At 43.3% G+C, this 288,358-nt stretch overlaps 2 protein-coding genes across 5 annotated transcripts in view; one reads left to right on the forward strand and one right to left on the reverse strand.

Annotated features, from left to right (window-relative positions):
* The window catches only part of TBC1D5 (TBC1 domain family member 5), a 538,167-nt gene extending 537,536 nt beyond the window's left edge, over positions 1 to 631 (forward strand). For both annotated transcript variants that reach the window (XM_082654224.1, XM_082654225.1), the window contains one exon: positions 1 to 631. This exon is cut by the window's left edge and continues 205 nt beyond it. In XM_082654224.1, coding sequence (XP_082510350.1) covers positions 1 to 92 — 92 coding nt within the window. In that variant the 3' untranslated portion in view covers positions 93 to 631.
* Positions 632 to 2,273: 1,642 nt separating this feature from the next.
* On the reverse strand, positions 2,274 to 196,060 carry PLCL2 (phospholipase C like 2; the record flags this gene model as incomplete). 3 transcript variants are annotated; one of them, XM_082654221.1, is made up of 6 exons in its annotated part: positions 2,274 to 3,128; positions 31,962 to 32,071; positions 54,660 to 54,735; positions 81,648 to 81,851; positions 84,221 to 86,701; positions 195,731 to 196,060. In XM_082654221.1, the coding sequence occupies 6 exons, from the start codon at positions 196,058 to 196,060 to the stop codon at positions 2,949 to 2,951; spliced, it is 3,381 nt and encodes a 1,126-aa protein (XP_082510347.1). In that variant the 3' UTR covers positions 2,274 to 2,948. The 3 variants fall into 3 exon arrangements, with proteins under 3 accessions (XP_082510347.1, XP_082510348.1, XP_082510349.1); XM_082654222.1 differs by lacking the exon at positions 195,731 to 196,060 and adding an exon at positions 187,780 to 187,889 and having other exon boundaries at positions 2,284 to 3,128; XM_082654223.1 differs by lacking the exon at positions 195,731 to 196,060 and adding an exon at positions 185,924 to 186,035 and having other exon boundaries at positions 2,284 to 3,128.
* Between the last annotated feature and the right edge of the window lie 92,298 nt (positions 196,061 to 288,358).

Raw genomic sequence — 288,358 nt, forward strand, 5'->3', positions numbered from 1 at the left:
GCAGCCCCAGCTCCAGCCCCAGCCCCGACGATGACAGCAGCGGCAACAGCAAGGACTCGGGCTTCACCATCGTGAGCCCCCTGGACCTCTGACCGCCGCCCGGCCACCCCCGCAGCCCCGTGAAGACGCCTCTGAAACCCAGCCTCTTCCCAGCGCGCACGTGGCCTTGGTGCAGCCCTTTAAACCTGCGGAGAGAAGCAGGGGGCCCGCTGAGCACGCAGACCTTCCCCAAAATGCAGACAGCTTTTCCCTGTAGCTCACCCGGCCCCGCCAGTAAGGTCCCCAGCATCACACTCACTGTCCAAAAAGACCAAACCACAGCTAGAATCACTTGCTCTGTCCTCTCCTCGCCAGCAAAGAAGGTGTGGCCACACCATCCGGTGTATCTAGAAGGAAGAAGTGGGTTTCAAATCTTCCCTCCCCCGGAGCATCAGGCATAGGAAAACTGATTTCAAGAAAACACGCTCTCTGGAAATCTATATCTCAACCTATTTCATACTTCATTCCTCCCTTGGGAAGCCATACAGTAGAGGCCAGGCGCAGCCAAAGGGACTAGAACTAGTGGAGCCCAGGGCTGGACGAAACCTCCCAGATAGTTACAGGGTCTAAACTTAGGAATCATATTTACCTGCCAGCCGGTTCCAGTTTTTTTCATTTGTTAAAGAATACATTTCTAAACCTCAGACCACATCAACTCTGGCCATCACTGCCCCTCCTTAAACAATTGTAATTCATCCTTTAGAATCTTTCACAGTCAGAAAAGAGGGTCACTTAGCCACGAATAAGCCATGACTGTGTGCTCTGCTGATTTTGGTCACCGTCTTGAAGGAGACAGTGCTCCCTGGAGTGGGATCTAGACAAGGAGGAGAAACACTGCGACTTGGGGAACAACTCCCCAGCAAGTGCGCCTGCTTTCTTCCTTTGCTTGGCTTATCCCTTTGAAGAGAGGGGTCAAACGAAGGCTGACTTTCTTAGCATGGAAACATGGAGCAAACCCTGGGCTGGGTCACTCCCCCGACAGACTTTGTGACCTCGGGCACCGCATTTTATTGCTTTTGTCTGCAACATCTGCATCTGGGAAAGGACACATCAGATGGAATGATCTCATAGACCCCTTCGGTTTTGAAGTCTGCTGATTCTAAAAGCCTATATGAACCCTAGCCAATGACAGGTGCCTTGGTCTCAGAGTCATTTAAGTCACATATTAGATACGATCTGCCATTACTATAAATGTAGCAATTTTTTTCAATTTTATAATATTTTAAGTCATTTTTTAATGATTTCTGGATTGTCACTGAATATTGCGATTTACTTGCCAGCTAAGTTCAAGGATTGCTAGCCATAATCTAAATTACACATTATTTTATTTCTCAGTCTACAAATCTACTTTTAATTCTTTACTATTTTCTACATATTTTTGTTTTTGTTTTTTTTTTCCGACGTAGAGTTAATTTCAGAGCTAAGAGCCTAAGCTGCTGGCTGGTTGCTGGCTGGTGTGAGCAGGAAACCACACTATTATTCAAGTAACAGAGACGTTTAATTATTTTCTGACTGGAATGACACTGAGTGAAGACCAGTGGAGAGGTATACCTTAATTTAAGCACACGATCAGCAGGCAAATGACAAGAACTGGAAAAAGGAATTGTTTTATAAAAGGATATTTCAGGGTCTGGGCATAAATAAATTCAATATATCAGCCTGACCACCTCCCTAACTGTGAGGAAGTAATGAGGTGCCAAGTTGGGGATTCCACAGAGTTATCTGGCTTACCTGAGTCACTGAAAAGAATATGGACAAATGGAAAAGCGGCTATCGAAGGTTTAGAAAGCTTTTACCCTTCCAAAATGTGAGCGCAGTTTGGTTTGGGAGGAGCAGTAATTAGGCTTCAGTGTCCAGCAGGTTTTCTAAACTAGCAGCATGAAGTTTCACTGATTGGGACAATAAAGTCTTGGCTTAAAGACTCAGCTGGCCAGTGGAGCATGGCACCTGCTCCAGCCCCTTCACCTGCCACTGGCTTACTGTCTGCACCATGTCCAGGCTCACTCCCCTACGGCAGGAATCAACAGGCTGAGAAGGGGGACGCAGTGTGGGTTGTTTTACAGACAGCTGCCACTATGTAAAGTCATGGCTGCTGTATGTACTAAGAGCAAAATGTCAAGCCAGACAAGCAACTTATTTTTGACAAAGCTGTTCACCAAGTAACTGGCCACTCTTCTTAAGAGTAGAATATCTTGAACTGGAAGTGTTTAAAAAGTTAAACTTTCGTTAAATTCACGTACTGTTATTGGAGAAATATCATAAAATACCTTTTTAATGTGACCACTACTTAACACAATGAAAAACTATGTCCAGTGTGTTGCTTCCAGGTTGGTTGCCTTTACAGTGTGTACCCAGCAGGTGTCTCCAGCCAGGAGTGTCCGTCCAGCTGCAGTGCCCTTGAACCTAGTGGCTGTCCAAGTTCAAGACTACTTACATTCTCCTTTGTAACCATGGCTCAGCAGGCACGCCTCCAAAAACATCTGGAACCCAGAGACCCCAGCAATCATACATAAGTAAAACTTGTAGATTGTTTTTCCCCAGTAAATACTAATTAGACCATACAGTCCATCTGCGTCTTAAGACACTGTTTTCAGTTAGGAAAATGTCGTCTGTTTCTCGCTGGAACTAGAGTGGCTAGTCTGTTCACACTGGAACTGAGTTATGATCTCTTTGTATACAAATATAGCATATTTGGGCCAGGAAGAGAATTTCTTGTTAAAGAGTTTATTTGCCTCCACACGCAGGGTTGCTACATACATTCACAGTTTTAATAGACGGCAATTAGCTATTCCAGTTGTGCTTTAAAATCCCCAATATTATTTTTCATTAGTGAGTGCAAAGCAAATGTCCCATCTGGCTACAATTGGTCCTAGAGTTATAAATTCTGTAATCATCTCTAGAAGGTGCCCTCATTCTCCAGTTTCATCGTTTGCTTTTTCGGGTATGACTTCAAGGCTCCGGCGCGGCTTCTGGACGTCGGTGTTTTCTGTGCCTGGTTTATTGAGTCCACAGGAGACAGCCGCATAGTGGATCTGCTTCAGGTTCTCCACGGTCTCGTTCTTGGCGTACTTCAAGAGATCCGCTTGTCCCTGTGATAAAACATGCAGTTAGTTAGACATTGAGAGATGAGACATGACTTGTGGTTACAGTTTGACAATATAGGTCTTCCACTGAAATAGAAATATTTTGCTTCCGCAAGAGGGCATATTTATTTCTGACCAGCACCGAATCCAAATAGGTCAATTTTAACAAAAAAACAAGTTTGTTTTCCCGGTTCCCAACACCAGACTCCAAGAGTGTGCTGCCTTTTCAGTCCTTTCCGTTTTCTGGGTACTTTATGTTTACATACGTGGAATCAAGCAGGCAGGGCTCTTGATAAATGTCCAGGGTGATCTGCCCGCCACTCACCTGGGGTTGGGGCAGAGAGGCTGGAGCAGCCAGGAGAGGAATGACCATTGGCAGATGCAAAAATACCAGAGCCAGTGACCAGCCATTGTCAACACTTGGCCAATCAACAAACACTGTCTGACCACAAAAGATGTCCTAGTTGTTAATACATTAAAAATATTTCAAATCACATCTGTTAGTGTTGTGCAGTTTTTGAATCCAAAATTAATCACAATTCAGGGCTCTTACTGAGCTGAAACAGCAGGGATTCTGCATTTCAGTGAATTTTGTCAAAGCTTTCTTGCCAAAATATCAGAGAAAAACAGTTGCCTTCCTTCTGAGGTGAGTGGCCACAGAAACTCTCCTGCCCTCGGCCACCACCGTGCAGTGGCCACGTGGCCGAGAGCTAGAGAGCCAAGGGCCAGCAGATACCTTTCTTCCCGATACACACGGTGGAGGCAAGAGAAAGAAGCGGACACTCACACCACTTTGGGAGTCTGAAAGAGGCACAAAAGTGTCAAATATTTTTTGTTTTCATGCAAATCGGAATGCAAGTTATGAGTGGTCGGACCTCAGCACGTCTGGGGCCCACGAGGACTTCCGGGCTGTTCTGGAGCCGAAGTCCCCAATCCAGGAGGGCTCACCTGGGTGTCTGCTCAGGGGCACAGCAGACTTTGCCTTCACTAATGTAACCGCCTTCCTGGGACAGGCCCTTCCCCCATCTCCTCTGCTTTAGCTCCTCCCTGAAGCACCCAGGTAACAGCATCTGGTGCACAGGTCCTGAGCTGTTTCACAGATGTGAAAACCCCTCACCAAACGGAAGGTGTTAACTACTTGATGACCCTGAGCACACAGCCCCCAGGCCTCCTGGAGCCTAAGCACTGATCATGTTAACTCCTGTGACACCACCCTGTTACCTCTCCATCAGCCAATCAGAGAACTGTGCATGAGCTGATCACATACCCTGTGACCCCCTTCCCCCACCTGGCCTTTAAAGATGCTTTGCTGAAACCTTTCGGGGAGTTCAGGGTTTTGGGGGCACAAGCCACCCTTATACTTGCGTGACCCTACAATAAACCTTTCTCTGCTCCAAACTCCAACGTTTTGGTATTGTTTGGCCTCACTGCGTCGGGCACACAAACGCGTTTGCTAGCAATTTTGGTGAGCCAGCCGAGTCTGTGCATGTGACAGGTCGACCCCAGCCAGAGGCAGCCCCTTCCCTGAGGCCCAGCAGCTGCCACAGTACACTTCGCTCTGCGGATCTCGGAGGGACTATCCCTGACAGGTGCTGGCCACCCCTCGGCACAAGGCTGTTCGGAACCGAGAAACGTCCAGAGCTGTGGTCCACATTCAGTGTCGCCTGGGGGGTAAGTCGCTCCAGCTTGCGCAGGCTGGGCTCGTATGTGATGACACCAGGGTATCCTTTTTTTTTTTTTTTTAACTTAGAAAGTATTTATTCAAAGAATGTTGATATATATAAAATTAAAAAACATTTCAAAATTCCATCAGGTTGTTTTTTTTTTTTTTTAAACATTACAACTACATCTTTCTTTTGCGGAACACGGGCCTCTCACTGTTGTGGCCTCTCCTGTTGCGGAGCACAGGCTCCGGACACGCAGGCTCAGCGACCATGGCTCAGGGACCTAGCCGCTCCGCAGCATGTGGGATCTTCCCGGACCGAGGCACGAACCCGTGTCCCCTGCATCGGCAGGCGGACTCTCAACCACTGCGCCCCCAGGGAAGCCCTACATCTTTACTAGACCATCTCTACTTCTTTTCAAGGTATCCTTCTCTATTGTGTTGGTTTTGCCTGTGGTGGAGCATTGGTTGGGATTTTTCCCTTTTTTGAACTAGCCTTGGTCATTTATTCAGCTTCATCTCTGATGGGACATTGGCTGGGTTTCTCCCGTTTTGTGGCTAGGGACCTATGACCCTGAGAGACCCATTTGAACCGCTGTTTGCTTGATATCTGATAACACCAACCGTGAATAATTAGGTATAGATGATCAGAGCTCTGTTCCATCTTATAGTCCCCTGGGGTATTTTTGCAAAACTTGGAGATCTTTAGCTATGCTCCCATAAATGAAAGAAAATATATTTTTTGAAACATTGTGTGGCCTCAATACTCCCTGAGATCTGTCGAACAATGGCCCCTAACGGCTCAGCTATTGTATCAGAGTGGGTCTTTTGCAATTGCTTTTATCTTGGAGGGCTGGGGGTGGGGGGGGGGGTGGGGGGGTGGGGGGGGTGGATGTATGTGAATGAGTGTCTCTGTACCTGAGTCCAAATCCTATTCTTTCTTCCTCGTTTTGCTGAAAATGAGGTTTGTGAATGTGAGCAGATGATATACATTATCGTCTATTAGTGTCATTTGTTTGTTTAAACTTCACTGGATATTTGGGAACTGGAAAAAAAGAAAGTTCAAAAATAGCCCAAGATGGCTGGGTTTTATGTAAGTAGTTAGAAGAGAAATTTGCATTTCTTTTCCTGTGCCTTTGAGATGTAAATGATCTCTCCAGATATTTGGTAACGTGAAATTTTAGAGTTGTGCTAAATTAAGTTAAATGATGGAAGTTCATCTGGTTGTTTCTAGATAGGAGAATTAAGGGGCAAAATAATATGGATATAGAAAGTGATGGAAGGTTTGTAGAAAAGGAACTCTAAGAGTTTGTGCATGGTCAGGATAGACTAAGTTTAGACTGAATTTAACTTAAGTAAATGAAATTTATTATTAAAAGTAAGCTGGTGCAAGACTAGATTTTTTTCTCTCACTGGTAAGAGGACAAAGTTTTCCTGGAATGCTGCCATTGATACCAGATTGAGTTTCTGTGCCTTTCAGTGATCTGTATTTGCTTTTGAGATCTCTTCTCATTTTGGTAAAGGAATAAGTATTGTCTCACAATGACCTATGATCTTATTTGACCAAGTGTTTTGAAACTTTTTGACAAACTTCCCAAATATCAAATTTTAATTAATTAAAAAATTTTGACCTCCAGCTAACTTTGGGATGCTTTGGCGAGCCCCCAAGGCATCTCAGAGAAAAATATTAAACTAACTAGGATTGTTTAGTATGTTAAATTACATGGGAAGCATTGTCAAATGACTGATAAGCCTCCTCAGATTATACGGTATGGATAAATGTTTTTAATATAGACATTCTAGAAATTATAGAAAGCTTCTGAAATTTGGATATGTCCTGGTATAATGTTATAATTTTAGTTGATATCTTAAAATGTTGGGGAGGAACCAACATGGCAGAATAGAAGGACGTGGAGCTCACCTCCTCCCACAAACACATCAAAAATACATCCACGTGTGGAACAATTCTCACAGAGTACCTACTGAACACTGGCACAAGATATCAGACACCCAGAAGTGTCTAGAAATATCTCCTCATAACTGGATAGGATGAAAGATTTTTTAAAAAGGAATAGGGATGGGACCTGTGTCCCTGGGAAGGAGCTGGAAAAGAGGAAAGAGTCCCACACCCTGAGAAGCTCCCTCACCAGCGGGGCTATCAGCTGGGACAGAAAGGGAGCTTCAGAGGCTCGGAGGAGAACACAGCAGTCGGCAGCAGGCAGAAAAGAGAGAGACCAGCACAGAGGAGCCGAGCTACCTCGCAGCACTCCCCAGCCCGAGACACTCACCTGCTGGTATGTGCAGGGGCTGCGTGCTGAACCTCAGGCTTCAGAGGACAGACCCAGGGAGAGGACTAGGGCTGGCCACACGGAGACAGCCTGAAGGGCTGGGGAGTGTGGTACGGGTGGCAACCAGGGGTGTACGTGGAAGAAGCCCGGGCCTGCCATAGAAGCGAAGCACCACTGCTAAGGGGTGAGTGAAGGGAGGGGCGGGGCCTGCCCCTTAGCAGCCTCCTTCTTGGTGCTGCTGCTATGAGCTCTGGGAGCGGGACAGCAGGTGTACTGTGGCTGGGGTGGGTCTGGCCTTAGCCGCTGTGGGCTTGGTGGGAGCACACACGGAGGCAGAGCCTGGGCTGTTTCCAAGGCTCCCACGGCGAGCCCAGGTGCATGACTGCTGTGCTTCTGGTACCCAACTTCAGTGGCCTGGCGTGTTGGGATCTGTGCTGTTGGCTTTGTGAGCACAGTGCCTGAGGGACCCTGGGGCCAACTGCCTGCATTCCCGCAGCGGAGGTGGGGCTAAGGGCAGTGCCGACAACAGTGTACTTTGTGAGCCCAGCCAGGCGACACCACAGAGCACACTCCCCTGTGGACAGCTCTGGCGAAGCAATACTCAGCAGCTCCTCTCCAGAGGGAGTGCTCCAATCCCACCTATCTCACACTGCAGCTCAGAAGCAGATCTGGGGGCTTCTGCTCCAACAACTGTCGCTGATGGGGCAGCGACAGCCATAGAGCAACCCAGTGCAGACTCTGGTCACCACACCACCACCTGTCAAGCACCAACAGTCAGCACACGCTGAGGAAAGAGGTCACAGACATCCATACCAAAAACAGCCCTTGCGCCAAAAATATTAAATGCACACAGGCTATACAGGGACACTCCCACATAAAAGCAGCCCTCCAAGACCACAGTAGACAATTGTTTCTCCTAAACTCACAGAGTAAGAGAAACATAAGTAAGATGAAGAAGCAGAGGAACCACTCCCAATTAAAAGGTCAAGAGAATTCCCCCAAAAGAAGAAACAGACCTCTTCAGTCTAACAGACACTGAGTTCAAAAAGGAGATAATGAAAATATTGAAGCAATGTACAAGGCCTATTGATAGAAATGCAGATTCCTGTAAAAAGGAGGTAGAAAGTATAAAGAGGAACCAAGAGAAATTAGGAAACTCATTCGCCGAGATGAAAGCTGAGCTAAAGGCTATGAATAACAATGAATAATGCAGAAGAACGAATAAATGATCTGGAAGATAGAATAGTGGAAATCACCCAATCAGAACAGCAGACAGAAAGGCAAATTGAAAGAAACAAAAAATGAGAGCAATGTAAGAGACCTATGGGATACTAATATAAAGCATGCCAATCTATGCATAATAGGGATTCCAGAAGGAGAAGAAAGAGAAAGGGGGATTGAAAATGTAATTGAAGAAATTATGGCTGAAAACTTCCCAAACCTAAAGAAGGAAACAGATATCCAGGTACAGGAAGCACAGAGGGTTCCAAACAAGATAAACCCAAACCCAACCTACACCAAGACATACTATAATTAAAATAGCAAAAGTTAAAGATAAAGAGAGGCTTCTGAAGGCAGCAAGAGAAAAACAAAGAAAGACTTAGTTACAAGGGAACCCCCATAAGGCTATCAGCTGATTTCTCTACAGAAACACTGCAGGCCAGAAGGGAGTGACAAGATATATTCAAAATCCTGGACGGGAAAAAATCTGACCTAGAATCTACCAGCAAGATTACCATTTAAAATAGAAAAGGAGAGAAAGAATTTCTCAGATAAGCAAAAACTAAAAGAATACAGCAATACTAAACCTATCCTACAGGAAATATTGAAAGGTCTTTAAATAGAAAAGAAGCAAGAAGCTATAGGAAAGAGAAAATCACAGTTAGAAAGTAAATCACTTAAGCCAGTACACAGGTTAAAATGCTGTATGTCACAACTTCATTAAGCTTCTTTTATTAAAATGTATTTATTTAATTTATTTATTTTTGGCTGCATTGGCTTTGTTGCTGTGCACGGGCTTTCTCTAGTTGTGGTGAGCGGGGCCTACTCTTCGTTGCGGTGCACGGGCTTCTCATTGCAGTGGCTTCTCCTGTTGTGGAGCACGGGCTCTAGGTGCGCGGGCTTCAGTAGTTGTGGCACGTGGGCTCAGTAGTTGTGGCTCACGGGCTCTAGAGCGCAGTCTCAGTAGTTGTGGCGCACGGGCTTAGTTGCTCCGTGGCATGTGGGATATTCCTGGACCAGGGCTCAAACCCGTGTCGCCTGCATCGGCAGGCGGATTCTTAACCACTGCGCCACCAGGGAAGTCCTCATTAAGCTTCTTTGTCAAAAAACATTATAATCAGATCTCTAACCTTGCCTTTTTAAGTCCTTTATCATTCATAGACAGTTAAGCTGATGCTTTGCAAAATGCTTCATCTCTAAGAAGAGTCACAGAAAGGACTTTTTAACAATCGTCCTGCTAAACTAGATTTTAAAAGTCTAATAGCAACTCTGACTTCATAAAACTGTTAGTAAAAAAGAATTAATTATATAGGACTGAGTAAACTGATGAATATGTTATAATTTTTTGGTTTTAAGGAAACCTTTCCCCTTAAGCTAATTATGACTTACAGCAATTTGGTAGATTTTACCTTTGTAATCACAATTGAAACATTTATTTTTTCTCTCTACCTGATCTCTCCAGATACTGGAAACTCTTAGGTTCCCAGCAGCTTTATCAGGTAAATTAGGAAGGGTACTTCCTAACAGGTACAAAAATCTCGAGGTACTTTGGGGACCTCAAAAAGTGAGGAATTCACCTACATCTGTAAGGCAAAATCTATGAAAAGCCCTTGGCATGGCTTTCCTGGCCCTGAGAGGGCTTTTAAAATTCCAGTCTGAGACTCCTTATGAAAAATTCCCACACAGCCAATTGAAAGGAGCCAATATGATCAATTAACCAGACTCATTTTGCAAACAAACTAATCTTAATTTGGCTGTATTTGATGAAAAATGAGGGTAATATTTAGAGAGAAAGAGATTACATTTCAGTGGATATCGAATTCTGATTCTGTTAATTGAGGTCTGCATTTATTGTCTAAGACTCACTTCCTAGACAGTTCCTTGTTGGCATGCCACATAATTGTAAAGTTTAATTGCATTATTAAGAAGGACACTCTAAGTTTATTTCTGAAACTTATCCCAACCATCTACCTTTGGATAAATATCAGATGCTCCATGACCTGTAGCCAGAGATTATACATACTGGAAGGAGCATTGCTAAAATGTGTCAAGAGACTAATTTAACTTGGGATAAGGCCTTGTCAATTGCCCTACTACAGATCAGAATGGCTCCCAAAAGGAGACTTAAATTAAGCCCCTTTGAAATATTGTATGGTAGGCCATTCCAGGTGTCTGCCCAGGTGGGATAATCTATAAATGCTCTGAAAGAGCTAGCTGTTGCTAATTACATTAAAACTTTGGGCACTATACTAACCTCTGCTCATGAGTTTGCCTCCCACAGGTCTGCCTATTCCAACTGAAGTAGCCTTACATCCTTTCTTACCTGGAGACCAAGTCCTCCTTAAAGCCTGGAAAGATAAAGTGCCTGAACATCAGCTGACTGCAAGGTGGACAGGACCACACGTGGTACTACCTACCACAAACTCATCTGTCACGTTAGCCAGAGTAAAGCCATGAATTCATCACACTGGGATTAAAGCAGCACCACTGTCATCAGAAAATGGTCCAACTCCTGAAAGGCCTAGAGAGCAATGGGTTTGTAAACCGTTAGAAGACTTAAGGTTGCTCTTCAAGAAGATAAGTACTGAGATTGCCCTTTCATTATAGCTGGAGAAGGTGAGTCAACTTACTTGTTTAATCTTGTTCACCTGAACAGTACAGGAATCTAGTGTAGTTATTACAGTCAGAAAGTTAAGATGAATAGCTATGTATAGGAACTAGAAACAAAAGCCCAAGTCCAATGACAAATCAGACAACAAACGGGCTAAATAAAGGGTTTCATCAGGTTCAAATAATTGTAGATAAAAAAGGAAAGAGAACTGTACTACTTACTAAAGATTCTAAGGAATATTCCCTGCTGAAAGCTGATCAATTCCATTCCATAATCACCCATCACTGCCCCTGTTCAGCAGGAGGAGCCAGAGCGGTCGTCACCCCTTTCTCACACAATTGTGGAATGGACACTGACAGTGGGGAATTGTAATAGGGAATAACAAATCTGACTCCATGTTAGATCCATTTCTTTTACTTTAATCTTTGTATTCTACTGCTTTTGCTACAAGTTAATCATGAAAGGGATGTTGCCTATCGCTTAAAGTATACATAATGGTCCATCTCAGGAAACATTGTCCCCATGCTTGAATGTTAAACCAAAATACCTTTGTTCAGCTCACAGGAAACATCCTGACCCAGTCCACCTGCAAATGGCTGCAGGAAAGAAGAAAGTTAACACATCCCCTCCTGGAGTCTGGCTGAAACCAGGAGATATTTGTGCCAACTTATGACCTTGCTAATAGTACTGGCTATATTATTTGTTTATTGCCTGTTTTACAGAATTGTTGTTTCTTGTATTACCAAATACAAGAGCCTCTGATAAAATAACGATGACCAGGAGACTTGAGACAGTTGACCAGATATAAAGTTCTATATAAGATCAATGATTGTAATAGTGCAACTCTAGATATAGGAAGAAGCAACAAGAAGGAATTTTTTCCTAGACCATAACAGAGTAGTAAAACAGGTGGTCCAGAGACTTCTGACTACTGTTAATAAGGCCTAGTCCAGTAATAGCACATTGAGTGGCCTATCAATGAAATCCTCGCCTGAACTACTAATGGGTATTCCTAACATTGTGGGATGAAATGATCATGAAATGCTTCCCAAATCATGTTCAAATTTATGACCATGAGGGAGCACTGCCAACTAAAAATTGGCACTTGCCATCGGCCTCTACAAGGATTAAGTCACAAGCCACTCCAGTCACTGACCTTCAACACCCCCTGAAAGGAGGTCAGAGTGGAGATCAGGAATGACGCACTTAGTGCTCTGAGAAAAGCTGACAGAACAGACCTTCAGATAGTTAGATACTTTCAGGAAAAGATTTTATGACCCAAGTTCTTGCATCTCTTCACGTCTAGAAAAGCACTAAAATCATAAACAGTGACATCTGCTTTGGCCATTAAGGAGAAAAATGCATTCGAAAGTCAAAATGGAATAGCTGTGGTTCAGACATCCAAGGTAAAATTGGGTGGCCATTGTGGATGTGAGTTCGAACACACTCCTTTATTGCCAGGAACTTGAATTTTCTGAGCTGTGTCAGACTGATTCTCAAAGCAGTGTCTGCTGGTGACAGGACCCAGTGGGTTCCTCTGTCAAGTTTATGATTAACCTCCTTAACTGAAACTTTATTACTTTTCTTGTCCAACACCTGTTCTCCTCAGGATTGAGAAGTATCAAAGAAAAGGGGGGAACTGTAACCGAGCAGGACCCTATGCGGTCTTCCCAGGGCAGGCCCTTCCTCCATATCCTCTGCTTTAGCTCCTCTCTGAAGTACCTAGAAAACAGTATCTGGTGCACATTTCCTGAGTTGTTTCAAAGATTTGAAACCCCACCCCCCCCACAGCAAATGGAAGATGGAAGATGTTAACTTCTTGATGACCATGAACAGGTAGCCCTCAGGTCTCCTGGAGCCTAAGGACTGACAATGTCAACTGACAATGTTGACCCCTGTGACACTGCCCTGTTACTTCACCATCAACCAATCAGAGAACTGTGCAGGAGCTGGTCACGTACCCTATGACCCCCTTCCCTCACCTGGCCTTTAAATATGCTTTGCTGAATCCCTTTGGGGAGTTCAGGGTTTTGGGGGTATGAGCCACCTGTCTCCTTGCAATAAACCTGCAATAAACCTTTCTCTGCACCAAACTCCGATGTTTTGGTACTGTTTGGCCTCACTGTGTGTTGGGCACACAAACTTGCATTTGCTAGCACTAACACCTCTGCTCCCCCACAAGATGACACTGACTCTGGGCTAAATGAAAAGGGGTGCCAGGCCCAGACCAAGAAAGACTGTCACCCGCAGTGGGCCTCACACCCACTGCATGCTGGGCCTTGCTCAGCAGCTTGATGTGCAAGCTGTTTATCAAGTTATCTTCCCGTCACCCCACAAGTCTCCACGAGCTGCAGGTCCCCTCAGCACCACTCTGAGTTGACACATGCTGGTCTAGGGTTCCTCTGCCATCTCCCCCGAGCATTTTCTGCAACCAAAAGCCAAGAATTGAACTTGTAAAACCTTAACACAATCTCATGGCCGGAAAACAAACGCCAGGTTGACAGGAAGTTACAGCTTCTTCACTGTTATTTAACTGGAATATTAATAGTATGTGGTTACAGAGTACTTTTTAGTAAATATTTTGTGGTTAGTAAATATTTAGTACTATTTAGTACTATTTAGTAAATATTTTGTGGTCTTCTGGGTGATGCAAGACTCATATACAAACTGAATACACTTCAATTCAGTATTTCATGAGTATTCAGGATCACAGGCCAAAGGCATAAACCTCCTTTAAGAGGGCTATGGAAACTAATATGTTCTAACTCTTACAGCCACCACTCAAATTCAAACAGAAGGACTGCAAGTGTGATTAGAGCCCAAAATTTGAAACCACAGAACCTATGATATGTCAGATTAGGCATGTAGGAATGTATACCAGCAAAGCCTACTGGGAACAATAGTCACCATTTACTGAGTGACTACTGTGTGCCAGACACTGAATTAAGCCCTTTACAAAGTTTATTCTCACGACAGTCTCTCAATTCTGCAAGACGGGTGCGATTACCATCCCCATTGTGTAGATGAGGATACAATTTGGAGAGACCCACGGCCTCACCCAAGGCAGAGTCTACATGGCAAATTATACTTAAACACACACAACTTTCTGTGTGTGTTTTGTTTTCTTTCTGGATAAACTAAACCAGGGGCCCAAACTATAGGGAGTTGAGCCCCTGCATGTTACATGTGACACTTTAAAGCCAGCAGAATGGAACAGTGATGACATTTTAAGTGCACTCAGCACCTCACCACTGATGCAGAAAACGCACTCTTCCTGTGATTAAATACAGGAGCAGAAATCTAGATTTCCAGTTTTTGTTGAGTGACAAAAGAGTGGGCAACAGAATGAATGGGAATCTCGACTAGTGGTTCTAAACCGCCACCTACCACACTCTGACAGTGCCCTGCGAGGGGTCCTGGGGGGTAGCTGATGAATTAACCAGAGTCAGGAAGCCCCACCCACCCATGGCTCATCAGGCCTTCATCCCACTGAGGTCTCAATAAACCTTCCACTCAAAGAAGATCCCCCAATCATCGTCACCTAAAGCTAGAGCAACAGGGATGGTGGCACGAGCTTTTCCACAGGAAAAGATTTGTTTTAAATGTTTCACTATTTTTCCTGTTGTGTGCCCACCCCCCTCACGTTGCTTCATGTGTATGAAAGGAGTCAATGTGAACTGAAAACAAATTCACATCACTGCGGCAGGAAGGCTGCCCTCCCTCCCCTGACTCCCACCTCAGCACTTAGAGGTTCATGAGAGGGTCTGAGAGCGTGAGGAACAGCAAGGGGACCTGGGGACACAGCTCCTAACCTCTGCCTTTCTCCTGAGAAACAACTTTATGTTTCGTTCAACACTGATGGAAGGTGAGGACCCCCAGGCAGCCCCAGGGAGAAGGTGTAGGGTCTGAGCTGAGCCTCAGTGGAAGGCAGGAGAGGATTCCAGCAGGTCTAGGAGCTGCAGAGGACACTGTTTTCCACTTGTGACTCCACAGCTCCTGCAGATGATGCCTTTGGGGCCTCACTGTAGGGGCCTGGCTTCTATGTCACAAAGCCCTCTGAGTTCTGACTGTGACCACCCTCCCTGTTATAGACCTGACCTGGGAAGGGAGAGGTGCCCGCCTGCACAGAAGTGGGGTGAGGGTCTCAGGAGCAGCCAGCAGGGTCTCCAGACAGCAGAGGTGAGCCCAGCCAAGCACAAAAGGAGGAGGTCAAGAGATTCCAGGTAGAGGACCAGGGCTGGAGAGGGGGTGGGAGCGAGGGGGTGGGAGATGAGCAGGGCCAGGATGGGGAGCGGGAAGGCTTCTGAGGACACTAGTAAAAATGGCGCCCATGTAAGCACTTTCCTCGCACCATTAATCTTGCAAGCACACCTTTGAAAAATTAAACATTAGCTGAGTAATCACACATTCCACATCAGTGGGATCCAAATGTCTGAGGTTTTACTATGTTTTAAATGGGTCAGAAAGGACAGTCTGCCTAGTGACAAACGCTACTGTAGTTTGATTTTCTGAGCCACTCTGAGGAGTTTTCACACACTAAATAGAGAAATGGCTCTTAGTCAATTAGAGCTTTTTAGGAAAACAGGCAACATAATAGATCACCTATAATAAAAGGAGTAACTAAAGGATATTAGCATCAGTAAAGGAAAGGAGTGGGACACAGACTATAAAAGTAATTTTCAGAAACAAATGTTAGTCTTCAGGTCTTCCAGGTAAGTCTGCACCTCAGGTAAAAACAAAACAAGATTGTCTTACCACAAACCTCTCAGGACTTCCCTGGTAGCACACTGGTTAAGAGTCCACCTGCCAATGCAGGGGACACGGGTTTGAGCCCTGGTCTGGGAAATCCCACATGCCGCAGAGCAGCTAAGTCCGTGCACCACAACTACCGAACCTGCGCTCTAGACCCCACGAGCCACAACTAAGAGTCCGTGTGCCACAACTACTGAAGCCCACGTGCCTTGAGCCCATGCTCCGCAACAAGAGAAGCCTGCACTCACCACAACTAGAGAAAGCCTGTGTGCAGCAATGAAGACCCAATGCAGCCAAAAATAAATAAATTAAAACAAACAAACAAAAACCTCTCACCAGGCTCATCAAGAAGAGAAGAGAGAGGACCCAAATAAACAAAATAAGGATTGAAAAAGGAGAAGAAACAACCAGTACCGCAGAAATACAAAAAACCATAAGAGAATACTATGAAAATTATATGCCAGCAAATTCAACAACCCAGAAGAAATGGAGAAGTCTCTAGAAACACGCAGCCAACCAAAAGTGGATCAAGAAGAAATTGATAACTTGAATAGACCAATCACTAGAAGTGAAATAGAACCATTAATTTAAAAAACTCCCTACAATCGAAAGTCCAGGACCAGATGGCTTCACAGGCAAATTCTACCAAACATACAAAGAAGAACTTATACCAATTCTCCTCAAACTCTTCCAAAAGACTGAAGAGGAAGGAATACTCCCAAAGACATTCTATGAAGCCACCATCACCCTGATACCAAAACCAGAGAAGGACACCACAAAAAAAGAAAATTACAGGCCAGTTCCTTTGAAGGATATAGATGCAAAAATTCTCAAACAAAATATTAGCAAACTGAATCCAACAACACATAAAAAAGATCATACACCATGACCAAGTTGGATTCATCCTAAGTTCACAAGGATGGTTCAACATACACAAATCAATCAATGTGATACACCACACCAACAAAAGAAAAGACAAAAACCACATGATCACCTCAATGATGCAAAAAAATTTTTTTGATAAAATTCAACATCCATTCATGACAAAAACTCTTACCAAAGTGGGTGTAGAGGGAACACAGCTCAACATAATAAAAGCTATTTATGACAAACCCACATCCAGTATAATACTCAATGGTGAAAAGCTGAAAGCCTTCCTGCTAAAATCTGGAACAAGATTCAATTGTTGTTCAATTGAACAACACCACTTCTATTCAACATAGTACTGGAAGTCCTAGCCACAGCAATCAGACAAGAAACAGAAATAAAAGGTATCCAAATTGGAAGGGAAGAGGTAAAATTGTCATTATATGCAGATGACATGATACTCTATATAGAAAACCCTAAAGGCTCCACACAAAAACTACTAGAACTGATAAACGAATTCAGCAGAGTAGCAGGATACTTCTAGGATAACATACAGAATTCAGCAGAGTAGCAGGATACTACTAGGATAACATACAGTAGCAGGATACTACTAGGATAACATACAGAAATCGGTTGCATTTCTTTACACTAACAATGAAATATCAGAAAGGAAATGTAAACAATCCCTTTCAAAAACACATCAAAAGAGATATAAATAAAATACTTAGGAATAAACCTCACCAAGGAGATGAAAGACTTATATGCTGAGAACTATAAATCATTAATAAAGGAAACTGAAGATGATTCAAAGAAATGGAAAGATAGCCATGCTCTTGGATTAGAAGAATTAATATTGCTTAAATGGCCATACTATCCAAAGCAATCTACAGATTTAATGTGATCCCTATCAGAACTAGAACATATAAGCCTAAAATTTATATGAAACAATAAAAAACACAGAATTGCCAAATCAATCATGAGGAAAAAGAAAAAGCAGAAGGCGTGACCCTCCCAGACTTCAGACAATACTACAAAGCTACAGTAATCAAAAAAGCATGGTAATGGCACAAAAACAGACATTTGGATCAATAACACAAACCCCCAGAAATAAACCCCCACACATACAGTCAATTAATCTTGAACAAAGGAGGCAAGAATATACAATGGAGAACAGACAGTCTTTTCAGCAAGCGGTGCTGGGAAAGTTGAACCACTGCATGTAAAGCAATGAAATTAAAACACATCCTCACACCATACACAAAAATAAACTCAAAATGGCTTAAAGACTTGAATGTAAGGTATGACACCATAAAATTCTTACAAAAGAACATAGGCAAAACATTCTCTGACATAAATCACACCAATGTTTTCTTAGGGCAGTCTCCCAAGGTAATAGAAATAAAAGCAAAAATAAACAAATGGGAACTAATCAAACTTACAAGCTTCTGTACCAAAAAGGAAACCATAAGCAACATGAAAAGACAAGCTACAGACTGGGATAAGGTATTTGCAAATGATGCAACTGACAAGGGCTTAACTTCCAAAATATACAAACAGCTCATACAACTCAACAACAAAAAAACAAACAGGGCTTCCCTGGTGGCGCAGTGGTTGACAGTCTGCCTGCCAATGCAGGGGACACGGGTTTGTGCCCCAGTCCAGGAAGATCCCACATGCCACGGAGCGGCTGTGCCCGTGAGCCATGGCCGCTGAGCCTGCGCGTCTGGAGCCTGTTGCTCCGCAATGGGAGAGCCCACAACGGTGAGAGGCCCGTGTACCGCAAAAAAACAAAAAACAAAAAACCCCACAAACAACCCAACTAAAAAATGGGCAGAAGACCTAAACAGACATTTCTCCAGATGACATACAGAGGGCCAACAGGCACAAGAAAAGATGCTCAACATCGCTAATTACTATAGAAATGCAAATCAAAACTACAAGGAGGTATCACCTCACACCAGGCACAATGGCCATCTTTAAAATGTCTACAAATAACAAATGCTAGAGAGGGTGTAGAGAAAAGGGAACCCTCCTACACTGTTGGTGGGAAGGTAAGTTGGTGCAGCTACTGTGGAAAACAGTATGGAGTTTCCTCAAAAAATTGAAAATAGAACTGCCATATGATCCAGCAATCCTGCTCCTGGGTACATATCAGGCCAAAACTATAATTCAAAAAGATACATACACCCCTATGTTCACAACAGCACTATTCACAATAACCAAGACATGAAAACAACCTAAATGTCCATCGACAGATGAATGGATAAAGAAGATGTAGTACATATATAAAATGTACTATGCTATGCAGCCATAAAAAAGAATGAAATAATGTCATTTGCAGTTCATGCATGACTTAGAGATTATCTTACTAAGTGAAGTAAGTCAGAAAGAGAAAGGCAAACACCATATGATATCATTTATATGTAGAATCTAAAATAGGACACAAATGAACTTATCTACAAAACAGAAACAGACTCACAGACATAGAGAACAGACTTGTGGTGGCTAAGGGGGAAGGGGGTAGGGGAGGGAGGGATTGGGAGTTTGGGATTAGCAGATGCAAACTATTATATACAGAATGGGTAAACAACAAGGTCCTACTGTATAGCACCGAGAATTATATTCAATATCCTGTGATAAACCATATTGGAAAAGAATATAAAAAAGAATGTGTGTGTGTATATGTATATGTATAACTGAATCACTTTGCTGTACAGCAGGAATTAACTCAACATTGTAATCAACTATTTTTCAATTACATACATAAAATTTTGAAAGATTAATGCCTTAACAGGTGCAAAAACTATCCGGTTTAATTATTTATTTTTGGCAGAAGTCTTATGTTCCTAAAGAGAACACATCTCTAATTACTTTCAGGGTTTAATCTCTAGTGTTTCTCTGCGGGTGGAGTGACACAGTATAGGGAGTGCTGGCTTGGCAGCAGTTCTGGAACTCATCTTGGGTTGTAATAAGCCTCATTTAAGTCCATGATAGGACACAGGTGCTATAAAATCCAACATAATTTTGGCCTATATTAATAGTAAGATAGTTTTCAGACTTGGGCAAAATCAGACCACCAAGTCTCATTCAGGGAGGGTTAGCCCGCCAGGCATTTGAAGTGTGAGGGTAATCCTGGTTGTCCCATCTTATGACACTGACAAGTACTGACAAGGCACTGACAAGCCAGAGCCTTCAGAAAATGAAGGGACCCAATGAGGAAGGGACCAGAAGCCACCTCATCCTGAATCTCGGGGGTTTGAGAGAAGACACAACAGTGCCCAAGTATTCACAGGGATGCTGAAGGAGAAGGAATAGGGTATGTCTGTGCTGCTTTGAGGGCATCAGTGTAATCAGTGGGTAGAAGTCACAGAGATGTAAGATGCTATATACTGTACGACAGAACACAATTACATGATGGTGGAGGAGGCTGGCAATCTAGTGGGAGCACAAGAAGTGGGATCTTATGACATTATCATCCTGTAAGGACAAGCCTCACAAAGTCTCCCACACCCATTTAAGGGAAACGGCTTCATTCACAGATTCTGCCACTGCAAATATGGCCACCACAATGCCTTCTGCCCCCATCCAGGCATGCTGCAGTGTCCACTAAGAGGTGGGTCCACTTCCCCAAAGCAAAGAAGAAACCACAATGAGATGGTAGGAGGGGCACAATCACAATAATATCATCTTACAAACCTGCCAGGTGGGCGACCCACAAACTGGAAAATAATTATATCACAGAGGTTCTCTCACAGGAGTGAAAGATCTGAGCCCCACGTTAGGCTCCCCAGCCTGGGGGTCTGGCATCAGGACGAGGATCTACCAGAGCATCTGGCTTTGAAGGCCAGCAGGGTTTGATCGCAGGAGCTCCACAGGACTGGGAGAAACAGAGACTCCACTCTTGGAGGGTGCACACAAGGTCTCGTGTGCACCAGGACCCAGAGGAAAAAGCAGTGTTCTCATGGGAGCTTGGACCAGACCTACGTGCTGGTATTGGAGGATCTCCTGCTCAGGTCAGGGGGTGGCTGTGGCTCACTGCAGGGAAAAAGATACTGATGGTGGTACTTCTGGGGAGTACTCAATGCTGTGAGCCATTTTCTCACCAAGACCTGGCTCCACCCAACAGCCTGTAGGCTCCAGTGCTGGGACACCTCAGGCCAAACAACAGGGCGGGAACAGCCCTACCCATCAGCAGACAGGCTGCCTAAAGTCTTCCCAAACCCACAGCTGCCCGCTAAACACACCCCTTGACACAGCCCTGCTCAGCAGAGGGGCAATACCCAGCTCCACCCACCAGTGGGCAGGAACCAGCCCCTCCCACCAGGAAGCCTGCACAAGCCTCTTAGAACAGCTTCATCCACCAGTGGGCAGACAGCAGAAGCAAGAACTACAACCCTGCAGCCTGCAGAACGGAAACCGCAATCACAGAAAGTTAGATAAAATGAGACAGCAGAGGAATATGTCCCAGATGAAGGAACAAGATTAAAACCCCAGAAGAACAACTAAGTCAAGTGGAGATAGGCAACCTACCCAAAAAAGAGTTCAGAGTAATGATAGTAAAGATGATCCAAGATCTCAGAAAAAGAAAAGAGGCGAGGATCGAGAAGATACAAGAAATGTTTAACGAAGAGCTAGAAGATCTAAAGAACAAACAGATGAACAATACAATAACTGAAATGACAAATAGAAGGAATCAATAACAGAATAACTGAGGCAGAAGAATGGATAACTGAGCTGGAAGACAGAATGGTAATCACTGCTTTGGAACCGAATAAAAAAAAATCAATGAAAAGAAATGAGGACAGTCTAAGAGAACTTTATGACAACATTCACATTATGGGGATCCCAGAAAGAAGAGAGAGAAAGAACCTGAGAAAATATCTGAAGAGATAACAGCTGAAAACTTCCCTAACATGGGAAAGGAAACAGACACCCAAGTCCAGGAAGTGCAGAAAATCCCAGGCAGGATAAACTCAAGGAGGAACATGCCAAGACACATAGTAATCAAACTGACTAAAAGCAACAAGGGAATTCCCATAAGGTTATCAGCTGATTTTTCAGCAGAAACTCTGCAGGCCAGAAGGGAGTGGCACAATATATTTAAAGTGATGAACGGTAAGAACCTACAACCAAGAAAACTCTACCCAGCAAGGCTCTCATTCAGATTCAATGGAGAAATCAAAATCTTTACAGACAAGCAAAAGCTAAGAGAATTCAGCACCACCAGACCACATTTGCAAAAAATGCTACAGGAACGTCTCTAGGTAGAAAAGAAAAGCCCACAACTAGAAACAAGAAAATTATTTATAGAAAAGCTCACCAGTAAAGGCAAACATACAGTAAAGGTAGGAAATCATCCACACACAAATATCAAAACCAGCAACTGTGAGAAGAGGAGAGTACAAATGCAGGATACTGGAAATGCATTTGAAATTAAAAGACCAGCAACTTAAAACAATCTTGTTTATATATAGACTGCTATATCAAAACCTCATGGGAACTGCAAACCGAAAATCTACAATAGATACACAAAAAAGAAAAAGGAATCCGAACACAACACTAAAATTAGTCATCAAATCACAAGAGAAGAGAACAAAAGAGGACAGGCAGAAAAAAGACCTACAAAAACAAATCCAAAACAATTAACAAAATGATGATAAGAACATACATATCAATAATTACCTTAAATGTAAATGGATTAAATGCTCCAACCAAAAGACACAGATTTGCTGAATGGATACAAAAACAAGACCCGTATATATGCTGTCTACAAGAGACCCACATCAGACCTAGGGACACATACAGACTGAAAGTGAGGTGATCAGAAAAGGAATTCCATGCAAATGGAAATCAAAAGAAAGCTGCAGTAGCAATATTCATATCAGACAAAAGTAGACTTTAAAATAAAGACTGTTACAAGAGACAATGGAGGACACTGCATAATGATGAAGGGATCAATCCAACAAGAATATGGAAGAATTGTAAATATATATGCACCCAATGCAGAAGCACCTCAACATATAAGGCAAATGCTAACAGCCATAAAAGGAGAAATTAACAGTAACACAATAATAGTAGGGGACTTTAACAACCCACTTTCATCAGTGGACAGATCATCAGACAGAAAATCAATAAGGAAACACAGGTCTTAAATGACACATTAGACCAGATGGACTTAATTGCTATTTTTAGTGCATTATCCAAAAGTAACAGAGTATATATTCCTTTCAAGTACACATGGTACATTCTCCAGGATTGATCACATGCTGGGCCACAAAGCGAGCCTCAGTAAACTTTAAAAATTGAAATCATATCAAGCATCTTTTCCAACCACAACACTACGAGATTAGAAATCAACTACAAGAAAACGCCTGTAAAAAACACAAACACATAGAGGCTAAACAATATGCTATCAATACTAAACAACCAGTGGATCACTGAAGAAATCAGAGGAAATAAAAAAATACCGAGAGATAAACGAAAACGAAAGCATGATGATCCAAAACCTATGGGACACAGCAAAATCAGTTCTAAGAGGGAACTTTATAGCCATACAATCTTACTTCAGGAAACATAATAATCTCAAATAAACAACCTAACTTTACAACTAATGCAACTAGAGAAAGAAGAACAAACAAAACCCAAAGTTAGCAGAAGGAAAGAAACCATAAAGATCAGAGCAGAAATGAATGAAATAGAGATGAAGAAATCGACAGATAAGGTCAATGAAACTAAAAGCTGATTCTTTGAAAAGATAAACAAAACTGACAAACCTTTAGCCAGATTCATGAAGGAAAAAAGCAGGAGGACTCAAATCAATAAAATTAGGAGTGAAAAAGAAGTTACAACTGACACCACAGAAATACGAAGGATCATAAGAGATACTACACACAACTATATGACAACCACGAAGAAATGGACAAATGCTTATTATTAGCAAGGTACAATCTTCCAAGACTGAAACAGGAAGAAATAGCAAATAGAGCAGACCAATCACAAGCACTGAAATTGAAACTGTGATTTTAAAAACTCCCAACAAACAAAAGTCCAGGACCAGATGGCTTCACAGGTGAATTCTATCAAACATTTAGAGAAGAGTTAACACCTATCCTTTCAAACTATTCCAAAAAATTGCAGAGGAAGGAACACTCCCAAGCTCATGCTATAGGCCACCATCACACTGATTCCCAAACCAGACAAAGATACCACAAAAAAAAGTAAATTACAGGCCAGTATCACTGAAGAATATGGACACAAAAATCCTCAACAAAATACTAGCAAACCGAATCCAACAATAGACTAAAAGAATCATACACCATGATCAAGTGGGATTTACCCAAGATGCGAGGATTCTTCAATATCCACAAATCAATCAGTGTGATACACCACATTAACAAATTGAAGAATAAAAACCATACGATCATCTCAATAGATGCAGAAAAAGCTTTTGACAAAATTCAATACCCATTTATGATAAAAACTCTCCAGAAAGTGGGCACAGAGAGAACCTACCTCAACATGATTAAGGCCATATATGACAAACCTACAGCTAACATCATACTTAATGGTGAAAACCTGGATGCATTTCCTCTAAGATCAGGAACAAGACAAGGATGTCCACTCTCACCACTTTTATTCAACATAGTTTTGGAAGTTCTAGCCACAGCAAGCAGAGAAGAAAAAGAAATAAAAGGAATCCAAAATGGAAAAGAAGTTAAACTGTCACTATTTGCAGATGACATGATACTGTACATAGAAAATCCTAAAGATGCTACCAGAAAACTACCAGAGGTCATCAATGAATTTGGTAAAGTTGCAGGATACAAAATTAATACACAGAAATCTATTGCATTTCTCTACACTAACAACAAAAGATCAGAAAGAGAAATTAAGGAAACGATCCCATTTGCTGTCACATCAAAAGAATAAAATACCTAGGAATAAACCTATCTAAGGAGGCAAAAGACCTGTACTCTGAAAACTATAAGACACTGATGAAAGAAATCGAAGATGACACAACCAGATGGAAAGATATATCATGTTCTTGGATTGGAAGAATCAATATTGTCAAAATGACTATACTACCCAAAGCAATCTACAGATTCAATGCAATCCCTGTCAAATTACCGATGGCATTTTTCACAGAACTAGAACAAAAAAAAAATTTTTTAATTTGTATGGAGACACAAAAGATCCCGAATAGCCAAAGCAGTCTTGAGAAAGAAAAACGGAGCTGGCAGTATCAGGCTCCCTGACATCAGACTATACTGCAAAGCTCCAGTGATCAAAACAGTATGGTACTGGCACAACAACAGAAATACAGATCAATGGAACAGGACAGAAAGTCCACAGATAAACCCATGCACTTACGGTCACCTAATCTATGATAAAGGAGGCAAGCATATACAGTGGAGAAAAGATAGTCTCTTCAATACATGGTGCTGAGAAAACTGGACAGCTACATGTGAAAGAATGAAATTAGAATATTCTTTAACACTATACACAAAAATAAACTCAAAATGGGTTAATGACCTAAATGTAAGACCAGATACTGTAAAACTCTTAGAGAAAAACATAGGCACAACACTCTTGGACATAAACTGCAGCAATATCTTTTTCGATCTGTCTTCTAGAGTAATGGAAATAAAAAGAAAAATAAACAAATGGGAACTGATTAAACTCAAAAGGTTTTGCACAGCAAAGAAAATGAAAAAAAACCCCAAAAGACAACTATGGAATGGGAGAAAATATTTGCAAACAATGCAACTGACAAGGGCTTAATTTCCAAAATTTACAAGCAGCTCATGCAGCTCAATATCAAAAAACAAACAAAAAAGTAACCCAATCAAAAAATGGGCAGAAGACCTAAATAGACATTTCTCCAAAGAAGACATAGAGGTGGCCAAGAGGCACATGAAAAGATGCTCAACATTTTTAATTTTTAGAGAAATGCAAATCAAAACTACAATGAGGTATCACCTCACACCAGTCAGAATGGCCATCATCAAAAAGTCTACAAACAGGGAACTTCCCTGGTGGCGCACTGGTTAAGAATCCACCTGCCAATGTAGGGGACATGGGTTCGAGCCCTGCTCCGGGAAGATCCCACATGCCGCGGAGCAACTAAGCCCGTGTGCCACAACTACTGCGCCTGCATACTAGAGCCCATGAGCCACAACTACTGAGCCCACGTGCCAAAACTACTGAAGCCTATGCACCTAGAGCCTGTGCTCCGCAACAAGAGAAGCCACCGCAGTGAGAAGCCCACGCACCACAACGAAGAGTAGCCCCTGCTCACAACTAGAGAAAGCCTGTGTGCAGCAACAAAGACCCAACTCAGCCAAAAATAAGTAAATAAAATAAATAAATTTATTTTTTAAAAAAGTCTATAAACAATAAATGTTGGAGAGGATGTGGAGAAAAGGGAACCCTCCTACAGGGTTGGTGGGACTATAAATTGGTACAGCCACTCTGGAGAAGAGTATGGAGGTTCCTTAAGAAACTAAAAACAGAGCTACCATATGATTAAGCAATCCCACTCCTGGGCATATATCTGGAGAAAATCATGGTTCAAGAGGATACATGTACCCCAATGTTCAGGATTTTTATGAATTGCCAGTATGAATTCTGTGAGTTTTAGAAGTTTATTAAACTATGTTATATCCTTTTCTTTGCGGGGTGGCTGCTTGTGTTTGTGTGTTTGTGTGTGTGTGTGTGTGTGTGTGTGTGTTTGACAGTTTTACTCTTTTTGCTCATTTCATCAGGAATATGGGAAGGAAGTTCTGCAATGATTTTTTTTAATTTTTAATTTTATATTGAAGTACAGTTGATTTACAATGCTGTTAGTTTCACATGTACAGCAAAGTGATTCAGTTATACATATACATATGTCTATTCTTTTTCAAATTATTTTCCCATTTAGGTTCTGAAAATTCTAATAGCCCACCAACCTGGAGAGATATAAACTGAGTGTCTTTCTCCTTTTACTTCTGTTTGATGGAGAAGAAGAGATGATGGGACAGGGGGTGGGAAAAAAGAGGTGAGATGGAAAAGTTAGGAATGGGGCTGACACACAACTAGAAATCTGGACACAGTATATAAAGCAATGATTTTCAGATAGTGCAAGACAGGGAGCCCTGGGAGAAGGGGTATGGACACAAGGTCCAGCTCATTGCCTGGAGAGCTTCCCAAACAGAGCCCAGCAGCCCCTCTTTGGAGCTCAGGGAGGCAAAGCGGCTGCAAGGGTAATGGTGGAGAGGGAGGGAGGGCTACAACAGCTGTAAATATACAATAGGATATTGTATCATGAGCACAAAGGGAGGGAGAGGATATCATGAGCACAAAGAAGAGAAGCAGGAAATTCAAAATAAAAACCCCACCGGACAGGATTAATGGCAGATTAGACGCTGCAGAACATACAGCAATATTGTTTGAAGACTAGAAGACTTGAAGACTAGCATTGCTTGCAGCACTAGAAACTATTAAAAAAAAAAAACCCAGCAAAAAGGCCTAAACAAATGAACAGTGCATCTGTGACTTATGGGATAGTATCAAGCAGTACATATGTACAAATGGAGTCACAGAAGGAGAGGGGAGAAAGGGTAAAACAGAAAAAATTTAAAGAAACTATGGCCGAAAAATTTCCAAGTTTGATGAAAACTGTAAATCCATATATAGAAAAACCTCAAAGAACTCTAAGCAGAAGAAACATAAAGAAAGCCACACTAAGGCCCATCATGATCTTTTAAAAAAAATCTAAAAAAAACAAAGACCCCAACAAAAAGATGCTCAAACTCTATACACTTATTAGACTTGCTAAACTGATAATAACAAACGTTGACAAGGGTGTGGGGTAACTGGAACTCTCATAACACTGCTGGGGGGAGTTCACAATGGAACAGTTCATAAAGCAGTTTGTAAAGCAGTTGGCAATTTCTTATAGAGTCTGACATACACTTACCATATGAGCAATTCCACTCATAGGTATTTACCCAAGAAAAATAAAAACATATGTTCACACAAAGACTTGAATGTGAATGTTCATTGCAGCTGTATTCTTAATAGGTAAAACCTGGAAGCAACCCAAATGTCCATCAACTAGTGAACATACAAAGTGTGGTACACCCATAGGATAGAATACGATTCATCAATTAAAAGGAATAGCTTACTGAAACATACATCAACTTGGATGAATCTCAAAAGCATTATCCTAAATGCAAGAAGCCAGGCACAAAGTTTATTACTACACGATTCCATTTATGTGACATTCTGGAATGGGTGAAACTAGAGATGGCGATCAGACCAGCGATCAGCAAGGTGGGGGAGTTTACTACAAAGGGGCACAAGGGAACGTCTAGGGATGATGCTCTGTCATCACTGTGGTAGGTTGCATGATTATATGCATTTGTCCAAATTCATTGAACTGCGCAGTTAAAATTGGTGAATTTTATTTTATGTAAATTATACCTCAGTAATGCTCATCAAAAAAGAGAGAATGGTGCTATCTAATGAGTGTGAGGTCTTGAGGGCTGGCTTCTGAACTAAAGAAGCAATCAGAAGCCTGCGGGAATGAATTACACCCTCTCCCCAGTTATGCAGCAGAAACCCTAGAACAGGACATTTACAAACTCTGAGAAAGCTGGGTCCAAGTATCCGAACAAAGGCTGTCTATGACCCCAGCTGAGATTTCTCTTTTCTCCGCCATTCCCTCAGGCTACAGAAAAGCATGGGTGATTTCTTGGACTGGTGGTGAGAGCGAACCAGTTTAAATATTGAGCTTAGAGCAAGCAACATGGGAACTACAGTCTGGACCAACTGGTGATGTTTAAACCTGGATAATGGAAAAATAACGATATGCCTAACTCCCCACCCAGAAATATTAAAAAGTGCTAACTCATCTTTCGTAGCAGAAGGGCAACCAACAAAGCTTATAACTGAAATGTATAGCTTTCAAAAACCCAACAAAATGACTCCAATTAACATTTTTCATAGTCTCTTTTCTTAACCTCAGAGAGATTTTATAGGAAAGAAAAACCTCTAGGGTAAAAATTGTTCAGCAATTCATTTAGTTTCTTTATGGTTTGCTTTTTTCCTATTAATTTAAGTGAAGTGAAACTTAGTACTTAAAAAAATTAAATAGAGAAATTATAGTAGGATTCTATCTATTGATATACCTTATTTCATAATAACTGAGACACTAGTACTTATGAGACATACATACCACTATTTTATACACCACTAAGGAAGAAAATCACTCCAATTTAACTAGGCTACAATGCAAAGATGCCATGCATTATAAGATACACACCAATATCAAAGATGTGAAAAACGAGAAAAAAGTATGACTCAGGATCAAAAACATGTGTCTCCATCCATCCGTCCACATGCATATAAAAAGGTTCCTGGAATAAGGTCACTTACATTTAATAATAATTATTTCTCAGAGGGAGGATCTGAGGTCATTTTAAAACTTATCTTTTATACATTAAAAAAGTTCTTTAAAATGAAGACATATTTACAAAAACAAATGAATGATTTTTATTCAAAGAAAAAAATGACTGGAAGTAAATATGCCAAGACCTTAACAGCGGGTCATTCTGGATGTGGAATCAGAGGTGACATTTCTCCTTCGTTCATTTCTGTATTTTAAAGCAACTCTTAAAGTTGAAAAAACTAAACAAAGCTAGCAAGGACTCATGAAAACTGGGCTGGACATCCTTGGATGAAAGGAGTTTGTGGGCGGGCGCCTGCTCTGGGGGTGATCCATCACCCCGGCTCTCACACTGCAAGTCCTTCATCCCGCGATGATTGGTCACCCTGCCTCCCTTGTTGTTCACATGAGTGGGGTGATTCAGAAGGAAAGACACTTCTGATTTGACTCTAGAGTGGTGGCACTCAATTTTTTAAGGTGCCTGCGAATCCCCTGAGGAACGTGTCACACAGCCAGATTTCCTGCGTCCACCCCTGAGATGCTGACCCAGGAGGTCTGTGGTGGGGCTTAGGAGACTGTGTCTTAAGCACCCGGGTAATTCTTACACCTGGGCTCACAGCTCCGGGGCTCCCTCAGCACGTCTGGAGGGAAAGTCTGGAACCTTCCCCAAGCCTCTGTGCCCCCATGAGGGCACCCGCTGCCAACTACATACCACACAGGGCCCTGGAGGGCTGGACTCCCTCCAAGCTCTGTGCAAAGAACAGGTGGTGAGGGGAACTCAAGGGACCCATCCCCTCCTGCCAGGAAAAGGCTGGGAGCTCAACTCAGACCCAAACTCATGTCTAAAACTCCACCGGCACTGATTCTTCTAAAGAAAGTTTAAACCCGAGAAATATGCAGCAATGAAAAAAGCCCTCCTATTGTACAGAAAAGACACACAGACCTCTCCAACTCTTCCCCACTCAGCGCTTGGGTTCCACCATACTCAAACATCAGCTACAGCAAATACTACCCTGGGAATTTTAAAAAGATCTATTACCCTGTTCTATACGTTTGTTTCCATATGTACGTAAGTCTGAGGTGCTAATTCTATCTCCTGGACATAATTCAAAAGAAAATAGTTTCCTCAGTGTAGCTGTTTGGTTCAATTTCATGTTTCTAAAACCTGAGCCGTTACTTTATGTCAGCTGTTTTTCATGAATATGTGCGCCAGCCTCCCATTTTCAGGGGTTCTTAGCCCAGTACTTCTCAAACTGTAACGTGCATAAGAATCCCCCGGGATCTTGTAAAAAGGCAGATTCTGACTCAGCAGGCCTGGGGCAGGGCCCGGGAGTCTGCATTGTGAACAAGCTCCCAGGTGAGGCCCAGGCTGCTGGTTCCTGGACCAGAATGGAGTAGCAAGGATAGCTGACAGATGAAAAGTTTGCTCCCTAAGTCTGTTTTGCCTATAATAAAATAAAAGCCAAACGAGCATTTGTTCCTATCACAGGGCTATAGACTACGATGCAATTTTTTCCTGAGGTTTGCAGGAAACTGGTAGTGTACAACCCCATCTCTGGTTGGGAGTGAGTCAGCAAGTTGTAAAGCCAAATTCCTCTTCATTGTAAATTGTCCTATCTGCTGTTTACTGAACTGCAAATGATCAGAGTTAAATGCTAAGCAGAAGATCCAGAGATGGAAAAAAGTACATGTGTAGGAAGGGAAGTATTTGAAGAAGTTTAGAAAATGACTTATTATAAAAATGAGTAAGGGTTTAAGATGAGAAAGTGCAAGTTGGCTGGCTTTGAAAGGGTGACTTTTCATTAAATTAAATCAGAAAACTGTTGTCAGCTGCAGGAGGGATCTTTTTTTTTTTTTTTGGTCTAAATTGTAGTTTATTATCATCTACACGTATGTATTTCCCAAATATTTTTTACGTGAGTATATATTACTTTGAAAATTAGGGATGCAGGATGGATCTTTTAACTTGAAGGGGAACAGAGCAATTAAAAGAGGCAGCTGTGATAATATCTTTTGAATTCAACTGAGAAGAAAGTTTGGAGGGTGAACCGGAGAGTAATTTTACATTGAGCTGTCCAAGGCCCAGAGTGAAATAATGTTTCTGTGTTATTATTATTCAAGGTCCCAAACACTGAGATAAAGAAAAGATCAGAGAGACAAAATGCAAAAAAAGTTCCAAGGCACATACATAACGTTAGTTTTAAAATCATGTCATATGATATATACCATAGAGAAAAAGACTGGGAGAATGTACAGCAAAAGACCCTGGACGGTGGGACTATGTTTACCTTTGGTTATGCTATTTTGACATTTTCTATAACGAAAAAATATTACTTTTATAATAAAACCAATAAAAGTTAATTTTTTAAAATGGTCATGCTGAGATAGGTAGATGGAAGGAAAGGAGGGAAGGAGGGAGGGAGGGAGAGAGAGACAGACAGAAAGAAAGGAAGAGAAAGAAAGAAGGAAGCAGATAAACAAACAGATATAGATGGTTTCTCCCTTGAAGGGACATTTTTTTCAAATAGCAATTCCTTTACATATTTCTTTTGATTATGCCCCCCACAATTCTTTCCTACTTCTTCCCTGGTAGCATATTGACATTAAGGCTGTGATTATACTTTAAAGCATTGAACGAAACCTGAAGAACTAGAATCTTCAAATTCCCAGTCATTCCTCTGTAATCAGTGCTTTCTGTTTCACATGTAGCAACTGGCATTTATGAACTTTACGATGCTTTAAGGACGAAATGCAGATCCTTTCCCTTCTTGGCAGAATCACAAGGTGCCAACTGCTCGAGTCCCCTGTTCTCCCTCGGAGCTGCACTGCCCAGCTACTGTGCCCGCAGCAGGCTCTCCAGAAAGCAGAGTTCTCATTCGATTTTTGTGACCATGCCACAGCTTCAAGTGGCTGGTAATGTACAGTGCAGGAAGTGGTATACTAACAGGAAGAAACATGCTGAACAAGGATGCAACATCACTAGCATCAGAAACAACTCGGAAAATACCTTTAAGATGGTAATATTCCAGGTAAAGCTCTCCACAGCTTTTTGCAGTTTGCGTTCCTTCAGACCTTCCTTGGTGCCTATGCTGTGCAAGTGTTCATGGAATTCCATGGCTGAAAGAAACAGAAAGACAGAGGATATTACTTCCCCACCCAATCTGTGGTAACGAGCCGGCAATATTTCTTTTTCTAGGTACAGCTGAAACGATTCCAACCTCCACTGAGATTTCATAAAGGGCCTATTTAAGAATGTAACAATGGGGGAAACACTGCAAATTCACGGCATCCGTGAGGCAGAAGGTGTCTTAGAGGTGGGTGCTCCTGGACTGGAAGGGCTGCAGGGCACAGGTGATCATCCTCATTCTTACGTTAGAGATGAGATGTCTGAGGCTCAGCCAGGTTCAGAGACACTGAGGCTGTGGAGGGAGCAGCACAACAGCTGGACCAGAATCCAGGTCTTTGGAATCTCAGAGGCAGATTTCAGCTCTGCCAAGGACACGATGTTGGCAATTAGGGACGAAAAGAGTGCAAAGCAATGTATTTCCTGTCCCAGTAAAAGTCAATCTGAGGTCAGACCCCAAGCCTGCTGTAGAGGGGAGCGGATGGGGAGAACGCCCAAGAACTCTAACTCTGAATAATTTACATAAACAATGCATATTCCCCATCATCATTCAAAACAGCCTGAAGGCAGGAGTGGCGTGACAGTCCTTTTCCTGGTTTAATATCATTAAAACTCATGGGAAGTTTTCACATTCATCTGCAGTCACTTACCCATCTCTGGCCAATGGGAACCCCGCAGGTGGGTTCCTAGGTTCTTCTGAAATCGCTGATTAGTCTTTGATATGCCCCTTGCTTTCCAGCACAAGAGGTTCTCGACCTACCAAGTACCTTTCTCATCTCAGACGTGGGACCAGGCATTTCTCCAGGGACCTCTGGACCCTTACAGTGGCGAATGGTGTTTAAAGACCACCATCTGGGGGCTAGGAGTGCACATTGTTACTGAGTTTCCACTGTTTTCTAGGCCTTTATATTGAACAGATCTCAGGTACATGGAGGTTTTTTTGTTTGTTTGTTTGGGTTTTTTTTTTTTGCGGTACACGGGCCTCTCACTGTTGTGGCCTCTCCCGTTGCGGAGCACAGGCTCCGGACGCGCAGGCTCAGCGGCCACGGCCCACGGGCCCAGCCGCTCCGCGGCATGTGGGATCTTCCTGGACCAGGGGCACGAACCCGTGTCCCCTGCATCGGCAGGCGAACTCTCAACCACTGCGCCACCAGGGAAGCCCGGAGTATTTTTTTTAAGGGAAGAATAAGATCTTACTCATACTTCTAATTCAAATTTAAGTATACAGGAATTTTACATAATTTTAAAAAATCTTATGCTTATTTCTTTTCTCTTAGGTAGACAATCTTAATTCTTAACCACACAAACATAACCAATAGTAAGACCGCTAAATACAATTTAAACTCTGCATTTTTTTTGTCCTTAGAGTATCTCATTGAGAAGGTACAGAAAAAGTATTGTGTTCTAAGGTCTGTCAGAATAATTATTTTCTTTATGTGGGTATGTCACTTAACAAAGTATAATTCCCTTCATTTGTTTCCTTTCCCCACCCCCCTCCATTGTGTATGTGTTGGGTGGGAAGTGATTTTGCTTTTTTGGATATAATTTGTTTTATGATTCCAAAGTCAAACTACATATCAGGGTGCATTCAGGTAAATCTTACTTTCTTCCTGGTCTCCTCTACTCTGACCCCTCCCTCCTCCTACACATTTTTCTTAGTTTTATATTTATCTTTTATTGTCTTGTTTCTCCTTGAAAATCTAAGCAAATGTGTTCATATATCCACAATCCTCCCTTTCTTGCACGCATACCACGCACCCTGCTCTGTATCGTGGTTTTTCTCCTCAGGTAACTACGTAGTGGAGATCACTCCCTGCCCGTGTGTCAAGCTCTTCTTCACTCTTTTTCTAACACCTACACAGGCTCCCACATTGTGTGGATGAGCCAGCATTTACTTAACCAGTCCTCACTGATGGACATTGTCTCCAATCTTTTGCTATTACAAATAATGTTGGAGCAGCTGTAATTTTTACAAGACGTTTCCGGCGTCCTTTCGTACATTTTTACTGTTCAGTTGGGCATCCCGATTTCTAACTCCCTTTCTATGCAACATCGTTTCAGAGCAGCTATTTACGTCGTGACTGACAGTAACTTTATTCCTTAGTGTCTTTAAACAGTGACGGAGAGTTGACACAAAGGATAAATACAGTAAGCTGCCGATCTACTCTTCCTTCTTCTCTATTTTTTCCCCTCCTCATAGGAACTATGGCCCTAATTCCTGTCATGCTATTAAGGCTTAAGAACCTCCCTGGTTTCAAAAAACAACAGTAACTAGTAACATTCATTACATTGCCTAGGAAACTACTACACTGACCACTCTCCTTTAATTCAGCCTCTCTTTTGCCAACACCCCAACCTGGTCACTAAACCCCCTCCAGCGCACTTCTGTGTGGCCTGGCTCACATGGGGGGGGCTGCATCCCCCATATCTAGTTCTGACTTTCCTGGATGTACTTAGCTTAACAGATGGGAAAAATAGACAAAAAATAATAACCACGAGTAGGTGGCGATGATGTTCTAAAACCCAGGATTTCTGCTAGAGTAAAACACACACACACAACGTTTCCCTGATCAGGTCTGAGAGACTCCCTGGTGTGTGCTGTGATGACTCAGACCCGCTTCCTAGAACACGGCCAGGTGAGGCCCCGATGGTAGGACCTCGATGGGTCTTAGGTTTTAATACTTCAGCACGATCTGGATTTCAGGACCTCAATCGTTAATATTCATAATGTTTCTATTTCGGATAGTTGGGAAGCATTATGGTCTTATAAGCGTCACTGAGGCTCAGTAGATGGACGTCTAGACTGGGACACGGGAAAGAGAAGAGACACAGGAGAAGAGGTGGAGCAGTGACTCTCTGTGTAACAAGAAGGTATAGAGTTGTATGGCCTCCGAGGGGCGTGGGAAGGGACATGGTTGTGACGTTATCGTGGGACCGCACCATACAGCTGCCTGACCAGAAGCGGGCTTTTTGAGACGCTTTCTTCTTACAAATCTCAATACTGGCACAAAGATGTGACACAATAGTCCTGGCGGATTTGTCAACCACCCAGATGTACGCCTGGGAGCCTCTCGCCACTGGAGGCAGTCGGCTTAACTCGCCTTGCTGACCATCTGACCACTAAGGTGATGAGACAGTGACCGGAACTGCCCCGCGGGGCTTCACTCCAACCAACAGGTAAGAACCTGCAGGTAACACAAGCACGGAACAGCCCAAGGCAGGAATGCCGAGCTCAACCAAATATCTGTCCTAGATTTTAAGAAAGCAGCTTTCAGAAAGTTCAGAAGAACACAGGGCCAGAGGCTGCCTTGAGAAGGACTGAGGACTCAGGGAAGAAACGCAGTCAAGATGATAAAAAATGATACCGATTAGGATGAAATGGAGAAACTCTTTTTTTTTTTTTTTTGTCACACCGCGCAGCTTGCAGGATCTTAGTTCCCTGACCAGGGATGGAACCCACAACCTTGGCAGTGAAAGTGCGGAGTTCTAACCACTGGACGGCCAGGGAAGTCCCATGATGAAATGCAGAAACATTTAAGGAAACAAGTATAGCTGTCTAAAAACCTCATATTCTACATGTCTATGAAAAAGTGAGACAATTCCCCCCTATCCTCCCCCTCTTAAAATATCTATAGCCCAATAGAAGTCCACAGGCAAGTGAAAAGTGTATTATTAATGAAGCTCTTTAAAAATGGGCACAAAGAGGGGCTTCCCTGGTGGTGCGGTGGTTGGGAGTCCGCCTGCCGATGCAGGGGATGCGGGTTCGTGCCCTGGTTCGGGAGGATCCCACATGCCACGGAGCGGCTGGGCCCGTGAGCCATGGCCGCTGGGCCTGCGCGTCCGGGGCCTGTGCTCTGCAACGGGAGAGGCCACAGCAGTGAGGGGCCTGCGTACCGCAAAAAAAAAAAAAAAAAAAAAAGGGCACAAAAAGGTGATTAGTTGAAAAATGGTAAAGTTACGTTAAAAATATAAAACCCCACATTTAAAAAAGTGGTCAAGACCATCAGTCCCATTATCATTTATTTCATTGTCTGGTTTGCTACATAACACACCTGTTTCTTTAAAAAGATTTTCATATTATTAACTTATAGACTAATCTTTGCAAACATTCCACCAATCCACTTATATGTAGCATACGTTGATTTTATTTTTTAAGGAAATAAAAGGATTCTCACCTTGATCTATACAGCATGATTGTACTTTTCACTGCTCCCCTGTGATATGCAAAGTCCAGGCCAAAGACATGATCAAGGGAAACAAAAGACAACTCACTGGGCACTTTACACCTACTATATAGGAAACTTGGAAAGAGGCTATAGAACTTTCCCGAGGAAATGGTAAAGAAAAACTTGAATATTGGTTTGTCTGAGCCCAGTGGCCTAAGGTTTCCCAACTACCATGCATTATTTCTAAACAAGAATCCCAGCCCTTAATATGAGCTCTTGCTTCCATATCTTGGCTATTGTAAATAGAGCTGCAATGAACATTGTGGTACATGACTCTTTTTGAATTAAGGTTTTCTCAGGGTATATGCCCAGTAGTGGGATTGCTGGGTCATATGGTAGTTCTATTTGTAGTTTTTTAAGGAACATCCATACTGTTCTCCATAGTGGCTGAACCAATTCACATTCCCACCAGCAGTGCAAGAGTGTTCCCTTCTCTCCACACCCTCTCCAACATTTATTGTTTCTAGATTTTCTGATGATGGCCATTCTGACCGGTGTGAGATGATATCTCATTGTAGTTTTGATTTGCATTTCTCTAATGATTAATGACGTTGAGCATTCTTTCATGTGTTTGATGAATGGATAAAGAAGATGTGGCACATATATACAATGGAATATTACTCAGCCATAAAAAGAAATGAAATTGAGTTATTCGTAGTGAGGTGGATGGACCTAGAGTCTGTTATACAGAGTGAAGTCAGTCAGAAAGAGAAAAACAAACACCGTATGCTAACACATATATATGGAATCTAAGAAAAAAAATGTCATGAAGAACCTAGGGGCAAGACGGGAATAAAGACACAGACCTACTAGAGAATGGACTTGAGGATATGGGGAGGGGGAAGGGTAAGCTGGGACAAAGTGAGAGAGAGGCATGGACATATATACACTACCAAACATAAAATAGATAGCTAGTGGGAAGCAGCCACATAGCACAGGGAGATCAGCTCGGTGCTTTGTGACCACCTAGAGGGGTGGGATAGGGAGGGTGGGAGGGAGACGCAAGAGGGAAGAGATACGGGAACATATGTATATGTATAACTGATTCACTTTGTTATAAAGCAGAAACTAACACACCATTGTAAAGCAATTATACTCCAATAAAGATGTTAAAAAAAATATATGAGCTCTTGGGATGGTTGTGTGTATCCAATAATTACACTGTGAGGTAGAACACTGCAGGGGTATCAGACAGGCACTGACCCTGTTCTAAGGCAATACAAGGGGAGAGAGAATGAGATCATGCCATGGAACTGGGTCTGCCCAAATATAACAAAGAAATCTGATTATATGTCAAGATGCGAACTGCATTATTCCCTTGATATTAAATTACCAGGAAATCTATTCTAACATGTCACAGGAGGTCTTCACATCAACGGTGCATATAAAGAACCTGTCTGGGTTAGATGTTAAGTAACGTTCTCCCAATTTCCCAGATTATTTTCAGCGAAGAAACATTAGCCCAGTGAAAACATCCTTATCTTATTAAGAAACTTAGAAGCAGCATCTCTTCTCCGCCTGTAAGTCAAACCATCTGTCTGAAGAGCAGAGTTTTAAAGTAGATGGTGAAAATCAGATAACTAAAAACTTTAAGACTAAGTACCACCTTCTTTCCCCTGCCCCCCACGAAGAAGCTAAGTTGTTTTCATTTTAAAATCTCTTGTTCTTTAGTTACAGTTTGAAGATGGTGGGGTTAGGAGCCAGAGAAGAGACAGACAGACAGACATGGGCAAGACAGTCACGATTCTACTTTTTTTTTTCTTTAAATGACTGGCCCAGCTCACATATACAAATACCTATTTCTAAATTATTCTATCTCGAGCAAGATTATTTTTTAATGTTTTCTAGTTTCACCTTTTTTTAAAAAAGGACTCCAATATGAAACAATCGGGAATATTTACTTGAAGAGATAAACCTGAACTATTATCTCAGATTTCTTTAATATGTGGATTTTTCACAATAGTTCTCTATTTCTGTAATCAGTAGTCAATATTCATAACACTGAGATGCAAAAGGTCTCATCATTTTGGATAATGAAAGTAATTTCTGATGCTTGAAGTAATAACACTAATTGGTCAGCCAGTAACATGTATTGATCAAACTCCATGTACAGGGCATTTGACCATCTGCTGTGTTGAGTTCCATTAAGGCCCATTACTTACACATGTTGAACACTGTAAAAAGCTACAGACTTCTAGAAGCATGGGGAGAAAGCCAGGGTAAGGGGACTAGTGCTTATATTATCTGCTCACTGACAACCATTTCAGAAAGAAATCTTTATAACTTTGTTCTGGAATACAATGGCTGAGTGTACAGGCCTTAGAGTAGCAAATAGGGCAACAGCATTACAACGATGTGAGAACATGTACAATTTCTGCTTTTTTTAATCGATGCCAAAATAAACTGTAGGTGCAGTAGCAAATTAGGATTTTTGTATGAGGACTCATACTATGAAAGGGAGATTCTGTAGGCATGCAAGGACTATGTATTACAAAGTGAAACTTCACAGAATAGATTACAAACAACTGGTAATGTAAAGATTAATCTTAAGAAATAAATAACCAATCAGAAAAGCTGAAATTTCAGAAAACTTGAGGACAACCATTCTGCGTTTTCTCCTTAGTGAGTAGAGAGAAGATGAGAATAAACACCTCCTCTGAGAGAGCTGACTGCCCTTGTCCCTATTATAAAATTGTAAACAGTTATGTTGAAAATTTACATAACAAGGAAGAAAGGGAGCTCTTATCATTTCCTGCCCGAGTGTGCTCAGTGGAGTGACAAGAATGCTGAACTCTGATTAAAGAAAGGTGATCTGGGGGTGCCTGTTCCCCACAGACGGGGCCCAGGAGCAGCCAGCACGGCTCAGCCGCGGCCTCGGGGTGCAGGCTGGGCCTCAGGACGCCTGCACCTCCTATTAATTTGCTCAGGAATAAGACCTGGTCGCTCGTGGTGACGGACCTCTGGGCAGCTTTGGGAGGCTAGTTCTGCTTCCCGCCTTCTTACTAACTACACTATCGATTCCACAGACAGGCGAGCATCCCTTTGTACTTACACAAAGTAACTATCTGATTTTTGGCATGTCCCTTGCTTACCAGTTTCCAATGTGTCTTTTGCCTGCCTCTCTACGTTGCTGATACTTTAGGGTGACAGGCCCTGCACTTTGGGACGGGGACCATCCGTCTACACAGGTGCAGTGCCTAGAAGCCGCCCTCACAGGCAGGCTTGTAATAATGCTGTTAAGTGGAGCCTTTACAGTTCTTAAAAGGATAAGAAGATGCAGGAAAACCACCCAAACCAGCCCCTCCTGAGCTGGTAAAAGGGCGGACACTGCAGTTGTCAGACCACGTCGGTAAGTGAGGCAAGAGATACCAGCTAATTCTGGCCAAAGAAATTAACATCTTCGTTAAGTTTTAGAACACTTCACTTGAAAACCAATACTAACTAGGTCAACAGTCTTTTGAAAAACATGACGTGATACAATTTCACGGTGCTACATCATTTAACAGTCAAAATATATGGTGTGGGGCTTCCCTGGTGGCGCAGTGGTTGAGAGTCCGCCTGCCGATGCAGGGGACACGGGTTCGTGCCCCAGTCCGGGAAGATCCCACATGCCGCAGAGCGGCTGGGCCCGTGAGCCATGGCCGCTGAGCCTGCGCGTCCGGAGCCTGTGCTCCACAACGGGAGAGGCCACAACAGTGAGAGGCCCACGTACCGCAAAAAAAAAAAATAAAAAAATAAAAAAATAAAATATATATATATATATATATATGGTGTGTTCAAAAGCATGAAAGTTTGAAGGCTGTGGGCATATTACACAAATTCAATGACATGCTTGGAAACATGAACTAAAACTTGGGGGAAAAGTCTAGAAAGCAGCAAATATCTCAAGCACAGCCGTGGCTGGGCCTGCTGGGTCTGCTCTTCTGTCAAGCGGATTGTCTTTGCGCCTTGGCTGCTCTGTGCCAAAGACCCTACAATTAGGTTCCTCCGACTCCGTGACCCCAAGTTTGTGTTTCTAGAAAAGAGCTGTGGGTTATTTTTCTTCTGGAATGTTAACCAGAAGAATGTATACCATTTTCTTCTGCAATGCTCAAATTCCTTTCTGGTAGTGAACTTGAGAACCAGGGAAATAAACAGTAGGTCATCAAACAGCAGAGGAAGGACAAATGGAAAGGCCATAGTCAGTGATTCCTGCGAGAGTGTAGTTCATTCTGCTCTAAAGGGAACAGAGGCACAGGCCACACAAACAAAACACAAGGCCAGGCCCTGGGCCCACGGTGGACCTTTCCACTTATAGCCACAGGGTTAAATTTTAAAAATTGGTATGGCCACACAAAAGTATATTATTTGATTTTTATGTAAAGAACAATGTTTTAGAAATTTATTGCTTCTTTCCATGTCATCTCTCAAAAATTTAAACAGCTCAGATTTTTTATAGAGGGAGGTGCTTGTTTCACATAATTTTCCAATTATTGTTTCAAAACACTGTAACTTAAGTATTTTAAACGTTTGTTTTTGAGGGGCTTAAAGCTTAATGACAAAAGATGGAATGTAGTGCTGACAGATTATCATGTTTTAAAAAAAATTAATAAAGAAGTGTAAAGATGATACGTAATTACATTAGCTAAGAACATTAGTGCAACTGCATATAATGGAATGTAGTAAAGAGAAATTTCCAGTCCTATAAAGTTTCCCGCCTCCCATCACAGATAAACCTAGATGAAAACCAAACAGCCATAAAAATAAAATAAAAATTTTAAAATACATGATACGTACAATACTAAGATATGAAGAAGAGGCTTTGCCTTGAAGGGAAGGGGGGCTCAGTCAGAAACATGGCAGCATTTCCTCTTTGATGGAAACAAACGGCATTTATTCATGCCAAACATGAAGCAGGTGACCTTTCAAACATTCTAGATGGGATTTTCTATACAAATCTAAATGATTCGAACCGAAAATGTACCATGTAGCACACGGCTCAAAATTTTCAGAAGCAAGTATAATTTTAAAAAATACTCCATAAGAGACATATTGATCTTAAATTTATATACCTAAAGATTACTTTTTCAACTGCAAATTTACTTAGCTATCCTAAAAAACGCTTTTATCACAAACATACCCAGTGCAAAAATATTTCTATGTGTGTTGAAAATAGAAACCAAAATCATAGGGTAGAATATTTCAAATGGTGACAAAAGAAATATATATTTATAATTTTAATTTATTTCAGATTTCCCAAGTTAGGTACAGTGAGCTATTTCCTGAAAGATGGAATTCCATATAACACAAGTCAACCTGGGATCTCACTCAAGAGGTCAATTTGTCAAGTTTTACAAGTACCTCAAAATAATATGGTCTCATGTCCCAACATCAAAGTCCCTTGAGAACAAAATATGGATCATTTTTTCCAACGAACGTATATATAGAACGTGTTAAAATATACAGGCTTTGTAAACTATACGCTCTGCCCCCCAAACCCCAGGGGTCTGAAGTTCGGGTGTGCCTCCAGCACGTGGGCGCTGACGCCATAATCTCCATGGAGACGCAGAAATGCCTCATGACGTTTCATATAGTTCCAGTTGGTAGTCTCTCTCTCTAGGCCTTCTTCCCAAACAATCTTGGCATTAGCAAAAGCCGAATTATTTTCAGATGGATTTTGAGCTGTTTAATCCCATTCCATTTATCTATCTGAGGTGCAATAGATAAACCAGGTCTCTTAAATATACCCTTAAAACCCAGAAGGATGCCACGCCCACAGCATTATGCTTCGTGAATGGACTGCGCGAGGGGGGCGTGCCTTCCTCCGCCAGCGCTCCACCTGGGGAATCCGGGTGAGACGGAGGGGCATCCCTCGCGTCCTCTGTGGAATCCAGTGACCATGCCACCCTTCTAAACACGGGCCACGGGACTCACCTGGGCTGGGATCAGACGAGGAACAAACAGCAGACCCTCCTCACTCCACTGTGTTGAGAAACAAAACGGCCTCTTCACCCCAATTATACTTAAAGATGAGCTTTTCACACGGAGGACACGTTTGTCTGGATGGCCCTCGGAAGTCAGTCCTTTCCCCTCTACCAGGTGGGCACGATCACCCAAACACACGAGGCCCTCGGGACGCAACCCTGTCCACCTCTCCCTTTCTTTTTACGCCTCTTATTTTAATTTTTGAACAGATAATATAGTCGCATGGCTCAACATTTAAAAAGTATAGACTGGTATACGGAGAACGACCTTTCCCTCCCCATCACCCAGCCTCCTTGGCCCCTCCCACTGGGCAACCGCGGTTACCCCCTCCCTGAGAGAGCGGTGCCCTCAGCATCTCTCAAGGCTCTAGCCTCCTGCCTCACCTTTTAAAACACATGAGCAGGGACTTCCCTGGTGGCACAGAGGTTAAGAATCTGCCTGCCAAGGAAGGGGATATGGGTTCGAGCCGTGGTCCGGGAAGATCCCACATGCTGTGGAGCAACTAAGCCCGTGCGCCACAACTACTGAGCCTGCGCTCTAGAGCCCACGCTCTGCAATAAGAGAAGCCACTGCAATGAGAAGCCCGTGCACCGCAACGAGGAGTAGCCCCAGCTCGCTGCAACTAGAGAAAGCCAGCACATAGCAACAAAGACCCAACACAGCCAAAGATAAATAATAAATTAATTAAAAAAAAACACATGAGCAAATAGCACACACTGTTTGCCTTGCCTTTTTAAACTATGTATACACACACACACATACATATGTTGTTTTATCTTTATGTGTATATAAGATCTTCCTTATATAGGTATATATATGTAGTCTGTGTGTCTGTGCAGGTGAATATATACACATACATATTTCTTTATTCTTTTTGAAGGGGTAGCATAATGTCCCATCATATGGATCTATCATAACATATTTGACAAGGACCCTCCTATTAAACACTTAGATGTAACATCTAGGCTGTTCTCAGTGTTATAAAGAAAACTCTATACACATGTAATTCCCCAAATATGTGATCAAATCTTTAGAATAAACTCTAAAAAAAAAAGGAATTACTGGTTCAAAGTGTACATGATTCGTAATTCCAAAATTTACTGCCATGTGGCCTTCCCTAGGTGTGGACCCAATTTATACCCCCTAACACATAATGTGACAGTTCCCAGTTTCCCCTATAAGCCCACCCATCAGTCATGATCTGTGTGTGACGGAACTCTGGGGTCTTTGATATGAACGTTTGGATCTGATGCGTGAAAAGTGGCATCTCCTTGAAACACCTCATTCTCCAGGAGATCACAGCAACCTCCTCCTACCCGTCTGGCTGCACCCTAACCTCTGGGGTCACTCTCCTGTGTCTCCCCAATGTCCAAACGGTGAAAACCCAGGGCTCCGTCTTCTCTATTCATTGTCACTGCTTAGAAGAGCTTGGTCTCCAAGCTTGAAAGACCTCTTTCGTGCCCATGGCTTCCAAATTCATTGCCTCCAGTCTGGACCTCTCTCTGAACTTTAGACTTGGAAGTCAACCAGGCAGACCAAACTTAACACATCTACATCCAAACCTCTGATTTTCCGTCTCAAACCCTCTCCCCACAGTCCTCTCCATCTTGGTAAAGAGAACCCAACCAAGAATCCTGCAGTCCTGCCTTCTTTCCTCCTGCCCCACGTCCAATCCGTGAATAAATCCTGATAGCCGTCACCACCGCCCAGATCCCCCCAGATCAAGCCGTTCAGTGGCCTGGATGGTTGCAAAAGCCTCCTGGGTGGTCCTCCAGCACCTGCTTTCGTCCCCACCCCTTACCCCCTGCTTATCAGATGCAGCCACTCTTCTGCTCAGACCCTCAGGAAGAGCTTCCATCTCTCTGAGAGGAGAGCTGGCGTCCTCGCAACAGCCTGGCCCGTTGTCACCTGGCTCCTGCCCTCCCGGCCCCTTGGTCCCAACACTGTAGCCAGGTGGCCCATCTTCCTGAAATAATCTCCTTCCAGATATCTGATAAGCTTGCTCTCTGCCTCCAATCATGCCTGCATAGATGTCACCGGTTCCCTGAGGTCCTGGCTAAGCACTTTATTGAAAAGAGACACTGCCCACCCCTGCCCCCGCCCTGTCCCCCTCTCTGCCTCACTGATTCCAAAAAACTCACCACTGTCGGACACAGTGAGTATTGTATTTACTTGCTTTTTTATTTTCTGTCTCCCATGACTCGACTTCAGCTTTGAGAAGGCCAGAGTTTAGACTCTGCATTCATAACTGTCCCTCTACCTGTAGCAGGTTTGCATCGTTTATGGGTGAGTCTGGACATCCTTTCATTTTAGAGTCTTTTGAATTTCCCTTGTTGTGAACTGTGTTCATATTCTTTGCAAAGAATACAAACATGAGGGTTGTTGGCCTTTTTCAGACTGATTTTAGGAGCTCCTTGTGTTATTAGGGATATCAGCCTTTCCTAATAAGTATTGCTAACATTTTTTTCTTAGTTTCTCATTGTTGTTGCAGCTTTGCTTCTGATCCTTTTTGGCACACAGAATTCTTTGCACGCAGTCTAATCCATCAGAGGGCTGTGTGTGTGTGTGTGTGTGTGTGTGTGTGTGTGTGTGTGTTTGAATGTTTTGCTGCAGCTTCTGGGTCTGTGCTATCTCCTGTCTGTGCCGCGGCCACTGCTGGCCTGCGCGTGGCTGTCCCTGCGGGGGCTCCTCTCCCACCTGGAATTCCCGCCCCACCAGCCTTGCTCCCAAACCACTTTCCTGACTCAACTGAAGCTCCAAAACTCTGGTTCCGTGCTGACCCGATGGGTCAGTCACGGGCTGTGCTGCCCTCTCACCAGAGGACCAAGTCCCCTTTGCAGTGAGGATTCCGCTTGTGCCTCTCCTGCGCTCGGCCTGGAGCCCTGGGGCGGGGAAGTGAGGTCCCCAGCCTCCCTCAGACTGAGAGTAGGACCCTGATAAACGTCTGTGAAGAAACAAATGGACGAATAACCGTAGCATTCCACGTTCAATTCAATTCCACCAGTATTTACTGAGTGCCAGCTTTGGCAAGGCGCTGCTCTTGGCGTCGGTGGGAGACGATATGAATTACAAAGCTCCCTGCTCTCAGGGAGTTTACATTCTAGTTGGAAGGAGACACACAATAACCCAGGGACGTAAGCAAATGATACTGTGGTTGGAAGGTAATGACTGCTATAGGAAAAAAAAAAAAAAAAGTAGAGCAGGGCAGGAGCTCAGATGTGCCGGCTTGTTTTTAAGGTTTGAAGTTGAAGTAAAACATTCAGGTCTGAATTATTAATACAAACTCGTAATCATATCCTGGGATTGCCTAGATATCCTCCCAACCCTTTCTTCGTTAAAGAACTCATCCATAGCACAGGGAACTCTACTCAATGTTCTGTGGTGACCTAAACGGGAAGGAAATCCAAAAAAAGAGGGGATGTGTGTATACGTATAGCTGCTTCACTTTGCTGCACAGCAGAAAGTAATACAACATCGTAAAGCAACTATACTCCAATAAAAATTAATTAAAAAAAAAAACCAAGAACTCACCCATTCAAATAACTCCTCCGTTTGGATGATACTAATTCTATCTGTAGACGCCACTCCACCCCAAGTTTTACTGCAGTTGCTTCAACGATGTGCTAGCTATTTCCATTTGACCCTCTGCTATGGTCTGTTTTGTGTCCCCCTGCCCGACCCCAATCTATATGTTGCAACCCTCATTCCCAAAGGGATGGTGTTAGGAGGTGCGGCCTTTGGGAGGTGCTTGGGTCAGGAGTATGGAGCCCTCATGAACGGGATTAGTGCTCTTTTAAAGCTCTACCCCTTCCACCATGTGAGGACCCTGCAAGGAAGTACCAGCCCCGAACCAGGAAACGGGCCCTCACCTCGCGATCCTGGACGCGCCAGCCTCCCGAGCTGTGAGAGCTAAGTCTCTGTAGTTTTAAGCCCTCTGGTCTGTGACACTTTGTTATAGCAGCCCGACTGGACCAGGACAGCCACCCTACATGATCCCAGGCCCAGCACGCCTGAACCAGACCTTCACAATCACCTCCCCTCTACCCCAGTAGCTCAGGCCCCCACATTCCAGTGCTGTGTGGAGTATTGGAACACGGAGGGCACAGGAGAGAGATGGGTCAGTCAGTGAGTCCCCAGGCCTGTCCCAAACTATTTCATGACCCCACGGCCTACGGCAGATTCCAGAAGTGTTCAAGACGTTGGCAGACAGAGCTTGAAAGAAGGGCTTTACAACCAGATACACTTGGTTTGGGAAATGCTGAGTTGAACTAGGGAACATGTAGCATGCTGATGTGTCCTAAGAATCTCCAAAGGGGAATACGTTGTGTTATGAAGATTTGGTGATGAAACCCTTTGCCCCAGGAGCATATGACTAGCGTTCCTCCAATCAGGCTTTGGGCAATGTTGGCCTTAGAAGTCAACGCCAAACACTTTATCCTTGAATTAAAAGGCTCCCGCCATAGAACCCAACCTCTACTTCCAACCCTAATTTCTGCTGCTTCCCAAAGCAAACATTTCCCTTCGGACAGGACAACATACGTCATGGGCATGGAAAGCACATCTGGATGACGAAGCCTCTCCCCTCTGGCCCACCAGAAAAGCCCCGTCCCTCCGCTCTCCTCACACGGACCGTACATGCCTCTCTCAAGCCCCTAGTCCAAGCCCTACCCCCTCCCTGTCAACAAAACCCCTGGCCTGCTCCCTCTCTCAGATTCCACTTATACCCGTTGCCTCATCTACTGGCTTGGTTGTGTTTTATAACTTTAAATGGTAGCAGAGACCGTGCATTAGTTTTTGCACCTCTAATAAATACTTAGTACAGCACTAAACACATTCCACAGATGCGCGACTGCATTTTTCCTTTACTGTGTTAACACGCGTAATGACATGTTTTTGACAAGGCACTGACCTATAATGAAAGAATACAGGTTAATTAAAATTGTTTCAAATTCCTTATTCTTAGAAGATTTACCGCTAAATATTGTTAAAACATTCTTAGAATGCATTTGTTCACTTTACCCACTACAGTCCCTTATTTATATTATATTATATCTCATGTATCATATCATGTCATATGATTTGTAGACCACAGAATTTGAAAGACAGAAAAAGCCTTAGAGACCATCTAGGCTATTTACTTCATTTTAAATCCAAGAATACCTAATCAGATATATGTGTGTGTGTGTGTGTGTGTGTGTGTGTGTGTGTGTGTGTGTGTGTGTGTTTGTGTGTGTATAAAACCTTCTGGTATTTGAGAAAGATGATTTAATTTACTGTGGACTTTACTTGACTTGTGGTTTTTCTCAAATTTAATGAACAAGTATAATGGAATAATAACAAAAATGATTTTTATGGGAGTGCCAGAGTTGAAGGAAGCCTGACCCCTCCCCAGAAGATAATCTGCTGAGCTGCTGAGAGTTGCCATTTATTTATTTATTTGTTTGTTTGTTTGTTTATTTTTGGCTGCATTGGGTCTTCATTGCTGTGAACGGGCTTTCTCTAGTTGCGGCAAGCAGGGGCTACTCTTCATTGCAGTGCATGGGTTTCTCATCGCAGTGGCTTCTCTTGCTGCAGAGCACGGGCTCTAGGCACACGGGCTGCAGTAGTTGTGGCATGTGGGCTCAAGAGCTGTGGCTCACGGGCTCTAGAGTACAGGCTCAGTAGTTGTGGCGCACGGGCTTAGTTGCTCCACGGCATGTGGGATCTTCCCGGACCAGGGCTTGAACCTGTGTCCCCTGCTTTGGCAGGCCGACTCCCAACCACTGTGCCACCAGGAAGCCTGCGAGTTGCCATTAAGATGAAAAGTGATGCGTTCAGAGACTCTGGGTTTACAGGGAAGGAGGAGGCAGAGGAAGAAGTGACAAGAAAGCACAGCTTTGGGATCTGCGCACAGGACAGATATCCAGGGAGGTCACACATCTGCCCATCTGCCTCCCCTTCACTCCTGGCACTGGGAAATGTCACCAGTGAAAGCCGTGCTGGGAAGAAGGAATCGCTCTCATCAATCCGGCAGGCAGGCACGGAGCAGTCACCCTTTGCAGGGCGGGCAGGGGTGGGGAGAGGCTCAGAGGTGAGCATGAACCCAGGAGGGACTTCTCTGCTCCATCCTCTAAAGAGAGCTTCTCGTTCAAATGCAAATTCCTGGGCCCCAACCTCCAGGATTCAATACTGGGGAGCGAAGCAAAGAAACTGCACTTTACACAAGTGTCCCTAGGAGACTCTGACCACACTTGTAGGAAATCCTGCTGCGATGACAGCTATGTGGTCGTCTGAAGGCAGGATGGGGTAATGGGCACCTGAGACGGTGGGGTGCGGTGAGACAGCTGGTTCCTACAGACTGCCTGCTTGTTTAGCCTTCCTGCCTGAGTTGGCCTAGTTGTCACTTTTGTGATCATCCCTCTACCCTCCCTTACCATCAGCAAAGGTTCCTTTTGAGGGAATTAAGAAGGATGGGGCGGGGGGCAGGCTGGCCCACCGACAATGACCTTGCTACTTCCTGGCTTCTGTGGCTTCACTGTTAGTTAATTAAAGTGCCCGGGAGAGCACCTGGTGATTCTTAGAAGAGGAAAGAGGCCGAGGGTCCCAAAGGAGTTAAGGGTTCACGTGTCTCACCTTCAGAGAGGTCACTCTTCACCTTCAAAGTGAGGCATTGACTCTCCCCCTTGAAACACACGCTGACAGGCTGCATGCAACTCATGCACCCGTGCCATCGCATGGGATGACTTATTTGATCTTCTCTTTTTAGGTGACTGTGATCAGGCCATTCCAAAATTGCTGCTTAGGCAACTGATCTGAGGTCACTGTATTCTCGAACCCGTGGGGCTATCGGGGACGCATACAACTCACTGTCACTTAGAAGGAGGAAAATGAGCCAGAGAGAAATCGAGTGACTAACGTAATACCACACAGCAAGACATGGTACAGGGGGCCCAGGAGCCTGTGCTGGATCCCTAGGGAAGAACCTCTTACTTCTGTAAATTGGGGCTGAGAAACAGCCTGACATAAGCGAAGACAAAAGTTATAGGCTCCCAGGCTTCCTTTTGCAAACATTGTTAACGGAACACTGTGAAGTGTTTTTCAGAATGACTCGTACAGATGATTTTACGTTTGCTGTGTTGAGCCAGACAATGATGTGAGCAAAGCAATTGATGGATGGTGACAGGTTACTTATCCGGAAACCTTCCCTGCTAAGAACACACTGCAATCCCAGGAGTTTGCAAAACAACAGAGGCCACTGAGCAATGTCATGTAGGTCTGCCTGGCATCCTGCTTGTTCTCCTCACACGGACGCGTCAGGCTCTCTCTGCTTTGAGGTAAGATAAATCTATCAAGCTTGGTCCCAGGGGAAAGGCCGGCAGACCAGAAGCAGCAAATCAGAAAGAGAACAAAAGAGTCATGTACAAACAGGCGGTGGGAAATGCAGCACGAACTGTAGGAGAAGTAGGGAGTGAAAGCCGAAGGAGAGGAGATGGAACTAAACTATGACTCCTGGGATGGGATCTGAACAGGAAGCCCCAGTGCACAGCGTAAGGGCCCTGAAAACTTAAGGCTCCTGGGGGCATCGCTGCATTAACCACGGCAAATAACCACCCTGGGTCATCGCAAGTTCAAATTACTTTTGGCAGCCCAATTTAAGAAAGCAGAGATGTGTAGCATCCATTAGAGAAAAATTTCCAGTAAGCAGATTAAAATGAAGGGCAATTAAAGCTTTTGTTATTTCGAAAGCTGCCTTCCATCCCACTTTACTCAGTAATGATGCACCCCTGCCACGCATGGGAGCCCCTCAGAGCTTTCAGAATAGAAGCTTCTACTTCTACTTGGAAAGAGCAGGGACCCGACTCTCCTGCCAGAAGAGGAGCCAGGCTCTCGCCCACTGGGTGCAGACACCACCTCTGCACCTGGGCTGCCCAGAAAGCCAGGGTGGCAGGGGTCCTGGGTGGCAAGCACCTGCCTCACCCACCTGGCCCCAAGCCTGGTGGGCGTGGCCACGCCTCCTCCAGGACCACGCAGGTCAAGGATTCCTGTCGCAGCTTCCACCGCTCCATCCCTTCCTTCCTCTTTCTTAAACTTAGTAAATTAAGTTTAAATTTAGCAGTGATTTAATGTTTGGCAGAACGATGCATACACCTAGTTTAAAGATAAAGAGTTGTCACCAATCCCCCCTCTCCAGAAGCAGTTAACATTCAACCCCTTTAGCTGAGTTTGTTTCATTTTTGAGTATCTATGCCCCTATTGCTAAGTAACAGGCATATACTGTTTAGATTTTCTTCCCCAAGCATTACTTGTTAAACTGCCCAGATGAAGGATGAGAATTTGGCTATTTTCAAGCTCCCCACCGTCAGGACTCTCGGCCGTCTGGGACCTAGCTGCTCCTGAATCCAGCTTTCGGACAGCTCTCCCCTTTTATTCCCACCTCTACCTCGACCCCCAGCGGCATCTGCTGCCACCGGGTCCCAGCCTGCTGGGGTCTCCACGAAGTCAGACTGTGCCCCCATTCCCACCCGCTTCAGGCTCAGCTTTCTTGAGTCAGCTAAGTCGACTTTCCTTTTCCTGTTTCCAAAATTTTGCTGCTCCCATTTTCTTTGTCCTTGTAAGTTTTTTATTAAAAAAAAAAACAACCCTACTGTCATTTTAATGAGGCTCAGAAAGGAGTGGACATTAAATGCATGTTAATGCACCATCTTGGACAGGAAGTACGCTACTGGCAGGAAATAAGTCATTGATTTCTTTTTTTCTTCCCAGAGAACAAATGCTTTTCCATTTAAATTCACCTGATGAAAACATCCAATGCACCGAAGCAAAGCAGTCTGGACTACCTCCTAGATCATCTTCCTATTCTTTACGGAACAGATCGATTCAGTGACTACCTAAAATTCAAACACAGGCTGCCGTTTTGGGGCCACTGAAGGAGAGAAAGAGCTAGACATCAGAAAGTGGAAAAGATGTTTCCCCTGAAAGAATCCGGCTAATCTTTTATCAGCTTTTATAAACTTTTGAAAAAGAACTTGTATGAACTTTAACAATGCTTCTCCCTCTGGAGATTCCAGCCCTGCCCCCGCCCCCGTGTGTGTTCCTTTCCATCACCCACTTGGATACTTCCTGGGAGAACAAGCATCTTTTAGACCCAGTAGGACGTGTGCTCGTTACTGCACACAGACCCGTTCCCGCACGGCCGTACCATCCACCACTTCTCTGTCTTTCTCACTCGCATGGCAGCCCAGATCCACTCGTCCCACACCCCTACCCGCGATCCCAACATTCAGTCCGTCCCTGTCACTGGCACCACTGGCCTCTGGCTCTGAGCAAATGCTCCACATCCTGCCCTTCCCGTCCCCGCTTCCACCGCACCCAAGAGCCAGCGTCCCCCCCTTCTCAGTGGAAAACACTCCTCCACCCCAGGATGCGTCCACACGCCACGGCTCTCCCTTTCCAAGGTCAAGTGTTTCACAGCCACGCTTGATTCCTGCCCCCCTCACTTCCTGCACCCTTTATCCTGGGCTCATCTTTTAGCATCTTTCTCTCCGCCTCTTCACTGGATCTTCCATATTCCTAGGAACGTGGTTTTCTTATTAAGATTTCCCTTTAACCCACCAAACTTCTGTGCTGGCATATTCTCGTCTTAAAAGAGTGGGCTACACAGCCTGCCCCAACTGCCCCTCACCTGGCTGCTCTCACCTCCCTTCCTGGTCCCTTTGGGTCCCTGTCTGCTGCGCGAGCAGCTTCCTGGCCCACCTTGGCTGTGGGTCTTCACTTACCGGCGTTCCTCACCGGCCTCAGTCTCTCCTCCCAATAACGGCCTCAGCAGACTCATTTCTAGCTCCAAAAAATCAGTTACACAGCGGGGAGTCTGAACCTGTCCCAACTGGGTGCACTTTTCAACACGGGACTGGAGGCGGGTAGTGTGTAACTCCTTATTTTCAGTTATTTACGTGAAGGTTTGCCTAATAAGAATATAGGTTTGTGTTTAAAAGTGTGGAATACTTCTAAAATAATCCTCTCTTCCAGCATTTTGGTGACCTATACCTTCACTTTGTAATTGCAAGATTAAAGATCTGCAAGCAGAACAATTACTCACCAAAAGTAAAATCTTACGCAAATGCTATTGAGCCCAACACAAATGAGCAGCTCTTCAGATGACTAAGAACGATATGCCTTACGATAACTGTAAACATAAGAAACAAAGATCAAGAGACTCTAAAATAAGCACTTGGACAACAGAAGGGCTGTGTAGGCGGTCGGCAGTAATTATGAAACCGGGACGTGATCGTTATGTGCTTCTGAAGGGCTTTCAACCCGAAGCAACTCAGACCATTACACAGCGGTTATCCCCACTCCTACCTCCCCAAGCAAAACTCTTAACAGACAAGACTCTTTAGCTTTTCAAATACAAGCAAATATATCCCTTACTGAAATCGAACAGAAAAACAACACGAAGCTGCATGACGCTAGACATTATCAAATTTCATAAGGCAAGGAAGTTGCAAAGAATTGCCAATAACTCAAATTGTTAAATGAATAGCCAGTTCTTTCTTTCCGATAAACTGTGGTTTCAGATTCTAACGGTCCACAATTCTCATAGCAATACATGCATTTAATAGAATCGAATACTTCATAAAAGTCAAATCACATTTAGCCAGTTAGTATCTGAGCGACTCCGCTGTGCAGATGTTAGAACAGATGTCACGGGTAAAACAGAGAGTCACTCAGCATGCAAGCCTGGTGCACGGGAGGTCACTGTCCCGTTTGGAAGATGGGACACGTTAATAAAAGGCACAGTGACCAAAGAGGCTTGATCGGCTGAACCAGATACACGTCTGAAGGGCTGAATGGAATGGGTCTGGAACACACATCCCGGAATCAGGAAAGCCCCTGGGAGACTAATGAGATGAGAAGAAGACAAGGAAAGACTGGCAGAGAGGAGGGAGACGGAGGTCCTACCTTGTGGAAATCTAAGTGGAAACACACAGGGGATGGCAGAGGAGGCGGGGCAGCCCAAAGCCCGGCTGGACGAACAACCTCACATCTTCCTCACTGTTCCCGACAACCTCCAGCGGGTCCTGCCCACAACAGTCCTCTGCACACAGCTATTATGATGGTCACCTGAAAGCTCAGCTTCTCTCCCCTTCCACTAAAAAACCAGGGGTTCCCCACTGCCTCACAGGCCGAGTTCAGGCTCCTGAGTCACACACAGTAAGTACTCAATGCGTCTGACTGTGCGTGGTTACTTCCATACGTCCTGTTTGATTTTAAGGTTCTAGAAGACAAAAACCAATCTTGCTTATTGTTTTAAATATTTTGGTATGTAACAGCTCTTACAAGTATCTTAGGCATAGTACAAGTTCAAAACATATTTATTAAATAAATGAACAGATGACTTAATTCATACTTTTTAATATAACATTGGCAAAGTGGGTGGGCCAGTTGGCAATGACTTTGCATAGGAAGTTAGAAGTTTAGATTTGGTCAGCTACTCAATGATTTTGTATAGGGTGGTGACATGATAAAAAGTGGTATTTGACGTAACTTGCTTTAATTGTGGTCGTAAGTGTCCCAGAGAGGGCTAGAAGTAGAAAGATGACTTTGCTAATAATATTTTGCTAACAAGATGAGGATTTTTGTCTCTTGATTAGTCACTAATGTGCATATTCTTCAATAAACACCAAAAGAGAAATTGTCGCATGTATCTTTGCCTTTCATCTATTTTAAACGAGTTCATTTCTGAGGTAAGAGATGACTTTTTTTTACGGCTAGGTAACAGTTATGGCCTCTTGATTTGAAAGAACAGAAACCAAAAACCCTAGAAATTAAGGACAGATACTCTTATTTACGAATTACAAATATTCTCCACATTAGAACCTTCCAAATTGACACTCAAAATTTGAAAATTGAAAGAATTGCATTTTGCCTATTCTTATTACAATGCAGAACACTTGACTCTTTGGTTTTATCACAGCTAAAAATTACTGAGACGGTTGTTTATGTAAGTTGAATTTTGTAATCTAGTATAGCATTTGGTTGTGAAATGAATGAATTCCTCAGCATGTGAAAATGCCAGTGCATTGACAATTTCAAGAGGCTGTAACTGGTGCCCACGGAGGTGGAAGAGATTTAGCGCAGAGGGTCTCAATCTGGGCTGTGGCTTAGAAATGCTTGGGAACCTTTAACAGCTATGAACGTTTAAGCCACACCCCAGACCATGTCAATATATTTTAAAAGCTCCCCCCAGGTGAGTCTATTATCCAGGTTTGAGAACCAGTGAATTAGTATTTTCTTTAGCCATGAAGAAATACTTTTTATATCTGGTTTTCTTGATATAGTATCAAAAAGATGAAATAGCTCAGGGGCAAACTACTAACTTTATTTTAAAGAAAAGAAACAAATTCTCACTCACCTGCTTTCTGACAGTGTACAATCTTTTCATACACAGCGTCTGCATTTTCAATCAACGCCTTGAGGGACTGGATCATCTGCAGAGGAAACATCCAGACAGGAGGTCACACAGACAGCTGGACACAGGAGGGTCCGCTCTCGGGCACGAGGCTCTTCCCCCAACGCGGCTGACGGGAGGCGGCGACTCGTCCCTCCATCTGACATCCCACTACTCAAGTTCATGTGTGTACATGTTAAATGATACAGTCACACCTCCCCACACAAGGGCTTAGACCAGACTGTGATGAGTATATTCCTCGGGTGGTTAGGCTTGCACAACACCGGATTTGAACCTCAAGCCAGTACCTGAGCTCGTTTCAGTTTGAAAAGCTACAAATAAATATGTGTGCACATCCGATCTGTCCTTCATTTTAACAAAACCTCCTGCGTCACCTTATGGAAAGCTCCAGCACCTACGTGCCTTTCTCACCTCAGCCAAGATGCCTCCATCTGAATCAGTTTAAAGCTTAGGTTGAGGATCAAAAAACAGCATTTCTTTGATGCACCACTAATGCTATCACTCAAACAAGTAGTCTTAACGTGCCTATCAGTGATTTTAAAAATTCAGCGTTGAGTTCTTGTTCTAAATTGCATGTGCTTATTTTAGGAGCCGCGCCTGAATTAAGAAAAAGGAACAGGGTACAGCTGACCAATTATTTTACTCACCAAAATGCTGGGGAAAGGTCTGTCTGAAGTAAACTTTTTGGCTCTAAAATCACTATGAAAATGGGATGGCCAGCTTCAGTTCTCATGGCTCAAATGGGGACAGTTATGATCCTTGCCATAACCGTAGACTCTAGCTTTTTGTTTTCGTTTTTAATTTAATTTTTATTTTATATCAGAGTATAGCCGATTTACAATGTTGTGTTATCTTCAGGTGAACAGCTAAGTGATTCAGTTATACATATACATGTATCTATTCTTTTTCAGATTCTTTTCCCATATAGGTTATTACAGAATAGTAAGTAGAGATCCCTGTGCTATACAGTAGGTCCCTGTTGATTATAAGCTTTTTGTATTTAAATATTTCACATGATAATATTACTCATCTCTTTTACAGGGCCATTCTATTTTGTATAACAAATACCAATCCATCATTGTTCATTCCTTTAAATTCTGCCTTGTTTTTCTTTATAGTATTTATCACTAGCTGCCTTAGTAATTATTTTATAGAAACTAAATATACATAGGTTGGATTATTTCTATAACTCGAAGAACACCATATTTTATTAGTTATACTTATTTAAACTAAAGCATAATCAACACGCCTCTTAAGAAGTACACCAGATTCTTAAAGTGAGTCACACAGCATTTATCAACTTCCACTGTTCTAAGAAAATTACAGTAAACACTGTGAGGTTTGAAGGCCGAAGCAGGTGTTCATTTATGCCTTCATTCATTATTCATGGAAGGTGTCCTGTGGGCAGCCGCTGAGCAGAAATGGGGGGCAGGGTGACCTACAGGACACAGCCCCTGTCTTCAGGAAGTGCACAGCCCAGGGGCACGGCCCCCACTTAGGAATTCGGTATTTTCACATTTGTTCTTCAAGATCTGAGTCATTCCTGCAAATTTAAATATTCTACTTTACAGCTTGACATATTGAACAGGCAGTGATAAAAATGAATAGTTCAGAACTCAATTACACTGATAGAAAGTCATTTGTACCATTACATAATTTGCATACTGAAAAGGTTCATACCATCATCAGTAACCTTCTTCAGCTCTGAGCCGAGCCAACGAGAGGCATCGCAAAGCAAGGACTTCCCCCAGCAAGGATGGTGGTTGTCACAGGTCAGTATCAAAGAACTGGCCAACCGTGCCGCCACCATTCAGACAGGGGGGAAAAGCAACAAAATGAACCTGGTCATGAGACAAGTGGGCAGGACAGGAGCAGTAACAGAAGGAAAGCAAGAGAACAAAACAGCAGCATTAAGGCCAGACTCGCGCATCCCAACAGCCTACGGGCGAAGGTGGTCAAAACAGATCCACATCCGGGCTGGGGTAGGCGCAGAACGAGCACAGATTTACATGGGTTCCTCAGCTTTGTCATCTAGGACAAGGTATGAAACATCATGGAGCCGTAATTTCCTACCTGTAAACTGAGCTGAATAAAAGACATTATGAGGGCTCATAATACTGTGGGGATTAGAGGAGAGGATGCTTGCGGCTGGAACTTGCCAATGGTGAAGTCGCAGTGGACTCCGCACTCACCCGGGGGCCCAGCAGAGCTCCTTCTGGAAGCCCCCAATTAGCTGAATGAGTGTGCCTTCCTGTCCTGTTCTCACTGGCAATGTTTTACACACCCATTACTGATACTAGCTTTGTTGACAAGCCTGGTGTGAAGAAGCTCAGAGAAACAACAAATCGCACTATTCCTCTAAGAAGCATCTTCCAGTTTAAAGCATTGCCAAAGGTTAAAGAGTGCTGCACCTTGTAACTGTAAAAGACACGAAAGGCTTCAGAAACGCACGTCCACCTCCAGGGGCTAGAGAAGGACGCCGCCCTGCCCCTGTGCTCTGTGATGCCGGAGGACTGATCCTTTACTCTGGGGACAGTCATGTGCTGAGGCTGCACGTGTGGGACCCTGAGGTCGGTGCTGAGAACGCATGAAGAGCAGAATGACCCGGGGCCACGAGCAAACAGTAATCACATAAAACGTGGCAGTGCCACCGCTGCCCACGTGCTCCTGGGCGTGACAGTGAGACGCTCCTAAGCCAGGGCAGGTAGCGGGACAGCTCAATACCAAGTCCTTCTCCCGGTAATGGGGGTGAATGTGTCCCCCGACTTATGTGCAGTATATAAATTATGAAGGTGGCTAACACCCCAGGTGAAGGATGCAAACACAGTGAAAAGCCAGCTCCCCGGGTATGGAAGTGACCAGGGGCAGGTCCCTGCAGAGCGTATCAGAGGGGATTCCAGAGAGTCAGCCCAGGAGAGGTGGGTACCTGCTAACCAATCAGCAACTTTCAGACACAGGAAGAAAGAAAACCCACCCAGACCTCAGCAGAGATGATTCACTTCCCCACACCTGTCATGGAATGAGCGCATCATTCCCTCTGGGAGGAGGAACTGCCAGTTTCTATCTTTTTATAGTTGCAGGGTACATATTTATAATTAAGTTTATATTCTTGCCCACAGATTGAGTCCATTAACCCTCCACTCCTGCAATATTCGTGTGAGTTCTCCTCGAGTAAAGGGCCCATCTAGGTGTTGTTCAGGGGACTCTCTGGCCTGTGGGCTCCTGTAAGCGCACTCGGTTAAAGGTCCAGTGGGCCGAGAGGGCAGGACCAGGCCAGACCGGGCCTCCCTGCCTGCCTACCCGGCTGGCTGAGGTCTTGTTCTCGCACAGCTGACAACTATGACTGAATGCACTGCGGACACAGCAGGGAGACCGTGGAGGCACCATCAGATCTAGGGGTGCTGCCATTTGGGCTGGGTCTGCCACTCTGTAACGAGGTGCAATTATAAACAGTGCAAGTGTTGGCTGAATGAGTCAAAATGGAAGTATTTCAACGCCTCCTTGGCATCAGGTACGTACTTGGCGTCCTCCATTTCCTCTAATGCTCACCAAAGTCCACGGGAGGTGGGTGTTGGTGATGCTGCTTTCACAGATGTGAACACTGAGGACCCCAGAGCAAAGCCACTTTCCCAAGGTCACCTGCTGTGATGAGCAAAGGACTGTAACTAGTGAACAGGGGGACGGGGATTCCGTTTGACTCAAAGCCTCTGCTGTTTCCACGATACCAGGAAGGTCTTGACCACGGGCAGCAGCTGAACAGGAGGAAAGCGCATTCCAACCAGAAGGATGGACAGAAGCATTAGGGAACGTCCTGGCTCCCGACAGGTGTTACACACAATATGTAGCATCATCTCAGCTACTGACACGGGCCCAGAAGTGTGTTTTTATAAAGTAATATTTCTATAAAGCACTTTGGGAAAACATTTTTTCAAATGACAACATTAAACAGTTTACTTGGCTCCACTGACCAATTCATTATTAAAAAACAGAAATCATTTATATTTCATGTGAAACCACTAGAATAAGCATCTCAGACTAGACAAAAGCAAATACGTGGGGAGTGACATCAAGAGATGAGTCAAAGGGAAAAACTGCTTTAAGTTATCTTGTTTTCTCTGTATACATTACGGTAATATGTGACTATAACGCAAGGCCCGGTAGAGTGACTGGTTTTATAAGCATGATCTGCATCAATGCACATTTCATCGATTCACTTTACATGCACAGGTGTAAGTCTCAGCACCGAAATCAGACATCCCGCTGCCGGCCCGAGTAACTTACCACGTGGACCCTCATATTGTTTACAAAGTACAAGATGCTTTCAAATAGCTGTTGCTCATGGATTTCACATTAGTGTCCGGTTAACAGTACCTCCTAAATTTCTGGAACAAACGCATTAGGATAATCTATAGATTTAACATAGCCCAGAAACCCATTTCATAAATTCGATCAACTCTAAGATAAGGTTTTTTGTTTTTTTTTTTAAAAATAATTTTATTCATTTTTGGCTGCATTGGGTCTTCGTTGCTGCACGTGGGCTTTCTCTAGTTGCGGCGAGCAGGGGCTACTCTTTGTTGCGGTGTGCGGGCTTCTCATTGCGGTGGTTTCTCTTGTTGCGGAACACGGGCTCTAGAGCGCAGGCTCAGTAGTTGTGGCGCGTGGGCTTAGATGCTCCTTGGCATGTGGGATCTTCCTGGACCAGGGCTTGAACCCGTGTCCCCTTCCTTGGCAGGCGGATTCTTAACCACCGTGCCACCAGGGAAGCCCCTAAGATAAGGTTTTAATATAGGTCTCAAGAAGATGGAAAGTAGGAAGTTTCAACTAAAGGCAAAGTAAAAATTAAAATTCATATTTTATTAAGCTGGAAGGAAACCAGAAATGCCTTCTGTAAGAATGCCCTGTTTTGAAAGTAACTCCCCATGTTAGTATAAGGCAAACGTCTCTGTTTATAGGTGTGATTATGAGAACTATTATTATATTAATATATTTTATATTACTAGATTTCTGTAGACTGTTTCTTTATTTTCTGTTTTGCAACCTGTGCTACACAGCCCTAGAAAGTGAGTCCGTTCACCAACGCTGAGAACGTAGAGAAAATAAAAACGAAATTCCCTCTGGAATCTGTCAGCTTTGGTGCTTTTTTTCTGTGTTCTTGAAAGTAACGTCCTCAGTTAACAATGCTACTTTTGTCTTTAACACTTTACAATAATTATTACTGTATGGGTGAAGAATTTTTGAACCAAATGCGGGAACTCTGGGATCCGAGACTTCTAAATTGAAATGCAGAGGTAACGTTTCCTTTCGCGAAAGCTTCCAAGTACAGCAAAATGTCACAGAGTTGAACTAATGGAAGAGAAACCATTTATAAAGTTATTGTTGGGAATTACCACATAGCTTTTTAATACTTGAAAATAATATAAAAATCACACATTTGAACTGGGGCATAAAAGTTGCACAGCTGTGGCGGTCTTTAGGCAGCTGCAGGCTGCAGTTAAAGCCCCTCCACCTCACACAGGCCGCTGTGCGGGCACCCCCCACCCGGGGCTGAGGCGTTCCAGGTCAGCGTCCCTTCCAGCAAGGTCACTAGGAAAACACTCTATAAACAAAAAACCGCTTCCAGAGTAATCTGTCCTAGTTTCCTCATGAAACCTGACTTCTACATTTTTCACCATGCAAATTATAGAAAATTACAGAAAAACAACCTATATAATAGAAAAATGAGAGCAATAACTCTGCCAGGCAAATATCAAATGATATCACTTATATGTGGAATCTAAAAAATAAATGATACAAATGAACTTATATACACAACAGAAATAGACCCAAAGACAGAAAACAAACTTATGGTTACCAAAGGGGAAAGGGCAGAGGGATAAATTAGGAGTTTGGGGTTAATATACATACACTACTATATATAAAATAGATAAACAAGAACCTACTGTACAGCACAGGGAACTACACTCAATATCTTATAATAATTTATAATGGAAGAGAATATGAAAAAGAATATATATACAGCATATATATGTATAACTGAATCACTTTGCTGTACACCTGAAACTAACATGACATTGTAAATCAACTACACTTCAGTTAAAACATAAAGTTTTTTCAAAAAAGGAAAGAACTCTGCCATTTAGAAAACACTACTGGATTGTTAATGAACACGTAGAGAGGAGTGTACGTGGCCGCTGCCACACACCGACCTCCTTGCGGGTGTGATGGGAGGCGCCAGGACAGAGATCAATGTGCAATACCATTAGGCTCTCTAGACATTTCCACTTGTGTTAGAGGAAAGTAGGGAACGTGGCTAGAAAAGGGCCAGATTGGATGCGATACAGAATTACGATTTTTTTTTTCGATACGCGGGCCTCTCACTGTTGTGGCTTCTCCCGTTGCGGAGCACAGGCTCCGGACGCGCAGGCTCAGCGACCATGGCTCACGGGCCCAGCCGCTCCGCGGCACGTGGGATCTTCCCGGACCGGGGCACGAACCCGTGTCCCCTGCATCGGCAGGCGGACTCTCAACCACTGCGCCACCAGGGAAGCCCCCGGAATAACGATTTTAAGCTGAGATGTGCTGTGATCAAGGTAGAATTTCAGGCTCTGAACAAAGAGTAAGGAAGGAATGGGGGATGGGGGTATGAAAGGGGGGCAGGACGCAGTGGGGCTGGGAAAGAGAGATGGGCTGGAGAGGGTACATCGGGAAGGACAGAGCAGGACCCGGTGACTGATGTGCTGTGGGCACAGAAGGAAGAGCCAAAGACAAAGAGGGTAAACCGGACAGACGAGGAGGCTGTGCCGCACCCGACCGCTGCAAAGCTTTTCCAGGTTTACACTGTGTCTCTAAGGTGTTAACTCATCCCGGAAGTGGAGTTCCGCCCCAGCTGAGCAGAGGAGTTGGCAGTGAACGGGGCAGTCTTTTGAGGATCTGCAGCAGCAGCTAGAAACCGTGGGAAAGCTTGGTTCTAGGGCTGGAAAATCGGAAGCTTTCTGCACCAAGGTAGCAGCTGAGATGAAAGAATGTCTACATCTCCGAGGGAGGAATTTTAAAGCTAAATGAGATGAAAACATCACAGCAACACGGCAGATAATAATAAGCAGAGGGAAGCTGTATAAGAGACACAGAAGGAGTGGTCAGAGGGGCAGGGACAGAACAAGGATGTTGAACATTTCCAGGGGTGGGAGGAGAGTTTCTGGAAGGTCTACAGTGTTAGGAGCTCCGGACTTGGTCATTTGGTAACTCTGGACAATAAGATGGCAGTACTGACAGTTCTGCTGTGTGACAGACATATTCCTAAAAATCACCACACTATAAAAAAACCTGTGTGATAAAAAACGCAAGGTTTGTGGGGAAAATTGGGTCAGGGCACAACACTCAGAAATTCTGCTGTGACACATTACAAAAGGCAGGAGCAGAATACAAGTGATAGCACAGTCCTGCACATGTTACGTAGTTAAGGAACGCAAAAACGCAGCAGTGAGCGTGGCGTGTGGCACCTGACCTTGAAAAAGACCTGGAGGGAAGGGCTGCAGCTCTTGAGTTACTGTGAGTGGTGGAAGGAGCGGGTCTGATGTCTGGTGAGAGGTTATAACTGAGATGCGGAGGGCGCAGCGCAGGACACACCCGGTGATCTGATGTAGCAGCTGGTGGGTGTGTGAGGTGGGTGTGTACATTCAATTCACCCAGGTGCAGTTTCTGCGCTCGCTAGTGTTTCTTGCCGTCAAAACCGTGCACAGGTAAACACAAAATCCGCGTTCAGTTAAAATTATCCCTTACTGTATTGATCACATGCAAATAAATTTGCATGTTCAAAACAAGTGTTATAACTGACTATAAAAGGGAGAGTATTTCAAGATCTACGCAATTTTCTTGAGAAGTAAACTCTCAGTATCTATCATAGTCAACTGAAGTATGCTTTTGGCATCCTATAGACCTCCTCCACACTGTATTCAACTATTTTAACAATCATTCCTTGCCAGAGAAGAGATGCCAAGTGCTGTGTAAATCTGGAGCAAATTATGAGCTAAGAGTGACCCAGAGTCCACATTCAGGAAGCCAAGAATTCTCTAGCTTTTCAACATGCTCTGATTCGTCATAAAGTTCACTGCAAAGCTAGGGTGGTAGGTACCTAAGGGTGAGGCACGTAGCTCTCCTGTTACTTACCTTTTATCTGAGCTGTACGCTGAATCTTCATGCACTATATTTCAGATCAAACCCTGTAAACTGAGATCCCATTTCACCTGTAAGTATCTAGCTGAATTTTCACATGATGAAAAGCCTCTCCTACCACAGTCAACGTCTCCATCTACCCCTTCTCACTCTAAATCAATATATAACCATATTCACACACTTAGAAAGGGCTGCATTTCACAGATTAAACTTCAAGTTTTAACTAAACAGTAGTTCCTGCAGTGAATTACCATGTCAATATAAAAGCAAAGAGACATTATGCTTATTATACACAGAGTAATACAGGTTTTGCCTGTACTCATCTAAACAGCAATTTGGATTCAGTATAAAATTCATGGAAATAAACAGTATCATGTAGTCAAAAGAACCAGTTTATTGCTCTAGGTGCTTTCTTTTCTCCTAGTTGCTTTGGTGCCTAGTGCACTTGGGATGGACCAAACGTTTACATTGTGGGTATTTCTGAGAGGCACTTCCAGCATTAGCCACTAGAAGTCCTTAGTAATACACATTTGTAGGCTGGAGGAGAGCAGAAAGGAGCAAAGACAGAGAAAACACCATAAAGAGGAAATTAAGGAGGGGGAAAAAGAGCACTATATAGAGGAATAAAAGAAAAAAGAACAATAAAATCACAGAGCCAGAGCTTAGAGGAATTAAAACAGTGAATGCACAAGGGTGATCTACCTTATTAAAAACCATCCTTCAAATCAGATAAGAAATTTTTATTTTATGCAGACAAGTTAATAAACTATAAAGCCACAACCAAACCTTTACGTGAAAGGAAGTCACTCATATTTCTAGATGAATTGAGACTTAGATTACTAGAAGTCTCCATGTTCCCAAATATATTTAAATAGGTCAGGGCTGGTGAAGCTCAGTAGTGCAGAATAGCACAGGGAAAATAGAAAAGGGCTCTGGAAAAGCTGGGAGTTCCAATAAACCAAGAGATTAGTTACGAACTCAATGTACAGATTTTAAATGTTTATTCTACCATGAACTGTTGGCAAAGTTTTAAATGTTCTGCATAGTTTTAGTTTCAGAAGTACACAGAATGTCAACAAGTCAAAAAGAATTTTGGTTTTGATCTTGTACTGCTTCTGCTGCCGTATGATACGATACTCAGCGAAAACGAAAACTGTTGAAAACTGAGCAACAAAACAGAACCCAAACTACCCTAAAAAGGAATTCCAACGCAACTATAAAACTATCCAGAAAAACGATGTAATAACTCCTACCACTTCACATCACGCTGTGCTTTTTTCTGTGTAGACAGCACGTATATAGTAAGTTCACACGCACTCAAATGACAATAACCCTCTTACTTCTCCATTTTATGACCAACCTCACACAATCAGAAGTTTCCTTAGGGAAGAACTCGGGATGTTGCATGTCATTTTGCACAGGATTACTGTGGGAAGCCTTATTCCACATTCTCATGCTCAACAGGCTACCTTATAGCACATGATGAATCATTCTGCACCACGGGGACCTCACGGGTGCACGCATACCCCATCCTCCCCAGGGCCCTCGGTCACGGGCAGCCTCTCGACGCTGTAAAACACTTCTCCGATTTTCTCAACTATAGTAGCGATGTGCTTACGTGACACCCTCGTACCATCTCAGCATGAAATTTAAGTGCACCTTGTGCTCAAATACCCTCTGTGGCCATGACGGCAGGAAAGGATATGAGTACGGGAGGGGCTTAGCAGCTGGGAAAGGAGCTTTCCACTAGGCCAGGAGGTAGCCAGGGTGTCCAGTGGGGATGCAGTCTACAGCCGGCCACTTGCTTCTGCTTCCAGTAAATGTCTGGGAGGAGGGAAAGGAGGGGCAGGGCACCACTATGACTTCCCCAGTCTTCGAAGTTTTAAAGACTTTGAGTGCAGAGGCTACATCTTTGATGGAGGGGAGTGTCTCCAAAGAACTGATGAGACTGGTTTAAAACCTGGCCTAAGGGCTTCCCCGGTGGCGCAGTGGTTGGGAGTTCGCCTGCCGATGCAGGGGACACGGGTTCGTGCCCCGGTCCGGGAGGATCCCACGTGCCGCGGAGCGGCTGGCCCCATGAGCCATGGCCGCTGAGCCTGCGCGTCCAGAGCCTGTGGTCTGCAACTGGAGAGGCCACAACAGTGAGAGGCCCGCGTACCGCCAAATAAATAAATAAATAAATAAAACCTGGCCTAAGTCTTCCCTGCAGGAGAAAAGGGGAACTCGAGCTCGTTAAAGCCAACTACTCAGTGAGCAAGCTACTTCCGGAGACTGTATTAGGAACCTCTGGATGCTACATAACTCTTTCAAGAGACCAAGGACCATTTAGAGTTCTGACATGCTCATTGAAAACTATTATTATGAGGGACTGCCCTGGTGGTCCAGTGGTTAAGACTCTGCCTTTCAATGCAGGGGGCGTGGGTTTGACCCCTGCTCAGGGAACTAAGATCCCACATGCCTCGGGGTGCCGCCAAGAATTTTTTTAAAAAAATAAAAATAAATAAAACTATTATTACGAAATTAATTAAATTTCAAAAGATACAGTTTGAATTAAACATAGTTTCACTTTTATTACCATCTACTTATATCAAGGTTTTTCTCCAAGGGGATCAAGGTGATTTTCAAACTCCTAATTAACAGACAGTAATTCAATCATAGTCTTACTGTAAGGTGTCATTAGTTTCTCTCAGGTCTGCGATAGCTAAGTCTAGATGTTAGTTAACAGAGGAAAGCAAGTGGAGACCTCTCTGGACTGAAGAGCATTATTTTTGAGCCCAGTAAAGAGTCTGCCGTACTCTGGAACAGCAGAGCTAGGAGGGGGGCAAGAACCACTCGACCAGCTACTACCATATTTACGGCCTTTCTGGTGTCAACCACAGAACTCACAGGCTCCTGCATCTTCCCCTTTCTGAGCAGAGAGGCAACTCCCCACGCAAGGTGGTGGGAAACCTAACCTTCTGCTTTTCACTTTGCAACTTTAAACCTGCCTTTATGAAATGGAGTAACCACGTCTCCATACATAGCAAAGTGCTGCGGTGAAGTTCGAGTGATGCTAAGATATACACACAGAGAAGTCTTAGAGCATCAAGAGCTGCTTGTTTCTCGCCTTTGAACTCATACTGACCTGATAATGAGTACCGTGTATCGAGAATTTCCTATGCCCTGGGCTACTTACACGTGATCTCACCCCCTGGGAGGCGGTGAGACCCTGCCGGTTCTACGGATGAAGAGGCGACGTGCCCGGTCGCAGAGTGCGCACCAGAGCAGGGACTTCTCACGCTCAGGGCTCATAGTCTCTGCTGGCACCACCATCCCCCAAGCCCCCACTCACCTACTTCCAGGGTGCAGGCAGGGTCCCCTTCCTCCCCCAGGTGCTAGTCCCAGCGTCTCTGTGCAAGAACGATATTGTACACACGTGTGCACACCCACGCCCACCTGCCCGGGGCTGTGTGAACTTACAACTGCACTCACGGAGATGTGTCCCTGGCAGAACACACCAGGGCACATGTCCTGTGCCCTGGGAGTCAGCTCACGGCGCAGGTGAGAGAAGGACCAGCACAAAGCCTAGCCCAGGTGGACCCACAGCCCGCAGATACTGTGTGCGGGGTCCGGGTTTCCTTCCCCGGGAGCACAGCAGTGTGGTACCCAGCAGGGCCCGCGAGCGTTGGGATGAGGGGTGTGACAACTGAGGGACGGTGGCGGTCTGGCATTCAGGGACTTCTCGTTTGGCCCACCAGGAGCCCATGCCCACCTGCTACCTCACGTGGCACTCAACTTCTGAGCATGCTTTGGAAAAGCATGAAACGCTCTTCGTATAGGAGCCATGTTCCCATCTCAGCGGCCTTTGCTGAATCAAGCTGCTCTCCTGTCTGGCCTCCTCTCCCCGTCATTCCTCAACCCTGGGGGTGTGTCCTCCTTAGGACCCATGAATCTTTAAGAGTAGGGCATTGCAGACAGGGCAAAGAACCCTCTGGTAAAGGGCAGGGAAGACTGAGGATCTGAATAAGAGGTAAATGGTCTGGGGACCTGAGACGCTCGTAGCTTCCTTCCTCCCAGCTGTCCCAGGCCTGGCCTCCCGCCTCAGGCCCTGCCCTTCCCACAGGCATCTGGAGCTGTCCAGGAACCTCCTCTTCCTGGACCGGCACAGGTGCCACTCACCGCCTTAGGATGGACACAGTGAGACCCTCTGATACTGAGACTGGAAGGACAGCCACTCCACCCTCCAGCCGTCACCAGTCCCAAACCTAACGTTCCCAAGAAAGGCTTTCCGTGCACGCGTAAATGAGCCAAGTTCAGGGAAATGTAGGTACTCCGGGACCTAGATGTAGGGCGGGAAGGACACCTGATATCTGTGTCCTCTAGATCAACGGCATTTTCTTTCACTCATTCATTCATTCACTCATTCGCTCATAAATATATTTTGAGTGCCTGCCGTGTGGCAGGCTCTGTCGTGAGAACGCAGTGATGAGCGGGACACACAGGGTCGCAGCCACCCGGGGGCTCAGATCTGGGGGAGAGAGAGAGAGAGGTACCTTAAGAAAAGGAATCAAACCAACGCATGTATAATTACAGGTTGTGATGAGTGTAAGGAAGCAGCAAAGACCCTCCAGCCCCACCCCCAGCCACCGTGGGAGAGGGTCTGGGTTGGGGCTTCACCTCCAGGTGGAGGTGGAGAGAGTTTTAAATAGAATGTGGTTAGTACTGCCTGGATTTTATAATTCGAGAGAAAGCCCTCCTTCCCGCCTTAGGGGAAGGTGAGAGGAAACTAGGGGTTTTCAGAAGAAATTTAGAGCCTGCCCACCGGCTCCACCCAATTCCCCTTTCTCTGCCCTCCCCTAACAAGAAATGCTTGACCTGAGCACGACTTAAACTCAATCCTTGGACGGCTCGTTTGTCGTGCCTCATTACCAAGCAGCGCAATCGTGATTATACATCTCGCTAACTACATGTGAACTAAAGTTAGTTACAAATTTTACTGGATTATAACACAAGATTCTGGTCGACTGTCACTATTTTTTTGCTGCAATAGCACGCTGTCCTCATGGGCACTGTAAGCAAACTGGAATTTTCACAGGCTTTCCTTTCCTAGTTCCCGCCTCTGGTGTTTATAGTTCTGACCGTCCAACACTAACAAGTAGTTTTACTTCTTCAGGGGTCCACTGCCTCTTCCGGAACAGAACTCAGGGGCCCTCCTCCTACTGGGGTAACAGAGTAAAATGATGTTCTATGGATCTACATTCAAATCGCACTAAGTACATTATTTAAAAAAGAAGAAGAAAGAAAACCTTTAAAGTCGTGATTTAAGCTGGCCAAAGTGAATCTGGAAACCAGGGCATCAAAACACCCTAAGGACTTTTTCCGTGATCCTCTTTTTTGGGGGGTTGGCAAACATTTCCTGTGAAGGAGCAGACAGTGAATATTTTAGGTGACTGCTGTCACAATGTGAAAGCAGACACAGAACGCGTCATGAACGCGCTCTAGCAAAATTTCCTTATGGACACAGAGGCTTGAATTTCATATGATTTTTACATGTCCTGAATTTTTATTTTTCAACCATTTAATATGTAAATACCATTTTAAGCCTGCAGCCCGTACACAAATGGGTGGTGCCGGCCAGGCCCACAGGCCAGCGTTGCCCGACCCTGCTCTAAAACGCCACACCGCGCATCACCTGGTGATACTGGACTAAAAGTATTCCAGAGGATATAGTTTGACATGCTACATGCACATTTTAGAACAGAACATGAAAAATCAAGTGCGGTCGGTATTTTAAAAGCATAAACGTATGTTATATGTAAACGAAGGAGAAATTTGGCCACAGAGAATTGTAACATTGGTCAAAGACTTTCACGGGCTTATAACACAGCTAGATGTTAGTTTTAGGAAGTCAGCTAAACATGAGTAACTACCATCTTGGTTACATTTAGCTAAATACTCAAAACAGCTATCTCTATTCACAAAGACAGATTTTTTTTTTGGGGGGGGGGCTTCTGGCTTTTGGCACCAGATAAGTGATTATTCAAAGCTAAAATTATTTTGTGCCATATAATGACATAAATGATGGTGTCACTCCATTTAATCTCTCTCTGGTATAGGAGTATAATAATTATAAAGAAAACTAGAATAATCACCACTGGTTTCAAAGAAAATACTTCAAGATTTCCATAAGTCGATAAAGGACTTCCTGTATAAAACCTGCACATAAAGATCTATAAGAGTTAGCCCTAAAGATGTGACTAATACTAAACGTAGTAGGGAAAGAAATGTTTTAAACTACTTAACATGTGATTTTTAAGTTAATTGATAATTAAGCTTGTAGAGTTAAACTTAACTCTTAACACATCATACTGTCCACCCACTGAGTTGACTGGGAGAGCAATTTTCTTATGGTTCAGAATTTTAAATGCTTTAAGTTAGAAAAGACTTAAAAACCATTATTAAGTGCTATTTTTATCCCCGATAGATTCATGTGGTAGTAAAATCAGATTTCTGCTGTCAAGGGTGGTTATTTTAGTGGGGTGAGTGGCATTAATTATTTCCTAGCAATCTGGGGGAATATAAGTGAACAGAATGAAAACCAGGAACCGTTAAAATAGAATAATAAGTGACAGTTCCTGCGGTCCCCACTGGCACAGCGGTTAATGTGTATGGTGGAGAGTTACCACCAGACAAGTGCTGCTTACAGGGGTTTGGTGAGGCTGGGGGTGAGCCCTCCCCACTACACAAAAATAGAAATAATGAATCCGTAGGCAGTGCTGAATTTTATTTCTCTTATAAACCTGAGGTCAAATGTAACATATCAACAAAATATATGCTTAAAGCTTAGAAAGGGCCAAATATTACTGTCAGGAATACATCAAGTTGCAGAGAAAAATCACTACTGCCTCATTATTCAAAAGACTGTGGAAAAACACCTTTAAAAAATTTCTTCCAGGTCATGACTAGGGACATAAAAGACAGGAAAAATAGGTCAGAAATGAGTACATCCTACTGCCAAGAAGTGATGCCAGAAGGTGGCCCAAGTAAGTGTCAACAATTACATGTAGTACTCAAAAAAATTCTGAAATATATGATCTTTCATATAAACTGGTTATTTTGATAGCTTCATTTTCATGGAGCAGATTCCATCTAAAGTATCCCATTTCTTAGAGAGCTGTCTTCTAAAACGTGATTGCACATCCAGAGACCACGTGTCCGTGAAAACAGAGGAGACTCATCACTGCATTTACAAAGCAATCTACGTACCACCACTAACAATTTTCTAGAGGTTTCTGAGTAATTTCAATCTTTCCAACTCAACTCCGAGGGGGATTTGCAATGCTGCCGATTTTCTCAGTGGAAAAGCATTTGTTTCTCCAAACTACATAAGAGTGGGTGTCAATAAATCAAGTTAAGCTCCAGTGAATAGATCCTGCATTCGCCAAGTCAGGGAATGATATCAGAATATCGAGATGCGAAACAATAAAATTCTGTTATCACCGCAACTTACATCCTTTCTAAACTTCAACCTGAATACAGACAATGATGGGACACAACGAAATATTAAACAATTCATCTTTTTGATGAATCTTGGACAGAAGAAAAATACTTCTAATAAAAAGGTTCACGTGTGTGATTCTTACTGGTTAGTTGTAGCCAGCACTGCTAAAATAATCACACAGGCAAAACATCCCCATTTAACTGGCTGGAGAATGTTCTGAATCCCACGTGGAGCTGATAGCAGGGGCAGCCGCAGGCTCAGGTGGCAAAGGCAGCCACCTTCCTGAGCGGGATGAAGAATCACCATGGGCTTCACACCCCCAACTCCCCATCTGGTCAGAAACCGCCACCCTAGGAAAACTAAGATAAACAGTGAAGGGGCATTTCCTGGGTCCTCCAGTGGGGTGTGGCCCAGAGAGTGCTGGGTGTTTCAGAGTAGAGTCCACATGTAGGGGGCTCCAAGGGTTCTGTCCCAGGACAGCTTACGACGAGGGAGAGGAACACAATGATCTCTCAAAGCAGCCAGCACAGGCTGGTACAGCTCCCTCTGTCCCAACGGCACAGGTCAGAGGGTCAATGAGAGACGCAGCTCCCCTCTGAGTCCAAGGTCAGAGCAAGTCGGAGGGCTCCCAGACACCAGGGGGGAAGCAGGCTGAATGCATCAGTGAGCCGTGAAACGCAGGTTCTAGATTGGCCAGTTTTCACTTTTGTGGATCTGAAAGGATTTGGAACTCACAAGTCGGTAAAGACATATAAATTATCACACACCAAAAGCCAACTCAGTCCTTTGTTTCTTTTTTTTGGGGGGGGGTACGCGGGCCTCTCACTGTTGCGGCCTCTCCCGTTGCGGAGCACAGCCTCCAGACGCGCAGGCTCAGCAGCCATGGTTCACGGGCCCAGCCGCTCCGCGGCATGTGGGATCCTCCCGGACCGGGGCACGAACCCATGTCCCCTGCATCGGCAGGCGGACTCTCAACCACTGCGCCACCAGGGAAGCCCAGTCCTTTGTTTCTTGATCATCACTTTCCTGTTTGAAAAGGATTTCCGCCACAGAGGACAATCACATCCACAAAACTGGCTGTAGACACAGTACCATGCCGTGCACACCACAACAGTGATCACAAACTTCAAGATGTCAAACAGATTCCAGATGCTGTAAAAAGCGTTCTCTTCAAGAAAGGGCTATATATTATTAATAGTGTTTGATGCATGTTTCAATAGCAAACCAGAAATTCTGATTCTGGAAAACTTCAATTGCTACAAGACTATATGCGTGAGATACATCTCCCTACAGTTATTTCCCCCCTTTTTTCCCTCTCTTGGCAATTACTAGGCTTAACATAAATTCTTCATCAATCCCAACATGCCAAAGGGAGGCCACATTTCCAAGATGCTCTAAGAAGAATGTTATTCACTTAACAACACTAGTCAAAGTATTCAGACTCCGTTTCTCTTGATGATCATTACATAATCCCTAGTTCTTACAGCTGGCACATCAGACTTCTGACTGCCTCAGCAGCCGGGTCTCTCTCTAGGTGATATTTCCAGAAGTTTGTCTTTCTGGGAATCCAGGAGATGAAGTGGGGAGGGAAAGGCTGCCAGCTGCATGGCGACAGCAGTGGGAGGTGTAAGGAGGAGAGTGTGAAGCTGTTTCTTTCCCAGAGATGTTGCCATAGTTTATAAATCATTTTGCCCTGGGGCTTTCCACCTACTCAAAGAGCAAGTTTCAGAGCCTGGGTGAAAAGCAGCTATCTTGTAAAAACAAAGACACTTCTCCGTTTTAAAGGTCAGATTAGATTTTTATTTGGGTTCCCACCAAAACGACAGGCTTGAAAGTCAGGATCTGTCAAGGAGAAACTCTTTTCTAAATTATTTTAACATATCAAGGAACAACACATGTAGGTCCCAAGAGCATCACCCCTAGGGGAGAAGAGATGCCCCTCCACCGACCACGGCTGGGCCAAGCGTTTGCAGCCCTAGGACAGGAGGAGGAAAGGGGCAGTGGAGGGGACATTGGGAGCCCGCCTCTTGGAGCCTTGAGGACGAAGGACGGAGCCAGGAAATCCCTGCGCTGCACACACCAGCCCCAAGGTGCACCGGGGTGGGCGGTGGTGAGCTTTAGGACGTTCTTTAGCAAGGGCACAGAAAGGAGACTTTCTGCAGCTGCACCCTCTCCAGGCAGCTAGTGGCCACTCTTAGAGGAGCTGAGGGAAGAGAGAAAGTCTGAGAGACGGAGCATTTTACCTAAAGAGTCAAGCAACCACAACCCAAAATGGATAATGTGAATTAAGGCAATGGATCAGGGTTACGAAATGGAACTAAAATTGAGGGACAACCACCTGCCCCTAAGAGAGCTGGGAAAGCTGCATTTCCTTCCCCATCTGGGCCGAGTGTGTGGTCTGAACTCAGTCTCTGCCCCACAGGCATGAGGTGACAACAGGCTGAAGAACCTGGAAGTCGGCCAGCACTGCTGTCTCCACTCGGCCCAATTCTGTTTATTCGAAGCCTAGTGGGGACAGGAAGTTGACCAAGCAAACCAGGATAAGGAAGGCAAACGCTTCTTCCCAGCCTTGACCAGCCGCTGATGCTCGCGGCGACTGACCAAGAAAACCACGTCTGTTATTGACAGAGGACGCTCAGAATTTGAGAGATGTACACGGACTTTTAAAAGATGTCCTGGGGACTTCCCTAGTGGTCCAGTGGCTAAGACTCCATGCTCCCAATGCAGGGGGCTCGGGTTCGATCCCTAGCCGGGGAACTAGATCCCGCATGCATGCCACAACTAAGAGTCCACATGCCACAAGGAAGATCCCGCACGCTGCAACTAAAGATCCGGCGCGGCCGAATAAATGTTGAAAAAAACGTCCTGGTGGGTCTTTGACAGAAAGAAGAACTCAGAAAACAACTTAAGGAGGTAACTTTAGCCACTGAAGAAACAAAATAAATCATTTCTAGTCAAGAAGAGAATAGATCAAAAATAAACACTGAAGGAATAATACAAAAGCAAAATCCCACATTCAAGTGGGATCTGATGGGAACGTGGGAAGCAATTCCTCTCCTCTTGCACAGGAAGAAAACAAGACTACAGCACTTCAACGATCTTAAGTTTTATCAAAAATGTAGTAGTGTTCTTCTGCATAATGCATCTGCTTACAAGGAAGTTCCCTAACTTTTCTGGAGCTCTAGGTTCCAGATATATTACATACATATTTCCTACCAGATTCAGTGAAATAAAGCGTTCGAGAAATAAGCAATCTTGTTCTGCCCCCTTCAGAAGCAACAGAAAGGCTCTAACAGAGAAGTCAAACTGGGAGACCCCACCAAACACATGGCCCCGAGCCACAGCCCCATAACCGCTCCCCAGGTGGCTTGGTGCAAGGGCTGAAGTGATGCCAACAGCAGGCTCCCGTTTCTCGTTTACCAGTACGGTGGGACAGCGCCGCAGTCACTCAGGAATTGTAAACTGCAGAATAGTATCTGCAGTTGGTGCGTCAGATGGTACAGTGGCTCGCTTCGTACTTTATCACTTCTCGTCTGAAGACGCCATCTGACAACGTGTGGGACTCTGTTAAGGTTTGCATCTCTGTCCTTCCAGAGAGTCTGGGGCTGGGTATCAAATTTAACTGGTAAAAAAGCAGCCGCTGATGAAGGCTCTTTCAAGGGGATGGCCAGCCCCTAAAATGCTACTGTTTCGCAACTGTTCTTGCTTAGTATCTGCAGGTGTGTGTTTCGCAACTGTTCTTGCTTAGTATCTGAAGGTGTGTGTGTGTGTGTGTGTGTGTGTGTGTGTGTGTGTGTGTGTGTGTGTGTGTGTGTGTGTGTGTGTGTAAGAATACTTCTACATATGTGTCCCTCGATGGTTTCTGTGGAGACATGTAAAACATGAAAAGCGGATGCAAGATATAGTCGTGCAATCACCACCATATCACACCGTGAAGCACCATCTCCCCTAAGTTTCTCAATCTCCCTGCTTCTGGTGGCTGAGTGGCAGCCTCTACAGCTGATCTGATGATACGAGTGATACCATCATCACATTCCATCCTGTAAACATTACTTTTCCCTTCCCGTGGGGTTGGCAGTCGCTCTGAAGTGGGTCAGCTGTATGGTTTTGATGATGCCAGAGAAACTGTTTTGGAAACGTCACCGGGTGGACCTCCCCTGTCACTGAATTAAACTAGAGGCTTTGGGTTTCTGCTCTTCCCCCTGTAGCAGGGTACATTCACCTTTCCCTAATCTGTCTTTTTTCCCCCCTCTTTGTAGCTCAGTCTTATCCTAAGGCATAATACTCTATTTTTCTACAGTTATAAAAATTGGGAGAGTTGACACCTCCAATTAAAAGATGCTTTTAATGTCAAGTTCTGAGGCAGGAGAGTGATAAAAGCAGCCACAGAGGAGATGGGAATCAATAATAACCTTATTACAGATGATCTCTGCTTGGTCCAGATGGGCAGACTCCATCAATTATGAAGTGTGATTTCTCTCTTCCCTGCATTAAGCAGTGGCCAGAGAAAATACAGGAACCCATACCAACAACATAGGGCAGAGCACTCCTGATGCTGCATGCCGACTGCCAACATATCTGTGTAAGAAAAAAACCCTTCGTTTCACATATTTTATTTAAAGGACCTTGCTTTATTTAAGAAATATTTAAAGCCATGAGGTAGAAGGGACGATCCAGTAACTTATATAAAAATATTCACAGCAAGCAAATAACATGCTCCTAGACAAAGCATCTTGTTCCTTTTTTTTTAAACACTAAAAACTACTGTTCTCTACTGGATAAACGGATTCCTCAGAGAGTGCTTTCTTAATTAAGTGTGAAGGCAATTAAAATCAAGATTTTTGTGAAGCTGTAAAAGATGGAAACAAATTAATTTCAGATAGAAAGCAGAGACAGAGGAACAGCAATGACAGGAACGAATTCACGGGTAATCTCCGAGCAGCTACGGCTGCGCGAGAGTCCGCCACTGTGTATGTGAACAGCCGTGCTCTCTGTGACAGAGCTGGGCATCCTTTTCTTTCCTTTTTCCTCTTCTCTCCTTTTCATTCCCTGTGACTTCATTGTCAATTTACTTACAATGACTGAAGCATACTCCATAGTGCAGAAAAATTGTAAGCAAAACCAAGGAAAAAGACTTTTTTTCTTTAAAAAATATTTATGTGATAAGGACACTTAACAGGAGATCTACCCCTCTGAACAAATGCTTACCTGTACAATGCATTACTGCTGACTAGAGGTACAAGGTGCTACTGTACACGGGTCTCTAGAACTCCTCCACCTTACCTACCTGAAACTTCATGCCTGTTGATTAATAACGTCCTATCTCCAGCGCCTGGTAACTCCCAGTCTAGTCTTTGATTTTATGAATCTGACTATCTTAGATACCTCATTTAAGTGGAATCCCGCAGGGCTTGTCTTTCTGCGTCTGGCTTCTTTCACCGAGAATACTGCCCTCAAAGTCCAATGAAAAAATTTTAAAGAGAACTTTCTTTTTATGTAACACTCCACAAAATATTTAAACTCCCAGTGTTTTCTCTCAGTCAAGGAAGAATGTCGACATCTTGGTCTCTATTTGTTAGCACAGATCTCATAACATTTAAAAAAATTTAAGCGTAAAGCAGACGGTAAATCTGAAACTAATAAGCAAAGATAGCTGGAGAGCTGAATCGTTACTTTCATCAACATTAAAAAGGGTGGTAAAAACCACTTTCGTATAAAAAGATGATGATGACGGGAGAGGGGAAGCCTGAAGTGGTCCTGAAGCCTCCTGGCAGATCATCCCAGGAGCACTGTGTGTTACGGAGAGGGGACCCGCTCACTCACCAGAATCTCTTACTCAGGTTACGTAATCGTTATCTTCTCCAAACCAGCCTTTTAAACACGTGAGAGAACGAGCTCAACTGTGATATCTGATTCTCAACAGTGGATGCATTCAAGTTCACTGACACACACTTTCAAGTAAAACACTTGAATTTTCTGTTTTCTGAAGTAATAATACAAAAGATATATTCAGGTACTGATAATCAGATTCCGTTGAGTGGAACTCAATCTGTTGAATACAGTCTTCCTTATTTTAAGCTTATCGGATCTGCCTCTTAACATACGCCAAAGTATGCAAGACGACTTCTTCTCCACCTTCATGGGGGAGCAGGAATCAGAAATAAGGTACCTGGGACTTCAAGGGCCCCACATGAACAACGTCAGATCATGAGTATTGGCGCTATCTGGGCTTTATGGGCAGATTCGTCAGTCATCCACACACCGCACATGGCTCATCTTCCTGATCTGGACTGCAGGGCAAAAACTGGACAAAGAGACGAGTCAGGTTCTAAACCTGCCATTAGAACCATTAATGGTTCTGCCATTAATTTGATGCACCACTCGGTTTCCATTTTCTCATCTGCAAAATAAAGACGCTCAGCAGGCGGCCTCTGAGTTCTTTTTCACCCCTACCCTCCCACAGTCCACAATCTTAATTCTGAGCATGGCTCTTTGCTGCTCAGAAATGTGCAAGAACTCCCACGGTCCACGCTCGAATTTCCTAGAACACATGCTTCCCATTTCTGACAGTGTTTCACCCTGTGAACTCAGCCTGCAACAGTCTCCGTTTCTTCACCTGCTGAAATCTGAGTTGTTCTTAAGGGTCAGAGGCCAGTGTTTCCTTGAAGTCTTCCTAATTCCTAAACTTGAAACTGACCGTTCTCTCCCATGAACATCCAAATAATCTATTTACATATATATATATATATATATATATATATATATTTTTTTTTTGCAGTACGCGGGCCTCTCACTGTTGTGGCCTCTCCCGCTGCGGAGCACAGGCTCCGGACACGCAGGCTCAGCGGCCATGGCTCACGGGCCCAGCCGCTCCGCGGCATGTGGGATCTTCCCGGACTGGGGCACGAACCCGTGTCCCCTGCATCTGCAGGCGGACTCTCAACCACTGCGCCACCAGGGAAGCCCTGTTTACATATTTTAACACATCTATCTATCATCTATCCTCTCACTATCTCTGGATACGTTTCATCTCTTCCACTAAACTGTGAACGCGTCCAGGGAAGAAAAGCCTCCCTTGTGTGACCACACAGTCACTCCCACTCTCCAGACCAGTCCCTCCCTACTTCTCCCCCATCTGCCTGATCTAAGAAGGTGTCTGTGTTTCTCTTCCTCTGCTCCCGGGTGGCTTTGACACCCGCCTTCCTGAGCAACGTCCCAGCCTCAAACCTCACCACTTCCGGGATCCAAGGAGGGACGACAAATAGGGCAAAAAACCACAATTTGGGCCACTCTGAAGACCTGTTCATTGGTGGGATCACAAGAGCCATTAGGACAATCTAGGGGCCGTGGGCAGGGTGACCACACAACTAATTATCTAAACAGGGACACTTTTAAGGGTTAAAGGGAGAACTATTAATAATTATGCTGGGACAACAGGTGTACAAGCAGGGTCTGTCCCAGGCAAATGGGGCTGCAGGCCACCCTGAGTGTGGGCCCTCTTTCCTAGCCTCCACACCGCCTTACACAGTGTCCACATTTCCACAACCAGCTCCTTCCCTGCACTCTCCTTTTTCACAAAGACACTGGCATATTTCAGCTACAACTCGTTTATTAATAAGAGTTTAGACAGAAAAATAGTCACACTCTTGACAGCATAAATACATATCTGTACACTCTTAGGAGATACCGCAATCCTGTCCTCACTGGAGGGCAACTTCAGCAGTGCAGACTCGCAGTAACACAGGACTTTGTGGGGAGGGGTGGATTTCTCAAACTACGCTTACTTCTCATTTGGAGTCTGCAAACTATAAATGGGAAGTCAGTGAAATGGAATAAGATCTTATTTTAAGGCCAATTTTGGGTTAAGCTCAACATAACAAACGTTACAAAAATAAAGGCTATCCAGGACCTTATGACATTTCCCATCAGTATTTCATCTATTCTTTAGCTAGCTTTAATAAATTAATTGTCAGAAGGTGAGAAATAATTAAGTCACTAATAAATGGACTATAAAATATTACAAGAGCTATAATATTGCTGTAGCAATATGACAACCTTTAAAATGCAAATTATAAACATTTGAATTTAATTTTAAGTACTTTATAGCTTAGTTTAGCAGGTGGAATGAAAAAGAGAGCAAATCAATAAAGCTAGGGGTATGACGTAGCCCAGCTATGTCAATCAGACATTATGTAAGACTAATTTCACAACTTTAAAAACTTAAGCAAGCCAACTGTCTTATCATTTCTACAACAACACAATTATAAAGTTATATGTAGATAAGAGTTACATAGTAAATGTTATCATCTGCCAGCCCAGGGAGAGGAAGGGGCGGGGGAAGTGATATGGTGGGCACTGTGTCCACCCAGCTATGGTCCCACTCCCGCTGTGGGCTCAGCCTGGACTAGCGCCTGGGTACCGACCCTTCCAGTTAACACCTCCCTGGGGCACCACATCCCACTCTCAGGAAGGTCCTGTTAAAAAGGTTACCATGAAGAAATGTCACTGCGTGACCAGTAACACACCTGAGCCGGTAAGTCATCTTAGATGTTGGTCAATGACGTGGGTCTGCAAAATGTCTAACGATTTTATTTGTGGCTTAAGTTTAAAAAGCATTTACAAACATCAGCCACTTCTTTGGGCTTCTTCTCATGAAACCAACGAGGTAGCCTGAGGCACAGCATGCAAGAGTTCTTCAGACTTTTCCATTGAACCTCTTTTTCCTGTCTTTCCATCTTCTCCCCCCAAAGGAATCTCAGCATAAGCTTCTTTGTTTTGTTCCCCAGCTGCCATCCTAGCAGACTGGATGGCTCCCTGAGGACAGGGACCCCTTATGCTCATGCCTGTGGCCCCTCCAGCACCCAGCACAGTGCTCCCCCAGCCCATGTTTACAGACGCATTTGCCCCTGGCCGTCCTTTCTGAAGGGTGACCGTCACTCCCTGCAGTTTGCCTGCAGTGTCCAGTGTTCCGTCCTTATTTATCTTACATCACTGTGAACTCTAAGCTGGAAAGAGCAGGGAATAATAAGCACCTGCTACAACGTGTGGTTATTGCATTGGAACTTAGGAAAAAGATCAAATACCACTTTTTCTTAAGGTAATGAATTGATAAGCCGTTTAAAATACTGCACTCTTATTATTGGTGGGAATGTGAATTTGTATAGCTACTAGGGAAAACAGCATGGAAGATCCTCAAAGAGTTCAAAACAGGACTACCATATGATGCAGCAATTCCCCTTTTCAGAATATATCCTAAGGTAAAAAAACACTAACTCAAAAAGAGACATGCACCCCCATGTTCATAGCAGCATTATTTACAATAGCCAAGATATGGAAACAACCTAAATGTCTATGGATAGATAAAGAAGTTGTGAGATATACATATATATATATATTAAAATATGAGGAGATCCTACCATTTGCTACAACACAGGTGAACCCTGAAGGTATTATGCTAAGTGTAATGAGTCAGAGAAAGACAAATACTGTATGACCCACTTACATGTGGAAACTAAAACAAAACAAAACAAAAACAAAAAACCAAACTCATAGAAAAAGAGACCAGATTTGTGGTTACCAGAGGTGAAGGGTGCAGACAGTGAGAACTGAAGGAAGGTGGTCAAAAGGTAAACATTTCCAGTTATAAGATAAATAAGTCCTAGGAATGTAATATATACCATGATGACTGATACACAGAAAACTTAAGAAAATAAATCCTAAGACCTCTTATCACAAGAAATTTTTTTTTCCTTTCCTCTCTTCTTCCTTCTTTTTATATGAGAAGATGGATGTCAGCTGAACCCACTGTGGTAATCATTTCACAGTATGCATAAGTCAAACCATCATGCTGTACGCCTTAAACTTATACGTGAGTGTCAATTATTTCTCAATAAAACTGGGGGAAAGAAAGAGCAAAAGAAAAAAAAAATGCTGCATGTTTCTGACTTGGACTTCCAGGTCTTATGCACCCAAAGATTTGGGTGAACAAGGCTAAGACGTGAAGAAGATTAAGAACAAAAATCCTTCCAAACTTTTGTTTTTGGAAATAGTACCCCCTGGTCAAGACAATTTGTCACATAGGGCATACTATGTCCATCACCCTTTGGAAAGCCACTGCCAGCAAACAAAAGGCCCCACACAGTCCTGCAGTGAAGATATCTGATTAATTTTGCTCAAACCAGTATTTCCCTAAATTATTTCAACACGGAACCCTTTCTCCCATGTGACACTTACTAATATCCTAAGAAACCAAGGTTCCTCAGCAGACACTGTGGGAAATGCTGACCTAAAGCATTTTTTTCTTTCCTGGAAATTGTATAAATCCCTCTGAATTGCAGCTTTCAGGTCAACTTACAGAATAGTAAAAGAAATATATTTCTGTAAGGTTTACAATGCCACTCCTGATTTGTCTTAGACCACAGCAGGCTACCTGAGAAGCAACCTTGAGTTTTGTGGTCTGAGCTCCTGCTTCTCGTGTGGAGGAGGTGGTGGGTGAGGCCTCTTACCTCTGAGCAGCCGGCCGGTACAGGCTGATAGCCTCGCCCATCTGGGAGGGGAGTGTCCAGCACCACCCTTAACCCCGACCGCAGGGGAGGACCTGCGGTGCTCACTGGCGTTTTGACAACTTCAGCTACACTGCGAGCTTGAAACGGTGTTGTTCACTAACTCATCCCTCAGGGTTACGATAAATCAAAAAGTACAGCGAGAGCAGGAAGCAATTAGGAAAACGCAAGATAGACCTTAAGGGCAAAAATGCAATATTCTAGGTGTCCTGAGGATTCCTCATTAACGCTAAGCTGATTACCAATCACAGGCGTCACAGAGCAGCTGCTATAAGGAAGGAAAACTTTGCACAATATAGAGTCATGTAGTGGAAGCACCTGCCTCTGATGGTATTTAAAGTGTATTTTTGGGAAAAAAACTGAATTTCTCACCTTTACCAGTTTGAAAACAAAATAAAAATGAGTGACTCAATGGCTGATTGCAGGGAAAGGTTAAAAAAATTCCCTCCTATATATATATGGAAAATAGGGTATGCTTTAGAAGTCAATTCAGATACACTCTTGAAAAGCTGTCTGAATCCTGCTTTCTAAAATAGCAACAACAAAACACTAAAGTCTTTCAAATACAGCAAGGTCAGGGGAATAACTTTTCCAGCACAGGTAAAGGAAGCCTGAACTAGGAAAGCACACCTCAGCAAGAGCTCCTAAGCATGTCGGGGTACTGTCCTAAGACACTTCTCTCCCCTGGGCTCCATAAAAGTGCAAAGAGCCACTCACCATGTCGTAAGTTGTTACGATCTTTTTCAGAACCTCGGGCACGATTCCCTGCAACTCCATGGTGGGATACTGCTCGCTGAGATTCAGGACCACCAGGGGCGTGTTATCAGGTCCCAGGAAGCGGGGAGACACCGCCAGCATGCACTGCATGAGGTTGGCTACGGAGGAGAGGCCACACAGCTCCTTGAAGGACACCACTGCATTCTGCTCAATGGAAAGAAGAAGGCGCTTTGTAATTCACCAGGGTTTTAATTTCTCGGGGATGTTATACTCAATATACTTGGTTATCCTTGGACTGCCTGGTACAACAGTTACTAGCAGTGTTATGACAGACATGGTTAATGATTATCTTATCCTGGGAAAAACGGCTACTTTCCAAAGTAAACATAGTTATAGATATTTGTAATACCAGTTTATCAAAAGTATGGAAAAGGCAAATAAGTTAAATTCTTTCGAAGGGCAAAGCTACTTTTCAGATCAAAGTTCACAGCAGTGCTAATGCTGATATGTAATTATGAACAAACCAAAAAGAAGGCTTCTGCATTCAAAAAGGTAAAGATTCAGAAAAAAAAAAATCAGGCTTAAAATAAGTATCAAATATGCCAGCCATCCAAAAAAAAAGAGGAATATTTGCAAGATAGAAACTTGAGTCTCTCTCACCTGTTCATACCAGCTGGTTCCAAAGCTAAAGGAACTTGGAGGATGCTGCAGTTTCCGTGGAGATGTGCCCGGTGGGAGACCTTCCTGCCGGGTACCACAGCCTTCCCTTCCCCTAGCCCCGTCTCCATGCTGCTTCTCCTGTTCTCAATGCTCTTTTTTTCTAATCACCAGAGGTGCCATTAAAATCCCCATTAAAGGAAACCCTTCCATACTGTAAAAAGCCACGAGTCGGTGTTCTCTGAGCACTGTGTGCAAGGCACAGGTAATATACATGACCCCATCTGATCCTCTCAACCAGCCACGCTGGGCCCGAGCCTCAGCTGTGGCCTGTCTCTGTTGTTTGTCTGAGGTCACACAGCTAGCAGGTGAAGGGGTCAGGATTTTACCTGAAGTCTGCTGAGGATGAGGCCTCTGCTCTTAACCACTGTGCTGCCAGAACAGGTACATTCCAACCGAAAAATGAGTCACCCCAGGCACACCTGGGTCCTGACCTGGGCTGAGCATGGCGGCCATAGGGGAGGGATCTGGACCCCCCAAGCCCTGTGCCTTCTGTTCTCAAACACCCCCGTCCTTGGAAATGAGCAGCACGTTGGTTTTAAATTTAAACATTTTCTTTTTATTAATATTGCTTTAAATATGGGCATCAAGCTGTGTATCATTTTGTCCAAAATCACTTGGATGTTGACTGCTCATAACAATAAATCCTTACTGAGAGCTCTAAGGGGGGCCCCCAGTCACGCCATCACACTCCCCAGTTACTTCTTCACCTGCCGTTGTCCTATTTGTTTATCATCTGCTGCCCAGCCCCAACTAAAGTCTGCTGTTTCCTGCTGCATCCCTGGCCCGACCGCCCAACTGCGCCGACTGCAGTGTGGGTTCAGAACAGACACGCGGCCCTGGAAGGACGGCGCTCGGCTTCATGCGCATGACAGCTGCCGTAGGGCAGGGACGTGCGGCCTGCTCAGAGCTGAGGTCCACCAACCATGGCACCCTCAGAGATAGGGAGACACCCTCCACATTTACTATGAGACAAGAAATAAAACAAAAGGTCTCCATTGTGGGAAGGTCTTTTAATTTTACTTGCTGCTGGCATTCTGCTCATAATAGTTATAAAGATTATATATATATATACACGTATGTGTGTGTGTGTGTGTGTGTGTGTATCTTTTTTTATCGTTTTTAAACACACTGAGCGGTGACCCATCACACACTGGGATGGGCTGGGGTAGGTGTGTGTGTGAGGTAGCCCTCACAGCCTCGTTCTGCATCACTGGTAGTCCCAGTATCCTGCTAGACACGTGGACAATCCTTAATTACATACCTAACCCTGACTGATTGCTTTTCGCCACTACGCGGTTCAGAGGTAATTATCATCTCAGACATCTAATAAATACAGGTGTCACGTGTCTTTTACTTACACAATTAGACAGCTGCGCTGCAGAGTCAAGAGCAGGCTCAATACATAAACCCACGGGCTGTTTACAGGCTCACCATTCCCGCAGCATGACGGCCCCACAAGAAAGGACCGGAACGTGTCCCTCTAGTTTGATGGGCTTGACGTCAGTGTGTTCCAGCTAAGGAATATTCAGAAATACCAGAGATTCCCATGTGCGCTTTTAGAGAAGACGGGGGACTGTTCCCTATTGATTAACAGGGACCAGGTCGGGTGTGGTGGACTCAGCAGCAAGGCTGTCTCATTCCCACAGAGTGTGTTCAATACCAGCTGCCGTTTTGGAAATTCACATGATAAAAAAAATGAGATCAGTGGTAAACATTCTTACAAGCGATGGGAATTTACAAAGTATTTAAGATGGGAAATACGACTATTTAAAGAAACCCTCCAAAAGCCTCTTACACCGCGCGCAGTCGCACACCAGCCCGCGCGCAGGCGCACACAAGCCCCCGCGCCGTACCTGCATGTTCTCTCTCAGGTCGGTGGCGTCCCGAATTGGGGACTGGGCATTCTTGAAGACCTCGTCCACAGTTTTAATCCACAGTGTTCTCAGGGACGCATATTCCCTGGACTTCTTCCCTTTTCTCACAGAGAGGCCCCTCTTGTGAGGCTTCCCGCCTCCTCTCCGGTTCGTGATGGCCACGTGCACGAACAGAGAAGCGTGGGCGAGGACCTCGCCGGTGAGCGACTGCAGCGGCACGTGGCGGTAGCCCGTCTGCAGACACTCGAAGGGAATCGTGTACTGGCCGATGAACTCATCCCCGATGTAGTCGTCGTCCAGGACCACAAAGCGCACCATGGCCAGTTCGGGCAGGTTGATCTGGAACTCAAAGCTTTCGTCGAAGATGGGAGCGTCTCCGTTCTGGTGCACTGTTTTTGTCCTCTGTTCTGCACAGTCAGCGGGGATCCCGTGGATCTCAACGTAGACATAAGGGTCCACCACGTCGCCTTTAGCACCCGATCCTTTGGGTTTGGGGAAGTTCTGCCCGCTGATGATCTTGATGTGAAGGAGCTGGGGTGAGACTCCTGGGACGGAGTCTTTGGTGTTGGCGCTGAAGAAGGAGACCTCCTCCCTCATGATGGCCGGCCGCAGCACGTAGCCGCAGTTCCCGTTCTGCCTAAACCAGCCGATGTTCAGGTCCATCATCAGTCCCGGGGTCTGAAAGTTCATGGCCACGATCTGACAACCACATTTCCAAAAATCTTGAGGGTTCATGTTGCTGGAGTCAATTCTCATGGGGCTGGGAAAAACCCTGGCGAGAAAGCGCTTGTTATAATTGACAAAGTCCCCTGCATTCTCGTTGGCGTATTTGCTGGCAAGCACTTCGTTGAACGAGCAGACTTCCCAGTACTTCTGAACCTGAAAGGACACCTGGAACTCTTTGAACTGCACCGACTTGCAGATGCTCACCAGCTCGGACAGCTCTTTGCAGAGCTGGAAGCGCTTGGCAGGCACGTGGTTGGGCAGCTCTGCGTTCTCCTTGCCCATCCTCTGAGACATCTCTGCCCCTTCATCCTCATCAGTAACATCGCCCTCTACTCCAGAGCAGTTGGAAGACAGCTTCTTTGCCTTAATGAGTATCTTCCCTTTCAGGACATCTGGGGATGGCAGGTAAGATTCCTCAGCACTGGGTGAGGTTGTGTAGAGCTTGTCTCCTAAAATTTTCTTCATGTGTTGAACCATGACCTTCTGTTGTTTAATAGAACAGTGATTTTCCAAACACAGGATGAGAGGGTACTCTGAAGCAAAGAATGCATACTTGTTAATAATATCAATGACGCTGCGGAAGACGATCTGCGAGGTCATGGTGTGGCCTGTGTAAATCACAGGTTCATTATCCGGCCCGTCCCATACATCCAATTCAACACTCCGGCAACCCATTTTAAGAGCTCGGATGTATCCTGTGATATCCGAGGGACCTCGGAACTGATCCTCTATTAAGTACGTATTATGAGATGAGTTTATAAAGTAATGAGACAAGGGTTGCTTCATGTCCTGACAGACCTTCTTATGCTCTGGATCAAATATATAACAGTCAGAGGACACAAGGTAATTAGTGAACCCGTCTATGGACAGCCAGCCCTTTTCCTGACCCTCTTTGGATGGCTCATATTTGTGAATAATTTCAAGGCTTATTTCCTCATTTATATGTGCCACACCCTGCTCTGCCTCCAGAAACATCATAAGGTCCTTGGTATCAAGGAATTCTTTATTGCTTGAGAACTGAACTAAAAGGAAATAAATTTCAGGTCTAGTACAAAGCTCGTGGAAAACCTCAACAAATTCCTCCTTTGTGACTTCAGCTTTGTCCTTGGACTTGTGCAATTCTTTGAACTTAAGCTCAATCTTGCTCGTTTTTAAACCAGGATTGAGATTTCTGATACACTGCACGGCGCTGCACAGAGTTATATGTCCCAGGTTATCTACATCAATTTCACTAAACATTTGTGAGACCCAAGAAGTCCTCATGTTGTCTTGGCTACTCTCTAACATATCGAGCGTATGTTTCCCATAAGAAATTAGGTACCGCAGTCCCGTGACCCAGATGTTCGCAACATCTGCAGAGTTGGCAACCAAATCAAGTGACTCGTAATTCTCTCCGTAGATGACGGAAAATGCACAGTCTTCAGATATCTGGTCAGAAATGCCATTGCTGCGGAATATGTCTGTATTTTTTCCTGTTCTCACTTCCTTGATGGATTTAATATCAATCTTGGCTTTCTCAGAATCCTTCTTGGATGGCTCCCACCTCAGGCTCTGCATGTCAGCGTCCAGTAAAAAATACCTGTGGTAAATTCTAGAGTTGGAGCGAACCTTTTTGAGTTCCGAACCCTCCACCATGGAATTGATACAATCACTTGCACTGCTAATCTTTTTCTCCGTGGGCATACTGCTGAAGGAGACCGTCTTTTTCCGCTCTCTTTTCTGTTTTGTACCATCCTAGGAGAAAAAGATCATAGTGTATTAGGATAACACAAACATAGGTTTCTATGTTCAAGACTAGGAATAAAAATTTAATTTCCTTGGGAAAAAAATCATACCCTTAGGATTTCCAATTGTATGTTCTATAATGAATGATACTCATTCACTTCTAAAGCTTAGAAGTGGCCTTGGCATTTACAGCCTAATACAGACAGGTTAAAAAAAAATCATTATTGAATTATTGCAACCCATGAGGATCAAGAAACACAATTCCAGTAATACATAATAAATGCTTGCATAGAGAATTGGCCACACAATTTGCAGGGCCCGGGGGAAAATGAAAATGCAGGGGAAAATGAACAACCTCGTTCAGAAATTAAGAATTTTAAGAAGGTCATGGAAGAGCGTTAAGCCAGCTACACGGCCTTTCTGAGTAAGGGGCCTGTACAAGGCACCGGTAGTATACCCACGAAGCAGGCCCTGCTGGGTATACACCTCCTGCACCAGTGTTTCCCAAAAGGTTGTCACTAAACCACTTTCCTCAGAATCCCCTGGGTTACCTGGGTAACATGTAGATTCCTAGGCTCATGGAATCAGCTTTCCAGGGGGTGGTGCCCAGGAATTTACATTTTAGGCAGCACTCTAGGTGATGGGAATGTACAATAAAGTTTAAAACCACTCTCTAACCACTTGGACTCACTAAGCTGTCTGGGCTATTTCTGGAAACTAAGTATGAACCATTAAATTATGTGTTACGTGAGTAGAAACTGAAATTCCAGTGGCAATTCTTGGCTTTTCAGAGCCTCATATTAGATTAGTCACGGTCCTAAACACTTCAAATAGATATGGTTTTACTTCTGTCGTTGTATTAAGTCTGGGTGGGAGGCCCAGATTCCAGCTAGAGGTGCTTCTAAAATTCTGGGGTTGGATTTATTAAAGCCTGCTCCCACGCACCAGGCGAATGTTTAGAACAAGTCACCTAAGTCTTTCCAATGTTAACAGACTAGTAACACTACCAAGTGAAAAACTTCAGGCAACATCTATTTCTACAGCAGTCTGCATCACCAGTAATGCACTCCTCAACTTTCCTGCATGATGTAGCAGGTGCTCACCTCAAGGAGCTGATGCCACATCTATGTGTGCATTTAAGTTCTTTCCCTGTATAGATTGCCTTTATTATTATTATTATTTTAAATTGCTCAAATGGCCTCACAACATCTTTCATAATTTTAACCTAAAACTCGACATTGCCTTTCAGGAGGCATATGAAATTTGTGACAAATTTTCAGTAAGTCATTATATTCATAAATAAGAAATAGAGATGGAGGTTGGGATTATATGACTTTCACGCAATAAAGAAAAGAGCATGCAAAATATTGTACAAAGGCATTCTAACTTTCCCGCTCTGAGAGAATCTTTTTTTTTTTTTTTTTCTGGCCGTGTCACGCAGCATGTGGGGTCTTAGTTCCCTGACCAGGGATCGAACCCGCGTCCCCTGCAGTGGAAACATGGAGTTTTAACCACTGGACTGCCAGGGAAGTCCCCAAGAGAATCTATTTTGAATAAAACCTCACATTTAAAAAAGTGACTATGCTATTCTCTGCCTCTGAAATTTAAAACTACTTTTACTTTTTGACCACCTATACTTCCAAAAGCAATTTGCAGAAGGCAATTAAACTTAAACTTTAAATCATACAGGTATCATTTCCCTCAAAGTTTCAAAATGAACCAAAGAGGCTTTTGTGATCTGAATGCCAACATGAAACATAAAAGCCACAAGGCAGAGTATTTCTTTATAATTGTATCCTCCAAGCAATAAAGTGCAAAAGACATTAAAGCTGTGGTAATGGTATCTATAAGATACTTTGTATTGAATACTACAGCTGTTCCAATCCCTAAAACTTAGATTGTCTATTCAAGCAAGTTGGCATGAAATTAAATTTGTAATCAGCCATGTATAAGGGTATGAAACAAATGCATGAATTTCCTATTTTTCAGAATGAGGGTTGTCTTCACCTTTAAAAATAATATTTACCTTTAATAAAGACAGCATACTAATTAAGTAAGGGAATTTTATAATTTTTATAAATTGTATCTCAAAGCTGCCACTAGTAAAAGGAATCACAAAGATAAATGGAGGTGCCTATCCATTTATTCACTGAAATATATATACAGCATTTTCTCAACAGTGTAATCTTTTATTCTGTCATTCTCAACATATTGATTAATACTGGACTACCGCTTCAGCACATGGAGGCCTGAATGAAAAGGTCTGTCTCTCCTTCCCTGCTCGCAGAAAAAACTATTAGAAAACATCAAAAGAGAAGCGTGCTTGCTCAGAGACCAACAGAGCAGGCGGGAGCTGGCCCTCATCACCAGATGGACCAGAATCACTGGCTGGAAGCAACAGGTGGATGTGAAGGCAAGCTGGTCCCCCACAGCCCAGAGGAAAGGAAGAGGAAGGCAGATGGAGGGAGAACTGGGCTTCCTCAGCAGGAGACCCAGGCCCCCAACCTGCCTTTGTCCCAGAATCTTTATCCCATCCTACATATTTCCACCTAGCCTTCACTTTTTAGCCCAGCAGTGATCACGTACTCGCATAAGCTAAGCAGCCCGTCGGCAGCAGAGTTGGAATCTATTTTCTGTGTTGCGTCTTAATGTTAGTTAGTTTAAATTTAAAATTAAAAAGTGATCAAACTATATGTGCTACACAGTTTTTTTTTTAACTAAAGGAAAACTAATGTGTATAACTTACATGCACTAATCACCTAAAACCAGAAGAAAAAAAACGTAAGCTTCTGCTGAGAAGGAGATGCCTCCAAATACTTTTAAAAATTGTACAGATGATGTTTCAGAACTAGCTCTTAATGTTGTAAGTACTCGTCACCTAAAGCTTCCGAGTGGTGGAAACCACAACATGTAGATAAACTTGGTCCACTGGTGCATTTCTGCTGCACTACAACACTTCTTAATACCAAGAGAAGAAACACAAAAGTTACGTCCAGTCTGGAAGAAAACCAGCTTCCAAAAGAACCCACCTCTATATCAACCCTGAAATTCTGAATTCTAGATAAAGCATCATAAAATTTTGAACGGGACAGAAGCTTAAAGATTCATTTATATGTTTAACCAGCGCTTATTTACAGAATAACATTTTTGTATCAGGAATAATTTTGTGAAAGCAATGACCTAGCAAGAGGCTACGCGAGCTTTTCTGCATCACAGCAAACTCAGGAAGAACGAAAATGTTTATAGAACTTATATTTAACAATAAAAACCGAAGTAGCCACATTGAACCCAATGGAAAAACATACCTATTTCTAACAAGACTGCCTACTTTATTTAACAGACGTTTGTCACTACCTTTTGGCCTCTAAAATGACCACCTGGGGTATTTCAGAGGTAGCAGTTCATAAATGGGCGTGAGCAATTTCATAAATTCTCATCCTGAAATGAGGTGACAAATAGGTGGGCCTCATTTCTTTGCCGGCAACAAGGTGCCTGAGTCTGATGCAACCACCGTAGCACCTTCTACAGAAGAGGAAACCCGTCTGAGGAGTCGGAGTCTGGTCTCAAGGCCCAGGATTTGATGTCCTGCTGGGACAGCATGGCCTGCTGGGTCCTACTGCATTCCTGTTGTATTTCTAGACTGATTTGTTTCCATTTTCTGTTTGACTATTTCTCAATATACACCACGAGAAAATGACGAATCAACCTCCAGATTCCATACGCTGGCAGAAACTGACACGGCGCCCTAACAATGGGGATGGAGCATGAAGACAGAGCAGCCGTTTATCCTTCTGGTTTGTTTTGAGTCCAGTTATTTACTCTGATGTATAAGTAACATTAAAGAAGAGTATGAGAGCTTTATGTTTATTGAAGGGAGTCTGGGATGAAAGAGAGTTTGGAAACACTGGTTAAAGAAATTTCTATCCTTGTAAAGCAGTTATATTCCAATAAAGATGTTAAAAAAAAAAAGAAAAGAAAAAGAAACTTCTATCCTTAACAAAACAAAAAACCCCAGAAACAACTTGAGGCCTATTAAACAAGCACAGCAAGGCCTGACCTTTCTTCAGCTCAGTAACAATAGCTCTGAGTTGAAGGAATAAGTCATGCCGGGTACATCAGGGTTACCTTGCAAGGTTTTTTCATACATCTTTAAAGCTTTGATGTGCTCTCCAAGATGAGCAAAAAGGAAAAAAGTAAAAAAAAAAAAAAAAAAAAGAAAAAAAGGATCTGGAGCAAAAACAGTCACTCTGAAGGTCATTTTATAAAATCAGATGAATTGAAAAAGAATAAAATAACTGGAAGAAAAGCTAGATATGGTCAAATGCTGCTTCCTCCTCACATGGAAGGGCCCTTTACTGCATGTAACAGAAAGCTGCTTGGCCTGAGGATGCTCTCCTCACGGATCTGCTAATGGCTTGGGAACCTATGGGTGATTGGACAGTCCCAAACGTGGGCAAGTCCAGTTCAGATGACAGCTTAGGATGCAGAAAGCCAAGAGAGAACATCACTCCCACTTAACAAGAAAAAGCCAGACTGTCAATAAAATCACAACTTTTCTTATACCCATCAAAGAACTGTGATCACAAGGGAACTGAATTCCAAGGAGTGAAAAACCCCTCCAAGAAGAGAGAAGACGCAGACACTGTTTCACAGTTTGTAGAGCATGGAAGGAAGAGTCCACCATGGAAGCACATAAAAGAAATCAGTTAAGGGACTTCCCTGGCAGTCCAGCAGTTAAGACTCCGTGCTCCTGGTGCAGGGGGCCCCGGTTCGATCCCTGGTTGGGGGATTACGATCCCACATACCACAACTACTGAGCTCGCACACCACAATGAAGCGGCTGTGTGCCACAAGGAAGACCCAACACAGCCACAATAAATAAATAAATAAATAAATAAATAAATAAATAAATAAATAAATAAATAAAATTTTAAAAAAAGAAATCAGTTAAAATAGTAAGGAAATCCTAAAGGCCAAGTGTGGGCTACTATATCTATATCTATATCTATACTATAGCTTGGAGCAACTGGGTACCCCACACACAGGGAGAGTTTGTACTCACATGAAAGGCTTCACAGGTTGCTCCTGAGAAAGACTGGGGCCAGAGCAGGAGAGAGCCCCTCTCCAGGACACAGGCATGCAGCAGGTGATGGGGACACCATGAAACTCTGCTACTTCCCCGACCCTCCTCTCAGATGAAGCAAAAGCCTTAAGCCACTGGGGGAATGGCAGCAAACCCGCTTTCTCCCTGGGCTACTGGGGGATGGGTAGAAGGAAAATCCATCTCCTTCCACAGCCAAGCAAAGATCTACTGGCCCTTGGACTCAGGAGCCTGTACCAATAAAGCAGAACTCTACTACCACCAGGAGAGGGGCAGAAACTCACCGCAGATATAGGCAGAGCCTGGCTGCCTTGGAGAGCAGGGCAGGAATGCCCAGAAGGTCCCACCCTTGAGGCCCAGGTGCACAGGGCTGCCTAAGATTGAAACTAGATCAGGAGGACTAAGAAATCCCTGGCTCCAGCAGACGCTGGGCACCAAGGAGCAGGCAGCGTACCACGGAGGAGGCATAAGACCGTGGAAAGAGAGCCCTTTCTGATACAGGCCTTTGCAGATGAAAGCAGATGGCAAGGGCGGGAACCATGCGTAAACCCTCCAGGACCCCAGTGCCCACCTAGACACATTGTTATGGTGGCCCACAGGTAGAGAAATTTGAAGCCAGCAGTACACTGAAGGTAACAATGGCAACTCAAAACATAAACCCAGATCAATTATTGACTAGATTGACTCAACTTCCCCAAACGTTAATGACCTAGAAGAAGAAGAGGCATGTTCATTTCTGAGCATAAATATTATTTACCTCAGTCTCTGTTAAGCGTGATGTTTAGCATTCAATAAAAATTACAGTGTGCGTGTGTGCGCATGCACACACACACACAGACACACAAAATGTAAGGAAAAAACCCACTGTCAAGAGACAAAACAATCAATAGAGCCAGACTCAGAGGTGACCTAGACCTATCACACAGGAACTTTAAAACAACTATTATTAATATACAAAATAATCTGGGGGTGGGGAGTAGACAATATTCATGATCAAATGGGCTATTTCAGCAGAAAGATGGAAATTATAAAATAAGAGTCCAATGGAAATGCTATATAAAAACCCCAACTATCAGAAGTGGTGAATTCCTTTGATAGGCTTATAAGCAGACTGAACATAGCCAAGGAAAGATTCAGTGAACTTGAAGAGGTGTCCATAAAAATTATCCAAACTAAAACACAAAAAGATTTAAAAAGTGAAAAAATATAAAACAGTGCATCCCAGAGCAGCTATAGAAGATATGTGAAAATTGAGTCCCAGCAGGATAAGAGAGAGAGAATATGGCAGAAGAAGAAATAATGTCCTAGAATTTTCCAAAATTAGATCCAAGAAACTCAAGCACAATCACACACACACACACACACACACACACACACACACACTCACACACACTCCTAGACCTATATTATCATAGTCAAATTGATGAAAAAATAAATACAAAGAGAAAAGCTTTAAGGTAGCCAGAGTAAAAAAGAAAGTGAGACACAAAGGAATGTAGGTAAGAGCTACAGTTCAGATGGATTACAGGTGATCTACTTACATCTAACCACAGGTTGTCTACTTGACCCAGCTTAATAGTTTAATGGGAAAAATGATTCTCTTTTAAAGGACTGTATTCCCTAAATTTCCCTCTGCTTCCCCAGATGAAGGTGTCCCTAACGTAGATGTAGGTCTTTAAGGGGTCACAGGTGAGTTTCAGAGGCTCCATAAAACTGTGATTGGATTGTGAAAGTAATTTGTAAACCCATTCTAAGAAGTTTAGAATCTTGGCTTTACTAACATAAATTTTAGAAGGCAAACAAAAAGGTTTATCATTTCCTAAGAATGTCAGCCTTAAGTGTTAGAGGCAAAGGATAAATGTTTTACAGGGCTGTAAAGGAAATTTTAAGGCTATCCAAAAGAGAAATGACAAACTGAGAGAGGGGAAAGAGAAAACGACATCATTTATGGATATATAATGGAGTTTTGCTAATAAAAACAGCAAAATCAATCAATCACAGAAAGAGCTCTTACTTGTAACTGTGAAATGGTTTTCTTTATTCCAAAGTAGAACAAAATAATCCAGCAGTTCATAAACTTTCTAGTTTAGGAATCACCCATGGAAATGCTGTGGGCCTCAAGATGTAAGCTAGTATTGCATGTTCTCTATGCCTCAGTTTTCCCACCTATAAAATAGAGATTAAAAAAATACCCACACCCCCCATATGTTATTTATAGTCCCTGCTTCATAGGGTTGTTATAATGATGAGTTCATATTGGGAAAGTGTTCTAAATGCTGCCTGAAGTTTTATACACCCTACATTAGACACTGTTCAGTAAATACATTGCAGACTGAAATGATTTCTTCATGAAAGAAGAATAAAAAGAAACACTGTCATAAATATGTAGATGCAATACTCTCATCACTTAGGATTTGTGGAAAGTTAGCCCCATTCCAGAAGAAGTAGAATGAACATCACTCTCTTTGGGTCTTTTTTAACTGAGGCCACTACTTAATGCTACCATAGAACTTTTGAGCATGACCAAATGGATGTGATGCCCAAGATACCTCGAGAACCTGTCAAAAATAGCCAGATGCCCTCTCAAAATAAAGCTTCAGAAAGAACAAAGAAGTACACCATTTCTTAAAGTCATTTGTTAACTTCAAATCCCATCAATTTAGTGACAATTACAATTTAACTCATGTATAAGTATTCACATATAAAAAATTTTGAGGCAATGATCCCCATAATAGTTTTCTCTAAAAAATAACCAAATGACTACTCAGGGCACTCTCTGATCAGAATTATTCAGATGATTCCTTCTACTTCATACTCCCATATTATTTCCTACAGTGTTCAAAACAATTGCATGTAAAGAAAACAAATTTCCAGTTCCTGTAAAAGGAAGTTTTCAAGGTCAGGTTAAAGCTTCCAAGTCACTTGATGTAATGGGTTACACCTGCCTTTAAAACACTGGGGTCTTTAATTATAAAATCAGAGGACCATAATAGATTATAATACTTTCATAACCACACTCTTTTGGGGATACACTTTCACTACTACTGAGATATTTATTCTAAGTAAATTTACAAAACCATCATCTACATCTGTGTCCAATGTAAACTGCAACAAAATTCCTTGGTTTTCTCCAGTAATAAAAAACTTAAGGGTGGGGCTTCCCTGGTGCTGCAGTGGTTGAGAGTCTGCCTGCCGAGGCAGGGGACATGGGTTCATGCCCCGGTCTGGGAAGATCCCACATGCTGCGGAGCGGCTGGGCCCGTGAGCCATGGCCGCTGAGCCTGCGCGTCTGGAGCCTGTTCTCCACAACGGGAGAGGCCACAACAGTGAGAGGCCCGCGTACCGCAGAAAAAAAAAAAAAAAACAGACTTAAGGGTGAGCACTGAGCCCCTACAAACTACACCAGCGCTACTTTACATTCCAGTGAAAATACTGATGCTAGTGAATTTTATTTTATAATCCATAATAATGGTACTTAAGTGGTCCACTTTGGGGTGAAAGCTGTAAGTGTTTCTCAACTGTGTATATGGTAATTCCTTATTTAGCACATTCTAAAGCCTCTCGACTTCCTATACTGCAGAGCTGTTTTGAAATACGGTTACATAACCTAATTGTTAATAACTGTCTGGTAAATCATACCTAATTTTAAAAGGTATGCAAGTCAAATTACATAATGTGAATTCTTAGCTACAAATACAATCAATTCTAAGAGTACCTTCTCAATCACAATTTTCCCCCTAAATTGTACTGGTTCTTCACTACTTCAGAGTAGCTTAGGAGGAAGAATTTATTTTCCTCATTTTTTAATCCTTAAATCTGTCACTGCATTGAGAGGAAAATGATGGTAGTTCAGGGATAGTCAAGAGTCCAAAGAAAAGCTTCCATAGAGATCCATACACAGGCAAAGCTACTGCCATGAGCTATATGCACCACAAAAAAGAAACAACAGTAGATCTTTCAGTCAGGAATTTTAATATTACCACAGTTATTTTAAAATTAAAATTTTAAAGGAAAATTGCTTCACCAACAGTATCTTCTATCATCCTCTTGTTTATTATTTTCTTTCTATCTTGTCTGGTAGGGAGAAAAAAAAACCTTCCAAGGGCCTTTTCTTAACCCAGTGGTTTATTTGCATATGAAACTAGTGGGAGGTGGGCAAGTATCAGAAAAAAAGAGAAACAATTCATATGAAAGGAAAACTCAGCTTTCTACAAAATATTCTTTTAAGTCCCAAGCCATTCATGTGCCTGCACTAGTCCAGCCCTCAATGTTATCTCTTCTCCAAACTTGTATAGTATTTATGGTCTCTACCCTATAATTTAACACTTAATTATAGTCTTATTCAGATCTCCAATTGTTTTATATGGGTTAGTCTTATCTCCTCAAGTGGAAAGTAAAAGTTTTGAAGGAACGGGCCATATCTTATATTCTATATGGCTGGCTGGACCAATTCAAGCAGTCAGAACAGTAACTCCTTCTGGTGAATCTGTATCTCAGTGATAAAGGGGTATTCCCAACAAGAGGATGCGACACTGTAAATATGTATGCACCCAACACTGGAGCACCTAAATATATAAAGTAAGTATTAACAGATCCCAAAAGACAGAAATATACAGCAACAGAATAATAGTAAGGGACTTTAATACTCCACGTTCACCAATGGTTAGGTCATCCAGACAGAAAATCAATAAAGAAACACTGGTCTTAAATGACATGTTAGACCAGATGGACTTAACAGATATGTACAGAACATTCCATCCAAAAGCAACAGAATATACATTCTTCTCAACTACACGTCGAACATTCTCCAGGACGGATCACATGCTAGGCCACAAAACAATCCTTGATAAATTTAATAGTGAAATCATATCAAGCATCTTTTCCAATCACAATGGTATGAAACTAAAAATCAATTACAGGAAGAAAACTGGAAATTTACAAATATGCAGAGATTAAACAATATACCACTGAACAATTCATGGGTCAAAGATGAAATAAATACCTGAGACAAATGAAAATGGAAACACAAAATACCAAAATTTATGGGATGCAACAAAAGCAGTTTTAAAAGGGAACTTCATAACAACAAATGACTACATTAAGAAACAAGAGGACTTCCCTGGTGGTACAGTGGTTAAGAATCCGCCTGCCAATGCAGAGGACACGGGTTCGAGCCCTGGTCTGGGAAGATCCCACATGCCGCAGAGCAACTAAGCCCGTGTGCCACAACTACTAAGCTTGTGCTCTAGAGTGCAAGGACTACTGAAGTCCTCATGCTTAGAGCCCGTGCTCCGCAACAAGAGAAGCTACCGCAATAAGAAGCCCATGCACTGCAACGAACAGTAGCCCCCACTCTCCACAACTAGAGAAAGTCTGCACACAGCAACAAAGACCCAGCACAGCCAATAAATAAATAAATTTATAAAAAAATAAACAAGAAAGATTAAAAATAAACAACCTAACTTTACAGCTCAAGGAACTAGAAGAAGAAGAGCAAACTAAGCCCAAAGTTGGTAGAAAGAAAGAAATAACAAAGATCAGAGTGGAAATAAATGAAATAGAGACTAAAAAACAATAGAGAAGATCAATGAAACTAAGCGCTGTTCTTTTTTTTTTTTAAAGGTTAAAAAGACAAACCCCTTAGCTAGACTCACCAAGAAAAAAAGAGAGAAAGAGAGAACTCAAATAAATAAAATCAGAAATGAAAGAGGAAATGTTACATCTGATACCACAGAAATACAAAGGATGAGTTTGAGGAGGTAGTTGGGACCACAGTGGTCACGACAGAGATGGAGAGAGGTAGATGGCTTCAAGATAATATAAATGATAGAAGACAACATCTGCTGATGGATTGACACAGCACATGACAGAAATGGAGGAATCTAAGATAACTGCCAAGTTTCTGGCTTGATTAAATGGCACATAATAGTACCACTTATTTACATGGGGAAGATTAAGGAATCGTTTTTTGGGGGGTAAAATCAGTAGTTTTATTTTGAGTACGATAAGTTTGAGATGCCTCTAGATATCTAAGTGGAGATGTCACGTAGGCAGTTAAATATATGAATGTGGAAATCTGGAGAGAGGTCAAGCCTACAGATGTAAATTTGGAAGCCATAGCACCTTGGTGGCCACATGAGATTACCTAGTGAAGGAGGAGAGACAGAAAAGATGGCCTAGCATTTAAGCTGGTGCATCCCAATATTTTAGGTTGGGTAGAGAAAGAGGGACTAGCAAAAGAGGCAAGAAAGCAGAAACCAGAAATGTAATAGTGACTCCAGAATATTGTGGTATTGCAGCAGCCATGAAATAAAGTGTTTAAATAAGAATAGTCAGTGATGCTTCTGAGAGGTAAGGTCAGGAAAGTAAAGCATGCTTAATATTAGCATAGCCTCTCTAGCTTTCTTATGGTTGCCGTTTGCACGATATATCTTCTCCCACCTTGCTGTTTTCAACATATTTGTATTGAATCTTTGAATCAAAAGTGTAGACAGCATATAGTTCGCTCTTTTAAAAAAAAAAAAAAATCCAGTCTGACAATCTCTGCCTTTGATTAGATTATTTAATCCATTCACATTTAATGTTATCATTGATACAGTTGGATTGGCATCTGCCACGTTACTTTTCTATATGTCCCATGTCTTTTCATTTCTTTATTCCCTTTTTAATGCATTCTTTGATGTAAGTTAGTGATATATGTTTGAGAGTTGGCAGAGTTCTTTGGTGACCCTGGCAAGAGCAGTTTCGGGGTAGTAGCAAAGGCCAGAAGGCCTCCTGGGATGAGCTGGAGACAAAGATTAATGAGACATGGAGACAGTGACTGCAGTTAACTCTGTGAAGGAGGAGCCAGGGAAAGGAATTGGTAGTTAGAGTGTGTGTGTTTCTTTTTTCATTCAGATTGGAGACATTAGAGCAGGTTCCATGCTGAAGGGATTTGTCCCATGAAGAAGGGAAACTAATGACGCAGGAGAAGGGAACAGGTCTCTGAAGAAGCAAAGTCCTTGGAAAAGCAAGAGGAGATGGGACCCCAAGGGGTGACTGTGAGCTGGATCCTGACAGAAATGTAAAGGAAGGGAAGTTTAATCAGAAGGAACAGCATATGCAAAGACATGCACCTCCTCTGGGTGCAGCGCGTGCTCCTGAGCCACAGACGGAGAAATACCAATGTGTACAAAGCTGATAATCAAATGCACTTTTCCTGTGTGTGCAAATACAACTCACAACCTGTTTTAAAAGGTCAACAAATAAAAAAGTCCTCATTTGTTTTATAATGAGAATCAACATCCATTCATGTAGGTATTTCTGCCTTCACAGCCTAATAAAACTGAGCTAAAGGATAATAACACTTAAATATTTATTAACCTCCCTGAATAAATGAATGAGCTCAAAGATTACCACTTAAAGGCTCACCGTTTCAAACACCAGATAGAAACCTGTATCCTTTTAAAAGAACTCTTTAAACAGTTACGATTATCCCAAAATGTTACAGTATACATTGTCATAGTCCAAATTTTTTCCTTCCAGTTTTATTGAGATTTAATTGACATCCAGCACTGTAAAAGTTTAAGGTATACAACATAATGATTACCATTATTTATTGAAAAATTTTTAAGTTATAGTCAATTTCCAACCCACCACTTTTCTACACAGAGGTGTTATATGCAAATACAAGATTTTCTAACACAAACATCTGCTGAAGTGCCACAAATATGCCCTCCATTTTTTTAAAATTAAAAGCTACACTTTGGTTAAGAAATCAATAAAAATGCCAATGCCCACATGGCAGGAATCCATAAGACTCAAGCGATTAAGCGAGAGCGTTTGGAAAACAGAGCAATGCCAGTTTGGATGGCAGTAGGTCCAGTCCTGCCATTCTCCTGAATCAGCGTATATATACTCCTTTAAAACCACGAGTCCCTTCCAAATTAATTAGCTCATCAAACTGAAATGAAAAGCAGTGTTAAAACCCAGCAAAATCTCATCATTAATGCATTTTTAAATGGCCTATGCCGCCATTGACTAAAGCAATTGAACTGCTTCAGTGAAATCTTGTGTCACCATTTCTAGCCCTCATTGCTGTAAGCCCCAACCACTGAGAGACATGACAGGATACCAAATGCACAATTAATTCACGCAGCAGGTACAAAACTCATCCTAAATACAGCTTCCTGAACCTGATTCATGTTTTAAATAATACAACACAGAACACACTATTAACAAGGGTTTCTGCATTTGTATAGATTACAAAACCAAGAAGCTAGAGCCATCCTACAAAGTACATGCTGCAGACTTCAGTTTTGAGATTTGGAACTAGAAGGGCTTTTTATTAATATGCTTCAGGATACTGGTGTGAGAATGAAATACAGGCATTTATCAGGCACGACTAGATTTTACATAAGTTAAGATAATACAAGCTAAATATGCCACATTTAATTATACTGTATTTTATTTCATTACAGTTATCCAGGAGTAATAACAAGGACTAATTCTAGGTCTACTTGCAAACAAATCCCCAAAAGCCCTTACTAAGCAAGATGTGGTCCTTACTCCAAGAATCTGGCTGTGACGCTACCAGAACTACCACTTCTAAACACTGCTTTGATTTCTGAGTTTCGAAGGTGACCCTTCCATTCTGCAGCCCTGCACTGAGTCCGTAAGGCCCCGGCTCTTAGGGAGACGACTCCAGAGAAGGCGCTGGGAAACGAAGCAGTGCCCGACGGATCCCACAGGAGGGGGCAGCATCCACAGGCCACGGGGATGGTCGGAACCACCAGCAACTGCTGGACTCTATTTCCCCACGGTGCAGTGACATCAAACTGGGGCACTTCTGGGTGATCATGGGAATTATTAATAAATATGTCACCACAACAGGGGCTGTCCTGGGCCAAGTGAAACATGTGTTCACCCTCCTTGAAAGCGACCTTATTAAAAAAAAGTGTGACATCCTTGCTAAGTGCCGGGCACTGGAGATTCGGGTGTAACCAAAGTCCAATCTCAGCTTCAGGGATGGCTGGAAGGCAGGCAGGCAGGCTGCCAGTTGGGTCTGTCTGGACATGTCTCTGTCCAGTCTGAGAGCCCATGCTACCAGGCTGGGGACCCAGCTCTACCTGTGGTGAGGGCTGGCTTAGTCTTGCTGCCTTGAATCAGTGGGAGGGTAGCCATGTGCACCTTTGGGCGTAGTGACCTAGTCTTCATGGCTGCTGCTTATTTATTTCCCGAGGCTGCTACAGTTCTCCCCACCCTCCGCCCCTTTGTGGGGATGGGCCCTTAGCCCCGTCCCCGGCTTGCCTGCCTGGCCCTTAGTCCTTGCCCAGCTCCCAGCTGGGGCTCCCCTTGATCTGGGGGCACAATCAGACCAGCTGTTATTAGCCATGCAGAGCCCTGCTCTCCCATGACTCTCACTGGCCCAGGCCTCCCTGCAAACCTCACGGCAGGCCCCGTGCAGCCCCCAAAAGGGGAAGCGAGACACAAATGGGAATTACGATCTGCTGGATGTGATGAACGGAGGGGTGGGTGAGCGCTGTGGAGAGCGGGCAATGGCAGGGCAGCCTTCACAAAGGGGATACAGTTGTTAGAAGGGCGTATGGGAGGTGGATGGAGCAGGGGCCCTCGGAGCTGCTGCAAGGTAGGGTGAGGGGGCTGATGACTGTGCTATTCCAACCGACCATGTCAACAGACCACAGATCAGCTCTTCTAGGGATCACATATGCCCCCCCTGCCCCCCAACAAATGCATGTGCATTGTAGCTCTCACTTTAAATCAAAACATGATGTATTATACACATATGACATCATCACTGCGATATGTCACCATCAACAATCTAGGACTCTCTACCCTGCGGTCACCTCAGAACCCAACTCTCCAGGTGCAGAAATGTAAAGCTGCTGAGTTAGTCTCTGGCTCATGGCACATGAGAAACGCATCTAAAAACTAGATTAGCTAAACGTTTACCTTTTAATCTGATTTGATGCATCTCCCCTCTTGCCCCAAACCAAACAGGATGTAAAATTCACTTGGGTTTACTGGAAATTATAATAGCAACACAGAAATCACATTCTGTTCTCTGGAAAGAGCTGGAGTTTTAGGTGAACCATGTTTATTCCAATTATGAATTTGTTTTTCAAGTAATTTAGTTGTGCTTTTAAAAGCGTTACCGTAAAGAAGTTTTTAATTTAATAAGACTAAAACTTGAGACCAAGGGCTTTTCCAAATAAGACAAGATTAGGAATGTGGGAGAATCAACCCTCTACACGGCCTGGACCAGTCTGCCTGAGCAGTCCTCGCTCTTATAGCCCCCCACTCCTGGACAACAGCAGAAGTGTCCTTGAGTTAGGTAATGCAGCAGATGTTTTATGAATTGATGTTCTTTATGAATTAATTGAGAAGGGAGAAAATTTCAAAACGAATGAAGAGTGAAGTAATAAGGCTGGCGACTACAATGACCTGCGACCACACACGCAGTGGTCAGAGAGACCGTCAGGATCTAAGTCACTCTCATTTGTCACACACCTGAGCTTTGGGGCCACACGGCAACTACTGCCCACTCGAACTGCAGCCGTCCACAGGGGAAGGGAGGTGGGCTGACCTTTGCTGAGCCGCTATCATGCACGGTACTTTATAAACATGATCTCTTTGAGGACTCCACTCTGTGAGGCAGGACCCATCATCCCATTTCAGAGGCGCAACAGTTCTCCCAGGCAGATGGCAAGCCTTCTAGCCCAAGCCCGCTCTGCCCTGTGTGGCAGAAAGCTGGTCCTCGTGGCAGGTCTCCTCAGCCCCCGAGTCAGCTGGGTACCTGCTGGGTGACACCCATGAGGCTCTGGCGGGGTCTGAGGCCAGGCAAGAGGGGCGAAGCTGGCTGGTTCTCCCTCCACCCTCCTGCAGGGGAGAGGCCAGCAGAGGCCGTGTCCGCTCTGCGTCCCCAGGGCCTCTGGGCTCAGCGCCGAGCCGCTCCGGGTCCCTCCACCTGCACGTTAGGATGGTTTTCTGCACTTACCTCTGGGTGGCCTTGTTTGCCCCTTTGGCCTCGTGGTTCTTCCAGCAGCTGTAACAACTCCCTAGATTAAATACTCAAGGAAAGTCCTGTTTTTCTGTCTTGACCCTGAGGGATTAAGTGCTTGAAGCTGTAGCTGCTCAGGACCTGGCTGTGCACAGCTTCTAGGCCCTGAGGCCGCGTGGCCTGTCCCTCCCTCTCCCAGGCTGAGCTGCTCCGCCAGCCACCGCTGAGTCCCCCCACATCCCAGGGGACCGGCTGTGACCTTGGGAAGGTCCGTAAACCTCCTGAAACCTCAGCCGCTACTTTTATCAAATGAGGAAAGTATTTACTTGCCCTCAATTGCTTGAAACGGCTTGGCAAGGCACGAAGGGGAAAATAAATGTGAAAGCACCGCGGAGGCCGACGTTCCTAAGGCTTTTCCATTACCTTATGAGTCTTCAAGTCTTACTTACTGGGATTACTGGTCAGCGCAAAAGAAGCTCACCCCAATTAAACTCACGGACCTAAATGGGTACAAATTATACAAAGGTTCCTCGTAAGGGCTCTCTGGGAGCTCACGAACGCGTCTCTCTCCTACAGCAAAAGGGAAGGGGGCTGGCCAAAGGTCCCTGGGGTATCTGCACATGGCGTGGCTGCCTCGCCTGCGGCTGACTTCACCGCGACTCCCCGTGTAGGTAACCCTGGCCCGGGGCTTTAGAAAGAGTGCCCGCCGCCTAGGACTGCTGCTGTGTTAAACCGGAGAGGGCAGACGTGCCTGCGAAAGCCCTCCATGCCCTAAGTCAATGGACTTCATGTGGTGATCTTATCACTACTATTGGTGTTAGCATCACCACAGTTCCCTCCTACAGTGAGCATTTTACGAGGCTTTGGTCAGAGCCTTCTCTTCTGCCGGAGTCCTCCCCAGACAAGTGGCCGCCTGGACCTCGCTCCCTACTAGCTGCCAGCATCACACGAGGATGGCTCTCTGGCCCCTCCCCCCCTTTCATGCTTTTATTTCAGTTCTAAGCAGATGGGAACCTTGGTTTCATGTTTACTACCATTTTTTTAAAATCATACTTGTGAAAGAAAAAACTGTGCTATCTCACCACATATTTACATAATCGTGGCCTAATTAAAGAGCTACTGAGAAATATATGCTCTGATTTCCTATCCTGTTATACTCTGACTGCTATTGTTTGTTGTGGTTACAAACATGAGTATTTATGGGGAAAACACTGAGTGATCTTTGGGCAGATGGACACTTTCCCTTGGTGACATCACTGGAGAGAGGCAGAGACACTGTCTCTCTTAGGAGCGGCCAAAAAGTACGAGAGTCATGTGTAATTAAACTTTTTCTAGTAGCCACCTTCAAAATGCAGAAACAGACGAAATAAACTTTCATCATTCATTTTTTTTAACCCCAAATACTATCATTTCCACATGCAATCAATATAAAAATTAAAATCGTTTGCCTTTACTGAGCCTCTGAAAGTGAGCACGGGACACGCTTAGAGCCCAGCTCGATTCTGACCGACCACACAGCAGCGCCCACTAACCACCAGGCTTCCAGGCTAACAGATAGGACAGAACATGTCTAGGTGACAAGCTCCTTGATGGGAGGGCCTAGTCATATTTTAACTCCAACGCCCCACGCCCCAGGCTTCCAGGACATTTCTAGTGCGGGGCTTTGCCCAAAGCAAGCCCTCAGCAAATTTCCTCACTGAACTCAGGAATGAATGGCTGGAAAGACGGGCTGTCACTCACAAAAGCAAGCAAGCAAGGCCAATATAAGCTTCTTGGAATAACATTTTGTGGGTCTTATACTTTAAAAAAAATTACAAATGAACATCATTGCTAAAAAATCCCACCATGTTCACTCACCCTCATATCGCCCCCAAAGCCACACTATACACGAAGAGAAAAGCAAGGTTAACTGTCCTCCAAAAGAGAAAAAAAGGGGGCTGGGAAGAGAGAAATCAATAACGGTCCTAATGAGATCTCCATAATAAATGACCACAATGAATCTATTTAAATCTACTATTTAAATGACCTCATAGGCTTGATATTATGTAAGAAGTTGTGATGTATGCTAAGACACAGACATAACTTGAAAAGGAATTAAAAACTAAGATTTCAACCAAGTAAGCTGTGGCAAATGATGACTTTTTCCCCCTCAGGCTTTACTAAAAGCATATTTTACTTGGCGGTTTAGAGGCTTAATAAATGCAAATTACATTTGCCTTTCACCTAGCTGATACAAATGAACTTGCTCAGTCAAGATAACCACTTAAAAATAATTTGTAGCTTCTGAAACCACAACATTGAACTATTTATAGAACTAATATACAATACAGATCAGCCCAAGGAAAGACGGTAGCTCCTTCCAACCTGTGGTACAGAAATCACAAACATCAAGTTCCTTGTGACGCCAACGCTATCAGCCCCTGAAAGACGACCCAGACTGCAGCCACTTGTCAGCCACGGCTTTCTCACGAGGCTCCAGAGGCCTTCCCTTACCCTCAAGAAAAGGAAACGAGCAGCCTCAACAGGAGTTTATGAAATTGCCAACTACCTGGTGTATCTTCATTAAGACTGTGAAATGAACTTCTAAGGAACAGTCAACTAGCGCTAAAGGAAGGCACTTATTTGGAAGGGTGCTTTCTCTGGGAAAGAAAAAGAAAAAGCGTTCTCCTTTACTGTGATAGGATTGGCTTTTGCTAGTTCTAAATACGCTTTGACCAAATGGATTCAAAGGAAAAGGCATCTCACTGTACCGGCTCTCCTGTTACAGCTCCTGTCTGTCGGGGTAAGGGGAACTGAGGTGATTCAACCAACTGTAATAGCTCCATGGCCATAGTAATTGCCTTTTTACCTTTAGTGAAAAATCCTCAGTTAAACAAAACTTGGTTTAGTCAACCTAGCAGAATTTCCATCACATCCCAGGCTTGATGAATCCATGGGTCTCTGGTCACGAATTAAAATACCAGCATTCAGCTAGCCCTTTACAAGATTCTTACAAAACATACAGCTAATAGCTTCATTTATTTGGCCAAGAATTGGCATAGTATATTTAGTTCTTAAATTATTACATTTACTTTTAATTTTCCATCTGATTGAAAGCTGTTTGTGCTGTCTTTTACATGCAAATACCTAGTGCTTTTAAACATCTCCATAATGGCAACTTTTGAACATTTAAACTTGGGGGAAAAGAAGTGGAGAATACATGAATCGAAATTTATATCATTCCTTTTTAAAAGGTTATTTTTAGGTTTATCAGTTTACTTTTCTCCAGAGGCAGCGTGTGCCTCTTTAGTCATCTGAAAAACTGTTGACACCTTTTGAGTTTTATTTAGTGTCAGTTTTTCAGACACTGTCCAATTCTAAACACAGATCTTTAAACAGAGTGGAGCCTATGTTAATACGTGTCACATATTTTTCAGTAATTTGACAATGCTGATGACAAATTTCATATGGCTGACAACCTGTCACTTGCTAAAATAATTAGTTTTGTACCTTAACTTGTGACTTTCATTCACTCAGTAAATCTTTGCAGAGTCTGCCCTGTGCCAGCATGGCTGGGCCCTGGGTCACATGGAGCCTGCAGCCCGGCCTCCCAGACGCTCACGGTGCCGAGGGGCTGCTGTCCTGCCGTTGAAACCTCTCCCTCCAGGCGGCCTTTCTGCATTTCAGATAAAGAGCACCGGCATTAACACCTGCAGACCTGGGTTCAAATTCTGACCCTGCCTTCTAGCTGCTCGTGACCTTAGGCTACTAGATTCGTCCTCTCTCTGCCTTAACTTTCTCATCCCTTACACAAGGATGACAATTTATTCTACAGGGTTGCTGTGAGTCAAATGAAACCAGAGGGGAACGGAAAGAATCTGGCACTCAGAAGCCCCACAAATGCCAGCCTCCTTCCTCCAATTCCCCTTAAAAACACATGGCTTTTTACACTAAATGGACACTCCAGTGTCCAGTTTTGAAGCAAAGAGGTAGAGGGACTGGAAATCTTAAACATGTATTGCTGTGAAAAATAACTGGGAGTTATATGTAATAAGGGCTGTTGTAACCTGAAAGTCTATCACCAGCTTGGGCCCCCAGGCCAAGTTTCTCTAACACGTGACCCTTTTTTGGTCGATTGTTAGGTTATTATTTGGTCTTCCCTATTAGATCTTTGAAAACAGTTCTACCATGCCCAAAACAGGAGCTAAAGCACCAGAGGGGCAGAGCCCTTCCATCTGTGGGTGATTCACTCTAGAAGAACTGCAAGGTCAGGAAGGAACTAACACAGTGGACAGTCAAGCACGTTGGGCCCAAGGCTGGTGAATCACATGGACACCTCTTTAAAATCCACACCGCTCCAAGATGCAGATGTAATTGTCTTCTACCTTCTGCAAAGAAACCCAATGTTCAGGGAGGCTAGGAAAGCTGTCTGCAGTGACACAGGTGTAGGCAGCTCAACATCATTTCCCATAACGTCTCTCTTGACTTGCGGGGTCATTCAACTCCTCAGCTTGGCAGATGTCTGGCTGGGTCCTCCCTCCAGCTCCTCTGCTGTCCCTGTGGTCGGACAAGGCCCCTCTCCTGCGGGTTGGGATTCCCAGTGTCTCGGCTCCACTGACGGCTCCGATCAACATCTCCAGGGTTGCTCAGACTCACGGACCGCTCAGGATGTCATAATTCCATGGATCAGCTCAGCTTTTGTTCTCCTCCTCCTGGTATCTCTAAGAATACCTCTAAGACCAGGAATAGTGAGTACTGTCCCTCAGTGTTGATGACCAGCTCTGTTTCTTCTGCAAAGCCCTCAGAAATTGCCGCTCCAAACGGGCTAACACTCTCCTGTGCCTCACTGCCATGTGGATGCTGCCCACATGTGCCTCTGCACTGAGAGCGAGTTCATTTAAAGTGCCTTCCGGGGCACCGCAGAGTAGCTGTTTTCACTCTTGGCGTTGCCCACACACAGGTCGTATAGACGCCACAACCCTAAATCCTTTTCACCCATTCCCTGTGTGGGACAACGGCACACGGAGTATGCAAACTTAGCACAGATACCACTATATCACTCGGTTCCCTAAGGAAATAAACGAAAAGTGACACCGGAGTAGAGCAATTAAGCCAAAAGTCTCCCTCATGGTCACCCTTCAATGTTTCAAAGTGTGTAATAACGGAATAGTATACCCATCAAGTATATTTTTATGCTTTTTATTTTGGCTTTTAGCTTAGTTCAGTTCAACAAACAATAATTAAAGCATCATGAGGCAGCTACAGTGGAAGTACTAAAAAACCTCACAGTCAAGTGGAGATGGCAGAAATAACAATTGAGAAGTCCGTGATTAGAAGGTAATATAGAAGCACACCCAGGGAGCTGTGGGCACCCAGGGTGGAGTCACCATTCCCAGCCTACAGACCCAGAGAAGGCTTCCCAGGACTCCTGAGCCTTAAAATAACCAAAATACGCACAGCCACAGTTACCGCATCCTCTACTGAAGAGAAGTAAACTAAAGAAATTCCATGAAAAGTTATCTTTGCAAAAGAGACAATCCGACATCTAAAAATTAGGAATGAACCCAGTTGCACTTCTGCTTCACGAAAGCAATCCATCTTAGCCTCTTTTAAGTAACCTATTTATCCCTGAAATTGCTAGGGATGGCCTGATTCTTAAATCATAACTCTTTTTTTTCCCCTTATTGGTGACACCCTCTCCTTTCTGGCTTTCCATGTCAATTATGAATTGTCATTATGTTCTAATTTGTGGAGATCAGAGGCCAAGTAGATTATCCAAAGAGGTAAACCCTGAAAAGATTCACATAGAAACAGCAATCTCTAACACTCCTGTCCAGAAAGAAAGGCTTACAATCAAATAACCAGGGAAATGATTTATTATCTAATAAAACCTTATTTTCCCAAAATTTCAGTACTTTACAACCAATTACATGTCTACTAAGCAAAATCAATAGGTGAAATAGAAAGGAAGAGCCAGTGAAAACAGCTAGTGGTAAGTTATTTTTATCCTTAGAATTATTAGACCTTTATTTCTTCTTTAAAAAAACTGTAATCTTAAAAAAAATCAGCTGCTTATACAATTCCTCATTTCTTTTAAAAACAAGTCTCAACACCTGTCAATAGGGCCTTATCATTTAAGCTTTACATATTAGAAAAGAAATAACCCTCCACACATTTAGGTATGAAGAGAAATAATAAAATGGCTTTTGGCAGAAACCATAGAATTATCCCATTTCCTGTCTTGGTTGTAAATAACAATTTATCTAAATTGCTGGAAATAAATAGCTTTCACATTTTGACTAAGTGTCTTCATAGCATACAGAAAAAAATGGAGAGTGCTGCCGACCTACAATGAAGTACAAAATCATTGCATTTGAATTTGTGACTCCAAAATGCAGCAGAAGCCTTAGACATATTTCATGATAATTAAGGAATAAGCATTTGCTCAAATGATATCTTATAAATGTTTTCAAATACTTTTCTGGATAAAGTAGAAAAAGTCTGTACAATGAGAATTTCTCTGTCCTTATTAAAATCACTGCAGTTTAGTCCTTACTAGCATTATAAAAGGAGCGGCCAGTAGTGGACAATTCTGGTCAACTCATTTGGTTACAGCATAGTCTACAGATGCTGAAGCTCTTATCCCACATGGACCATTTTATTCTCACAGGAGTCACTTAGCTCTGCTTTGAACCATGGCTGCAAATCATAGACGTTCTTTTTAATGTGGTTGGGCCTTTGTAAATCCTAATGACAGTAGGTAGATTAGAGACTGGATCATGACAAGTCAAACCCTGAACAAAACAGAAAGCATCCTTTAACAACATCTCTGTTGGTACATAGATACGTGCACACCTGGAAGGCAATATGCAAGAGTGAAAATAGCTGTGTGGGAGGGCTGAGACCTGGAGGGATGGTTTTTCAAAATGTTCTTTAATATATGCTTTAGATCATCTTTAAATTAATACAAAACATTTAATGACATAAAAAAAATGCCGCTGCTACGGAAAAACAACCCAAAGGCCCGCTAATGATAGGTTATCAGATTAGTATCTACACAGAATACAGAAATGTAGAAACGGGTGAAGATAGAGTTGTATCGAACTAAAAATATATTCACAGATTAAGTTTATTTTTGTCATAGAATAAGGAAGAATGGATTTCATTTTTAGAAACCTCCACGATGGCTTTCTTCTTTTCTTTCTTTTTTTCTTTTTGATTTTCTGGTAAGAGAATATGCAGCTGTGGAGTAGCTTCTCTCCTTTGAGGAAAGGAAAGAGGAGAAAGTTTGTCAATGGAGCGGGGGCATCAACCCTGTGGATAAAGGAAGTCACTTCTCCCTGCGCCAAGGGGCTCACAGGTAACAGGGAAAAACAAGACACAACCAACAGACACCAGACGCTAACTTACACCAGGCAGGTCCGACCACCCTGCCCCAGGCCCCGCTTCCAACACCTGCTCTTCACTTCAAGATGCCTGAAAACCCTCTGCCCAGAAGTGTGCATTTCTGTCTTGACTTTGGGCCACATTCCTGGGTTTTGATAAATACGGTAGATCCCAACTGCTGCCTTTATGGTAACAAACATCATCCCATCCACCAAAGACACATCTACCCCAAAGTAGGAAAAGGAAACGAGAACAGAGAGCCCTGCGAACACCGTATCTCGGAAGCACTCACAGCATTCTCAGGGGGATAATAATGTTTCCTAAAAACTTGCAAAAGCCTAAATCAACTGGTAAAATGAAAAGGAGGTCAGAGGCTGGATGAAGACAGAAAGGCACCGATGGAGACCGGGTCTTAATTTTACAGTCTGGGGAGAGATCTAGCATGCGGTATAGCCCCCTGAATCCACAGGGATTCCCGGAGCACCTTCCAGGTGCTGGAACTTTCTAATGAACATGAAGCAAATGCATTCTCTACCTCAGATGTTCCTCCTTGAAACTGTTAACGAGAAAACATATTTTTAGAAATGAGTACCCGGCCTACTCACAAATCTGAAGTGGCATACGTTTATAGCAAAATATAAAAGAGGATAGTTTGGGGTGAAGAAAACAGAACATCTAAAAGAAGCTTTAAGATACAGTGTCACCACACACCTGAAGTGAATAAACTGCTATAGTGCGATACTAAATTTCTGTGAGGGAAAATTCACACATGGCAATTCACAGGGTTACACATACGTACTGTCCAACAAAACTCAGCAAGCAAAAGTCCTTGCTAAGAATAACTTCCACAAACTCAATTCAAGATGCGATTCATCACATATTTCTTGTAGGAAAAGCACTGGGAAATAAAGTAGATGGCAATTACTCTTCTACTCAGGAAAGAGAACCTCTAAGATGTAAAAGTTAACAACGAAATTAACCTTCAGGTGTGATCTCTGGCCATGCTGCAAACAAAATATAAATCTTTCAGAAGCTGTACCTACGTTTGAACCAAATAACCAAACTCGTAGAAAACTTCCTTACCCTTTTATTTCTTTTTAATTTTTTTCCCTTACTCTTTTAAATTCCAGATAATGCCCACTAATACTGAAACTACTCATTTCTCATAGACAGTGAAAATGAGGATGGAGTCACAATTTTAATCATAAGATTATGGTTGGCTTTCTTTTTCCAAACACTCAATATAAAATTTCAAAGTATATTATTTTTTAAAACACTAACTGATACAAAATTTGCTTAAATTAAAATGGAAAGTAAACTGGGGGTGGGGGAAGCATGCTATTTTCATCTTTGCTACTTGATCTGTATATTATCAATATTATATTATTTAAATAAATGTATTTCCAGCAAATACAAATCATGACAACTGTAGTTCAGATGGGTTTGATAGAGTTTACTTTTTCAAAGTTGTCGTCCAAACCAAATGTCAAGTAGAGTTCATCTGTGCGAAACCCCCTGGGAGGAAGGTAATATATATATATATATATATATATATATATATATATATACACACACAAACTAAGAGAAACAGGAGTTCACGCCTCAGTCTTAACTGAGCCTTTTAATCACAAAATGAATGTGGCTCGTGTGCCCTATAGTTTATAAATCACATAATCAGGTGATTCTGAAATATCAGTCAAATTTATAAATTCCTATTTGGGCTTATAATGGTCCAGAGGCATGCCAGCCAAAAGTAAACAAGGCAACAACAAAAACAAATTGCTGATGCTGTGAAAAAGTAAACATTCTAAAAACAAGACTTCATCATTCCTGAGAATTACACTTTCCTGACAGTTATTCTCTCTGGGCAAGCATCCTTGCATCAGCTGAAAGTTCTAACAGAACAGCAAGGGCTGACCAAAAGAAAATTATACACGAGTTTTCCTGTGTTTCGGCAAAGGGCACAATCTGCTTTCTTCGCTGCCAACAAAACCTCCTAATGTGAAAAGAGTCATTTTCAATAAGTTTCCAACATTTAAAAATGTTGCTAGGATTCTGGGCTTGTTGCACTGACACGATGTTGTCTGGCATCTGGGCACACCAATGCCTCTGTGCTGAGAAAACTAATGGGCTTGGAAGGCTGTCCTCACATCGTCACATCCCTGAGAACCTCGCGGCTGTCTTCTCCACAGTGAGGACGTTTTCCTCCCTTTGGTGGTGATATCTAGGCTGGACCTAAAGCACTGAACTGCAAAGAAAGGAAGGCAGGCCTCTGCCCACCCCCCTTCTCTACGGTCCACTAGACCCTCTCCCTTCTCTCTCCTCTCATCTCACCAGACTGAGAGTTTCCAAGTGGCAACTAAGCGTGAGTCGTAAGAAAAATGAAGCTTCAGCTTGCTGTCACCGGCTGCCGCGGCAAAGCATCATTAACTAATTTGTGCGAGCTGATGGAAGTGAGGCCCCCGGATAAAGAAGTCAGAAATCGTTTTCAAGCTGTCTTGCAGCCATTCATTTCAAACCTTCAAATGAGTGTGGTTGTTTCTGGTTAACTACCCTCTTAGCAGCAATAAAAAACGTAGGCTCTTCATTCCTTCTTCTGTCCTCTGACTACATTCCAAATACGAGAAGAAAAGCAATGTCTGAGATCGTCCAGGAACTGGATAATCAGCTCAAAATAATCATGCACTGGCTGAACAGATTCCTAACACATGTGTCAAACAAAACACAAGGGCTGCTGGGGGCCGCCGTGACCTGCTTCATTCAAGCCTGCAGAGCGCCAGGTACTGGGCAGGGATACGATGTACCATACGGAATGAGACACAGCTTTCAACACAGAGGCTGGAAGAAATACCTAGGTGCTAAGTATGGGAAGAGAGGTCTACGAAGGGGCCGTGATGCTCTGAATACAGGGAGGCTCCTGAGCTCACGTCTATTGGATAATGGATCTGAATGGGTAAAACTGGAAGGAACTGGGAAGAAAGGACATTTCAGGTGAAAGGAACACCGTAAGAGTGGAAAGGGTCTTGGGATGCCCGTGAAGGGCACCTAGTTTGCGTGGCCGGAGTGAAGGCTGAGGGAGAGACAGTGAGAGCTTAGGTAGAAAGGTGATCTCAGGAAACACGAGTGCCAGCCCAGGAGAAAGGACTAACACGACGGTGTTCTATGATACACTAGTTTGAAGTCATTCCCCTCTAATCAGGGAAAAAAGGAAATACGAATCATAGCATAAAGTGATGTGAAATAATTCGCTCAATAAATACATATTCGATGGCTATTCTAATACCTAGTACAGTGCCTTGAGCTTGGAAGACGTGAAACCTTTTTGAATAAATGTTGTCCATCCTGTATGAGGCTGGGCACCAAGACACCAGACACCACAGGGCTACCATGATGCCCAAGCACGGATGCTACCCTTAAGGTGCTTCCCTCTATTATAGATGGGCCCATCAAGAACCAAGAGGCTGAGACTCTGCCTGGTACCAGTGACAGTAACCATTTTAGAAGGAAGTGATCTATGGTAAGTCAGCCCCCCAAATACCACCGTAGTGGGGGCCAATGGAAGACAGAGTTCAAGAAGGAGCTAAAGGGCTTCCCTGGTGGCGCAGTGGTTGAGAGTCCGCCTGCCGATGCAGCGGACACGGGTTCGAGCCCTGGTCTGGGAAGATCCCACATGCCGCGGAGCAACTGGGCCCGTGAGCCACAGCTACTGAGCCTGTGCGTCTGGAGCCTGTGCTCCGCAACAAGAGAGGCCGTGATAGTGAGAGGCCCGCGCACCGCGATGAAGAGTGGCCCCTGCTCACCGCAACTAGAGAAAGCCCTCGCTCAGAAACGAAGACCCAACACAGCCAAAAATTTTAAAATTAATTAATTAATTAATAAAAATTTAAAAAAAAGAAGGAGCTAAAGGCTGAAATAAATAAACCCCACAAATAAGGACAGTACTTCCTCTCCTCCACCTTCCCACTCTCTGTCGAAGGGGAAACGGTTACCTAACGACCTTCCTTCCTTTGAGAGATGACAGCATTCCCTGAGCATTGTGGTGACGGTTAATTTATGTTTAAGTTGGGTAGAGCAAGTTTTGTCAAACACTAGTGTAGATGTGCTTAGTATTTACAGTCAGTTGACTTTAAGTAGAGCTGATTAGCCCTCACAATGTGGACGGGCCTCATCCAGTCGGCTGAGGTCTTAAAAGCAAAGACAGGTTTCCTGAGAACAAGGAATTCTGCATCCAGACGGCGGCAAGGAAAATCTGACCTCAGACCCAAGACTGCAACATCAAGTCTTCCTGAATCTCCAGCCTGCTGCTGGCTGGCTCTACGGAATTCAGACAGGCCAGCCCGACAATCGCTCAAGCCAGTTCCTTAAAATCCACCTCTCATTCTCCCTCTCTCCCTCTCTCTCCCTCTCTCTCCCTCCCTCTCTCTCTCTCTCTCTCTCTCTCTCTCTCTCTCTCTCACACACACACACAAACACACACACACACCCATTGGTCCTGTTTCTCTGGGGAACCCGGACTAACACAACTGCGATCTGACTGTGGCCTCTTTCACAGCCACCCCCAGTTCCCCCACAGCCCTTGGAGAGGTCCATGTTGCCCCTTCTCCACTTGGTTCTCCGAGGCAGCCACCTGGATGGCAAGATTCCATCTGCCCTCTCCAACGAGCTCATCCTAAGATGGGCCTCAATGCACTGTCAGGTACGGCTGCTCGAGCCCACCCGAGCCACACCAGCCCCGGGGGGAGGAGAGCCAGGCCTTCCGAGGGACTGGCAGTGGCTTTCCCGCTGGCGAGCGGGGTTTGGAAGAGGCCAGCTGCCCCCAGGCAGGGCACGGTGCCTGGAAGAACTTGCCCCATCCGCTGAGAGCACCTCAGTTCAATGGCTTCCTTTTCCCCATCAGTCACCCCAGACGTTTGATCAACCAGTCTCCAGCCGCTCAGCTACGGGCACGTCCTCCAGCCACCCCTACCCCTGGCACCTGGGAGAAGCTCCATGGACTCCAGAGCGTTGACTGTGTCTGAGCAACGCACAGCCGAGAAGCCCCTCTGACAAACCCCACCCTACCCAGGCCTCTAGGACTCTTCTGCCAGTGTGAACGGTCCAGAGAGCCACATCCTCTGGACTCTGTGACCTGGGAGCTCGATCTTCACAGGGGTCCAAAACTATTACAATGAAAGCTCCCAGGAAGCTCCACACTGGATACTGCAGAGCAGCCGAATGCACTACCTAAGAGCACAAGGGGCTGAAATCTGAGTGTTTCTTCACTGAGCGCGACGCCTTGATGGAGTGAGTGAGGGACTGAATCCCAGCCTCCATCTCCCCTCATTACTAAGGGAGAGCCACCAGGACCCCCTGATGAGCCCACCTCCGACAGGCCCCGTGAAAGGTCTGTGTGTTCATTCAGTGTAATCTGAGGCTCGGGAGAAGAGCCTGTTTTGTCCTTTGAGACCTTCTGGAGGCAGGGAGCGCTCTCAGAGCCCAGGTTGAGAGGCTCCATGACGCACGGCCCACCCCCCGCCCCGCCGTCCCCCAGACAAGCCAGACCTCCTGAAGCAAGCGCCCTTTCCTCCGCGTGAGCTGATCTCCCCACGTGAGAAACTGTAATCAGAGAAGGGCCAGCACTGGAACTGGACCCAGACAGAAGCAGGGGCCTCTGGAGCAACGCCAAGTGCCCCACTGCAGACCTCAGCCCTTTCCCTCGCCACGCGCTCAGAGCCTCGTGAGGACAATTGCTAACATTATTCAATACGCATCTATTATGCAAAGTGAGACACAACTGCATTTTCAAAGGTTATTAAATCTTAGTGCTATGGGGCAAGGACTTTCGGACTTAGATTTCACTTAGTAAACAATATAAGGCTGACCCCAAACAGGAACTCTTAACGGCAGCCGCAAGAGGCACAAAGTCCTGTGGGAACTCAGGGCTGGCGGGGGGGACCACGGCCTTCGGGTGACGACAGTTTGGACGTGCAGGTCTAGCTGCTGACGTGCAGGTCCAGCTGCTTCCCAGACATTTCTTCTTGGTGGTCTCACAGGCACCTCAAGCTCAGCATGTGGCAAACTGGACCCAGCTGGTCCTCCAGCGATGCTCCCTCCTCAGCGAGGGTTTCACCTCCTCAGGTCAGAAGCTCAGGAGCGTCTCGGACCCATCCATACTTCCTCCTGTTCTTCCTGTCCATGTCGCCTCCTAAATCCCGCTCCAACCCATCTGCTTCCTTCCTCTCCACACCATTACTATGTCTCTGGACATGACGGCCTCCCAGCCTGCCACTGTCACCCAGTCCTGCCTTCTAGCCCACTGTCCGCTGCAGCCGTGGGATGTGGTCTTGACACCGCCTACTCAAAACTCTTTGACACTTCCCTTCCCTCTCTGGATAGAGATAAGGCTCCTTAAAGAGGCCCACAGGCTCTGCAGCTGTCCAGTCTCACCCTCCCTACCACCCTCTCTGATACCCTCAACCTCCATCATCTGCTGGGCTTTGCCTTCGCTGTTCCATTGGCCTAGAAAGCTCCTCCCCTCTCCTCCCCTCTCTGCTTAGTGTAACTCCTAGAGAGGCTTCAGATTTCAAAACAGTGGTCACTTCTTGGATCTCCAGAATTAAGTCCCATTCTCTTATTATATGTTCTCTCAGTGCCATGGACCTTGCCTGTCCAACACCTGTCATCATCACAATTTTATATTTATTGTCTCATTACGTGATGAATGTCTGTCTCTTCCACTAGACTCTAAGCTCCTTGAGAGTAAGCTAAGTGCTAGACATTGTGCCCAAGTGTCCAGCACAGGGGCAGAAACTTAGCAGACCCTGAGTAAAAATGTACTGAGTGATGAGTATATGAAACTCATTCGGGCCCAGGTCACAGACAGCAGTGACAGCAGCAGAAACAGCAGCTGGGTGGGGCCTCTTCTCACTCCCACGTGACTCTTCTTTTTTTTTTGCGGTACGCGGGCCTCTCACTGTTGTGGCCTCTCCCGTTGCGGAGCACAGGCTCCGGACGCGCAGGCTCAGCGGCCATGGCTCACAGGCCCACGCGCTCCGCGGCACGTGGGATCCTCCCGGACGGGGGCATGAACCCGTGTCCCCTACATCGGCAGGTGGACTCTCAACCACTGCGCCACCAGGGAAGCCCCGACGTGACTCTTCTTGATCACACTGCAGGGCTCTCAGTATTTGTAGAAACGATGCTCTTTAAATTCATTGTTTCTTTTCACTATCTTAAACATAATTTAAAAATACTTAAGAGATACATAGATTTCTGGCAATTTATGTAGTTAAAAAATTCATTCACTACAGATGGGTAAACTTAAATATTGTAACTTTTTTGTTCTTTCCGTCAAACACTTTCATTGACTAACTACAATGTTTCCGCACAGTGCTAGGCATCAGGAATATAAAAATGAGTAACACATCCCCTGCCCTGTATGTTACGTGGGCTTTGGAGCCCCAGCGCCCAGGTTCATTTGATTACTTTTTTGAGTACCTGCTAGAGACAGAGTTCAATAAGACTGCTCTCTACTTTTAAAGAATTCAGTCAAAAGGTCAAGTAAATGATTAGTAAAAAAATAACTTTAACATAGAGTCAGACAGGCTGTACCCAGGTACATAGAGGTTGCTGGCACAGGCTTTGAACCTGCCATTTTATTGTCTGATTTTATTATCTATTCATGAACTAATAAAACACAATTTACTCTTCTCTCGAGATAAGCTGTTTTTTTCATCTTCATGATTAGGATGGCCTGTTCCTTTTTTTCGAAGTTCGGTAAGATATATTGCCTCAAATACTTAAATATGTGTGTACATACAAATGTGTATGTGTCTGATCGTACAAACATATATTCTTTACTTTTTACTACTAGATCCAATTATCTTTAGGAATCAAGAAGAGGGAGATTTTAATACTTTGAGGCATTGCTTTTCAAATCTCTTATCCACTATTTCTTGAGCTTAGAAAGGTCCCCAGTAATTCCTTTCCATGTCAGCTGTTCCTGGTTTTATTTTTCCAAGCAGTTTTAATTGTTTTTGCTCTCTTCACCATTGCATTTCTTTGCATAAAACTTCGCAATATCGAGTTTGATCAGTAGTGGGCAACGCCACAGGGCAGGGTGAGGGTTATGAAAATATCACTGAGTAGATCCATGCCTTTAATTCTCTTCACTAGTTACTTATAGCTAGGTTATTAAAGTCAATTGACTCTGAATTATTCATACTGAAGAACTGTAATAGCATAAGAGTCAAACGTGAAAGGTCCGGGGAAGAAAGATCCTAGGTGGGGCTGCTTGTGATTGCGATGAGCACCCAGAGGACCTAACACTGGGTCCCCAGTGAGCAGCTGGGGTCCGCCCTCACTCAAGGATGGAGATGCCGCGCCCTGACCCGCCGTCCTCACGAGTATGTCTCTGCTGGCCTAGCGCTGCACTTCAAGTCTAAATTAACTGACCATACCGTTCAAAATAAATCTTTTTTGTGTGTTATTTATTTTGGGCTGTGGTGGGTCTTTGCTGCTGCATGTGGGCTTTCTCTAGTTGCGGCGAGCGGGGCGGGCTTAGTTGCTCCGCAGCATGTGGGATCTTCCCGGACCAGGGCTTGAACCCGTGTCCCTTGCATTGGCAGGCAGATTCTCAACCACTGCGCCACCAGGGAAGTCCTATAGTCTCTCCTCTAACATCCTTTCCCTTCCATTCCTTCAGCTGACTTTCTACGCCTTCTACATCAACTGCCACGAAAGGAAAATGTCTCCTTTGTGGGCACCACTCTTGTCTGTCTCCAGCAACGTCCCGGGACCACCCAGGACCCACACAGATGTCGGATCATCCCTACAGAACCACCGTTCACCACGCCCATCATCTGAGTTTCCTCCCAGCAGGAGCGGACCCTGGGCACCTGGACACGGCAGCATCAGAGGGCTCGACTCCTGCCTAGCAAACCCCGTACCCACCTAGTGGTGGGCCTCTGCGGGGCAGCCGTGAGGGCTGCCTCAGGCCTTTGCCCTTCCCCACCTCTTCCCTTCCTGGGCTTTAGATGACTGCCCCCGACATGCCTGAGCAGGTCAGGACTGGCACTTGCTCAGGGGGCTTCACCTGTTCTTCCTTCTCCTCCCTACTGCCCTCCCCTCCTCTCAGCCAAAGGCCGGGGCACCTGATGGGCACGCATCCCCAGCTCCCATTCTCCTTCTCTGACTCCAGTCTGGTTGGAAGTGCCACCCTCTCTGCTCTGAGGCTTTGCCCCCACCTGTGCTCTGGACCCTGTTCCCTTCACACACCTTCAAAGGGACACCACTGCACCAGTTACCCTGCCACCAAACCTTCAGGCTTTCCCCTGCCATTGGCACTTTCCCTCAGCATTAAGCTTCCTCAAATCCTGACCATATTAAAACAACACAGACCAAAAAATGTTTCTTCCACCTCGCGTCCCACCGCATTTCCACCTGACATTGAGTCATCTGTCTCCTCGGGTAGACTGTGCTCTCCGAGGGCAGGGACTGCGTCTTATTCTTAGTCACATTTCATAGCTTAGCAGGGACTGACACACAGTAGGCCCTCACTAAGGATGTGCTGAGTGAATAAAGGAGTGATTGGAACATACAGAAATGTGCAGTGGAGAGGTCTCTGGATCTAAGAACACCAGCCTCTAGTCCCAGCCTCGACATTTGCTGGTGGTATCAGCTGTCCCTAAGTTTCTGTTGGCTTCGATTGTGAAAAGAGAAAGTCCTGCCAAGATGCTCTCTAAGGCCCCTTCTGGCATCAGCCTTCTCCGACTCCAGCACCTTCCAGCCCAAGATGGTTTTCTGTTGTAAATGTTAGAAGGTCACCCTAAGAAAAGGGGCAGGTTCTCCACTGAAACAAGCGGGCAGACACTCTGATAGCAAGTATTTCATCTAGAAAACATTTTTTTTAATTCCAAGAATGTTAGGCCCTGGCATATGTTACTAACAGAAACGTTTGGTATTTCACTGAATATAGATGATTGGATTATTTGAAATCTTAAGTATTCAAACTGTGACACCCAACAATTAATCAATAAGTAAGTAGTTACTGAAATTTCCCTCTGTATAAAAGCGGTCACCTGAGAGGACAGAGGAGGGGATGAGGTCTATTCCTACCCTCAAGAAGCTTATATATAGTACAGTTGGGAAACTATGACTCAAATGTGTTTTCAGAAATGGTAGAAAATGGAAAGGCTTCAGAAAAAGGGAAGGTGAGGTTTATGCCCAGGGGGCTGCTTATTTATCCACCTAGAGGGAAAATGAACAATATTTGATTCAGCTGCAGGGTACTGACTTTGGACCTAGATTCACAGAGATGCTGGCGGTCCCCGACAGCTAGGCAGGACCTGGGATGGCACGACGCAGACAGTCCTGACAGGATGACTGTGAGGCTGAGGCCTGAATGAGAGAACGTGGCCCATCCAACATCAAGTGGGAGACCGAGAGAGGGGCAAACTCCCAAGGGTCCTGAGAGTCAGGGCCAGGAGCTAAAACTAGCATCCCATGAAGGGACCGCTTGATGACGAGCAGCTTGACTACAGGGGTGTCTAGGAAGTGTCATCGGATGGTGATGACCCTGAAGAGGAATTACTGTTGGGAGGCCGGGCAAGGTGAGACAGACCAGGGTACTGGCTCTGTGCGGGGGAACTGCCATCAATCAGCTCACGACCCCATAAAGGATAAAGGGGTGGGCTGATTTAAGAGACTGCTAGACTTTTCAGCTGAATCGCTAGTAAAGGTGGTACCATTTACAGAGAGCAGAATAATGATAGTGCTTTGTTGAAACAAAGAATTTTCATGAACAAACTAGTTTTATAGAGAAGATGATTCTTTTCACCCAAAGAATCACAGGTCCTCAAGTTGGAAAGGACATTATAGCGGAACATCTAAATGAAAAGTTCTGAACACAGGTGGCTATATAGGGTATTGGTAGCCAGGCAAGTGGGAACCTATCAGGGATGGGACTGTACTAAGAAAGACTTCAGTGTAGAAGCAATACCTGCTGCTGTGAGAGCTCTCCAAGGGGGGAACATCCACAGAGGAGAGTGCAGACCGGAGGGCAGAGCCGTGATGAATGCCCACAGCCAGACAAAGAAGGGAAAGCAACAGCAAAGCCAGCCGGGAAGAACTGGCTATCAAGGCAGGAGAAGAATTATGATGGATAATGTGAGAATGACCAGAGGTAAAAAATTGTCTCGAAGGGCACAGTCAGCAGCATCAGCGTTGTGGAAAGGCCAAAACGAGAAATAATGAACAGGAGACCTTTGGATTTTGCAACATAAAGATCGAGGGCAGCACAGAAGAAAGAAGTTGCTTGGTAGGGTGTGGAAACAAAAATCAGCTGGGAGAGGCCAGGAGACAATGGGCACCAGCCTCGCATTCAGTGTGTTTTGTAGTAAAAAGGAGCAAAAAGAGAAGAGGCATCAAAAAGCGCAAATAGGGCTTTCCAGGTGGTGCAGTGGTTGAGAGTCCGCCTGCCGACGCAGGGGACACGGGTTCGTGTCCCGGTCCGGGAAGATCCCACGTGCCGCGGAGCGGCTGGACCCGTGAGCCATGGCCACTGAGCCTGCGCGTCCGGAGCCTGTGCTCCGCAACGGGAGAGGCCACAACAGTGAGAGGCCCGCGTACCTCAAAAAAAAACAAAAAAAGAGGCGCAAATATTATGACAGAGGTGGCGAGGTGTGGGGCTGGATCCAGAGGGATGGAAGGAAGATCCTGGAGACAGTGGGGAAAGCGTGGCAGCAAGAGCTGCAGTGGGTGAGGGTGATGCCCTCAGGCTCAGGCGCAGCACTGGAGCAGGGCAGCCTTTCTCTGCATGTGAATGGGAAGCTGGAAGGATATATATATATATATATATATATTTTTTTTTTTTTTTTTTTTTGCGGTACGCGGGCCTCTCACTGTTGTGGCCTCTCCCATTGCGGAGCACAGGCTCCAGATGCGCAGGCTCAGCGGCCATGGCTCACGGGCCCAGCCGCTCCGCAGCATGTGGGATCTTCCCGGAACGGGGCACGAACCCATGTCCCCTGCATCGGCAGGTGGACTCAACCACTGCGCCACCAGGGAAGCCCTAAAAGCTACTTTTTAAAAAAATATTTATTTATTTATTTGGCTGCGCCGTCATGCCATCTGTAGGATCTTTCGTTGCAGCATGGGAACTCTTAGTTTTGCCATGTGGGATGTAGTTCCCTGACCAGGGATGGAGCCTGGGTCCCCTGCATTGGGAGCATGGAGTCTTAGCCACTGGACCACCAGGGAAGTCCCCAAAAGGTATTTTAAAGTTCGTCAGGTACATTAAATGAATGAAACATCAGCTAAAAATTTAAACATTTGCACTGATCTTTTTAACTTTACATGATACTTGTGACCCATTATAAATAACAAGTTCTTCTAAGACTTATTTCTAAGTCTACTATGAAAAAACCAATGGTGCAAACAGTATAAGTTTTATTATGTTTAGCAGGAACTCCTATGGAGTTTTTTTAAGTCTGCGCTAATAATAATTTTACCCATACAATTCCTTTCTCAGACAAGTTAAATATCCACCTTGGAATTATCTGACCCACAGAAGATAAACATCCATGTTCACTGAAGTAAGAAATGACTAAATTGTTACATGTGGTGGCAAATGTGAACTAGACTTATGATGATCATTTTGCAATGTATATGAATACCGAATCATTATGTTGTACACCTGAAACTAACACGTTATATGCCAATTATACCTCAATTTTTAAAATTAAAAAAAGAAATTACTGAATTGTAATTATTGGACTTCTAGCAAATTAAATATCATATTACTACCCATTAAAAATAATTATATGAACGCTGGATACCTGTGAAAAAGAGAATCTGTGGGCAAGCTCCTCCAGGGCAGTCATTCTATTTCACATGCTTATTATACTGCTGGGCATACCACCAAACACAGAAAGGAAATATCAGTGCAAAAACAGTATCTGAGGGTTTCCCTGGTGGCACAGGGGTTGAGAATCCGCCTGCTAATGCAGGGCACCCGGGTTCAGGCCCTGGTCCGGGAAGATCCCGCATGCCGCGGAGCAACTAAGCCCGTGTGCCACAACTACTGAGCCTGTGCTCTAGAGCCCGTGAGCCACAACTACTGAGCCCGCATGCTGTAACTACTGAAGCCCGCATGCCTAGAGCCCGTGCTCTGCAACAAGAGAAGCCACTGCAATGAGAAGCCCGCGCACCGCAACGAAGAGTAGTCCCTGCTCTCCACAACTAGAGAAAGCCCGCTCGCAGCAACGAAGACCCAACACAGCCAAAAATAAATAAACAAATTTATTTTTTAAAAAGTAGTATCTGATTACAGTGATAGCATCTTTTACCTTTTAAAATGTATTTTTATCAAAATTTGCTTAAAGGAATTCCTGTTTATTGTAAAAATCCAAAATTACAATACATGAAGTGACATCACCCAGGTCTGATCTTCGTTCACAGGTAGGTTAACTATTTCATATGTACTTCTCCAAAAAAATTTTAATGTATGTAAATGTGTACACACACATCCCATTCTTTACAGAAAATGGGATCATACTATACATAGTATTTGCAACTTGTTTCATTCACTTAAAAATGTGTCTTTGGGCTTCCCTGGTGGCGCAGTGGTTGAGAGTCCGCCTGCTGATGCAGGGGGCGCGGGTTCGTGCCCCGGTCCGGGAGGATCCCACGTGCCGCGAAGCGGCTGGGCCCGTGAGCCATGGCCGCTGAGCCTGCGCGTCCGGAGCCTGTGCTCCCCAACGGGAGAGGCCACAGCAGTGAGAGGCCTGCGTACCGCAAAAAAAAAAAAAAAAAATGTGTCTTTGACATTTTTCGTGCCATTATCCATAAATCGCCCCTTTCTTTTTAAGGCTTGTATAATAATTCCCTTGTTTGGATATAACACAATTTATTTGGCTACTTCCATACTGATGGATATAAGGATTTTCTTCTTCCAATTTTTTCACTATTATAAACAGTACTCAGTGAAGTCCTTCAGTACTTTTTTAAAAAATTGCTGCAGAATTAATTCATAGCAGAGAACTTTCTGAATCAAAGAATATAAATATTCAGAATGTTAACACGCATTGCTAAATTGCCCATCACAAGCTGCCTACCACTGCTACCAGCAGCAGATTAGAATACCTAATCCCCCCTTATTCTCTCCAACACAAAATGTATCCGTCTTTCTACTTTGTCCACTTGATACTATTTTAAACTTCATCGAGTATATTTTAGATTAAATCTGCCATAATCATTTAATGTACTTCTGCCTTTACAATTAGATATTTCAATATAAAATTTTAGCACTCATCTGATTTTGGGTTATATACATTCTAGACGAAAGAAATAATGTGGTGAGAGATGCTTCCAAAGGCATACATTTTATTATTAGATAAATCATCACTGTAAAAAATTTGAAAAAATAGTCAAATATAAAGAATAAAATGAAATTGTATCATCATTCAAGAGATACTGTTTTTATTCTATACATATATCTAATGCACATATATTGTTTTTCTCAAAAAGCAATAATAACATATACTATTTTATATGCTGGTTTATTAAATTAACAGTAATAATCTCCCCCATAATCTCATAATCTTAAATAGTCTTTTGAAGAACATGATTTTTTTTCTAAATTTGTTTATTTTACTTATATTTATTTTTGGCTGTGTTGGTTCTTTGTTGCTGCACACAGGCTTTCTCTAGTTGAGGCGTGCGGGGGCTACTCTTCGTTGCAGTGCGTAGGCTTCTCATTGCGGTGGCTTCTCTTGTTGTGGAGCATGGGCTCTAGGCGTGCAGGCTTCAGTAGTTGTGGCTCATGGGCTCCGTAGTTGTGGCTCGCAGGCTCTAGAGCGCAGGCTCAGTAGTTGTGGCACACGGGCTTAGTTGCTCTGCGGCAATGTGGTATCTTCCCAGACCAGGGACCAAACCCATGTCCCCCACATTGGCAGGCGGATTCTTCACCACTGCACCACCAGGGAAGCCCAAGAACATGATTTTTAAAGCCCACATAATATGTCTTCATTTATTTAGCAGTTACTATTGGATTTTTACTTCTGATTTTTCATTATTATAAATTATGCAGAAAATTTTATTTGAGTACACCTCTGAGTATTCTGTGAGGTTACAGATATTCCTAAGAGTGGCTAGAACAGGTTCTTTGTTTTAAAACAACGAACCATATCTTTGCGACATCAAGTCCTTAGGTTGTTATCATCTGTTAGATATAGCCCCATCTATGGAGGTGACTCTTCACTTCCTTAGGATAAGACAGGCACCACGGCTGGGCTGAACTTTATAGTTATAAATGTTTTTTTTTTAATTTTTTGCAAAACTTTTCATGACTTTGAATACCAGTATATTTGACTGACAAAGCAGTAATCATGGAAAGACTTTTATACTATTCTCAGAAATCATCAAATCAAGGACAGAAAACTAGGAATAAGAGCATCTGAATAAACTTCTACAAGCATTAGTCTTTATTATATTCACAGAAGTGATCTTGAATTAGGCCACAAATGAGCACTCAGAAACATTCTCAACCCAGAAAACATCCAAGCCAAATAATCTGACAGATTTACATAACCAAAAGAATCCTATACATGTAGAAATTCTAAAACACATTTCCAGAAAACTTTTAGGTTAGAGAAAAAAATCAAAACGGAAATCAGTAGCTGTTCAAAAATGAACCATAAAACCATTAAGCTGCTGGAAAAATAACACTTAGGAAAGCTTACAGCCTTAACTGCCTGTTTAGAAAATAAGAACAATAAAAAATAAGTGGCCAAAATAGGCACACGAAAAGATGCTCAACATCGCTAATTATTAAAGAAATGCAAATCAAAACTAAAGTGAGGTACCACCCCACACCAGTCAGAATGGTCAGCACCAAAAAGTCTACAAACAATAAATGCTAGAGAGGGTGTGGAGAAAAAGGAACCCTCCTACACTGCTGGTGGGAATGCAAATTGGTACAGCTACTATGGAGAACAGTAGCAAGGTTCCTCAAAAAACTAAAAATACAGTTACCACATGATCCTACAATCCCACTCCTGGGCATATGTCCAGAGAAAACTCTAATTTGAAAAGATACATACACCCCTATGTTTATAGCAGCACTATTTACAATAGCCAAGACATGGAAACAACCTAAATGTCCATCAACAGATGAATGGATAAAGAAGATGTGAGATACACACACACACACACACACACACACACACACACACACACACACACACAATGGAATATTACTCAGCCATAAAAAAGTATGAAATAATGCCATTTGCAGCAACATGGATGGACCTAGAGATTATCATACTAAGTGAAGTAAGCCAGACAGAGAAAGACAAATATCATATGATATCCACTTATATGTGGAATCTAAAAAAAAAAATACAAATGAACTTATGTACAAAACAGAAGCATACCCACAGACATAGAAAACAAATTTACGGTTACCAAAGGGGAAAGGTGGGAGGGATAAATTAGGAGTTTGGAATTAACATACACACAACAGATATATAAAACAGATAAACAACAAGGATTACTGTATAGCACAGGAAACTATATTCAATATTGTGTAATAAACGATAATAAAAAAGAATCTGAAAAAAGGATATATATATATATATATATATACACACATATATATATCACATATATATGAATCACTTTGCTGTACACCAGAAACTAACACAACATTGTAAATCAACTATATTTCAATTAAAAAAAAAATTAAGTGGCCTAAGTTTCCAATTCAAAAAAACTAGAAAAAAGAGAAACAAAACATATAGTAAAGAGCAGTTAATAAAGATATAAGAAGAGAGAGATGAATGAGAAATCAAAATTCAAAGAAAATAAACAAAAATTGTAGAGTTGATCAATAAAACCAAAATCTGCTAATTTTCAAGGACAAATGAAACAAATCTGTGGCAAAATGAATTTTAAAAAGACAAAGAATAGAACTATTATTTTTAAAATTCAGAAAAATGTAATCAATTTTATATGAATAAATTAGAAATAAACAAAATAGCCAGTTTCCCAGGAAAATATAATTATTATAATTAGCTCAAGAAGAAGAAAACCACTGAGATCCACATTCTAGAAAAAACTGAAAATGTAGTCAAAGACCTAGACTTTTAAAAGGCACCAGGCTCAGGTCATTTTAGGTGAATTATACCAAATTTTCAAAGAATAGGTAAATGTTATGTTCTATAAACTATTCAGGAACTTAGGAAAAAAATAGAAAGCCACTCAGCTTATTTTATGAGTTGAGCACAAGCCTTCTTGAATTCAGGACTCCTGACATTTTGGACAGGACCATTAACTGGGGGGAGAAGGAGGGGCTGCCCTGAGTATTGCATGGGTTAGCATGACCCTGATATTCAAGCCAGACAATAACAAATCAAAAAAAAAAAAAACCCCACAGATCTTTCACACTTATGAACAAAGAGTCAAAAGGCCTAAATAAAATAGTGGCTGATCAATTTATCAAGAACAGGCAAAATTTATTCCAGAAATACAATGGTGGTTTCATAAGAGAAAATAATATGAAGATAATTACTGTATTAATAAAATAAAAGAGAAAAATCATATGATTGTGTTAATTACTGCAGAGAAAAGATTTGATAAAATGCAACACACATTCATGGTTAAGACTCTTAACAAACCAGAAATAGAAATTTTCCTTTACCTAAAAAAAGGAATCTATGAAAAACCAATGGGAAACTTTTTATTTAATGATGAAATGCTGGAAGCATCCCAATTGAAGAATAAGACTGTACAGCCAAAGCAGTATCTCAAGAAAAAGAATAATATAAGATATACACACTAGTAAACAAGACACAAAACAGTCATTATTTGCAGGTTTTTTAATTGTCTACATGAAGAGCGAAGATAGAATTAGAAATGAAAAAGGAGAAGTAACAACTGACACTGCAGAAATACAAAAGATCATGAGAGATTACTACATGCAACTCTATGCCAATAAAATGGACAACCTGGAAGAAATGGACAAATTCTTAGAAAGGCACAACCTGCCAAGACTGAATCAGGAAGAAATAGAAAATATGAACAGACCATAACAAGCACTGAAATTGAAACTGTGATTAAAAATCTTCCAACAAACAAAAGCCCAGGACCAGATGGCTTCACAGGCGAATTATATCAAACATTTAGAGAAGAGCTAACACCTATCCTTAGCAAACTCTTCCAAAATACAGCAGAGGGAGGAACACTCCCAAACTCATTCTACAAGGTCACCATCACCCTTATACCAAAACCAGACAAGGATGTCACAAAGAAAGAAAACTACAGGCCAATATCACTGATGAACATAGATGCAAAATTCCTCAACAAAATACTAGCAAACAGAATCCAACAGCACATTAAACGGAACATACACCATGATCAAGTGGGGTTTATTCCAGGAATGCAAGGACTCTTCAATATACACAAATCAATCAACGTGATACACCATATTAACAAATTGAAGGAGAAAAATATTATGATCATCTCAATAGATGCAGAAAAAGCTTTTGACAAAACTCAACCCATTTATGATAAAAACCCTGCAGAAAGTAGGCACAGAGGGAACTTTCCTCAACATAATAAAGGCCATATATGACAAACCCACAGCCAACATTGTCCTCAATATGAAAAACTGAAAGCATTTCCACTAAGATCAGGAACAAGACAAGGTTGCCCACTCTCACCACTCTTATTCAACATAGTTTTGGAAGTTTTAGCCACAGCAATCAGAGAAGAAAAGGAAATAAAAGGAATCCAAATCGGAAAAGAAGAAGTAAAGCTGTCACTGTTTGCAGATGACGTGATACTATACTTAGAGAATCCTAAAGATGCTACCAGAAAACTACTAGAGCTAATCAATGAATTTGGTAAAGTAGCAGGATACAAAATTAATGCACAGAAATCTCTGGCATTCCTATACACTAAGGATGAAAAATCTGAAAGTGAAATCAAGAAAACACTCCCATTTACCATTGCAACAAAAAAAATAAAATATCTAGGAATAAACCTACCTAAGGAGACAAAAGATCTGTATGCAGAAAACTATAAGACACTGATGAAAGAAATTAAAGATGATACAAATAGATGGAGAGATATACCATGTTCTTGGATTGGAAGAATCAACATTGTGAAAATGACTCTACTACCCAAAGCAATCTACAGATTCAATGCAATCCCTATCAAACTACCACTGGCATTTTTCACAGAACTAGAACAAAAAATTTCACAATTTGTATGGAAACACAAAAGACCCCGAATAGCCAAAGCAATCTTGAGAACGAAAAATGGAGCTGGAGGTATCAGGTTCCCTGACTTCAGACTATACTACAAAGCTACAGTAATCAAGACAGTATGGTACTGGCACAAAAGCAGAAAGATAGATCAATACAACAGGATAGAAAGCCCAGAGATAAACCCATGCACATATGGTCACATTATCTTTGATAAAGGAGGCAGGAATGTACAGTGGAGAAAGGACAGCCTCTTCAATAAGTGGTGCTGGGAAAACTGGACAGGTACATGTAAAAGTATGAGATTAGATCACTCCCTAACACCATACACAAAAATAAGCTCAAAATGGATTAAAGACCTAAATGTAAGGCCAGAAACTATCAAACTCTTAGAGGAAAATATAGGCAGAACACTCCATGACATAAATCACAGCAAGATCCTTTTTGACCCACCTCCTAGAGAAATGGAAATAAAAACAAAAATAAACAAATGAGACCTAATGAAATTTAAGAGCTTTTGCACAGCAAAGGAAACCATAAACAAGACCAAAAGACAACCCTCAGAATGGGAGAAAATATTTGCAAATGAAGCAACTAACAAAGGATTAATCTCAAAAATTTACAAGCAGCGCATGCAGCTCAACATCAAATAAACAAACAACCCAATCCAAAACTGGGCAGAAGATCTAAACAGACATTTCTCCAAAGAAGATATACAGATTGCCAACAAACACATAAAGGGATGCTCAACATCACTAATCATTAGAGAAATGCAAATCAAAACCACAATGAGGTATCACCTCACACCAATCAGAATGGCCATCATCAAAAAATCTACAAAAAATAAATGCTGGAGAGGGTGTGGAAAACAGGGAACCCTCCTGCACTGTTGGTGGGAATGTAAACTGATACAGCCACTATGGAGAACAGTATGGAGGTTCCTTAAAAAACTAAAAATAGAACTACCATATGACCCAGCAATCCCACTACTGGGCATATACCCTGAGAAAGCCATAATTCAAAAAGAGTCATGTACCAAAATGTTCATTGCAGCTCTATTTACAATAGCCCGGAGATGGAAACAACCTAAGTGTCCATCATCGGATCAATGGATAAAGAAGATGTGGCACATATATACAATGGAATATTATTCGGCCATAAAAAGAAACGAAATTGAGCTATTTGTAATGAGGTGGATAGACCTAGAGTCTGTCCTACAGAGTGAAGTAAGTCAGAAAGAGAGAGACAAATACCATATGCTAACACATATATATGGGATTTAAGAAAAAAAAATGTCATGAAGAATCTAGGGGTAAAACAGGAATAAAGACACAGACCTACTAGAGAACGGACTTGAGGATATGGGGAGGGGGAAGGGTAAGCTGTGACAAAGCGAGAGAGAGGCATGGACATATATACACTACCAAATGTAAGGTAGATAGCTAGTAGGAAGCAGCCGCATAGCACAGGGAGATCAGCTCGGTGCTTTGTGACCGCCTGGAGGGGTGGGATAGGGAGGGTGGGAGGGAGGAAGACGCAAGAGGGAAGAGATATGGGAACATATGTATATATACAACTGATTCATTTTGTTGTAAAGCGGAAACTAACACACCATTGTAAAGCAATTATACTCCAATAAAGATGTTAAAAAAAAAAAAACTTTACTGAAGGACATAAAGTAATTAAAGCAGAGACATAGCTTGTCCCTGGGTGGGAAGGCTCAATATTATAAAGACTTCATTTTTTTACCCCAAATTATTTATAAATTTTATGAAATCCTTAATAAAATACTAAATAGAATTTGCAAGGAATTTGACATGCTGATACAGAACATTGAAGCAAATGAATAAACATACAAGAAAGTTGAGGCAATCTTAAAAAGAAAGAACACTACTCTTGCACTACCAGATATCAAAAAAAACATTGTGAAAACACAGTAATTAAAACAGCACAATAGATGACCAGATTCACAGAACAGAACACAGACTCCAGAGGCAATCCATTGAATACAAGGGAATTCAAAATATAATCAAAGTGGCATTCCAAATCATGGGAAGAGGACTAACTACTCAACAAACAGTGCTGAAATAATTTGCAAAAAGCACAAAATAAAAAATAATAAAGTCTCTTCTTCACACAAGTGACACACACATAGATTCCAGAGTAATTAAAGACCTAATAAACCTAAAATAACATATTAGTAGGATCAACTACATACCTTGGGGGGCCCAGTACAAAACGAAATGCAAAGCTTTCAAGATGGCAACAGCTGAGATTCAAACAAAGTGATTTACCCCTCTGGACATTTCATATAACTGGAACCATAAATGTATGGCCTTTTGTACCTGGCTTCTTTCACTCAATGTATAACGTTTTCAAGGTTCATCCATGTGTGGCATGTATCAGTACTTCATGTTTCTTTTATTGTTAAACAATATTCTATGGTATGGACGCACCACCTTTTATTTATCATTCACCAATTAATGAATATTTGGGTTGTTTCCACTTTTTGGGTATGATTAATAATGCTGCTATGAACATCCTTGTATAAGTCAAAATGCGTTTTTAAAAAAACTGAACAATTCTATGTAAACGTGTGCTGGATGATTTAGAAAGTAGGATACTTAAAGTACATGTTTTTCTTTATTCAACCAAACGAGTAATCCTTAACGAAGCAAATGAGCCGTTTTATAAAAATAATGAACAGGAAACCATCATTGGTATCCTACCAACCATAACTAACTTCCAAATTAACCTTCTCTTAGATGCTAAATATTAAGACATGAGTTTTTGTAACTGGAGAAATACCCTTGACCAGCAATTAACTTACTGATGAGAATTTTCTGAAGAGAAAGGAATGAAAGGGCACTCTGGACAGTGGCAGGGGTCGTGGGTGGGGGGTTGTTTAAATCCTTCCAGTCACTGGAGTAACTGAACATTTTGGTGGCAAACATACTTTGCACCATGATTTGGAGTGAATTTTTATAATTATTTGGAATAATAAAATAATTGGAGACAAAACTATTGAAAAGCAGAGGATACTCTGTTTTTAAAGCACTTCCTCCCCGTGGATGCAATGGATTGCCCTTCAAAAGTGCAAAGGTACCAGACAGGTGAGATGGGGCCACCCAAAGGCTTTGCAGATGGCCCCTGCCTTCCGCCTGTCTCAGTATAAACTGTTATTCCTTCAGCCCCATTTACTGTGTGAGCTTCCAGGGACAAAGACACCAGCCCTCCTCCTAAGGAACTCGCACTATAAGTGCCCCGATCCCACCAAGGTGCGAATTTAAGGAAATCTTTATTTACTGCTCTTCTGGCAATTTTGTTTGAGCTCCCACAGAAAATAATGATGATTGGTAAGAAAAAAATCTTTAATCTTACATTCATTCACTTATTCTTCTTATGTGGGAAAAAGAATATAAAAGAAAGGCTCTACCTGATTCTCATCTGATTAAAAGGCAGAGAAAAAAAAACTATTAATCCTTTTTTTAAGAGTTACAATATAATAAGAAATTTGAAATCAAATTACTTATGACAGGACTTTTAACCTGTTTTGACTCTTTGGTTAGCTGCATAGAGTACTATGGAATCAAAGGAAAAAAGCTACCCTGGGGCTTCCCTGGTGGCACAGTGGTTGGGAGTCCGCCTACTGATGCAGGGGACACGGGTGGGCCCCGGTCCGGGAAGATCCCACACGCCGCGGAGTGGCTGGGCCCATGAGCCATGGCCGCTGAGCCTGCACGTCCGGAGCCTGTGCTCCCCAACGGGAGAGGCCACAGCAGTGAGAGGCCTATGTACCACAAAAAAAAAAAAAAAAAAAAAGCTACCCTGGGCTCCACTTATAAACCAGGCAAGCAAAATGTGACACCCAAAGCTTCTGTGTAAGTCAGCTGTCTGCAGCTCCACGTTCATTATCCCATAAAAACTACAATGTAAATATGCTTACAATCTCAGACCAACCCAGAAAAGCCTATTTAATCCACAATGTAGCTAAAATAATGTATACAGACCACATCAAAAGTGGGGAAATTACTCTGCAATCTAGGAATTAAACCAAGTGGAAAATAATTTAAACTCATTAAAAAATAAAATTTTAGCTTTTTCTTTGCTCCTCCTCAATCAAGTGCATGAAAAAAAGCGACCTTGCCTGAGCAGAACGAGGACCAGACACACCCTCCGCCGAGCTGCCCAAGGCCTCGGCACCCGGGAAGCTGCTGGACAGGACGGGGCTCTCTCCTCCCTGCTTCTCACCTCCCTCTACTTCACCCACCTCCCCTTCTCTTCTACCGAAACCCTGCTGATGTTCAGTCTTCAATCTCCATCTTTCTATCTCCACAGAGCCCCCTCCGTCGGAAAGGTCCTGACCTACAGGTGGATGCTACGAAGTGGCCAGGTCACTGTGACTCATGGGCCACAGGATGGATTTGAGCTTTGATTCTGCATGAGCTGAGTTTAAGGAAAAAGAGTCATGTGATGTGACTTCACACCCTCTGGCTGCTGGAATAATCCAGGCTGGAGAGGTGTGTGCGTGGACCAAGATGATAGCAGGGGAAGGTGATAAGAAGTAGTCAGATGGCGACATACTTTGAAGGGGGAGCTGATGGGATTTGCTAATGGACTGAATGGAAGGTTGGGGGCTTAGACAACAAAAATTCCTTTTCTCACAGTTCATGGAGCTGGAAGGCTGAGGCCAAGGTGCCAACAGACAGCTTCTTCCTTCTCAGGCGTCTCTCCTTGTCTTGTAGACACCATGTTCTCTCTCCCTCCGTCTTCACATGGTCTCCCCTCTGTGAGTGTCTGTGTCCTAATCTCCTCTTCTTATAAGGACACCAGCCATGTTGGATTGGAGCCCAACCCAATGACCTCATTTAACCTTAACCAGCTCTTTACAGACCCTATCTCCAAATACAGTCACAGAGGCACTGGGGGGCTTAAGACTTCAACACACCTATTCTGGGTAGACACAGTTCCTCCCACAAGGGATGTGGTGTCAAGACGACTCCAAGGTTTTTGGCCTGACCAGGTGGAAAGGTAGAGAGTCACCTGAGCTCACCACTGAATGATGGGGTGGGCTTCTGATGCATGGAGAAGGGCATCAGCTTTGAAAATAGTAGAAATTAGTAGAAATCGTTATATAATAGTAAAAAGGTCAACTAATGTGAATCGGGTGCTTAGTACGTGCAAGACACCACGCTAAGCACTTTATGTTCATTACTTCACTAATCCTTACAACACTGTAATGTCAGGATTACCATCTCCATTTACAAATCAGGAAGCCAAGGCTTAACAAGGTTACACAATATGCCCAAAGTCATGCAGCTAGTAGAGCGAATTTAAGGGATTTGGATCCAAGCACTCTAACTGCAGCAGGCATGCCCTTAACCACTGTCGGCACCTCCTCTGCCATAGAGAGCCACCAGGGAAGGCAGGAAACCATAAATATCACCATCAATGTGATCAAAACTAACCATAAGTATGACACCCAAGAGCTCATCAAGTTCAACTCATACTCTAAAGTAAGCATAGATTCAAACGGTGATTAAATCATTTGTCCAATTCAAGCTACCCAGAAGAGACTTCAATTAGAATATTCTTTATTTTACACTACTAAAAAAATGGAAACAACCTAAATGAGTTTGTTAGAAAATTATGGAATAACCTTACAATAAAACACCATGCAACCATGAAACAGTGGTGAGCTACACGGATTACGTGGATAGGTATCTGTGTTACATTTTTGTTGTTGTTGTTTTAAAGCAGGGAATAAAATTACATGTTAGAATAATCTTTTAAAAATATCATAAGTATACGCAAAAATCTAGCTGAACATACACTAAAAAGGAGAGACAGTAAGAAAGTGGATAATTTTCACTTTCTTTTTTAAACTTTTCTACTCTGCCTGATTTTCTTCTACAGTAAATACGCATTGTTTGTAAAATCAGAAAAACAATGCTATTGCCAATCTAGAAAGATTTTTTTCAAAGCGATTTCCTTTACACTTCGCTGCTCAAACTCCCCCAAGCTTGGGGGCTCTCAGGACAGGCTGGCGTCTGAGCCTTCTGGGAGTCACTTCTCTCCCGTGGCTCTGACGGCACCCAAAGCAACCCTCAGAAGCGACTTGTCAATGGAAGTGTTTGACAGCTGGCACAGGGGATAACTGTACTCACAGTTTACAACTCATTTAGACCCAGAGAATCAACGTTTCCCAAATGAAGTGTCTGACCTCAACAAGTGCAAGCATATGACTCGGCCGGTATTTTTTTAATAATATCAAATCTGTCAAGGTTGTCATTTACGTCAAAGTCATTCGAGGATTATAAAATAAAACACCAATAATGATGTTTAAGAGCAGGAGGCAGACAAGGGCATGAAAGAGAGAGCAGGGGGAATGCTTAGGGGCAAGGCAACCCAAAAGTGGTCACAGCATCATGCTTAACACTCATTAATTCACGCTTGCTGGACACAGCACGTTCTTATTGAGTTCATCATTCTATGCACGCACCAGGCTATGCCCTACGAAGATAAAGGTAAAGAAGGTACAGCCCCTTAAGGACCACTGTCATTTTTAATCTGTGGCCTGTGACGCTATCACAAACCCCGTTCCCTTTATTAAGTGGAGGCGCCCCAATGACCCGGATAATAGCTGTCATCTGATAACATCGCTCTTTTACAAGATTTGTCGATTGTTGTTTCTTTTTTTTTTTTCTTTTAGATTCCATATATGTGTGTGTTAGCATACGGTATTTATTTTTCTCTTTCTGACTTACTTCACTCTGTATGACAGACTCGAGGTCCATCCACCTCACTACAAATAACTCAATTTCATTTCTTTTTATAGCTGAGTAATATTCAATTGCTGTTTCTTTTATTCTTTGCTTCTGAGGATGTGGAGGGGAGGGATGGGATAAAATGAGGAAGACAAAGGCACAGGAAGAAGACAGGTGGTGAAAATATGAGAGGAAGCAATAAAAACGCTGAAAATGAACACTGAATTTGGAAGACAAGGTGCCTGAAAAAGAGGACAGAACAACCGAGCAGAGTGGAAAGATGGCGTGTGTTACAGAGCCATGTCCGGCCCTGCCAGGACGAGGAAGGCAGCCAAGGAACGCAGGGAGGGAAGCGTGGGGACACGGGCGGGGGGTCCTGGGAGGGAAGGATGCACCCCTCCTCCCCAGGGCGCGCTTCCTGGCTGACGGCAGGAAAATGTACAGGAAAGACTATGGAACCTTCCACCTGGCCACTCTTTCCTCCTCTGCTACCCTGGCTGCAGGGAAGCTCTTCTAGAGTCTCAGAGGGTAGGAGCCCTGCTTCTCTAAAGAGATAAAAGAGCTGCTTTTCCCCTGAATCATCACAGCGTCTGCTCACACGCATGTAGACAGGAGGCCGAGGCATCTCCCCTGCAGACTCTCACGTGAGGATTCCTGCACAGGACTCGACGGTCCGTGGGACGAGGGGCCCAGAGTCAGTAGCTCACTTAGATTCAGAAAAGCAACTTTTCACACAACCATTTGTTTCATCCTAGGTATCCATGTGTTCCCCTATTCCCCTCACCTCTGCTCCTTTGAGAATCAGCAGGTTCCATTTAACGAGCTTTTTATTTGACTACATACTTTGCTAAACATTAGGGCTAAAAAAGTTAAGATCAGGCCTTGCTCTTAAGGGATTTACAATCCACGGGGAAACACATAGGGAATTGCAGCAGCGCGTGACAAATCTGTTTTTCAAACTTTTTGTTGTGACCCTGAATAAAACCTACAGCTTATACAGCAATCCTTCGTATACTGACACACAAACGTGTGAAATAGCATTTTCTCTTCTAGTCCTTTCTGCTCTGTTTTATTTAATTTTTTTAAATGGGGGCACAATTATCGCCTGAGAAATAGACAGGGTGCAGTGGGAGGACAGGGGAGGGGCCCTGAGCCCAGCCAGGATTCAGAGAAGGCCGCAGGGAGAGGCAGTCTGGGCCGGGGATGGTCAAAGTGAGTTAAACCGAGAAAGGAGGACAGACATCCAGGCAGAGCAGATACCGTGAACCTGTGAGGCAAAGAAAGTGGACCTACTGGCCCCGGACATCAGCAGACAGGTATCGTGATGCAGGGAAGAATGGTGACCGGGGTGCTGAGTGCACAGGGGCCAGGAGAAGGGGGTCTTGAGTGTCACGGTGCAGGGCTGTTAGCTTGTGCTGTGGGAACAGGGCTTGGCTGAAGCGTTTTTAACAGGGAATAATCTGAGTTGCCTTTTCCAGAAATCACTCTGCCTGCGTGACAACTAAATTTAAGGAAGGCAAAAACGGAAGGAGAAAGAAATGAAGAAGCTCATGCAACAGTGGAATTGAGCAGTGATGGGGTTTTTCACACGCTCTGAGCGAAGGGGGTGCAGGGCATCCCAGTGACAATGTCAGCGGGCAACAGAGATAAACGGCGGGGGGGGCCCTGAGCACACGGTGGGGGGCGGAGGGGGGGGCCTGACAACCATGGGCTCGGACGGCAAAGCGGTGAGAAGACTGAGCACCGGGCAGCCGCCTCCGCTTAGCACTGGGAAAAGGCCAAGGAGGCCACGAAGGAGACCGAAAGCTGCAGGCAGGCCAGAGCAAACCTACAGAGGACAAACGTGGAGCCAGGGGCCTGCGGCACCGCAACAGCCGTGGGTCTGGTAGCAGCAGCTGCGACGGCAGCTCCCCCTCCCCAGCACTTCCTGTGGGCCTGCACACTGCATCACGTACATTACACACTGTATCACACTGATCTTTATAACAAAAGGTATTGGCATCCCATTTTATAACGTAAGGCTCGAGAGGTTAAGTAACTTGTCTGATATCACTTGATTCGTCTGTAGCAGGGTCAGGATTCAAACCTCACGCTGAGGCCTATCTTAAAAGGACTGAACCTGACGGCATGGCAACTTAGTCGCGGCCTCTGTGAAAGCAAACACGAGATGACACAGCCGTGGGGGAAACGGGAGGAGAGACGGTGAAAAAGAGAGAGCAGACGTCTGTTGCAATAAAAGTGACGAGGAGGGAAACCAAACACAGGATGCCGCCCCTGAAAAGGGGGCTGGTTTAGGGTGTGAGCAAGGTAGGCAGGTTCGCGGGCTGCAAGGACAGCCAGGCCGGAGAAGGAAGAGGAGGCAGAGGCCCGAGGGGACGGGAGGTGTTGGCCCTGGCCGAGGGACACTCTCCCACCTGTGCCCCCTGAGGCCGGAGGTAGGAGGGGCGCCGCCTAGGTCCTCTGCACAGGAAAGTCATCCAGATGCTCCCTGTCTCCCTGTCATTTACTGAGTCCCCTCTCGTGCTCTACGGTTTCCCTCAGACTCCACTCATTTGGGGTTTTGAACGCCACTGTCTCAAATACGGAAGTTTTTGGTTGAACAGCATGAATCTTTTTCTTTAGAGGGAAGGCCTCAGGTATCGTCCACCGCCTGCAGGCTTGGGTATCTCATCTGCTCCCCGTCTGCACAACAGGAACAGTTGCTCAGTTGGTTTCTTCTCCCTCTGTAACGTCTGGGAGCAAACATTTTCCTGAGGTTTTCTAAAATATGTCACTTTGCAGGGAAACAGATGGAGTGAAAATAATGAAAACATCGCCCCAATGTAAACCGTCCCCGATAGTCTGTGTAATGTAAATAGAATGCCACCCTGGACTTTTGTACATTCAGAGGCTCTGCAGTTCTACCATCATTTTTGTCCCACTGAGGCCTAATCCATCCTTATTGATTTTATTCTAGAAATAACTACCTTTTGATTGCTTCACCCAATTTTAACAATCCGTGGGCACTTATCTGATCGTTTTCTCATGTATTTATATGTTTATGGTTTGAATTGCTTACTGGTGTGTGCCCAGCACAACAGACACTCACAAATATCTGTGGGATGAGAGGATGCTCTCTTTGAACACGGCCCCCTGGAGACCACCTCTTTGGAGGCCATACAATACAATCATGGAATCCGGCAAAGCTAAGTACTAAATGCTGAGCTCCAGCCTGTGACCTGAGCCCCAATAAATTCAACCAACAGACTTTTCTAAAATAAGCATTTAAAAATAAAAATCCATAGGCTGAAGACTTACATTTGTTTCTAAATCAATAGATTAGAACCTCTGGAAGACTAAACACTAGTAGTTTGAATCTATCCAAACGCCAACAGCTATCAGACTATTGCCCTAAAAGAAGACATGACCAGAAAGACTGTGTGATTACCATTCACCCTAGGTGCTGTCTACAGAGAGAATTGTATTTCCACCATTTGCACAAGCACGTATGGGCCTTGGTTGATTTGCAGGAAGTCGAAACATAAAGCATGGATTGACTGTGTTCCTGAAATGTCTATATTTAGACAGAGACAGGGTCAGGTGATTCAAACAAACTATATAGCTAGCTGCTTACAAGTTTTTCAAATTGAATAAGTTAGAGACAGGGCTAATATCACCCCTCAAACGCTTGTACACATTGTCCTCACCTTTCTGGTTTCTTCAGCTCTAATCTTTAGAGGGACAGTGTTAGCTGTCTCTCTTTGTTTCATGCACAAGTATAAACGCAGTAAACTGAATGTAAATCGTCAACATAGAAAACTCGTGCCTGGGGGAGGCATTAACAGAAGGAGAAGAGGTCCAGGGAGAAGGGGCCTAAAGGCAACTCCTGTTCCCCCCGTTTCCAGGCAGGCATCCAGCTATGACGGCTCCTGGTGTCAGTCTCATTAAATGCTTCTAAATGCTACCTTTGCACTATATGTGCAACAAAAAGTGGGTTCCTATTTCCTGGTTCCGTATAGAAATATACTCTGACACGGGCCAGTCATAATCTGCTGAGAAAAAAACTGTGAATATGCTCTCTTCCAAAGTGGATTGCCGTCTCTGAGGCTGTGGCTTTTCCCTCCTACAGGTCAGGCAACTCCTACTGTAGACAGAACACTAAGTCTGGACAGAGAGACACTGGATGGCTAGGTTTCCTGTATTTCCTTCCGAATGCTTTCTCGGTTTCTATAACGCCTCTTCCTCCCTCTATTAGCAATCATCATTGAAGTGATCATTGAAAGTTGACTATAATTCTGACTTCTAATTATTATTTTATCGTCCTTTAAAATGCATTAAAGGGCATTTTATACAGTGCAGAAATAGTTCATCTAGTTATCCAAAAGCTTTAAAAAATCATCAAAACTTTTTTAAAAAACAGAACCAAACATGATTAATTGCTTGTCCAGTATAAGCAAAGCAATGTTTTTGGCAAGAGATCTGTAACTCACTCCAATTAAGTAATTAATAAAAATACTTTTAGCAAAGAGTTAATACATTGCATGATATAGGCAGTTATGCTTGAAAGTAGTACTAAAAATGATGTAAGCCAAGTGAATTTTAATGAGAAACATCAAATTGCACATCAATTGCCGCCTTTCAGACCAATTTTTCATACAGTAATTATTGCATTATTAAGAAAAACCCAATATAAAACCATAACCTGTCATCCAAACTTAATGCAGGTACAACACTCTCTTTTAGAGGCTGAGTCTGTGACATGGCTCTTTGCCTTTTGTTTGATCTGTACTGTCAATGTTAATTTAAAAAGGAAGCATCTTTAAAAATCAGCAACAGTGAGAGGAGGGAAACTGAACCATATGTGAGGAAAACACAGGCCACTAAATCCTGGCCGAGTGTATAACCTGCAGTCATTAAAACACGTAGTCAAGTGAGGGTTTTGTTACAGGCTTTGGCTGACTTTCCAGATTTTTCCCAGCAGGTGGGTGTTTCATCTGAGTAGGTCAGCCATCCACAAAAGGCCACAACCTGCAAATCCTGCACAGCCTAGAAGGGCAGGTGGATCTTTTAGGAAAGAAGCATCCTGATCTTTGGTTTATGCCATTAGCACAGCAAATAACTAAATTTAACAACCATAAGTGATTCACCTCAGAAGTACCATATGATTCCTGCCTTCTGCTGGAGTGATTGAGACCCACATCAGATCAGTCTCTCCAGAAAACAACCTCCCAGAGTCTCCAGCCAACCCTCAGGTCTCAGCTCACTGGTTTCACTTGCAATATGATAAATTCAGGCAGTGACTTTCAGTGCTGTGAAATGTAATTGTATTTCCACTGAAGTTTACGTAAAGGTGCCTTCCAGGAGCCTGTTACTGCCCTGAAGGTGTTAACCATCTGACCTGAAAGTAGACCATGGAAAAGTCAAACCTAAATCCTGATCTGATCACGCTCACCTTCTCACACAGGGACTAGATGCCCCCAAGGGGACATCTCACACAGTCTGGGGTGACATTTTTTAATTGTCACGGCTGGGGAGGGGTGGGGGACTACTGTCATCTTGTGAGGAGAGACCAGGGATGTTGCTAAAAATCCTGTAATACAACGAACGGCCAGCCCCTCACAACAAAGAATTATCCAGCCCAAATTGTCAAGGATGCTGAGTCTGGAAACCCTGAACTGCGAAGATAAGATGAAGGGTTCCACCTTCACCTGGACGACACAGAAACCCGTGCCTAATAAACAAAACGACGTGTCCCACCCCTCGCTCTTCTCGCCGTCTCTGACACGCCAAGGGTAGGCAGTTACAGCCTTGCTCTGTGAAAAAACTATTGCTTAGCCTGCTGAAATAAATGTATTACAAACTCATATATCCATTTTCGTAGTTAATAGTCACAGCCTTAAAAGAAAAAAAACTAAATGCCCCCCAAAATAATCTCCCCAGAGAGACAATCTTTTGTTCTTTTAGAAATGCAATTACAGTTACATTTTCCTTAAATTCATGTGAAATGATAAACACTTAACATAGTCTGTTTGCTTGCTTGCTTTTCTTTTTTTTTTTTTTTTAACAGGTTGGCAGAAACACAGAGAATAGACAAACCACAGAGTTTATCAAACAGATACACATGGCACTCTGGGTGGCCTGAAAGCCACGGAACCCCACCTCAGGCTCTTACAAAGAGCACTGACTGAGAAGCCAGGCTTCACTGGGGAGCCAGGGGCACAGGCTGATGTGGACAACACAGCCTCAAGCCAAGCCCACATAAACAAACAGTCCTGTCACCAGACTCATCCCGAAATTTCTACTAAACAGCCAGACCAGGACAGTGTTTTCTCTTAGGAAAAACCAATCAAGCTCCGGAATTTAAAAATAAAATAAATAAAAAATATTAGACGTCCATCAGGCCCCTAAATTATTTCTAAAAGTTCAGGAAACGTGTATCTTGCTGCCAAGATGATAAACGTCAGGGGCTGTGGCATTTTATTTCCTAAGACACCTGGAGTCCTGCTGAGGCTCTGCTTTAGTCACCGTGGGTCAGGACTCCACAATCTTTGGTCCCGTTCTGATTTCCTCTGCCGTAGGCAAGAGAAGGGGCTGTCTCGAATGTCCTGCGTGGAAAGGAACCTACGAACGTGTAACGATTAGAGCCGCCGTCCCCCTGAAAAGTCACTTCGATGTTTAATGTTTCAAAGAGGAAGGAAATTTGAGCTTTCAGTGAAATACAGGCTGTAACCACACAAACCATGAGCAATATTTTATGACCTGAACTTTCCCATACACTCCTGATTTCAAACATTCTTTCACCCGTGTATATAACGTCAAATGTCTTAGAAATGTAAATATCTCTACATCTCATCTCTGAGACTGCCCCCCACACACAAATTGCCTAAAAATTCTTTTAGGCTAGGTGTGTGTCCTGATTTTTTGGTTTCAGGAAAAAAGGTTTTTTTTTTTTACTTTTCTTTTTAACTATTAGGAACTAGAAAGGTAGATTGCTACAACACATCTTACACCAGAAAAGTCCTGATTAAAGATTTAAAGGTAAAAAATGAAAATAAATGTGAATATTTATACAAATTCCAACACTTATATAACCCAGGGTTGAGGAAGCACTCTCTCAACACTAAACTAAAGACAGAAAGCACAGGAATTCCCTGGCAGTCCAGTGGTTAGGACTCCAGCTTTCACTGCCAGGGCCCAGATTCAATCCCCAGTCGGGGATTTAAGACTCTGCAAGCTGTGCAGCGCGGCCAAAAAAAAAAAAAAAAAAAAAAAAGACAAAGTATGAACAAAACATTTTATCACATTTTAGAAAAATTTTCCATATCAACAAAACAATATAAACAAAAGCAAGAACAATAACAAACTAGTGGAATGCTACAACAAACTACGGAAATACTGCAACAAGTACAAAAGACAAGGTGTTAAGCAACTAAATATTTATAGAGCCCTTAGAAATCAAAAAGACAAGGATAAATGGCTGAAGAGAAAAATAAGCAAAGATTATTTTTTGCATAAGCAAATATGCAATTGGTGGAAAAATAAACGTGAAAAAACTTCAACCTCTCCAGTACTCACAGAAACACAAATTAAAACAAAGAAAAGATACGTACTTTCTGCCTAGTAAATGGGTGTCAGTTCAGAGCGATGCTAACATGCAGTGAGGCTGAGGCTATGGGGAGCCAGAGGCTTCCTCGTGGCTCATGGGCCTGTAAACAAGTGAAGTTTTTACAGAGGCAATTTTATTTTAAAATGCTGTTTCCTTTGACTCAGCCACTCTACTTCCAGGGTATATGCAAAAGAAACAACGTGAGACGTCCGTAAAGATGCATGTATTAAATGCAACGCTTACCATTTTAAGTGAACAACCGGGGCTGCACGCATCTGCCTCCACACCCGCTGACCCCACTGTCTAAAGGGGCCCCCACGCCTGCCTCTGCCCACCTGCACCCTCGTTACGTTGTTCAGGCCCCATCACCCTTCACTCAGGTGATCGCAACCGCTTTCTCAACAGCATCTGCCCCCTTTCCAGGTAGTTCTCCCTCCACCTGGCCGTCAGAATGAGATATTAAAAACACAGACCGGGTAATTTCATACCCCTGGCAAAAGCCTTCCAGGGCCTTCCATAGCCTGAAGTCCAAACTCCTCAGCCCTTGTAGAGCGCTGCGGCTCTCCTGAGTGCTTGGTCACCGCGCCAGCCTCCTACCCCCACCCCCAGGACACGCCCTGAAGGTCGTGCAATGGGCCAAGCTGGTCTCCACGCACGCTGCTGTGCCCTCTCCTGAACACAGGTCCCCCCATCACTCCAGCCCTTGGCTGACCCGTCCTCCTCAGAGCATCCTCAGCACGCAGGGCGGCGGGCACTTCCTCCGGGGACCCTCTCCCCCTTTAAGCAAGTGTTGCCCCTCAGTGCTCCTGCCTTGCAATTGTCCAGTCACAGCACTGACTGCGCTGGGTGGGAATTAGAGGTTTAATTGTGGGTTGCTTGGTTTGCAGGCAGCTCGGGTCACCTTTGTCACTGCTTGGCCCTCTCAGAGGACACAGATGCCTCTGCGTGCCCAGCAGCTCCCTCCCTCATTCACAGCCTGAGACCACGCGACCCTGGGCACAGGGGCTGGCTCTGCACATCCTACAGGCCACTTGTGTGGTTCTTGGGTCCTTATTAAAGGAGAAATCCTTTAAGCCCTATCAACTGTGATCTGTGTTGTTCTGGAAACAGAGATCCCACATAGTTCCCGCTCTTCTTTTTTCTAGGATAAGCTGTTCATCATCTCAAGAGAGCACATTATAACATGACAGCTTTCACAAACCAAGGAGAGAATTTTAAAAATAGTTCCTTCCTTCTAGCACCTTTGGTGATAATCAAAGAGGAAAAGCAACCTAATGTCCCTCACGAGTTAACTGATTAAATAAAGTATCCGTCAACACAGCGGAGGACGGTACCGCCACAAGAGTGAGAAAGTCTTTACGTGTGCATTCACTCGGAAACGTCGGGAAATAGTATAAAGTGGAAAAAAGCAAAGCGATGAACCATAACGTAACAGTCTTCTACGTGTCTAAAAAGGGCAGGCACGTGCATATGTGTGCGGGCTCAGGCACCGAATATCCCTGGGAGAACCCACCTGTGGGGAGGAAAACTGGGTGTCTGTCAGGCGCCAGGATGGGGAGACAGACTTCACTCTGTATAAATCTCTCACTGTTCAGCCTCGTTAGTCTACTACGCATTTCAATGACAGCTTACTCTGGATTTTTACTTAACTAAGCAGGTATGAATGTCTGACAAAAGTCTTTATATGAGAAGCACAAAGGCTAATTTTAACACCCCCTTTTCCCCCCCAAAAAGACCCCTTACAACTCCCAGTGCCCTTGAACAAGGCTGCCAGGTGGCAGCAGTGGCACAGCTTCCTTGCCAGGTCATTTAGGGGCGTCTCACGAGCCGGCTAGTGCCTCGTTCCTCCGTCTGCTTCACCCCTCTTTCTCAGTGCTCACCCTAGACCGTCCTGAGGAGCAGACGCTGCAAGACACCCGGCTGTCTAACAACGGCAAAGGCACCCATCTCACCAGAGGCCTGTGACGCTAGGACGCTTTCCCCGCAGTAAGCGGTGCTGAAATCAGCCTTGAAGGAAAAGCAACACTGCATTCGTCAGCCAAACAGCACACCCTACAAATTCTGCTTTGGGGGCCCATATTACTACAAAGAAAATGAATGGGTAAACTAAAGGAAACATGATGGAGAGACTAAAGGAAACAAGAAAAGGGAGAAAAAAAGAGCTTTTCCTTTTCCTTTCCCTTGGTACAGCCAACACGGCAGGACAACAGGGTAGGCTGATTTCCTCTTGATTAGTATCGGGTTACAGATCCGGTCTGTAACTAATAAGTTGTAGCTCATACCTCAGATATGTTTTTCCTACATCTTAAAGGTGTGTGCAAGGGAGAAGTACGCTCTGGATCTCCTGTGTAAATCCCAGTGCCACCTGGGTACCATGCTCTCTCCATGTGACCAGCATATGGCTATGGAGAGAAGGCCCTTTCCCAATGGAGGACTGCAATGGAGAGAAAATTCAGCAGAAACTCCAAACAAAATAACGATAACCACGAAACATCTTACTTCTTGTCTTCATACCAATATGAAAATAAATACCTCTAAAGCAAAACTGCTAAATTTAATTACCAAGTTTTAAAAGAAGACTCCATTAATTCAATATTATCCAAACATGGGAGGGAAATAAGGGGTATTACGAAAATTCTTAAATGAGAAGGAAAAGTTCAGTCCAGTTGTCGTATGACACCATCAGTGGAAATGATATTCATTAGTTGTTGTTACCAAAAAGAGGATGTTACGAACCTGACATAAAGACAGATTTTGAAAATGTAGTCCTTGAGACATCACATATGCGTACAGCTGATACTACATAAACTAACTAGTACGATGACTGTCAAAGCCAGGTCGAACAAATATATATAAATTCAAATCAAACTAAAAATTGAGTGAGAGCTTATTCTATGTCAGAACTTACTCTATGTCTCACCCCATAGAAGATGCTCTCATATCCAATGACTCACTGAATCCTTGACAGAACTTTGGGGGGTAGGTATTTTTTTTAATATTTTAATTTTATTGGAGTATCGCTGACTTACGATGTTGTTAGTTTCAGGTGTACAGCAAAGTGATTCAGTTATACACATACATGTATTCATTCTCTTTTAGATTCTTTTCTCATATAGGTTATCACAGAATATTGAGTAGAGTTCCCTGTGCTGTACAGTATGTCCTTGTTGGTTATCTATCCCATATATAGTAGTGTGTGTATGTTGAGCCCAAGCTCCTGATGTATCCCTCGCCTCCACGTTTCCCCTTTGGTAAACATAAACTTTGTTTTTGATATCTGTAAGTCTGTTTCTGTTTTGTAAATAAGTTCATGTGTATCTTTTTAAAATTAGATTCCACAGGTGACTGATATCACATGATACTTGTCTTTGTCTGACTTACTTTACTTAGTATGATAATCTCTAGGTCCATCCATGTTGCTGGCATTATTTCATTCTTTTTTATGACTGAGTAATAGTCCATTGTATTATATAGATGTACCACATCTTCTTCATCCATTCCTTTGTTGATGGACATTTAGGTTGCTTCCATGTTTTGGCTCTTGTAAACAGCGCTGCAATGGACACTGAGGTGCATGTATCCTTTCGGATTATGGTTTTCTCTGGATATATATGCCCAGGAGTGGGATTGCTGGATCATACGGTAATTCCTTTTTTTTTTTTAAAGATTTCTTTATTTTATTTTATTTATTTTTGGCTGTGTCGTGTCTTAATTGCGGCACGCGGTCTTCTCTCTAGTTGTAACTTGCTGGTTTTCTCTCTCTAGCTGTGGTGCGCAGGCTCCAGAGTGCATGGACTCTGTAGTTGTGGCACGCGAGTTTCGGAGCACGTGGGCTCTGTAGTTTGTGGCACGCAGCCTCTCTAGTTGAGGTGTGCAAGCTCAGTAGTTGCAGCACAGGGGCTTTGTTGCCCCGCGGCATGTGGGATCTTAGTTCCCTGACCAGGGATCAAACGCGCATCCCCTGCATTGGAAGGCAGATTCTTTACCACTGGACCACCAGGGAAGTCCCATGGATCATATGGTAGTTCTATTTTAAGTTTTTTAAGGAACCTCCATACTGTTCTCCATAGTGGTTGTACCAATTTACATTCCCACCAATGTCAGGTAGATATTATTATTCTCATTTTGCAGAGGAGAAAACTGAACCTAAAAGACACTGTAGCCTTGCCTGGGTCACTCAGGTACTAAGTGTCAACAACAGGACTGAACCTGGGCCCTCAAGTTCTGAGACCAACGACTTTCCTTTATAAATACTATTGGTGAGGTTTTCTTTTCTGTTCCTTACTGTCAACAATGTCAATGTTAATTAAAATGCCTTTTGACAGAACACTGATACCTCGACCAGGTTATTCTATTTGCCCATATAGAATGTCTGTATTTAAACTCTTTTTATAGCGATGGAACTTTTCTTTGGTTTTATCTAAGTAAGAGAAGCAAATAGGGAGAAAAGAGAGAAAAAAAAAGACTAAAAGATCAAACAAGAAATAATAAGCATCATTTAGGGGTTCCTTTTCTATTCCATATATCTTTTTCTAAATTCAAGTCAACTAAACTTAGCCACTAGTTTTTGTGCCGACGTGTGCCAGACACTGATCGAAGCACCGAAAGGGTCCCTACGCTCAAAAATCTCGTCATCTAGCAGAAGAGCCAGACCTGCAAATAAAAAAACGACTAAATAATTTCATGAGTATTAGAGTAAAAAAATTACATGGCAATCCAGAGGAAGAAGGGAATTAATGCATCTTCTGGGAAGGGGGTTGTGGCGGGAGGGTTCTGCTGAGGTGGGAGCATCTGGCAGAGGAATGGGAATCGGCCACGAAGAAGAGAATTCCAAGCAGAAGAAGAACGATATGGGTCCTACCCTACCACCTGCACTGATAGAGAAAAAAGTACAGAGAGACATCTCAGAGCATGGGGTGATCAAATGTACACAGGAGGTAAGCAAAAAAGGAGACAAACGTGGCTCCACGGTTTCTTGCTTGGGTCATAAAAAGAAAAAAAAAAGCCATTAGGAATGCCATAGGAACTATTGCAGGAGAAGTAGACATAAGGAGAAAATCATGAATAGTATCTGGGACATGGTGAACTCCAGATGCTGTAAGAGATTCCATGAGGCTTAAGAAAATAAACCACTCAAGTTTAGAGGAGTGATGGGGTTCACAGATCTGAGGACAGTCCCTCAGGAAGTTTACAGAAGTATCACTTGTTTACCATTCTTGGTTCAGTTTCTTAGAAATGAACACAGGGCTGAAGAAGGTTGCATCAAAAGAAAAAACACTGACTTGTGGTGAAAGCCCTGGAGTTTCAGAAAACACTACACCACGGCTTTCTTATTTATAGCAGTTCTGATCAAAACAAAGAGAGATGATCAGCAAAGGTCCTATTCATACATTTGTGGGACTGTAGATCTATAGACAGAATAAATAACAATTAGGAGACTTTCAAACACAGCTGTTCCCAGTGCTGGATCTTCCCGCAGTGAGGGGAGGGCCGCTGCCTGCTCTCAGCCACAAGCACCAATGCCCGTGGAGAGCTCCCGCAGATTTGGGTGTTCTAGCTACTCGGGAAATCCTGCCTGTCTTCAAAATGAGAAAAACAAGAGTAGGAACCCATGAGGTTACTTCCTCAAGTTAAATGGAGAAATCAACAAAAGCATCCTCTAACCCACATTCCTTTTTAGACTAAAAGGCAATAAACTAGGAGTGTTCACCTCTGAAGAGCCTGTTCTAGGTTCTGGGAGAGAAGACACACCAGGCGCCTTCTGGCTGGGAGAACGCAATCTGAACTAAGGGTCACGTGACTCTTCCGCATCCTTGGGCAAATGACCTCCTAGGATACATCTCCCTCTGTAAAGAGAGGCCTCCTAAAAGCTCACCTGGAGGGTCTGGGAGAAGCTTGGACAGACAGCCCAGGTCACCTGTAGGCACCACACAGACACTGGAACGCACAGCAGCCATCCCCTCGCTCCTTCTGGGCTCAAGCAGGAAGCAGCCCCCTTCCGCTCAAGAAGCCCCCATGTCAGGAGGGAGAGTGCATTCTCCTCCCTTTAAGTTTCGGGAGGACTGCGCTTCCCCACTCCCCCAAGATTCGGGGATGGTGGGGATTCCTCCTGCTCAGGAGAGGAGACCCAGAAGGAGGAAGGGTCCGCGTTCCCTGGTCAGAAAAACACATCAATGGCCACCAGAGCAGGGGAAATGCTGGCAGTCGTATCTGTACAATGCGGAACCGGCAGGAAAGAGCCGATGGCTGCAGTTCAATAGGGTGAGATTTGAGAGGCTCTTTTCTAAAGCTAAGCAAGACTACAAAGTGAGTCTGCACCCACGTGTCTGATGACTTTATCAAGCTGCTCCGTGTCCCGCCTTTCTTCTCAGGAGCCTTTTCTGGATTTGGAAATGTTATCTTTACGGTGCAGTACACCATGATTTTCAGGAACCTACACATCTCGTCCCAGATCGATCTAGATGCCCCGAAGTGAGGCCTGACAAAGGGCAGGTCTCCCCTAGTCCCATTCCCATGCCCCCGGCCCTCCTAACCCTAACCCTCAGCATTTGAATGTGCTCAAGTCTCCCCACCCGTCCTCAAAAATCCAGCTCCCCAAGCCATTCACCACTAACCTTGAGAAATTTTCTGAACTCCAGCCCCTATTGTTTCACCTCCTACTCACCCCTCAACCTGTCACTCGTTGAAATGGATGTTTACCAAGGCCACCCACAACCTCCACGATACTGGATGCAAGAGGAGTTTCTGGGTCCTGTCTTATCTGATAATCACAGCGATGGCATCACCGGTCCACTGAGCACCTCTTATACGCCACCTACGACCCTCCATACTGTGCGGACTTTATCTCATCTTCACTACAAGTCAGTGAAGGACGTTCTACAAGCTGCCTGTCTCTGCGTTTTCTCCTCCCTCCTTTGGTCTCCATTTGGGGCTGCTCTTGGCTGGGGCCCCTTAAACACTGATATCCCCCAGGCTCTAACCTTGGTTCCTCATCCCTGGAGTGCTCTCATCCAGTTTCTGGCCTCAATTATTATACACGGAAATCACAACCTGTCCCTCTGGCCGGGCTACTGACTGGTCACTCCAACTGGTCCACTGTCACCCTCACAGATGTCTCAGGGTTAATGTGTCCACGGGGACCTCAGCTCCTCCCCCCCTACCTGAATTAGGTCCTTCCTGTGCTCTCCCGGCATCCTGCACAGCCTCCTTCCTCGCCCTCACCACCCCACACTGTAGTTGCCAGGTCTCTGCCTATCCTGAGTACTATCACTGTCCCCGGGGCCTAGCACTGGGCTACCGTGCAATAAGTGTTCACTCAGTGATTATGAAATTAATTAACACAGAGCCACAGAGCCTTTGGCCAGACAGGTAACCTCCCTGGACCTCAGCGTCCTCACCTGGAAAATGACAGCAATGAATCAGGGGCACAGAAGAGCGTTAACGTTACATCCTGCAAGCTGCCTTCCAAAAGGGTCCGTAGTCAAATAAGCTGAGACAGTCTGCATGTCCCCCTGTCGCCATTAGAAAGCACAGGGAGTGCTCTGACAATCTTTTGTTGTTGTTTCAATAAGGATCTCCCAAACTCATTTGACCACAGAATCTTCTTTTCCTGGAGTGTCTCAGACCCTCCAGAGTGAGCGGTGTACACGCTTTGGCAAATACCAGACCAGTGACTCTCAATGGGGAGCAATTTTGCCCCCAGAGGACTCTTGGCAAAGTCTGGAGACATTTTTAGTTGTCACAGAGGGGTGGGGGGGAGGGAGAGAGGTGCTCCTGACATCTAGTGGGTAGAGACCAGGGATGCTGTTCAACACCCTGCAATGCACAGGACACAAATAATTATCAGCCCCAAATGTTTATGGTGCCTGGGCTGAGAAACCCTGAGCTAGACTGATCTTTATTATCCGGGTCTCTTCCAGCTCTAAAGCTGCTGGTGCTACTGAGCCACAGAAACACACGAAGCTGCTTCACATGGAGATAATGGGACGTCCCACTTAGAACAGAGCCTGGGCAAAGATGCGTTCCTTTTAAACTGACAAATAAGGTTTGATCAAAATGTTCACCGACCATTCCTGGCCATTTTCATTTATGTCTTCAACTGTTTACTTCACGTGTGTATTTTCAATGTGTGCATTTTGTCAATATTTTATTTGCACTATACTAGTCGCATAGTATAGTGGGGCAACAACTGGAAAAATCACTTTGGTTACTTACTATAACAAGTAAAGCAAAATTAAAGAGAAATGTGACAGCCGACAACCTATTGTGCAATCAAATGTCTTGTAAACATTCTGTGAAGGATCTACCCTGTTCTGTCTTAAAGAATAACTTTAAAGTAGTGCAAAAAGGAATGATGACTTTAATATGCCGTTTTAGCTAAAAAAAAATTTCTCTGTGTCTAAATTTCATTTGCTTCAGGAAAGAAGGAAAAGAAAAAACAAATTGCTTTAATTTTACATACATCAAAGGATAAAATGAATAACTACCAAAGAGCAATTTCAAATGGATTTTTTTCAGCTGCCCCCCCATTCTTCCCTCACCTTAAAAAGTTTTTGAGTATAAATTATTTTGTTTGCTAGAATGAAAATCTGATCACGATAGTAAAGCAAGATTCATCCCCAAGTAGTTTCAGAGAGTATTTTTAAATATTATTTAATTTATTCTTCTAAAGAAAATCTTTGCAGTTAAATAATCATATAATAGTAATAATAAGTTTTACAATGGTTAACATTTATTGAGCACTTGGGAATTGCCAGGCAAGTGCTTTTCACACATGATCTCATTCTCATACTTACAGGAGCACCTAGAAATAGATACTATTATCAACCCCATTTTACAGAAGGGGGAAACTGAGGTTCAAGAAAGGGAATTATTCCCCAAAGTGACATTTGCTAGGAACCTAACAAAAGAGCCAGTCCTCACATGTGTCTGATTCTAGAGTATTTGATTTTATGAACAATAGGCCTTGTTTTGTCTGTTTGTGAGCAACTCAAAGCTACGCAAGCAGAAATGTCAGCTATCATGAAGAATCAGCAAAAGACTTAATTCTGATGGGCATGGCAGTAACGTTTAGACATCCTAAACGAAGAGAGTGATCAAAAGAAAATAATTTTAACTGTTTTCATGCAGACACTCTCCCTGTAAGTTGTTAGCCTTTGAAACATTTAGTTCATAGAACTGACGGCAAATATGACCAACTTTTTTGTTTTGTGAACTGGAAACAGTCACCTGGAAAGCAGACAGGATTGCTTTAGAAAACATCTGGTGGGTCCTCAAAAAAATTAAACATAGATTTACCATCTGACCCATCAATTCCACACCTAGGTATACAGCCAAAGAGAAATGAAAACAACCGTCCGCACAAAAAACTGCACACAAGTTTTCATAGCAGCATTATTCATAATAGCCAAAAGGTGAAGAGAACCCACATGTCCATCAACTAATAAGTGGACAAAGCGTGGTAGATCCATACAACGGAATATTATTCAGCCATAAAAAATAACGAAGTACTAATACTACATGCTATAACATGGAAGAACTTTGAAAACATTCTGCTTAAGTAAAAAAAAAGCCAGTGGCAAAAGACCACGTATTGTATGATTCCATTTATATGAACGGTCCAGAACAGGCAAACTCAAAGAGATAGAAAGTAAATCAGTGGCTGCCAGGGCTAGTAGTGGCTGCTGGTCAACAAGGTGTTTCCTTCTGGGGAGACGAAAATGTTTTGGAATGAGATAGTGGTGATGGTTGCACAACTGTGGATATACTAAGAACCAATAAATTGTATACTTTAAAAGGGTGTATTTTACATTATGTGAATTACATCCCAATAAAAAAGCAGATTGGATAACTGCAATAAACACAATAAGCTCATGTTTATAACTTGAATTGGCTCAGACAAATATGTGTACCAACAGGATTCTGGAATTTTAAGAGGATATGCTGATTAACCATCATGACTTAGGTCATTCATAGGGGAAAAAAAAAAAGCTCTGTAGACTTAAATTCCATATACATGAAATATAGCTGAATAAAATCTGAAATTCTGACCTAGAGGTATCTTCTAATACCTATTATCACGGTTATTCCCAGTCACTGACGTACACTGAGCAAGGCTGGTAAACGACACTCCACCCAACAACTAGGAACAGCAGTGACCATTACAGAGCTGGGGATTGGCGGGGTGGGGCAGGGGGGGTATGGAATCTATCGTCCTCCCTTCATGCCAATGACCCTTAACTGGCACAGACAATCAGAGGCGGACAGTGGGCTGTGGAAAAGTTGATTTCCTCATACAGCTGACAGTTCCAAAGCCTAGAATGCTAAAATTCTAGACTTCTACTTTAGATTTCGCTCTTTTTGTTAAAGATATTAAATGATGTAAGAGCACTTTGTATTCATTTAAATACAAGGAAAAAAAAATTTGTCCTGACAGGTCCAACTGGAAATTATTAAAAGAGATGGGTCCTAGAGAATCTGGTTTTTGGTATTTTCTAAGTAAGCCACAAAAACTAAGGCTAAAACTCAGGAGACTTTCCTGTAACGCCATTATTCTACTTAACTCAATTTAAAGGCTTAGATGATTCAAGTAGTATAGGTCTACACTCTACAGTCTTCATCTAACAGCCTCTGTGTTTGTTCATTTATTCTGCAAATGTTTCTTGAGAACCTACTATGAGCCAGGCACCAGGCCTAGTGCTAGGGACACAAAGATGAATTAAAACAGAGATTATCTCTGCACTAGAGGGTTCTCGGGCCAGTGGGCAAGACCGTCATCAATCAAATAATAAAATACACACAGAAAGGTGTGCATGGAACATTACTGATTTAGAAATTATATAAATTCTAGGAAAGCTGAATCTTATAGGAACTATTGGGATTCTCCAAGCTTTATGTTATTCACTGTCATGCAAGGGAATTTTATTTTATTAAAATAAGATATTAGACTTTAAATTTTTATTGCACTAATTTTTATTATTTTTATTATTACATGAATTTTTATTACATTACTTGGGAAAATCACCTTGATCTAGATGTGCTTATAGACCCTAGAGGGTTCCGGAAAGTGTAAAATTAAGAAAAGCAAATGCTGCCATATCGAATATATAAACAATAAAGAGTATACCCACTCATATATTTCAATGAAAAAGATTCATCAAGAAGGGTTGCAAGTTGGATGCTAAATTAAACAGCTACAGTTTGAAGTTAACAGCAGCCTATAAAACCAAAGTGAGATGCTAAGTGACATTAGTGAAAATGGCAGACTCGGACACTCTAAAAGTCCATCCCTCCACAAAAAATAAACTGGCAAAACTGTCTAAATCAACTTTTTTTGGCACTGTGGAAACAACTAAGAGATTGCAAAAACCAGGGGAACACTTAATCCATAAAAAACAGCTGAATCTCAGGAGGAACAGTCAGCTTTGTGGTATTATAACTTGCCTTGTTCCCATCCTCCACTCCCCAGCTAAGTGGAGGAGGGGAACCTAGAAGACAACAGCCCACATTCCCAGTTCACATACCATTAGCAGAAGAAGCAGAACAGAGCTTGTTTGGAAAGAATTGTGGTGGTTTGTTTTGATCTGGTTGTTTGTCTCAGCTCAGAGGGCTTGCCTCAATCTCTCTTAACTGAAACTCTAACAGTGTTAAGGTGGCAACCCTGGGCTTTTGTCAGAAACACTTAAATGCAAATATATTTGCTGCTGTTGCCTTGGAGCAATGGATAACGGTTGAGGTAAACAATAAATGAACCAAAAAGCTTGGGAAGAAAGGCTGGGGGATGAGATGCTTTGGCAAATAAGGACTTTGAAAAAGATCAGACATATTCCTGGGAATCTAGGCAGCTACATGCATGCATAGGGCTGAGTACATGCTCAGGAAAGTCCCCCAAGAGCCCAAAACGGTCACCTCTGACTGACCTTCAGGTTCTGTGCAAGCAGGAAGTGAAGGCTAGGACAGAGTTGCCAATTTCAGTCTGATCTGAACTAGCTGACCACTAAGCTAACAAAATAGAGACATCAGAAGCTACACATGACAAAGAATATCAACTTCCCAAAATTAGTACAGAAAAGTCACTGAGCAAACAACAGGAACCACAACAAGCAGCAACAAACCCTGGGGAGTGGAACCTTATTTCCAGAATTGCCACATTAAAATATTAAAAATGTCCAGTTTTCAACAACAAAAAATTACACAGCATGCAAAGAAACAAGAAAGTATGGCCCATATACAGGAAGAAAAAAGGCAACTAATAGAAACTGTCCCTGAGGAGGCCTCACATTGGACTTATGAGAGAAAGACTTTAAATCAATTATTTTAAATATGCTCAAAGAACTGAAGGGAATCTTGTACAAAGGACTAGAGGAAATCATGAGAATGATGTCTTATCAAATACAGATTATCAATAAATAGATAGAAATGATTTTTTTTTTTTAAAAAAAGAAGCCAAATAGAAATTCTGGATTTCAAAAGTACTATCACTGAACTGAAATTTCCATGAGAGGGGCTCACTAGCAGATTTGAGCAGGCAGAAGAAAGAATCCACAAACATGAAAATAAGTCACCTGATATGATCCAGTCTGAAGAGCAGAAGGAAAAAAGAATGAAGAAAAATGAACAGAGACTAAGAGACCTCTGGGACAGCACTAGTCATAGAACATGTGCATGATGAGAATCCAAGAACAAGAAGAAAGACAGGAGGAGAGAGGAATAGTTAAAGAAATAATGGCTGAAAACTTCCAAATTTGATGAAAAATAAGAACTGATGTTTACTCAAGGGCAAAACTAACAGAAGTGGTTGCATGAGACGACTGAACCAAGCCACTGGGCATTTCTGACACAGGAAGAGCGAGAGGTTAATAGAAGAGAATGCCTTGTGAATGAAAATCCAGTGAGAGGTGAGTGGTGTGGTAGGTCTAAAAGCACTCCACGCTAAAGATCCTCCAGATAATGAGAGGAAGCGGCAGAGAGAAACCCGGGCCTCCATCCACGGTCCTGCCCGCTCCCTGCCCTCCTACCCCTTTTGTAGCTGTGAGCTGCTATGTCCGGGGTCCTCCCCACTCCTCACAGCCAGACTGTCCCATGCCTCCTGCAGACCTCCCCCACACAACTGCTAAATCACCAGGGTTGGGGGCAGCCACTGTTATGAACTAAGACTGTCATCTCCCTTTGACAAGGGAGTCTGACTGCTGTGACCAGCAGAAAAGTCCAACACAAACCACATTTCAATCACTGGTTGGAGGAGGGGGCAGGAAGTGAGCTTATTTTGAGCACTTACGATATTTTATTATAGTTAGTGATCATTTAAATTCACTCTTAGAAAAAGGTTGTTATATTTTCAATATTTATTATGAAAGGGTTACTGTTTTCTCCAATGAACAGTTTTCTACTTTTATGGCAAGTATCAATAGGGAAATCAGGGTTCCTTATGCAAAATTTTGCCTCCAGAAGCTTTTTGTTTGTCCAAAGTATTAATGGATGCCCTGATGGAGGAGGGATGAGAGAGAGATTATCTTCAATTAAACCCTGTACTTTACTTCTTTTTGAGGTAGCATATTTACCTGTCTGTAAAAGATTATTTTTCCCTAAAATATAATATTTTCATTTTAATTATCATGGGTTAAGAAAAGATTCTGTGCCCATTCAAAGATGGAATGTTTCACTTGCCTATTGCCAATTATGATTTTTCTATTGACAGAAATACACCTTCAGGATATATTTCTTTTTTTTAATTTGAAGTATAGTTGATTTACAATATTGTGTTAGTTTCAGATATACAGAAAAGTGAGTCAGTTATACACATTTTTTTCAGGTTCTTTTCTATTATAGTTATTATAAGATATTGAATATTGTTCCGTGTGCTAAACAGTAAATCCTTGCTATTTGTCTGTTTTATATATAGTGGCTTCTATCTGAAAATCTCATACTCCTAATTTATCTCTTACCCCTTTCCCCTTTGGTAACCATAAGTTTGTTTTCTATGTCTATGGGTCTGTTCCTATTTTGTAAATTCAATTGTATTATTTTTTAGACTCCACATATAAGTGATATCATATAATATTTGGCTTTCTCTGTCTGACTGTCTCCACTCAGTATGATATCTCTTGAAGACATCAAACTGAATTCATTCCAGGGTCACAAGTATGCTTCAACACATGCAAATCAATCAATGTGATATACCACATCAACAAAAGAAAAGACAAAAGTCAGAGGATCATTTCAATAGATGCAGAAAAAGCCTTTGGCAAAATTCAACATCCATTCATGATAAAAACTCTTACCAAAGTAGGTGTAGAGGGAACATAGCTCAACATAATAAAAGCCATTTATGACAAACCCACAGCTAATATAATACCCCAATGGTGAAAAGCTGAAGGCTTTTCCACTAAATTCTGGAACAAGACAAGGATGCCCTCCCTCACCACTTCTTTTCAACATGGTATTGGAAGTCCTAGCCACAGCAATCAGACAAGAAAAAGAAACAAAAGGTATCCAAATTGGAAGGGAAGAGGTAAAATTGTCATTATATGCAGATGACATGATACTCTATATAGAAAACCCTAAAGACACCACACAAAAACTATTAGAACTGATAAATGAATTCAGCAAGGTAGCACGATACAAGATTAAGACACAGAAATCTGTTGCGTTTCTTTACAATAACAGTGAAATATCAGGAAGTAAAAAAAAAAAATCCTGTTTAAAATCACATCATAAAAATAAAACACCTAGGAATAAATCTACCTAAGGAGGTGAAAGACCTATATACTGAGAACTATAAAACACTGATAAAGGAAATTGAAGAAGATTTTAAAGAAATGGAAAGATATCCATACTCTTGGATTGAAAGAACTAATATTGTTAAAATGGTCATACCACCCAAAGCAATCTACAGATTTAATGAGATCCCTATCAAATCACCCATGACATTTTTCACAGAAATAGGATGAATAATCCTAAAACTTACATGGAACCATAAAAGACCCAGAATTGCCAAAGCAATCCTGAGGGAAAAAACAAAGCTGGAAGCATACCATACCCTCCTACACTTCAGTACTACAAAGCTACAGTAATCAAAAAAGTATGATATTGGCACAAAAACAGACATATGGATCAATGGAACAGAACAGAGAGCCCAGAAGTAAACCCACACATCTACGGTCAATTAATCTTCAACAAAGACAGTCACGTCAACAAGTGGTGTTGGGAAAGCTAGACAGCCTCATGTAAATCAATGAAGGTAGAACACTCCCTCACACCGTATACAAAATATGATAATCTCTTGAAGAAAAGAGACAGGACCCAAATAAACAAAATAAGAAATGAAAGAGGAGAAATAATAATCGATACCACAGAAATACAAAAAAATCATAAGAAAATACTATGCACAGATATATGCAAAAAATTGGACAGCCTAGAAGAAATGGACAAGTTTCTAGAAACATACAGCCTGCCAAACCTGAGTCAAGAAGAAACAGATAATTTAAGCAGTCTGATCACTAGAAGTGAAATAGAATCTGTAATTTTAAAAACTCCCTGCAAAAAAAGTCCAAGACTGGATGGCTTCACTGGGGAATTCTACCAAACGTACAAAGAAGAACTTATACCAATCCTTCTCAAACTCTTCCAAAAGACTGAAGAGGAGAGAACACTCCCAATGCTATTCTATGAAGCCACTATCACCCTGATACCAAAACGAGAGAAAGACACTACAAAAAAAGAAAATTACAGGCCAATATCTTTGATGAATATAGATGCAAAAATCCTCAACAAAATATCAGCAAACTGAATCCAACAGCACATAAAAAGAATCATACTCCATGATCAAGTAGGATAGATTTCAATGGTACCTAATACCATAATTGCTAAGCCCTCTGTTAAACACACTGTACTATTAACACATACATGCATAGGAAGATTAATTGCCCAAATGTGGTCTCATTCATAGCCATATTTGGTTGGCACTAGAAGATCTTAGGAATGATTTCTTTTGACAAAGAAAGTAACATTTTATGACAGTTAAGAGACACAATGCATTATCAAAAAAAGTTCCATCCAAGGCTTCCCTGGTGACACAGTGGTTGAGAGTCCGCCTGCCGATGCAGGGGACACGGGTTCGTGCCCCGGTCCGGGAAGATCCCACATGCCGCGGAGCGGCTGGGCCCGTGAGTCATGGCCGCTGAGCCTGCGCATCTGGAGCCTGTGCTCCGCAACGGGAGAGGCCACAACAGTGAGAGGCCCGCGTACCGCAAAAAAAAAAAAGAAAGTTCCATCCAGTGAGAAATGCATGAAAAGATTTCAAATCTTTAAAATTCCCATTTTTAGACCATTTTAAAATTTCACAACTGCTTTAAAGTTTTGAGGGTGGTTATATGCTTAAAATAGGTTTGATTTCTATTACAAACTCTGAATTGCAGTGCTAAATTCTGAACACCAAAATTCTGCCTGAATACGTTTTAACATAACAAAAACTGCAGAGTCAAATTCTAGCAGTAAAGATTCTACTTCGCAGGAATTAATTTTAAAAGTTCGTAACTATTAAAAAGCATAAAATTTCCTCTACCCTGCCACAGATTAAAAACAGCTTTTGTTGTATCATATTCTTTTTAAATAATTGCATGCAACTCTCTCTCTCTCTCTTTTTTTTTTTTTTTTTGGTCCTGCTAAAAACATGTGTAACTCAACCAACCTACTAAAACCAAAGCATCTTCAACTTTCGTTTTTCCCACAACTACCAGTTTCTTGGATGAGATTCTTCCACACAGCTATCTTAATATTTCCTGTGTTCTTACTTAAGGAGACTGTATTTCTATTTAGACCTTTCATAACCAAATTCTGTCTTCATGATTGCCTGTTTAATAGAAAGGGGCAAGAGTAAAGCTCATGCTAAAATGATCTGCACCTGTCTTTAGAAAACATTTTTGCACTTGTATATAAAAATGAATAGTGATGTTCTGGGAATTTAGAACCTTGTCCTTTCAAAGTTGACATCACATTTTTCTAAAATACAGGTGGCGAAACATCTCCTGCTTTTCTCATCCTCACTCGGGCTTTGAAGAATTCTGAAAGCCTGGTGAAACAGGATCTCCTCTCAGGGAAATCCGGGTGCTGTTTTCCTCAAAAGATTGTTCTCGGCTCCTGTGTTCAATGATCTTACCACTTACTAGATTTCATCAGCTTGCCAAGAATGGGTATGAGAATCACCAGTTCACAATTTGCCATTAAGCAGGTAAATGATCTTTCCAATACATCAGTACTTTACCCCTTGGTCACTTTACTTAAAGCTTTTTTTTTTTTTTTTTTGATAAAGGCAGATGATTAAGTTAAAAATAAAACAATCCACTTGGGTTATCATTTTAAAGAAAGATTCTCTACAAAGGCAACTTCATTCTGGAATGGTCCATTTTTAAAGATATGATTAAAATAGCTGACTAGCATCTCTCTACCTACCAGGTAGCAGGTATTTGTTGCTAAAAATACATACATAAGAAGCAGAGGACCTGGTCTCCTGCCCTTGGAGAAATTTACCATATGGGCTAGATCCGCAAATAAAATAAAGTACATAATGCTTAAAGATGCTTTTAAGTCAAAATGTTAAGCACTTCTTTTTATGGTTTTGATCTGTTCTGTCCTTCTGAATGAAATTCCTAATTCAAACTTTAATTGAAGGTGAGATATAATTGATATCATTTTAATGGCAGATACCACATACTAAATTTCTTCCAAGTAGCAAGGACAAAGGAAAACTATAAATGTGGGATAACTAAAAACACATTTATAGATTATGACTTGATGCTGAGGAATTAATATTCAAAATGTTTTACTGTATTCTCATTTAGTAGTGGTTATAATACGATGGTTATCAATACGGTAAACTATTGTTTTTCATAGTATTTGAGGAACTGGTGGCCTCTGGTTAAATGAGAAGTAAATCTAGTTTTAAAATAAATAAAAACCCCACACAAGCACTGTCACACCTGCATATGTGGGCATGTCCTCCACAGAAGGCTGGCCCCTCTCTACCACACCAATAGCTAAGCCAGAGTGCAAGAGCCACTTACAAGTATCAAAGCACTTGCTTTCTTGCTTTCTTGCTCTCTCTCCATTATCTACATATGTACTTTTTAATTTTGGATTGATCTTTCTAGTGGTTTAGATTCTCAATAAATAGCAGTTTATTACATACTCATATTAAATAATAAAATTAACTTATATTTATGTGGAATATTCTAGGGGTGAATACAATGCTGTGTCATATCATCTATTAAAGAAGAAAAATATACAAGGATTAACAGTATACGTAATAAACACAGTTTTAAAAACTGAAGTGATATTCTAAAGCCAAGAAGTAATTTCCTCACTAGCCTTCTGAACAAGGACCCTTTCTGGAATCTAATCGAGTGATTCCAGTATCTGTGGCCACATTTCCCTGCTACAATATGGAAGAATTTTACAGACAATAAAGTAACAAAACTACAAACAGTACCATTAACAAAATATTATGGAAAAATTCTTTTAATTTGTTTAAAAATGCACAGGCTCTTTGCCTCGTTGATTTTTTTTTACCCACAGAAGCAGTGAGGAAAAAAAAGTTGGGTTGGTTGGCAAGAGCATATTCTGGTGATTAAATTTTAGGCAGATGCTATATATATGGTATGAGTTATTTTATAATTTGAATGAATTTTCAATTCCTTTGCTTATTTTTATGCCACAGCTGCCAGAAAACACCATTTTGAAGTCCATATTCACATGATCTTTGCAATGAGGATTCCCTGGAATGGACACCTATTCATGTGCTGCTACCTAGGGTGACTCTTCCTTACTCTCAGGGAAGCACTTGCAGGAAAACAGATGCCCACCCCACCAGACTCCAAAAAAGGTCAGTTGTAAAATGTCCATATTTCCTGTAAGCCAACTACACAAGCCACAGAATTAACACCCTAACGGAAGGCTAAACATTAGAGAGCCAAACATATTACTTTAAAAGTCAGAAAAATAGCAAAGAAAAAGAAATAATAAGGATAAAGGAAGTAATAAAAGCAGAAATTAATGAAACAGAAAAGGGATACAATAGAGCAATAGAGAAGATCAACAGAGCCACAGCTGGTTTTTGAAAAAAAATATGAAACTGATAAACCACGGGCAAGCATGATCAAGAAAAAAGAAAGAACAAATAAACAATACTAGTAATGAAAAGAAGGACGTAACTACAGACACAGGGGATTGTAGAAAGGTGAGAGAATATGATGAGTATTATGTCAATAAATTGGAAAACTTAGGCAAAATGGACAAATTCCTAAAGTCACAGAACCAAACACTATAAAAACAATGCAGTGCCTAGACTTCAAAGTAGTTACTTGTATATACATAAAGGCACTGTTAAAGCCCAGAAAAACAAAACAAGCCCCAGAAACTTGACTGCACTATTTCCTATTAAACTGTTTTTTAGGAATTGAAATTTTGGCTCCAAATGACTTGAGTTCAGGTTTTTAGTTCAAAGGAATAAAACAAAAAATTTCAACTAGAATATTTCATATCAATAATGATTCCTAAGTGCTCAAATGTAAGAATGATGTCCATATCTTTTTAAACAATTGACCTAATCCAGAGTTTTCCCATAGTATTTCTATTTAACTTTTGGGATTAACTAATAAAAGTTTATATATGTTGCCAAGAGTTAAGTGATAAGGATTCAATAACTTTCTGGAACTTGACTGAATGACCCTTGTACTTCTGTATTTAATATTAACTTTGACCTGCCATATAACTGCCATATTCCAGATGCTATGTAAGTGCAAGAACAGTAAAGTCAAAGCATTCCACAGATAGAAGAGATCTCCACCCTTCACTTTACATATGACAAATCTGAGACCCACTGAGGTGAAGTAAGTTGCCAGGTTGTTACATTAGCTTAGTCTTTTGCCTCCAACACAAAGCCATAATTCTGTACTCTGTGGAACATAATTCTGCCCCATTACCTTCACTACTAAGGTAATACACAGCTGTTGCTAAAGCCCCAGCATGCATCTCTCTGTGACACGATGTCTAGAATAAGCACAGCCATTAGAGGTAAGGGGAGTTGTCATACTTTATCCAGAAAGACAAAACAATTCCATTGTTTTAGCATTTCTCTCCTTCCATCCTTCTGGTTGAAATGCCTCGTTGATTGTAAAGTTCACGGTGACAATTTGCCCCTCCCTATAGTAACCTGGCACAATCTCGTCATCTTATTTTAGTTTCTCAGATTAAGGGTATGAATTGAATCTGAGTTGAACAGTCCGCCTCCGATGCTGCAGTCATACAGAAGTTGTGTGTCAGATTCTAACACACACAGATATAAAGGAGACTATTCAGGCAATCATCCAAATTTTTTTCTACATGATGCTAAAATTTCAAATGATGAGACATTTGAATGATTCGTATAAGAAAACAGAAATCTGGCATTATGGAATCCAAATAACAAGATGCAGTTTTCCCTTTTGCCTAAGTTCCCAAAGTGACAGCTACAATGTCCCTTATGCTCCATCCTCAGCTTCCATGAGACCTCGCCTCTCCCCCACCAAGAAGTGGTCTCAGACTTCCCTGGTGGCGCAGTAGTTAAGAATCCGCCTGCCAATGCAGGGGACGCGGGTTCGAGCCCTGGTCGGGGAAGATCCCACATGCCGTGGAGCAACTAAGCCCGTGCGCCCCAACTACTGAGACTGTGCTCTAGAGCCCGCAAGCCACAACTACTGAGCCCACGTGCCACAACTACTGAAGCCCATGTGCCTAGAGCCCGTGATCTGCAGCAAGAGAAGCCACTGCAATGAGAAGCCCGCGCACTGCAAAACAGAGTAGTCCCCTCTCGACACAACTAGAGAAAGCCCACGCGCAGCAACAAAGACCCAGCACAGCCATAAATTAATTAATTTAAAAAAAAGAAGTGGTCTCTTCCCCTCTCCCTGAATCTGAGCCAGCCGATGATTCGCTTGTAACTAAAAGAATGCAGCACAAGTGACTCACCGTGACATCTGAGGCTAGGTCACACAAGATCGTGCAGCTTCCACCTGGTTCTTTTGGGAGGCTTTCTCTGGGGGACATTCGACCACCTGAGACCACCACATTGGAAAGGCCTCATGTAGGCACTCTTGTGGACGGTCCCAGCCGAGCCCAACCTCCCGTTATCCCCACCAAGGTGCTCACATGTGACGAAGAGAAGCATGTTGGCAGGGACCCTCCAGCCTCGGCCCCAGTGGTTTTGAGTCACCTGCCATTCATGTCTTCCCAAGTTGCAGCCTCAGACACCAGAGAGCAAAGATGAGCCATCCCTGATGTGTCCTGTCCAATTTGCTGACCCAAAGAATCCATGATCATAATAAAACGGTCATTGTTCCACACCACTAAGTTTAAGGTGGTTTATTAAACAGTTGCAGCTAACCGGAAGGCTGTATTGTGGTCAAAGAACGAAAAACTAAAAAAACCTGAAAACGCTACACGACTGCTGAGCCTAGTTACAGGACTAATTCTTACACTTGTTAGCGAGGTAGACAGACCAGAAGGTCAAAAAGACCCTTCAGACCTGACCCTAACCGAAAGGAAGATCAACCCTCTGGGACACAGAGGATGTATGTCCTTCACAAAACAGGACCGTATCCTATGCACATCCGGACTGTGAAGAACTGAAAAGGCCTAAGTACCAGGAAAAGGCTGGGCTGGGGAAGGAAGAGCCTTTTATAGCTCTTTCCAGTGTAGCTATCTCATTCTCCAGTCACTGCCAGGCAACCTCCTAAGGAAACTATGAGTCTCCAAGGGGCTCCTGAAACAAAGAACACAGGCAAGGGGAGAAGAGGGAGATACAGGACAAAGTTGTCCCTTAACCCTGTGAGGTACAAGATGGCACATGGCTATTGTCTGACCACAAGAGAGAGAAGAAAGCCTAAGATACAATTACCAGACAGACCTGAACACCAAAGAGGGGGAAAAAGTATTTTAACTATCTTTACCTTTTATCCTTCAAAATTCTTGTTGACAATATAATTACTTTTAAGTCTCTTTAGGTAATTTGTGTCATCATCAACCGTTTGGATTTTTCCTCTAAATAAAAAGATCTGATAGAGTTCTATGAAGCACATTCATGAGATGCCACAGTACCACTGACTCTTTTTATGGATGGTTTTAATTTTCTTCTTTTAGGCTCTTCTCCTTAACAGACTAGATGTTCTTGGTGGAAAACTTTTACTGGAGTTTTGGCAATAGCAAATTCAAATGCCAATCTGCAGAATGTATTTTTCCAACAGCAATAGTTCAGGGAGAGACTACTTCCCTGTCAACCACTGTTCCACCCTACAGACCATTTTTCTTACTTCAAAGCCCCAGGGAAGATACTTTCAGGAGATGAAAAATTAGTTCTCTACAGAAACCAGCAAAACCTAGAACCCAAAAAAGGACATTTTCTTGATGAAGACATGAGAGAAACAACTAGCTTAAAAGCAAAATATTGGGTTATTCCTTGTCTTAAAAAGCTGAATAATCTTATATTCCATATTCCCCGTTCCCCCCCACATTTGCCTATTCTGAGTATGGCAGGTTTACTGAGTCAACTGTACCTCTGTTAATTCTGGTGCCAGAGTATTAAAATAGGCTACGATCTGCAAAAATACAAAACAAAACAAAAAACCAACAAGCCATTCAGTCAGACCAAAACACAACACGGAACGCTTTTCGAGATTATAGGGCCCTGCTAAGCATGCTTTGATTTAATTAATTAACAATAATGGGACTATTTTAGATACTGTGAATTACTTCCTGAGGTCTGAGCAGGTTGGGCCTGGATTTTCCTCATGATATTTGTTGCATCCCCGGCTGCGGAGTGAAGGCTGCATGGGTGACCTCCCTCTTCTCTCCAGCCTTTCACAAATCTGTAACTGGTACCCGGGTGAGCACAGAGTGGGCACTGTCCCTCCCCTACAGCAAACCTGGCTTGACCCAATAGTGTCCAAATAACCTTTTCAGAAATAATCGGTTTCCCAAGTTCAAATGATGAATTTAAAAGGAAAAACAGCATAAACAGAATAAACCAATGGGAAGCAATTTCCTAATGACAGAGATGAAACACTATCTGAATAAAAAGAGGAAAAAGTCATAAAATTAAAGGAAACATATTAGAGCAGCAAACAAACCTACCTACACAACCAGAGAATATGTTTAAACTTCAGGGAATTAACTATTTCCAATGCCTTGAACACCTATGAATCATGGAGCATGGAAAACTCTAACACGAAATGCTCACTAAAAAATTTCAGCGATTCTCACAGCAAATACATGCTGACTTTCTCTATGTCAGGGTTTGGCTAAATAGTGGCATAAAGTGAATGTGTGGACATTATTACTCAGAACTCTCACCTTAAAAATAAAAAAAGCAAGGTTGAGAATAACATGGAGATTACAATGAAGTCTTAAGCAACTTGTAGGCCTTGAATCAAAGCATTAACCTCATAGAGAAAAGAATGTTCACTATGCATTGTTTGGTTTATTTTATTTTTTCTTTACCACATTATAGGAGATATGTTTTATTTGATTTATTCTCTAACATCCACTAATACAGCTTTTATAAGCAGATGAAATCTTTGTTCCCGTAAATCAAAAGTATTGTGTTACAAAATTAAGGGATTTTTTTGAATTTAACTTTAAATCCTTAAACCACACATATCCTCTGAATCCTACAGGAAGACTCTCTAACAAACTCTGTAAGAATTTTTAATCATTTATTTCTACTATCGTGTAATTTCGTGAAAACTAAGATCTATCAAACTCTATTCAAAAAGTACAGGTACCCACATATTTTAACCCAGTAAAATTAGACCACCAAGGGGGAAAAATCTTGAAAATTCGATTTTAATTTATCATGTAAGTACACTAATATTTTAATTAATAAGTTCACAATTAAATTCAATATACTAAGTTTACTGATGGGTGAACTTAAGGAATGTATTTTTTGAACCCTTGTCTTTCTTCCAGATAATATTAGTGCTTAAGAAAATTCAGATGAATTAGTATGCTTCTCCCTAATTCCTCCCCTCACTGTTAATATATATTTCTCCATATACAAAATGCACTTTATTACTCTCATGAAAACTTTATGGACTATATTAAGATCTATGTTAGAGTCGCCTTAATTTTCTCTCCAATGACTTTCTCTGCTCACAACTAAAACAATTTCTCATAAGGAATGGCACACACCAGAAGTTCTACATTAAACAAGAAGAAAGAAAAAGTTGAATATCGACGAAATACAAGCTGAACTGCATTTGTAGTTACCAAATTTAAAACATTATGACAATACATACTATGGTTGTTAAAGATTCCTGGTATCAGAGGAATGTGGCAAGTCATACATCATAGGGTACTGAAGAAAACATTTTAAAAAAGAAAAACACTAATGCAGCCTCTGTGTTTCCATAATCAAAATATGAGTCTTTTACTTTTTTTAACAGGAACAAAATTTACAAGCAGATCACTTTTACTTCCCCAAAATAAATCTCTAAACCCAACACCTCAAGCATTCTATTAAAAAATGATTATGAGGGTTTTTTTTAGCAACACACTGTCATAAAAATGACTTCATGAAAGCTAAGTTTTATACATATGTACACACAAATAATTTATATATTCTTATTCTATTAAGTAAGTGGATTTAATTTCCCATTCTCAAAGCAAAAGATTTCACAAAATCTTTGGCTAAATTTAAACATTTGTTGTCCCTTACAGCCAAATTAAAATGATATGATTTCAAGTAAACATACAAGAAAGCAATAAACCATTAAAATATAAATTTATACATTTATTAGTCATAACAGAATCTCAGCAATAACCTGATAATGTGATTAAGAAAAATTTAATACCACATCCCATACGAGGAAGTGATCCTACTTTCTAGGTGAAGACAAGAGTAAACCCGCAGGAGAAGCTTAGAGTATCAAAGACATAGCACAGCCCTACCATCAAAATTCAACCAATGAGTGAGAAGTGCCCCTAGACAAGGGCTGGGCTGGCTAACCAAGAGGAGGGGAAGGGTACTTCCGGAATAGGACACAGAATACAAGACTAAAGGGATGTAAAGTGGCTGCAGTCTGTGAGACCCCATCTGGCTAGAATGGGGGTTGGCGAGAAGCAGGAAGGGATCCTGGAGAAACACCACGGTCAAAAAGCGGGGGTGGTCCCGAAAACCAAGGTGAAGGCCAGGGCTCCCGTCTAAAAGCAAAGGGCATCCACAGAACTGTTGAGTAAGAAGTTTACAAAGTAGTGTTATGGAGCATTCATCTGGAAACTATCTGGAAAAAGATGTCGGGGAAAGGGAGAGAAACAGGACGAAGGGAGATTAATCCTTGTAATGGTCCAAGCATATGGGGACATGAGCCTGGAACCAGCATCAGAAATGATGGGACAGATACGGGGGATAATGAGAACACGTCAATCGGCAGGAGGAGCCCATCTGCCGACACCAGCATCTCAAGAGGGGTTTTGTTTTTGTTTTTGTTTTTGCAGTACGTGGGCCTCTCACTGTTGTGGCCTCTCCCGTCGCAGAGCACAGGCTCTAGAGCGCAGGCTCAGTGGCCATGGTTCACGGGCCCAGCCGCTCCGCGGCATGTGGGATCTTCCCGGACTGGGGCACAAACCCGTGTCCCCTGCATCTGCAGGCGGACTCTCAACCACTGCGCCACCAGGGAAGCCCTCAAGAGGGGTTTTATTTGGATGGCTGACTTGGTTTGGTGAGGAAGTGCCTTTTTATAGATCTAACTAGGATTCCTCTCAGTCATTACTTATCCAGTATTGTGCATTAATAATTTTTTAAAGCAAAGAAAGCAGAATAACTCAGGGGAGAGCACCTGGTCGCAGTCAGGAGCCCACAAGTCTATTTTTGGCTTTTTGAGCAATGCTGCTCATTACCTTGTACAACCAAAGGGGTCTCAGTTCCCTTCGAGGAAAAATGGCAGAGCAAACGGATACAACTCGTGAGCTGTCATGGGGGGTAACAAGCTCGGATCTGTGAAATAAAGAGCTTGGGAGGAAAACTACCGTACAAACGTTAAACCACTAACAAGTAATACTTTCTAAAAAATACCAGATAGACCTTCAATTTTACCAAACTGGATGCTTTTTTTGTTTGTTTACTGTGATGAGGGCGCTGATGTCCAAACACATCAATACTAAAATTCACCATTTCACCTACTTATGATCATCCTTGCATGTCTGTTTTTTGCTTCTAAGGTTGAAGACCAATCACAATTGAGATACAATTTTGAAATACTACGTGGATGTTTTTAAAAACAGACCAACACAATGTTTCCACAAATTCAAATCCAAATCAAATATTTAAAACCAAAATCATTTAATGGTTACACTAAGCCACTGGGCGGGCTGTCTAGGAGGCAAGGCGTCCATACGTTATTCATGACCACAAAGGGACAAATAAATGGTAATTTTCATTTCGCATGAAGCCTGATCACAAGGGACACTGAACAGTCACTGGAGACAGTCAGGTTTCCCCCATCCACTCAGGCTGACGGCACCAGCTCTGAGAGCCCAGCTCCATCATAACAAAAGTGAAGCTTACAGGTTATTAGCTAGCTGGGGAAGGAGGTTCTCAACTCCTGTTTCTTGAAGACCTGGGTTTGTTCAGAAGAAAGCATAGTCTAATACATGAGTTAGATTTAAATCTCCTTGAACTAGGGAGACAAATGAAGTGAATTCTAAAGATACCCTGGAATAGTCTTTTTCTGCCTTTTAGTGCTGAATGGTCTCCCTACTCTCTCATTAAGCTGTGACATTTAAAAAATTATGCAAGTAGGTACTTCCCTGGTGGTGCAGTGGTTGAGAATCCACCTGCCAATGCAGGGGACACAGGTTCAAGCCCTCGTCTGGGAAGATCCCACACGCCCCGGAGCAACTAAGCCCGTGCGCCACAACTACTGAGCCTGTGCTCTAGAGCCCGTGAGCCACAAATACTGGGCCCACGTGCCACAACTACTGAAGCCCACGCACCACAACTACTGAAGCCCACGCACCTAGAGCCCGTGCTCCACAACAAGAGAAGCCACTGCAATGAGAAGCCCGCTCGCCGCAACTAGAGAAAGCCCACACGCAGCAACGAAGACCCAACGCAGGCGAAAATAAAATTTAAAAAAAAACTATGCAAATAGAAAATAAAAAATATAATAACGCAAAATAACAGTGAAATCTTTGGAGCCTAACAGACCTGTGGTCAAATCAGAGCTGCACCTATCACTTCCTCTATAACAGGGATAATACTCTTATATTCTAGATATATTTTGAAGATAGAGCCAAAAGAATTTGTTAACAGGACGTGGTGTATGAGAGACAGAAGAGTCAGAGAGACCCCACAGTGTGGACAACCAGAAGGCTGCCATCACACTGAGACGGGCTGGGGGCACAGGCGCTGCAGAAGGAAAGGAAACAGCAGAACTGTGTTGAGATGTGGTCAGTGGAGACGTCTAGGAGGCAGTTGAACGTACAAGCTCGAGTACAGAGAGACACTGGGCTAAAGAGAGAAATTTGGGGGTGGTTGACTTATAGATGGCACTTCAGGCCAGGAGACAGGATGAGATCATCAAAGGAGCGTAAACAGAAAAGAATAGAGAGAAAAAGACTGAAATCACTACAACATTTCGAGGTTGTAGAGGAGGCGTCAGCCAAGGGGACGGAAAAGACTGATGAGTGAGACAGGAGGAAGCCTGGGAGAGTGGGGAGCCCTGGACGCCAGTGAGTGAGGGAAGCAAGACGGCGAACGAGGGACCAAGTCTTACGCTACTGACGGGAGAGTGAAGGGAGGACTGAGGCCCATGACCTTGACCAGAGCAGCTGTGGTGAGCAGTGAGGCTGAGAACCTGAAGGGTGGGGCCTTAGGAAAAAAATAGGAGCCGGGAATTGGAGACGGTGAGCACAGACAGGTCTGCAAGTTGTCTGGCTGCAAGAGAGGCAAAGAACTTGGGCAGCGGCTGGCAGAGAAGCAGCATCATGAGAACACGGGACAAATACCAACCTAACTGATGCTCGCGGAATTGACCCAGGAGACAGAGAACTGACTCCACAGGGGAGTAGAGATGAGGTGAGCAGGCGAGAGGGCTGAGATCCTCTGCCCGCGTGAAGAGGCTGGCCTCCGCTATTCTGTAAGTTAGCAGAAAAGCAGTCACTAATACTTATTAAAGGTTAAGCATTACATGCATGACCTCAAACAATTCTCCCAAAAATCCAGGGACGCCGATCTCATTATATGTACGTATGTTAGAGATGAGGACACTGAAACGAGTAGTTGACCCCCGCCTGGACTCACACCCAAGCCGGCTGACACCATAGCCTAAGTAATGAGCCTTCCTTCCAAAGCAGTGCTCTGTGGAGCTGGCACCACCAACACCCTACGCCTTGCTGTAGAGCTGACAAAGCAATAACGTTTGGGCAAAGGGTCCTGACAGGGGTGGACGTTTTCAAGCGCCTGACTAGTAACACGAGTGATGCCACCAGGCTGCCCTCCTGGTGGTCGTGGCTTTGCATGAAGCTGTGCACTCCTCCACGGTGCTTACGATCCGCAGCACACAGGATGGGCTCGTCTGGTCAACACGCAGCCCTGTGAGGTTGTGTCCTTCCTGGGGGATAAGCCTGCACAAGAACGAAACTCATCATCTAGACCCTTTTGAACACAGTGGCCAGATCAGTAGCCATAGGTTATCGTGAATAACGCAGCAACATTTGAAACTATCAACTGGCAAATTTTAAAAGCATAATCATTAGTAAAACCCACAATTTCAAAGTTTCCTTTCACGGGACAGTGCTTAGATCATAAATAGAGAGGCGGATGATAAGGAGCCCAAAACTAAACTAACGTAAAAGTCAAACTCATTTTTAGACAACAGCACGTGAAAATAATTCATCTGAGCTGCCAAAGAAAGGAAACAGGATTCAGAAGTTAAAAGGACGAACTCTTCCCTCAATGCTAAAACAGGGGGTAGAAAGAGAGAAAAACACCTTCCAAGTCACCACTGACCTTCCCCAAGCCTGCAACCACATGGCTATGTTTTAGACTGGGTGGAGCAGAGTGCAAATAAACACAGCTGCTATTTGTAGCACACTTTTCCTGGCCACTCTGAAATTTCCAAGTCACAAATTATTGCTTGTTATCTTTTCAAGTACATTTTTGCTCAAAGAATTCATAGACGACTTCTCAGAATCAGGAGGAGACCTATGTAAGTTCCTCTATAAAGCTGACTTATTTTAGAAAATAATTTATCATGTAGAATGTATTATATATTCATAAAGCAAACTAGAAAGAATGCTTAAAATATTTTCCATTGCATACACTCAAAAGAGTAAATCTTCCTAAATTCTGTAGAATATTAATTACTGAAGTTAATACAGTACATTTTTAAAACTCAACTTTTACTAAAATTTTGAAAATGAACTCCTTCGCCAAAATTAACAGTACAATAAACCTAGATCGAAGATGCAAGTTATGTATTCACTGATGCAAACTTCTCTCCAAAATTTAAATTCCCAACACGCTCAATGTCTTCTCTCAACTTTACTCAAGAATAACAGATAGGAAGTAAAAAACAGCATATTTATTTGGATATTCCACTTCTATATACTTCAGAAAGAAAACTGGGGCCAACTTATCCACTGGACGGTAGGCACAATGCTTAAGACCCATATTCTTAAGAAGCCCACAAAAAAAGGTTTAATTTTATTTTAAAACCAGAAAGAATAAAAAGAAACTTTAAAATGTTTTCATATATAACATGAATAGATTTGTCTTTACACCAATACAGTTGCAAAAGATAATTAAAAAAAATTTTTTTAATGGAGGAAGGAGCCCACATAAAGAAAAGGGCCTGGACCCATGTAAGTCAACACGCAGCCCTGCTACGTACACACCCTTCCTGTCCCAGAAGCCTTTCTCTGTGGACCTGGATTTTGTTCCTCAAAGCAGAAGATGGTTAGCGGCGCCCTGGCTGGGCCCGGAAAGTCGTGGGCACCAGTCAGCAACCATCCCTCCATGTGCAGGGACCCCCCTCCCATCTCCAACCTCTTCCAAAGATGGGGGCACCGAACTAACAGGCTCCCCATACGCTGCCTACACCCTGATGAGGCTTAAACAGTAAGCTGGAGCCACAACAGCACAATCTCACTCTGAATCAACTGCTTGGTTGCTTTTTTTAAATTTCAGATGCCTTTGAAAACTGACAAAAACTTCTCAGAAACAGAGGCACATACCCACAAATTCTGCATACAACTGATGACACCATTGGAAATTCACTACCTTCACATGGAAGATTTTTTTAATTTTGTAAATATACTTCCCAATCTCATTTTAAATACAAAATTAACTGGTTGCTTCCAAAAAAATTGAAATAAATCTAAACAGTGCATATGAAACAGAAAGTACACTCTATTCTGAAAGAAAATTCCAACTAGAAGGCAAGCTACTTTGCTTTGGTACTGAAGTTGAAATTGGGTCCTCATCTTTGACAGTCAATGTGCTTTGACTTCTAGTTTCCGTGTTAATCATAAAAGGTGTGTGGTGCCAGGCGGAATCACAGCCTACTCTGCCAGCAGGCTAGGAGAGGCGTGTGTGAAGGAGTGTGAAAATCCCCCAAACCTTCCAGCTCCATTCACTCTGCATCACTCTCTGTGCCCACACACCACGGGGCCGATGCTGTCCCTGTCACGAAGGAGAGGATTCAGTCCGCATTTTAATGTAAAACCAAAATAACCTTCAAAAGCATTCTGTGCTTCTTCCTTAAGAGCCTGCCCCAGCTGTGTCCCTGACTCTGGCCAGCAGACGTCCTTGGTTATCTGCTCCCAGGCTGGCCTGGGGGCCAGAGCACTCCTAGTTTTCCACCAGCATCCATTCCGGTGATGGCAAAGCCTTGAGCTGAAAGACGGGCCTCATTCAAAGGGCCAGATCACCCCCAAATAAGCCAACCCACCAGGAAACTCCTCCCATGAAAACAGGCATTTCCCTTTTTAACAAAAAACGTGCACCTTCTGACACACACACACTCTGCTCACGGCTTGTCCTCTGTGTTAACCAGGGGATTTTACAGTCTGCTCACATCTTTGTCAAGATCTCTTTAAAAGGTTAGGAGTGAAAGTCACGGCCTGGCTCTGGCCAAACTGACAACTTTGCAGGCCTCGAATGTGTTTTAGGGATCCTGGCTGGCAGGCTTGACAAAACCGAGCAGGGACACAGAAAGCTACATGTTCCCGGGACACATGGGACCTTTACCACCCAGCAGCCGAGCCAGATTAGCTGCCCCATGTCCAGGTGCTCCCAAGGTTTTCTTACTGTCACAGTTCTACAGATCAGAGATCTCCGTGGCCACTGCACTTCCCAAAAAGAGATCACAAAAGATGAATTCTTTGCAACGCCACCCACGCGTAAGCCATGAACGCCGTATCAGGTGGCTGGAGTGAAGGATGCCCGTGGGCTCGCCCAGGTGCAGCCGGAAGGGACCCGTCCTGCCAAAGCCCGCTGTGAAATATCAGAAATGTCAGCAGCCTTGGGCACGCGGCACCTCGGTAAGGAGACCGCTTCAATTCTTTTCTCTGTACTCAGCCACAAACCCAACCACACCACTTCCCAGAACTACAACTTCACGGCTCTCTGGCCGGGTGTGGCTTCTCCCACCCACCACGTGAAACACAACCCTGCTAAGCCTCTGCTCTGTCCTCCCAGCATCTGAGTACCTACAGCCGAGCTCACCAGAACCCCTCCTGACCCCACACTGTTCCGGGCAGGGACCTTGCTGTACAACCAGCACAGGGGTTTCATGAGTCACCATACCAGCAGTGAAATGAAAACGAAAGGGCTAGAGCACCGATGCACTTTGCTGTCTTCAGCATCTCCCAATGTAAGAAGAGACAGATGTCCAGGATCTTATGGCAGAACAGGTCTGCTTCAGTTCCTGTCAAAGGGGAGCTAAACTAGTTCCATACATGAAGGTCACTCCAGGGGTGACCTCCAGTCCATGCAGAGTAGCATTTTACCCCACCTGATCCTCACCTGTGGCAACAAGGCCTAGTACTATCTTTGGCACCAAAAAAAAAAAAAAAAAACCAGTCTAAAAAACACTTCTTTCACAGAAAGAAATTTCAATGAGAAAGAAATCAATGAGGAAAAAATAGTAAATCATGGATCCCAGAACAATAATAGTCTAAAGATTATTAGAGGGACTTCCCCGGTAGCGCAGTGGTTAAGAATCTGCCTGCCAACGTAGGGGACACGGGTTCGATCCCTGGGCTGGGAAAATCCCACATGCCGCGGAGCAACCAAGTCAGTGCGCCACAACTACTGAGCCCGCGTGCCACAACTACTGAAGCCCACGTGCCTGGAGCCCATGCTCCACAACAAGAGAAGCCACCACAACATGAAGCCTGCACACCACAACGAAGAGTAGCCCCTGCTCGCCACAACTAGAGAAAGCCCATGCACAGCAACGAAGACCCAATGCAGCCAAAAATAAATCAATAAAATAAATTTTAAAATACGTATAAAAAATAAAGATTATTAGACTCCAAACTGAAACCTTAAAAGAAAATAAGTTCTTCACGTGGATTCTCCATTTTGAAACGCTTAAAAATTATCCCTGTCTGGCTCACAAATAGGCCCATTCCTAACTCATAACACCTTTCCTATAAGAAACAAATGTTTCTGAGCCAGATACCAATTAAATTTTGCTTTGCAAATTTAAGTGAACCAATGCATGGCAAGTAGTGATAAGAGACTTGCAAAGATTAATTGGAGGTTGAGGGTAGAGGCAGATGAATACCTAGATACTTGAATGATTCCCTCTAAACCATTTCAGAATGAAAATTAGAAAGTTATACTTAAGAGTCAAACATTTTAATTCAATCAGCCTATGTTCTTGCTATAGAAACTGTGCACTTCCTTAGTTTTAATAGCAATATACATCAGAACCGATCATTTCTTTTTTTAAAAAAAAGGTAAATGGGAGCATTTTTCTTTTTTTTTTTTTTTTTGCTGTATGTGGGCCTCTCACTGCTGCGGCCTCTCCCGTTGCGGAGCACAGGCTCCGGATGCGCAGGCTCAGCGGCCATGGCTCACAGGCCCAGCCGCTCTGCGGCATGTGGGATCTTCCCGGACCAGGGCACGAACCCATGTCCCCTGCATCGGCAGGCATACTCTCAACCACTGCGCCATCAGGGAAGCCCTCTTTTTTTTTTTTTTATAAATTTATTTCTTTATTTACTTTTGGCTGCATTGGGTCTTCGTCGCTGTGCACGGGCTTTCTCTAGTCGCAGCGAGCGGGGTTTACTCTTTGTTGCGGTGCGTGGGCTTCTCACCACAGTGGCTTCTCTTGTTGCGGAGCATGGGCTCTAGGCGCACGGGCTTCACTACTTGTGGCACGTGGGCTCAGGAGTTGTGGCTTGCGGGTTCTAGAGCACAGGCTCTAGGTGCGCAGGCTCCAGTAGTTGCATTGCGTGGGCTCACTAGTTGTGGCTCGTGGGCTCTAGCGCTCAGGCACAGTAGTTGTGGCTCACAGGCTTAGTTGCTCCGCGGCATGTGGGATCTTCCCGGACCAGGGCTCGAACCCGTGTCCCCTGCATTGGCAGGCGGATTCTTAACCACTGCACCACCAGGGAAGCCCCATTTTTCTTATAAAAGAAGAGCTTACTGTAATTTCTTAAGCTTTCCAACTCCTTTTTAAAAAATACTCTTTCATCCAGACTGACTCCTTGACCATGAAGAAAGGAGAATGGATGAGGGTACCATCTGCCAAGCCAAGTAGCTCCAGAAAAGGACCAGACAGGAAGGTGGGAGCAGGGTAAGGAAGGGAAGGTCAGATGTGTTGCAGTGAGATGCCGGGTGACAGGGCAGAGGGTGCTGAGTAGACAGCTGTTCCTGGGCTGGAGGGCAAGCCTGAGGCAGAGACGTCACTGGAGAGTCCCCGTGGCTGACTACAGCTGCGGCTGCAGGCCTGGGCCGGGATGAGGCCTGCAACATGCAAGGAAGCCCACTACCTGGTGGCACGGTGAGCCCTGATGACCCTCGCTGGAGGGACTGGGTGGGGAGGTAAACACCAGGAGAGGCAATGGAGCAGGAGGGTGCAGTCACTCTTTCCAGACACAGCTGAAGAGGGGAGAGGGAAGGTTCTGGTCTTGCGTGTTTGTTAAGAACCTGAGTGTGTTTACATGCTGATGGGGACACATAAGCACAGAAGCAGAAGTTACAGACACAGGAGGGAGAGGATGGGACCTAGAGGCAGGGCGGGGGAAGAAGGTAGCCCCCACCCCTACAGAGGGAGGACCGGCCAGGGTATGGGTCCCAAGGACAAGGCCCTGAGGTTTCTCTAAGAAGCAGGAGGTAAGACTGTGTCCAAGGATGGGAGGTAGGAGGTGACAGGACGGCCTCCCAGATCTCCTTGCCAACAGTGGCCCATTAGTGGGCACTGACCACCCAGAGTCAGGGCTGCAGAGGCAGACCGTGTGAAGCGGAGTCCTTCCCGCCGGCTCAGAGCACGGCAGCCTGTGACCCTGTCCTCACCGGCTCACATGGCCTTGGGAAAAGGACTGCCCCACACAGCTGGCACACGCAGCCCCCTACGTGATGAAGGGTGTTTAGTCACGGAGGCAGCGCCCTCCACGTGGCTCTTGAAAGCAACAGGTGGCCTCCAGAATGGCCAGGCGTGATGCTGTTACTTTCCTGGAATGACAAATAGGTCCAACACGCTAAATATTTAGTGCAGAAATAATTTTTTTTTTAACTTCAAGGATGTCCAGATGCTCTGCCTTATCATAATAAGCAGTGAAGTGGTTGATTTATCTAAGCAATAACAGGGCAGAGACAGACGTTTAAGGCATTAAACTGCAGTCCCTTTCACAGCACAAAAGCAGCTCTTCAGTGTTTTGATCAGCCAGAGAGTCCACCACCTCAAACGCGCACTGCCCTAAGATCACCTTTCGATGATCCTGGTTCGATTTTTGTGCCTCATTAATTCAGCGGGTGAGGAAGGAAGTGCCACCTTCCCAGTTTACGTGGACATGACGTTTGAAGGTCTCTGGGCAGCGTGGAAGGGACAGGAGGACAGGGCCACAGGGCAGGGACCTGGGTCCACAGCCCAACCTTGCTCACACATGAAAGGATGCTCAACATCACTAGTCATTAGAGAAATGCAAATCAAAACCACAATGAGGTATCACCTCACACCGGTCAGAATGGCCATCATCAATAAATCAAAAACAATAAATGCTGGAGAGGGTGTGGAGAACGGGGAACCCTCTTGCACTGTTGGTGGGAATGTGAATTGGTACAGCCACTATGGAGAACAGTATAGAGGTTCCTTAAAAAACTACAAATAGAACTACCATACAACCCAGCAATCCCGCTACTGGGCATATACCCTGAGAAAACCATAATTCAAAAAGAATCATGTACCACAATGTTCGTTGCAGCTCTATTTACAATAGGCAGGACATGGAAGCAACCTAAGTGTCCATCGACAGATGAATGGAAAAAGAAGATGCGGCACATATATACAATGGAATATTACTCAGCCATAAAAAGAAACAAAATTGAGCTATTTGTAATGAGGTGGATAGAACTAGAGTCTGTCACACAGAGTGAAGTAATTCAGAAAGAGAAAAACAAATACCATATGCTAACACATATATATGGAATCAAAAAAAAAAAATTTCTGAAGAACCTAGGGGCAGGACAGGAATAAAGATGCAGACGTAGAGAATGGACTTGAGGACACGGGGAGGGGGAAGGGTAAGCTGGGATGAAGTGAGAGAATGGCATGGCCATATATACACTATCAAACGTAAAATAGATAGCTAGTGGGAAGCAGCCACGTAGCACAGGGAGATCAGCTTGGTGCTTTGTGACCACCTAGAGGGGTGGAATAGGGAGGGTGGGAGGGAGATGCAAGAGGGAGGAGATACGGGGATATATGTGTATGTATAGCTGATTCACTATGTTATAAAGCAGAAACTAACACACCATTGTGAAGCAATTATACTCCAATAAAGATGTTAAAAAAAAAAAAAGTGCCTGGTGGAGATTAAAGAACTATGCAAACGTGAGGTGTTGCTAGCTTACACATGAACTTTCACAGATGATTTTTTTTTTCTTTTTTGGTTATGAAGTATTGTTACCACTGTTTTATGTTTTCATAACATCTTGCTTTAGGAGTTTTAAAGTTCTTTCTAAACATTAGGACAATCATGCAATGACGAGATTAACATGTAGCTTTATTTCAATTTATAGAGAATACAGTGAGATATAAAGAGTCTTGCTGATTTTCTTAAAAGTCAAAATATGATCTAAAGTTCGGATTTTCTGTCTTCAGTAGGAATGAGAATAGAATAAAGAATAAAATAAAGTGTAATTTGTAATTTCATTAGTTAAAAATTGTATTGTCTTTTCAAATCCACTGAAAAATACTAAAAATACAGAAATAACTGTATTTAAATGATTATTATCATATTGAGAGACTCCCTAAATTCTTCTCTGAATTGTTACTTTGTCCAGGAAAAAAATGAAGGTCATTTCCTTCAGTATCACAGTCACTGCTTAGGTCATAATAGAACCTTTTACAGCTCTGAGATTAAAACCTCACTGGCTCTAGCCTGGTCACGACTAAAACCGTCAGGCCAACCCACCAGGTCCCAGCGCTAAAAAATAATAAAAGTGACCGGCTGGGGGACAAGGCACAGGGCCTGGGGTTATGCATTTCCACTTGAAATGGTAAGTAAATCAAAACCAGAATGAAACAAATTAAAAATATGAAACCAAAACATGATATTCAAATAAGGTGGCACAGGGAGTATTGAAAACAACATTGTATATTATAGATGATAAGAGAAGTGGGAAATTAAATGTGACCTTTAAAACAGGATAGAGTCTCTCATTAGGATTTTTAGGATGGAGAGTGAGTGGTGTAATGGATTTATGAGTAAACTTATAGGAACAGCACAGATCTTTCTCATGCAAAGAACTGAAACAGTAAACTAGCAGCAACCGAATCACTCAGATAAACAGATCCTCCCGAGATTTATACAGCCTTTACCTACCACATCAGAAAGTCACCCAGAAAGTACTGGCCCAAGTGCCAAAAACACACCTAAGAAATCTGGCAGACGAGAATGCATGTACCTCTTACATGCACAAGAGGAGAAGGTGGACTCCTCTGGGTGCATTTAACATTACGATGGGGCAGAGGCACAAACCCCAGACGAGAGCCCGGGGCTCCCCACCTGCAGCTCCCGTCCCCACAGAACAGAGCCCTGAGCACCCGAACTGGAGTCCTCGTCTCAGGCTTGAGCTTCTGCAGAGGAACTCAGGGAGTTCAGCCTCCCTGCCTACTTGGGGCTGTTTTGTTGTTGGTTTTAAACATGATCCCATGGTTGGCTCTGTTCAGATATAGAAGAAAAGTCCAAGGCTAGGCTAACAGTCCGCTCTATACACGACATCGGCCCTGCTGTGAACGCAGATGCTTGACTGTCCCTCTCACTCTTGAGACGCCCCATCCTGTCCAGGTCTCACACCTGTCTACTGATGCTGTCTGCACGGGCTCCACACGGCTCCAGCGGCCGCAGCTCCGTGGCACGTCCCAGGGCTGAGCTCCTGTCCACCACAGAGGTGAGCCGGCCCCTGCAGTTGTGTAACGGGGGCATCACCTCAGCAGCCGTGGATGCAGGGCGCCCAGAGCCGACCGTACCTTTCCTCACACCTCTGTTCTCCTCTCTACCGCCTGGAAAGCACAGCCTCCACGAAATGTGGGTGCCCCGGCAGGGCACCGGGGGCCGCCGGTGGGTTACAGGCTGGCCAGGATACTGACCCTGCAAGCCCTCACCTTAAATCCCCGGCCGCGTCACAGCTGGGTGGGGGCCTGCAGCCACAAGCCACCTCTTCAAACTGAGCTGTACAACGACATCATTCTCTATCTGTAGCCGGGTGGAGAAAAGGTTGAAAGCACTCTTCTGGAGCATAATGCATGGATCCCATGGCCCCTGGCGCTCGTAGGAATGGCAGGCCTGAGAGTCGCCAAGTCCTATCTGGGTCCGGAGCTCTACCGCAGCCTGTTATTTCGGGGACGTCTCCTAGGCCATCTCCCTCCTTGTTTTACCTTGCCGTCTGGCAACCAGCAAGATAAACGCACTGAGGTCAGGGCACTGTCACAGAGGGAGGACACTTCTCCTCCGCTAAGTGAGAAGCCAGCCAGCAAGGCTACTTGCCCATTTCTCTCGCTTTGTTTCACCTTCTCGCTTCTAGTTTCCTCAGGGTATCATTCCAATGGCAGGTATTCTTGCGGGCAAAAGGCGTATTTAACGATTAAAAATAATCTTCAACAATACTTTCTTCCCTAACAGAAAAGATGGGTGAGAAGATCTGGCTAATTACGCTGTAGGAAAGGAAACCCCTCCAATTCTTAGCTTGGTAAATGTTAGGGAGTACTAAACTTTCACAGAAAGATTGTAGACTTTCTCCCCCAAAGAATGTTAAAGCTCATTTCTACTCTGCCTCCCATTACAAATAAGTAAATAAAACAACAATTAGAGGTGTATCAATTATGTATGAATAAGTGGGTCCCAACCACAGTCAGGAAGGCTCGAGAACACTTCTGTGCTGCCAGACTGTGCATCCTCCGGCCTCCAGAGACCGGGGTCTCCAAAGACTCAGCCTTCCCAGCCAGGACAGGGGGACACAAGCTTCTATGCTGGAGTATCCACTCATGTTAATTTGGAAGAGAAAAACAATTGACCTAAGAGGATGAGCGTGAATAATGGTGGTCTGTTGATAAGAGCAGCCAAGTCCCGGAGAAACAGCACACAGCAAGTCACGAAGACCACGAATCCGCAACACTGATGTTTCCACGTGACTGAAAATATATTTTACAGATGCTCTGGGAATTCGATGGTCATTCCTCCTGACCGCAAGGGTCTGTGTGGCAAGAGGAAAAGGTTACGGCATTCAGAAAGTAGACGTTCACCCGAAGATCAAGACACACCCACCCCGACGGTTGGCACACCACCACGGGATGCCCTAAGCATCACCAGATTGTTCTCTTCCTCCCAGCATAAATCACCTGTACAAACAGACACCTGTCTTCAAGGGTCGACGTATAATCTGCCGCGAGTAAACAGCATTTTTACTACACGTCACCGCCTGCGGTGGTTAAAGTTTGAAATGTACAATCAGCTCTCTCTAGAAACAGTGCTCATGCCTCAGTCAAATTAGATCTTTCAAAAAATATCCCTCCTGCAGAGGTCTTCTTCCATGATGTAGAACGTCCTGGGTACACAGAGGTCTTTTCTCTTGTGAGGGATGGACCAGGATACAGTGGCTGCACAGTGATGATCAATCCAGGTAGATTAAGGCCCCAAATAATGAACCCAGGGCCTGTATGAATGCAACATACTCCTTTATTTGGATCAAAAATACATTCTTAAGGTACAATGATTAGCACAGAGGGCAGACCACCATTTTTACACATAAGTCAGTTTCTCCAGATTTGACCTGATGAACAGGAGAGCCATCAGTGTCTTACACACCCCCTTGGAAAAAGGGCAACTCAACTCCTCGAAGGAGAGGCTCCACGGAGGCAGCTGAAGGCTGCACCCTACCCCCTGCGCCCTACCGGCCACAGGATCACCAACCAACCGCCTGTCACCTGCAGGATTCTGGGGCTGCTTGTTCTGTCATACCTAACAGCTGACCAGTCTGAGACCCAACACAGGAGAAAGGTTTCAGCTATTTTCAACCCTGACCATGCCCTAAAATCTCCCAGGGCGCTTTAGGAAAACCCCGGAGATTCTGATTTAATTGGACTAGAGTGGATCTGCACGTTAGTGTGTTTTAGAATCCAGATAATTCAGTGTCCTAAAAATTCCAGTGTGACCCGTTTGTAGAGCTGGTGTTCTCCCCACCTGAAAGAACATTTCGATGGGACAAGATAAATGCCGACAGAGCCAAAACTCTGCTGGCCACCTGGGACCCCAGGTAGACGGCTCTTCAGTGGCCAACACAAAACTCCCGCTTTTGTCTACAAACCTGGATAACTGGTTTCTGTTTGTTCACTGCCTTTGAGACCCAAAGTGCTCTCTAGAAAGCCGTCTTGCAGAGAACAGGTGCTCCACAAAGGAGAGGTTCTCAAAGTTTTGTGTGAGCAGCACACTTTCGAATAGTAAATCTTTCGAGCGCACCGGAAGGGATGAAAACGCTCAAAATCACACCAAACCGATCGTCAAAACTCCCAGCGATCACAACAGAGTGAGATGACGCCAGTGACCAACACTCCCTTCACCACTGTGTCAGCCCGCCGCCCCCCCCCCTTCCAGGCCCGGCTCCTGATGTGTTCTCGACACGGCCCAGGAAGGATCCCATCCTCCTGCTGTTCCAGCCAGCGTGTCCCCTACCCCCCAACTCCACACCATCACACAGCTTGGGCCTCCACCAGGCCTGGCTGCGGCATGAGCACCCCACTGCAGCAAAAAGGTGTTTTACATGTTGATCGACAGACAGCAGCAAACTATGAAAGGCAGTGTCCTAAACAGTGCAGAGTGAAGCAACCTGTAAGTATTTAATTTTGATTTATTTTCTCAATTGTGTAAATCAACTTATTTATTGAAGTATGATATACCTCTGGAAGTCAGGAGTCACCAAAAATCAGTTTGTCTGTTTTGGAACTTTATATAAATGGAATCATACAATATGCATTCTTTTTGTGTCTGGTTTCTTTCCCTCAACATTATCTTGAGAGGCTAGAGCGGTACATGTAGCAGTCATCTGCTCTTTTTGTTGTTCCTGTCTGTCTCTCTGTCTTTTTTCTTCATAGTATTCCATTGTGTGATATGCTTATTTTAAAAGATGAGCATTTGGGTTGTTTCCAGTTTGGGGCTCTTACGGTTAATGCTGCTACAAACATTCTTGTACATATCTTTTGATACACAAATGGCCTAATTATCTGTTGGGTATACACCTAGGAAGAAAGACAGTATGAACGAAAGAATAGGCAAATAGACCAATCTAACAAAACAGACTTCAGAACAAACCCACACATATAAAGTCACTTGATATATGACAAAGGGCCGATGCAGTGCAATAGGGAAAAATGATATTTTCAAATAAATGGTGCTGCATTAATTAACTGGATATTTACATGGAAAGAAAAATCTTGACCCCTACCTCACACCACACACACAAATAAGTTCCAGACAGACTGCAGAGCTAAATTTGAAAAATAAACGTTCTAGAAGTTAAATAAATGAATATCTTCATGGTCTCAAGCTAAGTTAAAATATCGTACACAGGACAACCATAAAGGAAAATGCTGATAAACTGAATTTCACTAAAACTAATAAGACTTATTATTCATTAAGAGGTGCCCCTTAAGACAATGAAAAGACAAGTCACATACTAGGAGAAGAAATTTTCAATATACATATCACACAAAAGACATATCCAGAAAATGTAAAGAAGTCCCACAAATTACTTTTTTTTAATATAAAACCCCCAATTTTTTTATATGGGCGAAAGATAGGAATAGGCATTTTACAAAGGAGAATATACTAATGGCCAAGAAAACATGAAAAGGTGCTCAACAGCATTCATCATCAGGGAAATGCAACCTAAAAGCCACAGTGCATTACATAACCATCACAGATAGAATTTAAAACCAACAGAAACCACTGACAATGCCAAGTATTGGGAAGCATTTAGAGCAACGAGAACTCACATAACCTGGTGGGTGTGTCAATTAGTTTTGTCAGTTAGGAAAAGCACACGATAATATTTACTGAAGCTGAATATACACATATCCTATGACATAGCAATTCAACTTCTGATACTATTTTAATGTACAGAAAAAACATTTATGGGAATATACATAAACCAGAGAAAGCCTTGAAAGAATATATAGATCGCTTTCAACAAACCACCGAAAATTCCAAAGACAAACACATCCGTTAAACCCACATTACATCAGGAATTCTATCAGTTCTGATATGAAAACCTCTGAATGATTCTATTGGTATTTAATATAATCTATTAGCATGGATTAATAGCAACAAAAATCTAAGCAACTTGCTGTATTTCCTCCAAGAATAACCATTAAACCATTTTAACTATTTGAAAATTTACATCTACTTATGCTCACAGGATATCAGAGCTTAGAAGGAAGGCGAAAAATAAAAAGTAGCAGGAAACCATGTAGAGAGAGTCACAGAGCTTGTGAATCTGATGGTAGCTGCAAACGAGGTCGCTCATCCCTCTGTGGCCACGCTAATTGGTCAAGAGCAACAGAAGCCTCGTCGGCAATGTTCATCAAAACAGGCTCCCCCTGCCCAGGCATTTTCAATTTAGAGAGCAGACACCTGCTACCCATCAGTCTCTCACAAGACAGGACTCGTGCCAGCCACCACTATGTTATTTGGTTTGTTCTTAATCTTTACTATTTATAAACAGAGTCTTCAGAGTACATGCGTGCACAAGTGTAGCATGTGTACCCATGCAGCTATCTATAGCCAAAAAAACAAATTCTCAAAAATAGCTGTTTGGAAGACCACATCTTGTGCTATGAATACTCACACACTGCAGTATTACATAACAATTTTTTTTCCAATTCTGCTAGGCTAATATGCAAATAAATGAACTCAACCATAGCTAGGAGCTAGATGTACTGATCAGTATGGCCTTGCCTCTCTATAACTACAAAAGAATTTTGCATGATCTCTTTCCGTTCTAAAACTCCCATGAATCTATATGATTAATCACTTTTAAATCCAGCTGCCCGGGTTCTGGGGTGGTAATATCTGCTATTTCCAAATCCGTAAATTTAGCATACTCCAAGAAGATACCTCAATACTGAACTCATAGTAATGTGCTGAAGGCATAAACATATTCTATAATTTTATAATTTATATAAATTATGTTTATATGATTTATATAAATATCTTTATAGAATATTTTTATATAATTATTAAATATAAATAATTTATATTATTTGACAATTCCAAAACAACAGTAGGGATAAATACTATCAGAAAGAACTCACCTGAAAACAAATTGTTACTACTACCTGCTTTACCCTCGAGGACCCTAAAAAGTGTAAATCAAATTTTGTTAAAAAGAAACAAAAATGGGAAATGATTCCCTCCTGAAAAGCTTTGAAATCCATCAAAGGAGAGCGGAGAGGACAAAACCCTGGTTTTGTCCAGGGTAAATCCGGACTATGCTGGGCAAACCAAGACACATAGGTGCTTGGTGCAATAAAACTAATGTCCAGTGCCCTCCGATTATTGAAGTGGGGCTATTAAGACATGAGCTCAGTTGTACTGACGCATCAGATTGAGAGAGGCACCAGAACAAAAATCATTCATGAAGCATCTTCAGAAGAAGTCTGAGAAACTTATCTGGGTACATTCTTTGTGTCTCAAAAGATAAGACTTTCAAAACGGGGATGGCAGTGTTAGTGATCTCCAATTCAAATGAAGCTAAATGAGTGTGCTCATCTCAGGATCAACTCTAAATAAGAGAAACTAAACATACCAGGGGCTGCTGATTGAGTATTTACTACAGGCCACACGCTGTTCTGAATATGCCACACACATCATCTCATTTAATCTCCACGACAATGTTATGAGGGAGATATCCTTATGTCCGTTTTAGAGATGGGTTAACTAGACACACAGACTTAAATATCTTGCCCCAGGTCAAGAGGAAGGAAGAGAGGGAGGCAGAATCTGATCCAAGCACCGAACTTCACACCCTCTAGTTTTCCCACCAGTATGCTTCCCCCTGAATAATCCAGACATGCAACTTGTGTCCTGAGGACAGACCAAGACCCCACCGCGCAGGCACACCTCAGAGATACTGCCTCGATGAAGCAAATATCGCAACAAAGAGAATCACACGAATTTCTTGGCTCCCAGGGCATATAAAAGCTGTGTTTATACTACACTGTAGTCTACTAAGTGGGCAAAAGCATTGTGTCTAAAAATGCATTGTACATACCTTCATTTTAAAACACTTTATTGGTTGAAGAAGAAAAAGCTAACCATCCTCTGAGCCTTCAGTGAGTTGTAATCTTCTTGCTGGTGGAGGATCTCGCCTCGATGTTGATGGCTGCCAACCGATCAGGGTGGTGGCTGCTGAGGGCAGGGGTGACTGGCAGTTTCTTAAAATAAGCCAGCGATGAAGTCGGCCCCATCAACTGACGCTTCCTTTCAAGAACGATTCCTCTGTAGCACGCAGTGCTGTTTGACAGCATCTTACCCACAGTAGAACTTCTTTCAAAATTGGAGTCACTCTTCTCAAACCCTGCCACTGCTTTATCAACTGAGATTATGTAATATTCTGAATCCTTTGTCATTTCAACAGGCTTCGCGGCATCTTCACCAGGAGTAGTTTCCATCTCAAGAAACCACTTTCTCTGCTCATCCATAAGCAGCAACTCCTCACCCATTCAAGTTTTATCACGGGATTGCAGCGATTCAGCCACATCTGCAGGTACCGCATCTAATTCTCGTTCGCTTGCTGTTTCCACCACATCTGCAATTACTTCCTCCACTGAAGTCTTGAACCCCTCAAAGACATCCATGAGGGTTGGAATCAACTTCTTCCAAACTCCTGTTAACGTTGATATTTTGACCTCTTCCCATGAATCATGAATGTTCTTCGTGGCATCTAGAATGGTGAATCCTTTCCAGGTTTTCAATTGAGTTTGCCCAGACCCATCAGCGCGATCACTCTCTATGGCATCTATATAGCCTTACGAAATATATTTCTTAAATAATAAGGCTTGAAAGTCAAAATTATACCTTGGTCCATGGGCTGCAGAATGGATGTTGTGTTGGCAGGCATGAAAACAACATGTATCTCGTTGTGCATCTCCCTCAGAGTCCTTGGGTGACCAGGTGCATTGTCATTGAACAGTCATATTTCGAAAGGAACCTTCTTTTTCTGAGCAATAGGTCTCAACAGCGGGCTTAAAATATTCAGTATTCACTTGCAACCATGTTGCAAGCAGATGTGCCGTAATCCAAGCTTTGTCGTTCCATTTACAGAGCACAGGCAGAGTAGATTCAGCATGATTCTTAAGGGTCCTAGGATTTTCGGAATGGTAAATGAGCATTGACTTCAACTTCAAGTCACCAGCTGCATTAGCCTCTAACAAGAGTTAGCCTGTCGTTTGAAGCTTTGAAGCCAGGCACTGACTTCTCCGCTCTGGCTATGAAAGACCTAGATGGTATTTTCTTCCAGTGGAAGGCTGTTTCATCCACATTGAAAATCTGTTGTTTAGTGTGGCTCCCTTCATTAACGATCTTGGCTGGATCTTCTGGATAACTTGCTGTAGCTTCGTCATCAGCACTCACTGCTTCGCCTCGCACTCTGATGTCACAGAGATGGCTTCTTGCCTTAAACCTCATGAACCAACCTCTGCTAAGCTTCGAACTTTTCTTCTGCAGCTTCCTCGCCTCTCTCAGCCTTCACAGAACTGAAGAGAGTTACGGCCTTGCTCTGGACTAGGCTTTGGTTTAAGGGAATGTGGTGGCTGGTCTGATCGTCTCTCCGGACCACTCAGACTTTCTCCATATCAGCAATAAGGCTGTTTCGCTTTCTTACCATTGGTGTGTTCACTGGGGCAGCACTTTTAATTTCCTTCAAGAACTTTTCCTTTGCATCCAGAACTTGGCTAACCGTTTGGCACAAGAGGCCTGGCTCTCAGCCTATCTGGGCTTTCGACATGCCTTCCTCACTAAGCTTAATCATTTCTAGCTTTTGACTTAAAATGAGAAAAAAAAATAAAATGAGAGATGTGTGACTCTTCCTTTCACTTGAACACTTAGAGGCCCTTGCAGGGCTATTAACTGGCCAAATTTCAACACTGTTGTGTCTCAGGCAACAGGGAGGTGACAGCAGTCAGACATACACAAAATGTATCAATTAAGTTCGCCGTCTGACATGGGCACGGCTCGTGGTGCCCCTAAATGATTACAAGAGTAACATTAAAGATCCCTGATCACAGATCACCATCACAAACATAATAACAAGGAAATATTTTGAAATACTGCGAGAATTACCAAAATGTGACACACAGACACTAAGTGAGCAAATGCGGTTGGAAAAATGGCGCCAACAGACTTGCTCGACGCGGGGTTGCCAGAGACCTTCAACTTGTAAAAAGCGCACTATCTGTGAAGCGCAATAAAGCGAACCACAATAAAAGGTGGTCTGCCTGTACAGCCCAGCTGAGATGACTACCTAGAACAAGCTTTACCTAATCCCCCGCCACGTGACCAAGCACTCGCAGCCAGCAGGGCCTCCCACCTGCCCTCCTCTGCCCTTCGGAGACAGGTAGGTGCCAGGCGTCCTGCCAGCAGACTGGCTCACTCACACAATTGTTGCTAAAGCTCAATGTAAGTCATTATATGCTCTGAGCCCCCTAAAGCTATGGGATTATTCTGCCATAAGGAACATAGTTCCCCCTGAAATCCCCCTGGGGGTTCCGACTTGTCTGAGTCACTACTAACACCCATGCTGGGTACGACCCTCTCGATTCACCATTATCAACAGCAGAGAAAAGTTGGCCAGGCAGCTTGCACAGTTTCAGATTCTGTGGCCCACCGGTAAAAATATATGAATATCCCCTGTACTACAGAATCCATTAATTTGAAATAAAACGTAAGTAGCTGAAGTAATCTGGAGGTCTGGTAGACAAGCAAGTTATGACAGACAAAATTTAGCATTAATAAGGAACAGAGCATCTATTTTTGAACACATGTATAAAATAGAGTCTGAAGGGAAAACGTGAATATTCACAATTCATTTATACCTGCATTTAGGCTGCAGATAGCACTGCCCTATTTCGTTGAATTCGGAGGCATGGGGAACTTAAGCATTAAAAAAAAGAAAAGCAAAAAAGAACAGTCTCGTTTAGACCCCTTACAGAGCATACAGAACTATAAAAGGAACTGAACAGATTCTGGGAGAGAGCATTCTAAGAAACTAACTCAAGAGGCCAAGATAGGCAATTTAAAAAATAGTAATAAACAATTTCCTGTCAGTTGTCTATTTGGACTTGGTGAAAAGCACCACAAGTCAAGCATAACTGTTTGGAGGGGAGGCTGGAAGACAGGGAAGGGAAGAAGCAAAAAGGGGTAAGTAATTTTTAGGGTCTGAAAATGAACACCCCCTAATGACTTCTGAAACTGAACTCTGAAGTGTGACGAAAGCTCTCTGAGTGGCTGAGACCCACGGCCCTGCGCTCGCCTTGCAGCAGTTATCAAGCCTGGACTCCCTCACATGCATCAGTACAAAGCCAAGTGGAGACTTGCTGATTGGCTACCAGAGTTTTCTGACCTAAATGACCAAGGCTGCCTGTTTAACCAGACAAATTCACTCTGTGATCCAGTTACTGTTGGTTGAATATTCATGATACGCCCACAGGTCTGCTGGGCGTACAGCTGTCTCCCCCGAGCCCCCATTCAGAAAAAAAAAGTCTAAAGTCAAATGCAGATATTATTCTTAAGATAAAATTCAGAAAATGGTTATTGAGTGCTTGCTTTCTGTGCAGAACTGATAAATACAGCCCAGCTTTGGCCTGCAAAGAGTCTACTTTATTTACACCATAATGTACATTTTAATTATTTTGTTTAAATATGCATAATAGATGTGAAGAGCCTGCTAGTTCCCCATGATGCGGTGCTCAGCATCAAGACATAGGGAATCTACGTTGGCGGAAAGTTAGTAAAAGCATTTCCCCTACACACCGTGATACTATAATAAGGACAACAGTGATATTAAGAAAACTAAGGGCTGCCACCTTGGACAAGGTCAAACCTTTGGTCTCAGCGAAGCCAGAAGTCTCTGGTCAGGCAGCCATAACAGGTGACTAGACAGCTGCCTGGCCATATTATCTGCCAACTTCTTCTGCCAGAAGAAATTGAGATTCTTTTTTTCCCTTCAGTATCCCCTACATTTAAAGGGGAAAACCAAATCTGGTGTTCCAAACCACCAATGCTTCCTTAAGTATACAAAAAAATTAACACTGCCAGTGTAATGTGGGGGTCAGTGGAGTGCCCAAGCGGGGTACAACAACCAGCTCCAGCACCCTGGACAAGCAGTTAACCCCTCTGAACTTGGGGTTTTCTTCAGCCTCCATGGTTGGTGCAAGATCAGGTCACAGAATCAAATTAAACACTTTTCATGTGTTTTGCACATAGTAAGTGCTTAATAAACAGTGGCTGCTGTCATTACTTTTAAATACCAAAATAGTATAATGGCTATACTTCCAACTTATTTTTTTAAAATACCCTAATCAATAGTTGTTATGGTCTGGGGATAGGGGGCAGGGAAGGCTGCAAAGAGACTTGGAGAATTTTTTGAGATGATAGAATTGTTCTAGATCTTGGTTGTGGTAGTGGTTACATGACTTACATGTGTTTGTCAAATTCCATAGAACTAGACACCAACAGGAGTGAATTTTATTTTATGCAAATTAAATCACCTCTCTTAATGTACCATCCAAAATATTTAATTAGCTTTGACTAAAGTAAACCATCCAAACTAACAGACATTTTAACTTCATTTATTTCAAAACTTAAAAAGAAATCTAAGGCTTAAAGTGTTACTTCATATTTTTAGACCAAGCTCCTGAATTAAAGGATGGAACTACTTGTAAAAAATGAATGCCATCTGAACAGCTAACCAAATTAACTGTTTCAAAATAAAGCGTGGACTGTATTGAATGGTGTGATGAAATGAAATATGGAAAGAGAAAATGAAAGTGATGTTTTCGTTTACTAGATTACTAAAGATGACAAACATAATGGCTTCTCCCCTAAAAATCTAGTAATAGGCCTTTGAGAATAAGCTAAAAAGTGTAACACTATTTTCAACAAGCTAAGGAAAAGTAGAAAAGTCTGGTGATGAGTTCCATGATTTATTTTTCTTCTCAAGGTACTTAGAAAGGTCTTACCAGGCTGCTCACCCTGAATTTCCATCGACACTCTTACCATAACCAAGGAGCTCTTTTAGTATGGATCTGTGCATCTGTTTTGGCAGAAAATGTAGTTTTACAATTTACAATTTCTTACTCAACACCACATTTACAAAACAGATGGAGTTCCAAAGAAATAATTTTAAATAAGGAATATCATTCCAGTCAGCTTACAGTGGATTTCTGCACGTCCTGCACCTCAGCAATAGTCCCCCTTCTTTGCCCACTGTTTATCCCATTTCTGCTGTTACTTCTCTCTCTGATTCGGGGATCCCCACCTAAGAGGAAGGTCAAGACTGTGATGAACTAGGAAACAGGCATAGCCGGACACTGCAACTAATGCAACCCCATGAACACCAGCCTCTGATCCTTAGTGAGCATGCACTCTCCGCGCCACGCCCCCAAGTCCCCCATCATCACCATGCTCACTAATCTACTCCCGCCTCTCCCCTTCCATCACCTGACTGCATTCATCCCTTTATTCAAAGGAAACCAAAGAAAGATGTCACCACTGCTTTTTCACATGGGCTCCTGCTAAGCTGTTTATTATATTTTAACAAAAGTGAAATGTAATTCTGCCATTCGTGTGACAAAAATACCTGTGCCTTATTTGCTGCTTTATGAAAGTTGGTATTAAAGTTAAAGATCTCTTTATTCTATTACGTTATTAACTTGATGCTGTCATGTCTTTAGAAAATGCCACACTAAATTTCTAAAATCTTGAGACCTCAAGACGCCAACTGAAAGGGAGTAAATACCAAGTAATTACCTATTTAAATATAGCATACTCCTTCCCTAAAATCCAGGCTTGATCAACTTTCAACACTATTTCCATAGTTTTAAAGGGTGATTAAGAAAATGCACATTGAAAACAGAGGCAAGAAAAAGGAGTCAAGTCATCTTAGGAGATACGAGACAATAAATAAGACATGAGACTGGTAAATCCCAATGAGCCATTTTAAAAATTAAAAGAACTTAGAGAAAATATGTACTTTCTTATCATTTGTCCATTCATTCAGGAAGCAACCTATTGAACCCCTACTACATTCCTCACAATGTATATCTAGGGATACAACTGCAAACAAGGGACCAACTGCCTCCATTAGAAAGAAGACAAAGATATCTGGGAAACTTTCAAAATTCCAGTGATTTCTGAATTATTAATCATTTCCCCATGTGCTTCTAGCATCTTCAATGAAGAAATGATATCTACCAACAAGTTCTCAATTCCACATGTCAGAAATGTTGGCAAACCATCCTTCTTCCTAACCTCCCATGAATGCAAAATTAAAACAGATGCTGTTGTAATTAAATAAGTTACACTGTGAACCACATGTAGACAACAATTAAATCTGAATTTTTTTTTAAAAAAAGTGCAAGAACAGGCCCTTCAAAAAAATTGAGGGAGAGGAGTTAAAAGGTGGTCAGCTTGTATCTTCTCTGGAATTTTTACGTCTGATTTCATTAACACTGCAGTGCAAAATCACCACAAATATCTAGTAACCAATAAAAACAGTTATGACACATAACTCTGTCAATGGGTATTGAGTACCACGCACGGTTGAAAGCAACTTCCATGGCAACATAAGCGACAGAGTAGAAGAAAACGTTAAGTCACGAAAAGCTAGGTAGGTATGCAGCAAAAACCTCTTTTGCTTTCCTTAGTTAAACTCTAAACGCCTGCTGCAGATAGTTAATACACTTGATCTTTAAGCCCTCCAACTGTGCCCTTGCTCAGCCATAAACCGGGCCAACAGATGACAAAGCGAAAAGCAGTTTCACAATTGCCTGTTACATACAGTAGCAAGGTTGTATATTTCACTAGGTAACTGCAGAGGCTGATAATACCATCAGACACTACATGCTACTCAGAAGGTTTCTGCAGGTCCAGTTAAATTTCAAATACCACCAGTGCCAATTCTCTTCACTGTGGCCCGTTCTGCTCTCCCCCTCCCGCTGATGATCTGCCACAGGAAGGTGCGGACAGCCGTGTCAGGGTGCTTTGATGCTCACCGTCCTGGTGACCTCTCAGCCTTCAGACAGTAACATTTTCTATTTGTTCCAAACTTGAGCAGAAAGAGCTAGCCCTTCCTAAGGCTCTGCTCTTCTTAGCTCATCAATTTTTTTTTCACTTCATGTCAGGAGAAATTTGTTTGCACTGCAGACCAAAATGTAATATTAGAACGAAACCATCACAAACTCAGGAGTTCCTTACATTACTCCTGGAGTTTAAAATGCACAAAACAATCGCTGACTTCCTTTTGCTAAATAACCCCAGGCAAAAGATAGCAAAACCAAGCAAACTACCCAAAAGAACTTCCACAGAGCTGGAGGCCTGCCTACTGCAGCAAGGAAAAGATTAAACCGTGCAGGACTGTAATCTCTCAGCGCCTCTGACCCTAAGAAAGCCGAAATGGGCATTTATGTTCAGAAACCTGCTCCATTTCTCCGTGAGATTGAGTGACCTGGGATTTTTTGCACCCTCTGAGTCCAGCCGTTTGCAAGAGGCAACTATAGAGCGATGAGAAGAAACCTATTAAATAATCTCTGTTCACTGCCTGGGATTTTTAAGAACATGCTTTCACATGATAACTGTTTTTAACATACAATGGAAACCTTGCAGGGAGTCTGTTACCAGCCGAGGCTACCACAAGAGAGCGTGCCCTGCCGAGCAGGTACAGGCCATCATTCCAGGCCAATCCTGGGAGAGGTGACATCCCTAAGTTCCGCGGGGGATGTCTGAGCACAGCTCCCTGCACATTCAGGACCACCTCTCCATTCTTCCCAAATGCCATATGCACCCAGTCCCCGCTCAACCACTCCAAGCACCAGCGCACCCCTGGCTCCCGTTAGCAGGGGGCTGGCTCCTCGTACACCCCCCTCCTGCCACCACTACTCCCCTCTCGGGGAAAGAGCCCCCGCGGACGGCGGGGGGCGGGCGACGGGTGCCCCTCGCCCACCTACCTTGATGATGCTGCTCCGGCGGGGCAGGCCGCCCGGCTTGCTCTCCCGGGGGAGGGGGCAGGCGGCCGGGCCGGGGGTCGGGGCGAGCGCGGCGCCGCGGGGGCCCCTGGAGGGGCTGGCCTGGGCTTCGTCCGCGGACACGCCGAGGCTGCAGTCTCCGTTGGAAACCCCGGCGCTGTCATAGCGCGCCCGCCCGTGGCCGAGGCGCCCTCCGCCGCCGCCGCCGCCTTCCCCGGCCCCGGCTCTCAGGGCGCCCTTGGCCGCGAGGACCGGGCCCGGGGAGGTGGGCAGGGCCCCGCCGGCGGCGCCCCCCCGGCCGCACTCCGCCATGGGCGCCCCGCGACCCGCCAGCACAAAGCCGCGTCCCCGCGTCCCCGCGTCCCCGCCGCCTCGGGCCGCGCGGCCCCTCCTCCTCTCCTCCTCCCGCCGCCGCCTCGGCCGCTTCTTCCGCCTTTTTTTTTTTTTTTTTTAAATTTAGATGTGCTGTTGGTTTCGAGCTCGCCTCGCTCACGGTTAGAGTCGCGGCAGCAGGGTTCTCCGAAGATTCCTGCAGGGGGAGAAGAGAGACACAGTCAGCGCGGCGGCGGGGCCCGGGGCCCGGCACCCGGGAGGGAAACACGCCCGGCACACGCGCCGCCGCGGGCGCCACAAATACCGCGCGGCCGGGGGCGCCGGAACGGGGCGCCCTCCCCGGGGGAACGCCCCGGGTCGCCCACCGCGGGGCTCAGGGCACCCACCGCGCGGGCACCGGGCGTCCCGCTCGGGCTTGGGGAAGCGGCGGGCGCCCAGACGCTCCCCGGCCACGCGGAGGCGCCTTCCGAGGCTCTCGCGGCCCCGGGCGGGCGGGTGGCGACGCCGGGGTCTCCCCGGATCCCAATTCCCCAGGGGCTGTCGCGCGCCGGGCCCGCCACGTACCCCCGGGTCCCCGCCGAAGCCGGCGGCGCCGGGTAAGCGCACGGAGGGCAGGGAGGCCGGGACTCGCCCACCCCGCCGCCGCCGTCTCCTCCCGGGCTCGGCGCTGCCCCCTACAGGCCGCGGGGACCCTCCCCTGCCGCCGCGGGCCACCCGGCTCCCGCTCGTGGTCGCCGCCGTCGCGGCTGCTCCCGCTGGGCCGGCTCATCGGGCCAAAGGAACCTCGCTGCCCAGCGGACGGCGACGGGCGGCGGCCGCGGGTCCCGGGAGGCTCACCGCCTCCCTAGAGATTTGTCAACTTCCAGGCACCCGCCGGCGCCCCGAGGAGCAAAGACAGCGCAGGCCGCGGGCCGCACGATGGTCCCGGGCTCTGGGCTCCGCCGCTGCGCCCCATCCTACCCCGCCCCGCGCGCGGGACTCGTTCCGCTCCCGCCCAGCTCCGGAGAGGCCCTCCGGACGTTCCCCTCCGGGCTCCGCTCGTGGGTCAGACCCACTTCACATACAGAAGCTAATTCCGTTCCTTTCGGATCCTGAACTGTGAATCTGTGAATTGATTCAACTAGTTGCAAGGATGCTGGGGCGGGGGGAGGGGAGCGGCGAGAGGTGAGAAGCAGAGGACCTCGTTAGAGCCTGTTCTGAGCCCTCTGAGTCGTCCTCCAGGGATTTATCCCCGTCGTCCCTCCCTCCCAGTGTCCTTCCGCCAGTGTCCCGCCGCCAGCCAGTCCAGCCCTCTGCAGACCGCGTCCTAGGTCAGGCTCATCTTTTGGGGCATTATCCTACTTGGATCACTGCAGCCGGTCCCTCTGGTTCTTCCTCCTTCCTCCTTCCTCCCTCCCCCAGTGCTTCAGGTAGAGTGACCAGCCTAAAAACCCTGATCATGTCACTCCCCCGAGCAAACACCTTCCCTGGCTCTCCACCCTTGGAGCCAGACGTGGCCCCATCTCCGCATCTTGGTACCCGAGGCCGCACCCAGCCTGGCCCCACCCACCTCTCCGTCCCAGGCTCCCTGGTTCCAGCTTCCAGCCCTTCTCTAGCACCCCAGCTCTTCTCCAACTAGTGTGTTTCCCTTCCCGGGAATGCGCTTCCCGCAGGGCGCGAAGGAGAAACTGACAGTCCGCTGGGGGGTGAACTTAAAGACCCTGCTTTCATCAGCATGATGTTATAGCAAACTGCCAAGCAGCCTCAGAGGAAACGAGCTTTACATACATATACATACCCGCCCTTGCCTCTGAAGCAACTTCAAATACCTTTGTGTTATTCTCGGGGTGTTTTAATTCTTCTGATCTCTGGATTCATGTTTTTGTAACCCATCAGACAAGCTTTTATCCATCTTTTGCCAACCTGGGCCTACACGCTAACAGACATATTTTCACATCGATGGACAACAATGTTATAATATTTTATTCAGTCCCATCCCTCCTTCTTTCTTCCTTCCTTCCTTTCTCGCCCTTCGTTCCTTCCTTCCTTCTTTTTCTTTCTTTCTTCCTTTCTTTTTCTAGTTTGGTTCAATTTTTTTTCTGTCTTGTGATATTTTTGCAGGAAAATATATTCAAATAATTCAAATCAGGCCTTACCAAATTTATAGTCATAGTAGCCAGTGACTGTGCTGTGGGGAGGAAAGGAAGAATGCTAGGCCTTTATCCTTAAAGTCCTCTAATTTTGATATTTTAATAAACGCCTGGAGATATTTCTGCCTTTTCCTGCACGTACCAATCACTAGTAATATGCTATGAGAGTCATATATCCTGCAGCTTGTACCATGAGTTTCCTAGGGTGAGTGCGGACATACAGAGATTTAAACTTCCAGGATGCTTTTTTATAAAACCAGCGTCTAATTCTCCTAATGCTTTCCAAAATGAGCACCTATCCATCTCCCTCTGGACTCCCAACAGGTCAAACCAGGGAGTCTTCGTTGAAATACACTTGGCATTTAAATTAAAATGTTTCCCAAAGCATCTTGGCAGACCTGTGACTAACAATGCCAGAAGCCCAAGGCCTGTGCCAGTTTCCTTTTTATCCCCCTAAGTGCTTGTCTCCCACAGGTCAGACGCCTGCAGATGTTATAGCTGTACTTCTGCATCACACAAACAGCCAGGCTGTAGGTACCATCGCTCCTGTATGGTGACGGGAAGCAGCATGTGCCTCTGACATGTGCAGTGCTCAGCCCCCAGCAGGCTTTTTTAATAGCTAAACTCAGACTTTTTTCATCACAAGCAGCACAGTAAGCAGTTGTTCCTCCTCCTCCCTGCTTGTTTCTCCGCAGTTACTAAGTGATTGCTTTCCATTTCTCCTATTCCGTGAACAGTGTTATTGAAGAAATTGTAAATATTCTGCCAAAATTCTTGCTGAAGTGTTTTCACGGCATTGTAAAATTCATAGAAGTTTGACTTAGAAAAAGGGCCAAAATATCATAGTCATCCCTCAACAAATACTGTCTAGTGGTTCCTTCAGTTGAATTTTCAGAGTTGGGCAATAAGAGATAGGCAAGACATTAATAAAATGCTCATTCTGCATAACTCCATGATGCTCATGCCAGTTTATTATCTCTGTATACCAATGGTAAGACGCTGATGAATCATTTGTTCATAATGTTTAAAGTAAATAAATATCTCTAAAGATCTCATTAATTTTTATCATGCCACCAATACAGAGCTGTATCTCTTTTAAGTTTTCTTCATATTTCATTGTGCCTCAGCTTTTAATTATTGTCACCCTTGACTGCGCGATCTTCTGTTTGTTTGTATCTTAAATACGGTGCCTCGAACATGAGCTATTCAGGCTCCCTGGTCCATAATAAGCTTCCTGCAGCCTCCCAAAATAACACTGACGCTGTTTACCGACTTCTTGCCGTCATTGATATCCTTGTAGGTTATGAATTCGTATCTAGTTTCCAGTTTGCAGCCTCTAACATTACGACTCTCCAAATTTTTCTGACTCACTGAACGCTTGGCCTTCAAATTATTTTTTCCCTCAGTGTGTGATGACAATTTCCATTTCTCAGACCTCCATCTCATTTTATTTCTGTATTTCTTTCAAGATGCAGTACAACCTCTGAGGCTTCATATTCGACTGCTCCCCATGTTTAAAGTGAGTGCTGGGCTTCCCCGGTGGCGCAGTGGTTGAGAGTCCGCCTGCCGATGCAGGGGGCACGGGTTCACGGGTCCGGGAAGATCCCACATGCCGCGGAGCGGCTGGGCCAGTGAGCCATGGCCGCTGAGCCTGCGCGTCCGGAGCCTGTGCTCCGCAACGGGAGAGGCCACAGCAGTGAGAGGCCCGCGTACCGCAAAAAAAAAAAAAAAAAAAAAAAAATTTAAAGTGAGCGCTAACTAGAGCAGAAAGTAGGCGACCAAAATGCTTTAAGGAAATACCAGATTATATCAATGTACTGGTCTACACTGGCTACATTTGCTTCCTAGGTTAATCCTAGATGTTGATTTCAATCTATCATGCTCCTAAGGGTTGGATTATGTGTATTTTATCATGAGCCTCAACAAGAAATATGTAGCAGTTCTCTTTCTTCCTGGGCACCCGTGAGGCAAGTTAGACCTGCCCAAAGCTTTCATTTTCATATTCTTCTTCTCCTCTGACACTAAAAATCCTTCACCCACTTTCCGTGGACCTACCTTACACGTGTATATAGCTGCCAAGAATTTAGGCACTCAGAGAATTACATCGACGGTTTCCAGCCACTGAGGAACCACTGCGTGAATTCATTAAATTGTTCTCAGTGGCTCGGTGTCTCTCAGGAGTTAGTTAGGTAGCACTTTGAGGGAATCTATTAATTACTGGAGATTCAGTAAGATCATTCTATTAGCAAAAGTAACAACATGATTTGCTCTAAAAATTGCCGTTGCTTATCACACCACTTTTATAAACTCTCCTGTATTTGACTGTACTTCCACTATTATTTTATTGCAGGAGTCACTGCAAACTCAAATGCCTGTAGGAGCCGGGTGGATCATGTAACGAGTACAGCTGGAAGGATTTGTTTCCTAATAGCATCACAATTTATAGTTTTCGACAGTGGCATGTTTTCATATCAAATACAGAGGAATACTCTTCCTGATTCATCTTTGGTTTTCCAATTTTTGAAAGTGCCTTGGTTATAAGAAATATTTCACTTCCCTCCTAATTCTAAGAAAGACACCATAAACAGCCAGGTGTGAGGCAGCAATACAGAGTGGTGGGGACTCAGATAACCTGCTGAGGAATCTTACTGCTGCCGAGAGGAAATCCTGGCCCCATGCTGCCCGGATCATCTTGTTCTTTCAGAGAAGCCAAAAATCTAGAATATAAAACTTGATATTGTGTTGCATTCTCTTAAGGGAATGACACCCACAAAGTGAGGTCTCCACGTATCGTTCCTTTATAAGGTCTACAGAGAGGCTTATTCATTCCTACCCTAGCTCCTAACTGCATGATAAGCAAAGCGTAGCAAATGCCTCCCAAATCTGGTATTTATTTGGGCCTCATCAGTCTGAGTTTCAAGAACAGATTTCTCTTCTGGAGTGCAAGAAGTCTGATGAGTACATCATTTTCTGCATCCCAGCGTGGGATGGATGGCTCCCAACCTACTTCCCTTCATCTAACCACTCGCACATCCCAGCCCCGGAACTATTTGATCTCTGAAATCTGAAAGTCAGAAACCTATTGTCTAGCCAACAACTCTGCCCTTTCATCAGTCCCATTCCCTTACTCCCCCCAGACGCACCTGCCAGCCTCAGCAAGACCTGTACTTCTCTCAGCCCACCCAACTCTCTCAGTCCATCAGCACTCCTGTCTGTACCTTTTCCCTACCCAGCCTGGACCTCATGACCAAGACTTTCAACCATATTCTCACCAGCAGCCCAGGCCCTTCTATACTTTGCCAATCTATACTTTGCATGAATCCAACCATGACTGTCTCCCGACATGTCCCAGGCTGTCACTCTGCTGGAGAAAAAAAATCATAGCTCTGCTGAATGGACAGGTGTATGATTTCTGGGGTCAGTGGGAACTTTGGTGCTCTTAAAACAATCTATTCCCCTTTGCTAAATGGCTCAAATTTCCATTCTCCAAACTATTCCTCTCCAAATCCCAACTAACCCACTGCCCCTCCATCTTAGCAATAGTCCTATGGTTCTATTTCATGGAGACAATAACATACCAGTGCATCAAGAAATAAACTGCTTTAACTTTTCCTCCATCCCATTTATCCTTACCTAACCGACCACTACTGTGGCTTAGGCTAACCTCACATCAGAAACCATCTGTGAATGACTGTATGATTATTGGACTCTTCTGATGTGATTTTTTTTGGGGGGGGGAACCAAAGTGTTTTGTAACCCTCCTTTGGGTAAAAGGTGGACTGGGGTCTTCCCTGAAGGAGTGGCCAGTCTCAATGTCAATCAAGTAAGGACAAGAATCACGGGTTGAAAGGCAGTCTTAGACCAATGAGAGAAGAAATGCTTCCATCCTTCTGGTCTACCTGCTCTTGGGCCTGGCATCTCAAGTTTTCACGGGTGCTCCAGGGCAGCTAGCAGGAGAGCAGGGCCACCAGGAGCCAGGAGGGGAAGGAGCTGACTTCATCAGAAACCCCCTACGGCCAGACCTCTGGGCTGTGAGGAGAGGGACATTGCCTGGCTCTCCTGGTGTATTCCCCCAAGCTGCCAGTGACGAGGGGCTAGGTATTACAGCTCCTCCCAGCTATACCATTGTGCATAAAGGGACAGATGGCCTGTAAAAGAAAGAGGAGCCCCTTCCCTCACGCCCACAGCCAGTGTGATGGCTGAAGCCACCATGGGTGAGATTCTGGGAGAAAAGGTAAATTCCCTGAGGCAAAGACGCAGTTTCTCTCTCTTTCGCAAACCCGTCAGGACGGGCTGTCCTTCTACCTCTCCTAGCTTGTTTAGTCCCATCTCTTCATCCATTTCTCTCTCCATTAGCTGCTTTTCTTCTACCTATAAATATAAATGCCTTGCCCCCAAATATTCAGTTACCAGCCTATTGTAACTGGTTTCCTTCCTCTTCTAATGAAAGTGCCCTCCCGAAGGTCATGGTTGACATACTAATTAACAAACCCAATGGCTACTTTTTAATCTTCATCTTTCTTGACCTTTGTGAAACAGTTGATATGCTAACTCTCCTTGTATCATTGAAACTCTCTTTTTCCCTACTGAGATTCTGGGCCTGATTGTGCCCCAGGAATCTCACATTCAACATGCCTTAGGTTTAAGTCACTGAATCTGTACTCCACACATCTGTTCTCCTGTACTCCACATTTCTTTCTGTGGTACGCTACCTACACAGCAGCCTTCCTGAAGAACTCGGCATCGGCTTCAACTCCTTGCATCCCCCTGTTCCAGGTAACTGTTAAGGAATAGTTAAACTTGTAAATCAACCTAGAGAGGTCTCTCAAACCATTTCCACCAGAGTGGCCTGGTTTACTGTCTCATCACACTTGGCTTGGACTGTTGCAGTAGCCTCCTAACCCTGCCCAACTCTAGTCCCTCTCGACTTCAATCTAGTTCTCAAACCACCCTCAGAATTGTCCCTGGGGGGATCACTTCTCAACCTGAAAGTCTCCAACAGTTCCCAATTCAAGACAAACTTCATTCTCCTTAACACGCACTCATGGTGCATAATAACCTGGCCCCCAGCTTCCCTTCCAGTATCATTTCCTAGCCAGATATGCCCCCTCTATACTAGTCACAATGACTGCTTCCCTGAAAAGGCTGTGCATTCTCACCCTCTGTGTGTTTGCTCATGGTGTTCGCTAGGTTTAGAATTCCTATTTCCCTCCCTCCATTGGAAGAACTTAAAGGCATCCTTCAAGAAAACACAAATGTTTCCTCCTTTGCTAGGATGTTCCTGACTCCAGAAGACATAGTATGCTGCCATTCCTGGCTCTTAAGGTAGCACATACCTCTACTCCAGCCCTGATTACACTATATTGTAATTATTTATGAATCTCTTCCCCATATGAGTTAGAGTTCAACAGAGGACAACTTACAAGTCTTTTATCCATACTAACTGAGCTCGTCGGAGTTTGACAGTATATAGGATTCACCTTCAAACTCTCCGCACCAGCCCAGAACCTGACACATAATAGCTCCTCAATAAATGTATTGCGTTTAATACACCTTTTTTTGAAAATCTATCTTTGTCCCTCATATCCTTATAAAATCCTTTCTTATTTTGTAAGGTCTCTTTCTTTGGATATGCTGAGTATGAGTATGTTTTATTCTCTGCCTTCTGACTTTTCTTCCTGTTTTGCTGTATGATCTGTTACAAATAAATGCATTCATGAAGCTACCATCTGTTAACTATACATGGACTTTATGGAAAGGACCATATGTGATGCTATCGGGGAAGGCAACTGAGAGTTTGGGGTCGGAGGGAGGTTTATTCCCCACTGTGCACGCATTACATTTCCAATTTAAAAAATAGTTAAGAATAATCAACGGAAGGAGCCATCCTAGCCCTGTCATAGGTCAGTAAAAATTCTGACGTAGCCCTGAGAGGTGCGATGCAGCAAAACCTGGCAAGACCGAAAACATTACCCCTCCAGCTTGGCATGCTGCCCAACTCCTTTCTTAATGAGTTAGAAAGGCCCACCTGTAGCAGTACACAACACAAGAGAGAGGACGAAATCTCCAGAAGGCTGCTGTGGAAATGTACAAATTCCCTGGCCAAAGGAAGCTTCCCTAGACAGCGCCCACTCTCATGCACATTAGCAAACAGTTAGCCAAGTGTCACCTTGTCCTTTTCGGTAGAGACATATGGAGGCCAAGTGAGAGAACAAAGACAAGTTAATCCTGCTACCCAGGTGGTGGACAACAAGGCTTAGGACACGGCCAACCACACCCAACACCACCCAAAAAACTCAGAAAACAGAGGAGGGATCTGGGGCAAGTGAAGAGAGATTGGGAGCCACGCGCTTCGGTTTTCTGATCTGCCTGGGTACAGAGGAACACCTAGGAGGGGGCTTGGGATGGGAGCGAGACTTGAATGAACCAGGGCTTCAAGGAAGTGACAGTCTGGCTTGTTGAACAGGGGTCAGAGGTCACTCTGGGGAAGCCGGGAGCACAAACGAAGGCCCATCCAAACGCTTCTTGCATTATTAAACCTTCGTTAAGACCTAATGTGCAGGGAGCCTTAAATGATCTTTTCATATCATGGGATCATATAAACAGAGGATCTTGAGCTCACCTGGGACTAGCACAAGACCAAGAGGAAGTGGATAAACTAGGGCCACAGGGATTTCAGGCTCCATGGAGAGGAAATCCTTGTGCTGCCACTAGGCACTGTCCCGCATTACCGAGAGGGCTCTGGAATTTCCTTTGCACAAGAACCTTAAGGATAGGGTAGGCAATTATCTACCAGGATGGTCTGGGCCAGCTCCAGCCTGAAGGCAAAATTCATAATGAATGACTCTTTTGACCACCTGCTTCTGGGTGTTAAGTCACAGATTTTTAAAAACTTTTTAAAGTCAAATTAGATGTTGGGTTTTTTGTTCATTTGGTTGGTTGTTTTTTTCAGTTCTTGGTAGTTTTCATTTTAGGGGAATTACTATCGTGTGTAATGTAATGTTTCAGCCCTCTTCCAAAGCTGCGTATTGCTCAGTGGGGAGGTGATTCCCCATCGTTTGCTGCCTTGAAGTGGAATACCTTTGCAATCATGTATTCCCAGAGTCTGAGTTCAAGTGTTGCACATAATTGGTCCGTTTTTTTCCTACCGTTTAAATTAGGTTCCCTGGTTTCTCTTTATCCCAGGACATTCTCTTCTCTGGGAAGATTCTCCACTCGGGGAATTATAAAATGGTTCTTTTCCTAACATGGTAACTTCTTTGATGCTGAGGTCTTGCTGTGTTTGTAACAGTTAGGGGCAATTAAAGTGTCTAGTAGAGTACAGTGTTAATGCAATTGTATGTGGAGCAATTTTAAATCACCTTCAATCTCCAGTTCTGATAACAATACCTTGGGTTTTTAACTCTATGTTGCATCCAAAATTAAAAATGTCATCACCATATTCTCCAGTGTCAAAGTCAGGCTTACTGCCTCCATAAACTCTCCGCACCTTCACCCATCATCTCTGTGTCCTTTAATCCATCCATCTCCCTACAAAGACCAAATTAGTCTACGCTGACATTTCAGCCATAAAAATGAGTCCAACCATCTCTGCTCTGCCTCTTTTTTCTTTTTAAATACACAGCTTAAATCTTAAGTCCTTCATAAGCCCCTTTCTCTGCAGTGGTGTATAAACATTTCATTCCAACAATCTACTGTTCTTACTCTTACTTGTAGTGAAATTCAAAGCTTCTGTCTAATTTAGGATGTTAGGAAGTAAGCCTGGCTGTGTGACTCAGGCCCCAGACCTGAGATGCTTCGGTTAGGAGTTCCAATCAGAACCCCTGCCATTTAGTCACTGTTTGTCATAAGACAAATCCTTTAAACCTTGGGGATTTCATTTTCCTCTTTGGTCACACAGGGATAAAAACGCTGACCTACCGCCCAACCTGCCTTCTGGGATGGATGCAGACCAACATTTGCAAGTGTTAAAGGAGGATACGAATGCTGATTAAAAAGGTAGCAATTCGAGCTCACAAATAATTTCCCCCAAAGGTCAGTGAGACCCACAAGAGTTTTCTGGCACACACAGGAAGTCTCAGCCTCATCTGTATTTAATATATTTCCCTTCTCACTGGTCCGCATAAAGGTGAGTTTGGGGTGTGGTAAATATTTCACAGTAAAACTTTCCATACCCCCAAATTTCAGAGCCCCAGTCAATGGCCCCCTTTATTTTCACTTTGAATATAATACAGTGTCTGCTCAATCACAGAATAGGGATATTTGTTGGAACATACACACTATATTCCCTTAGTGGTGTTATTGACAACTGACTCCTGTACGTTACATTGACTTGGGGATTTCACAACTGCCCACTAACGCCCCCATCAGCACACAACATGTTGTAAAACCTTTTTAGTCTTTCTAGTGCATCTCACAAGCTAATAGCTCTTCAGAGAAAGAAACACAAAACCATGAGAGGACAGAAATTGTGTCCTTCCAAATTGTGATCTCATCAAGAAGAAAGAGAGAAGCTAGCCCAGCAACCAGAGACTGTAATGGGGAAAACCATTTATCAATCCAGAAAGGTGGGTGAGTAAGGGGGGTCATGGGTTGGGAACGGGATTATTCCTATGCATCAAAATGACAGAAGGCATTAGTGGAATTAGAGTATTCCTCGTGAAGCTGGCTCGAGAGCTCTACTCGATTCTGGTGTGAGTAGAGTTCGTGTCAGGAACCAAGTACTCAGCATTTAGTGTCCCGGGGCAAATTCACACCATGTCAGGCCTCAGGGGCAGGCCATGCGGGCATCTTGGGATGAGCAGGACATCTGAGAAGCAGCTTCACATCCTTACCCAGGCCTAAACATAGGCCCTTAGGGGGTGATTAAACCAGGGCCCTGGGGTGGGCCTGCTTTGAGATTCAAGCTTTATGGATTTCTTTCATCAAGACTCTATCTCCAGGATCTGGAAGTTGGATTTCTGTGAGTGGAGTTTCAGCATGTGGCAGCAACTACACTGAAAAAAAAAAAAAGAAGGTCAATCTGGGGAATGAGAAGAATGAGACAAAGGGAACCAGGGTCAACGGGCAATACAGAGCCTGCTTATCTCCTGAGCCAATAGCCTCCCTGAACAAGAGGGAAGGAGGAACATGGTGTCGAGTCCAGGAAGAGGGGCAGGTAGGACGCATTTAATCTCACTTGACAGATGTGGCTACAAGGGCACATCCAAAGTTAGGTAACTCGCCCAGGGCCAAGTATGTCTCCACTAACTCAGCAGCTATGCAGTCCTGAGGGGGGGAAAAGCCAGGGTGCCCACCTTGAAAGTCCAGCCAAAGAACAATGGGTAGCTATGGGAACACATTTATCTCTCTGTATTATATTCTGCAGATTGAGACCCAGTTCAGTCATCCCAGTTGGCTCTTCCTTACCAGAGGCCCAGAGACCTGGAGAACTTCTCCTACATCCCTTCCTGAGGTCACTGTCCAGAGAGACAAAGAAGACCTCAGGGGGTTGAGCTAGCACCAGGCTTGAGGATCCGCCATGAAGCTCAGGGGAGCATCATTGCCTCTTGCTACACCCTGGACACCATTTCAGGGACCCTAACCCTAACCCTCACAGACACTCTGAAGCATAGCTACTGTCATTTCCTCCATTTTACAGACGGGCAGACCAAGAAGGCTCAGACAGGTGAAGTGACTTGCCTAAGGCCAAACCACAGGTAAGAGACAAGCCCAACTCAAGTTAAAATTTTCAAGGATGCTCCAGTGGGTTTTAACCCGCTCCAGCCCGTGGCAGCTCTAACTCCCAGGATGCCTGGAAAGGTTAAGGTTTGAAGGCAAGTGAGTTTGGGACCTCCAGGACACTGTGTACAGCTAAAGCAGAGAGGAGTACGGCAGAAAAGGATCACGGGCCCAAACGCCCAAGTGCATGGGAGCGAGCCCCATCCTTTCCGCGTTAGGGGGCTGAGGAAGATGAGGGCTCCTGGGCCGTGGGGTGGGAGAGAGGTTAGGGGCAGAGCTTACTGCAGCTTCTGCTCTTGCTTCTCCAGACAAAAGTCCTGCTGACGGAGGCCTGAAGTGGGTCTCATCTGTTGCACACCTGACCACAATCTCCTCCAGCACCTCTGGAAGTAAGGCAAGAACACTTGACATTAAGTGAAGGAGACGAGAAGAGAGAACTTTTAGAAGAGATCTCACCCTGGGGGTGGGGAAGGGCTAACTGGAGGACTTTCCCGAAGCTACCTGGCTGGAAGAGGATTTCATTTAGATGATGGAATGACTTATCTAGAAAAGCCAACAAATCATCTCCAAGCAGCTTGTAATAACAATGAGTTCAGCAAAGTCGCAGGATATAAAGAACAGGCAGGACCGGCTACATAATTTGCGGCAGCGCCTTGCACAGTGAAAATGGAGGTCTTTTGCTCAGAAATTATATATTTGGGGAGTTATATATTTGGGGAGCTTCAAAAGAGTTTGAAAACAGTAACAGCAGAGTATTAAACTAAGTACAGGGCCCCTCTGAGAGCGGAAGGCTGTGCTACTGCATGGGTTGAGATGACCTTGAAGCCAGCCCTTGACTAAGGCATATGTAGGAGAAGCTGGCCAAGTACAAGGACAAACTCATAGAAGTATAATTATAGACTTCAGGACGAAAAGGATGTGGCAGAATCTGTCGACAAATAGAAGAGAAGCAATATAGCTGAAAAATGTAAGGAATAGAGTGGAGCTAACAGACATACGGAAAGTATTGAATCATAGGGCAAGGGATTATAAAGATTCTTTCTAGTTCTACAAATTAATCATATACTGGGACATAAAAATGAACTCAGTTAATGCAGAAAACAATAGCATGAAATCTATGAAACCACATTCTCACACCACAACGTAACAGTACAATTATAATTAAGTAGGGAAAATAAAATTCTACAGAAACAAATCACATGGAAATTAAAAATGTAAATACCACATGAAATTACATAGAGGAAAGCTACAGCAGCATTAAAAATATATTTTTTTAAATAGCAAGCATGTAAGTACAACAAATCATAAGTAATAAGACACCGGCAGAAGTGTGCTAAGACAATGTATCTCCTTAGATGTATATTAACAATAAAAATGAGGATAGAAACATCATGAATTAATTCTGTGCCTGAAGAACTTCAAGACGGAATAAGATAATGGGACAAAACAAAGCAGGAAAACAAAAACGCAACAGGAAGGTTTAAAATAAAGGAAGAATAATCAAAATAAACCCACAGAATGGAAGTTTGCATCTGGACAAAATGGACAAAATTGATAAATCATTGCCCCAATGAAAAGGAGAAACTACAAATCAGTCTAATCAGGGAGAAGACCATTAAAATGGCACAAATTTTGTTAAGAAGCACTCAGGGTATTCACAAGGTAAATGTCCCCCTTATTCAGATGGAGGAAGTGGTGGATAAACAGGGAGAGAGGAAGAGGTAGCTGGAAGGTCCAGCTTGTACATACATCATCTCGGGTCCTAAATTCCAGGCAATCTGGATGATCTGAAGCAGCGGAATGATGTAAAGACTGAGGTACCTCCACATTCTACGTTTCCGTGATCTGGACTAAGTAGAGGGATCTTCCATCCTGAGAGTCTTGACCAGACTGATTGACGCAGAGATTTGTAGCCTTATTTTCTGAGGCCAGGAGTAATTCATTTATTTAACACCAGTTCACCTTCGGGTGACCGGGTCAAAAGAGAGTGGGAGTGTTAAGAATTTCTCTCATAATCTTACTAAGTGGTTGGGTTTCACACTAGACCAAGCCAAGGAGAGGACTGGGTGAGGGCATGCGAATGAATTCCCGTTTTGCCCTCTTTCACACCACGAGCTTCATTTTGTTTTATGCTGGTCATGGCTTTGGAATCAGACAAGTTTGGGTTTGAGCTCCAGTTTAACTTTGACCAACTGGATGACCTTGGGAAAATGATGTCATCTTTCAGTGCCTCAACTTCCTCATCTGTAAACTGGGGTTTAACATAGTATCTACTTCCTGGGGTTTCTGTGAGGGTGGAAAGAAGGTAATGAACCCACTACATTTCTGGCGTAGAGCAAATGCCCATTTAATATTAGCTATCATTCTTTGTTATCATTGCATTACTTTGTGTAAAAGCAAATAAATAAGCAGTGTGACTAAGTCTGTAAAAAAAAAGGTGAAGAGCATTGTTCTTAGCTATAAGTGTATGGCTGATTGATTTAATAATCATGTGTATATGATTTCTCACAAACACGTAATGAAAAAACATATGCAGCAAGAAATAGAAAATATTATTAATTCATGATATATGAATAGGAAAAGTGAGGTATTATGACCTTGATACCTAACCGGAGAATGTTCTAAGCTTATAAAGAATAAATAACCCCTTATACTACTTAAATTGCTCCCCAAAGATATATTTTAAACTACAGTTTGTTTCCTTAGGGAACAATATTTCCTAAGTAAATTCGTTGGGCCTTGGCAGGGCTAGGAAATCTCATTAATGAAACAAAGATGCAAGACCTTAAGCAAAATCTTAGCAAGCAAAATGTAATAGGTTTAAAACATTGTCCAAAGTGGAGAAAGCAGGATTTACTCCAAGAATGTAAAGTTGGTATATTATAGCAAAAATTTAATAAAATTAATCATAAAAAATAAGCAAAGTAAGCACAGTGGATTACTACCTTAGTATAATAAAGCATAGGTACTTTAATAGTAAAAGCCAAATACCAATGCTAGCATGCTGCATTCCAGAAGAAAACAAAATGATATATAAATTCAGGAAAGAATGAAATTTTAAATTCTGTTTTTGTAAATTAATGCGGCTATATTTAGAAAGTAGAACTAAACAAGCCATAAAAGTATTAAAGATAATTAAGAAAAGATCAGAGGAATTAAGAAGAGAGGCACAAAACTCAATGGCATTCCTTTATACTGATGACACACCACTAGAAAATACAAAAAGAGTTCCCATTAAAACAATGAAAAAAGTCAATGATGTCAACTCAGAATTAATTGGCTTGAAAAATGTAAAATACAGATGGAAAAATAAAGATATATATAATAAAGCAGAAATCAGGTACCTGGGAAGCCTAAAATTAGAAAAGATGACAATTTTTTTTTTTTTTTTTTTTTTTGTGGTACGCGGGCCTCTCACTGCTGTGGCCTCTCCCGTTGCGGAGCACAGGCTCTGGACACGCAGGCTCAGCAGCCATGGCTCACGGGCCCAGCCGCTCCGCGGCATGTGGGATCCTCCCGGACCGGGGCACGAACCCGTGTCCCCTGCATCGGCAGGCGGACTCTCAACCACTGCGCCACCAGGGAAGCCCAGATGACAATATTTTTAAGTGAATAAAAAGATTTAATGCACTATAAAGTAAAAGTTTTCATGATATAAATATATAGAACTTTATAAATTGATGGTACACATCATCTGGAAACATAAGAAATCAATAATACAAGTACTATTTTAAAGGTATTATTGTACTCAAATTTCAAGCATATTTAAATTATTAAAATAATTATAAAACCACAGGAATTAGGTATAAATTATTAGGAAAAATTAATCAATTGAATTGAAAATCCAGAAATAATTTAAAGGCATTAGAACAGTGCTGTCCAAAAGAAATATAATGTGAACCACACATGTAATTTAAAATTTCTAATAGCCACATTTTTAAATGTACAGACAGGTGAAATTAATTTTAATAATCTTTTATTTAATCCAAAATACCAAAAATATTATTTCAACATGTAATCAATATAAAAAGTATTAATGATGTATTTTACATTCTTTTGTTCATATTAATCTTCAAGATCCAGTGTGTATTTTACATCTAAAGCACATATCAATTCAGACTAGCCACATTTCATGTGGCTAATGGCTACTATATTGGATAAGACAACGTAAATATGATAATATGACAAATTACATATATACATACATACTTATATATACATATGTACTTATATATACATATAAATGACTCTAAAGAAAAAAAATGAATACAAGTTTCTCATCCCATTCGTGCTGCTGTAACAAAATACTGAAGATTCGGTGGCTTATAAACAACAGAAATTTACTTCTCCCAGTTCTGGAGGCTGGGAGGTCCCAGGTCAGGACGCCAGCACGGCCACTTTCTGGTGAGAACCCAATCCCTGATTCACAGCCAGCACCTTCTCGCTGTGTCCTCACGTGGTGGAAGCTAGGGAGCTTTGTGAGATCTCTTTTTAAGGGAACTAATCCCATTCATGCAGGCTCCACCCTCGTGACTTCATCACCTCCCCAAAAGCCTTCTAACACTGTCACATTGGGTATCAGGATTTCCATGTGTGAATTTTGGTGGAGACACGGACATTCAGACCTAAGCAACAAGTATTATCATTGTAGCAATATTTATAATGTCAGTTCATTGGAAACATTCAAGTGTCACTAAATGGGGCCAGATTAAGAAAACAGTGTGAAATCAACAAAATAAAAATGTTCTGTAGGATATCTATAGATATTGTTCATGCACAAAAAAATGAGATTGAAAAGCTGCATGAAGTAAACAAAAGCTAAACAAAAAGCATGTAATGGTCCTTACAACTATACTAAAAAGCGTTCTTGTGCAACAACAGAGAAAATACCTGAATTGTGAGGAATGCAATATTAATACTGCCATAAAAATGCCTGTGTGACCATATTCAAAGCAGTTTTGCATTAATCGTATTTCAGTGGATGTAAGGTCTCTTTTCTCATACTGATATTTCTGCTTATGAAGGAAGGAAAGGAAAGGCTATATGGCGACATGACCACAATAGTTACCAAATTTTGGTTATACAGTGCAATTGCAACACTGTCTGACTTAGGGACATTCAACTATACTTACTTACATTTCTTTGATGTAACTTAAAATGCTGCAAATTAGGCTTTGTCTTTTTTACCTGGGGTTCCAGGAGAGAATTAATCTTCAAGGTCCTAAGACATCCATTCATAGTGTATACTGGATTGAGTTCTTTCCTTGGCATCCGGAATTATATTAGCTATGTACCAGCCTCGGGAGAATTGAGAAAATAGTCACTCCAACCACTTTCTGTGTTTTCTACTTCAGAAAAGAAACCCTGGTAAATTTACTGAAAATCGTACACTTAAAATGGGTGAATTTTGGTGTGTGTACATTATACTGCAGAAAAGGCGTCTGTTGGTTTGTTTTTAACACCAACAGCCTGATGGGCTCACAGGTTGTGAGGGATTTTCTTGATGTTGAGCAACTCCAATGCCTTCTGTGAAGTGTCAGCTTTAGGTCACCAGCTGCTGATGAGCCAGAGCTCAGGACCCTGTGTCATGTCACCAACAACCCAGATCGCAGCCCCAGTTACGTTCCTTTGCTGAATCTCAAAGGACGTCTTTGCCCTCCAATATTCTTCTCCCTCTAAATACTGCACACATGGGGACTTTAAGAGGATGAAGGTTGTCAGAAGAGGGGATGATACATGAACTTCTGAATAATTCTGCTTATATCAGTGCATAGGCCAGGGCACGGTCAGCCCCTGGAGGCTTTCCCAGGAAGATTAATGATCATCCGATATCAAACGGAAACAAACCAAGGCCAAAGAGCAGTAATCAAGCCCCAAGTGAGCACACACTCTGAAAGCTCAGCCTTGGATCTTACATCAAACAGTCGTCAGTGTTTTGAAAAACATAAGAAAACTGGAGGGGGAAGGTGGACGGGGAGATTGACAGCATCACTTCATGAAAAGGGTTTTATTCATATTGCCCCGAATAAAATGGAAAGGCCCACTGTGAAGAAACCGAGGGTAGAAGTATTTGTCAAAACTGTCAGTAGCCAAGGACCCTTCATTCTGTGTTCTACAGAATTCTGTCAGAGACCAAATGGCTTCTCATTCAGATGGTCGTTCTCTGGGGTTGATTCCCTGGGAAACTGACTCTGAGACGGAGTTTGGTGTGTAGGGGTTTATTAGGTGTACTCTCAGGATCAACACCCGTGAAAAGGAAGGGAAAGAAGCAGGACTGGGCAGAGGAAGAGGCTGGGATGGGCTTTTTTGTCACAGCAGAGGCCTCAGCCAGGCCCACGGGGAGCTCTGGAGCCCAGGTGTCCTGCAGAGCTGTCCCAGCGTGGGGCGAGCAGGGTGGCCAGGCTTTGCACCCTCCCACTGACCAGTTATCAGATGTTGGCTGCCCTGGAAAGAGGGCATGACCTTGGGTGAGGCAGCTCCCCCCAGCCAAGGGCAGTTCTGAAGAGGGTTGAGGGCCATCTGCTGACAGCAGTCCCAGCAGCCGGGGAAATGGGTCCTTCAGTCCTGAAGGCAGATCTGGGTGATGTGCAACAGCATCCAGTACATTTATTTATTTATTTATTTATTTATTTATTTATTTATTTATTTATTTATTGCAGTACGCGGGCCTCTTACTGCTGTGGCCTCTCCCGTTGCGGAGCACAGGCTCCGGACGCGCAGGCTCAGCGGCCATGGCTCACAGGCCCAGCCGCTCCGCGACATGTGGGATCTTCCCGGACCGGGGCATGAACCCATGTCCCCTGCATCGGCAGGCGGACCGTCAACCACTGCGCCACCAGGGAAGCCCCAGTACATTTCTTTAACAGGTGTTTATTCAGCAACAGCTGTGTGTCAGGCACTAGGGTCAGGTCTGTGGGAATAGGACTGGACATGAGATATGTATGATTCTGTTCTTTGAGGATTTTCCAATGTCCAGAGTAAGAACTCTTCACTCCATCATGAGGGCAAATTGAAAGCCTTTGACTTAAAAAGCACGAAGAGTCAGTTTGCTTTTGTTTGACATCAAAACCAATTTGTTTGCTCTTTCTCCATTTCGAGTGGAACTTCAAGAGTTCCTTTAAGAAGGATACGAATCAGTGTCTCTTAAAGCTCATTTGGGTGCCTTGACTTTTTATTGGGATCAAAGAATCAGGGAATTTTAGACCTAGCAGAGACATTAGGGATTACATAGTATAACATAGCTCCCAAAGTTGGAGACATCCTTACTGCAGCATCTCTGACACGTGGTGATTCGGCTTTACTTGCATACCTCCAAGGACAGGGAACTCACTATCCAGAGAGGAATTCCTTTCCATTCTTGGATAACTTCCACTGTTACTCATGACCTCTACCCACTGATCCTAATTCTGCTGTCTTGAGCAATATCAGGTACCATAGCCCTTCAGGTATCAGAAGACACCTGCTCATCTTAACCTCCTCTCCTCCAGGTTAAACATACTTCCTCTGACTGTATCTCATAGGACTCTATCTTTTTGGTGTCTTCCTAGTGTTTCCCCTGTGTTCTTTCCCCTATTACTCCTTGACTTAGTTCAGGCCTTAGCCTTACATTGTTGTTCCCAACAGGCTCTAAACTGTCCTCCCAGAATCCATGATATTCCAGGCCAGAATCATCTTTTTAAAACACACAAAGCTACTAGTCACTCCCCAGCCCACCGTCACTACAATTTATTTGAATCCAAGCCCCCAATCTCTAACATAGCACAAAAGGCCCTTCAAGATGGGCTCCTGCCTAAGGTTTGGGCCTCAACTCCCACCACTTCTAAAGTGCACTCTAAAATCAAAATATCCTCTTTTCTTCATTCATATTGTCCCCCTTCCTGCTGTGCCTGTTCTTCTATGTTTCTAGTGAACTCCTATTTAATCTTGAAAATCCATTTCAAAAGTCAGCCCCTCTGTGAAGGTAACCCCAGAGTTGTACCCTTCTCTGCTTCTGCAGAACTGCTCAACCCTCTCTCCTCTACCGTTCACCACATTGTTCAGTAATTATCAGTTGTGAGTCTATCTTCCCAATTAGAATGGAAGCCTTTGAGAGCCAGGAATTCTGGTTTATTCTTGGCATATGATAATTGAGTACATAAGTCAATGAATGAATGAATGAATGAAAAGTGAATGCATATAAAATACTTTTCAGAACCGTCATCAGCATAGTAACTCCCCTCTGAATTGTTACATTTCTCAAGATCTCTTAAGGACATCTTCACTCTTTGAATGTACAATTACGTTTTTGAACCTGAGAACAGAAATTTGCATTTCTCCCTGCAAAGTTCTACCTCTAGATTTATTGTCTGTCATAATAAAGTCCCATCTTAATTCTCTTACCTGTTATGTTAGCTAGTCCTGTCTCAGTTTTGTATCATGTGTACTGCTCTTATACTAGAAAAGGGATAATTTTGTGTCTTCAAATACATTACGGACAAAATTGATGACTAGAATTGGGCCAACAACTCATAACTTTCCTCTACCAGCCTCCTTCCAGATGCCAAGACAACAAGCTACATCCTTATTATGATGCTGCTATAAAAAGTCCAATCATCCCCTCCTCATTGGCCAAAAAACTAGCCAATCCCTACGTTTTTTTCTTCATGATAGAACAGTGGGTCTATCATTAAACCTCTGTATTTGTTTTAAAGAAGAGGTTCTCAAGTGATTAGGGATGTGAATTAGTGACAATTTTCTTAGATTTTCAAACTGTATATTTCAAAATCTTATCTTTATTCTGGACCCCATGCTCAGTCAATACTGATGACGTGAGTGATTATCTTGAACTAATAAAAGGAAGAGGAAAATATACTTCATTAATATATTACTGGTTCCTTCCTAAAGCCAGAGTGCAGCCCCACTGCTGCCCACCCCCACCCCATTTCAATTTAGCCTTCACAAGCTATGTATTTTGCTCTTACCTTCACTCTAAAAAGATAGGTCTTTGTGTTATTTAGTCCCTTCCTGGAACAAAATGACATAGTTAGGTTATAGATTAAATCTTGCCCCCTTAAGCAATTTAGAGTATGTCTCTCACTCTAAGATGAAGAATCTTATTCTCTTTCAGAAGCTTACAAGTGGACTCCCTCCGAAAAGACTCTGATTGTTAATTGTTAAGTGTATGCCAAAATCACTGTACTAAAGTCTGGGTCTGTCAAATAGGAAAACAAAGTTCATTTGTAAGATCTAAGAATTAGATAGGGGAAAAAATAGATGGTTTGCGCTTACTTTTCCAACTCCAGTGATGGAACCACAGTTGATGCTCCGTAAAAAGTGGCTGAGGAATTAAAAAATAGCATGGTCCCACTGGCTTAAAATAGGGACCCTCAACCCAATCTTAGGCCTTTTAGAAAAGTTTCTTGGCTTATTCATAATAAGAGCCCAAAATGTTACATTCAGTGGGGGAAATCTGGAAGTGAGGATAAGGAATACACAGAGGAATGGAATTCAGACTTCCAGATCCCATTGGAATGTACAAATTAAAAGACATAAAATTCATCCTCATCATGGGCCTCATGAATATTTTTCATTGACCTTTTCATCAGGATAGAGTTTTTAAATCCACAAAGAAAGTTGAAATGTCAAGACACTAATATATTTTCATGTCTATTCTGACTTTGAATGAGTCAATCTAACCTTGTTTTTTACTTGCTAAAGAATATGTTGACCTCTTCTAAGGTTATTGTAACATTCAGCCCCCAGAAGTCATTCCCACTGCGGTAAAAATGAGATTAAAGCATTATTCACTAAATTAGAAAATTTAAAGGAAACTCAGTGCTAAATTTAGATGATGCCAGTACCTTGGTTGTTCAAATTATATTCAAGTTTTTCCAAATAAGCTATTTAGGAATCAGAGGATGAGGCAGTAACCCATTGCCTTACTGAAAAAAAAGCTAGATAATGTCCCTTTGGCAGTAAAACATTCATAAAGTCCAAAGCACAGTATTACTCATTCCTCACTTCTGACTCATGCAAATTTTTGGAAATAATCCTTCTTTAAATGTTGCTGTAATGGGAAATAGAAAGAGCAAAGTTGTTTTGGCACAACTTCACTCTTGTTTTGTAGAGTTATGAACTGTGTTTAGTTTCACGCTTTTGATCTTGTGCATTCTGGATGATATATTTGCACACATAACATCTCTATATACATTAGAAATAGGCCTGCTATGACAGCTCCTATGATTTAAAAATTCTCTATACAGCTACTTACAGAAATGTCTTTTACAGTAATCTATTATTTTCCACCATGAAAATACTTAATGCCATCAAAATAAATTTCATATAACATATACTGTAATACCCTTTATTTGAGGATATGACATCATAGTTATGCATAAGGAAAAGTTGATGAGAAGTAAATGTTTACATACAGTTAATTTTACTTTTGGAAATAAAAAGGGAAAATGGATTTTAAAATGTCAGTGCTATTAGGACATATCTTCCTCACAATAGTAAAAGAAAGAAAAATGTTCCTGTCAGTCTAGGTCAAGGGTATTCATTTCTGGGAAATGTTTCTAAACCACTCTGATCTGCTATGATTGCACCCTCCTCTGAAGTTCAATGGAAACTGAATGTTGTTTCACTCATCCTGTCTTATTTTTAAGCATGGAATTTGGAGTCAGTTGGGGATAGGCTTGAATTTCATCTTGGTCTTTGTCAACAAAAAGGAGCAATCATACCTTCCACAAAAGGTTATTTTAAGGATTAATAAGCGAATGCATGCAAAGCAGGGCCAGGCACATGGTAAGAGGTATAAAACCAATAGCTATTATTATGATTTGACAGTTATATGTGTTATAAACCTGCTGAAACATTGAGAGGTGAAGTGCCATGATGTTTGCACCTTACTTTCAAATGGTTCAAGGAAAGAAAAAAAAGTATATATGGAGAGAGAAAGAGAGAGACAAATGTTAACAACCAATGTTATTAGATGAAAGTATACAGGTGTTTATTATACCATTTTTATCAAACTTTTCACAGATTTGAAAATTTTAAATAAAAAATATGAAAGGAAAATGTAAATTATAACAGATTGTATCACTTCCTTGCTTAACACTAAAAAGAAGTTACTTGTGCACTTTCACATTTCAATCTTATAATGACCACTTAATCCCATGGATACCCCACACTTCATGATACACATGAAACCTCACTGTCACAGATGGTTCCCCAGTCAGTCTTTCCATGTGTCTGTTTCATTCACCATTTCATACTCTCTCCTCACCAACTCTCCAATCTTATGACTCCATTCTCCAGCTCTTAAAGATCTTCTGAGGTGACTTCTGTTTTGATAACCCCTTTAGTTTCTCTTTCTGGCTTGTGGAGGATCCTTCTTCATGATTTTGTTGATTCCTTGACTTTTTTTAACTTAATAGTGCAACAATTTAATGCATATTTGTGGTAAAATAGAAAATTAAATCTACACTGAAACGTAGAGAGGAAAACAAAAGTCAACCTCCTCTCCACTTCTTGGTCCCACTTCTTAAAACAACCACTTTTAATAGTTTAGCATGTATCCCTGCAGATAATTTTTCTATCCACATTTAAATTTATAGGTACATTTTTTTTAATGGTGTTACATATTTTTCTTATCTTATTACATTGGCTTGGATTTCTAGAACAATTGAATTACTAATAATAACAAATATCCTTAAATTATTCCTGATTCTCCCCTTTTCCAGTCATATTCCCAGATTTAAATTATATTTCTTTTGATAGTCTTTGCCAAAATAAACCCTTATTAGTGGGGCTAGCCTAATTTCTCTACAGGTGAGAGAAATCAACCAATTAGACTCTTAACTCCTTAAGGCAGGAACTATTTCTTACACTTTGTATTTCCTTTTGGACTTATCCGTTCATTTGCTCTTCCCACTTGTTGAGTGAAAGGACCAAATAAAAATTAACCTTTTTTCTGGAAGTGAAGTCAGTTTTACTACAGATTAGGTTTGATGTTCGAGAAAGGCATCATGATTATTCTGCATACGTTACTGTTGGAGGCTGACAACTGAAATTTAATAGCTTCTAGACAAACATACCTCAAGCAGGTTTTGTAATTTTAGGCCTGCTGTGACTAACAATTAGGTGACAGCATGCAATAATTTGCTTAAACAAAGGTGTCAAATGAAAAGCTAACAAGACTTGCTGTCTAAGTCATTAAATTTTGGGGGTTTTTTGTAAAATCCAATAAAGCCTACTGTGACCCACACATTTCTAGGGCTGGAATTGAAGTCAGAGGTAATATTAGCAGAAAGAATGCTTGATTAAAGTAGATCAACTTTATATAAACCAGAATGCATCCATAACAATACCTATTTCCTGCAAAGTTAGAAAAAGAGTGAGTTGACCACCTGGACATAATATTCAGTCCATTAAACAACAGAAATATGATCTTTCTCATGAGAAAACTGCACACACAGTTATTAAATCTCTCTGTATTTCCTTCCCTTCAAGGAGTTTGAGTGGATGGAGTCATTGAACTTTAAATTGTTGAGTCATGACAGTACTTAATACATTCTGGAGTAAATTTTATCATCTGTGAATTATATCTGAATAAAGCTGCTATTAAAAAAACCCCTAAGTCAATGCATCTTGCTACCATTTTTGTTCTTGTGGTAATGGTGTCTTTTCAATTATTAGATGTGTGTAAAATGAGAATTCATACTCTTGGAAAACCACTGATGTTTGTGAAATTAAAATACAAAAAAATAGTTGATATTTTCTTTTAAGAGGTAAATGATTAATTCTGGGTTTTTAAGGTGGAAGATATTAGTTTTCCCTTTGACAATGAATAGTTTTATAATATAGTGATACTATGTAACATAACTGAAACATATGGAATTTCAACCTTAATTTAACTTGCATATTTTCTTTCCTCTGTAACCTGTACTCAAAAAGAAATGACAGCTAAAACAAGATAGAACTTATAGTACTACATCAGAAGACTCTATATGTTAGAAAAGAAACTGATTTCTTTGATTTGAGCTTAGGTTTAAAGTAATTGAATTGCCCTGCAGGATTCAATTCTCTACTAGATTATCTCAGCCTATTCTCATAATCACCCCCCCAACAATGTTTCTCCAACTATTTTTTCATTATTGCCCCTCTAAGAAACATTTTTTTCCTAATTTCCCCTGTCCCTCATGATTTTTAATTCTACAGATATACTGTATATCTCTTTATATTACTCTATGTACCATACATCTATGCTTTATCCATAAAAAGGGTAAGATTTTTTTACCAACAGAACAAATATTTACTCCCTTTGGAGTGATATCGCCCCCACTGGGAAGGCATGGTGTACGTTTAAAATTCATGTGTGTGTCTGAATGTACATATTTTACTTTCCTTCCTCTATTCAGAATTTAGAATTCTTTCAGCAACTCAAATTTAACATTTACAAATATAGGTAGATAACATTTAATTTTAATATATTAAAGTTAAGAATAATTTGGAAACAAATATATAAATATTATTAAATATGTTAAGTTCAGATAAAATTATTTTTTCTGAGACTATTCATCAACACCAGCATTTGTTTATGCTATTAAGCAGGGGAAAAAAGCAACATACAAAACTATACCAAGAATAGTTTATACATTTTCTAAAAATACAGACCTATGTGAGTACAAATGACTGGCAAATATTCATTTAAATGTTAATCATTATCTCTGGAGGCAAATATTGTAGATGAATTTCGGTCTCAACCTTATACATGTCGGTAGTTTCCAAGTTTTCTATTATGAGTTTGCATCACTATTACAGTTGAGGAAAAATGGTTCCCAAAAAAATATTTATTGAAATTAGCTCATACCAGGGAAAAATGTAATCATACCTATTTTATAATACTTGAAGTAATGTATTTCTGTAGCCTTTTGGGAAGAGGTTTTGTTTTTGTTTTTGTTTACAAGTCATAGACAATGGTACCCTATTTCTAGCCCTTCGTCTTCCTAGGATTTTCAATTCTTCCTCAGCAAAAGTATTAACCCTTAACAAATGAGAAGTTGACTCTGACCTAGGCTTTTAGCAACTACCCTTCTGTAGAACCAACTTTAACGTATTTCAAGGCTACAGGGGAATCATTCAGCAAGCAGAGGTTTGCTGATGAGCTTTTTAAAGAGAGTGAATCCAGAAAGTAGCTACAAGCCATCATGCACTCGATTTCAACAGAGCCTATTTAAGTAATGACTCACATCTGAATATCAGCAATTTGGGGGGCTACTGAAGGAAAAATACTTTGAATATCGTTTGAGTTACACAGTTTGCAGAGTTCTCTTATTTGTGTGTCACTTGATATCATTCCTATTATTTATGGGTACACACGAGGCAAGTGAAAGAACTGATACTCCAACCAAAGACTTAGACTACAAGTTCTGCATTCTTCCTCCCTTTGGACCATTCTTCCTTTCTAAATAAAATCAGTGAGTATTTTAAGCACGAGTAAAGTAACTAAAGCAATTAACCAGGATGTACAACCATACCAACCATGGCTTGCTATAGAACAGAGTTTAAATGTACCCCTACTCTCTCCTACACTCTTGTGGCCCCACAGAAAGAGCCACTGGTGGCACAGGGCGTGGTCTACAGACCCATTAGGAAGGCTACATCCAGATGATTATCACCAGTGTGGTGGCTTCTGCCTCAAAGCCTGATGGGTCCTCTCATCCAGTACTTTCAGGATTTAGAGGAGGGGCAGGATGGCATGAGGGGTGAAAGGATGAGACCACAGGGTTTCAGAAGGCCACCCTCAGACTGGGCTCAGGGAGTCTGCGCCTGTTGTGGAATCACAGAGGAGCACCACAGAATGAGGCGTTTAGTAGGAAACGTGCTGCAGTGCACACCACTTGACTGTGATCTCCTAGGTCAGTCTCAGCCACCAGCCCAAACCTAAATGCATTCAGGACATAAGCCAAAACACCAAAACAATCCTAGTCTACTTTTTTTTTAATGATGGATTGCTTAAATTTATATTTTAAGGAAAAAATAACTTACATTTAAAAAATACATATTCTGTTTCAGTTTTTAAAAAGATATATTATTCACTTAAAAAATCCCTAAAATTCACCTGTAAGCATAAAAGTTAATAATATAAAACAATGAAAATGTTGTGGTTTCTATCTATCGTCCTCCTAACAGAACAACAAATCTTACCAATATTCATGATCAGCCTATTAAATTGGAGATGAGTCACCTCCAGGGTCTTCCCTTCAACTTCCTTTGGGTAGTAAAATAACAGATCATGATTCAGTTTTTAGATGTTGCTGTACATTTAGCTTGAAAAATATATACAAATATATCAGTGCTTAAATACACCAGTGTTTAACTATACCTATATATATACAATTGACATAAACAATCAACTGATTTTTGACAAAGGTGCTAAGATAATTCTATGGAGAAACGATAGTCTTTTAAACAACTGATGTTGTAAAAACTGGACATTCATATGAAATGTGAACCCTTATCTCACACCATACAAAAAAATTAACTCAAAATGGATCATAGACCTAAATGTAAAAGCTAAAACTACTTATAGTTTTAGAAGTCTAAAAGAAGGACTTCAGGAGAATATCTTTGCAATTAGGCAAAGATTTCTTAAGAAAAATGTTTTAACCATAAAAGAAGAAAATAGAAAACTATTTTCCATCAAAATAAGAACTTCTGCTCCTCAGAAGACACCATTAAGGAAATGCAAAGGTAAGCCACAGACTGAGAGAAAACATTAGCAACACATATAACTGACAAGTAACTTAGAGCCCAAACATGTAAAGAACTCTTACAACTCAATAATAAGGAGCAACCCAGCGGAAGAAAAATAAGCAAAAGGCTAGAACAGCCATTTCAAAAAGAAGTTAGCAGATAGCCAGAGAGCTCAGAAATAAAAGATACTTAACATCAACGATCACCAAGGAAATGCAAATTAAAGCCACAATGAGACACCACTATACACTCACTAGAACTCGTAAAAGTAAAAAGATTGACAATACTGAATGTTGATGAGGATGCAGAGAAATTGCAACACACACTGACAGTGGGTCCGCAAAATGGTGCAACCACTTTGGAAAGTAACGTGCTGTCCAATCCAATAGCCAATAGCCACATGTGGTGCGTGGCTGGTGTGAGTGAGGAAATGGATTTTTAATTCTATTTAATTTTAAGAATTAATTTAATTAATTAATTAATTAATTAAATTAATTCTATTTAATTTTAAATAGCCACATGCGGTGCGTGGTTGTTGTATTGGACGGTGAACAGTATAGCCCTCGCTACTTAATATGTGGTCCCTGGACCAGCGGCATCAGCATCAAGGGGCAGCTCGCTAGAAAAGTAGAGTTTCAGGCCCCATCCCAGACCTGCTGAATCAGAACCTGCATTAATGAGACGCCAGGAGGCTCGCGTGCACATTGAAGTTTGAGTAACATTGCCCTGTATCTGGAAGGCTACAAGTCATCAAGTTACCAACGTTGTCTTCTGAATCGAGGCATGAGCCTGGTTGCCACAGGGGTAGAGAAGAAGGGAGAACACTTGGACTTTTTCCTTTAGACACCTGTGTTGTTTGATTTTGATTCAACAAATATGCATTACTTTTGAGATTTGTAAAATAGTAAAGATAAAAAGGATGGTGGAATCACCATACCGGCTGTATATAGTTAACACTGATGTTTAGTGAGCTAGTACACATCAGGTAAACTGAACACCTTCTTCTGATGGGCAGAACAGACTTGAACTCAAGGAAGGAGGCTTCTTGAAGATAGGTTTGGGTCCTCTCTACCTATCCCTCCTCGTCCCAAGCAAACCCACCATATTTAATAAAAAATTAATTAACTACACATCTCAAAATCCTGTTGTCTGCCATTACTGTATCCAAGAGTGGTTAATGAAATAAGCCCTCTCTGAGCCAACAACCTAACCATTGGAATTGGTTTGCACCCAGAAGATGAATATTGCTTGCAGATTTAGCGGAAGCCAGTACTTAATATGAATTCTGGGTTTTATGAGGTTTTTCTGCTAGAGAACACATTTCCTTTCCATGGATGCTAATCCACAAGGAGAAAAAATTCCAAGAAAAAGTAATTTAAAAATTCCTGACTTTGAGGGTGGGGTAGAAGTTGAGAAAAAGAAATATTAAAACTTTATCAATATGATCCTCTTAAAAGTACTCATCAGAAAAAGATTATTAGCTATATCAGATAATAAAGAGATTTCTTCGGTTGTAAATTGTATCCCAGTGGCCTTCAAACTTTTTTGACCATAATATATAATACGGAAATAACTTTATACACAGACATTCACACCCACACGTATAACTGAGACAAGAGTTTACCCCTACCCTAAGATGCACTCTAATGTTTTCTATTTTATTGTATATTATTCTATATATTCTATCCTATTTCAGTGTTTTGAAAGTGCTTGTTATAACTCACAACACTGGTTTCATAGCCTACTAATAGGCCGAGTGTTGCAAAACACTTTTAAGGTAAGAGAGGAGAAAAAGGGGGAGAAGGGAGGTTGACCACTTAATCGATTGATTGATTCAAGAAAGAGAAAGATAAGCTTTCCAAGGGATGGGAGGGAAGGATGGAAAATGTCAGAAGTGGGAGAACGAGTGAGAGGAAGAGGGATCCCAACCCTTTTCATCTGTCTTGCTCGGTCAATGCATACTGACTCTAAGGGGGACTTCTGTCACCCAAAAGACTGACCAAATTCTCCTGCTCTGGCCTTCACCTCCTCCCAGCGTCCTGATTCTCTTATTCTGCTGCCTCTTGCTTCTTAATCACCTGAAAGCTTTTTTTTTTTTTTTTGCTCTAAGATCACAAAGTCCTCTCATGGGGACACTGACTGGCTTCCTTCATCTCTGATCCTCTAACTCCATCCATCTACTGATGGCTCCTTCTCCTTTTTCCCTTTCCCTTGGATGTCTAACCTTCTCTTTGCATCTATTTCTTCTTCTCTCTCTTTCTCTCCTGGCTGTACCTCTCCCCTGTGACTGCTATTTCAAGATCAATGTAAAACACTATGTTGGGTTCAAAAATTCGACTTCACAAGCACTGTGGAGGGTAAGCTGTTCAAGTGAAAAGTTACAGGACACTGGTTCTCAAACTCTGAGTACTCCTAGACTTTGGAGAAAACCACTGCAGACCGCTAAGGCAGCTGGGCTTCCATTCTAAGACACCCTGGCCTGGGTGTTCTGTCGTCTGTGAAAAGAGCTGATGTGATCAGACTAACGTGGTATTCAAGAGCAAGGACAAACAACTGGAGAGGATTCTGCAAACGACAGCCTGTGGAGGGAGGAAGGTTGTAAGGACAGAGCGGGTAGACTGGGCAGGTAGAAGTCTGTCAGCAGGAAGCCCAGTTAGCAGGCTGGACCAGTGCCCAGCTCTGGGACAGTAAGGATCTAAACTACTGATAGCAACAGAAAGGAAGAAAGGAGAGGAGAGGTGTTTTCAAAGAAGAACCTCCAGTTAGCATCTTGGCATCCTTAACCTGGACCAGGTTTTTAAAAATCTGCAAAAGCATGGGAATCCTGTTAGAGCTATTCTGAAGCTGAGCCTTGAGCCCACTCTTATTAGCTCTTGCAAACTGAGAGCAGACAGATGAAAATTAAATTACTCAAAGGGGAAAAAACACAGGAGAGTTTTTGAGGATGCAGAGCTGAAGCTTGGTTCGCATTGAGCCGGGATCAGCTTGCCAGCCTTGGCTGCCGGTCCATTTTCTTCATCCCTAAGACAGGAAATTACACGAGGCCCAAAATACGCTCCCCTACAACTCCATGGCTGAGTGCAGCTGTCCTGACAGCATTTCCTGTGTCCCGGCTCCACACATGAAGACATGTGCATGGCCAACACGTTTGCTGAGCACCTGCTCTCTGCAAGGTGCATTGTTAGGGCTATGTTCAGCCTTACAGGTGAGCCTAACCCAGTAGAGGAGAAGCTGGCTCTGAGCTGCAGTAGAAATGGAGTCCCCTTTGACCTCTTGCCAAGTTCCCCAGCACTGCCTATTGCCTTGGTCAGTTCCTGCATCACCTCCTTGGGACCTGGGAGGATTCCTTCAACCCCCAAACCCACCCTAGACACCAGAACCACCCCCTCTTACTCGAGACACTCCATACTGGCAGGGGTTCTGAATCACCCATATCTATGTGTATGTGTAAACACACGCACAGCTCAAGAATAGTAGGTAACAAATTGAAATGATTAAACATGGCTTTCTAGAAGATGTGTGAGGGTGTTTACAGCTCATACAGTGCTGTCTGCGACTCTCTCTTTTTCCTGAGCTCTTCAATCCATTGCCTTGACCCTGTGTTTTCTTAAACAAAAAAGAAAGGGAAAGAGAAAGAAAAGAAGGGAGGGAGGGAAGGAGGGGAGAAAGGAAGGGAGGAAGGGAGGGATGGAGGGAGGGAGGAAGAGAGGGAAAGAAAGAAAGGAAGGAAGGAAGAAAGGAAGGAAGGAAGAAAGAAAGAAAGAAAGAAAGAAAGAAAGAAAGAAAGAAAGAGAGAGAGAAGGAAAGAAAGAAAGAGAGAAGGAAAGAAAGAGGAAGATTGTAAAACATGAAAAAAAAAAAAAAAAAAAACAACACCAGACCTTCCTTATTTTCCAAAGCAGGAAACACCTTTTTTTTTTTTTTTTTTTTTTTTTTAGTGCCTGGCAGAGGAAGCATGGTTGCAAATGTTACCCAGCACTAAACCAGATTACTTCTCCATTCAAGAAGAAAAGTAAGCAAATTGGGCTAAAGGAGGCGAATTGCATGGCCCTATTATTTAGCATGTTTGAGATGAAAGCCAATACTGCTATTGAAGCGCTGCTGAGGAGTTTCCCTTCGTCTACCTAACGCCCGCCCACAGGTTGCCTGGCAACCACATTACAGTGCTGAATACTCCCCAGCAATAACTGACCCTGCATTTTAATTTTTGTGCTGATGCTTAAGTGAGATAAACAAATAAATGCAATTGCCCTGAAACCGTATTCATTTTGACTAATAAGCAGCATGTGTAGATTACAGGATGGCAAATAGGGGGGTACAAAAAAATTGGTAAAGCCTTTCTCTTTTCAGGAAATTTTGCTTAAAAATTATGAAAACTTTGGGTAGGCTTGTGGAAAACTTAGTCAAACAGTTGTATGAAGTTAAGACTGAAAGATGAATTTCACCAAAAAAATTCTAACGTCTACAATAGCATGAAGAATTAAATGTTAATTTTTATTGTCCCTTAACTGGAATAGCTTTTCGAAGATAGGAAATAACACTAGATGTGGTATGCTAAAAGGATCTGGGAGGCCACATACAACCCTTCTCACATGCAGGAGAAATAATCCTCGACCTGCATAGTAGGAAAAAGGGGGCAGGTGGAGTTGGGGCTTTCACATCCACATGTAGCTGCTGCTCTGTGATTTGAATAAAAGAGTTTGAAGGGAACAGTCTCCATTGCCTTTTATTCACGACTTTTAAAGATGTGACCTCCTGGTCCGCCTGCCGATGAAGGGTACACGGGTTCGTGCCCCGGTCCGGGAAGATCCCACATGCCGCGGAGCGGTTGGGCCCGTGAGCCATGGCCGCTGAGCCTGCGCGTCCGGAGCCTGTGCTCCGCAACGGGAGAGGCCACAACAGTGAGAGGCCCGCGTACCGCAAAAAAAAAAAAAAAAAAAAAAAAAAAAAGTGACCTCCTGTAGTTATTTAAGTGTTCCTAATTCTGGGAGTTAGGAATGATCGTTTTTGCCATCTCTAAAAATCATCCTTCTAGTTCATCGTGAAGATGAAAGGAAAGTGCAGCACACCTCTTATCACTTGAATATGTAGTAAGATTTTTGCCTGGAAACTTAAATTCTTACCTGAAAACACTCTTTTAAGTACTTACCCAAACAAACAAAGCGAAGACTTAAGATTCAAATTCTGGCTCCCCAGGTTTATCCGCTGTGGGACCCAAGGAGTGTCTGGTCATCTGATTTCTCCATTGGTAAGGAGGATACCATTAATAATCACCTTTTTGAGCAGTTGTGGGCTGAGGTCACCTAGCATAATGCTGTCATATGGTAAGTACTCAATTTCAGCCATCATTATTGTTGGCTATACAGTGCAGTATTATGAGTGTAGAGGCTTTGACATGTTGCCCAGATCCCTCTTTGGCAATGAAGGAGTTATTCTCCTGGCCTCTGGGAATGCTGTTCCAAGACAGCCTTCAGCTCTGAACCTTCTTTGAGGACTGCTTGAGGCTAAATCATGTGAATTTCCAGAGTAAGCCTGAAACCAACGGGCAGTCCCCCTGGGGATGTAAAGGTCCAGCCCCTTCACTCCAACCTCAGACAACTCAGGAGGGCCATCCCTGCTCCAGAGTTCCCTATGGGGATGGTTAAGGCCTTTGGTGGACCTGTAACGGAGCAGGACCCTATGGAGCCTTCCCAGGACAGACCCCTCCCCCCATGTCCTCTGCCTGCTTGAAAAACTTTAGCCAAAGTATAAATTTAATCAGAGAAATGAAAAAATGCAAAAGCAAAGAAAAGCAGTCAAACGGGACAAAATAATAATAGTTTAGTCATTAAACAAAGTTGAGGGTCTTCAGTTTCTCCTCAAGGGCTATAGATAATATTCTGAGCCATATCCTTTGAGCTGTTTTATAGAGACTGAAACCCCCATCAGGTGGAAGAATTTAACTACATGATGACCAGGCTGTAGTCATGATGTAAGCTGCTCCGTCTTACACAATTCCGAGAACTGGCCTCAAGAAGATGGGAATAAAACAATTCTGGAACTGGAGATTAATTGCACTTAGAACAATCAAGGTGGTGCTGATCAGACCACCGCATGACCAATTTCAAGATGACTGTTGGAGCTGACTGTGCTGCTCTGCACGTAGCCTCCTCAATGCACCCCTGGAGCTCCCCTTTAAAAGCTCTTGCCTCCTGATCAGCAGTGGGGAGTAGGCTTTTGGACACAAGTCCACCTTCTCCCCAGGTTGTTGGCCTCCTGAATAAAGCGAGGTTTCCTTTGCTACCAACACTCGTCTCTTGAATATCAGCTTTCGAACAGCGAGCTGCCAGACCTGAGTTCGGAACATGCCTACAACACAGTGCAACTGCTCCCCCTGTCTCGTCCTTCTTCCTTCTCTCCCTTTTTGCAGCTGCTGATTTCTAGGGCACAACCTAAGAAACATCCTGCACACCAACATGTATCTCAGAGTCTGCTTCCTGGGGAATGAACCAACACAAATATATTTAGAGGAGTTTTAGTGATCATGGTGTAATTGTATGTGAAAAGAGTAGGTTACTCAACTCAACATACGGCATGATCTCAACTATGACAGATTATATTTATGTGTGTATAACTGGAAAACTGGAAAGTACACTAAGATTAACAATGTTTCTTTCTGGCTGGTAGGATTAGAGATGATTTTTATTTTCTTTATACTTTTCTGTACTTTCCAAGTTTCCTACAAGGACCAAATTACTTTTTCTGTGGGGCAGGGATGGATCGTTCAAGGACTGAGCCCCATCCTCTGCTTGACTTCCCCAGTAGTTGAGTTTTCAGATAGTTGTGAATGAGGATGGGCCAATCTAGAATGCTCCTCTCCACTACAACCCATCAGCCCACTACCACGTTTCCAATGGCTGGGACCTGGAGTTCCCAAGCTTTAGCTAAGGAGTCCTTCCTTCAAGTCTCTAGGATGTCACTTTGAAAACCCTGAACCAGAGTTAGGATTTGTAAATGTCACAGAGCCCTCAGGTCAAGCTTGTTGATGTGATTTGAAGGGCAAGCCATAGACCCTGACTTCAGTCTGGTTGGAAAAACACAAGTAAGAAACAAGAGACAAGAAACAAGAGAGTGGTCAATACTTTGTCACTGTAAATGAGGGCAGTAGGAGTCCAGAAAAAGGTGACATGCCTACAGGCTGGAATCATCAGAAAGACGCTTCTTCGGGGGAAGTAGGTCTTGACTGTGCCTTGAAGAATGAGTAAAATTTAGCAAAGCAGAGGGTAACAGTGAGGTCCTCCTGGAATAGGGCAGTGGCCAAAGCACAGAACGGAAGTGAGTATTGCATTTGTCCATCCAGTAAATACTTCTCCCTTACTGGAGCTAAGGATGCACTTGGAAAATGAGAAAATATGGTTGAATCAACATGGTGGGTGAGATTTTTGGAAGGAAACCAAGCAGTGAAGTTTAGACTTCCTCTTCAGGTAAAAGGGGTTCCCTGAGGGTAACGTGACAAGTTGAAGGTGGTCTATTAAATAGCTTTGTCTGACCGTGATATGCAGGTCGAGGCACAGAAGGGAGAACTAGGTGGACAGCACCTGGGGGAGAAGCTGTGGCCTTCACTTCAGGGTCATGGGGCCCAGCCGGAGGTGGTTTCTGGCAGTAGTTGACATATTGAATTTGAATGCAGTGAGACTGATTTTCTCATCCTTATGAGAATCAATCATATCACATACAAATAGCTATGTCATTCCCTCCTGGAAACTTTTCTTTAATATGGTTGTATGTCTTACCTTCCAATGCTCCACTGACAACAATCCCATTGCTAAAGAGTAAAAGAAGCAGGAACAAATGAGGGGCGAACCAGACACCCTCAGGTGTGTGTGATTATCCGCGTAGCTGGGCCCTCCCCGGCTTCTGTTTCATTGAGCAAATAAGACCTTTAACAATTCTGCCCGGAGTGATCTGGAATAACACTAGAAACTCCCTCATTTTATGGTACCCAACAAATGAGTGAGTGGAGAGAGAGAGTACATGCCATAAACTTAGGTATGGGGTTTTCGGATCCCACGTGTGCTCGTTGAATTCACTAGATTAGAATCAAATGACATTTATTGACGGCTTACTATTTGCTAGGTAGTTTGCGCGCACATCGTTTAACCCTCAGCACTCTGTGAGGTAGATATTTGCACCTCCACTTTGCAGACCACTGGCATTTTGTAGACATTCATCTCTATTCACCAACATAATCAAACATTTTCTCAGGATTTTTATTTTTCAAACAACGAATCCCTTCTTCTCTTTGCCTCAGTAAATGTAAAGGGTAGGTTTAGATTACAGGGCTTGACTCTGCAGTTACCTGTAGGATAGCTTTTCACTAACCGGGCACTTTTTCCATGCGTGGGACTTGAACTAGGGCCTCTGGGGAAGGAAGCAAAGCCTGGTGGATGCAATCACTGCCGAGAGTTAGATAAATACTCAATACATAGAAGAACGTTAAATAGCAGTTCAAGGAGGTGTGTGATGGGATCTGATGAAGTTACATGTAGGAGGAGCCCCCTTCCAAATTCCAAATCAACAGGTATTTCCTAAACCCCAAACCCAAAGCGAGTAAGCCATCTTTGTCTACACTTCTGCCATTTTTTTCCCCTGCTCAGTCAAAACCTGTTTTCCTTTCTATTGCCTCTCTTTCCATTTCCCTGTGCATTGACCTATTTCCGGTCCTTCTCCTCTCCTGCCTGGATTCTTCCTGCAACCTTTGGGCTGGTATCCCAGTGAAGATGGCTGGGTTCCTCCAATCCAACTTTGTAACCCCTGCCAGACTCACCTTGGCAAAGTACTACCTGCACGATTGTGCTCTTCTGCTCACAACCCTTCTATGACTCCCAGTGTCTGCAGGATAAAGTCTAATCATCTTATGTTGGCATTCAAGTCCTTCCAAAGTCTGACCCCTGCCCCATTTCCAATGTGGCTGCCAACTAATATTTCTATTTCATCTAGGGTAACTGCTTCCCGTTTCCCACCGTTTTGCTACCATTTCTGCCTCCTTTACTCAGTTCTACTTGTGTCTCCTGTCCTGTCAAAGTCAAGCATCACATCTTTTTTTTCAAAGCCATTCTGGTCTCCCAGCATCTCACTGGGTTTTCCTCACACACCTCCTTGAACTGCTATTTAATGTTGTTCTAGGTACTTGGTATCTATCCAACTCAATGACAAGCAATTTGGGATCAGTCAATGCATCCGCCAGACTTTGCTATCTTCCCCAGAGCCACTAGATTAGAGCTCTACACAGAGTAAGTGTCTAGATACTTAATAACTGTTGAACAAAAAAATGAGTCACACTTTATTGTCCAAAAGTAAACTTACCCCTTACATTTCCTAACTTTTGTATTCAATTCTGCAACATCCTCATTGCATGAGTTCTAGATTTTGCCATCTCTGGGCACCTCAATTACAATCTGCAACTCCTAAAGTAAAAAACTTAGACTCTAAGGCACTGCTGTCCGGTGGAATGTTCTACAGCTACACAGCTGTGCTGTCCAGTTTGTTAACTACTAGCCACATGTGGCCATCGAACACTTGGAATGTGCCTAGTGCAAATGAATTTTGAATTTTATTCCATTTTCATTAAGATAAATAGCCATATGTGGCTCATATATATTGTTTTGGGTAGTTCAGGTCTAAGTATTCACAGACAAAAGACAAAAGACAGTATTAGCCCCAGAGCTTTGCAATAACCATTCTAGATGGTAAGTAACCCACAACAGTATCGAGTGGTGATGAAATTCCCGGCCCTTCTCACCTAAATTATAGCCAGTTTCAGCTAGGTCTATACCTACTGGCTGTCTATTCACCAAACATTACTATTTTCGTGGTTTCATGGTTTCTGGAATTCCAGAAGCCTAGCTCAGGTGATCTCATAGGGAGACGGAATAAAATTCTCCCTCATGACATCCCCTGACAAGCAGAGCTGGTCTCAAGAAACCAGCTCATACCTAAGGGTCCCACTTGAATATTCTGCCAAGACCCCTATTTCGGTAATTATATGTGTTTTCCTATTTTACGTTCAAGGAAAAATTTTATAAAAGTTAATACAAATACCTGTCATTATTCATGTTAATGGAGGGCATGCATGGCAAAAATAAATGACGTTCACTCATAAGCCGTACCTTAGACAAATATGCCCATCCTCACCAAAGTAAACCAATCAAAATGTTGTCGAATGTTGTCAACTTCAGCTCTTTTAACAAAAATAACAGACAACATTTACTGAATGCTTACAGTTGCCGAGAACAATTTATATGTATTATGTCATGGAAGGCTCGCAACAACTCTTTGAGGCAGGTACTACTATCATCCTTATTTCACCAATGAGGAAACTGAGGCACAGAGAGGTCAAAGGGTATGGCCAGATTCTTGCAGCTAGCACAGAGCAGAGCCAGGATTTGCAGGGCATTCTAACTCTAGTGCCTGTGCTCTTAACCGCTCTGCTATTCTCTTGCTGAGCCTAATATGAGGTATTAATATTCCCTCATTCATGCATCTCAAACTCAAGCTATAATGAGCATTAGCTGCCCCTGTGTACCAGGCGCTATGCGAGCTGTGGAGCAGAAAAGCCATGACCTCTCTCATGGAGCTGTAGCCTAGGACTTGAGGAGCTCAATCATGGTGACGGGTCATCCACCACCAGGCTTTCTCTGAGAGCCTCGTCACCTCCGTGGCAGGAAAGGATCACCAGTAAACAAGACCATTAAACAGAAGGCCCCGCGTCAGGTGAGTGTTAGAAATGCGTTTCTCAGAGTATCAGGTTTGACACTGTCTTAAAGAATGAATTAAAACCTAATAGAATTAACAGGTAAGCCCAGGGCCATCTCAAGCCTCTCCAATGAAACCTCAGCCACTCTGACGATTCAACCGTCCCCACGCCTGAAGTGGCCCACCTGGAACGTTCTCTCTCTCAGGAGTGAATATCCCTTCCCACTTCTCTACCTGCCTAGCTCCCTCGTAGGCATCACGTAGGGTTTTGCCATTCAAAGCGTGGACCTCGGACCAGCCGGCATCAGTATCACCTGGGAGCTTGTTAGAAATGCAGCATCTCAGGCTCCTCTCCAGACCTGCTGAATAAGAACCTGCAGCTTCGCAAGATACCCAGGCGATTCTCATGCCCATTAAAGTCTGAGAAGTACCAAGGTCAGACACAGCTCGGCACTGTCCCTTTCTTGAGCTGCCCAGGAGTGCCCGTGATCCCCTGGTCTTCGATTCACCACTGGGGCTTGTGGCCTCTCTCCCTCTTCCCTGGATTTCCGGAGGGCAGCTACGGTATCTTATTTCTCTTAGTTTCTCCAGTGCCTAAAACACTACTGAGTAGGCGCCAGCTGAACAGATGAATGAATGGCTCTGCAGAAACCTCAAGGCACTCTGAAAAGTTAGCCTCGTATGGCCAGCAGCCCATTTGGAACCGTGTACTTGGTGTTCCTCCATCCCAGGTGCCCGGGCCACCTCCTGGATGGGACAATGGCTTCCCTGGATACCCCTAACTCAGCCTCCAGCCCTGAGCCAGGGCTGGGGTTCGCAAGCCTTCTGCTTTTAGCCACCTTGTCATAGAACCCAGCAGGAAAGCCCCAACAAACCAGGGCGGGTCCTCTGCGGCACAGCTCAACAAAAGCAGGGCGCTTCCTGTGGGGCCCAACCCAGTGGGCCTCCCACTTTCCAGGGGGATCCCCGGTGCTCAGGGCACCAAGGCCTGTGCCCTGTCGCTTGGGTTTCTGCAGGCGCTGAGGACACACCCTGCTCCGGGGGCAGCTTCAGAACCTCAGAGGCAGTAGACGCTAACTGTTCTCAAAGATCCTGCAAACAGTGGAAGGGGCCTCTGAGCCTGCTTCTTGCTTCTTCCCAGAGCGTGACTGTCCCCTAGTGAACCTTGCATGCTGACTTGAGGGAGGGTCTCTATTCCTGGGGAACGTGGAAACCGGGCTTTACTTCTTAATGGTGCCTTTCTTTTGTACCTAGTTTTTGTCTTGTCTTGTTTTGCTTTAAGCATTTTCGGTAGCTACATGAGGTTGGGTAATACCCAGGGCTTTGCCAACGTCATTGTGATATTTTTTTTCACTTGTAACATATGTGACCACAGATGCCACCGCAAGCATCACGTGGTTCACTCCCTGTAGCTGGGACAGAGACTCGCCTCTTGCTTCCCTCTGACCACTGGGCTTCTCCTTTTCCCTTTCCTGCTTCCATTACTGAGCTGTCAGAACTAAAGGGAGTGTAGGAAAGCAGAAATTACCCACTTAATTTTAAAAAATGGTAAAACAAACTGTGCTTTCATTTTTAAAACTTTGAGAAGCGTTTTATTTTTTATGTGCTACTTCTGCATGCCCATTGTAGAAAAACTGGAAAATACAGAGAAGCATAGATTACCCGTAATACCACAACAAAGAGAATCTTTGTTAATATTTTGGTAAAATGTTCACTAAGCACCCAAAGCCGTGGAATAATGTGACTTTGGATGGGAGATGATGAGGAATTAGCTGTCATCTACCTTCCAGCCCTCACGTTCGCTTTAGGAGATTTGTCACAACACAAACCTTACATTTTATGCAGTTTGGAGTTTGGGCCCCTACTCACAACATTATGGTGGGTTTACTGTGCTTATATAGTTGAGCTAAAATTGTATGCAATTTTGTATGCTAATTGTTTTATTAAAAGAATATCAACAGTATTCTCTCACGTTAACTTTTTTCCCCAATTTTATAATTGGGGAAAAAATTTTAATAATTTTTTAATAAATTTTATAAATTTTTATAATTTTTTAAAATAATTTTTTATAATTTTATAATTAAACCAGGTTTAAATGAGATGATAAATAAATTGTTGGAAGTTAGGTTACTAATCTGTCATAATAAGGTTTAAATGATATAATGTATATTCAAAGTACTTAACCTAGAGTCCGGCATATAGTAAACTCTTCATAAATGGTAGTTTGGCCATAGATTATTGCTAAAATCTCATCTTAATGCCAGCATAATATTTCACTCTAAGTATTATATTTAAACCATCCTTTTATTTTACTGAGCTTATTTCTAACTCTTCCTATTTAAAATAGTAGTGCTGGAACAGATATCTTTGAATATAACTTTTTATTCACCTTAAGAAAATATTATTTCTTCAAAATGGATGACTAGGGCTTCCCTGGTGGCGCAGTGGTTGAGAGTCCGCCTGCCGATGCAGGGGACGCGGGTTCATGTCCTGGTCCGGGAAGATCCCACAGGCAGTGGAGTGGCTGGGCCCGTGAGCCGTGGCCGCTGAGCCTGCACGTCCGGAGCCTGTGCTCCGCAATGGGTGAGGCCACAACGGTGAGAGGCACGCGTACCGCAAAAAAAAAAAAAAAAAAAAAGGATAACTACATTGGATGATATGAGTATCTTAAAGGCTTTTTATTATATTTTGGCACATAACTTCCTTGTGATTGTACCAAATTCCCCACCAGACATGAGTGGGATTACCTGTCTTTCTGCATCCTCACTAGCAGTAAATTTTCTTGTTTTTTAAATCTGCCCATTTGATGGGTGAAAATTCAATTTCATTGTTTTTGATTTTGCATTTTGAAAAGTTGCCAGTGAAATCAAAATATTTTTTCATATTCATTAACCATTCGTATGGCCTCTTCTACAAATTATCTCTTCAAGATCCTTACAGTAAAACATCTTTTATCAATCAAATACACTGACAGTGGTTTGGGTTTTCTTTTCATGTGGCGTTTCTCATATCAAAACTCAGAAACACAATCTCTTCCTGCACATAGCTGGAAAGGCTAATGGTGAGACCATCTGGGATTTTATTAGAGGCGTCTTTAATCACACACTAATAAATATTTGGCAAAGGCCTACTACGTATACCCGTACAGCAGTCTTTAATGCAGATTCTCTCCAGGAATAATGGGAGAGGAAGGGGTGGGCCACAGCCAGAGAGCCCAAGCAGCTGGATGCGTCCAGCACAGTCTTATCTGTGGCCCAAGTGAGCATCAGAGCCCATGCCAGGCACAGAGATGTTCAGAACGCAGAGTAACACACCCAGCCCCCCAGCTGGCACCGTGGGGTTTGGCTGATCTAGAAGAGTGGGTGATGATGTGTTGGAGCAGACTGTACAGGCAGGGGCTGCCAATTCACACCACCATCTCTCACCAGCCTCGTTTTATGGGTGAGGACACCGTGGCTCAAGCACATTAAGTTGCCTAAGGTCACAGAGTAAGTGGCAGAGCAAGGATTCAATCTTCGGCTGAGTAGACCCCAAAGTGGATGCTCTCAGCCACCAAACCATACAGCTTCCCTTAAAAATGGGCCTCCGAAAAGGAGCCCTCCTACGCTGTTGGTGGGAATGTAAATTGGTGCAGCCACTATGGAGAACAGTATGGAGGTTCCTTAAAAAACTAAACATAGAGTTGCCGTATGATCCAGCAATCCCCCTCCTGGGCATATATCCAGAGAAAACTATAATTTGAAAAGGTACATGCACCCCAATGTTCAATGCAGTACTATTTACAGTAGCCAAGACATGGAAGCAACCTAAATGTCCATCGACAGAGGAGTGGATAAAGAACATGTTGTACATACATACACAATGGAATATTACTCAGCCATAAAAAAGAATGATATAATGCCATTTGCAGCAACATGGATGGACCTAGAGATTATCATACTGAGTGAAATCAGTCAGCCAGAGAAAGACAAATATCATATGACATCACTTATGTGAGAATATAAAAAAAAAAAAGATGTGAAAAAATGAACTTATTTACAAAACAGAAATAGACTCACAGATATAGAAAACAAACATGGTTACCAAAGGGGAAATGGGGGTGGGGGAGGGATAAATGAGGAGTTTGGGATTAACATATACACACTACTGTATATAAAAATAGATACCCAACAAGGACTTACTGTATAGCACAGGGAACTTTTCTCAATATCTTGTATTCAGTAATAGCTTATAAGGGATATATATATATATATAATACCCCTTATACACCTGAAACTAACACAACATTGTAAACCAACTATACTTCAGTTCAAAATACATATATACACACAGGTCTCCAGACATGAGAATGTCAAAAGTTTATATCCGGAGACCCTCAAATAAAACTTTAATGAGCAAAGCAACTCAATTCTTATCCTCAAAGTAAAATGACCGTCTCCAGGCAAGAAGCCTCATTTCCCTGAGAACTTCCCAAGGGAAGGACATAGGATTCCTGGCACGTCACCTTCCTGGGTCCAACAGGGAAACTGAAGTCAAGAGTTATCTTGGCCCCCAGAGAGGAACTTATTCTTACCAGGACTCAGTTTCCTCTCCTGAAAAAGGGGAACCAACTCCAACCTCCCTCAGAAAACAGTGAAGATGCTAAGCTTGGTTAGTCCTTGGAGGAGAAAAATGATTATGGGACGCCATATCCTGAGGGTAGTTTCTTACATATTGTAGAGCCTCTGTCACTCACAATGCCTGTTGATTAATGAGGATTGAAATTATTGTGAAAGTCATCTGCAAATACAAAGCAGGATCTGCATACATCTTGCCAAGAATTCTGCCTATCAATCCCAGCAAAGTTTTAGCCACCGGAGCAGGCATCTTCCCCACCAGCCCTTCAATCCCTATAGTGCTGGGACATGCGATAAATAGCGTTACCTGTAATCCACCACTTAAAAACAATGACTTGAGCTCTGAAGCATGTATTTATGAAACATACATTTGATGTATTCATAGCCTGATTTCTCACAGGGCTGACCTAATTTCTGGGAGGTACCAATCCATTATGCTACATTAATGCATATGATTGATGTAATACGTCCCTCACTTCCAGTACTTGGGGAGCTATGAAAATATTCAACCCTCTGAGCTACAGAAACCAGTTTTCTTGTTCACGTTCTGTTAAAAGTACCCAATGCTATTTGTCAGAAAGGGATTGAGATACACACACTTTGGTCTCTGAATCCTAAACAGGAGGGAAAGGCAAAGTGTATCACGTAGACCCCATGACTTCAGACAGCACTGTTTTTAATTTTCAACTTGTGTCTAAACTTGAGAACCAGTTTGGCTACCTGGAGTGTACAAAACAGGTAGCTAGGTTTGCTTCCGCAATGCAAGCTGAAGTTAACTGCTTTTGCTTGAATTAAATAAACGCTGGTAGAGCTATCAGGACCTGGCGTGACCAGATGGCAGTCACCACACCTTGCTAGTTGCCAATCAGCATTCAACAGCTGGGCTTGACCAAATAACAGCTGCCCTTGACCCTGGCTTCTGATCATCTGTTGGCTATAAATAGAAGCGGAGTGTCAGAAGAGAGAGCAAAGTACTTGATGCCGGCAATTCAGGAAATCCATCTGACAGCAACAGAACCAGCTTAATGTATTGAGCTAGTTTCAGGCATACTTGAGAATGGAAAAACATAAAGTCCAATATTTGATCATTCCAATAGCGGCAGCAAGAAACCATGGGGGCTTTTATAAAATAAAAGCTAGGAACTTTCCAGATATATGTGTCATCATTTTGAAAACATCACCTATCAGTGTTTGAAGTCCCCTGGATTTGACAGATAACAATTGCTACAGTTCGTTTAAGAAATAGAAGAGCATATCCAAAATTCAGTGTCATGCATTTCCCATGCAACAAAAAAAAATTTACAGGCAAAAACTCGCAGTGGCTCACCATTCTGTTTCACATAATGTATCAACTCATTTATCAAATGTCACAGTAGAGCTAAAGACTGAGAGATGAGGGTTTTGTGGACTCAGATCTGGACTGGGTGATTCTCAAAGAGAGCATTGGGAAGAGAATCTCCACATGTTATGTGGCTGGATATCCATATTTTTTCTAAAGACAACAGATGGGGGTTGAGGGGAGCAGAAAATGACATTTTTAGAAACGAAACTGACTTTTCTGCTGGATGAGATGGGACCCACACATTCTGAAGGAAATGCAAACACAGCCCAGCAAGAAAGGAAAGAGCCACAAAGTGGAATAAAGAACAAGAAAAAAGAAAATAGCTGAGTTGAAGATCCAGATTTTCATTAAACCGCCGCACCGTGACAGGGCTGTGCTTTAAAGGTTAAGGCCACACTCGGGCAGGCGGGGGCGCCTCTCACCCAGGACAGCTGGGGATGTCTTTCACTGCTGACAACTGGGGCGGGGGAGTGTAGGGACAGAACAGCAACTGTGGGCTTGTCGGGACTCCACGGAGCCAAGGGCGGGTCAGCTGGGCAAAGCCTGACATCACAAAGCCTCTTCTCTCTCCCTCTGCAGAGCGGGTACCACCTGAGCAGAGGCCAGCGGGTACGAGAGCTGCAGGCCGTTCCAACCGCTGGGCTCAGAGGACTCTTTCAAAGTCAAGGACAGTGCTAAGGATTTCCCCATGTGCCAGTAGTTATACTCTGAGTGGTCGAACGACTGAAAGCCAGACTTCCCTGGTGGTCCACTGGTTAAGACTTCGCCTTCCAAGGCAGGGGGTGTGGGTTTGATCCCTGGCCAGGGAGCTAAGATCCCACATGCCTTACGGCCAAAAAACCAAAACATTAAAACATAAGCAATATCGTAACAAACTCAATAAAGACCTTAGAACTGGTTCACATCAAAAAAAAAAAAAATTAAAAAAAGGACTGAAAGCCACTAGGAATTCATAAGGCTTTAAAAAATAATGTGTATTTTGTTCTTCACCACACCATCTATATAGATTTGGGAACAAGTCATACAAAACCTGTGAGACAAGTTATTTTTCCAGTCTACAGATGGATTGGAGGCCCCCTGGCTGTTCTGAAGCACAGACAGAACATGGGATCATGGCATCTGACTTTGGGGCTGACAGCTTGATTAGAAACTGCATTATTTATGCCCCTCTGGGATCGCTATGGCTTTGGAGGCTTAAAACCACCTTCTGTGTAGCTCTTTCCATGACTTTAGGTGCACTGATCTCCTTTTTTGGGTATGTGCCTCTACGGCAGGATTTGAAAAAGAATGAATCTGTTAATCCGTTTTCTTTATCGCTTTTCATTATTCCATCAAACCAATCTCAGTCCAAATCAGGTGGATGCCTTTTTCCTTTCCCTCACACAGGTCTTCCTTTTCTAGAAGTTTCTATACATATTTACTCCAAGTTTCAGGTCAGTGTGCGCTCACTGAGAATCTGAGAAAACCAATGTTCTCTCAGCAACGAAGGTATTTCTCTCACAATCTGGCACTCAAAAAGCAAATTGAGAAACTGTGATAAACAGTAATTGGCAGAGTTTTCAGATTCAGAAGAATTCCCATAATTGTGCAAATGTCTCTCAGGGGGTAGGCTTGTAAAAGTTAGGGGGTTGCATCCCCTCCCCCACTGATAAGGCTGGTTTTCCACCATTCAGATTCTCTGAGGAGGGCCCACCGAAATCCATGACCAAACGTTTTTTACTTTGAAAAACATTCTAATTCATGAGCAAGCTGTTAGGTTTATCAAAGAGAATCACAGAATGCTGGTGTTGGAAAGAACCTTGGGGAAGCCCAGACCTCATAGTTTATACCTCAGGAGATGGAAACCCGAGATTTTAGAGCCCAGAACAGATAGTCACAATACCATTCTCAGTGGTTTTCCATGAAGGTTTTAATGGCATATGAGCCAGATACCATCTTTAATGTCTAACATGGAGAAACAATGGTTACCTGAAAGCAGCTAAGGTGGGCCTTCTTTGCTGTAACCCGCACTTTGCTTTGTGGATGGGGAGTAACAACTTGGCTGGAACTGCTAGTCAAGGACCTATGGCCTCTTGGGGGCTTATCAAACCAGGATCCGCTGTGGAGTGGCATCTAATTTTTCCATTTTGAGTTCCATCTCCATTTTCTACCCATTCCCAGAAACTTTGAAGTCACCTAAAATGGTGATCCCGGGCTCAGATTTCACTGTGGGTGGGATCCCCAAGGGGGCCAGCCAACATGCTTTGCTAATTTTTTTTGTTTTTGTTTTTGTTTTTTTTTTGGTTTTTTTGCGGGTACGCGGGCCTCTCACTGTTGTGGCCTCTCCCGTTGCGGAGCACAGGCTCGGGACGCGCAGGCTCAGCGGCCATGGCTCACGGGTCTAGCCGCTCCACGGCATGTGGGATCTTCCCGGACCGGGGCACGAACTCGTGTCCCCTGCATCGGCAGGCGGACTCTCAACCACTGCGCCACCAGGGAAGCCTGCTTTGCTAATCTTGATGTCACCCTTACCTTTCTCTGCAAAAATGAATAGAACTGAAACAGCTTACTTCCTAGCTATCAAGGAGCGTGTATCATTCAGGGCTAACTAGAGAATCAGAACCACGAGGACACAGGTAGTAAAAGATTTATCGCAAGGAACTGGCTCTTGTGATTGCAAGGGCTCGCTGGGCAAGAGTGAAGTCCACAGGGCAGGCTGTCAGGAGGGGTGGCGTGAGCTGGAGCTGCAGTTCACAGGTGGAACTTCTTCTTCATGGAAACCTCAGTTCTGCTTTTAAGGCTTTTCAATGGATCCAAGACCACCCAGATTATTGAGGACATTCTCCTGACTTAAAGGCAACTGATGACAAACTTTGTCACCTCTACAAAATACCTCCAGCGACACCTGGATTAGTGCTTGATTGAACACCTAGGGACCCTGGCCTCGTCAAGCTGATGTAACGCTGACCATCACAGAGACCCTGCTCTGTGGTCCCTACGGAATAGTCCCACACTGAAGGACACACCGTGCCTCCAACCGTTCTTCCATTTGTGTCAGGCACAAAGCTGACAATAGACATGTATTGAATGAATGAATAAATGGGTGAAGGAGATCATGATAGGGATGTGGGTGTGGGCTACAGTAACTCAGCCTATCCTGGGGGGATGGGGGGGAGGGGGAGGGCAATAGGCCAAATCACACTGGCCCCAGGACCCAGGCAGAGCCCCAGGGGTGGGGGCAATTGTCTAGTTTGGGGTTGGGGTATGTTACCCTCAACAATTTCATATGAGCAGAAGAAGTCAACTTTGCACCAAACCCCACATTGAAAGGGGAGAATTCATAAAGCACAAACAAATATGCCTGTGGAGAAGCATGGACACTCTTCCATCGATGGGAAGTCAGGGCAGGAGGAAGGCTGAAAGGAGGAACTGCCAAGGTTCTCCACTGCCTCCTGTGCCCAAGCCCTCTCTTGGCCAGAAAGACCAAAGCAATGGCACTAGCAGCTGTGAACCCAAAGTCCCTAATAAGAGGGGTAGAGCTGATAGCAACTCTCTCAGCCTTTTGTTCTCTGTGGAAGGTGGCAGACTTCGCTCCTTGGTACTTAGTTTCTTGACCTATAGAATCTCAGTAAGATCTAATTCTCTGGACTGTGGAAGGAATATAATATGTGTTGAGAGCAGTGGTAGATTTACTTTGAAGCTAATGAAGCTCAAGTTTCAGGACTCCTCACTTGCACAGGACCCTCCAAGGCTCCGAGCTTCCCCCAGGGATGCGAGAGGGAAGAGCAGCCCTGCAGTGCGCTGGCCTGTGGCGTGCCACTGAAGCTTGGGGTTACCCTCTGTGCCCTGGTGACCGTCCTGGTGCCACCAGCACTAGCTCCGCATCCAACTGACCCCAGCAACCATCTGCCCCTTAGGAACTAATGGAGTGAGTTACTTCATGGGAAGGCGAAGGCTACTAGTATTTCAAAGCGTTACACAGTATTTTAGTCAGTATAAGGTAAAGAGTAGATGCTAAGATGAATTTCGAGCTCTATAGATGCTCTCAGGAGCTGAATTCTGTCCTGCCTGGATGTTCATTTTCCCACTAAAATGAGCTATTATTATGGATCTTCAAAGTGTGTCCTTTTAATCAGGATATGATGGGTAAAAATAGTGGGTTTGTGGGCTTAGTGTTCAAAATAAAACATGATCTTGATTATCCTAACCATCTTTCTCCCCATTTTATTTCTAGATCCCACAGACTAGTTTCCAGCTAGCAAGAAAGTGAGAACGGAGTTGAGTGGGCAGAATTAAGACATGAAACGAGCAAATAAAGTCAGGAACATTTAAGGCAAAACTCAGTCAATGCTCACTGCTTCCAAATAGTGGCCAAACGCTCTTCTCCACTGAAAGAAGAGTTCACATTTTTGCCTCCAATAACTGGAAAAATTATGGGACAAGGTCCAGCTCCACTTATTAGAACTTGACTAGATTGCCTCCAGTACTACCAGGAAGGCCTTTGGTCCAACTACACTGAGTGCCTTCCAGAAATTAGGAAATGTGCCCCCCTTCTACTATCATGATCCCAGTTGTGATGAGAATATTTGAAAAGGCACAAACTGTCTCGCTTAGTCAGGAGACAACAGCAAGGAGAATAAAACTTGAGAAGCAATGGTCAATTTCCAACTGTTGCTACCCCAAAATGGTCTAACACTGTAGTGTGTATTATGAAGCTGTGTACTTGTGAAAAATGGGGGAAAAAAGCATAATGGCTTAGAGTCCAAATACTTGTTGCCCCAAAAGATAAATCTCATTGGCTTAACTCAACAGAGGTTTGTTTCTTGCTCTTGCAAAGTCTTACATAGTTCAGGTGGTCCTATGCCATATTGCAGCTATATCATCTGGAACCTGTGGTTTTCAAGAGCATTTCGGCAGAATTAGTGATGGAAGATATGCTCCAGCTATGAACTGTCTTAGTGCATGTTATTTGTGCTCACTTTTCACTGGCCAACAGGCATATGGCCACAACGAATTACAAGGGAGGCTGGGAAATGTAGAGGAAGGCACAGATGTCAGCTGGTCACCAACTGTCTTTGCCATCCATAGAAACCACTAGGGATAAGATGATTGAAGACAACAGCTCATTCACTGATTCATCCGATGAGTATTTCTTGAGGACCTACTTTGTGTCTGGCCCTGTTCTAGACGCCAGGGGTATAGCAGAGAACACAATGCATGTGGCTCTGACCACCATGTTGTTTGTAGTCTAACGGGGGAGATAGACACCCCACACGTGTTTACGCAACTAATATCCTGTGGATGTGGAAAGTAAAATTCAAAGCAAACAGCTTTATGCCCTCTGGATGAGGGGTCATTTGTCCACACTTTTCCCAGGCAATTCTGCTTTTAAGTGGTCTGTGCAGTTTTCAGACCATGGGTCCTACCCTTTTCATTATATGAGAGAAGCTAAAGCACAGCGTATAGGTGCAAAGGTATCTCATGTGGGCTGTATCCCTGGCATCCCCTGACCTTGTCATTTCCTTTGCCCTCCACTCCTTACAGTCTATTCACCCCACCGCAGCCAGAATGACCCCAGTCAAATGGAAGTCAGGGCATGTCATCTGCTGAAAGACACCCATGTTGTTCATTCCCTCTTCCTGAAGGTCTCAGCTAAAATAAAGTCACTCTGCTCCAGAGGCCTTCAGGACACACTCCCTTCCATGAAATAACCCCCTCTTCTCCACCCTTCTCACTATTTTTTTTCTTCCAAGATGCTGGAACTTTCTAGAAATTTTGATGCTGACACTTTCCTTCCCCCCTTCCTTCCTTCCTTCCTTCCCCCTCTCCCTCCCTCGCTCTTGCCTTTGCTCCTTCCTTTCCTTCTCCTCTCTCTTTCCCTCTCTCTCTTTGTAACAGCTTTATGGATGTATAATTCACATACCGTACAATCCCCAACTCAGTATTTTTTTTAGTATATTCACAGAGTTGTGCAATGAGCACCACATTCAGTTACAGAACATTTCATCACCTCAAGAAGAAACCCTGTGTCTCCTTCAGCTATAACTCTCAGATCCTCTCCATCCACTCCAGCCCTAAGCAACCACTAATTTGCTTTACGTCTCTCTATATTGTTTATTCTTGCTAGTTCATATAAGCAAAGTCATATAATATGTGGTCTTTTGTTTCTGGCTTCTTTCACTTAGCATGTTTTCACGGCTTCTCCATGTTGTAACATGTCCCAGTACTTCATTCCTTTGTGTACCTGAATAAATATTCCAGTATATGAATATACTACATTTTGTTTATTCATTCATCATTTGATGGGCATTTGGATTGTTTCCATCATTTGGCTATTAGGAATGTTACTGCTATGAACGTTCATGTGTAAGTTTTTATGCAGACATGTTTTCATTTCTCTTGGGTACATATCTAGGAATGGAATTGCTGGGTCAAACGTAACTCTACGTTCAATCATTTGAGAAACTGACAGGCTGTTTTTTGAAGTGCTGCAAGAGAAGCTTCTGATCTTTCCATATCCCTGTCAATATTTACTAATGAGACAGGCTGGGACCTGGGACCTGGGACCCTTTGCTGCAGTGCTTACAGCTGGACAAACGTTTCCTCAAGTAACAGAATACAAAGAAACTATAAGGGACTAAAAATAACTGCACGCATGTGCAGTTGGGGCAAATTATGAACAACAAATACAATGAGACCAAAAAAAAAAACCCACCCAACTGCCACTTCTGAAGAGCCAGGAGCAAAAACAGGGTTCTGGGAGCAAAAGCAGGGCACTGCACATGCCCCCTACACTCAACACCACCAAGGGGGTGGGCAGACCACCTAAGCCACGCCTCTGTCCCTATCCACCGAGCTGCCCCTACCGTAAACGCCATTTAAGGGACCAGCTCACACACACCCCCACCCCACCCCCCCCACCCACCTCTTCTTGCTTGTTCTCTCTCCCTCCTGCTACAGCTCGAACCCCAGTAAAGCCTTGCCTGAATTTCTTGTCTGGACTCTTATCAATTTCTATTGATTGGGGAAGGCCAAGAACGCTGGTTGGTAACACTATTATCTGACTTTTTGATGATAGCTATACTGATGGGTGTGAAGTGGGATATCTTTGTGGAAAACCAAAGATTGGGAAAGCAAAAGATTTGCATTTCCCTGATGGCTAAGGTTGCTGAGCCACTTTTCATTTATTGTCCATTTGGATATATTTTTTGGAGAAATGCCTATTCAGATCCTTTGTCATCTTTTAACTGGGTTATTTGTCTTCTTATTATTCATTTGTAAGAGTTCTTTGTATATTCTAGATGTAAGTCCCTTATCAAATATTCGATTTGCCATGTGTTCTCACATTCGGTGAGTATCTTTTCACTTTCTTGATGGTGTCCTTTGAAGTCCAAAAGTTTTAAATTTTAATGAAGTATCAATACAATTGATGTATTTTTTTGTTGTTGTTGCTGCTTGTGTTTTTGGTGTCATATCTAAGAATCTAATGCCAAATCCAAGATCAAGAAGATTTACCCCTATGTTTTCTTCTAGAGTTTTATAGTTTTGGCTTTACATTTAAGTCTCTGCTTTATTTTGAGTTAATTATTGTATATGGTGGGAAGAAAAGATTCAAATTCGTTCTCTTCCATATGGCTATCCAGTTGACCTTAAGTTTATCTTAAGCCAGTACCACGCTGTCCCAATTACTGTTGCTTTATAGTAAGTTTTGAAATTAGGAAGTGAGTCCTCCAACTTTATTCTTCTTTTTCAAGATTAACTTGACTATTCAGGGCTCATGCAATTCCATATGAATTTTAGGATCAGCTTGCAAATTTCTACAAAGAAGCCGATTAGGATTCTGATAAGGATTGCATTGAGTCCATAGTATTGAGTATTGAGTCCATAGCATTGAGTTCAAGGAAGTATTGCCTTCTTAACAATATTAAGTCTTCTAATCCATGAACATGAGATGTCTCTCCACTTATTTGGATCTTTCATTTCTTTCAACAATGTTTTATAATTTCTAGAGCATATGTTTTGAAATTCTCTTGTTAAATTTATTCCTAAGTATTCCATTCTATTTGATGCTGTTATAAATGGCATTGTTTTCTTAAATTTTCAGGTTGTTTCTTGCAAGTGTATACAAATACAATTGATTTTTTCATATATTATATTCTGCAATGTTCCTGAACTCCTGTATTAGTTCTTACCATGTTTTAGTGGATTCTGCAGGATTTTCTATGTACAAGATCATGTCATCTACAAATAGTTTTATTTAATTATTTCTAATATGACGTCTTTTATTTCATGTGCTTGCTTCTGTCATTCTTGGCCTTTCTTACCTCTATTATTTTTCACCAGGCTGACCATTACCAAACATATTGTTTGTCTGTTTATATCTGCACTTTCTGATACATAAGCTCCCAGAAAGGAGGTGCTTCCTCTTTTCTGCTCACTGCCTTCCCAGGTTTTCTAGAAGAGAGCCTGTTAGCTTGCAGGGTAAATCCTCCAAAGGGACATCCTCCTGATCTCAGCATGCTCTCAAGACCTAGCACCACCTGTAGTTAAGGCCATAGCTGAGTGGGCACAGTTCAGGGCATCCAGGGCCACTGTACCAGGATGCATACCTTTTTCAGGGATCAGTACAGCCATTGCAAAAACAAACAATAAAATCCCTTTCCATGTCTATCTATTCACAGCAAATCAGCTTGCATCGCAGGCTCCAAGATGGGGGTCTACAAGATCCTTTACTGTTTCCCTGACCATAGTGACTGTGTCTCCTTCTACTACCTGACAACCTAGGGCAGAGGGACCTCTTGTGGCCGCAAAGCAGTGGCAGGAGCTAAGAGGCCTTTTGAATATTACACCGTGGTAAGAGTCTCTAGAATGAAGACTTATTCAAGAGTTTCTGCAGACACTGCATTGGACAAATTCCACGTGTACAAAGACCTGTCCACATGCCTCCCTATCATATTTCCTGCCAACAACCTCTTCCTGGCCAGTGTTTCTGTGGCATCCGTTATTAGGATTAACAAAAGATCATTAATCAGAGCCATGAAGAGTGAGAAGAGGAGGTTTCTGTAAAGCTAAAAAGAGGAAGAGCTAGTCTGGAGCAAAGAGTGTGTGCTCTGGGCTCCACGACACAAAGTAAGATCTTTGGAATCTGGGCAGGCAGCCAGCGGCGACCTAGGGAGATGGGCTTTTGGTGAAACTGTATCCCTCCCCCTCCCACCCACCCAAGTCAGGCAACCTAGGGAGAAGGCACTACAGGGATTCTTTTGACTCTATTTCATTTATTAAAGGAAAATAAGGCATTTTAGGTAACCTGACAAAGCAAAGTCAAGATTATGAAGCAAAGTACAGGAGACATTTGCAGACATTTAGAGTGTGTAAATAGTTGTTCTCTCAAAAGTTTGTCCCCAGGCTCTGGCTTTATTTGACCCAGATTAAGTTCAGGAAAAGTAAGTGCAATTTTCATGTCAAATGTAAGAAAGAAAAAAAGGGAAATCCAAAGTGTTCCTAAGGAAATGGAGGAAAACAAGAATTGATTGGTTACAGATGATAAGGTCTTTCATAAAGTAGTTTTTGTATGTTGATAGGTTTAGTCTGTTTTACCCATACTTTGGCAATTGAATTATAGAATAAAATGTTGGGATTTTTAAATCTTAAGATTGAAAATATCTTGTAAGCTATTATGTTTAAAATGTCAGGCTCAAATTTTATAATTAAGAGAAGAAACCTAAAATAATAACTAATACATGGAGTGCTTGATTACTATGTATGCATTTAGTTCTCCACCAACCCTCAGAAGCGATTATTTACTATTAACCCATTTTCCAGACAAGCAAGTTGAGGCAAGTGATGGTATGAGCAAATTGCCCAAGGTTTTACAATCAATCTGGCAGGGCCTAAATTTGGACTTAGTCATCTAATTTCAGAGTCTGGGTCACTGCTGCAATTTATTTTCTATGCCATTATAGTTTATGATAAGTATTGTACCCAATCTAAATACTCTTGATATGTAAATGACCACGTATCTGTTTTCAGATAGAAAAGTGTCAACCAGACAAATGTCTCGGTTTGTGGGCTACTGAGAATTTGCCCACAAGATATACTTGTACGTTGGCCAAATACCAGTATGTATACCAGATATGTTCATTATAGGATTATTTTCTTTTTGGTAATAGCCAAAGATCCATCTTTGTATCCAATGGATACAAAGACCCTAAGTATCCATTAATAATTATTTAGGTAAATTATCCATAAAAATGGAATATTCAGCAACCACTAAAAAGAACAAGCAAGACTGCCCTATGCTGATGTAGAAACTTTAAAAGATGTGAAAAGATGCATTTGTATTAATAACAAAGAAGGTGCATATAATTTTCTGAAAGGACATAGAAGAATATAACTGTGGTTAACACTAAGGTTAAGATAAGGAAGAAAACACAGTCATGTGAATATACTTAACACTATCAAACTGAACACTTAAAAGTAAAGATGGTAAATTTTATGTTATGTATATTTTACCAAAATAAAAATAAAATAACAGAAAAGAGACATTTACTTCTCACTTTAGATCTTTCTACTCTTTGATATTTGCACGTATTACTTTTATTTGCATAATTAGTCCAGTAAAAAAATAAAAGAAATGCATAAAAGAAAATTGTGAGTAGTCAGAAGGACTAAAAATCACTTAGCATCTCCATCCAGCTGTATTTTTATTAATGTCCCGTACGAAGAGCTCTGAATCAACAATACTTAAAATTTATGTGTGATTTCAAGCGACCATGTGGCCATCTTAAATTTCTCAAATAAACAGCCCAGGGCTTCCCTGGTGGCACAGTAGAGAGTCCGCCTGCCGATGCAGGGGACACGGGTTCATGCCCCGGTCCGGGAAGATCCCACATGCCGCGGAGCGGCTGGGCCCGTGAGCCATGGCCGCTGAGCCTGCGCATCCGGAGCCTGTGCTCCGCAACGGGAGAGGCCACAGCAGTGAGAGGCCCACGTACCACAACAAACAAACAAACAAACAAAAAAACAGCCCAGCTCCCTGAGAACTTCACATCCCATCAAGAGAAGAGGGTTTTATTGAAGGTGGTCTGTGTAAAACAACATCAGACTCAGCACCCACCTGACATACTGTACTGGAATTTATTTCAGATCATCTTGTTTTGAAGAACAGGTAGCTCCTCTGTAATTTCAGACTGTCCTTCTGAGAACACATTATCCTGTGTCCTCTCTCTTCTTGACCATGCAATTTCTTCCTAACCTTTTATGGCTTTTGTTTTGTCTCTGCTTCTGCCTTCAAAGATGAGCCAGAATATAAAAATGCACAGGGAGTGTGCTGCACATCGTGAATATATGTGTCAGGGCGAAAGGCAAAACAGAGGCAAGCATCTCACAGAGAACTGTGCCCTTTATAAGCTTTACTTTGATCGTCCCTGTCTTTATATGAAAATATTGACTGAGCCTGAATCTCTCTATCTTTGCCTCACAGGTTTTAAGATGCTATGAGTCGCAGGTTTTAAGATGCTATGAGTCAAGGAGTCTCAACTTCTGGAGGAGACTTTGGAGATCACCTGGTTTCCGGGTGAAACTTGCAGAGGCCGGAAGGTAAGTCAACAGTGATGATGGCCAGTGGGAGATGGGAAAGCCTGAGGACTGGGAGACCCGTCTAAAGAGAGGGCCGTCCCTCAATTCCAGCCCACGGTTACCTATGGGACCCAGTAGGGCAAGACTGTCTCTTCCAATTATTCAAGAGAAGCTGGAAATCTAGACTTTATGTAAAATGATTCCAATATTTAAATGTTGGCAATTAATTCAAAAAATGTGAAAGTGAGGGCCAAGCAAAACATGTCTCTTGGCTAAACTGAGATGTGACCTCAGATGGGATCCAACTCTCTTCATTTTACGGAAGAGGCTCAGAGGGGAGTGAAATCGCTTGCCAGAGTCTTCGGGCTGGTTTGGGGAAGGGGTCGGGACCAGACACAGGGTGCCTTCCCATCCCGTTCTCTTTCTTCAACTTTTTGGTCCAGCTAAGAGCAGCAGACTAATTTTAGACAAGCATATGACAAGTCTCCACCCCAGCACACCTGTCCGTAAGCCTTTCCGCCTGATGGGCTGGACCTTGACCACAAATAGAAGATACGACTGACAAACTACACCCCCTCTCCACTTAATTCCGGCTGGAGTCTAGCTCCCGACCTTTTGGGGTGGCTATGGGGAAGAAAAGGAAAGGTTGAAAATTCTCCCCTCAGACAGTCTGTGGGAGGAATGGGAAAGTCTGCATGTTCTGCTAGAATTTTTTTTTACATTACTAATTATAAATGTGGCATTGCTTGGGAAGATCTTTTACTCAGCTTCCCAGAAAGCAGCTACAGGGTCTCCATCCCCAGCTCTGTGGCCACTTTACAGTACGGGGCTTTGCCAAGAACTTATGTTTCCCACGTCACACAAGGAAATGAACCTGCTGGCTAAGAGCATGGGCTCTGGAGCCAGATGGCTTGGATTCAGATCCACATCCTGCAGATTACCAACCGTATGAACTTGGACAAAGCGTGGGACTCTGCAGTGACTCCATCTCCTTGTCCGTAAAATGGGAACAGAATCTGCACGCCTCTCCTAAGATAGCTACAAGGATTCAATGTGCGAATATGCATAAAGCGCACGGCAAGCACCGTGTGTGTCAGCTGCACCATGCAAGCACCTGGATGCTTGGGTCTCGCCCCCAGAGATTCTGGTTTAACTGATCTGACGTGTGCCTGGGCATCAGAGCTTGTCAAGGGTCCCCAGTTGACTCCAACGTGCAGCCAAGATGCAGAACCTCTGATATAAGTGCTTATTAGATGAATGATGACCCTCTTAGTGATGAATTAACAATAGTAATTTATTGTCACACAAGTCTGGAGGCTAGAAGTGCAAAATCATGTGTCAGCAGAGCCACGCTCCCTCTGAAACCTCTAGGGAAGACCCCTCCCCTGCCTAATCCTAGTGACGGTGTTGGCCGTCAATCCTTACCATTCTTTGGTTTGCAGCTGCATCTCTGAGGCATCGACCTTAAAGACACTAAAATCCTCTTCTTCATTTAAGCACATATTTTGTAACCTCTTTATGACGTTTGCCAAGTGGTCGTCTCAGTAGCATTCAGCATGGAGGGCCACAAGGTCCCAGGCAAATTTGCAAAGAAGGTGAAGTTCCTCTGGGAGCCTGCCCATCTCCTCTGTCTTCCTTTCCCACTTCTGCCCCTGGCTTCAGGGTATTCAGGCAGCCCCTGGAGGTCCTGATGCAGCTGGGTGGTAGAAGATATACTGCCATGAATTCTCATAAGCTGAATAGGCATGCATTTTTTTAAACATCTTATTTATTTGTTTGTTTATTTTATTTTTTTCTTTTCTGGCTGCACCCTGCAGCTTGTGGGAAAATTAGTTCCCCAACCAGGGATTGAACCCAGGCCCTCGGTAGTGAAAGCATGGAGTCCTAACCACTGGACTGCCAGGGAATTCCCTAGGCATGCATCCTTTTTTTTTTTTTTAATGTATTTATTTATTTTTGGCTGCGTTGGGTCTTCGTTGATGCGCGCGGGCTTTCTCTAGCTGCGGCGAGCGGGGGTTACTCTTCATTGCGGTGTGTGGGCTTCTCATTGCGGTGGCTTCTCTTGCTGTGGAGCACGGGCTCTAGGTGCACAGGCTTCAGTAGTTGTGGCACATGGGCTCAGTAGTTGTGGCTCGCGGGCTCTAGAGCGCAGGCTCAGGAGTTGTGGCGCACGGGCTTAGTTGCGCTGCAGCATGTGGGATCTTCCCAGACCAGGGATTGAACCTGTGTCCCCTGCACTGGCAGGCAGATTCTTAACCACTGTGCCACCAGGGAAGTCCAAGGCATGCATTCTTAAAAGGAGGATCTACAAATCCAAGTAATCTTCAATGAGTGAAATAAGCCTGTGGAGGCACAAGGTATGGGGGCGTTCACTGGAGAGTCGGGGGGCATGTCTTTTCCCACATCCCTGAACTTTCCAATTCCAATGACCCAGGCCAATAGGAGAGCAGAGGCCTCCAACATGGCTCTCCAGCCTTAAAAGATAGCACCTTTGAAATTTTCATCTGACAGATGCTGACAGATTGACTCAGGAATACTGCTGATATAGCAAACTATTACCAGTTGACTGAGTTACATCCTAAAAATGCAGTATGCTCTCAAATTAAAATGCAATCATTACGACTTGACTCCATCACGGAGGCTTGTTTCTAAGTTTCCTGTCCCAATATCTTCAGTGTTGTACGTGATTGGAAATTCTAATGCCACTGGATTGGGGAGGCAGGGGAGACAGAGAAGGGGAAGATTTTCATGTGACAGTACATCTGCCCTGAAATGGGAAATTTGGGGGGAAGCTTTTAAACAGACTGAAACCTTGATGAGGGGGTGGCAGCATCTGCGGTCTGAAGCACAGATTAACCAAGTTCCTCTATAAGTACGTCTGGTGTTTTTTATCAGCCGCCTTCCCTGGGCTTGCTATCTTATTAGTAAGCCCTCTGTTGCACACACTTGTTCTCACGATAGGAATTTGAAGATTTCCGTGGTGATTCCAGAATGTGCCGCTAGAAAAACGAGGAAGTTAGTTGACCAAAGGGAGATTCATTTCTTCACATCTCCAAACAGAAGCATCATGAATATCTCTGTACTCCAGCCACTGGACTGTGGGGCTCAGCCTAGAGAGGCCTAGACCACTGGTTACTACCATACCCTTTCTCAGTCCTCGGCTGTCAAGATTTCTGGGATTTCAGGAAAACTAACAACAATTATAATAGCTAATACTTGAATAGTGTTGATTATCCTAACCCTAAGCCCTCTCCATAACCTAACAGCCCTATGAGGTAGGTAACGCTATTTGTCAAATGAGGAAACTGAGACACAGAGAGGGTAAGTGACCTACCCAAAGTCACACAGCTAGAATTGGCAGAGCTTGGACTAGGATCTAGCCAGTCCAATTTCAGCTACACTGCCTTCCCAGAGAGTGTGTAGCCTGACTCGACAAAACTTTTATTAGGTTGTGTGGTCAGGGACACTGTTTCAAAAACCAGCTTCTTCTTTATGAGCCCCTAACAAGTACTACCCCTCTGCCACCTGCCTCTCAACTCTTCCACGAGTGAGAACATCTACGTTATTTCCCAGGAGATCCCTCAACTGCCCTCATCTCCCTGCCCCCTTATACTCATAGGTCCTCTTTCTCTCCTGTTTCAGAGAACGAGTTCCCCCATCCCAAGACAAACACTCTGGCTGTGCTTTAAATCCCTTCTTCCATCATTTCTTTTTGCAGCAGCATCATTTCTCACGTTCTGTATATTGTTTCTGCCCATCCTTCCCGAATGCCCACAAAGCATCTCGAAAAGTGTATAGAACAGACTCAGAGCCAAGTTGTTGGGGTTTGAATACTGGACCTGGACTTTTTCTCTGTGTGATCCTGGGCAAGTGACTTAACCTCTCTGTGCCATCTGTAACCTGAAGGTAACAAGAGTACCCATCCAAGCCGATTGCTATGAAAATTAAAAAGAGTTAATCCAAGGAAGCACTTAGGATAGTGCCAGGCACATAGTAAGTGCTCTAAATGTCAATATATTATTTTTATCTCCTCTATTGGAGATACATTTTTGGTCCCATTGCTCTTTGCAGTTACCCACTTTTGTCGTTTTTTTTTAAAAAAGATTTATTTATTTATTTTTGGCTGTGTCGGGTCATAGTTGCGGCACGCGGGATCGTCACTGAGGCATGCAGGATCTTTCATTTCGGTGCACGGGCTTCTCTCTAGTTGTGGTGTGTGGGTTTTCTCTCTCTAGCTGTGGCATGCAGGCTCTACGGCGCATGGGGCTCTGTAGTTTTGGACACGCAGGCTCACTCGTTGAGGCGCGCGAGCTCAGTAGTTGTGGTGAGTGGGCTTAGTTGCCCCGTGGCATGTGGGATCTTAGTTCCCCGACCAGGGATTGAACCCACGTCCCCTGAATTGTAAGGTGGATTCTTAACCACTGGACCACCAGGGAAGTGCCCCAGTTTTGTCTTTGATCCCAGTGACCAGGTCACTCTTCAACTCAAAATCCTTCAATGGCTTCCTGTTGTCTACCCAGTAAGATATGCTGGTGTTCAGGGCCCGTCCCTTGCTCTACCTGGAATGCTTCATCCCTCCTTCCCTGCCTGATCAACTCCTACCCATCCTTCAAGGCCCAGGTTCCATGACACCTCCTACAAGAAGCCTTCTGAGACTGCGCCCTCAGTCCCTGCTTCTGTCTTGGGAGCCTTGTTCCTGCCGCCCTCCAGCTCTTCTTGAGCAAAACCCTCTCCTACGTGCTTGCCTTCCGTCATCTTGCATCCACTCCTTTCCTTCTTCTCTCCCTACAATTACTTCTACAACCAGAACCTACTGAGCCTTGGGGCTAAACACTGAAGTCCATGCACTTCTCAGCCAGTCCCTATGAAAACCATCGAAGTCATTAGCCACATTTTATGCGTGACACCTGGAGAGCTTCCTAATGCACCCAAAGTCCCACAGCCGCTGAGTGACAGAGCCCAGACCTGAAGCCAGGCCACGAGCTCATCATATTCCCCACCAAGCTCCAGGCTGTTTGACTGACTGTGTGCCTTCCCAGCTGTAACCCAGAACACGAGTGCGGCTGAGCACTTCAGCAGGTACTTAGTAACGATAATGATAACACAACAGCTCGTCTGAGTGCTTACTGAGTGCCCAGCCCCTTTTCAAGAACTTTATGTCTAGTAACCAATGCAATCCTCACAACCACCATTTGAAGTAGGGACAGTTTTTACTCCCATTTTACAGATAAGGAAACTGAGGCACAGAGCATTATGTAACTTGTCCAGTGGCAGAGCTAGGATGCAAACCCAGGAAGCCTGGCCCCGGGGCCCAGGCACTTAACCAATGTGTTGCCTCCTTGTATATCTATTTTGAATAAATAGATTTAAATGAGGAAAAAAATAAAGAAAAAGATATGTCATTTAAAAATAGAACTTAGGGGCTTCCCTGGTGGCGCAGTGGTTGAGAGTCCGCCTGCCGATGCAGGGGACGCAGGTTCATGCCCCGGTCCGGGAAGATCCCACATGCCGCGGAGCGGCTGGGCCCGTGAGCCATGGCCGCTGCGCCTGCGCGTCCGGAGCCTGTGCTTCGCAACGGGAGAGGCCACAACAGTGAGAGGCCCACGTACCGCACAAAATAAATAAATAAATAAATATAAATAAAATAAATAAATAAAATAGAATTTAATGAATTTGCACTTTGTAGACATCCCCTAAACCAGAAGATGGGGACTGAGAGGGACATTTTAGCCACATGCCCTATTCTGAGGCCAGCATCCAAGAGCAGGGTGCTCACAGCCACAGAGCACCTGGAGCACAGCACGGAGCACCGGGCGGCACCCCTCCTCCACCACCACCACAGCTCCCTGCTTCCTCCACCCTCAAGGCCACGGACACTCACTCGGGTGGCCTTTGGCGGATCCTATTTGGCCTCCTCAGGGGGAAGTCCAGAAGGCCTGCCGCCCAGCTCCAGCTCTGTGCCGGGAACACCAGTGCCGAGTGCTGCGGTGACTCTGTGAGCGTGAGCCAGCGTGCCCACAGAGGCAAATCCCATGCAACCTCCGGGCACCCGCCCAGGGTTTGTGGTGTCAAGGTTGCCACTCGGCAGGGGCTAGCTCAACACCTCCCTTGGGTTTCATTCAGGATGGGCCAAATGTGCAAATGGAAGGGAAGGGAGGCATAAATCCTATCTTAGTGACTGTTCTGGACTCAACTCGGCCACATATTGACAGTACCAGCGACATCTCGTTGATATGCATGAAAACTGCTTGCTTTGCTGATACTGAAGCACCTTGTTCTTTCAGGATATTTATCCCCCTTCACTGTAACTACTCTTTAATGGTCATTTACTAGCAAATGGGAAGTAAGCTCTGTAAGGGCAAAAATCATGCCTATATCCCCAGGCTCTCTGCCCTCAGGCTCACCACGATGCCCAGCAGAGGTTCAAATATCTGTTGAATAGATGCCCAAGTAAGTAAAAGAGAAAGTGATCGTATCAACAGACCTGCTCCCTGATATCCACTTTTCCTCTCTGAAATTACTGTTCCTTGACAGCTGGGTGGGATTACATGACTTTTTGTGAATGGAAAGGGCATGTCATTTCTGGTTGGGGCATCAGTTGTTGGTACAATTGACAATGTTCCAGAGGGTGTTTTTTTTCTCAACCCGGATCCTGGGTGGGATATGTAGGTTGAATAACAAATAAGCCTATGTTGTTTGAAGCCATCAAGCCTTGAGGGTCATTTGTTATTTCAGCAAAGCCTAGTCTAACCTGACTAATAGATATTCAGCCCATACAAGTTTGTCAGGGGCCTACAGAACTGAACATACCCAGCCAACTATCTTCTAGAATTGCTCAATAAAACTGTCTGCAATGACAGAAATGTTCTATATCTAATCTGTCCAGTACAATAGCCACTAGCCATATGTGTTTACTAAGCACTTGAAATGTGGCTATTGTGACTAAGACTCTGAATTTTAAATTTTAATTAATTTAAATGTAGCTAGTCAGGGACTTTCAAGATGTCAGAGGAGTAAGACGTGGAGATCACCTTCCTCCCCACAAATACATCAAAAATATATCTACACATGGAATAACTCCTACAGAACACCTACTGAACGCTGGCAGAAGACCTCAGACCTCCCAAAAGGCAAGAAACTCCCCACGTACCTGAGTAAGGCAAAAGAAAAAAAGAAAAAGAAAAAACAGAGACAAAAGAATAGGAATGGGACCTGCACCAGTAGGAGGGAGCTGTGAAGGAGGAAAAGTTTCCACACACTAGGAAGCCTCTTCACTGGCAGAGACGGGGGGTGGACTGGGGGGAAGCTTTGGAGCCATGGAGGAGAGTGCAGCAACAGGGGTGCGGAGGGCAAAGCGGAGAGATTCCCGCACAGAGGATCGGTGCCGACTAGCACTCACCAGCCCGAGAGGCTTGTCTGCTCACCTGCCAGGGGGCTGGGGGCTGGGGCTTCAGGCTCGGGCTTCAGGCTTCAGAGGTCAGACCCCAGGGAGAGGACTGGGGTTGGCTGCGCGAACACAGCCTGAAGGGGGCTAGTCCATCATAGCTAACAGGGAGGGAGTCCGGGAAAAAGTCTGGAGCTGCCGAAGAGGCTGGAGACCATTGTTCTGGGGTGCACAAGGAGAGGGAATTCAGAGCACCGCCTAAACCAGCTCCAGAGACGGGTGTGAGCCAAGGTTATCAGCATGGACCCCAGAGACGGGCATGAAACGCTAAGGCTGCTGCTGCAGCAACCAAGAAGCCTATGTGCGAGCACAGATCACTATTCACACCTCCCCTCCTGGAAGCCTGTGCAGCCCACCACTGCCAGGGTCCCGTTATCCAGTGACAACTTCCTCGGGAGAATGCATGGCGCACCTCACACTGTTGCAATGTCAGGCCGGCCTCTGCTGCCAAAGGCTCGCCCCGATTATGACTACTGTACCCCTCCCTCCTCCCTAGTGTAAGTGAGCAAGAGAGCCCTAATCAGCTGTTGTTTTAACCCCCTTCTGTCTGGGCAGGAACAGACTCCTGAGGGCAGCCTACACACAGAGGCGGGGCCAAATCCAAAGCTAAACCCCAGGAGCTGTGCGAACAAAGAAGAGAAAGGGAAATCTCTCCCAGCAGTCTCAGGAGCAGCGGATGAAACCCCACAGCAACTTGACGTACCCTGCATCTGTAGAATACCTGAATAGACAATGAATCATCCCAAAAATGAGGCAGTGGACTTTGGGAGCAACAGAAGACTCGGGGTTTGCTGACTGTGACTGATTAGTTTCTGATTTTTATATTTATCGTAGTTTAGTTTTTAGCACTTGTTATTATTGGTGGATTTGTTTATTGGATTGGTTACTCTCTTCTTTTTTTTTTATTATTTTTTAATTTTTATTTCATTTAATTAATTAATTTATTTTTTCTTTCTTTTTTTCTCCCTTTTATTCTGAGCCTTGTGGCTGAAAGTGTCTTGGTGCTCTGGCCTGGTGTCAGGCCTGAGCCTCCAAGGTGGGAAAGCCGAGTTCAGGACATTGGACCATCAGAGACCTCCCGGCCCCATGGAATATCAATCAGCAAGAGCTCTCGTCTCAACGGTAAGACCCAGCTCCACCCAATGGCCAGCAGGCACCAGTGCTGGACACCCCATGCCAAACAACAAGCAAGACAGGAACACGATCCCACACATTAGCAAAGAAGCTGCCTAAAATCATACTAAGTTCACAGACACCCCAAAACACACTGCCAGATGCAGCTCTGCTGACCAGAAAGGTAAGATCCAGCCCCACCCACCAGAGCACAGGCACAAGTCCCCTCCGCCAGGAAGCCTACACAAGCCACTGAACCAACCTCACTCACTGGGGGAAGACACTAAAAACAACAGGAACTATGAATCTGCAGCCCGTGAAAAGGAGACCCCATAGCAGCCTGGACTCCTTGCTTGGTGCCCTGCAATAAACGTTGCACTTTCCTTCACCACAAAAGAAAGAAAGAAAGAAAGAAAGAAAGAAAACGAAACCCCAAACAAAGTAAGTTAAACAAAATGAGAAGACAGAGAAATATGCAGCAGTTGAAGGAGCAAAGTAAAAACCCACCAGACCAAACAAATGAAGAGGAAATAGGCAGTCCACCTGAAAAAGAATTCAGAGTAATGATAGGAAAGATGATCCAAAATCTTGGAAATAGAATGGAGAAAATACAAGAAACATTTAACAAGGACCTAGAAGAACTAAAGAGCAAACAAACAATGATGAACAACACAATAAATGAAATTTCAAATTCTCTAGAAGGAATCAATAGCAGAATAACTGAGGCAGAAGAACAGATAAATGACCTGGTAGATAAAACAGTGGAAATAACTACCTCAGAGCAGAATAAAAATAAAGAATGAAAAGAATGGAGGAGAGTCTCAGAGACCTCTGGGGCAACATTAAATGCACCAACATTCAAATTATAGGGGTACCAGAAGAAGAAGAGAAAAAGAAAGGGTCTGAGAAAATATTTGCAGGTATTATAGTTGAAAACTTCCCTAATATGGAAAAGGAAATAGTCAATCAAGTCCAGGAAGCGCAGAGAGTCCCATATAGGATAAATCCAAGGAGAAACACGTCAAGACATGTATTAATCAAACTACCAAAATTAAATACAAAGAAAATATATTAAAAGCAGCAAGGGAAAAACAACAAATAACATACAAGGGAATCCCCATAAGGTTAACAGCTGATCTTTCAGCAGAAACTCTGCGAGCCAGAAGGGAGTGGCAGGACATATTTAAAGTGATGAAAGGGAAAAACCTACAAACAAGACTACTCTACCTAGCAAGGGTCTCATTCAGATTCGATGGAGAAATTAAAACCTTTACAGACAAACAAAAGTTAAGAGAATTCAGCACCACCAAACCAGCTTTGCAACGAATGCTAAAGGAACTTCTCTAGGCAGGAAACACAAGAGAAGGAAAATACCTACAAAAACAAACCCAAAACAATTAAGAAAATGGTAATAGGAACATACGTATCGATAATTACCTTAAATGTAAATGGATTAAATGCTCCAACCAAAAGACATAGACTGCCTGAATGGATATAAAAATAAGACCCATATATATGCTGTCTACAAGAGACCCACTTCAGACCTAGGGACACATACAGACTGAAAGTGAGGGGATGGAAAAATATATTCCATGCAAATGGAAATCAAAAGAAAGCTGGAGTAGTAATTCTCATATCAGACAAAATAGACTTTAAAATAAAGACTATTACAGGAGACAAAGAAGGACACAACATAATGATCAAGGGATCACTCCAAGAAGAAGATATAACAATTGTAAATATTTATGCACCCAACATAGGAGCACCTCAATACATAAGGCAAATGCTAACATCCATAAAAAGGGAATTTGACAGTAACACAATAATAGCAGGAGACTTTAATACCCCACTTTCACCAATGGACAGATCATCCAAAATGAAAATAAATAAGGAAACACAAGCTTTAAATGACACAGTAGACAAGACAGACTTAACTCATATTTATAGGACATTCCATCCAAAATCAGCAGAATACACTTTCTACTCAAGTGCTCATGGAAGAGTCTCCAGGATAGATCATATCTTGGGTCACAAATAAAGCCTTGATAAATTTAAGAAAATTCAAACCATGTGAGGTATATTTTCTGACCGCAACGGTATGAGACTAGATCTCAATTACAGGAAAAAAAACTGTAACAAATACAAACACATGGAGGCTAAACAATACACTACTAAATAACCAAGAGATTACTGAAGAAATCAAAGACAAAATCAAAAAATACATAGAAAGAAATGACAATGAAAGCATGATGACCCAAAACCTATGGGATGCAGCAAAAGCAGTTCTAAGAGGGAAGTTTATAGCAATACAATCCTACCTCAAGAAACAAGAAACGTCTCAAATAAACAACCTAACCTTACACCTAAAGCAATTAGAGAAAGAAGAACAAAAAAACCCCAACGTTAGCAGAAGGAAAGAAATCATAAAGATCAGATCAGAAATAAATGAAAAGAAATGAAGAAACAATAGCAAAGATCATTAAAGTAAAAGCTGGTTCTCTGAGAAGATAAACAAAATTGATAAACCATTAGCCAGACTCATCAAGAAAAAAAGGGAGAAGACTCAAATCTACAGAATCAGAAAAGAAAATGAAGTAACAACTGACACTGCAGAAATACAAAGGATCATGAGCGACTACTACAAGCAACTATATGCCAATAAAATGGCAACAAAAAGAATAAAATACCCAGGAACAAACCTACCTAAATGAGACCAAAGACCTGTATGCAGAAAACTATAAGACACTGATGAAGGAAATTAAAGATGAGACAAATAGATGGAGAGATATACCATGTTCTTGGATTGGAAGAATCAACATTGTGAAAATGACTATACTACCCAAAGCAATCTACAGATTCAGTGCAATCCCTATCAAACTACCAGTGGCATTTTTCACAGAACTAGAACAAAAAATTTCACAATTTGTATAGAAATACAAAAGACCCTGAATTGCCAGAGCAATCTTGAGAAAGTAAGATGGAGCTGGAGGAATCAGGCTCCCTGACTTCAGACTATACTACAAAGCTACAGTAATCAAGACAGTATGGTACTGACACAAAAACAGAAATAATAGATCAATAGAACAGGATAGAAAGCCCAGAGATAAACCCATGCACATATGGTCACTTTATCTTTGATAAAGGAGGCAAGAGTATGCAGTGGAGAAAAGAAAGCCTTTTCAATAAGTGGTGCTGGGAAAACTGGACAGCTACATGTAAAAGAATAAAATTAGAACACTCCCTAACACCATACACAAAAATAAACTCAAAATGGATTAAAGTCCTAAATGTAAGGCCAGACACTATAAAACTCTTAGAGGAAAACATAGGCAGAACACTCTATGACATACATCACAGCAAGATCCTTTTTGACCCACCTCCTAAAGAAATGGAAATAAAAACAAAAATAAGCAAATGGGACCTAATGAAACTTAAAAGCTTTTGCACAGCAAAGGAAACCATAAACAAGATGAAAAGACAACCCTTAGAATGGGAGAAAATATTTACAAATGAAGCAACTGACAAATGATTAATCTCCAAAATATACAAGCAGCTCATGCAGCTCAATATCAAAAAAACAAACAACCCAATCCAAAAATGGGCAGAAGACCTAAATTGACATTTCTCCAAAGAAGATATACAGATTGCCAACAAACACATGAAAGGATGCTCAACATCACTAATCAGTAGAGAAATGCAAATAAAAACTACAATGAGGTATCACCTCACATCAGTCAGAACGGCCATCATCAAAAAATCTACAAACAATAAATGCTGGAGAGGGTGTGGAGAAAAGAGTACCCTCTTGCACTGTTGGTGGGAATGTAAACTGATACAACCACTATGGAGAACAGTATGGAGGTTCCTTAAAAAAACTACAAATAGAACTATCATACAACCCAGCAATCCCACTACTGGGCATATACCCTAGAAAACCATAATTCAAAAGGAGATATGTACCACAACGTTCATTGCAGCACTAGTTACAATAGCCAGGGCATGGAAGCAACCTAAGTGTCCATTGACAGATGAATGGATAAAGAAGATGTGGCACATATATACAATGGAATATTACTCAGCCATAAAAAGAAATGAAATTGAGTTATTTGTAGTGAAGTGGATGGACCTAGAGTCTGTCATAGAGAGTGAAGTAAGTCAGAAAGAGAAAAACAAATACCATATGCTAACACATATATATGGAATCTAAAAAAAATGGTCTGAAGAACCTAGAGGCAGGACAGGAATAAAGACGCAGACGTAGAGAATGGACTTGAGGACATGGGGAGGGGGAAGGGTACGCTGGGATGAAGTGAGAGAGTAGCATGGACATATATACACTATGAAATGTAAAATAGATAGCTAGTGGGAAGCAGCCGCATAGTATTGGGAGATCAGCCTGGTGCTTTGTGTTCACCTAGAGGGGTGGGATAGGGAGGGTGCGAGGGCGATGCAAGAGGGAGGAGATATGGGGATATATGTATGTGTATAAGTGACTCACTTTGTTATAAAGCAGAAACTAACACACCATTGTAAAGCAATTATACTCCAATAAAGATGTTAAAAATAAAAAAATAAATGTGGCTAGTGATTATGGTATTCGAGAGCATAGTTCTAGAATCTACCATGGTAGCAGACACTATAATGCAGCCTGCCAAAGCCCCTCATTCCATGTGACCCAGTGAAGCTGTGGTGGACAGTTCCACGCCTAGGAGCTGAGTCCCCATCAAGGACACTAATTGTAACCCTCTCATCTGCCGCCTTCTTTTTTTTTTTTTTGAATTTTTATTTATTTTTTTAAATTAATTTTTATTGGAGTATAGTAGATTTACAGTGTTGTGTTAGTTTCTACTGGACAGCAAAGTGAATCAGTTATACATATATTCCCTCTTTTTTAGATTTCCTTCCCATTTAGGTCACCACAGAGCACTGAATAGTGTTCCCTGTGATATACAGTATGTTCTCATTAGTTATCTATTTCATACATAGTAGTATATATATGTCAATCCCAATCTCCCAGTTCATCCCACCCCCCCTTCCCACTTGGCATCCACAAGTTCTCTACATCTCTGTCTCTATTTCTGCTTTGCAAATAAGTTCATCTGTGCCATTGCCTTCTTTGAGGTTGTCAGGTCCACACAGCCGTACCCGGAAGCTCAGAGCTGTGATGACGAGGTGATGCTGCCAGAGGGAGTCTTCAACAGTGGAGGACAGAAGTCAGTGGGGCATTGCCCTAGCCTCCCTGTCATCCCATGGGAAAAATCTGAGACCTGTCTGACACGGTTTCTTAGAGAGATTCCAGAGAAATGAAACCGCTCATTCACACGCCTTTTAGTGGCCTTTCTCACTTTCTCTCCTCCTTGAGTTCTGCTGTCTGGGATCACCTCCCACAGAAGCCACCTGCACCCCAATCCTGGCGGCAGAGTACTTTCAGCAGGAACCCAAACTAAGATGAGTGGTTCGCATTCCCTAAGAACCCCACAATGAAAGCTGCTAGTTCATTCCTTTTGAAAAATCTTTTAAACTTTGACTCATTGTCCCATAATGGTTTGTCTTTCCGCATTTCTGACCCTGCCTCTGTGACAGGGGAGGATGCTGGGGGCTGGCTACCAAAGGCAGGTCACAAGAGGACTCACAGACTGCACCACCAGCCTTTGGCTTTAAAATGCAAACAGAAGACAGCGTATCCTTATTAAACGCCATCTGAAACACAGATCTTAGTTTTTATCAGCTTTGGGGGAAAGAGACAATTCAATCCCAATGTAATGTTTAGAGGCCAAGCTAAACATTTCAAAGCTCCGAATTCCATTTCTCCCAGCCTGCAATTTAAAAACTGTATCCTAATGGTGATGCCTTCGCTCAGGATGCTGTCTCCCAGGCCCCTGCGGGAGGGGGTTGTCCCTTGAACCCACGAACTAATTTGCCCTATAAAAGGGCAGTATTTCCCCACTTGCTAAGGGAGAACAATTTGTGGTGAGAGGGAAGGCCGGCAGAAGTGGCTGATTCCGTGGAGGAGCCCTGGTCAGGGAAATCTTCCATGGATATAATTATTACGCAATTCGTATGTGTTATTTTAGGGCCCGTGACATCCTGGCTGCTGCCATCGGTGTATACAAGCATATATCCCTGTGAAAGGAAACTCAATATTTGAGGACACATCATGGCCACAGACTCTGTACTCTGTTTATATCCAGGATCTCACTTAATCTGAGAGACAGAGATTATCAGAGCCATTTTGTAGCTGAGTACTGAGGTCCAGAAACAACAAGAAAGTTGGGATTCAGATCCAACTCAACTTGATCCCAAATTTCCCGTGTTCTCTCGCTGTCTTTTATACTATATTTAGGATAGTGGCGCTCCCATCACTCTTTGGACAAAACTGTAAAACCAAAGAATGGCAGTAACCAGAGGGGCTTTTGAATTAAGGAGAAAGGCTTAGGAAGAGGTAGGAGAACGAACACTGAGTTAGAAAATAGATGTGGGTTCCAAACTTGGTATTCGCAAGACCTGATGTGAATGCCTCCTTCCCTCTGGGCCTTGGTTTCTTCTGTAAAGTGAAATGGTTTGATGGTGCCCTCTCTATGGTTTCTACCAGCTCAGTATTTCCACCCATCCAGCTAGGCAGCCCTTGAGACTGCCAACATCAACCTCCCTGGAAAATCACCCCAAGTTAGATTTTGTTTGTTTCAGCTGCTTTTAGACTAATAACGTTCAGGGTCAGTGTTGGGGGTACTATAGTCACAACCAGTCTAAATCAGGTGAGAATTTTATGGCTCAATTCGAATATTCGCCATTCATTTTTTTCTTAACAAACTTTTAACTTTAGAGTTAAAGAAAACTTACAAGGCTAATACAGAGAGTTCCTGTATACCCCATACCCAGATTACTCTATTATTAGCATCTTATATTAATTACTATGGTACATATTTCACAGCTAATGAGCCAATAGTGATTCACTACTGTTAACTAAATGCCATGCTTTATTATTATTTCCTTCATTTTTACCTATGCCCTTTCTCTGTTCAGGTTCCCATTCGGGATACCTCATTTCATTTAGCATCTATGTTTCTGTAGCCTCCTCTAGACTGTGACAGTTTCTCTACTTTTCTCGTTTTTGATAACCTTGACAGTTTTAAGGAGTACTGATTGGATGTTTTGTAGACCGTCCCTCAGTTTGGGTTTGTCTGGTGTCGTGGTTAGACTGTGGTTATCTATTTGGCGGAGGAAGACCAGAGAAATAAAGTGCCCATCTCATCGCATCATCTCAAGGGTGCATGCTGTCATCATGACTTATCACTGTTGGTGTAACCCTTGATCCCATGACTGAGGTAGAGTTTGCCATGCTTCTCCACAGAAAGGTCATTACCCTCCCTTCCATACTACACTCTTTGGAAGGAAGTCACTAGGTGCAGCCCACGTGTACTCCACTTCCTTGATGGGGGAGCAGGCGTTTTTGTAGAGTACATCCAGACAGGCAATTTCTGCTAGGGAAAAGATTCAACGCTAAACCTTATTGCCCCAAAACGACCGAGCCAAGATGTGGGTGAAAGGTAAACCTTGTATCAAGCCTTTGAAAGAGGCATTCCCTAACAAAGGGGGCAAACTGCTCTCTCAAATTAGCACCCACAGAGCACCTTGCACAAAATATAGTACTGCTCAGTAGAGGGTCTATTCCTATCCCTGTTTACACAAGGCTTGTTTACTACTCATGACAGTCTCTCTCTCACCTACAAATCTAATGCAGCTAAGTCTTACATATAAAGAGCTCTTAGAAATCAATAAGAAAAAAGTACAATTTATCTTTTCAAATGAGCAAAGGAGATGAACAGTAAATTTACATAAGAGACACAAATGGATAATAAATATACATACATGTCTACATGCCAAAGAGTCTAAGCTGGCTATCTCTGTGGTGGGTGTGGGGACGGAGACATGACAGAGTACTCTCACTCTCTACTTTATGATTTCTGAGTATTAAACAAAGAACATTTTGCAATCATTCTTGAAAAGCAATAAAATAATTTAAAAGTAATAATATTAAAATATATGTGGTGTGGTTTCTAATCCGATACTGGCTATAAAACCTAAAATTTGCTTTAGGCTTTCTCTTTCACTTAACTGTTTCTTGCAGTGAAGAGGAATCTGCAAGGCTTTGGGAACAGATGGCTGGTATTGTGAAACAGGATGGACTATTTGTTTGCATCTTTTCATTGGAAATTTAGCACGCAAGGTCACTTCACCTTATATGTTTATAATAAGAAATTACAGATACTTTTCTCTGCTAGGTTTACAAGATTCATCAATTAAGCCTATGATAGAGGAGGACCATTGTTCACTAGGCAATTCTAGGTCTACTTACCATTAACTGGAAAAAAAAAGTAGTCATGCAATTTCTGAGGAAGGATTATTGTTATTATTATTCTGCACATTCTTGTTTTGGTTATATTATATAAGTATGTGTGTAGATGTCCTGCCAAATGAAGAAGATGTTAAACTAAGACCATTTAGATAGTCCAAAGGAATCAAATCTGTCAGCTCTATTTAACTTGTATCAAGAAGAAGAAAAATTTAGAATAACTGGATCCAAAATTTAAGTATAAATTTATGTTTCTGAAAAAAATGATCCCTAAATGAACACACTGATATTTGGGGGCATCCAAATAAGAGAAAAATGATGTGATGTTAAAACTCACCCTATCACGATGGAGTACTAAGCTTGTGCTGTGGGCATTGAAATGTTATAGCAGAAAGAAGTGTGTTGGACTTGTTGGCCAGGCAAGGGCAACACTACTTCTGCATTAGCCCCAGAGACAGAGCTGAAGATAAACACAGACGGGAGCAAGAGATGTCAATGCCCACTTATTTTAAGGTGTGATTTTATGTGCAGAAAAGATGCACACGGAAGTGCTATGCATTTGTTTGTCTGACAAGCCTTGACCTGTGAGGGATTGCATTAGCTTTGACGATATTGTTCTGGGCCTCTGAATACCTTCGAGTCTGCCATTCACTGATTAGCTGAAGAAAATACGTTCGCACCCATAAGGAAACCTCTTCTATCATCCAGTTTCTATTTAACGGTCAGGCCAAAATACTTGAGCAGCCAAAATAACTTGAGAAGCTACTGAGGGTGTGAGGCAGCTACACTTATTGAGGCTTAAGGGAGCCATGTGACTTAAGCCACCCTGGATACCTCCAGACCTTTTGAAGCGTTCCTTCAGGAAATCCTATTGGAAAATAGTTTGGGGTTTTTTGTTTTGTTTTATGTACTCAGTGCTGACTCCATTTGGAACATTTAAATCTTTGGGATGTTATTTTGGAACAAAAATTTTCTCCTGCAAATTTTACTCAGAAAGAGTTGAGATGAAAGGAAGGAGCCCCAGAATTATTTTACCAATTCCAAACCTTCAAACAACATTGGAATATTTTTATTGGAGATCCACAGGGCAACATTACCCAATTTGGCTACAATCTTTCCACTGCAGTGGATTGTCAGGCTGGAAAACAACCAGGGCAGTGATGGGAAATTCTTTTTTTTTTTAATCTGGCAGAGACTAAATACAAAATAATATTATGTAAAGTGTCTAAATCAGATCTTCAACATCTCTGAAGTTCTGATTCATCATCAGAACCCAGCCTAAGACAAAGCCTCTTTAATTGTTGGGCAGTTTGTTTTGGAGAACGACCTCCTCGGATGTACATTCCGTATAACCAAATGTTCCAATGATTCGTTTTCCAATCTCTTGCACCAGCTCCAGCCAGAAAATAGTCTTAATGTCCCACGAGGCTTATGGGGTTTCTGTCGGTATATCTGCTAATGTGGAAAATACTCTTGCTATTGGGAATCAAATAGAACCAGACACGTTCTCCCTACAAAGACCAAAGTTCTGCCAGCTCTCCCAAGTGTCTGATTTGCAGCAAACCTGGAAGTCTATGATGCCTTGGGCCAAGGAATGTTGATGAACGGATATGTTCAACAGACACCTGACATGTTGTAGCTCACATTAACCGTTTTCCAAACCACTTCCACCAATAACAAGACAAACTGTCCAAATAAGCGTCTTCCATATTTCGGTCAAAGACATGAAGAAATGAAAACACCAGAAGATAAAATACTTCAGTGAGATAGTTCCCAGTTATCAGCATATCACATTAGAAACTTTCACCATATTATAGAACCGCTATACTATTAGGTTAAATTATATAAAATTACCAAAATTTGGGCATGAGCTACAAAATCAGAGATATCGTATGGTTCAATCTAATAATTTTTTCCCTAAGGTTTTTCGAACTTTAAAACCTTAAATTCTATCCAGCAACTGCACTCCTTGGTATTTACCCAGAGGAGTTGAAAACTTCTGTCCACACAAAAACCTGCACACAGGTGTTTATAGAAGCTTTATTCATAACTGCCAACACTTGAAAGCAACCAAGATGTCCTTCAGTAGGTGAATGGGTAAATAAACTGTGGTCCATCCAGACAATGGAATATTATTCAGTGCTAAACAGAAATGAGCTATCAAGCCAGGAAAAGACCTGGAGGAAACTTAAATGCATTTTACTAAGTGAAAGAAGCCAATGGGAAAAGGCTACATACTATATGATTCCAACTATATTCTGGAAAAGGAAAAACTATGAAGACAGGAAGATGATCAGTGATTGCCAGGGGTTGGGGGAGGAGTGGATGAATAGGCAGAGCCTGGAGGATGTATGGGGGCGAAAGTACTCGCTATGATACTATAATGACGGATAGGTGTCGTTATTCATTTGTCCAAACCCATAGAACTACACCGAGTGAACCCTAGTGTAAGCTATTGTCTGGGGGTGATTATGACGTGTCAGTGTAAGTTGATCAATTGTAACAAATGTACCACTCGGCACTCTGGGGGGCGTGGTGTATGTTGATAATGGGGGAGGCGATGTATTGGCAAGGGCAGGGGCTATATGGAAAATCTCTGTACCTTTCTCTCAATTTTGCTGTGAACCCTGTCTATTTAAGAACAAAACAAAACCTTAACTTAGTGTTATTCTAGACTTTAAGCATACTGTGGTAGAAAGTATCCAAGTGTGGCCTCGATCAATTCCTTCCCTGCCTGCACCTTCATGTTGCTTCTCTCACCAAAAGTAGAGTCCGTTTCTCCTCCCCTTGAATCTAGACGGGTTTTGTGACTGTCTTTCACCAAGACAGTATGGCAGGGGTGAAATGGCTTCAGTTCTGAGGCTACCTTCCAAGAGGCCTGGCAGCTTCTGCCTCACTCACTGAAGAGAAGTCAGCAAACGATGTAACTAATCTGGCCACGCTGAGACCACCAAGCTGTGAAGAAGCCCAGAAGTTAATCCCATGGGAGGTCACATGGGGAGAACAGAAGAACCCAGCAGATGGTTAGAACCACGCCCCCAGACCTATGACTCCAGCTGAACAATCCCAGCCAGCTCTCGGCAATTTGAGTCCCTCCAGCCAGGCCCTAGACACGGTGAAGTACAGCTGAGCACCTCTCTGCTGTGACCTACCTAAATTCACAGCCCACGGAATCAACGAACGCCCTGAGATATTTGTTGCTTTAAGTCGTTAAGTTTGGAGATAGATAAATGAAACACTCTGCTTGAGGAGATTTTCCTGGTGGTTCAGACCACAGATTCTGGAGCCAGGCTGCTCCAGATCCCGGTGTGGACACTTACTAGCTGTGAGGCCATGGGTGTACCATGACTGTGGAAGATTGCTACACTGGTGGCCCCCAGTGGACCGTACCTTCCAGCATTCACACCCTCGTGCGGTCCCTCCCACACTGACTCTGGACTTGGTCACGTGACTTGCTTTGGTCAACGGGACACTAGCTAGTATGACGTAAGCAGAGAATTAACACCTGCACAATGGGACTTGTCCTTTTGGAACACTTGCTCTTGGAGCCCTGAGCCACCACGTAAAGAGGTCCAGCTGCCTGGATGAGATCATGCAGAAGGAGAGAGATTCCCAACGAGCCCCAGCTGTTCCAGCCATCCCAGCTCAGGTGGCAGACATGTGAATGAATACAAGGAGGACTGACTGGCTGAACCTAGCCCAGTTCACAAACCCAAAGAAATAATAAGTTATCGTTGTCGAGAGCCACGAAGTTTAGGGATGGTGTGTTATACAGCAATAAATAAATAGAAATAATATCCATGAAATCATGAATGTGACAAAATAATATTTTTCCTAGCACGCATTAAAATTTTTTAAAAGTCAATCAATGTACCTCCTAAAATTACCTAAATAATCCACTTACTAGACTCTGGGAAATACTGGTGTAATGGGACAATAACAATGATATGAAGTATAATAGCAATCATTAATTGAATATCTACTCTCTTCTAGATTCTGGGCTAAATGGTTTATATGCATAATTTAATTTAACCCTCCCAACAACCCTACTGGGTAGGCACTGTCATTATTCCCATTCTGTGGATGAGGAAAGTGAAGCTCCAAAAGGTTAAGTAACGTGCCAAAAGTCACCGGAGACATTTGATGACATTTACAACTTTTTTTTTTATAGACTAGAACCTTTCCTTGATCTGGAAGCAAATGAATGAGCCCTACTCTCTATATAAATGTGTTTTCTACCTTTTGGTTATGAATTGCCGATATCTTCCTTGTATATTCAGGGTCTACTTCAGAAATAGAGCTGTTCTACTTGACCAGAAGCTTGGGCTACAGATGGGCTTCCTCACCTGTCTCCATCCCTACTGGGGAGCTGTCAGGACCAACATATCATCCTCATCAGAGCACTCTGACTCTAAAAACCAACAGTATTTATTGGACATTTAGCATGTGCTCAGTTTGGTGGAGTGTTGAGGTGGGAAGGGAGGGTTAAGAAGAGATTCAGGGTAAAATACGACGCCAACCCTCAAAGAAGACTAGTTCACACACCCAAAATAGTCACCCAAGTTAGGCCATTTAAATTGTATGCTACGCTGCACAGAACAGGTATGTTACAGAAATTGGGAGGAAAAGGAAAAACCAGGGGAGGCGGAATAGAAAAGGCAACTCTTGCAAACCTCAGAAGTGAGCATAGGTTTTGCAAAATTGGAGCTGAGAGGAGAGGGTACCCTGGGTGAAGAAAACACCATAGGAAGAGATGGTGGTGACGGTAGTCATGGGACAGAGAGACAGGTTGGGGATAGGAAATAAGTTTCGATCTATAGACCAGAGAACTGAACACAGCCCATGCTGGATTCACCTCAGGTCCCCAGCCCAGCACAGGGCCTGGCACATTGTAAGGGTGGTACCCATTGAATAAACATGAGTCAGGGTCCTCTCCATGGGTACAAGGAAAGAGTGACCCATGGAGTATTTGTGGGTGGAGGGCTGGATAGGAGAGACGAAGACTGTCCGGCAAGGACGTACGTCCAAGGACTATGCAAGGAATGATGTCCGAGGCCACGTCCATGTCCTTCCAGGAGGGTCACTGGGGGCTGTGCAAGGAGCCCAGGTGGGTCAAAGGCCTAGCAGAGAGCATCCTGTCCTCCAATGGGACCCTGCTGGCCTGGGACAAGGTCTTCCCTGCCCTGTCCCAGCAGGTGTCTAAAACACAGAGGCTTACTCCACCTACAAGAGACGTGGGAAGCTCCATGGCCGCTTCCTTCACTGGCCTTGCACAGAGTTCAGGAACCGCCCTCTCCCTTCAGAAACTGACCTTGGCTTCACAAGAACCCATTTCTTCCCTCCAGCAATGACCACCTCCTTCGCCCCCCATCTTCCTCCTGGGCGTGACCCGTGCTTACTGCCTGCATCCAGACTGAAGAGGGTAGGCGATCCCATGGCTGCCTCGAGGGGTCTGAACACTCACTGCGCTTTGCAGGTCTCCAAGTCTCAATCAGCCCATGGGGTCTATGTGTCTTCTTCAAAGTCCTTTGACCTGGCAAAAGTACATGCCACACCCAACGCCCATCAGAGTGAGACCCTGCTGGTGCCAAGTCTGCAAAATCCAAACAGGCCTCCTGACTTCCTGACCATCTGAGCGCTCCCAGGCACGGGCACACTGTTCTTACCCTCTCTTTGTTCTTTAGGGAGCAGTGAGCTTTGGTTTGAGGTTACCTCAAAAGAAAAACAATCTGATGTGTGATAAGACTCTTTGGCCGCCGGCAGAACGAGGAGGGCCTATTGGAGGGACCTGGCTCCAATTAAACAAAGCTGGGCTTTTCCTTGTGGGTTAGGCTAAACCGTAGCCCTAGTTTTTGGTGAAAAGAAACCAGCTGAAACTCCAGCCAAAGGCTGACACCTGGGAAACCTGCTAGCAGAATTATAAATAAGCAAAGGAAGTAGTTGTTGGGGAACTAGAAAAGCAATTTCATAAGTGTACACATTTCCAACAGCACCTCTGCAAAAACAGCTCAATCTGAAATATTCATTTGCATCAGAATAGTCATGAATATTCAAAAGTCAGCCAGTGTTTTAGAACCATTGTCTATTCCTGGCGCTTTTGTCTTCTCCTTGAAAAGCAGATCACACGGGTTTTCAAGAAAGGTGGGTTTGGATGGTCTTTGCACTGCCTTGCTTGGCAGGAAAGGGGATGATTATTTTCTGTTTCTTAATATTAAAAAAAAAAAAAAAAAGGGCTCAGCTGGTGTTACATCTCTGCTCTTTGTTCCGGCCAGGATACGAGTCGCGCCACAGACCTCGAATCTGGCCTAGGGTGCATTTTTCAAGTTGCTAGGCAGACCTTTCTGTTCAGAATCCTGGACATATTTTCCTACATGCAGGTTTCTCAAACAGAAAATCTTGCCAGGGTCGTATTCCAGATCCGGGGAATGTATACAGCCCTAAGATTCGGGAGACTCCTGTCAGAGAGCTCAGAACTCTCTGGGTTACTTTGGCCAAGCCACGTATGTATCTCCTGCACTTTAACATTCCCATTGGTCAAATAAAGACCCATATGTGTCCATCCTCCCTCTCTTCTTTTGCCTCCGTTTTACAAAGCTAAATAAGATGATACTGCCTAAGTGAAAGTGCTTTGAACTCCTTGGAGGAAAATCAAAAGCTATGGCCAAGTCAGTGGCTGTATGTCAAAGCTTTCTTTGCCAGAAAGTGATACAATCTTATGATTCACAAGGGATTATCTAAACAGTTTTGATGTTAAGAAAACAAATGCCATTAGAAAAAAGGAAGATACTCACCAGTCCATCATTTGCTGAGATGACTGACAGCTATTTATCTCTTTCATGCTAAAATTTGATTTTCCCAACATGTCTTCCTTATGCCCCCAATTGATAAATGGTTCAATAACAGGTTTAAGCTAGATTATGAGAGAAGAAGATGAAGGAAGGTTGAATTGGCACAGACTTGATTTTTGAGAATTTGTTCCTCTGCCCCCACCCCGGTCCAGATGAAGTTCATTCTATTGTCACCTAAGCTCTGTCTAAATGGTTCAATGTATGTGACAAAGTCTTGATGGTATCTCTTGAAGGCTGTCAGCGAAGCCACTGCAGTGTCAATGCAGCAGTGAAGTCATGGTTACGAAAGTGCCTTTAGTGAGAATTGACAGTGTGGGAAGGCTTCCCTGCTCTCTGGCATTGTTTCCACGTTCAATATGCAAGGCAAAGAACGAGCACCTCTCCGCCCACCCCCCTACCTTGGATCAGGCTGTGCTCTATTCTATTCTTCAGCTTCCTCAGGGTCGGCCTCAGATCCCCAGGTAGAGTCCTTGAATGTTGGTGTTGGGAGGACTTTGGAAATTTCCTAGCCTAGCTACAGTAGAGCTGAACATCCAAAAGATAGAATTATTAAAAAAAAAATACTTACATTAACCATGCATTAAAAAAAAAAGATATGCCTTGCTATCAAAAGGCTAAAAATGATCTGAATCAAAGGAAAAATCTGGGGATGGCGTGAGTCAGGCAAGGAGGCTGACACACCGCCCCTCGCACGGTGTGATGCACAATAAATACCGCAGCTTCGATGGGACCATTTGTAGGTGTGTTCTGCACAGTCCCGGAGGCCCCCAGTGAGGCTGACCGCTGCCCAACCGGAGTAGTAGTAACCTGTTCATTAGCACACTCTTTACTGGTTCTCCTCCCTCCCTGACTCACTTCCCCAACCCCTCACGATGTTTCCTGAGAGGACCCCCCCGAATTAACTACCTGCACCCAGTTCTTTGTCTCAAGGACTGCTTTCGACAACGCGAAAGTCCATATATCCAGAGGCTGATTTTGCCCCCGGGGGACATCTGGCAAAATCTGGACACGTTTCTGGTTCTCACAGCTGGGGGGAGGGGTGCTATTGGCATGGGATGGGTAGGAACCAGGGATGTTACTAAATATCTACAATGCATAGGAAAGTCCCCCACAATCAGGATTATCCAGCTCAAAATATTAGCAGTGTCAAGGCTGGGAGACTCTGCCCTAGAGAACCCGCTCCATGGGTCTCATACCATCAGCTCAACTTAGTACCCTAAAAATTGTGTAAATGTCCCCTCTTGGAGGATGAGCTCCTAGAAGGGAACTCTCCAGGCCATCTCAGCTCCTCCACTGCTTGTAATGATGGAAGTTATATTCTGGGGGATGATGATGATGTGGCTCCTGCAGCTACAAACACGAAAGGGCTCAGAGCTGGCACTTAGGGCAGCGTGGAGCACGATTGCCAACTTCAGGGATACTATTGAGGTCCTGTAGTCAAGGCGCCAATTGTGATGATTCTTGGGCAGGTCGCTTCTCTTTTAATTACCAAAGTGCAGTTGAACACACACCTATTATACATGCTAAAATCGTTTCGGGGTTAATTGTGCTATTTTGAACTCAGTTTATCTAAACTCCTAAAACAGTGTTAGATACACCTAAATAGGTTCCAGACATTCTAGGTAGATGTGATCTTCTAGTGCAGCTCATTGTACAGATGAAGAAACTAAGGTCCCGATCGAGGAAGCTGTTCTTCATCACACGGCTTGCTGGGCTGCGTGCCAAATCAGGACTACAACATGGATAACTGAACTCCCAGCCCATCACTCCTTCACCCAGGGCCCGAGAGGAGCATACGGAGAGCCTCACGTTTTATTGCTGGGTGGATTATATAAGCCCAGCAGATGGCTAACACGGAAGCCAGCAGTTTTTCAAATTCCCCCAATCTTAGTAAGTAAGCATCAGTCTCATTATGGTGAACTGTGCCCATCTTCTAGTGAAACTTCAAAAGGGAAACCACGACAATACAACACACACACACACACAAACATACAACCTATACACACCCTATATGCCTTAGCCTAGAAAACAATATAAGAAATTCAACCTTAAAAAACTAAATTCCAGGTGAAGATCAAGAGAGAAAAGTGAAATCAAGTTGATGTGAAGAACCCTGAGGAATTTTGTCTTTGATTTCTTAAGAAGATGTAGTCAGTAGCTAGAGAAAACAGCCAGTAACCAACAAGAGCTCTTTCAAGAACCTCACAAATTCACATCTGGGGAAGATTGCAGTTATCATCTCATCCAACGGCCTTACTTTACAAACAGGTAAACCGAGGCACAGAGAAGGCAAGGAACATGTCCAGCTTCACTCAGCAGGGGCTAGAACATCCCCTCCATCATTGTGAAACACTCCTCTGAAAGCAATTTTCTAATATGGTTCTTATTAAATAAATGATAGTCATCAAATACGGACATAGTTCTAAGCTAGATGGTTTCTGCACGATCCAAGAGGCAAAAAAACAAGAGGTTGAAGGAAACCTGTTGCCTTCCAGGAAATTTCGAATTATTTTCTTCTAGGTTCATCTAAGATTTGAATCTTCTTTCTGGTTCCATGAAGAGATAAGTTCCTACCAAGTTCTGGATTCCAGACTTTGGAGGGTAATTAGTATTTACTGGAAATGAAACAAATGTGTGGTGTGTGATCACATAGGCATTGGTCATACAGGAGATCACAACTTAATTTTTGCAGCTCTATCACTTTAATTAGAAAATCAACTCAAAGCAACTTTTTCTTCAGATCACTGATATTTTTTTAATTTGGGAAAAACAACTAGTAAATTCATATGCTGGGATTTTGTTTAATTTTCTGTTCTAACTAGACTACACAGTACTTGAGTGTTAGAAAAGATCACATTTGTCTTCCTGGAAATTAGCACAATGCCTGGCACTTAGTAATTACTCAACATGCTTGTGTTGAATGAACGAACGTCAGTCATTGCTTTAGAAGGCATTCTGCCTTGACAGGAATTATTAGTCAATGCAAGTCTGTTTATTTTTCACAAGTCTGTTCGAATTTTCCCATCCTCATACTTCTTATAACCCAAGTCAATCTCAGAATATCCATCTTTTTTTTTTTTTGCGGTACGCGACCCTCTCACTGTTGTGGCCTCTCCCGTTGCGGAGCACAGGCTCCGGACACGCGGGCTCAGTGGCCATGGCTCACGGGCCCAGCCGCTCCGCGGCACGTGGGATCCTCCCGGACCGGGGCACAAATCCGTGTCCCCTGCATCGGCAGGCGGACTCTCAACCACTGTGCCACTAGGGAAGCCCAGAATATCCATCTTTTATACAATAATAATTCAAGGAAGGAATTATTGAAACAGAAGGAATGCATTCTGAATAGGAATGCAGGTCATCATTTCAAAAATCATTCCTCCCTTCTTGCAGAAAGTAATCTTTAACTAGGAAATAAACACAGAAAACAAGAGTTATAAAAGCTTGAGTGTTACTTCCCCGTCTCTGTTTATCCTTTATTACTTTGTGTTGGTTCATTCTAAGTGCTGGTGGCAGTGTGGCGGTATGGTCTTGAGCAAAGACTTTGGAATCAGGCAGACACAAAGTCAAGCTTCAGACCTGCCACCTACCAACCACGTGACCTTGGGCAAGTTACGTCACCGCTCTGTGCCTTGTTTTCCCCAGCGGTACAGTAGTACCTATAGCATACCGGTGTTAGGAAGATTAAATGAGTTATATACATAAGGTGTCTGATAAATAAACTCTCCATCTACTTGTTACCTAACTCCTCAACCATCAGAGTGCCTTCAAGACCTTGATTATATCTATTTCAGTTGTCTATTGCAGCATAAAAAAACGACTCCAAAACTTAGTGGCTCAGAGAAATAAAAATGCATTATTTTTTATGAACCTGGATTGAACCTGGGTGGTTTCTGCTGGGCTCACTCATGGAAAGTCAGCTGGGGACTAGACCCAGCAGGAATAGTTAGGCTGTTGGCCTCCCTCCCCACGTGGCCTTCCATCTGGGCTTCTCTATGACACAGTAGCCACAGGGCAGCACTCCAGATGACCAAAGGCCGAAGCTGCAAGGCCCCCTGAGGTCTAGGCTCTGCAGTTTGCATGACATTCCTTCCACTACATTCCATTAGTCAAAGCAAGTCACAGGGCCAGCCCAGTTTCTTTTTATCCTTTTTTTTTCTTTTGCTGTACGCTGGCCTCTCACTGTTGTGGCCTCTCCCGTTGCGGAGCACAGGCTCCGGACGCGCAGGCTCAGCGGCCATGGCTCACGGGCCCAGCCGCTCCACGGCATGTGGGATCTTCCCGGACCGGGGCATGAACCCGTGTCCCCCGCATCGGCAGGCAGACTCTCAACCACTGAACCACCAGGGAAGCCCTCTTTTTATCCTTTTTAAAAAAAATTGAAGTATAGTTGACTAACAATGTTTCAGGTGTACAGCAAAGTGATTTGGTTATACATATACATATTCTTCTATATACATATATGATATGAATACATATTATACATACATATAGACACATATATATATAAACACATACATACTTATATACATACATATATATATTCTTTTTCAGATTCTTTTCCATTGTAGAGTTATTACAAAATACTGAGTATAGTTCCCTGTGCTACACAGTAGGACCTTGTCATTTATTTATTTTATATATAGTAGTGTGTATCAGCTAATCTCAAACTCCTAATTTATCCCTCCCCAACCTTTCCCTTTTGGTAACCATAAATATGTTTTCTATGACTGTGAGTCTATTTGTTTTGTATATAAGTTCATTTGTATCACTTTTTAGTTTCCACATATAAGTGATATCGTATGGTATTTGTCTTTCTCTGCCTGGCTTACTTCACTTAGTATGATAATCTCTAGGTCCATCCATGTTGCTGCAAATGGCATTACTTCATGCTTTTTTATAGCTGAGTAATATTCCATCTTTATCCATTCATCTGTCAATGGACATTAAGGTTGCTTCCATGTCTTGGCTATTGTAGATAGTGTTGCTAGGAACATAGGGGTGCATGTGTCTTTTTGAATTATGGTTTTCTCCAGATATATGCCCAGGAGTGGGGTTGCAGGATCATATGGTAGCTCTACTTTTAGTTTTTTATGGAACCTCCATACTGTTCTCCATAGCGACTGCACCAATTTACATTCCCACCAACAGTGCAGGAGGGTTCCAGGGCCAGCTGGGTTTTAAGAGGGTATAGACTCCACCTCTGGATGGAGGAGCAGCAAAGTCACATTGCAAAGAGCCATGCAGCAGGAACGGGATGACTTTGTGCTGGTAACACAACCTGCCATGTCACCCCTTCAACTGGCCTCAGGTACCTCTTCTTGGACTGTACTTTCCCAATCCCCCACGCTCACTTCTCAAATCTCCCAATCACTGCTTGAGGTAAAGTAACCTTGTCACGTAGCCAGCTCCTGCTGGAGAATCATGTGGCAAGGCAGTGAACAAAGAGCTTGTATCCCAGAGTAGGGTGGAATCTAGGGACACTCAAATCTAGGGACAATTTCAGAGAGAGCCAAGAACCCGTGTGCCATGATCGGGGCCACCTAGTCTCCCTGAAATCATCCAGACTTGGGATTTCAGAGTTGTTTTCCTTATGGCGTCAGTGCTCTTGGTATGAAAAGTACTGCAAAACTGCAGTTATTAAAAAATAATCTATGCATTTGCAGATTGAACCTGGCATGGAAGTTTGTAGAAATAAAAAAGGAGAGATGAGGTGGTGACAAATAAGGCAGAAATTGCTTTCTCAGCCTCCTTTGAGCTGGGCCAGGCATGGGACCCAGGCTTCCCTCATCAGAGGCCCCCGTGGAGACTTCACGGTGTAGGCTGGTGATGCTGAGGAGGTAGAACCACCCAGAAGTGTTGCTGGTGAAGATATCCAGCTTCCAGAGCCTGCAGGGGTGGAAATTCTAGAAACAAGTGAGGTGGCATGTGGTATCTGTGCCTGCTGTGATTTCCACTGCAGCAGTCCTGAGGGGTGGTCTGGGGGCTGTGCAGACTGCATGGCTACTGCATGAGACTCTCTGGTCCTCCTAGCCATTCGGTGAGCTGCCTCTATCTCCTTGAATAAATTCCGTGCCTGCTTAACGGGCTTAAAAGCGTTCTGTACTCTGTGAATAAAACCCTTCCTGGTACGTCTGTCTCACTAGGGAGTTTGGTCAGGACAGTGGCCCGCTCAGGACATTTTACTGGACTTTTTCAGAGTTCACATGAAACCAGGTCAGGACAGCCCTGGCAGGTGGCAGCCACAGGAACGTGCCACTCAGATCGCCCCATAGAGAGAACCTCACGGGGTGAACGTGCCACGTGTCCTCGCCGAGGCTGTGCTCCCCCCGGGGCTGCTTCCAGGCAGAGACTGAGCGTGGAAGGGGTGCCAGAACCGGGGCGTTCCAGTGCCGGGCTTTCCCGTAGCCCTGGCTGAGATGTTCTCAGATCTGTCCTTTCCATGTCTTATTTAAGAAGTCCTTTCTTTCCCTGAAGGTCAGGAAAATACATTAACCTATATTTCTTGCTAATAACTTTAAAGTTTTGCTCTTATAATTATAGACTTCAATTCATCTGGTGGTATTGTGGGCTCTGGTATGCGTGGAGGCCAGTTTCGTCTTTATACATGTGGACAAGCACGTTTTTAGCTCCACTTACTAGAGTCCCTCCTTTTCCCGCCGCCAGGCTGATCCTATCACACACATCAAAGTTCCACAGGTACACGGGTCTGTTCCAGAGCTCTGTACTGTAGCCTATCGGTCAGTTTATCTACTATGGTGCCAGCGCCACATTGTCTTAATTACCATAGCTTCATAATAAGTCTGGTTATCTGTAAGGTAAGCCTCCCCTTCTTCTTCTCCTTCTTCAGAAATGTCTTCACTATTCTGGCGTCTTACTCTTCCAGATAACTTTTAGCATCAGCCTGCTAATTCTATGAAAAACCCTACTGGAGTTTGTGGGCTTGGAATTGCATTGAATCTATAGACCAATGTGGGGAAATGTGACTTTTTTTCTTTCACTTTCTTGGGAGGGTGGATGGGTGGTCCTGGGATTAAACGCCTGGCTGCCTGCTGTTCTGTATCCAGATGTGGGGAATCCATGACTCCTTATACACACCCTCAAATAATTTCTGTTTTTAGCCTCCTTTCTCAGTCCCAGGTCATCTGATTCTGAGTTCGGAGACCCAGAATCAGTTCCAGGGATCACTTCTTTTCTTTGCTGTAGAGGCAATTTTAATTTTCTCATTTATATTTCTCATTGTAGAGTTTTTCTACAATGAATATGCATTATTATTGCAATAAAACAAACAAAATAATTATCGCATTCCTGTGGTGATGACTCCCAAGTCCAGCAGTCAGCTTTCTCAGTTACTTCAACAGAATTAATACCCACACGGCCAACACGCTGTCCCAGGTCAATGGTGCACATGATCATCAATCACACCCGTGGCCTGATGCACCCTGTCATCAGAATCCTTCTTAACACAGCCCCACAGACAGCCACTGCTAATTTATCAAAGTGGCGAGAGAAAACCTGTTTGCCATCCTAGGCTGTGATGAAGATTCACTCTTCCTTCTAGATCTATAATCTATGAATAATTCTGAAGGAGACAGTCCAGGGAGATGGAAAGAGCACTGTACATGGAGCCAGATGCCCCAGTGCAGGTCTGCCTTTGCCACCCTCTAACAGAGGTTTTTTTTTTCCTTGAGACAGCCATGTTCCTCATCCTCAAGCTTCCTCTTCTGTGAAATGGACATGTTGACCTAAGTGCTAGCTGAGGTCCCAATCTGCTGTAACACGCTGGGATTCTCAGTGCCATGCTTTCCCCAGGCACCTGACACAGGTAAAGACAACGATAATGGCAACACTACCATATATCAAGGGCCTCCTGTGTATCAAGCATTGTGTCAAGCACTTCACCCATGTTATCATCTCATTTACGACTCACAGGGTCTCGTGATGGTATTGTTCTCCACGTCACAGAGGAAGAACCTGAGGATTAGAGAGGGAAAGTAACTTGTCTGAGCTCATCCAGCAAGTCAATGGATTCCGATTTGAACCCAAACCTGACCATTTGCTGCTATGCTCTGCCCATATCCCCCACAGCAGGTGTTGTTCTGATGTATCTATTGCAACAATAGGTCACTCTCCACTTGAGGCCTTTCTCTTGCCCCAGTGGCAGAAGTTCCAGATGTATGGAGAAGTCAATACCCCTGGAAGTAGCTCTCGCATATAGTAACAGATCAGAGTTGGAGGATACACACCCCAACTCCCTCGCCTCTTGGTTGGGATACTCTGAGGCATGTCTTTTCCCTTCCCTGCCTCACTTTCTCTCTCCTCTCTCTTCACTTCACGCGATTACCTCTCAAGAAAACTCCTTGCACTCAGATTCTTGTCTCGGGGTCTGTTTCCTAGAACTTAAACCAAGATGACCTTGCACCATGCTATACTGCCATGAAAAACTGAACTGGAATGTTGTAGAAAAATACATTTAAAACTTGTTTCTCAGGTCTTCCTGAGTTCCCTTTGAGTTCAAACTCTATAAACCAGTTATTTTAAGGTCTGCACCCCTTGAGTGAGAGAGGGGAGTTAGGGGCACTTGGGGTTTGTAGAGCCCTTAGGTCCACGTGGCTTCTTGTTTTGTCTTCAGCCACTTCTGTGTCCTCAGACAAGTGTGGAAACTCCAGAGGCCTACTTCTTCCTCAGTAAAGAGAAAGCTCTGTGACTCTGACTGAGATTTTAGATCTCGGACTCAAGGTAATCCAGCATAGATGGACAGACCCACAGTTAAGGCCGGAAGGCCTCACTTCACACAGCTGCCAACTTTGCATAAAGGAAATAAAGGCTCTGGACACAGGCAGGCAGGAAAAGGCACGATAGTAAACAAGGAAACAAGATGGGTAGAGATAAAGGGCTGTGCAGTCAGTCCCAGGTGAAAATGTTAATTACAGTGCAGCCTCTTGGATCAAGACAGAATGAAAAATCCCAGAGGCTACAATGTGCCGAGGGCTGAATTATGCAGCCATTATGATGATTTTTTTCCCCACAGGGCCATCATACTCGGTTATAGCTCTGAGATGCTTCTTTTCATCCACATAATACTTTTACACATTTAATAACTTCTTTTTAGTTTCAACCTCAGTTTTTAGTGGCAGTGGCACTACTGAATGCCATGACTTCCAACCTTGCGTTGATGGTGGTGGTTGTGGGATCGGCTGAAGTCACGCTTGCTATTTTATTAGAGGAATTTGTGAAAAGGACAAGGTCCCCAGTGGACTTGAAAATAAAGCAAAGAAAGCATCCCACGTGACCAAAGTTCTCTGCGACTCCCTGCCTGCCGTCAAGCTTGGGCTGTGATGTTAATTTTTCCATCTGCTTTGGCTGCAGGTAATTTAGAGACACCAACGTCATCAGACCATCTGTTCAGTAGAACCGCAGCAATGCTTTTCCTCCTGCGTCATTTATGCCTTGACAGTGACTTTGGGCTATTTTCAATATATTCTGGGCAGAGACGAAATTGTGTACCGAGTAGTCCCTTAGCATCGCACCAGAGGGTAAGGACTGAATACTAATTCCATTTGCAATTATTTGTATAAGACTCAGGTATAAACAGAGTTATTAAAACTCATGGCTAAGCCCAAGACAAGGGAATGCAGGTAGTTGGCATGTGAGTGGTCACACAACATGGTTTGCTTTCTTTCTGCTGATTTCCTGACAGACGCAGTTTGTACAGTCTGATCATTCCGGCATTGTTGATTATTGAAAAGCTGTTCTCAGAATGACATTGTTCAATGCGGGGCATGTATTTCCACTTTCCGCTGTGACTTTGAATCTTCTGAATAATCTGATCCAAGTGACATTTATTGAGTACCTACTATATGCCAGTCAGTGTGTTGGAAGTGAGTGTACAAACGGCATAACACAAAGGCCACGCCCTTCAGGGTTTCACGGTCTGGAAGCAGAGATAGGCACATAAACACAAAATTAGTTAATCTCTCTGTGACTCAGTTTTCTTGTTATTAAATGGGAGTAATTATAGTACCTGCCTCTTGAGTTGTTCTGAGGGTTGAAATGTAAAGCAGAAACATAAAATGTGCTTCCTAGATGTTAGAAAACAAACAACTATGGAGCCAGTAAGGCTACTGTGAAGGGCTTCACCAAGTGCCACGTGGGCACTGGCAAGGGAGGGGTTCATGGAAGAGGTCATGGAGGATGCAGTGTGGGTCAGTCCACCTTGAGTCCACATGATGCCATGGTGGAGGTTTTCTATGCATGCGGACAACTTCTCTCCTCAAACCCTGAGCCCTTCTGCTTCTATGCTTGAGAAAGAGCTTTCTGTGGCCTCAGTGTGGGTCTCACTGAAGCTGTGCTTAGCGTAGCTGCGAAGCTCTGGGATTGACTGCCCCCAGGGCAACCTTCAGCCAAGGAGGGATGGAGTCGGCAGATGCGTATCCAGCCTCCCTAATCCATGGCGGGCCAGTTCCAAGGCACACAGACAGTCCCTCAGAGGCCCCAGCAGGACGGAGCCCAGGTACCCACAGCGGGGACCCTTCACTGGTTTGTTTACCCACCTTCAATGGTTTTGCACCCACCCTTCCCCATCTCACATCTCCACTCCTTTACTTGTGCAAATAAACTATGTGCACCCAGGTCTTGTCACAAGTTTTGCTTTTGAGGACACTCAAACTTCAAGGAATTGGAGATGGGGAAGGAAGCTATGGAAAAGAAGTGACGTTGGAGGGAGGCCTTGAAAGACGGTTACGAGTCCAGCAGGTGGGGAGATGGAAAAGCCTGAACCAGGAACACAAAGAGGCAAAGGCATGGAGGCCTGTGAACATGTGGAGTCTGGACTATGCCAGGGTTGCTGGAGCCCCAGGTTCACAGAGGGCAGGGACAGCCAGCAGCACTGAGAGGTTGTCCAGGGGCAGCTGAAGTACAGTCCTGCCTGCAGAGTGGGTCAAAGGATAAAAAACATTCCTTCATTGCACAATAAGATCTATTTCAGAACAACAGGCACATGAAAAGATGTTCAGCGTCGTTAATCATTAGAGAAATGCAAATGAAAACTACATTGAGGTGTCACCTCTCACCGATCAGAATGGCCATCATTTAAAAGTCTACAAATAACAAATGCTGGAGAAGGTGTGGAGAAAAGGGCACCCTCCTACACCGTTAGAGGGAATGTAAATTGGTGCAGCCACTATGGAGAACAGTATGGAGGTTCCTCAAAACACTAAAATTAGAGTTTCCATATGATCCAGCAATCCCACTCCTGGGCATATACCCAGACAAAACTATAATTCAAGAAGATACATGCACCCCTATGTTCACAGCAACACTATTTACAATAGCCAAGACATGGAAACAACCTGGATGTCCATTGACAGATGAATGGATAAAGAAGATGTGGTACATATATACAATGGAATATTACTCAGCCATAAAATGAATGAAATAATGCCATTTGTAGCAACATGGATGGACCTAGGGATTATCATACTAAGTGAAGCAAGTCAGAAAGAGAAAGACAAATGCCATATGATATCACTTATATGTGGAATCTAAAGCATGACACAAGTGAACATATCTACAAAACAAAAACAGACTCACAGACATAGAGAACAGACTTGTGGTTGCCAAGGGAGAGAGAGGTTTACGGAATGGATGGATTGGGAGTTTGGGATTAGCAGATGCAAACTGGTATATATAGAATGGATACACAACAAGGTCTTACTGTATAGCACAGGGAACTATATTCAGTACCCTGGTAAAAACTATAATGGAAAAGAATATGAAAAAGAATATATATATATATATATATACACACATATATAAAACTGAGTCACTTTGCTGTACAGCAGAAATTAACACAACATTGTAAATCAACTATACTTCAATAAAATTTTAAAAAAGAAAGAAAAGAAACACAATGCCTTATCAAGATCTATTCCTTTGAGTCCTGCTCCTGGGACAAACCAATTCAGTCCTAATGATCCCAGGATTCCAGAGACATCTTGCCTCTCTTAAGGGCTGGAACAACCCAGCAAACGGTGACAGAAAGCTTTTGGCTTTTTAGTCAACAACCACTGTCTTCTGTGAATCACCAGAAACAAAAATGTGTTTATTTAGTGCAGATTAAACACCAATGCCCTTTACCTTAGCTGGATTCATGGTTCTCATCTGATTCCATGAGTGGATCTTTGGGCCAGGCAATCCGTGGACTGGTGTCCTGACTGTGGGGAGTATTGGATGATATCTTCTACTCTTGAGGGCTTAGGAAACTCTGAAGATCCCAAAATGGCAGCCAATGCTCAATGATTCTGTTTCCAGATGTTTCAAGCTCTTCTGCTTTTCCACTCCTTTCAGTAGTTGCTTATGGTTCTACCTTCATTTCCAAAGAGCAGTGGGACTTGAGTACACCTACAGCAGCTGCTGTCAATGACCTGCCCATATACCCTTTGCCTTGCCATTATCGTGTACAACTGCCTGACCTCCAATTACCTGAGGGCTTACTTGGGTGGTTGGAGCCCACTGTGCCCAAACCTAGGAGGCTACAAGTACAGGGAATTGATGTCCATGTCCTGTAGCAGCCCTCAGCCAACAACAAATGAAAGTAGAAGTGTAAATACCCCAGCTCCCTCTCCCTTAATGTGTGACAGCTCAGAGATGCCTGTTCTACACTGAGTCCTGGGGGTTCGATTAAGCTCT

Source organism: Grampus griseus, assembly GCF_964374135.1.
Source record: "Grampus griseus genome assembly, chromosome: 5".
In the NCBI taxonomy this organism is placed as follows: Eukaryota; Metazoa; Chordata; class Mammalia; order Artiodactyla; family Delphinidae; genus Grampus; species Grampus griseus.